Below are 219955 nucleotides of genomic sequence, written 5' to 3'. Positions count from 1 at the left end.
CGTGCTCTAGATGAGACACGGAAACTGGACTTGTGGCGTTTTCTTAAAAAGCAGAATCCAATCTACTGTGTTTACTGTCAACGTGTCATCAGGACTGGATTAATGTGCCTAGCTGTGAGCTAAATGACTTCCAGAGCAGAGCGCTGATTTGTGAGATGTGTGATGATGGCGCACGAGTGATTGATGAAAGCGAGCAGCAAAGCCTTTCCTGCCAGATTTCTTGGTCAGGTCAGTGCCAGCTAGCCCGACACAGTTGATAGCCTTTGGACTTGCAGTTAGACCACTAAACCAGATGGATTGAGTTCCTGACAAGAAGCTTGTTATTGCACATAATTGTCCCACTAATTTTGTTACTGTTTGAGGTTTGCTTGGTGGAGGGAAGCAAGAGTGGGAGTAATCTCAAGACGTTAACAGTGAGCTGGAGGGCAAACAGTATGGCTGCACCTGTTCAGAGTCCGTCACTTGGGGGCAACTTGAAAGTGGAAGAGTGTCCAAACCCACACACATACACACACATAACTAAGCTGTGTATTAACCATGTGTGTTGAAGCGTGACAGCTGTGTTTGGGGCTTTTGGATCCGTCCACCGTGTTGCCTTCCTGCCAGAGGAAATTGAGAAAGTATTTTATTCCAGGGGAATAAGGATGTCAGCAAAAATCCATTAATTCCAGCAATTTGCCAGTCAAAGCTTTTCTTTCCTCCCCTCGACCATGGTGAACATAAACAAACACAATGATGTGCAAATGAGTCTAAATGAGATGTGACAGCTGTATGGGGCTTAATTTATTACTGGTGATTACCGAGGCCAGCTTTCCACTTGCAGACGGCAGAAACGACAAAGTGCAAATAAAAGAAATCGCCAGCTTTATAAAAGGCGGATATTATCAATAGTGATGGCTAAATCTGCTGGCCCGATGAGATTCATTTAAGCCGTAATAAGTTCGGCTATTAGGAAAGTAACAGTTTTTCACTTTTGGACACCTCTTGAGCAGGCGATCAAAATCTGATACAGTGCTTAAACAGACACTATGAATTTTTAATGATCATATTTTGGCTCAATAGCTGACAAGAGGTTGTTAGCGAAATGGCCTCTGGAAAATATATTTTTTGTGGTGAATGATCTCGTGTGGATTTTAACGAACTTACGCCCACGTTTTGTCGGTAGTCCAACATTTGCTAAAGTGAAGCAGAATATAATAAAGATAGGATCATCACTACCGTATTTTCCGCACTGTAAGGCCCATTTTAAAACTTTGTCCATATATAAGGCGCACCGGATTATAAGGCGCACCTTCAATGAATGGCCCATTTTAAAACTTTGTCCATATATAAAATATATACATTTGGCCCACGGGCCGGACTTTGGACACGCCTGCTGTAGTGGCTCAATATTGGTCCATATATAAGGCACACCTGATTATAAGGCGCACTGTCGGCTTTTGAGAAAATTGGAGGTTTTTAGGTGCGCCTTATAGTGCGGAAAATACGGTAATTTATGTAATTGACGGGATGATTGTGCGTAGACAGGAAACTGCAAGAATTAGATTCATATAATGGATAGATAGAGACTCTTCCGGTACTTGTCACTTGTTGTCTGCAAGCGTGTTGATTGACAGGTAATCTCTGCAGACTGACATGCGATATCAGATGGACGGATGGAAGCAGTACGGAAAATGGAAAGATGTTAGGCTGACAACAACTGAGTCGGACTTAAATACCATTGCACCATCACTATTTGATGGAAACTCCCAGCAATATACTCCAGCGAGAACGTTCAGCTATATTTTCTCTACTGTCCACCATCTCCATCGAGACATTCTAAATAAGTCATTCGACTCACGCCGACAGATCCTGACGAGTCGACCCATTTGTGGCGGTCTTTGTCCTCTGGAGATGAATGCACCTCTCTTTTGTCCAACGTGACACACTTGGGTGTTAAATGGTTGTAAATTTGTAAATGAGGAAGTCAGGGAAAGACAAAAGAGTATATAAGGCATCGATTTCACGCTGCGCTGACAGCTTGCCGTTAATCATCTCTGCTAGTGTGGAGGAGAGAATATCATGAAGCATTATCTTGAGGGGCCTACGTTGTCACCCACCAAGCCAAATTCACTGACATCCTCCTGTTCAATAAACTACGCAGGCAGGCAAGGCGGCTGTCACGCTGCAAACTGCTCAGACACGTTTAAGCAGCTTGTAATTAAAGCTGACCGTGATGGCGTACCAGGAAAGGCTCTGGTTCACGAGGGCTTTCATTTGTTAAAAAAAGAAAATCACCATAGTCTCTTATCCCTGCACATTTGTTTGACTAGATGTTTATTTTTCCAGATTACATTCATTTGCACCATATATATGAAAACTAAAACAATTAACACAACAGCTGAAGATCCTTAATTAGCCTTGTGAAAATGCTTTAATTGCCATAGTTTTGTAACAATGTTTATCTCAGCTTATGCAGATCTTTCGAACAAATTTCCACAAATCGTTTGGAATAATTACAACCCGCTGAAGACTAAATTTGGAGCAAATGCGTTTGCTGATGAATAAGACTGTGAAAAAACTGTGTGATTGTGAAAAAGGAACATTTTCATACACAACTTAAAACTGCGGACAGATGAGGCGGCTGGCATTTTTTATGTGGTGAATAAATAGCGATGGCCCGATTATTATATGTCACGTTGTTGCTGATGCAGTCGTATTGTACAAGGGAAATGTGCAGAGTTGTGGAAAGTGTAGAGGAGAGAATAAATATGAGTCACACAATGGAGTTCGAGACTACACTCAGGACGGAATGGCGGATTTGCGTATGCATTATTTGCTTTTAGGGCATTGGTGAAGTAGTACGGTTAAGATCAGAATTTTGTCCTTGTAGATTTGGACAAAGCTAATGACATGGTACCCGGAGCGGAACTGCGGGATTGCTTTAGAAGCCGAGAGTGCGAGAAAGAAGTGTGTTAGTGTGCAGGACATGTTGCCAGATGAGGTTCAACTGGAATCCCAATAGAATATGACGCTGGAAAAAGACATTGTGAATTCCAGTGGAAGCAGCTAGAAAGATGTCGGCATTGGAAAAAAAGTGGATTGAAGATTAGCCAAAGTCGGACCGAATTAATACGCCATATTGCCTTTTTGGGGGTCTTTATAATGACAGTAATTTGTCTTTAACATAATGGTAAATGTGTAGAACGAGGGGTTCTCATTATGTCAGTCTAAATACTAATTGAGTGCTATCCCTCAGCCACCTATTAAGAGCACACACACACTAGTGAGCCGATTTCAATATTATTTGCACGGTGAGCTCTGCAATCACTTGAGACAAACATTTTCCAAGTCATTAAGGGAGCTTATCTTTCAGTGCTTGCCACAGTGACTCAATCTAACATGATTTACTGAAAAATATGCAAGGAACAATTTCCCCCGTGTGATCCAGCGAGACTTATATTTTCTCAACGCTATCCTCCTCTCACTACCTTTTTTCTACCTTAAGTGAGTCTGAAGAGACCGCTTTGATGGTGTCTCATTGTTCTCACTATTCCACCCTGACTTTGAATCACAAGACGGACTATTTTAAGAACAAAAGCCGCTATCGTGCTAAAACAAGGAAATGTGGAGCTTGCTTTTATTCCCGACGCAGCATAATATCCGGGGAATATTTGTGAAAAAAAAATCTCACCGTAGAAATACGTAACACTATTACTTTACCGTATTTTCCGGACTATAAGGCGCACCTAAAAACATAAAATTTTCTCAAAAGCCGACAGTGCGCCTTATAGTCCGGTGCGCCTTATATATGGACCAAATTCCTACATTTAAACTGGCCCGAAGCATTGTGTCATGAAATCAATCATAAGTGGCCCCCTGAAGACTATGAATCATGAATCAAAAATACTATGGATCATTATTTTGTGATTATAAAGTAATTTGTTGCATCTGAAATTGAAATAAAAAAGATGAAATGGAGAATGATTTGATTTGGATTAAAAATCTGATATGATGCATTAATGGTGCGCCTTATAGTCCGGTGGGCCTTATATAAGGACAAAGTTTTAAAATGGGCCATTCATTGAAGGTGCACCTTATAGTCCGGTGCGCCTTATAGTCCGGAAAATATGGTAGTTCCTATTTTTTTTTCCTGAGGTTGCTCTTTTAAAACGGCCACACGACACGCGAAAGGTCAGTAAGATGAATAACATAAAAAATACAAAATCCTATTTTACCAACTCCAACCAGCCACCCCTCTTATGTAAGACAGACAGCAAAATCTGTTCCTCTAGTCCAGTCTTTGAGGGAGAGCTCTTCAGTCTGACTTGCCTGACATACTTTTGTCACCGGGATTGTCGTGCTTTTGCTGACTGACATGAAATGTACTGGCAGCAGGCTCCTCGCTGTAAACAAGGAGGGAATGTGTCAGGGGCTTGAGTCATGGGGATTTAAGCTTGACAACAGAAAGCCACATAAAGCCCTTTGCCATAAAAGAGTCCTGCTCGCAGTAGCAGGTGTCAAACACGGATGATGCATGTAATGGATTTTTGCTGATAGAAGGCTGCCAGAAGAGATAAAGAAAAGGATGAGCTGCGATATACAGCGACAGCTCTCACATGGGGGCAGTGTTGCGCCTCCCGTCAACTCCGGCCTGTTGATATTCTTCACATACATTTCATGCAGAGAGGCATGTAGTCTTTCCCCCTGGGTCATTTTTGCTTCTTAAAAAAAAAAAAAAATCATCTCAAGAGCCAAAGGTACTTAAAAGCACCAAGTGTGCATTGAATGTATCAACAGCAAGCAGTGAAACACTCAAGCTGCAATCAAATGCAATGTCTTGAAAAGGCCTATGAAAGATTCAATTGACTGTTAAATATGTATTTAAAATTCCATTTTCTGTCTAGTATGCAGATCATTTCTAATCAAGTGACTCATTTCAAGTCAAGTCAAGTCAAGTTTATTTATTTAGCCCTAAATCACAAGCAGTCTCAAAGGGCTTCACATATACACAACAAATTGACAATTATTCTCAAAGCATCCCCTGATCTGAAGCTCCCAACTCACTCATTCACTGCCAATGACGCCGAAAGACGTCAAAGATGTCGTGAATGACTTAAACCCCCACCTGGACTGGGTAATTGAATTACACGTGCCCAATTAGCTTTTAATTTAAAGGTACTCATTGATTTGTTAGCAAATGCTGTCTAGCGGAGGCTGGAGCAACTCACTTTTTCTCCTATTTGTCGGCTTCTTACTCTCCCTCAACCCAGTCATCCGAGGACAAGCACATTGCAAGATGACCGCAGCACATCGCCTGTGCAGAAGGGTTGATGTTTGTTTCATTAAACATAACCCCGGTGCAATGTGGAAGAGGCATGGCAGGCGTACAGAAAGCAAGAGCAGCAGTTCATTTATTTTCTTGCCAGAGCTAGAGGGGAAGACAAGGTGAATTTGCAGAAAGCTTCACCGACGTGGACAAGAAATACAAGTTCGAAGAAATAAAAAACACTCAGCGGGAAATCTCATTTAAAGTCTTACGTAGCCATTCAAGAATATTCTCGATATCAAATATCTAAAATGGATTTTGTGGTGAGAGATTTTTGTGTAAGCAAACATTGTTAGTATTAATGGGGCACATGCATATCGATAATCAGGCTCAGATAAATCCTCTTGCACCTTGGAAAAAAAAAATGACTGTATTAATCATCTGACCACCTTTTGGTCACTTATTGCGCCATCACTCCTATCAGATTAAAATTTTAGTATAAGGAATGAAAGCTAACAGACCTCTCAATCCCCCAGGAGTTGTCTGTCTGTTCCATAAAAGTGAACACAATGAAAACCTTCATCACCTCCATTGCCGAGCTAATTATTACATCAGCACTATCATCCTCCCGTCTCAAACTGCTGCCGGCGTGAAATCTTTCATGTTCTGTAGCATCAGACTTTAAATGATCAATTATTACTCTTAGACTTTTGAATGGTTCCAGGTGACGTGTAGCGATGTGATTTAAATCTATTGATTAGTCAACACTATTAAGGTTTCTGCTTATTTAAAATCAATTCGAATTAATAGCAAGCGGTGGAAAGAAAAAAAAACGTTATTTAAATGAGGGGGCGGGCCTAAAACATAATACTGAGAGATGAAAAAAAAAAAACGAAGTCTCCTAATTTTCCATTTTATGAATGTCACAATGTCATCAGCCGCATGTCAATATGCGTGAAATGAAATGTGACATTTCCTTTACGGCCAATAAGAAGTCAATCCAATTAACCAAATGGATAAGGAAATGTGTAGTTCTTTAATTAACTACACTCATCAGTAATCTGATTAAATTAGGAGATGAATGATACCTGCTGGTGGGTCTTTATCGCTAACCCTGTGCACAATGTGGAGTGAAATAACTGCAGAGTCGACCTGTGCCTTATCTGTTGATATTATTAAACGCCCCAATTTAATCATCTTTTCTCATTTGTTGTTACAACCAATCTCTGGATTGATAGACATAAAGGAGAATAGCGTCGACATCATTACCAATTAGAGGCCCTCTTCTAAACACAGTCTGCTTAATTACAAAGTTATTACATCTTTATATCAGATGTGATGATGTAGTGTTTGCTTCTTGGGATGTGATATACTTGATGAAGATTGTCTGTATTGTTAACTCACTGATTTTTGGATTATTTAAATTAATCTGCTCAGACGTTGGGTTGTACCGAAATGTTACGAGGCAGTCGTGAGAATTTAGGCACTCTCTGGAATTTTATACTGTCAAGAAGAACATGAATATTAATGTAACATCATTCATGACTTTATTTAATGAGTTGTGTTGTTTTTAAAGCATTGTTTACTTTCACGAGAGAGCTCACATTTAATGTAGTCTCACTTATGCCGTCTTTGCCAATATACGCGCTGTATTTAACTAACAGTTTGCAGCCCAACGTTAAATATAGGTAGCGAGGTTTAGTGCTGTTCATTATCGTCCTCCTTATGTTTCTATAAGCGTGACACCAGTGAAAGTCAGCTGCCTTGGGTTTATTTCATTTACTCAACCTCTGGTTGAGTGGAGTCATTTCCAACAATTATCACATTAAGTCAACAAGTTGAAGCTTCTGCCTGGTATTTAGTGATAACATGTTGCAGATGTTGATGCATTTCCTCCTGTCGTCATTATTGGAATTTTTATTTTTTTATTTTTTTATTTAGAATATTGTAATTGCATGCCATTAATCCTAAATAAATACATTTAATGCAAAGATAAAAATTGAATGTGAAGATAAATGACTTTTTGGTTTCTAGGGATGCATGACTGTTTTGACCATGCTGCTGTTGGATGAATTCCACAACCTTGAGATAACACCAAGCAATGTTTAACCTTTAAGTGGCAGATAGGAGATAATTTCAGATAGTCAAGGACAGATGTGCTTGTGAAGCAATTTTACATAGTTTAACATTGATAACATCTTTGATAGGCCAGTGTGGAATGTGACTGAAATGTAGCATTGGAAATGGACAGCAAGTCTCATTGAGAATGTCATTTCGGAGTAGGAGTTTTGATCATTGGGAAATTATGGAATTATTAGGTGAATTTCAAAAGAAATGAGGAAGATGAACGAACGAACTCATCTAATTGATTATTTCTTACACCCTACGAGAGGCTTTGGAATCTATTTAAGTTGACCTTTAAAAGTTTGTCTTACCCCTCAGAAAATCACAACCTTGAAATTACTGTAGTTTAATTTGTACTTAAAATAGCATTTGAAACAGAGATAGAATTTTGTGTCAGGGTGAATTGTGATCAACCATGGGGCAAACACTGAACCAAATCTTTAAAATGACTTTTTAAAACCAGTAGGACTTTTCTTTTCATTTTGAATATTTGTTTTTTAGCCACTGTAACACACACTGTACTAGAAAATAAATGCTCTCACTTGAAATTATTGCAAGTTCTTGTAATCAAGTAAATCCTCGTTTTGGCAGACGACACTGTGAACACAAAAAACAACGCGATGAACCATCGATGTTTTAACTGAGGAGCCGCACAAAGGCATCTGATAGATTGCGGCTGGATTGGGGCTAATGCGATTTGAATGCCATTGCACGATAGCTAATGTAAAGTAGCTTGACATTTAAGGAGCAAAGGCTGTGCGTAATTGGAGCTTTGGCCTTTCAGAGGCTACTCTAGCCCCAATCTGTCAGGACAAAGCCAACGGAGCACCTCTATGTGAAAAATATTGAGCCTACTAAATGAACAAGTGTGTGGATAAATATTCCTCGACCTGTTGTTTAATGACTGCAGGAGCAATAGAATTGAATTTGCAGTGGAAAGCAATTCACATTGACGGCTCTATTTTAAGTAAAGTGGTGAGATTTAAGTATCTGTGGCTGGTGGAGGTCATCGTGGTTGAAAGCGTCCATAGAACTCATCATATGAATGTTAACCCTGCCAATGACCTTGAATTTAGGCTTATTTTATTTAATTTGCCAAAGCAAAAGTCAGGAAAAATGCAATTTGAAAGGGTGCCGTAAAAGGGCAATAAAGTGATAGTGGTTGCCATATTAATACATAAAATCGCTCATAAAATAATGGAGATTAATTGCAGATCTTTCGGAGATGAAAGGGCAAAAGAGAGAGGAATGACTATGTTAATGAATTTAATAACATGTGTCAAGCTAAAGCCTACTACAGAAACCGCAGTCAAATAATGGCAGATTTTATATCTGATATACCGTATTTTCCGGACTATAAGGTGCACCTAAAAACCTAAAATTTTCTCAAAAGCCGACAGTGCGCCTTATAGTCCGGTGCGCCTTATATATGGACTAAATTTAAACTGGCCCGAAGCATTGTGTCATGAAATCATAAGTGGGCCGCTCAAGACTATGAATCATGAATCAAAAAGACTATGGATCATTATAAAGTAATTTGTTGCATCTGAAGTTGAAATAAAAAAGATAAAATGGAGAATGATTTGATTTGGATTAAAAATCTGACATGATGCATTAATGGTGCGGCTTATAGTCCGGTGCGCCTTATATAGGGACAACGTTTTAAAATGGGCCATTCATTGAAGGTGCGCCTTATAGTCTGGTGCGCCTTATATAGGGACAACGTTTTAAAATGGGCCATTCATTGAAGGTGCGCCTTATAGTCCGGTGCGCCTTTTAGTCCGGAAAATACGGTAACCATGTGAAATTTAAACTTTAATTTCCAATTTCAGAGCTTGTAAAACTCCACACCAAAATATTTTACAGCAGTTAATTTATAATGACCACTTGTTGGTAAAACTTTTAAAGATTTCATGTGTTTGTTTGTTTTTTTTGCCCTGTGGTGTTTTTCATTAGTCATAGTCTGCAGAAAAGCTTGCCTGAGATAACCGCATAAGTGTTTAAAGAGAAAATCCATCGACCGCATGTGTCTTGATAAAGCCTCAGTTCCGGTCAATGAACAGGAGCAGCTCAGCAGACTGAATGGCGCACTCTGCAAAAATCCACTTTTCTGCTGACCGTCTACACGGCGGCTTGATACAGTCATGGCCCTGTAATTTCCCTTCTTGCGCTAAGAGCGAGCCACCCAATTACACTTTACAGACTCTCGTTGCTTGGCTCAATTCTTTTCAATTTCCCTCGTCTGTCACTTTGAAGTGAGATCTTGCGCAGATGGCACCGTCGAGGCAGTCAAAATGATATATCACGTTCAACGAGTGTCATATGAAATTACCTGCGAGGAAACAACTTGGATTGTTTGCCAATAAAACGCTGACTGGGGCCACAGGCTGTCAGCGGAAATGTGTCCAAAGGGAAGCCTCGGTCGGAGGCTAGACGACCATAATGAGATGTTCTTCTTATGGACTGAGGTGATAACGGTGAAACCCTCACAATGTTACTATTGAATCAGATTCTGGCCAATAAATTATAACAACACAGGGTGAAGCACCTCCTGACCAAATCAATCGTGGCTGAAGGTTTAATCGCCCCAGGCTGCTGAACCCGACAAAATAAAAGCCCATTGTGGTCCATCCTCTCTGTCTCAGGAGGTATCAATGGAAAAAAAGCTTTTTGCAATTAATGAGAAAATGAATATTGAACATGGATGACAGATTTTATTTTCCATTGTTATGCATTTTATTTATTTTTTAAGCTTATGTATGATGCATCCAGTTTTGAATTGTGCGTGTAGGAAGCTTTTGCTGAAGCGAGATATGACTTAGCAATTCTCTCTGCTGTGCTCGTGTTGTCCCATGGGGGATTCTGAAGTGTGATGGATTAACTTGCTTTATGAAAACACTTGGCACTCGCGAGTCCTCGGATAAAAGTGCAGTATGATGAAGATGTGCACTTTTCCCTGCCTTACATTTTTTCTCTGCTTGTTCTGCTCCACTGGATACCCTCCTAAATGTGTAAATACAACAACAACAATTAGTTTTGTGTAATCGCAGCAGCGTGAAACAGATTGCCACAGGTAATGAAGGCGAGATGTGAAATGGAGTGTTAAAATGAAAAGCAACGTCGCTAAAATGGATCTAATGCTATTCATGATCCCATCACAATTGTTTATACAGTCAGCATACAGAATAATTACTGAGAAACGGTTCTTTGGTTTCTTCGATGGAAAGTCAGCATTTCGGCTAACCTACCGTATTTTCCGCACTATATATATGGACCAATATCGAGCCACTACAGCAGGCGTGTACAAAGTCCGGCCCGCGGGCCAAATGTATATATCTTATATATGGACAAAGTTTTAAAATGGGCCATTCTTTGAAGGTGCGCCTTATAATCCGGTGCGCCTTATATATGGACAAAATTCTAAAATGGGCCATTCATTGAAGGTGCGCCTTATAATCCGGTGCACCTTATATATGGACAAAGTTTTAAAATGGGCCATTCATTGAAGGTGCGCCTTATAATCCGGTGCGCTTTATAGTGCGGAAAATACAGTAGGTTAAGAACCGCTACCCTAGAACCTCATGGATGGATTCTCAGGATTGTCCAAATGCTTTGGATCTATTTGTCGATTAATTGGAAAAAATGCAGTAACTCTTGATCACATTAAAGGAAAAACCGTGAGACCCACAAAATGACCCCTAGCTGTCACTAGTATTGACAATCAGCTCGCCTTGTTTCGGTTCAGAACACATCATGTTCTACTTTGATCCAGCGAGAATTGCAGTTTTAATCCCAAGAGCACTTCGTGGAGATCATGTGGTGTTTAATATTCATAAGCAGCCAGGCGAATCAAGATCTTGAGTGTGCCTAGCAGTGACCCAATCTCAAACAAGTTTTATGTAAATGTATTCTAAGCCCTGGATACATTATTGAGATCAAGTTAGAGGACATATGCTAAACGACAGATGTTGTCATGGCTTAATAGGTATTGCGCTTGGGGACTTTTCTGTCACATTAGCTTTGCTTACATGTAACAAGCTTTTCACAACCTTTAGTCTCCTGTCGAATTGATTCCAGCGATATTCCACTTCATTTTTCACTCTTTATATGCAAATTAAAGCATTTATTAAAATAACAACAACAACTGAGTGGCTCACTGAAGCTTTCTGTTGGGTCTCCTGCCAAATAACTTGAAAATTGAGAGCTAATGTCACATCTTGGCAGGCGTGCAGATATTAGAAGAAAACTATTTTGAGGTCTTATTTAAGGAAAGAGAAAAAAGTGAAGTAATTTTAAAAAAAAAACACTATAATAATAATAAATTTTATTTAGAAGCACCTTTCAGGTCACTCAAGGTCACTTTACAAAGAATTAAAAACAAGTTAAAAACAAATTCAAACAATAGCAATTAGTAATAAAATGTAAAAAGCACGTTAAAAAAATATGGATGCTATGGATGTCAATTTAGTAGCATTGGGAATATGATATATTTCATAAATTTGATCTCCCAGATATGTGCAGGGGCAACAGTTGGCCTCATCTGGAAGTAAATAATGTTATCTCAGGGAAGTGTACCTGTCACTAACCTGATTGTGCTCCTTTTATTCTCACCATGGCAGATTGATGTTAAGTAACAAAAGGTGCTGGTTCCTAGACAAAGCGCAAGGCCTCGGGAATTAGTTCCCTTCCGGGAGACATCGATTTGGTTTAAGTGCCCACACATATTGATGGACTGCTGGGTGGAAAGTCCAAAATACGTGGTTACAAGGCTTTCTCTTTTTCTCCCCACTGGCATTTTGTGATTCATTCAACTACAAAAGAGAAAAACTCACTCCAAGTTGTTATTGAGTGAGCGATTTGAATGGCTACAAAATTCTTGCTGCCACATTTACACACTCGCTGATGCCAAAATGGGAGCAAATGAGTTTCCCTACAGGTTTCTTTTTACACTTTCATCTCTCTGTCGACATGTTGAGGATTAATTAAACAAGTGCATCACAACAAATGCTCACCAATAAATTAGCATTTCAGAAGCACAGTAATAGAAGCATCTTGTTTTATAATGACCCCCTTTTTCTTTGAGTTTTTTTTCTTTCCATTTCTCGCCGATATCCAAAGGAAGGATTTTGTCAATTAAGACCCCATTTAAGTTTCACTCTGTAGAAATCCTTTTGTGAAAAATGAATGATCAAGTCTAAGTGCTTAAGCCTTTTTCCTCAAGTCCGCTACTTTGTTCTTTCAGCTGTCTTCTCTTGAAAAGCAAATTATGTTCACAGAATTCTTCATTACTATCATCTTTCCAACGAACATCCACCAAAAAAAAAAAAAAAAAAAAAAAAGCTGTGTAATTTCTTCTGCTTGAGCAAAAAAGCAAGGTAGCATACTTGTTATTTTGCAAAGGTCATCAAATCAGCTACAAGCTTAAAAACGTCTGCCATTCTGTTTGTGTCTCACTTGAGCGATGGAGACCGGGCTAGACGCCATCACTTCAGTTAACTACCAAAAACATCTGTCCCAGCGCTCATCATTAACCCTGGCGGCCGCTGTGCTGACACTTGCTGAGAATTGATGTGCATGAAGAACCGTGCGGAAATAGCTGACAAAACTTTACATATCTGCAGGGAAGGCGAGTGATCCCATTACAGTCTGGTGAAACAGCAGCAAAATGGTGCTTGACATTTGATGTTGTTTTTCAAAGTGCCTCTGTGAGAATAGTCCAAGGCGGAATGGATATAGATATTTTTTTCTCTCTGCTAGGAAAAATATTTCTTCCTCCATTATATGCTGCAATGCCTTCTGTTAAACAAGGATGATGCCTTAATCCATTTCACGGCAATATGCTGCGGAATTATTGAATTGAAGTGAAGAATGTCAATGTATGTTGGCAACAAAACTGAGTAATCACCTAAGTGAAAATATCCAAATTGGGCCCAATTAAGACTTCCCCTCCTCGTTGTCATGTGATTCGTTAAGCGTTAAGTTGTTTTCGCACTCTCCACCAAATTGAATATGTGTTGTTGAAAGGAGTGCAAACGTGCATTTTTTTAGCATTTTTCAAATTAAAAATTTAAAACTAAAATACAGCTTTGCTCCTTCAAATTATAAGCAAATCCAGAGCTTTTTATTGAAGCTTCTTTGTGTCCAAATCAAGGAGAATGTGGCCAACTGCCGAACACGGACACACTCGTGTCGTACCTGCGCCTTGCCGTCTCTCGTGCGGTGACCGCGGGCAAGATAAATGCGGTATAAAAAGCTTTTACAAGGTCTCAGGTGTTCATTGGGAGCAGGTGTGTTAAAATTGGTTGTTTGCAGCACACTCCCACTCACACACTGGCCACTAGAAGTTCAATATGGCACCTCATAAGAATTCCAGCTACTTAAAGATAGCTTCGGCTCTTACTAGGATCGCCTTGCAATAACTGAGTCTGTTGATGAGGTGGAATATTGGATTGTATGTATGTATAGTATATTGTAATTTTTTTGTGTTAGAAAGTCCTGACCTGTGTCCAAGTTTTTTTTAAATGTAGTTTATATATTTATCTTATTTGTCTTATTCATCTTATCTTATTTATTTATGTATTTATTTATTTATCTTATTTGTCTTATTTATTTAATTTAACTAATTTATCTCATTTATTTTATTTATTTATTTATTTATTTTAGTGTATGGCCATCGGTGTCATAAGAACAAATTGTCACCCCCCCCCTTAGCCCCAATAACCTGTATGTGATATTAACAGTGATATAAGTAATGCCTGACCCTGGTCTGAACTTTCTCACCCAGGACTTTTACGCTCTACAAAATATGAAATAGTGCAAGTGAGATGGAATTAGAACTCATTTCCCACTGAACGACTATAGGGGGTGAAAGTGAAATCAATAACTAGAAAAGCTCCTGGAAAGTATTGCATTATAAATACAGCTATTTCCTGCAGCAAGAAAAATCTTCTCCTGAACCACAGTTGCATAACATTGCAAATAGACTGCAGACTACTTATTTACACAAACAGGGGGTCATTAAACCCTCAGCAGCTCTCCTGAGTCATTTTTGGCTCAGTAAAAGATTTATTTGGCTACATTATGTTTGCGCGGAAAGGTACCGCCATCAGTTCTATGAGACGCTTTTCTAGCCCATTAAACCTTTTTACATATTGAGATTGGTCCTCCGGATAAAAACACGCCTTTTATATCCGTTGCTTCCGCTTGCTCTCTTGTCTGCGGGTTACAGGTGGGCTTCAGTATTAGCTAGTGTGCTGGCTAAAGAAGCATGATTTCATTTTTTCACGGGCCATTACAAATTCTACCAACCCCCTGGTTGCAAGTGTTAATGTATTATTCATTCATTCGTAGTTGTCACTCAAAGCCGATATTATAGGTTGCATTCATTTCATTACACGCTATATTCCTAGCGCGGTTGATTTATGTGTAGCATCGTCATCACTTACAATGTCACTCCCTCTTCTGCTTATTGTCACGTTCACATCATGTATAGTATGTTTATTTATTATTTATTCAATGTCTCTGACAGTGTGATCCACTTGCCTGATATTGTGGGATCAGTTTCCGCTTAGTGATGATGTGTGTGAATGGTTTTTGGTCTCGAGATGTTTAGGGTGTAATCTGCTTTTGGGTAGATAGGATGGACAAACTGATGAATAACTAGTTTTGAAATCAGAGACTCGTAAAAACAGTTCAAATAGTTTAAAAAGATGTATGGCAATAAAAAAATGCTAGCAATATCTCTATTTTTAAAAGATAATGACAATTTGTCATTTTAGTAATGACACAAAGTCCATGCAAAATTTGCGGGCCATATAAGATGACGTGGCGGGCCGTATCTGGCCCCCGGGCCTTCAGTTTGGTATAGGATATGGATGGATGTCTATTATTAATTTATGCAGTATATGGATGTTTGCTTCCTGTATTGCAGTTTATTTCATTCTGATTGAGTTTGCAGATCCCAGCTGCATATTATCAACAGACTTTTCTGACACGACGGAACCTAATGTTACACGATGTGCCTGTCAATGGAACACCACGGGAAGCTCTGTGTTTGTAGGCCGGGAACATTAACAGTGACAATATCTCAGTGGGTGCTCCGGCAGTCACATGGAAGAGGTCTCTGTCTGAGGCCACCGAACATCCTCAGAGGGGATAATTAATGATGTTAATGAAATGTGAGCATGCTTAGGGCCTGGGAAGGCAAGTGATGAATCTGGTGCGTTGAGCTTGCCATCCATCACATGGCTCACCCCTGCTTGTAGAAACCTACAGGATGCCCGAACATTGTCTTTTCCTCAGATGAGATTATTAGTACTTATCGTTTCATCTCTTTGCCGACGGCGTTTATTAATTGTGTCAGAGCTCGTTTGTATTAAAAAGTCAATCCAAGAAATATTTGATTACTCTTCTGTTTACCTGATTAAAATGTGGCCAAATGCAAATAATAGATTATAGTCGTCTTGTTTGAATGCATGATTTGTTTCGTTTAACACAAATACATTTGCACAGAGAGAGCGAGAGAAAAAAGACTTTGGCAATTATAATTTTATCTGCGAATGTTCCTCACTTGGTATACCGCGGAGCAATTTGGCCAGCAGAGATTTACACGACGGCTACTGAATTTCAACTCCTCTGCCATGTTCATTAAAATGCAACACACTGTTTATAAGTGTAAAAAAGATTTTACCATCCAGAGGGCGGCCTTAATAAAGGTGCTTGGAAAATATGCAAATATAGTATATGGCTTCCTTGTGTAGCAGTGCATGGACGAGTGTTTCCCTATGTAAGAGTTGGTTTAAGGAGAGATAGTAAATTGTGCAAGGATTTAATTTTAAAGAGAAATTTTTGTCCAGTGAGTTAACACGATTATGGTGTGCCTTATATTCCAGTGCACTTTATAGTCTGGAAATTACGGTAAATATTCTTCCTAATACTAATAATCATTTGCATACTTCTCAGTTTTAGTAAAAGCCCATTTTTTCCTGCCTTGATGTCTCATCTGTGCTGCGGTAGTTTCTTGATGTCCCCAGTCTCTCCCAGTCTAGCTTCTGTTCTTTTGCCTCAGGCTACGCCTCTCTCTGGAGGCACAGGTGTGATGTGTAAGAGCTTGTGCGACCAAGAATGATGAAGGTTTGGCACTGGAGCAGAGCTAACATAAAAGCAACTCGTCAGACGTGGTACTTTTCTGCTCTCAAGCAGATGGTAGATCTGTTATCACGAGATTTTGTCATTATGTCTGACATTATCATTGTTAAACTACAAGAGTAGATAAATGATATCGATAAAGCTGATCGTAGGTATATATATTCAAATATTCCAGTTTATCAACCAATTTGCAGACTCAGACTACAAGCCCTCAGTGGCTGATTAATAAGAGCAAGGCTAAATCATTTACCACTGCTCCATTATTCAGTTTGATTATTGCAGGAAATGATGAGCAAAGAGCACCTAATAATTTTGCCAGACACTCATTTTGTCGCGTTAACATGAACCGAATTGTTCAGATACACGAAGAATTCATTTATTGTGTTTGCTGGATGGCTTAATTATACTTTGGTGAAATTAAGTTTTAAAACTTTGACCATATGTAAGGCGCACCGGACTATAAGGCGCACCATTAATGCAATCACGATATAATAACTTGAAATAGTGAAAACAATAACAATATATCAATACTGTTAATATCACACAACACACAAAATAAACATGTAAAGCTTACTTTAATAAGTACAAAACAAAACAGTCGGATAGATCAGTAAACTTTAAAAGTTAAAGTTCCATCCATCCATCATTCTCCATTTGGTCCATATATAAGGCGCACCGGACTATAAGGCGCACTGTCGGCTTTTGAGAGAATTTGAGGTTTTTAGGTGCGCCTTATAGTCTGGAAAATACGGTAAATTGCAAATAGTTTCCCTGTTTCAGAAAGCCTGGTGCAAATACTGCAAATATCACTTTTCACGACAGGAAACACTCAAAGTCCTCCTGAGATGCAGTATATCCCCAAAACACAAGCGCTTATGTAACAATATTTTGTTTTGATGCATTTTGTGTTTTCCCCCTGAGCTTCTTACTGCTCTTCTCATAAATGCAAAACAATTATGGCTCCTCGAGTAAATCCCCATTGGTTATACACCCGGTGTGAAAATATATTCCAAGTCTTTTTCCCTGAACACATAAAATACAAGCATTGCTGAGACGGTGTCACCTCAGGCACGGCCGTCATCATCATAAACGTATCAGAGCGGCCACAGTAGAATGACAATAAAGTCTCACACTTGTAATGGGACACAGACAGAGTTCTTCGCTCAGCCTTGGGCTGGGTTGTCTTTGTAACCGAGATGGAACCCTGATATAACCGACTGGAGGATAATTTGATTGCCTTAATATGAAATTCATTTACACAGCAAAGGTGATGAAGAAGGGCATTCTCACACTTGAGTCAGGCCACACGTTGACAGCCGGAATGTGCAAGGTTAATCCCATCGCCGCTCGCTGGGACAGCCAAGCGAGCGTTAATGTGACACGTAAATGACAGTGGTTTCCTGAAAAGCAGTGAGAATCAATTTTCAATATGCAGCCGCCTGAGCTGACCCCCAGTGGCAGAAAGCGCCCCCCAACCCCCCACCCCACCCCCACCCGTCCCTGCTCTCAACAGAGTGTTAAATCCAGTCCGAGCGCAAGGGCTTGAATAAATCTGCATTCAATTATCGGATTAGGCCCTGTTTAAACATGGCTTCCTGTCTTTACCAGCCATCCGCCGAGAGTTTGACTGCGGAAGCCACAATATAGCACATTTTAATTTAACATGACTGAATGAACCTGCGGAGCCTGTACAGGATAAGCAGTGTTGAAGATGAATGAATAATTGATGGTTGAATGAGATGCGGTAGCTCATATACATTCAATTTTACATTCTGGTAAATGTGTATATTTGACAAGATATTTAAAAAACAAAAAAAAAAGTGGATTTAACCCTCAACTGGTGCTCGGTTGATGTCATGTTATATTTGCATACTGTATTATTAATAGGCAAGTTGATTTTGTTACTGACATTTTCTTCAGAATTTATTACCCGTCATCGATTAATCAAGAAGATAATCGATTAATTGATTACCAAACATTGCAAGAATTTACATATTCAATATAGAAAATAAAATAGTCAAATTACATATTGTGTGGATTAAACACTTGTGTGTTTGTGTGTGCAAAATTAAGAGATTAATAAATCTTTAATTAATAATTTAATTAATATAAATAATTAATAAATAAATAAATTAAGAGATTAATAAATCTCCTCGACCGATTAATCGATTACCAAACATCGCAAGGATTTACATATTCAATATACAAAATAAAATAGTCAAATTAAATATTGTGTTGCGTAAACACTTGTGTGTTTGTGTGTGCGAAATTAAGAAATGAATAACCTTAAATCATGATGAACATAATCTGAGCTCCCCACCTTACCAGCTAATTAATCAAGCCTCTCCCTGCATGGAAGCAGAGGTGTCGCAATCGTTTGAATTATTTAATAAGACACATGGTAGTGTGTGTAGCAGAGCTCACGTTTTACCATTACACACATGCAACGGCTTGTCCACAGCCTCGAACGTATTCACACCCTTGCAGAGTCAAAGTGAAACACACTGTCAAGCTGCCATTTTGACAGCAAGCAGAATGACTCTTCATTGAGGTGTGTTGTTAGCGACATGATACAGTTAGCGTTTCATGTCACAGCAATGTGCCAGCTAACGCAGTCAAGTATGAATGCTATGAATTCTTCCACAGTCACTGGACCGTCTCACAACCTGCCCACTGAACTAATGCGAGCTTTCAAATGCCGGTTCATCTCTCACTATGCCACAAAACCATTTTATTATTACTTTGAAGGTCAACAGCTCACGTCACCGGTTTAAAATGGGAATGTCTTTGAGTGACATCATGAAAAACACGCTGCTTTGGAAACAGCATTTCATTCCTCCGGTGTGCTTGTATTGGTCAGTCTAGCACAAATCATGTTTTACAAAAGAAACTGTTTACAGCTCTGACTCAGCCAAAGATGACTTTCCACTTTAGTGGAAAATAAAGTGTCTTAGTGCATTGTGTGTTTTGGACAATTCTATTCATCCATTGGCAGAGTGACAGCAGATGTTGTGGAAATTGTTTGTTGTTACGAGGTTAGAGTCCACTGTTGTCTTTCCTGGGGATAGTAAAAGCAATCCAAAGCAATTACATTTTTATTTGTTTCATTTAGGCTTTTGCAAGGGGAGACAAAGTAGATGCTTCAACAGATGGGGGATTTCACCATCCATTATAGAAAACAATAGAGCTGGAGTAATGAATGCTGGGAAATGTGGCGAGTTTATCATAGAACAGTGGGCCATTGAAAGAAAGCTTTTTGTGGGGCACTTACTCTTCTCCCCCGGGGTTTTTAGTTATGCATTCAAACTGGTTTAGCAGACTTTGATGGTAAACTGTGTTTATGAACGTAAATTTCCTACTACAAGCCGTGACTTTTTTCGCAAATTCTGAACCCGGAATCACGAGTTTTAGTTGGTGCGGCTTATAGTCCGGTGCGGCCTATAGTCCGAAAATTACGGTAGTCTTGTTGTTGTGGTTTACCGTATTTTCCGAACTATAAGACGCACCTAAAAACCTAACATTTTCTCAAAAGCTGACAGTGCGCCTTATAGTCCGGTGCGCTTTATATATGGACCAAATTCCTACATTTAAACTGGCCCGAAGCATTGTGTCATGAAATCAACCATAAGTGGCCTGCTGAAGACTATGAATCATGAATCAAAAAGTCTATGGATCATTATTTTGCGATTATAAAGTAATTTGTTGCGTCTGAAGTTGAAATAAAAAAGATAAAATGGAGAATGATTTGATTTGGATTAAAAATCTGACATGGTGCATTAATGGTGTGCCTTATAGTCCGGTGCGCCTTATATAAGGACAAAGTTTTAAAATGGGCCATTCATTGAAGGTGGGCCTTATAGTCCGGAAAATACAGTAATTTCCATTCGGCAGCTAACATTACTCAAGCACTTTGATGTGTGTCTCTTGATATATTCTCCCAATGTGCCAGCGTATTCTGTCTATGTTGTATTGGATCTGAGTGCCATCACAATGCATCTGGGCCAACCACCTGTCAGAGCATCTGATGGGAGAGTTTTGTAATCTGACAGGTAATCTGGCCAGCAGACACAGTGAAAAACGACTCCCAGTAGCTCAGCCTTCCTCTCTCGTCTTCAATCTCCTCTAGTTTCGGGCCAAGCAAGACACACAGCCAAAAGCAACCCCCAGGTGCATCTAAACAAATAGTTCAAAGTGTAATTATATTGTTGTCTATATGAGCGGTAAATCGCCCCCTATGGGCCAATTTATATTGGAGATAAATACTCCTTTGATAATAGCCTTGTTAATGGAAATCGGTAGGTGTATTATGATTACAGTGTTTGATATGTATTATTCACTTTGACCAGCTCTAATTGTACAGCTCTGGTGTCAAATGGGAGTTCATCATAATATTGTGTTCATTCCGCTATGCATGCTTTACCTCCACCTCAGTGTTTATTGAGATGAAATGAAAGCTTTGGGAGGATCTCAAATAGGATGCATTGGAGTGAAGCGAAGTAATCCATTTAAAAAAAAAAAAATGCCACAGAGGAGATAGTGTTTCGGAATTTTATGGCGCAAGCAGCTTTAGGGCCTGCATAGTTTCATTCGCCAATTATGAATTATCGCAAAAACAAACCTTGTGGAATCTTTTATTAAACACTTCTTGTATTAGCTTTCATTGGAAATTTCGGGACAAGAACCCCCAAGTGTTTAGATGAAAATGTACCGTATTGGCCCGAATATAAGACGACCCTGATTATAAGACGACCCCCTCTTTTTCAAGACTCAAGTTTGAAAAAAGACTTTGTCTAGACCCCGAATGTAAGACAACCCCCCCTTTTCAGTTTTATTTCAATGCAAAAAAACTCATCTTATATTTGGACAAAGATTTGGAATTATAGCAGTGGATTTTCAGAGCAGGTATGATGAGTACACAAAACCATAAGAGCAATCACTTCCTGTGCCAGCATGATAATGCCAGGCCTCTTGTTTTTCGCAAGGACTATAAACAATTCCTGGAAAGCATAAACATCTCATTTCTTACATGTTGGATGTGTCGCCCATCGAGCCTGTTGGGGATGCTCTGGAACGGCACATAGCACAGCCTGTTGCACTTTCTGCCAATATTCAGCAACTTGGCACAATCAACAGCCTGATCGACTCTATCCAAAGGAGACGTGATGCACCGCGTGAGAAATTGCGATCACACTACTTTCCTCCCCTACAAGTGGCCTTTTATCATAAAGTATAATATCATTTTAGCAATTACTATGTGACTAAAAATCACTAAACATCATGATTGGGATTATAACAAAAGGTTCTAGAAAATTTCCATGGTGCCTCTTCAGGCGTGTAAATCACCATGGACAGATCATTTTCATGGTTCATGCACATTGTTTTTTGATTGCCTGGCAGGATATATTAGACTATGTTGTGGAAATATTTATTATGTGCAGAACACTAATCAATTTTTATTGCGGGGTGGGGAGGCAGGGTTGCTTATTTAGTCACATTGAAATGGGCTAAAATAATTGATGCGTGAAATGGTAAGGGTTAGGGTTATTTTATTATTTCTTAAAAATGAATTGATAAAATAGAAAACGCTAACTTTTTTAATTCTTGGCCAATTTTTTTTTAGGCCAATTCTGTGTTTTATTTTTTTAGGCATTACTAATCAAATAGGCAGTCACATATTGGCTACGTTTACATAAAAATAAGAGTTTGGATTAAAGATTTCTTCAATTAGAGTTTGGCTTAAAAAAAAAAAAAGCTGACTAATAGCTCAAAGTATACAGCAGGCACAATATTGTTTTCTTTCTCCATTGGCAAGATGGCTGCTTCTGCTGATAGTTGTTTTTTTTTATAGTGAAGCAGCTTCTCAACGATGCATCTTTAATCCATCGGAACATTTCTGAAGACGTCATTAGTTGAGCACTCGAGGGATTAGCATAGACCATTTCAACAATGGTTAGTTGTAACAAGTGTTTTAACAAAATCGGCTCTGTTGCGAAAAGAAAGCAAAATATTCTCCCCTCGTTAAAGACATTGTTAGATTGGGTATTTGGATTAACATAAATGGCGAGAATATTCAGGCAAATGAGGCAGGTATATTAGAATAAAAGGAAGCCAAAGTGGTTCCAGGTGGTGCACTGTGATTTTAACAAGGGGGGAGAATAATTGGATGTATTATGAAATCATAAAAGATTCATTATGGCCGCCAAGCAGGAAATGGGATGAGAGGGGGGCTCTGTTTGTTCGCTGTGGCATGATGTGCAAATCAGACGCCAGAGACAGGAGGATGTCGAAATCAAATAGGAGGAAGCTAAGTGGTTTTGAGATGGTCTGTCCTGTAGGAAATCAGTTCATATTATAATGTCATTTTGCGATGATAAAAGCCACATTGCTTTGTTTGGAATATTTATTCATTTTGATGTATTGGAGTATTTACAAGTGTGCAGTGGACAGTCAATATTTCTAAGTGCACTTTTGTATAAATAGTAGTGGATTTTTAATACGTATCTCCATTGACAGTACAACCGTAACGAGTCGTATTTAATAGACCTTTAAAACACATTGAACACAATTAAGCTAATAAACCGTAAATAGCGAGTGAAGAAACTATGAAACTTAATTGAGTGTTCTAATTTAATAGATGTGATGTCATTATTAGATGGATACTAAGTATATATTCATTCAGCCTGAATCTTCTGAAAGAGGAACAAAAAAAATGTCCTTAGCTTTCATGTATGCAGATTGTCGTATCTCCTCAAGCTCCATATTGAGCCGCCATCTATTTACTGTTCTTGCTCTTGCTGACTTCAGCAAACACGTCGACACTGGCCGTTGTCAATCCTTTGCAAATGTAGCCTGTACTTAAAACCCTAACCAAAAAAAGGACACTGTCATTACAAAATATTTATTCTGCAAACCTTTCATTTCTGAGCGGTGCCGTATTACACAATAGCACAATGCAACACTCATCGTTATGTTCCAAATATTCAAAGTGACAGGCTGTGGGCTGAAATAAACAAATAAACAAACGGTTATGAATAAAACTAAAGATCCCCGAGGAGCTGAGGTTTGAGGTGGGGGATGTTTTTGTCTGTTGCGATATAACCTTTAGATCCTGCCTGGAAGACCAGTTAGAGTTCGAGCCGCCCCTCCCAAGCGACGCGTTGATTTCTCAAGTTCCCTTGAGCTACGCAGCTTTGAAAGCACCTTTTGTAAATAAGAAGCAAGTCATTATGTGAGGACAAACACTGGGAATATTGTTTTGGTTTTCCCCTTATGCTAAATTGAATAAATGAACACAAAAGAGGGATCAATTCATTTAAATTGCATCATTCCTACCAGGGTACCGTATTTTCCGGACTATAAGGCGCACCTAAAAACCTAAAATTTTCTCAAAAACCAACAGCCTTATAGTCCGATGCGCCTAATATATGGACCAAATTCCTACATTTAAACTGGCCCGAAACATTGTGTCATGAAATCAATCATAAGTGGCCCGCTGAAGACTATGAATCATGAATCAAAAAGACTATGGATCATTATTTTGTGATTATAAAGTAATTTGTTGCGTCTGAAGTTGAAATAAAAAAAGATAAAATGGAGAATGATTTGATTTGGATTAAAAATCTGACATGATGCATTAATAGTGCGCCTTATAGTCCGGTGCGCCTTATATAAGGACAAGGTTTTAAAATAGGCCATTCATTGAAGGTGCGCCTTATGGTCCGGTGCGCCTTATAGTCCGGAAAATACGGTGAATTAAACCGACTATAAGAAACATTCTAATTTTGCCTGTCAGATTTTTTTTTAGCTCTTTGTATTACCGTCACTGTTATCACTGAGAAGAAATTCCAAATAGTATTTGTACATCACCCACACAAGACAGCTTGGCCACCACTCAGGCAGACTGGCGTGTAACATATGAAAGCAACATCTGGTGTTGGACATAACAGACATATTTAGTGCTTGTTGATGTTGTCATGTTGCACGCCTCAGAGCAGGCGGGTGGGTGGGTGACTCCCCCTCCGGTGCCATGTAAGTGCATCTGAGTCACCCAACATTTGCTGCTTCCTTGTCCCTTCATAAGCGTGAGTTATAGAAGAACACATTAGTCCCAGCTCAATGGAAGCCGCTGCCAAATGTAAACAATAACTTTGACGCGGTGGCATGAGTATTAATAATGCATTGCAAAAATGAATGTGCAGCGGATTGCAGAAAAAGGTCAAGGAGAGTTTACACTGCGATATGTGACAGATGGAAGGCAAAAAAAATGAATAATTTAAAAGGGGAACTGCCGATATAGTGACAGAAGGGCTATTCAGATGAATCCAGTTTACCGGGCACATGTGCCAACATGTCTTCTAAATGCCAGGAGATCAACTCTATTTAATTTAACCTTCTGTCAACTTTGTTAAGTTCAACAGAGCTCAGTTTATTAGGTTCTCTACAGTCAACACTTTGCATAATAGATGCTTAGCCAACGACATGCCAACAACCCGTGACATCAGTCAAACGTCAATGGAAAGATTACAGGCAATTTGTTACTGCGCTGCTTATCAAACAAGCAATCACCCCTTGATGGCAAAATTGTGACACCCCATTCCCATAGTCTCTTTCAAGAAGCGCCGCTGTCTGTCATGCAATTAAAGCCGAAGCAGCTTATTGATCCTCTTTGCCAGTACAGAGCTTGTGCAAAAAAATGACTGACTGCTTCCCAGATGCTGTCTCAAAAGCTACATTAACGCAGCAGGTTCTAATGCTGGAGTTATATATTTTTCCTTATTATCCAGGCCGCATTGTAGTCATAGCTTCTTTCGGAGGGCCATCATGACTGTCAACCCAAATAAATGTATGAGCACCTCATATTATATACAGTAAAAGCTACAAAACAAACTGACAAATAACTCATTTTCAAATCAGACGAGTAAAAACTGGTCAAATATCTTAAAAAAAAAAAAAGACATTATTAAAAGTGAAGGTAATTTGCAATTCTAGTAATGACACATGAATTTGATGGACAATTTGTCTTTGTGGGCCACATAAAATGATGTGGCGGGCTGTATCTGGCCCCCGGCCGGGCCTTGAGTTTGACACCTGTGGGCTATCACTAACAGACTCATAATTGCAGTATTTATTTAAAAAAAACTTAGAACACAAATATAAAGCAATCAAACAAACACGAGTTCAGAACATTCATTGAAACAAGGATCAAAAGTATGACGCATGAACATGCAAGTCTTAATCGGATCAATATTATTAGTGTCCATGAAAACAGGGCATCCGATTATAATTCTAATCTGAACTCTGATCGAATCAAAGAAATTTTGTCCATAATCGAAGCCATTGTTGATTCAATGGAAACTGTTGAACGTATGAGCAAATGATGTTTTTTGGGAGGACTATTTGTGATTGCGAGTTGGAGCCAGGAGTGGTTGGATTGTCGAGTCATATGTCGAGCACAATCGAGGTGTGTACTGGCTGTCTCGCCTCCGCCATTGCACATTGTGATGATGGAAAAGGACTTTGCCATTCAGGCTGAGACTGTATTTCAAAACATTTAATATATATCCAATATAAGACTGCATACAAAAGAGCCCTGGTCGGATTTGTTTTTAAAAAAAAAATGCATGTCTCACATCAATCATACACTATAGTTAGAAAAATGTAACTTGTTCATTTGACCGTGTTGTCCTTCCTGTAGGCATGGTGCCTGTTATTGGAGTGGAAATTTATTTTGTGTTTTTACAAAAAATTGTACTTGCATGTCTGTGTCCTTGTCAGCTTAAGGCGGAAATTGTGCATTGTGTGTTGTACACATGTCAAGTCCTTTCATGTTTTATAAGGGTGACAACTGAGGGCTTGTTCACAGTGTGAGCTAAAGGCACAACAAGGGCATCTGACACTTGATAGCACACCTACTGTGCTTTCCCTTCTCTCAGCCTTAAGACGTGCAGGACGAGGTTGCCGGGTGGCTTTTGATCACATGACCTTGGCATGTTGTTATTTTTATGGTGAGCAAAATGACAGTTCAACAAAATAAATAGCAACTCCATGCCACTTTTCATCTCTTGTCCGAATTTACTTCAATCTTTTGAATTTGTTATATCTGATGGACCTGATGAGCATTTATTTATCCGTCAATCTACTTTCATCCGCTTATCTTAAAAAAAGGTACAAAAATATGTTGATTAGCGGGTACAAGGACTAAAAATGCCAAATGGCTACACAAAAGCAAAAATGAAACACAAAAATAAGTTTGAAAGTATATCTACTTGTGTTCTGCTGTAGATTTATATGTTGCATCATTAGTTTAATGGGTAAAGCGAGAAAGGGGTAGGAATCTAAAAAGCTATTCTTCCTCCTACTCCTTTTTGAGCATTCTTTATTGATTGATTTATTGATTTATTTATTTTTTCTTCAGTTTATTGTTTGTTGTACGGACTTATATATGGCACTTTAAAGTGTTATTATTATTTATTTTTTTACCTCTTTTTTGTTTTGGATGTGTTCAAAATAAAGATATCAATCATTCAATCAATCAATCTTCTTCAAGGTGACAGAAATAGATCTGCGCATTCAAACTTATGGTCAGCTGTGTGAAATGACCCAATTCAACATGCAAAGTGATTTACAATAGGGCTTCCACTTCAGATTGTTTCCATGCTCATCTAAATAGAAACTTTGCAGCTTTGTGTAATTAAAGGTTAGATGGCTACCCCACTAAGACACTCAAAGGTCAACGACCTGCATTGATCGCAAAAGCTGACAAAATACGAGCCAAATGTTTTTATCCTGAGGATAATTCAGCAACAATCGACACAAATTCAAAAGAGCATGAGGAAAGTCTTTTTTTTTCAGCAGACGTGTTTCTTCATCTTTGGGTAAAATGAACCTATCATGATCGTGCTTGTTTAGACAGAACCTGTCAACACCAGTAAAACGCCGTCTTGCTTGTAAATTTATACAGCAATCTGGCATCCCCGCAGCCCCCATTGCACAAACATTCTGCTCTCTCTTTTTATTTCTACAGAGCTGGTGACATAATCGTGTTTTGAGAAGAGCAAAACTGTTTAACAAATCAATTTCAGTGAGCTCAACTCAACACAAAAAAGAGCACACCATGCTGGTTGCGCTTCCCTAAGTGAACATGTTTGAAAGGTTTTTTTTTTCTCCCCAATCTGAGAATGAATAAGCACTGAGCACGGCTTGGCTCATTTGATTGATTTTCCTTTATCGTGACAAAAACACCTTTGATGGTCATATTCAGTAAATCCACGGAGGGCAGTGACATCTGGAATGTGAATAGCCTAAACCGAAACCAGCTAGCAAGCAATCATCGCGTTGAAGCAAAGCATTGAATACGCTTAATTTATCTGACTGCAATCTTATTTCTTTTGTATGCATTAGTCCGAAACAGCATTCATTGTTGCAGTTAGCATGGAGTGCCAAGGGCAATGATTTCCATTAGTGTTTAAAAGCAAAACAATGTTTATGGCCAATACATGCTCATTATAACTGAGCTGCAAGAGCGAAGCAGATGATTTGCAATAAAACCTTTTAACTACTTTGTATTAAATTACAATTGGTACGGAGCTACGTTCATAGTGCAAAAACAAAAAAATCATCTATCAAGGCCTGTAATGCAGCCAGCATCATGTCAAAAACAACATGCACAGTTTTTTTTTTTTTATTCTTACTTTTTCTCTTCCACCCTTTGCTCTTTTTATTCTCCATCTTTTATTCTATCTATGCCTCACCTGTGTGATTGGCTTTAGTTAGCATGGTAACCATTATACTTTAGTGAATGGATTATGATGGACTTCCTCAAACTTGTGACCAAGATGTGAGTCACTGAGAGTTAAGAAAAAGAGAATTTGTGGAAAACCCGTATCTATTCCTGGCGAGTGTATGCAGAATAGGCCACAGAGGATTTACAATTTGCTGCCAGTATTTCTAGGGGACTTGTCTTCTCACTAATTTAAGAAGGCTCTGAAATGACTTCTCTTAGACACTAAATACTTTCCATATGGTATGCTAAATGAACCTGGATCCATTCATTATTCTCTTTAGTTATAGTTTTGGTGTGTTTTTACCCTATTGTTGTATGCCTTACCACTGTTATTCATTTTTCTTTTTTTTTCTTTCATCTGTATGATGCATATTTCTCTATCCATTGAAATTTTACCTTAAATGTACTCATATTTCTGGAGAATGCCACTTTGCAAGCCCCTGGAGGTTTTTTTTTTTTTTTTAGACATTCTCCATCACATTTATTTAATCTATGTGCATTTTAAATGTTTTTGTATGTGAAAATAAACAAACAAATAGCAACTTTAGCAGACCATAAAAAAAAAAAAAAGAAATCCCAGCAGGAATTCTCCCGGTGCTCCAGATTAGTCACTGCTGACGACTGCTGTTTTTGTCGTAATCCCTCACAGCCCTCATTTTTAGGAGGCCCAAACCTACATGTCCTTACTCTTCTCATTCAACGATTTTTGTAATGAAATATAAACAATATTAGCAATCTGGCACTTTGGTGCAACCCGAGTAGGAGTGATTGATACTCTACGACTCGAGCTGCAAATCTAAATTTGAGTCCAGCTCACCCGTGGCCCTCAACCGGATCGTGGTATAGATGGATGACTGCTCGCTGACAAATGGATAAAAAGCTGTTGTGTATGTCGAGTACTTGACTTTTCCACTGCTATACGCTTATTTAAGTGTCTTTCATTTCTTTTACCTTTCGGTAGCTTAAGAGGATTTATTCACTGTGAAGGATGCTTGTTTCCCCCCTGCTTCTCAGTCTCTTGGTTTCTCTCGCTATTCTAAGGCCTCAGTGCACCATGGGCTTACCCACCGTACGGGGGCGGCGGAGGGGGGGGCTAGCCCGGCGGCGGTGCTCAGGATCTGTGTGAAGCTTCACAAGCATCGACAGGGAGTTCTGAGTGATCTCCAGGAAGAAGATTTAAACTCTGAGCTCTTTAATGTGTCTCGGGAGAGACAGGCAGGTGGGTACACAGGCCCCATCATCTTCCTCTGGAGATAGTGTAGATGGTGCCTGAAAAGTGAATAAGTTGGGCTCTGTGTTGATGCTCCAGGAGATAATCTGGGAAAGTGTGGGGAGAGATTCTTCTGCAAATAGTTCCCTAAGGTGGGAGCGATGTGAGCTGCAGCAAACTATTAATCTTTGCACATTTAAGCAAGGCGTGATTGCGCTTTGAGCTGTCGGCCCGCTAGGGGTTTCTTTTCATCTTTCTAGCTTTGGGTGATTCATCATCTAACCTCTCACACCATACCTCCAGGTAAATTATGTAGCTGTAATATGGCCCCAAAATGTCCTACATGAGTACTAGAAGCTAATAAAATGTAACTACATCACCGAGATTGAAAGGGAAGAGTGACGTATTATGAAAGTACCTGAATCAAAGTGCAAATATCTCGTTAAAGCAAAATGCAAATAGCCACAAGGCAGGAGATGGTGTCAATAATTCATGAATTGGGCCCATGGGCCATGATGAATCAATAGTATTTCTTGTTTTTATTCCGTTTTCAGGGAGCTCCTGTGTGCTTAAAGAAAACAACGTTTTGCACACACAAAGAAACAGAAAACAAGTCTTTATCTATTTCAGCAAAAATCATCACTTGCATCATCATTTTAATTTCAATGAACTTATCCAGGAGGCAATTTAGAAATATTCCACTAATACTCTAATAAAATGAAATGAAATGAAATGAAATGAAATGAAATAAATAAATAAATACAAATATTCCAATAAAAATGTACCTCAAAAGTTACAGATAAATTGGAGGTCAACACAGATGAGGACAGTTGATGGCCATCAGTGCCATCATCGTCTCTATCATCATCACCTCCAGCGTCCTCCTCAAAGTCAGCCGCGGTCTAATCTCGATCAGCTCGCCCGGCGGCCCGCATAAGCGGGTGCTACCGTCAGCGCCATGTGCTTCAGAAGACCTCGCAGATGTTTAGTATGCATGAGCTCGACTGATAGCCCTCTACCTTCAGCCTTTAAGCTTTGGCAGACGTCTCCTCTGTGTGTCCCTAATGATTCACTCATGACCTGATCTGAAAATAAAATCCCAAAGGCTTGAATCTGCCATTAAACAACAACAGCACACATTACACTCTGGGTCACGTGAAGCTATTAACCGAACTGGATCTGAATTGGATAGCGCTCCTGACTGCTGCAGATCATACGTGACGCTTTGGCCTTTTAAACATATTGCTACATCAAAAAGTAAAGCATTCATTCTTTGTGAGGCTTCGAAGGACCTTTTGGTCTATATTTATGTATTCAAATAAAACTACAAGGTTAAGATCCCAATATTCTATTTTTTTTCTTTCAAGAATTCAACATTTGACCTTGACTCTGTACTCATGTAATCATGTCCATTGCCAAGTCATGATAAGTCAATACAGCATACTTTTCATTTTATTAAGGACACATGTAGGCACAAAAATCTCAAATCCAATAATGTACATCTACATCTATGCATACTTCAGAGTTTATGCAGCTTTGAAAAATGCCCGGGGACCTTTACTGCATTCAAGTGGAAAGATAATCATTTAGATGCATGAAGTGGGAGCGTGGGAGAATTTCATCAGGGAGAGCGAGAGAGAGAGAGTTTGTTGATCATCATTTTGAACTGTACACTTACAGGTCAAATTCGTTTGCATGCTGATATCAGCACGGGTTATGTTGCGTATTTCCGTCACTTGCTAGACTTGCACTTTAACGTGCCTCTCATATAGCTAAATATCTTAATTGCAAATTTGTTGAATTCAAAACCAAACTGCAACCTCCAAGGTGGGCCAGACAATCAAATGAAAGAAAACAGCAGCAGCTGTCTTTTTATATTTTTTATTTTATACGACAAGCAGAGTAAACGGTGCAACAATGACATCATTCCCTGGCCTGAGTCATAAAATGAGCTGAGCATTTTCGTGAGCCGCGGCGGCATTACTCAATGTTTGCTTGGCAGCGAAAAACACACGACAGCTCCCATGCAGTCGAGATGTTTTGGAACATTAGTGTTTTACGGCTGGAACGACTTGCTAAGCAACACTGAACTGCCTAATTAATGCTCTGCTGTAATGTTTGTTAAAAGGGGGAGTTAAATAAACATTTGGATCTAACATCCTCTTCCAAATATAAAGTTGTTGTTTTTCTACAACTCCAAAGACAATTCTTCTGCCGCTGGGATTGTCTACTGTCTTTCAGTGACATAATCCCTTTCATTAGATGATCTAGTCATTAATTGGCTAATAGGACTATTGACATACCGCTGCCAAGTACGAGGGCAGGTGGGTGAAGGTTTGACAGGCGACAGCAGGCCATTTCTTGAATGACGAGTTTTGGAACGCAATTGCCATGATGGGATCATTTGACTTTGACATGAGAGCTCACAGTTTTTTCCTAGCTTCTTAAATCCGGTTCAGAAAATGGATGGAAGGAGCCAGTGTAAGCCGTTAGGGCTGGAGTGAAAAATTCTGATCCCTTCTTTCTGGTTAGAACTCAAGTTAGTGTTTTTCATGAGCTGCAGCTGTTTGATAGTCTTTTGAAGGAGTCCTGACAGAAGATCTGAACAATTTTCAAGTGTAGAGGAGATAAAAGTATGGATAATCTTCTCCTAGTCTGCTTAGAGCAATGCAATGCTCCGAATATGTTCTGGTTTTTTTTTCCATCTGGATGGAAAGATGGATAGAAACAAGGTTGTTGGTGGTTTAGTCATTCAGTTGACTTTTGATGAAGCTGCGGTGGGATTCATTTCCACTCACTGTATTTTTAACAATCAATATGATTGTCTTTTGTCATCTGGGGGAAGGCTCTGTTTATTCCTGGCGGCGGAATAAATTTGAAAATTGATGACACCGACAGACCATTTTTCACAGAACTGCATTTTTTTTTATCACATTGGTAGACATTTATATATTTGAAGTGGTATCACTGTCTACAGTTGCCTGTGGAAAAAAAGTAATTGTCTTTCCCTTTCTTGCGGAAATGAAGTTGTCTTGTATTTTTACCTGTGGATGCTTCCCGAAAGATATGCTTGTAAGACATGTCTGACATTATGGCAGTTTACTTACACCCAAAGATGTCGCAATCTATTGAGCGTCATCAAAAGTGCTTAATGAAGGAACAGAGACTTCCACCGGTTCCTTAAGCCCATATAATAAAACGACTGATCTTTTGATGACTCTGGCAAGTACCCAGCCTTGTTGGCGCTCTTTTAATAGTAATGATGTCTCAGTAATCACAGAGTAATCTTCTGATCTTGATCCAACGCTGATCTTTTCCTTGTGTTATCTCTCCTTCCACCGCCAGCCTTTCTCCAAACTAATCTCCGTAAGTCGTGTTTAACACACTTTAACCTGTCAACCTCAGACTCTCAGCTTGAAGTGGATTGTTGAATCGCAGATTGTTTGACCTAGTGGCCTCATGACTGGGTGTGACATCGCTAGATCGCAGCTACTGTAGGTTATCATCCATACATCACAATACAACGGGACAAAATGGATTTTGCAACACACTGCGTCATTATTTCGTAAGGTACCGCCTATCTTATCCGATACTCAAGTGCAGTATAGTAATATGATTTCCCTCCAAGCTATGTTCCTGACCTTACAAGTGAGATTGCTTCAATTAAAAGACCAGCAGGAGATCGATTTCTCTTGACTCCCACCGACGTGCTCATGATTGTGCGTGATTAATTGTATCCGTGCAGTATTTAAGCGTAGCTCCCGTTGATAGGCTAAGACTAAGCAAGTGATATACTTGCTGTCGGCTCTCACTATTTCACACAAATACCTTCAACGTTAAGTAGTATACATAAGTGTGAGATCCAAGGGAATGAATATGATTACCAGACGGGATCTCATGCGCTATCCGTACTGTTCACCCCATTTCACTACGGCATATTAGGATAATAATAATTCAAATAAATCAAATATCAGTATGCCAACTAATAACAATAATGATAATCGTGACAGTTAAATTTAAGTATGGTATCACCTCCACATTATATTTTGAAGCTACATGTGGCTTAGCCACTTAACACGTCATATCACTCGGGCAACTCTTTACCCACATATTAAGGTGTATCGACATCTAGACATGTAACAATTTATTCAAATATACTCTGTACAAATTTAAGAAACCAGACCTGACACTGATGGATCTCATTAGCGTGCCCTAAAACGATTTTAGCTCTAAGCCTAATGTGAAACTCACTTGCCGTGTGGAGCCTAATTATAGTTTTAGCTCAGAGAGTAGTTTTAAATAGGGACACTGTTACATTATTAGCCCTGTTTGAGAGCAATCAAATGTATTTTAACCAGAAAATGCATTTTATTATTTGATCATTTGTTGTTATTTATACCGATTTTTACCATTAGTTTGACAAAGCTTACATGTACCTGAACTAAGCATACAGTGGTTGTGCTCACAGGGCTATAAAAAGCACTATCAGTCAGTCATCTGCTGTTTTTCTGAGACCAGCCAAGAGTTTGGAAAGGCAGTATTGAGGACAACATTGAAAAATTTGATTATAATCCTTCATAAAGAGAGGGAGAGCCGCAGGCTGAAAGGCAGACGTCTCTGGGGATAACACACTGTCGATCAAGAATCAGTGCGATACAGAAGGAGATGGAACAACAAGTTTCAATAAACATCGTTAAAGGACAAATTCTGTACGTCGGATTTTGTCCAAGTTTTTTGGCTGACATGGTTTTCTATTATCCATCAATGTATATAAAAGTAACTCATCTCAGTCCATGACTCAATTGTCTTTGCTTTCACATTGTGGGTTGACTTGAAGGACACAATTCTCTTTCTCAATTCATTTCACATTGGCTGATCTATGATCCCCAACAAAAATATTTGCAAATCTTTCATGAGTTAGAGTTTCATTGCACTTTTCCAATTATTGAAGAAGGAACACATGGTCAAGAAAAAAAAATACTCTATCGTTGAAATTGCCACTTAAGCTTCTATGGTAGTCATCATTGCCATTCCTCTTTCTGATGTCACGGTTCAAGATTTTACGCATTATGTCTTTCACAAAAAAGCTGATTGAATCAGTTTTGCCAAGTGTGTGACCAATCCAGGGTGTGACTGCAAAGATTTTTATCTCACACACATAGCATTTGCAACAAACACATTCAGATTAGTTTGGATCAAATCTTGTACATTTCTCCACCTTGAGACACAAGTGTATTATTTGTGTCTTATTGATTAAACTTCTCCAGCTGAGAGCTGATGTGAGGACTTGAATCTCATAGCTGACAACTCCATCCAAGACGGCCAGTATGAAAATAAAACATACTACACAGTTGTTGATTTTTAATTCTGTACTCAATTGTAGTTGAAGTTGGAATATTATTTAACAGAGGATTCATTTTGACTTATTTTTTTTTAAATGGTAAAATGATGCTTGGAATTAACTTTTTTTAAAACAATTATTTCTATGTAGTTTTCCTATGTGGCAAACATTGTTCCGCTTTAGAGCTTCCATTGTAACACAAACAAGAACAATGGAAGAAGCAGACGAGGATATTGTTCCACATAGTTCCACTTAGTTTTGTTTACATGTCTTTCCTGTTCACGTTTGATAATGAGCAACTGTCTCACTCTGGCACTGAACACAATCCATCTTTAGAAGAGGAATACAGTGTGGTGAGATCATCCTCCTGATCCACATAATCTGTACAAATCCTTTTGTACAATGACTCTCCTTTATGAAAATATAAAACAGCAATGGAACAAATTATTCCCCGAGGGAGGGGGGCTGTTATTCTACATTATTCCATTGTTGCTTATTTTTATTGCCACCGCTAACAGTTTGCATATTTACATTACAACGTGTGCTTACGGTTACTCAAATGAAGCAGCTTGTAAAAGTAGAGGCACCCTTGAGGTTTTCTTCTGGTTTCCTTCCATATTGGGGCTACTTGCTGTGGGTGGTCCACAAATTAATGACTCATCTGTAATACGTCATCGTGCTAGAAGACAAATGAGAATCAAATAGAGTCCACCTCCCTCGCTGTGTCCTGTTATTCATCCAGGAACCATTCTTGCCATATTGTCTTTTACAATTCACTTCATTTGAAGGTTTTATGAGATGCTATTTTGTGTGCGTTTGCTGCAGGAGCAAGCCAGGGGGTTGCGAGCAAGCCCCTAATACAAATAAAAAGCATCGACTTTGCCTTCTCTGCCTTGCGAGACTGAAGGGTGCAGGGATGCAGTAATTGGAAAACATCCCAACATTCTGTTCATGAAACCGACAAGCGGCAACCCTCTCGGTATACCTCCATTGCATTTTCTCACTACACGCTGCATGACTGACGTGTTTATTTAACTCGGATTTAAAGGCTACAAGAGCTTTGTTTGTTTGTTTTGGGGAATTGAACACTGCTGTATTTTGTTTAGCGCATAAACATTTTCGCTATACTAAAATACCAATAGAAGTCATGCATTTCTTTCTTTCAGGGGTCATATATTCATAGCGGGTAAAGTCATCGGTTCCTGAGTGGAAGTGGATAAAGCCGTGCAGGCGGAGGAAAGTTAGGGCGACGGTGTAATTAAAGCTAATAATGGCACTGCAAAGGGGAGCAGCAGATTTGTCTTCCTGGTCTAATGAGTAGAGGGCGGGTAAGCGGAAATAGCTGCCTAGCTGTTGTCTCTTTGCCGCCGTGCCATTTGTCACAAGGACACTCCTCTTGGAAAGACGAGACAAGGTCAAGTGAATGCCTGTCCCTCCTGAATTATTCTTGCAGGCATGGCGGCTTCCTCTCTTCCTTTTGCAGGACAACTGGGACAGAAGCAAGCACCACCCATGAAGGATCCATTCGTTTCTCACTGATACTTCTTAGTTGAGGGTAAACATGGTAGAAAATGGATAGATACAGTTGCTTGACCTGATTGGTAGCTAATAATGACATTTTTCAACTCCGTTGTATGTTGCCACCTTCCACCCCTGCAGATGTTGACTGTGCAAGAAAAAATATGTCGTGACAAAGTAAATTCATTTGAAAAAAAAAAATGGGTACATGTATTCCAAATCGGCAATTAGAGTTTTCAAAAACAGAACATCATTTGTTTGTATCACATTTCATCAGAGATACTTGGAAGAGTACGCACTGATGTCGTAAAGCGTAATCATTAAAGAGTATTTGATTAGCAGCGGGTGTCGCTTGCCAGTTGAAAACGCTGCTAGTTAGCTTTGGGTGTCCCCGAGGTGACAGTTTTGCAAATGATAATTTGACACCTGAGCTTGTGGTGAGGCAGAAGCAGTTCCTCAAATGTTTCATTTTAATCAGCATCAGTGACATCATCGGATTTTTCTTTTTTCTTTTTACACCACACTGCTGTGTACCTGTTGCCCTTCTTTACAGTTTTTTGGAGTTTTAAATCCTTGAATGATTATCTCCCAGTATAAAAAAAAAAAATGGCTCTCCTATTTTATGGACCAAACAAGATGATGGTGGTTATAAAATAATCTCAACATTGACTGCTGCATAATCCCAAAAGTCACTAAAGCATAATTTCAACCTTCCGAGCCAACTAATTGCTCTCACTTTCCATCTCTGCATGTTTTTCAGAACTGTGTAAAATAGTGCTTCAGCAGCAGTTTCACTGGGGATGCTGGTTTTAATGACACATACGGCTGGGACAGTTTGCCTGAAGTGGAGAAAAAGATCCAAATGAAGTCTCTCGACTTGTTAATAGTTCATAACCTGACCAAACATATTTCCATAAATTGACCCTACAATTGACCCTAGGATTGGGTGTTCGGCTTGGATGACGCTTTATTAGTTTCAATTTTCTTTCAAGTGTTGCACTTAAGTGTCTTTTCATTTTTAATTGCTCAGGAATTCAAATGGAAACACCAACTATGATGCAATTCCCTCAAGGTGCAATAGATGTAGTATCATCAATAATCCATGCAAAACTTTCCAAGACTGTCAGGAGCTCATCTCTCATTGAGCTCATTTTCTTAGTGTTGCTTTAATGTTGCAATACAATTCCTCCTCCCCTAAAAATCACCCGTTCTACCTCTTTGAAAAAAAGAGCCGCGCACCAAGCAAGTGAGACAGCACTATTTGCGTCGAGGAGGAAGCGTGTAGCATGTAAAGCGGCACTGCGGCACCGCCGTATCCCTGCGCTCCGGTCCCCGAGTCTCCGGGATCCTGGAAGTCTAAGCTGGGGAAGAGCGGAGCGGAGGGTGCCTTCCCTTTGCAGGATCTATTTTGCCAGCTCCAAACCTACCCGTGCTATATTCTTTTTTTTTTTTTTTTTTAATAATAATTGACCGACAGACTGCAACTTAGCCGGACGGTCCCTCCCCCATTCGCAAGGTTTTGCATTTCTTGGCTTTGCATGACGTGTCTTGGAGAGAGAGGGGAGAAAAAAAAAAAAAAAAAAAAAAAAAAAAAAGAGGCATGCTTTTGTTGCGTGTGCTTGTATGTGTTGTAGTGGAAAATGCAGCTCGGAGAGCCCAGGCAAGAGGCAGTGCCAGCCCGCTGCTGCTGTGGGGCTGCACTGGATTACAGATTTCTATTGACAGCACCAGGCAGACAAAAAGACACTCTGAGCGAAGACAAGGAGAACAAATCTTTTACTAGACTAGAGGAAGAAAAAAGAAACGGCGAAAGCTAGATCAGTTTTCTACGAGAGAGCGTTTTTTTTCTCCTCTTTCTTTTTTGTGGAGGTATTTGTGCAGTATATGTGTGTCATCTCATGAGTGGCTTAATGGGCATCAGGCTGAATGCACTGATGTTGAATTATTATTGTGATAAAGGTGCATCACATATATTTGGATATATTGTGTTGTTTGCTGCAGTTAAATGCTCTCATGCAGGAATGTTATGGACATCCACACAAAACCATATATTTTGTTTGCCCCCCCCCCACCACACCAAAAAAAAAAAAAAAGGTTTAAATCACTTTGCAGGATTGCTATGCTCCACTACATGTGCAAATGAGCAAAAGGCCACCAGATTACATGACAACCTGTGTCCAAGGAGACAATGTAAAGTTGAACGTGGTGACAAATTGGTTCTGGTGTGTTTAGTGATGCATTAAATGTGCAACGTACATCTGCGTGCTGCACCCTCTCAGGTGTGCTTGTTTCAAGTTATACTTTATTAAATGCATCACATGTCCTATGATGTCATGTATTGACACACATATGGAGTTCGGCCTACACTTAAGTTAATGCTTTGGATGTGTTTGAATTGCTGCCTATGACAGTGACAGAGCTCCAACATGAGTCATATCCTGGCCATTTTAAAAAGATTTTTTTGTTTTTTTTAATTGATTCGATATGTATTGTCTGGTTGGAAAAACCACAAAAAGTGGCTGTGTATATACAAATTAAATATCGGTGGGGAAATACATATTTTCCATGGCTGATGATCAGCCGAGTGGTCACCTAAAATCAATTACTCGATAATCATGTCGTTTCGAGCCATTGTCTAACTTAAAATTGTGCAAATCCACTGATTTCATCCTCACAATAGTAAATCTTCTCTGATTTATATAGTAACATTAAATAGTTACACCACTAGACTCACCACTGTGTAAAAAAAAAAAAAAAAAAAGATCATTAGCTTTACGTTCATGACATTCATTTTCAGTTTAATATACGCGAGTTGTTGGGGTTCCGGGCGGCAATATGGTTTCAATAAATCTAGTCTTGATAACTGTTGGATGTGTTAACTGAGCCCAGATTGAGTGTAGCCAGAAGAGGAGAATTGAGATCACAACCCTAATAGTTGATAGATTCTTGGCACTGTGTGGGCAGAACAGTTTTTAAATTGTCAGATTTATTACTTTATAATGGTTACATTGTGCCATATTTATATTAATCCTTACAAATGACTTTCCCATCTCAGTAATGATTGCTCATCTCTAAAAAGTGCTGTAATGCAAGTTTATTTTTTCCATTTATTGATTTGATTCAATCTGACTGGACACATTCGATAAACCTGCACAAAGAAGATCTCATATTTTCTACAAGACTGCTATTCATGAATTTGATAGAATTAGATTTTAACTATAGCGAATGCTGTTTCTAATATTGTGACCCTCATGTAGCTAACCAATCCCAATTACAATCCCAATGGTAAACACAGTTAATATGGATATTGATAATTATCTGCCAGTAGCTCTCATCGAGACAAACATAATCTTTAAAGACTTAATGATGTATGAGATTTTACAGCCTGGCAGATGAAGGAACCAGACGAGATGATAGCTACCCTCATCAAACATTAATCTTGCATTATGGAGAAGGGCACAAACCTTCAGTAGAGTCTGCCACACCTTTTGGAAAACGACATCACAAACTCAAAAGTTCACGTCTGCTGAGCGATCATGTTGTAAATAACTTTCTCTCTCTCTATTTGACAGGTTTGCTGTGTTTGCGTAAGAAGAACAGGAGAGCGGAGGAAAGATGCCACGTCACATGCCGGACTCGCCATGGTGGCTCCTGCTCCCTCAGCAGACTTTTGCTTTATCCTGAAAACAGACATCGTTGCCAGAACGCTGGTTAATCAATGATTTTACAACATCATTGTAGGATTTGATGGCTCGCCATCGGGAGGGATCGTTACCGTTCTTGGAATCGAGCTCCATTTAGTAACTCAATGCAGTTACGTGTAAAAGGCTTCATCTGCTGGATATTACAAGGTTAACTTGGATCCAATGTATTGAGAACATTCACCGGGAAATCCCCCTCAAGTGGATTTGGAGCACCTCCGCTATTTGATCCTTGAAGACTTTGCTTTCCGTTAAGAGCAAGGTTTATCTGGATCTTTCCTCCATGAAGGACATGGATGGACCTCAAACTAGTGGCCTGCGCAAGAAGAAGTCGAGGTCGGAAAGGAATCGAGAAAGGAGATCAAATGGGATAAGCAACAATCGTGTTAAAGGCTCTGTCTTTCACTTCTCATCTGACTCGGAACGGGAAGGCAAGAGGGAACCCTCCTCGTCTCGTCCGAGACCCCCGCGGAGAAAACGAAAGGAGTCTACCTCTGCCGAGGAGGACGTCATCGATGGTTTTTCTATCACGGGGTTTGTGACCTTGGAGGCTCTTGAGGTGAGTGCTGAGTTACACAATGATAATCTTATCAACTCTTGAATATATTTGGTGTCTATCTGGTGTGGCTCGGGGCTGGTCCGATCTACCTATGGTGAGGTTGTGGAGTTCAACAGTCCTGGCTATAAATGAAACTAGAGATGACGACTCTCAGTGCTTCTGAGAGGCGTGTGTTCAGTTCTGGACAACAAAGTGGCACTCCAGCTTTGCATTTATTCGCTCACGACTGAGAAAGACATTTGAACTATGTTGCGGCGGTGATTTATATTTATCTGGCTTCTCCTTTGAACGGCAAAGGGCTGCCTTCCAATGACATACTTCTGAATTATGACTTAGATCATCAAAGACGGCATGACACCACCATGTTTGATCCACAACATTTGCATCTGGGTAAATTCAAACAATTTATGGACTTGGTCCAGTTTCTATGGATGACACAGTCTGACTTGGATTTCCTTATCACTGCTGCGAGATACCAATCTCTTGTTTCATTGGTGTGAGCAAATCTCCGGGATCTGTGCATTAGCATTTGTCCTTATTGTATCATTTGGATTGTCAGATTAGGATATTTTCCATAGCTCAAGAGGCTTTTTAAAATTTCCCTTTCAAGTCATAGACCTCTGTCCTTTCCACCACTTCCTTTTGTGTGACCTTGTTTCAAAAGTTTTCTCTGTCGATGTTTTTAGCCTTTTATTTCTTTCTTGTCAGAGTTTAATGACAGACAGGAGTGGATTTAGTGAGCGGTATTTTAGTTTGAAAGGTCTTGTATTATCACAAAATCCGATTTTCTTTTACTCTTCAATGCTTCACTTTACCTCCCCAACATCATTGTCGTCTGGTGTCGATTTCCAGCCACATTTCATTCTCAGTATTATAATAGAACAGGAAAGATCAAACTGTGGATGTTGAAGGCTTTCAGTCAAATGATGTTTAATGAATTCATCTAATCAAGACTGATTTAAACAGATACATTTGATGTTTTTTTTTTTGGCCTTATTTTGTTTTTGTGGAATTGTATGTCACACTTTGGACAAAGGAGTCCTAACATTTGAATTATTCCCATCCTGGAATACATTCCTAGAACTTGTTCTATTTATCAGTGTCTACACATTTTGGAAACTGTCAACAATATTTTCAAACATATCAAGGGAAACAAAGCACAAAAGTAATGTCCGTTGTGGCATCCTCGTACAACTTGTTCTCCTTGAAAGTACACAGCAGGTAACTCAAAGCCTTTTGTGAGCCTCTTGTTAGTTTTCCGGGCACAATTTGGCTCTAACTGTGGCCGAACAGCATCAGTGGACAAGTCATTGAATGAGTCTCTGCTTTGGGAAGAAGATTTACCGCCATCACTCTTATGCAGTTGAAACAATTTATCCGAATCGCTATCATTGTCCAATTTAGCGCCTAAATCACCACCATCAGCTTCAAATTGCTCCGATACTTGTCTAACAGAGCACTTTCCCTGTCCTGTGAAGGAAGCGCTCATACTTCCTGATAGAAGAGGTTCTTGGTGTTAAATTTGACCTTTTTTTATTGTTATTTTAGTAGCTGAATTAACATGGGTCACATTTTCTTTGGGTGGGTTTTCCAGGGTTGCTTAAGTGGTGTCGTTTCGGAAAGGCAATGAAAATACACTCAGGTTATGTTGGAAATGTTCTTGTGCACATCACGGCATCAGTGGTTCCTGTTTGGATGAAGTTAAATTCTGATGAGGTCAGACACCATGCTGGAGGGACAGCAGGCCTGCTTTTCGTGTTGTAATATATTATCCCTAGAAATATTCAATTTAGCGTCACTTGGAATTGCCTCATCCAAGAAACTTGTTGATATTCAATTAGTAAGTGATGTTATTGTTTTGACTAAGTCTTTATTTATTGGACTCCAACTGAATATTGGAACTTGTCTTGTGTTTGCCTGCAAGGAAGTACATTGCTGCTGTTTGTTTTTCCCGTGATGGCTTACCATTATTTGCACACTATCTCATTCTGACATCAACATTACATTATTTCTTACCAGGAATCGCTCGCAGGATTTTACTGAAATCCGCTTCCCTATCTTTTATTATTGACTTTTGTGCGCTGCAAATGCAAATTGGTTATTTTGCTATGCATCGCAATGTCTGTACAGAAAATGCTTCTATAGTCTACAAAGAGCTCCGTGGAACTTGACCTCTGACCCTTAACAGTCTATAACAGCACTTAATGACTGTCATTATTATTGAATGGATCGCTAATGAAGCTAGCGCATCATTGCTTGGCTACCAGCCCTACAGTGGTTAAATACTATTTACCACAAGTAATGCCAAAGTGAAATGTCTATGGGTGCACTCGGGCGAGAAAATCCGTCCTGTGCTTGTGCATGCTTGACACCTAAAGTCTTGCTTGTTAATAGCGGCGGGCTGGAAGAGTTTAGCTGGAGCATGGTACATTTGTTCAAGGATGAGTACACATAGTTTAGTTATGTAATCAGTGCAACCTTTTGTCACGCGGGTTAGGAACGATGACTGTTGCAGGAATAACGAAATAATGTCAACACAAAGTTGGGAAAATTGTTGCGAACACCCAATTTTTCAAAGTCTTAACAATGAAATGATAAAGATACATGCAGGAGTGAGTTTTTATTCCTTTCACATGAGTACACAGCTGCAGCTGGCCTGGAAGACCATTTTTGGCCTTAGAAGCAACACTTTAAACCTCTTGTAGCCAAATGATGCACACTTGTTTTCCATATTTATTCAAATTGAGGAGGACAAAAAGCACATTACAAGTGAGAAGGAAGACCAACTAAAACTTTCGACAAGAGGTCAGCGTGATATAAAAACTAACTCAGAGGTGGTTGCCTAAAATAGTAATAAACAGAAAAACCAACCATACAAGTAGAAGATAAACTGAATACCGTATTTTCCGGACTATAAGGCGCACCTAAAAGCCTAAAATTTTCTCAAAAGCCAACAGTGCGCCTAATAGTCCGGTGCGCCTTATATATGGACCTAATTCCTAAATTTAAACTGACCCGAAGCATTGTGTCATGAAATCAATCATAAGTGGCCCGCTGAAGACTATGAATCATGAATCAAAAAGACTGGATCATTATTTTGTGATTATAAAGTAATTCGTTGCGTCTGAAGTTGAAATAAAAAGAGATAAAATGGAGAATGAATTGGATTAAATATCTGACATGATGCATTAATGGTGCGCCTTATAGTCCGATGCGCCTTATATAAGGACAAAGTTTTAAAATGGGCCATTCATTGAAGGTGCGCCTTATGGTCCGGTGCGCCTTATAGTCCAGAAAATACGGTAATACAAATATTGGTCTGCTCCCTACAATATAACATGAGGACTAAGAAATACTTTGAAATGAAGGATGATGGTAGTGCCCGAAGACCCAGAACCATAAACCGTAAGACTGTAAAGAAAATAAGCTATGCACAATTGCACACACATCCACTGATATTTTTTATTAAAAGTCAATTTGAACAAAATAACAAATCACAAAATGATTTGATGTCTTTAACAAATACCACACTCATTTCCTCCAATGTCTCTCCTTCAGTTTTCTTGCCAGCAGTCATTTTATGCGAGTTATGGGTTTTACAACTCGGCCAAAGGTGCACTCAACCTGGGAATTTTCAAACAATCGCAACACCATGCTCGATTAAAGCTGAGTCATCGCAGGGCATGTGGGAAGTATCAAGTGAAGCGCTGATAATAGGTGCATTGTCTTGTCAGACCTTCAAATAACACATATTGGCTTTTTAATTGATAGCTATTGACATTTAAAGTACAGCGGGAATCCTCCACCTCTGCTGTGAGAATCAACTGCTGTAATTATTTCAATAAAGGCTTTCCCCCCTTCTCATACATCCTCATGAAGATGATGAATTGCAATTGAACAGTCTGCTATTTTGTTCACCGACGTTAGCCCGTAGTCTGATACTGTTGGCAACAATTCAGAACGTAGCATTTCAAAAACAATTGATTTTCTCTGCACAGCTCCAAGAAAGCTGCCTGAGGGAGAACTTGTGCAGGCACGGAAGCACATTGATTGATGTTTCTGTGTAAGAAGGGGGATAATGTGAAATCAAATGTATTCACAGCTTGTTTTCTTTTAATATGATGGGGGGGCGGGGACACATTTCAATTAAGTTACATAAAGATCAGGCCAGGTTTTCTGAATGCCACTTGTACATAGCCATATTCTCTGTGTTTCTTGACAGTTATACTATCTAATATTTATTTAGTAGCTTTTAAAACAAACTGACACAGTGATGTATGATCTGCAATAATGCGTCATGAGCACTGCCAATTTTATTTTTATTCAAGCAAGAAGATTAAAAAGCCAAGAAGAAACAACCAATCAAGGAAAAAAACGAGATGTGCAAAAAATTGCCTTTTATTCCTTATGATAGAATAAAATTTGTTTATAAAAAATGAGACCCACATGGAAAATGCATGCATCTATTTCAAAATCTTTCAATTTATTTTATTACTGCTAATGAAACTCTCAGTTGGTCTTTCGGCAACCTTATTGATCGGCTACATCTCAGATCCAACATCAGCTATTTTATGTGTTGATGCACCAGTTTGACCACAGATGCTAAATGGTACAACTCCCTCTATTGCCATCGCTGGGCTGTGTTGCATGTTTTACAACACAGGTGTTATCTTTCCCTTCAGGTTTGTTATTTTGCCGCCTCTGTTGAAAACCTCTTCATCTGTTACAAACATGCGGTTGGGTGATTGGATTCTAACAGCAAAGAGCAGCAGGCCATAAACACGTTTTAGCTTTCATGGAGAAAAATAGAATGTATATTCTGCACAGCTTCTCATTATTGTTATGTCGGATAGGATACTGCACGGGAGGATAATCACGGCTCATAAACGCTCTACGTACATCGCCCACTCATGTCAGTCACGGAGGGGGGCGGGGACTGACAGTTGTGTATTCACATGAACTCAGGCAAAACAAATAGGTATGTAGCAAGGGACTTGCATCAATGTTCCGAGTTGACGTAAAAGAGAAGAATTGGGACCTTGGGATGTTGGAGCCGGATGGGAGCATTCAGGCTATTCAAATTATTTAACATTTAAGTCTGATATTTGAGCTATGGAAGTATTTGTAGCTTGGTAATGTTGGAGAGACTATATGAAGACAAGTCATATGGCAAGAATATGAAAATTCTTACAGCACAGATGTCAAACTCAAGGCCTGGGGGCCAGATACGGCCCGCCACATCATTTTTTATGGCCCGCGAAGAACCAAATTCGTGTGTCATTACTAGAATTGCAAATTGTCTTCACTTTTAATAATATTTGACCAGTTTTTACCGGTCTGATTTGAAAACGAGTTATTTGTCAGTTTGTTTTGTAGCTTTTACTGTATATAATATGAGGTGCTCATACATTTATTTGGGTTGACAGTCATAATGGCCCTCCAAAAGAAGCTATGAATAAAATGCGCCCCGCGAAAAAAATGAGTTTGACACCCCTCGACTAGAGAAAGATGAAACCAGAACTTCTAAAGTGCTCCACTGCACCATGCCATTTGTAAATCGTAGTCCTTACATTGGCACACATGAATCATCTGGGAATGTGAATACATTTCCCCAGCCTACATGTGGCCATCAGACTAGCCATATTTTTTGCCTCCTCATCTTTGTCTTTACTTGGGAAGCTCCTGGTGACAGAGAGAGATAAATGTTTGCGGGTGTTGATTGTAAAATGGTATCCCTGAAGTGGAGCCATGGCTGTAATCACTTGGTCTCTGTTGTGTGTAAGGGCTCCCATGATGATGCACTCACGCAGATTTTTTTTCGTTTTTTTTTCATTTTGTTTTCCAAATGAGACTGCACAGTCCATACTAATTGCAGGAAAGCAGGAAATCTTTTTTCTGTATTTGTCTTTTCAATAGTTTGGAGAAAATCCTCCGGCTCACTGTCAACCCAAATAAATGTATGAGCACTTCATATTATGTACAGTAAAAGCTTCAAAACAAACTGACAAATAACTCCTTTTCAAATCAGACCAGTAAAAACTGGTCAAATATTAAAAAAACAACAACATATTATTAAAAGTGAAGACAATTTGCAATTCTAGTAATGACACGCAAATTTGATGCACAATTTGTCTTCGCGGGCCACATAAAATGATGTGGCGGGCCGTATTTGGCCCCCGGGCCTTGAGTTTGACATCTGTGGTTTAAAGTGAGTATGCTGATTTTTCCACTGGCTTCCACTCCTGTTTTTTCTACACAGGCTGAGCAAATTATTGGCACTAGAAAGTTGTTTACCAAAGCCCATTACCAAAATATAGTAATTAATAATCACTAATCTCTGATAGATTCATTAATAGTACCGCCCCCACTTTGCTGTGAAAGTAACTGCTGTCGACTCTCAGTCGGAGGGCTTCATGTGCTTTTAGATGTGTCATTTCAGTTCACTAGAGAGAGCTTTCCAATCAGCCGTGTGTACTCTGTCTTCAGCAAGCGTTAAAGTGGTTTTGGGCTATTCACTTTGATTGATCACTGATGACAAATCATACCCTGTGGTCAACTTAAATGCTTGACTCGGACTAAGGTGTTATCATGAAACTATTTATTTGTTCTAATGCATGAGCAAACATCTGGATTGTGAGATCATTTGTGTTTTTTTAAGGCAGTTATTTTTCAGTAAATAACAGGATGAGCAATCAAATTGATTGTGACATACATTTTGCATCCTAATTAGCATTGCTGTAATGTGTAATGTGCCTGGAGCAACATTGCAAACATTCACGCTTGACTAAGACAGACAAGCTTAATTAGTAAACATGGAAAAAGCATCCGGTTAAATCATTGCGATTTTGATGTTTATGAGAATACTTGATGAAGGCAAAACATTTTATCTGTCTGGTGGACTCAGCGGATAATTCGGATGCAGTAAAAATCCTGGTCAGGCCGTCTGGTACCTTTTTTGTCTCGGCTGACCCAGGTCAAAGGAGATGGAATATGTAGTTGTGTTTTCTCAGTACAACCCGTTCCTAAACTTTTCTGGCACATGTTAAGCACATAAACGTCAAGTATTCAAATATTTATTTTTCTGTGAAATCTTATTTAAATTTACTATCCACATACAGAGGTAATGTCAACCAGATTTCACATTTGGCTGACTTCACATGATGGAAACAGGCTAGCTTGTACTTATATAAGGAATATTTTTAAATAATTCAGAAGCACAAATTGATTTTTAATGTATTTATTTTTAATTGTAATTTAGCTAACAATTTCCCATTTTTTCCTGCACAATACTATGCTGGCTGTTTTCCTCGTCAAAATAGTACAGCTGGAAATTGCGCCAATCTCAACACACTGAACGCCGTGATCAAAATGACAAACGCTAACAGACTTCAAGAAGGCTGGAAAACCAACTGGCAAATCTCAACTGTCCTTGCCATAGTTTGCGTATATACACGCAACGCTTTGTGTTCCGACATCTTATGATAGGCTGAATACCACAAAATAAAAAACATATGGGAATTTAAATGATACCAAGATGAACTGTAAAATTGTGACATCTGAAAAAAAACATGCACATGATTAAAATGTGCTAAACAGATGTTCCTGGATTTTGCTCGGAAATAAACAAATGATACAGTATGTGTTAGTTAAACACATTTTAATGACGTACAATTGAAAGTCCAGGATAGGGAAGATATATTGTCATCTTCAAACATATATACCGTATTCTCCAGACTATAAGGTGCACCTAAAAACCTAAAATGTTCTCAAAAGTGCGCCTTATTTATGGACCAAATTCCTAAATTTAAACTGGCCCGAAGCATTGTGTCATGAAATCAATCATAAGTGGCCCGCTGAAGACTATGAATCGTGAATCAAAAAGACTATGGACCATTATTTTGTGATGATAAAGTAATTTGTTGCGTCTGAAGTTGAAATAAAAAAGATAAAATGGAGAATGATTTGATTTGGATTAAGAATCTGACATGATGCATTAATGGTGCGCCTTATAGTCCGGTGCGCCTTATATAAGGACAAAGTTTTAAAATGGGCCATTCATTGAAGGTGCGCCTTATAGTCCGGTGCGCCTTATCGTCCGGAAAATACGGTTGTGTATTTAGAAATGAATCTTTACAGTTCAATATTGAGAAACACGCTTACGTAAATGCAGCATGTTATTTGTTCAACCAGTTCAGTGCATCTCTGGCGTGTACAAGTGAGAGCACACACTCATAAGATTGATTTAGTTATTCTAAAAGCGGGGCTTTGTCTGTGTTGTGCAGGCTGTGGATGGAAACAGCCTGTGGAGTAACCACTTGGCCTTATCACTCTATAAGCAGACCCCATGATAAGGTATTATGTTTTCACAATAGCCCGCTGTGTTTACTCCAGCTTTTTGCACTTTCCCTGGAGCGTGTGCCATAATAACCCAAGGCTGCCAATTACACAGAACAAATTTGTTAGCGCTGCTAAAGCCTCTTCGCACCGCATCCGCCAGCTTTAAAATACTGGGAGCGATCCAGTAGTGGAGCCAAAGTGATGGATTTGGACAAAAAAAAAAAAAAATAGGCTGAGTCATGCAGGCTTCCACTCTTAATTTTTGAGGACTGTCAGTTTGAGTGCAGTTATTCAACTGTTGTGTTGGATCATCCCTTGTTAACTCTTTGGTCCTCTCACTGAAGGTCTCTCAGTAATATTGATCTCTCAAAAGCTCTCCATCGAAGTTTTTTGTATCTTGAGATAAATCTGGTGTTATAGTGCAAGAGAAGTCGTTTGACTTGATGGATTGAGTCCAATTTGTTTTCATAGTTTCTAGTCGGATAATAGACTTCTTATGTGTGTTTGGTTGAAAAATGTAAGATTACAGAAACAAGAGCACATCGGGATAAAAAATTAGGGCCGTGAAACTCTAACCCAGAACTGATTTGAAAAATGCCATCCCCATGAAAGCATGGCTAATAAACACAATATAAAAATACACATAAAATCTTCAAAACATCTTCACACCTCAAACGATCCAAATCTGGAGTCTCGGGAAAGCACGCTTGAATCAACCTCATTATCCCACATTTTGTTATTCTATAATAAATACAACAAATAATCCAAGGGGAAGACTTTTCTCAACAAAATGATTCCACTGAAGTTTTTACATCTTTTTACACTCAAACCAAAAGTATGATAGTGGTTACAGCAAAACTACTGCTGTGGTAAAAACTATGTGGTCATCTAGTAGAAGTGAGCCAGCTCCTCAAAACTCAGACTGTTTCAAGTATAAAAACAAAAAAAGTGTATCAACACAGCTAGTTGACCCAAATATTTTCTCCCATGCCCAAACTAACAAGTAAATCAATCATCTCATTATGCTTTGAAATGAATGCAGTATAAGAATAGGGAAGTGAAGTACTTTTACAGGTCTTGCACTTGGCATTTAATATGCCTACGATGATTTGCACGCTCAGTGTGTGTCTATGTGTGTTTTCTTCCGTGCTGTATATCATTAACACATTTTTAGACATGTCCTCGGGAGCTCCACTCCCTCTCGCTGGAGCAGTCTGAAATCTATTTAACAAAGCTGTTGGCTGCCATTCAGCGACACACCACAACAAACACTTATAATGAATTGAAATGCAAGTGTTAGAATAAATTGATGCCAATACAAGGATACTCATGTTAAAATGGAAACAACTTGATATATCTGCGTAAAGGTTATAATATTGAAGTAGTTGGCTATGAGCCAGCAATCCGGAACCATTAAAATAGCTCAACACGATTTATCTCGCAAATGGACATTTATTAAAACGAGTACATTAAGGAAATCAAATGAAATAAATTCACACTGAGAGAGTTCATATTTTTCGAGTAATTATCTTCTGTCATTTTTTTTAGAAGCATTTGCAGTTTGATTGCAGCGAATACAAGATTTTCAATCAATTTTAACGAAGCACAGCTTAATCAGACAGGAACGTTGTGACTGAAATGAAAGCATTAACAAGTGAATAGTGCATAATCAAAACAGATTAGTTTCCGAAAGAAAATCAAAAATCTTGTAAAGACCTCATTAAGTAGTCTCCAAATCACTGCTGGTATCTAGTTCTGGTAATAACAACAACAGTAATAATAATAATTATTCCTCTTTCACAAGTGCCCGGAAGGTTTTTTGATGTAGGAACAACCGGCAAAGCAAGATTTTACATAATTAATGTTCTGTAATCCGTATTGAGGGCAAATACATTGAATACAATTTAAGATCTTGTACGAAACAGTGGAAATGAATTAAAGGTAAACAGAGTTTATATATATATATATATAGATATAATAGATTATAAGATTTACCATCACATGTCAAGAAAAGCAGTTTGTTTACTTATTGTTCAAGTTACTCTATGAATAAAAATGTTATTTAATACACATGACAAATATTTTGGCACAGATTTTAGCCAGGATCACTAAAGTCGACATACATGATTTGCTTTCACGGGCCACATAGAATGATCTGGCCGGCCGGATCTGGCCCCTGAGCCTTGACTTTGACACGATAAATTAGAGCATCTGTAAAAGTTTTTTTTTTTTGGGAGGTGTTAGCAATTGGCCAGTCATAAAATCAGCGACTTGAGTCAACTCGAGTGTGGGGCTCACTTAGTTGCACTCACGAGTTATTCAACACATTACAATAACTTTTTGTAGAAGACTGGACAAGAACAAATGGAGATTACAAGATAAGCGATGGCCGACTGTACTGTTTATGCTCTGCTCTGTATTTCTTTCACAAACTGCAGTGTTAGCATTAACTAACTTTCAGGGCTTGTGGAGCTATGCCAGCTGCCTTTGCCTCAACAACACAAAGCTTCGTGTCGGACACATGCAGTTTTGTACACCGACACATATCAAGCAAGAAAAGAAGGGTGCGGTGAGATTTCCCAATAATGATCGCTGACAAAGAGGGATGAATTATGTATACCCCAGCGTTGAAAAAGACATATCTGCTTTGACAGAATGTTCACAAATAAAACTAAAATGTTGCGCTTAGGGCTACGGGCAGGTTCTGGTAAATCCAATAGAGCCGAAGCAGAGCGACGTGTAGAGATTAATAGTTTAAAAACAACAGCAGGAGTTGAAAGCACAGAGAGGATTTATCAGTTTATGCTGCTTTTTCTCCTATTGGATGTGATAAAGGGTGGCAGCCAACAAATCACCACCACATCAACTCATCTTTTTGTGTGTACCACAAAAACAAACAGCTTTACTGACAGGGAAGTTCTCTGGTGTATTACCCACCAGACTTAAATCAAATCCATGATAGGTCAAAGCATGGCAGCTTTCTTAAAGTAGAATAAACGGAGGAGCTTTATTTTATATATTTAAAAAAAACATTCCGAGAAGGGAGAGATGTGTGTGAGTATTATGCCATAAGTCAGTGACAGTCACGAGGTTTTAAAATTCAGTTAAGGTATAAATTGTTTTTACGAGCACAACTATGAGGAAGTAACTGTGGGGAAGATGTCATAAATGATGTTTACATCAAGTACAAATGCGTTTACATGCACAATGTCAAATCCTGCAAAGTTCACTTTGCTTCTTCATTATCTTGTCATTCATCTCAGGGGGGGGGAAGAAAGCTGTTTTGCAAATGTGTTTCTGGCAGCTAGATCTGTAAAAGACAATCAGACTGTGGATTTGGCACTTGTTAGCTTTCCTGCAGCATGCCTACCCACATTCTGTATGCTGTCATAAATAGTTTTAGGAGGCTTCTCACAATGAATCAGTAAAAAGACAAGACTCCTACATATCTCCATTGTCTTTTTTTTTGTGACAGAACTCTTGAACAACAGAACATAATTTAACACAATGGGTGATGATGCATAGCGAAGGAAAAAAAAACCGCAAACCAGCCAGATTATACTACCGTATTTTCCGGACTATAAGGCGCACCGGACTATAAGGCGCACCTTCAATGAATGGACCATTTTAAAACTTTGTCCTTATATAAGACGCACCGGACTATAAGGCATACCATTAATGCATCATGTCAGATTTTTAATCCAAATCAAGTCATTCTCCATTTTATCTTTTTTATTTCAGCTTCAGACGCAACAAATTACTTTATAATCACAAAATAATGATCCGTAGTCTTTTTGATTCATGCTTCATAGTCTTCAGCGGGCCACTTATGATTGATTTCATGACACAATGCTTCGGGCCAGTTTAAATTTAGGAATTTGGTCCATATATAAAGCGCACCGGACTATAAGGCGCACTGTTGGCTTTTGAGAAAATTTTAGGTTTTTAGGTGCGCCTTATAGTCCGGAAAATATGGTGCACAAAATGATTGTGTGTACTGTGGTGACCCACAGTAGTAGTTTAGCAAGGTGCTGAGCCTTGAGGAATGAGGAATTCCAATTCTGGGTGAAAAATAGACTTCTGAATTGGGTTGCAATTGTTATTTTTGTAAAGTTCAACACAAATTAATAATACAATTCAACTCCCGGCTTGTCAACCTCAAGAAAACTTCCAAACCAATATGGTCATTTTCTCATTTCATTTCCAGAAACGACTATAACCAAGTCTTTTGTCACGGTGGCTGTTGCCCTACAGTTTTTGTAACAGCCATAAAGGTTGCAAATAAACCAAATAAATGTGGGTCTGATATTACCCACTCCTTACAAAATACATCCGTTAGCAACAGTAATTGATATTGATGCTTGCTGCAGGAAGTGGCATTAAATCAAAGCTTGACGCTTGACTTGTTTCCATGTGGTGGGAGTTATGCGTGAATAAGAACCTGCCGCCTTTAATGATGTAATGTTGCAGCACACTCCTGCTGGGCCGCTCCGACAGGATTGATTGATGAAGGGCTTCTGATGTAAAGCCTCGCTTCCCTTCAACCTGTTATTACTTATGTGTGCTTTCAATCTGCAGCTGATTAGAAATTAGGATGGCTCCTTGGGAGTGGAGGAATTTCACAGGTGGACAGGTTTTGATGAATTCATATAGTAGCTGCATATGTTTAGAAATATGATTGATATTCAGTGCACTCTACTAATGCTTCAATTGAGAGCATTTTCCATTCAGTGTGAAGCGCACACACACTCGCGTTGAGTTGCTTTTCACACGTTGGTTGAAACGGCACCGCGCTTAAATTAATTTGTGAGGCCACTTTATTGTAACTGACACAGTTTTAGTTTGACATTTTATTTGCACATCTTGATTTTGATCTACAACTTGGAAGGTAGCAGTGGTGCTCAAGAATTTTTTTTTTAGGTGAGCAAGTGATTTGAATAGTCATTTATGACCTAAATGTTCCATAAATTGAGAAATCATTTTTAATTTTTATTTAATTATTTTAATTCAACCAAACTCATTTATGACTTAAATGTTACCTAAATTCGGAAATATTATTTTATTTTTTTATTTAATTATTTTAATTCAACCAAACTCATTTGCATTTAAATGAGCTAAATTATCATCAGCACTTTAACAGATTAGCGTATCCCAATATATGAGATTGATTAATCTGGCAAATATCATGGCCTTAGGTGATGGAGCGTGTACAAAGACAAGTTTGTCATGGCCTACTAATCTGTATTTGAGTCCTTTGCATCATTATTCATGTGCAAGTTTATTGCGGCTTGTTGAGTTCCTCTGAAACAAAAGCGCTGTTCTCACACTAATAGGCTGAGGTTAATTAAATCACCTCTTTGTCAACCCTCAGGTGCTAATCTGCTTTTAGTGGAATGGCTCCTGTTAAATCGGGGAGGGGGGGGGGGCGAATTACACAAGCCTGTGATTACGATTTAGCAAACAAATTCAACTCTTTCTCGACTGATGTTCACACATTAGGATATTAATGAAGGGCTTTTGTTTTTCCGAGTTCGGTCAACAGATTGTTGTTGCGGGGACAGCGTTTGCAGTAAAAGACAGGAAAATGGAAAGGCCAAAAATGGTTCACTGTGTAACACAACATTATTTGCTTTGTGGAAAGAGGCGCTGAGGTGTCCCTGAGGGAATCGAGAAGGGGGGGGGGGGTTGTTTTCCTCAGTGCCGATTCAGTGAGACGGGTCAACGAGCGAGAGAGTAAGGTGGCGAGACAGAAGCTGAACAGAAAGAACAGGCAACACTTTTGATAATCAGAGGAGCCATGAACGCTTTTCTGCACAGTTGCTGAAGATGGATTTGCAACAATATGCTTGTTCTCCAATCCAACAAATACTTTTTATACCGTATTTTCTGCACTATAAGGCGCACCTAAAAACCTCCAATTTTCTCAAAAGCCGACAGTGCGCCTTATAATCAAGTGCGCCTTATATATGGACCAATATTGAGCCACTAAAGCAGGCGTGTCTAAAGTCCGGCCCGCGGGCCAAATGCATATATCTTATATATGGACAAAGTTTTAAAATGGGCCATTCATTGAAGGTGTGCCTTATAATCCGGTGCGCCTTATATATGGACAAAGTTTTAAAATGGGACATTCATTGAAGGTGCGCTTTATAATCCGGTGCGCTTTATAGTGCGGAAAATACAGTGCATTCTAGTTACTGACACAAAGTGAAAATATCATATTGTTTTTGGTTTGATAAGATATGTGTGGAATCTAAGATGAGCATTGCTTCACAGCTACGAATATTCAGTGCGCAGCACATTTGGTTGTGATTACGCCTGAATTAGTCCACATATGGTTTGGCTGTAATGATGTCTCGCACATTACCAGATGTTTATAACAGGCTTAATGTCAACTTGTGGGAGTCTCTCCAATTTTAGTATCTCCCCCCCCCCTCATAACCTCCATAGAGAATATTGCAATAATTAGTTCCATTCACGGAAAATGAGGTCAGAGGATTGTGCAGATCATTGTGTTCCTACTTTGTGTATGATGCCACCACTTGTCCTTGATCTATTCATCTATTTGAAGTCTCAAAATAAGATGAATGTCCATTTTTTTAATTTTTTTTTTTTACCCTGCTTATTGTTACTGAGACCTGGCCGATTCAATCGGCAGAACGATTACGATTAAAAAAGATAGACTCAGCCCTGGACTGGTCACCAGTCAATCATAGAGAGAATTTCACACTCTCATTCACATGATCACTGAGTGTGAACTGAATTCCCGCTGCTTGCACCAAAGGCAGGCGAATGAATAATCACACCCTCCCTCGCTGAGTTAGAAAGTATCTTTTTTTTTTTGCAACTCATGTTCATTTCTGATATCTTATCATCAATCTAGCATCATTATGGAATCATTAGGATCAATTTCACAATCAGCATAGTTGAACTGACAAGTGTGGAGCCTTAATGCATCTGAACTGCAAAATGATATTCAGTTATTAATGAAAGGCCTTTCAGATTTGATCATGCGATAAATTACTATGCGTGCAGCTTTATCTGTGGCCCTTATTCTAAAAATTCTCCTTTCAAAAGCAAAGCAAACATTCACTTCAGCCAGTATCTTAAGGCGACTTGGCTTTGCTTATCATTCAGCACACACGCAATCACAACTTGTTCTAGCACTGTCATCAATTGTGGGCTGGCTTCTTTTTCCTCTCCCTCAATTTCCATCACTCTCTTCATCTCTAAATGCTCCCATCAGGTATTGTACAAACAAGGCACTAAGATTAAACTGCATATTTATTGGCGGTGCTGTCATCATTAAGAGCCCATAATCCCTGAGTACTGTAGCTGTTTCTTTTTATGATAAGCATTTGGTTTGCCTCGTTACATTGCTGCTGTGTTTTCTTGGCATACTGCATGAATATGCAGATGCATTTTTATGCGTGTGATCATCAGGTGATGATCCTCTGTGGTGAGCTTTAATTATGTCTACAAGGAACAATGCTAACCATCTTTTAGCATAATTTATATATATATATAAATGTATATATTTATCATATATATAAATGATATACATATACCGTATTTTCCAGACTATACGGCGCACCGGACTATAAGGCGCACCTTCAACGAATGGCCCATTTGGAAACTTTGTCCTTATATAAGGCGCACCGGACTATAGGGCGCACCATTAATGCATCATGTCAGATTTTTAATCCAAATCAAATCATTCTCCATTTTGTCTTTTTTATTTCAACTTCAGACGCAACAAATTACTTTATAATCACAAAACAATGATCCATCGTCTTTTTGATTCATGATTCATAGTCTTCAGCGGGCCACTTATGATTGATTTCATGACACAATGCTTCGGGCCAGTTTAAATTTAGGAATTTGGTCCGTTTATAAGGCGCACCGGACTATAAGGCGCACTGTTGGCTTTTGAGAAAATTTTAGGTTTTTAGGTGCGCCTTACAATCCGGAAAATACGGTAATTTCATTGATACCATTGTGCTTTAATGGCAGTTTTGGGTGACAGCTGTGAGCAGAAGTTGTCATCATGTTATAGCACCTTTTTTCCCTCTCTCTAAGATTACAAAGTATTTTATTCTGCAGCCATTGCAAAAGGTCATTGTGTTATGATGAAAACAGCGCAGCAGCATGAGTCCTCTGTTTCTGCATCACTCCAGGCTCTGTAACGCTTCTCAAGCCACAAATAGCTTCTTTGCCTTTAATGGCTGCAAACCACACATCCATCTCCTCCTACATGTCACCTTCAAATAGGCTCGGAGATGGCAGGGGAACGAAAGATACTCGTGCGAGGGAACATGGGTAGATTTTTCATTGAGCCTTTCACCTCTGGCAGTCACAACACAGCGTTTCATCTTGCTCTTCATTCATCTCGGATATGTTGAGCCACAAAGAGCAGAGACATATAAATAATGCACTTCACACTACTGGACCCCTTTAACAATAAATATGAGCACCGTGGTACATCTAGTTGATAATACATGAGTGCTGTTTACACCTGACCTTTATTCGCATGTTATATCACAAAGGGCAAAATTCATGCCATTCAGACATTCTTTTTGATAGCATCATTACTATTTGTATATTTCAATTGCATCGTGTACGTTTGCGTCCAAGGGGGTTTCCCCTCTGGAGAATTGTAATGTCAACAGCACTTTAATGTATTCAGCGGTGTAGGAGGCTTTGCCACATGATGACTTGCAGAGTTCAAATCAATCAGGCTGCCAGTTGCTCCGCTGACAGCTTTATTGTGGGAAGAGAGCAGTGTTTCAGATTTGCTTAGATAACGATGACAGAAACAAGTCAGAGGAAATATGGCCTGTGACGGCAACGGGCGGGGAGGTGGAAGCAAAGGGACAATAACAAGAAGTGGAAATTTTTGTCTGCGTCTTTCGTAAAGAATCATTTGAGTGAGTGTTATTTTCCAAATATTGTTTCAATGGATGTTCTGAACTCCTGTTTTGATGGATGTGTTTGTTTGATTGCTTTATATTTGGGTTCTAATATTTTTTTAATAAATACTGCAATTATGAGTGTCAAACTCAAGGCCCGGGGGCCAGATATGGCCCGCCACATTATTTTATGTGGCCCGCCACATTATTTTATGTGGCCCGCGAAGAAAAAAATTCTGCATCAAATTCGTGTCATTACTAGAATTGCAAATTGTCTTCACTTTTAATAATACCTTTTTTTTTTAAATATTTGACCAGTTTTTACTCGTCTGATTTGAAAATGAGTTATTTGTCAGTTTGTTTTGTAGCTTTTACACTATATAACGAGGTGCTCATACATTTATTTGAGTTGACAGTCATAATGGCCCTCCGAAAGAAGACTACAATGCGGCCCGTGAAAAAAATGAGTTTGACACCCCTGTGATAGCTCGTTCCAACCTGATGGAATAATTGATTGAAAATTCAGTTCTCAGCTCTGATGACTCGACTTATTACGAATTAAAATCAAACACGTTGCCCAAATAATTTCTTAATTGTGTATTGTTGTCAAAAGCTATGTCCTTGCCCAAGCCTTTGTGGCTTTTCTCAAAAGTAGCCAGTGAGCGCCGGCCCTCTGGCTGGCATTGGTTGTTCTATGGTGGCGGCGCTATGTTTGTGTTTACTCTGGCAGAGCTGCAGGCTGATAGGACCTGACAGTCTCCATTTGTAGGAGGGCCGTCTGTTTGTCTTCATCAGAGACTAAGCCCACATTGGAAGTATTGCTTAATTAGAGACGTCGCATCGTGCAATCTTAAACCCTTCACAAACACATCAGTCAAGACAAATCAGCAGAATTAGAAAATGAAGAGCCATTATGTAAGTTAAATAACTTATTTATTCCCATACCGTTTTGTTATAAAATTTATTTTTTTCTGTATTTGTTTCATGCATATTTTGATTTTTTTTCCATTATGCAAAGTTATAGTTAGAATTAATAGCTGGAAATGGTAATACTTACAAATTACAATAATTATACGTGACACATCTACATTAGCAGTGGAAACAATAACTAACTCTTATATTAAATTAAATTAAAGGTAATGATTAACTGTCTTTCCCAGCGCCACTGCTGTGCGTTTAAATTTAGTCAATCCATTGAAGGCATAATAATTTCAACCAAAATTTGTCAAACAACGACATATTTTATAAAAATAAAAATTGACATGTTTAAGGATTTTAACAAAGTTTATACAAGCACAACGCACAACATGTTAGCAAAGTGATTTTAACGTAACGCAAAAGTCCAGGCTGGTCCACCAATATTGAAGATGGCAAAAGTAGGTCATTTGGGGTCACCATGACAACCACAGAGCCACCATTCTCATTATAAGCCATTTTAATGTCAAAGTGTCATATAAGCGTGGAAAAATACTTCATATCGTGGTTATATAGCAGGTCATTAAAGCCTTGTAGCCTTATTAACAGCGTGACAATGTTAACATTGTGACATTGACATTTACCATAGGCATGTATCCAGGCTCAGCATGAACACATGCTTGAGAGCATAGCGAGTATGATCATCTTTCCGCAAAGGTCGCGACCTGCACATCTCATGGCGGCTAATCAGAAAAAGAAGGCTGCTTAAAGAGACGACCACCCCCTTCCCCACATTGAATGTGAATCTTTTCCATTAAAATCTCTGCTATTGTGTTTGTCGGCTCCGCCGGGTGAACCCTCGCTACTCGGGTTCAAGTGATTTTACAGGCTTGACTCGATGTAAATTGCTCTGGGTTCCAAGACAAACACAGGTAATGAGCTCCATCCAGCAGAAAGCAGGAACGTGGGGCTCTCTCGCCGTTCCTACACGCTCCCTTTTGTGAGAGCTTTCAATGGGTGCCAAAGTTAACGATGTGTTCACGGGATGAGAAATCATTCCGTTAATTCACCTCAAGCTGTCTTTCAGGGGAAATGATTGCGTAGGCAAGGCAAAAGCAGCCTTTCATTTCTTTGCAAACATTATTGACTGTGCACATCCCTGATTGCTTTTGTTTGTAGCTCATTATTAAGCCTTCTTTTGACGATTCAAATTGTATTACAAATAGCACCAATATGCTGGAACACAAAGGGTGTTTGGTACTAGCTGTTCTTATTTACACTTTAGCCAGCTGAATATCGGAGTTATTACGTTTAGCAGAAAAAGACACAGAAAGGCTATCAATAGTTTTTCAAAAGAACTGTTGAATGACTAAATAACACTGCATTGCTTACTTCTATGGACCAGCGGGACCTTTAAGAAGAGGATTCACCTCAAAAGACTGAATTAAATGATTCCTTGTTCAGGCTTCCCCAAGTCTCTGCAAAGCCATTAGAAAAGCATTTTTCATAATTGATTGAAGCTCTTCTTTATCAAACGAGGCAGTTAACAGTTGCCTTAATTAAGCACTTAATGTATTGTTACGCCACAGCACTGTGAATGTCGTGAATAAAATTACATGGGGTTCTTCATTTCTGTACTAATGATAGCTATATTGTTTTTTTTGTAGGTTGAACAAAGATATTCGACTGACTGAATACATTAAACCGAGTTGAACGAGTCATCAAATATGTCGTATGGATTAAATTGATCTTTCTGGACAGTTTTGTAAATATCTAGTATATTATTATTTTTTAGTGCTTTATAAAAAGCACTTTGTCACGGCTAGGGTTATTCTTAAAGGGCACAAAAGGAGTAGAGATAAGCGAAGAGATCTGCGTAAAAGCACTTACTGTAGCTACGATACAATGTCAATGTCTTCGGTCTCGCCGCGTGGCAATAAAGTGAAAGGAAAGTAAACAAAACCACAATCTCAGCCTCACCTTGTGTGTGGTGTGTTCAAGGATAACCAATAAAATAAGACATTACGAATGTAAACAGAATCAAATCCGCCCATAGGCAGCACTCGGAAAATCTGATGGTCAGAATGATGAAATAAGCCACAAAATTGTTCCCGTTATTCTTACGTATGTGAGGCTCCACAATCGCTCGTGCTATGATACTATTAACACATGTGAAGTATGATTTCTCTTGTGTCCTTGAAACACCTTGGAATGTGATTTGAGCCTTTTTTTCCTCCCTTCTGTCCGTATCCTTGGCCTGCTCCCAGGCCTCTATGGGCTCTGTTTTGGTGTGTGAGAACAGCGGAGGTGTTTTTTTGTCAAACCATATCCATTGTTCCACACAAGCAGCTCGGGTACTGTGCTGCAGTACAATACACACACACACAGTGGCACAAAAAAAAAAAAAAACTGCAAAGCTCAGCCTGTGTCCGAGACGACAGGACGTGCATGTGTTTTCACCGAGCGGCGTGCATCCTGTTATGTCTGACACGCCGGGACAATGATTGGACGTCCTCCCTCCTCCATGAAGCACTAAGCGATTTGGCTTTCAAGTGTTATGTGTTCCAAGAACCTCTTTGGTCACATTTGTCTCCCTTCCAGTGTTCCCTGCCTTCACGGCGCTTTGGCTGGCTTTGATCGTCACATGACAGGCTCATAGCGGTCTGTCTGTATGCGGCTTGAAAGGCTCCATCATTCATCTGTCGACAACACCATGACGGAGAGCGACTGGCTGCATACAAAGCAGCCAGCCAGTGGATATTTTAAGATGTTCGTGTTTATTTGCAAATCAATTTTGTGGTGGTGATTGTGTGCTCGGTGTCTAGACTCTGACAGGCGATGCTAAAAAAAAAAAAAAAAAAAAAAAAGTCAGCCGTGAGACTTCTCAATTCAGGTCTTGTATCTATATTTTTTTGCGACTGAGATATGTTGACATTTATAGGATGATGCACCTCACAACTTAATAAATATTTTGCTGTTCTAGTGGTGGATCAAGAAGGATCATCTGCTGTGGAGCTTAGCGGGCATCACTCAAAAGGATCAGTGTACCGTATTTTCCGCACTATAAGGTGCACTGGATGATAAGGCGCACCTTCAATGAATGGCCCATTTTAAATTTGTCCATATGTAAGGTGCACCGGCTTATAAGGCGCATAGAATAAATAACTCAACGTTGCTCAAACGTTAATGCAATCACAATATAGTAACACTCGAAATAGTGAAAACAATAACAATATATCAATAACTCAACATTGCTCAAACGTTAACATCACACAACACACAAAATAAACACGTAAAGCTTACTTTAATAAATTAGTCCTCATCCACGAATCCATATTGGTCCATATTCGGCTTTTGAGAAAATTGGAGGTTTTTAGGTGCGCCTTATAGTGTGGAAAATACGGTAGCTTTATGTCTCACCAAATAGCTAAGTGGCTCCATCTTGAACTCATTCACTGCCAATCCAGTTAATATCTTTGACGTCTATAACCATCAATGGCACTGAATGGGTTTATTACCATATAAATTGCAAAAAAAAATAAAAGATTTCCTCTTTCCTGTTATCACTGTTTCCTGTCAAGGTATCTGACGGGGCAAGTGTGACAGGTGACAGATTTTACAGTGACAGTGTCACTACTGCAAAGTGCTCCCTCACTGATGTATGGGAGGAGTCAATGCCCTGACAAGCCATTAGTCATGGTCTTACACAACGTGCTGACACCATCAGCTACATGTAATCGCCTGGATAATTTAATAGTCCTTAAGTGCGACATCGGCTTGTGTACGAGAACGAGCTTTGTCAGACAGGTGGAAAAAGCAGCACATACCTTTCCAACTCTGGTCTACCTCAAAGCGCCGCATATTGAAGCAACCAACAACTCCTTGAGACTGAACTCTCTGCACTTCTTTAACGACATCTAACCAACAAGTTAGCGGTAATAAGAGTGCAAAGCTCATATTTCCTGCCAGTGCACTCTTTGTCGGTCGGGCCTTTAGTGCATCTCCAAGGAGTGTCTTGTAAGCTGTAAAAGCTGCAATTTCAGTGCCACTGCTCAGTTTGCCTTATATTGCTAGCAGACTCCCTTGAACATTAGTGCTTTGAGGTAAATCAAGCTGCCAGGAATAGTAGAGCCACAGGGAAGGTTATTGCCTGTGCATTTTGCTCTCGGAGTCGAGCTACGTATCTTACCGTAATTCTCTGCGGTCCACTGAAGATAAAGACCGCACCAGTAAGGGACTGGTGAATATAATCTTCAACTGTGTCTAGTGAGAGTTTTTAATAACGCACTATTTTGTACAGTGTAAATCAAAATGAAAAATGACCGTGCTGCCACGGCCGCTCGCTATATGTGCGCAATTTTACGAGAGTAGATTTGTGCACGGATGAATTTGGAATGAATGTTGGCTCTCCCTGCAAGATCAATGCAATGTGACCCATTGCAATGGAATTCAGTTTTGAAAGTGGACATACCATTATTACAATGAAACATATTCAATCAAGGATTGGAATACAAATCAAATACCGTATTTTCCGCACTATAAGGCGCACCGGATTATAAGGCACACCGGATTATAAGGCACACCTTCAATGAATGGCCCATTTTAAAACTTTGTCCGTATAGAAGGTGCACCGGATTATCAGGCGCACCTTCAATGAATGGCCCATTTTAAAACTTTGTCCATATATAAGATATATACATTTGGCCCACGGGCCGGACTTTGGACACACCTGCTGTAGTGGCTCAATATTGGTCCATATATAAGGCGCACCTGCTGATAAGGCGCACTGTCGGCTTTTGAGAAAAGTGGAGGTTTTTAGGTGCGCCTTATAGTGCGGAAAATACGGTACTTTAAAAGCAAGAGAGTCTTGAGTAGTGCTCTAATACGACTTCTTAGTACTGCACACATTTTTCCTCATATACGCTACAAGTCTCATTTTCAAAATCTGCTTTGATGCATAATGCCTCTTAGGTTTGTCGAGTGGATTTTAGACGTACATTAATCATGGAATTTATTTATTCTGTATTGCTCCTCACAACGTGTCAACTGTCAACCTAAAGTAGAACACACATTGTGTTCTGGTAATTATATTTTTCTGTATTTTGGTGTTGAAGGATAAAAAGCTCTGGCGAGGTCTGGAGCACAATATTGCCATGTTTGTGTCACTGAGAGGATAAGCTTCTTATCTGTGCTTTTAGGCTCAGAGTGTTGTCACACTGTCCTCCAAATGAGCCAGAAAAATAACTGAGGAGACAAAAATCGGGTTCTTTATTTTTGTCCCGTCTTCTGATCTTTAAACTTGCGTACTGTCAAGTGACTTTGTCAACTCTGTTTCAGGCATCCATTGAAACTAATCCTGTTTTGCTATGATAATGTTCCAGAAGATTCTTAGCGAGTCATTTTTTTTAAGAAACACACAGAATATAATTTTTTGTTTATGGGTCGCAATAGCCGCAACAATGATCCGCCGGCATTAGTTTATTTCTTACATAAGTCCTTCCAATGGTTCCAAATCCTCAAGTCCCAGAGTTTCACTTCATTAATCCTCAAACAAACACAGAACAGATCTGCAATGTAGAACTAGTTGAGGGGGTCTTTCTGGCACTTTCCAAGAGTGGTGGTCCTTTTTGCTGCCTATTGTGAAAGTAGCCAGCTTTCACTTGATTTCTAATTACCAGTGAAGGGCCAAGTCTGGGCTCTCTTGTTACACTGTTAGCCTTAATGTGTGCGGCCAATAAATTGTGCCAGGATTGGCTTTCCGGTGGGCAGCAGCCTCTGCACACGAAGGAAGGAAATTGAGTTCATGCAGTATACAGCTTTTATTTCTCTTAACTGGGTAGAGCTATGCTGTTATATTTATGCAATTAATTTTACTCATGGGAAGAATTTTATGCACTGTTGTTCCTTTCCTGATGGAGATTTAAATACAGTATGGGGAAATGGAATTACCCCAAATAACCTCACTTATGCACTGCATAACACACATTAAGAGATTTGAACAGTAGAATACATTATGAGGTCAATAAAGGGACCTAAATCTTTGTTTTCTAATCGCCTTTGTCACGTATTTCAGCACTCTTGGTTTCAATTTATGTTGAGGTGTTGTTGCTTAGGTGAGTCCCTGTCTCACTTTATTTTTTATGTTTGTACATAGAACTAATACTTAGGACACAGGTGTCAAACTCAAGGCCCGGGGGGGCCAGATACGGCCCGCTACATCATTTTATGTGGCCCGCAAAGACAAAGTGTGCATCAAATTCGTGTGTCATTACTAGAATTGCAAATTGTCTTCACTTTTAATATCTTTTTTTTTTAAATATTTGACCAGTTTTTACTCATCTCATTTGTTTTGTAGCTTTTACTGTATATAATATGAGGTGCTCATACATTTCATATGTCATAATGGCCCTCCGAAAGAAGCTATGACTACAATGCGGCCCGCGAAAAAAATGAGTTTGACACCCCTGACTTTGGAGGTGTGTCAGAAAAAATCCAAGATTTGTGTCGCAAAATATATTTGGAATCCAAATGACTTTCTTCTGGGAACCTCTGCTGCTCTGTCGTCACTGTCATCTTGAATTTTCACAACGGGGCGCCTTGATGACCTTTCTTAAGGTTGGGAAAGATACAAATTACACAGGTGAGAAGGGAGTTTGCTCCAGCATGGTGAGTTTGCAGGGTCTCATCTCTGACCCGCATTGAGTGGTTCAAATATATATTTTATGACACCAGTCCTGAAACTTTTCTGACTCATCTCTTATATTTCTATCTCTCTGGTTCACTTTTTTTTTTTTTTTTTTAAATCTCTATACACTGCAGTCTCGATCCAAAGATGCACTTTTGGGGCTTTTTATTATATTTTTTTTGCATAGCCAAGCAACAGTTTATTCACTGAGCAACAAGTTCTCAGACACAAAGCAAAGCACTCTAAAAGCATCGGCTCAATTTAATGATATTCTTCTTCTACGTGCCCAGTTGCTAAGCAACATGCACCATTTTTTTTTCTGTCGCCTCACATCCCAAAAGAAACATTACATCATTGATATGAAGAGCTAAGAAATGATAGCAGGGTTTGCAAAATCATTTAGGTTAAATCCAAGTCCGACTAGAAGATGTGAACTTTCACAAAGATGTTTTTTACAGCCCTCCTGCTTGGATTTAAAGAATTCCAATGTAACAAATACCTCGAAGCATTTGGAGTGTGTTCATCATTTCCTACTTGGTGGTTCAAGCAAGAGATTGTTTCAGTTGGAGTAGTTAAGCCAACTGTGGAAGGCATTTGAGCTAATCGAACATCCTGGATGGGAACCTCTTTTGTTCTAGTACCATTAACACTTGTTCTCTCATCAGCGAAAAGAGGAGGGGATTACAAAAATTGCTAAATTGGGATGCATGATGCATGGCTTCCAGTAAATGGCTGAGAATACATTTTGCTAACACATCTCTTCTTAAATCCTATTTGAGATGGGCATAAAGTGTGTAAATGGAAATTCTATCTGAGGCTGCAGATTCATGCTGAATCTGAGCTAATTTGAGCGTCATTAGTTGGGAGCAAAATGGAGTATCTGACATCCACCAATTTTCCATACTACTTAGCGCTTATTCTGTTCAATGTCACAAAAAGGGGAGCAGCCCATGACTGCTGACAGGGCAAATGGATTTCCGTGCCGGTCAATCCCAATCTCAGGTTTCATAAATTGTGTCAATTCATTCATTTACCACTTCAACAAGCAGACTATGACCATAATAAGTAAAGCGATCCTACATAATCATTGATCTACCATACCATGTGACATTTGGTGACATTGTATGGACTTTTCAATTTAACCCTCATTTCAATTACCTTTGGTCCAATAAGCTTTATTAATGGCTTCCATCACAATATCTTAATCCAATCTAAATCCATCCCACGCATACACCTTATGCTCGGATGCTTCCGGAGTCACACACTCAAATGTGTGACTCAGTCAAATGTGTTTTAACTTTTGTATTAGGTCCAAAGTTATGACAGTGCTTTACAGGACACATTTTTAGATTGTCACCTTTATCGGTTATTTTTCGAACTGAACTTCTGAACTCAGTATGGTTACGTGGAATGGCTTAATTTTGTCATAATCGTTTTTTTTTTCTTAGCCAACGTGGTTAGTTGGAGTTGGCGAGTGTTAATGTCAAGATCTGGCTACCGTATTTTCCGGACTATAAGGCGCACCTTCAATGAATGGCCCATTTTAAAACTTTGTTCTTATATAAGGCGCACCGGACTATAAGGCGCACCATTAATGCATCATGTCAGATTTTTCATCCAAATCAAATCATTCTCCATTTTATCTTTTTTATTTCAACTTCAGACGCAACAAATTACTTTATAATCACAAAATAATGATCCATAGTCTTTTTGATTCATGATTCATAGTCTTCAGCGGGCCACTTATGATTGATTTCATGACACAATGCTTCGGGCCAGTTTAAATTTAGGAATTTGGTCCATATATAAGGCGCACCGGACTATAAGGCGCACTGTCGGCTTTTGAGAAAATTTTAGGTTTTTAGGTGCTCCTTATAGCCCGGAATTATTGCTACTAACATGGAAGTATGTTGTCATTGTGCTTGCATTGGTTCTCTGGTTCTAATCGTTAAATAATGAGTGACCATCCCTGGAATTTTTCAGAACTTGGTCACTTCAATATTGTCGGTGGTATCCTCACAATTAAACCACAGTTGAACGTCTCCAATCACACCTATAATTGGCTGCATGACTGTAAAGAGCAATGGCAAATTAGTTCCAGAAGACACAGAGCGGATTCACATGTACTGAGAATGTGATAATCAGGTCAAGGGCTCCCTTAAGAAGGAGAGACAATTCACAGCTCCACTTAACAAGCAAGGTAGCTCAAGATTAATATGTGCTGTTGTCCAAGAGTACCCCACAAGGAGTACTTTCACTTATCCCTCTTTATTCCCTTTATTAGCCCCTATTAGATCACCAGTAATTGTTTACACTGTTGGTTGTTGTGGAGAGCATTTCAGTGTTATTATGATGATTAAATCAGTGCTGATGATTCGAAGTGTGTTGGTGCATGTAAGGTTGCTTGTGCATGTGGTAGCAAGTATCATGGGACTGTTGTTGCATCCTTCTACATCACTCCAGCCTTTTTTTTTATTAAGCTAGCGAAAAGGTGTGGTTTGAGTTAATCTCTTGCCATTTGTCGTACATGGAGTGATTATTCTGGATGGATGGATGGATGGATGGAAAAAAACCTTAGTTTTATCTTCTCATCCATTTTTCATTATCGTATATAGACACAAAATGAGTCATGGCGTATGACGCACGTTACATTTACCTGCAAACATGCGCTTCAGAATATTAGAAAATTGCTTTGGATACTGGCAGACAATCACAATATTGAAGATTGAAGAGAGAGCCATATTGAGTAATTATTTTCCTTCCAGCATCTACACAAAGCGCTGAAATAAGGGATTTATCTTGCTATTGTTCAATGAGCCGGCAAAACATATTTTGCATAATTTATTTCCAGCAATCATTCTGGTTTGCTCACTTAGAGGCATGCAAAATGCTGGCTCAAGGAATTCAGTCAGCCCAATCATGTCTTACTATGTGCACAATCCACATCACATTGTGTCGGCTTTCCTGAATAAGTGTGAATGAAAAAGGCAAAAAATATTAATTGGAGCATTCGCCTCTTTCAATACGAGTGAAGCTTTGAGAAACAGTTTATGGAGTGTTTCTGAAGTGCATTCATAAAATTCCAACACTCTCATTGAAAAGCAGATGCTACTCGAATTACAGCAGCTCTTTAGATTCTATTTCAACTGTTCTGGACTGACGCTGAGGTGTGTTGACTAGTAGTGTTGCTAGTACCGTATTTTCTGAACTATAAGGCGCACCTAAAAACCTCAAATTTCCTCAAAAGCCGACAGTGCGCCTTATATATGGACCAATATTGAGCCGCTACAGCAGGCGTGTCTAAAGTCCGGCCCGCGGGCCAAATGTATATATCTTATATAGGGACAAAGTTTTAAAATGGGCCATTCATTGAAGGTGCGCCTTATAATCCGGTGCGCTTTATATATGGACAAAGTTTTAAAATGGCCCATTCATTGAAGGTGCACCTTATAATCTGGTGCGCCTTATAGTGCTGAAGTTCGTGTGTCTGTGTGCTCGCCCCTCCCCTCCTGTGTCTGCTCACAATCTATGTAATGGCCGTCACCTTCCTCTCGTTACCTGTCATGTATTTATGTCCTGTCTGCGTGTCACTCCCTGTCGGATTGTTCTCGTCTCATGTCTTCTTGTTTCTAGTCTCCAGTCTGTTCTGTTCTAGTTTTACCGTTCAGTTATTCACGTCCCTAGTCGGGCATCTATAGTTTGTCTTTTGAGTTCTTCAATAAACCCTGGTCCGAGCTCCATTTGGTCGCCCTGCTCCATTCACTTCATAACAAATACGTAGGAATTTTTTTAGGGTTTGTCTAACTTCTTTCTTTTTTTCTGTCCTGCAGAAAAACCTGACTCTGAAGCCCCAAGAACGCAGAGTGAACCAGGCTGTGAACTTACCGAAGAAAAAGTCAACCAGAGGCCCCAATGGCCTGAGCCTGGAGCCCTTTAAGAACAAATATCATCATCACCAGCCATCGGACCAGGAGAACAATCCCCGTCTGGCGCACACACAAAGCAGAAAGAAGAAACGCCTGAGCAAGAAACGCACAATGGTGAGTTTTAATACATCACTTTTAATTCATAAATACATAAAAGTTCAATTCTAATAATTTCATGGAACAAATATTGGAATTTTAAACTTCTGGCAGCTCTCCGCTGCTGTGTATACTGTATATAATTATACATAGATAACGCTATCATCTTTATTGCACCGTAAAAGCCTTGAGTGTCAAACTTTATGACATACATAATTAAAAAGCTCAGCTGAACCCCCGACACCACAATTTTGTCCTTTCTGAAGTAGAACAAGATTCTCTTATCTTGTAGAAGCATTTTCTTTGGCTTCACCATGCACACATAAATGTTAAGACATTGTCCTCCCACAAGGTTACGTTTGAAATGTCAAGTTTAACTTCTCCATTAAGAAACGCTATAGACTGAAAAGACTGAATTGCTTATCAAGCTTAGCTTTTATTTTGAGGTGCAAGCGAAAGAAATGCTGAGAGAAAATGTGCTGTTATTTTTAGCAACCGTGATTTGTCTCAAACATGATTTTTAATGCTCTCGTTCTTAAATCCCATGGCCGCATTGTGGTTCAAGGCTGGATTGTTTGTCGCTGCCCACACTTGTGTAGTTGTTTCTGTTGCGAGTCTGCCGTGTTGTTCTTTTTGCTCACCGAACGTGAGGGCCTGCGGTTTGTGTGCTGCTTTGTACAGTGGCTCGAGTATACACAGCGGCGTGCTGTGAAGACCATCTGCTCTCTGGCACTGGGTGAATTAGGAGAAGACCTTCACCCCCACGTCTTAGTCTAACCTTCTGCCTCTCTTTCTTGTATCTGTCCGCCATAATGGTCTTCAAAGGTGTTTTTTTTTTTTTTCCCCCAATGATTGAAATCCGAATTGGAGAGCCACCCCCCCACTCTCACTTCTATTTAAAAAAATGCTGGAGAAGCGTATGATGCTTCCTAATCTCCACTGAATATGTTGGCCCTTTATCAGCATATCCGCTTAGCCCGTAAGATTTCAAGTAAAGCAATGTCATGATTGTCAGATAAGATGCTAAATCCATTCCTTTGGGGCACCACTTGTGTGGATAATTGTTGCCGTCACAGCGAAGCTTGCTAGCAGGCTGGGTGAAATCAAATCCAGTTGCAATGTTACGCTTGGCTTTGTGTTGCTTGGGACACATCAACAACAACAATGGTTAGAAATGTGTGCCTGATAAGGTGTGTGTAATTGTGCAGATTGAATTTTTTTGCCGTATTATATGCTACAATGTACTACCGTATTTTCTGCACTATAAGGCGCACCTAAAAACCTCAAATTTTCTCAAAAGCTGACAATGCGCCTTATAATCAGGTGCGCCTTATATATGGACCAATATTGAGCCACTACAGCAGGCGTGTCCAAAGTCCGGCCCGCGGGCCAAATGTATATATCTTATATATGGACAAAGTTTTAAAATGGGCCATTCATTCAAGGTGCGCCTTATAATCCGGTGCACCTTATATATGGACAACGTTTTAAAATGGGCCATTCATTGAAGGTGCGCCTTATAATCCGGTGCGCCCTATAGTGCGGAAAATACGGTATTTGAGTGACTCGAAGGTTTAGTTGACAAGTCTAAGCCAACACGTCTTCAAAAAGTGAATCTTTTTACTACTATTTAACTTCTTGGAGAAACATTTTCTTTTGAAGTGTCATTTTTCTGTAAGGGAGCTAAGTTCAGGAGGATGTGTCGTAGCACTTTGCGTCGTTAAACTGAGCCATTTCGATGCTCTCAGGCGAAGGAACAAATCAAAGTCAGTCAGACGGAATCTACTTGAAGCAGTCGCTGTCCTCCAACCTTGCTGCTTACTCTCATTCCTGACAACCCTCAGAGTCAATTTGTGAAAAATTAAGTGTCTGCACTTTTAGCAAAGTGTCGGCCACTTAAATGCCTAGACCCCTTTCAGCTGTCAGTCAAATCCTGGGCAGCAGGCCATAGGTGTTTGAGGAAGCGTTTTCCATTTGCTGTCCAGCCACTATCAACAACAGTCCAACTTCCATCTTTGATCCGCTTGTGTTTACACAAACGGCTACTGAGGAATCCTTCTGGATTCTCATTTATTTTTCTCTTTTTGTTTTTCATCTCACCAAGAGAACTATCAAATATGTTTGTTTAACTTGGAGAGTCCTTGCCTTTGCTTTTAGAGATTTGAAGAGGAAGAAAAGCTTCCACTTGGTGGAGGAGCAGGATTTTTTTGAACCGTGTAAATTGCGAATTACCGTATTTTCCGCACTATAAGGCGCACCGGATTATAAGGCGCACCTTCAATGAATGGCCCATTTTAAAACTTTGTCCATATATAAGGCGCACCGGATTATAAGGCGCACCTTCAATGAATGGCCCATTTTAAAACTTTGTCCATACATAAAATATATACATTTGGCCCGTGGGCCGGACTTTGGACACGCCTGCTGGAGTGGCTCAATATTGGTCCATATATAAGGCGCACCTGATTATAAGGCGCACTATCGGCTTTTGAGAAAATTGGAGGTTTTTAGGTGCGCCTTATAGTGCGGAAAATACGGTAGGTTTAAAGATTCAGCATAAAAAAATCCTGTATTCAGAAATTCTAATTAACCCACATACAAATCTGCTAATTTGGAATCTTGGGAGTATTGTGCTCCATTAAATTTAACACATTTATCCAGACAATTTTGCATCACTAAAAGTGTGCATATATAGTGATCTACTTGAAAATGAAATGGCCCGGACACAGATGGCTTCAAGATATAGCATACTTTGGCATCTGCTTATCCTTAACTATCCGTTTATTATTTTATTATGTCCCACCAACTGTTCCTGCAGAGGAATGTAGTCTGATCCAGTGCCCTGGATTTCCCCCCTTGACTGATGACCATAGCAAGACCAATGTCGTAATAAAAAGGACAAAAGACCCAGAATCTGTCTGTTATCTATACCGTCTGGCATTCCAGTTTCATGGGTGAGGATGAACAAGCTGTTACAATACATTGAATGGAGCCAGATATGAGAGCTTGACATCTGCTAGATAGCATCACAACACATTCTTTCCGTTTCGTTGCATTACGTTGCACTCACAATGCATCCACCCTGCGACAAGATACGATTATCCAGTTTGCACTGCTCATTACACATTCACCACTGACTCAGTGAACTCAATGTTGCTCCTCTACTTCAATCCAGACAAATCTCGAGTGGGAAGGAGATAATAGTTATTGTTCCCGTATCTTAAACCCAATATCTACTGTCTCTCTCTCTGTAATCGAGTGAAGACTGATTTTATTCAGATATGTTAAGCCTTCCAGGAAAACAGTCTACATCCAGCCATCTATTTTTATTTTTAATCAATTGTCCTCATTAGGGTTGCTGTCATTATCTCAAATTACTTAGCTAAAACCGGTTGCCAACAAATTGATGGGCTACATTGACAAACAAAACATTAATTAACTTGTATTCTTTTGGAATATGGGAGAACTTTGAGGTACCCGAGCAAGCACGGGGAGAACATGAAAGCGGATCTCAGTTGGGATTCGGACCTAGAACCTCTTGAGTATAAGCCACTCCTAAATAATGCAGTCCAAAAAAGAAATAAATAATAGTGCTGCTGTTCAGGACAACATCTTGTATTGGTTGGACATGCTGTATGTTCAGCTAGATGAAGGAAATAGTGACAGCTTTGGCCCAGATGAGCAGATGGAGACGGTTTCTCCGAGGAACCCACAGGGAAGCTAGACTCTCGTCTCTTCTCCCTCATGACGGTGCCAGCTCTTGACCACCGCAGGCTGAAGAGGTGGCCTTCTCCGCCTGTTTTCCCCGTAGCCCCAAGGCGGAAACAGAGAAATAGCCATCTGTGATTTACCCAACTGGGATTTGCCTGCAACAACAGGCCCGAGGAAATCGAAGAAACAATAAATCCTCCTGAGAAACGTCATGCCATCCCTAGATAGATATCTGTGTTTGGCTTTGTCAACACTATTTGTCATGTCTTGCTAATAATACACATGAAAGCCGAGGCTCCTCAAAAAGAAATCTTGCAAGAAATTTGATGCCATTATAAGACAGATATTTAGTAATTGTCAGAATTATGATAATAATAATAATAATGATGATGATGTTACTAACAATAATAATTATCAATTGTCAAAACATAATTTGAATATTATTTGATGCACAAGAATGTAGCAAATTGCCACTCCTGATTAGTAAACATGTCCTTCAGTTGTGACTTGCCGGAATATTTTTGTGAGCTGGTGGCACCCTCTGCTGCTAGGTAAGGAGAATACTTGAAATGGTGGAGGACCCTCCTCTAGGATGTGCTGCTTCAACATAGCAGCCCTCCTTTTCACATTTGATGCTCAGTCAGACCATGTCTGGAAAAACTGTCCTCTTCCTAATTGGCTTCACTGGGCTACATCGAGTTTTTTCCATTTCAAGACAAAGCAAGCGTGACTGAGCCGATGATCATTAGCTGAAGTGTGTTAACATTTAAAAAAATGCTCATCAAAAGAAGCAGAATTAAATGGATAAAAAAACAAAAACATGTTCAGGACAAATCCACAAATTCATGAACGGAGAATGATACCAGGATTATCCCAACATGATTTATCGCTGTACTTGCTTTAATGATATACTGATAGATTCTACCTCAGTGTCTTATTATGCTCGCAGAGCCAATTTGCTGTGATGTTCCCTGATGCAGGAGACCTGGTGGGTGATAATGAAGCTAAAATAACTCTTGCTTATTATCCAGCGACACAATACAACCAAGTAGGGATGTCTCCAAACAAGTGCCTGCCTCACACGCCAGTCATTTATCATGTGGAAAAATATGCAGCCCTGTTAGAGGAGTTAGCTGAAGTGTCTTTCCAATACATGTGTGTGCGTGTCGTCAAACTTTAATGAGCAAAACTTGTAGCCGGGGATTCTTTATAATGTTGCCAAACATTCGACATCGTGTAGCAGCCGTAATGTCGGCAGGTACTTGAATAACGAGTTGCAATTTTACGCGACAACACTAAAATCAAATCTACGCAAAAAGTCACGGGGCTGTAACGCTGATTCATGACAAGCCACTGTTTTAGTTTCTCACCACAGAAATGTTTTATATTTTGATATAATTTTTTATATTTATATTTTCTACTTTTTTGTTTGCTCAAAATTTCATGTTTAAGCCCACTTCATTCATTTTATTTTTTATTTTTTTGCAAAGGTGAGGCTCCCATATATTAATGAGAGAGTTTTAATACACTACTCATTTGATCCTAATATTTGTTCCGTTGACCTCTTCAGAACGAGAGTGGAAACGGCTGCTTTGATGCCAGTATTCTAACGCTGCCGTATCTTTTCACTTGCCTCTAGCTGAACAATAATACACTCGACGGTTAAAAAAAAAAATCTCACGAGTAACTTGGCAGCTCGGTGTGAAACGCATGTCAGGGATCATACTGAGTTCAGTTTTGTGTCTTTTTTAAGTTTGCTGCAACTTCTCTTTCCAAGCAAATTACATAAGAACAACATGAGACTGAGGCCACATTTTCTTTTGTCAAGGCTCCACATCTAGTTCTCATTTACAATCAATACCTTGCACAATAATCAGTTCTTGATTAAACTAAAAACAACACTTGTAGAATCCAAAGCAAAATTTCCCATAAGAAATCATGTAAATTGAATTAATCCGTTCCAGGCATTAAACAAATCTGAACAAAAATACATTTTATAATGAATGGAGTGACATAGCGCTGGATCAATTAACATTTTACATATGTTTTGGTCCAGAAGAAAGTTAGGGAATTGCACAATTAAACCAAATCACTTTATAATCGAGAAATTATTTATATACGTACATAAATTTCCCACAAAAACTACAGACGCATTAGAAATTACAACACTGCTATCTGATTGGGCAATGCAGTCTTGGCTGACTCACTATTCTTTGTACGTGTGTTATGAATTAAAGAGAGGAACAAAGTCATTAACATGAAATTGGTGTTGTGATTGGGCCCACTTCCCCATATCTGCCCTGAGGTATTTTTCTTTTTAACTGTTCTGTGTACATGGAAATGTCCTGGTTCACATCAGTGAGATCTTCCAGCAATCCTTTTTCTTACCCCCTACCTCTCTTTCCACCGCTTGTCCTGTCCGTAAGCAATTAGTCAATGTTTATATCTGTTTCCTGCTTTCATCCCGTCCAGCTAGCCAATCCTGGGACAGCTGGGGTTCCTGACTATTTTCCCAGTACTGAAGAAGAGAAGAATGCGTGCATTCAAAAACTGGCACAGTTTCATTCATCTGAAAGTCATTGAATTATGGAACTATTTCACCTCCTGCTACGTTCCGCAACCATTTTCACCTTTTCAACCAGACCTCTGTCGAAACGACCCGCTGAGTTAGTCCCAGTATGGCTTCCAAATTGAGTCGTTGTGTGTGTGTTTGTAAAAGTCTGCATGTGCATTCACCTGTTTGAAACCCCGAGGGATCTTTTCAAGGTCGGATGCATGTAAACACACGACATCATAGTTCCCCTTAGTAATTGCTAGTCACAAAGAATCCTCCTTAATACCTTCCAGACTGTAAAAACACAAAGACATTAAAACACTACAAAATGTCCAACAAGTCAAAAGTAATAACAAACAGATAAATAAATAGCAATGGTGTCAAACGTAAGGCCCGGGGGCCAGATACGGCCCACCACGTCATTTTATGTGGCCCACAAAGACAAATTGTGCATGGGCTTCATATGTCAATATTAAAATTAAAAATTGTCTTCACTTTTAAAAAAATAGACATACTTTTAGTAATTTTTATTACCATTCATCTTTTTAATATATTAGAGCAGTTTTTACTACTATCCGAGACTTTGGCCTTAAATATTTGTTGGTAATATCCATCCTTAGCAAGGTCCCAGACTTGGGTCAATTCAAACCGTATCATCTTTCATCTCCTTAATGTACAACGCGAAATAATAAAAGCTACCAGTGGCTTTATGTGAAACAGTCCGCTGCCATAATGTTAGCAGGAGGAGAGAGTTGCGGGGGCTAATGTTATTTCCTGCCTTTGGACTGGATGGGAACTATATTATCTGGCCATCAGCAAGAGTCAGCTTCATCACTAATATCTGTTTGTGTGTAGTGAGCAGGAAATAGCCTTTGTGCTAGCGGCCAATACAGCCTGCTGAGCGAAAGAGGCACAACATGCACTGTGTCGTGTCGTGTTAGTTTGCCGCTTCTCAAAGTATGCAGTGCAGAGACAAGAAAGACGACATGATCAGTTCATTTCCTTCACTTGCCAAATATACTTCATGGGAACATTGGATAAGATGGTGCTCATACACTTAAAAACACAAAATGTGTTATTACTTTCAAATACCAATCCACCTTTTAATCGAATAAGATTTAAAAGAACATTTAATGGAATTTTCCATTGAAATCGTTGCCAAATGTGCAATCTGGAGCTGATCAGATGAAACTTTGCTCTTACATTTTCCGAGCCAACGTTCACATAGCAAATGGTATCCAATATATTTGTGATGGATGTGTGCTTATGGTAAAATGTGTTGTAGAACAGAATTCAAATCTGTTCTGACATATTGTGTGAAAGTAGTATTTGTAAATTTAGGAGTTAAACTATTGTTTTGGCCTTGGTAGAGCTTGTTTAAAAAAGAAGTTAAAACATTTTGTAAATATGTCCAATGTAAAACAAGAAATGTTTCAATTAGAGGCTGTGAATTTTGGAAAGTAGTGAGAGGTAGAGGAATTTGTAAAAAACTTTAAATGTCATATCTTTGTCTACAATCAACTCAATTGTGGTGAGGTCATAAATCTAAAATTTATGTTCTTCATAAAGGGAATTGTGTCTTCATAAATACAAAAGCGCTAATGGAAATTAACAATGTGATTCATTGTACATTTATAGTTCTTTTTTTATGACATCATTAAATAATGGGTGCAATCTTAAATGTATTGCATGTGCATGAGGTTCCAGCGTATCTTGGAGGAATCCCAAAAGGCAGAAAACAAATGGAAACCAATAACCCAGATGAAAAAAAAATCCAAGTTATCCCCGATCCAAAGCATTAAATCTTCCTTGTTCACCATTCTGCCTGCTTAAACAATGAGCTTCTTGTTCTCTCACTCCTTTGCCCCTGAAGATAATTTTTGTGATATGATCTACTTGCAAGCTGTGTGCATTTCTTGGAATACAGATTTGAAACACAGCTCATGAAAATCCTAATAATCAACAAGCAGACCCTTTCAAGTCTTGAGCACATTATTAATGATCCATTGATACTCCAAGCTTGTGTTTATTCTTTTGTTTATAGCTTCTCGCTGTCAAAGACCTTGGAAATATATTATCCAGGATTACAATTGTGTGGTGCAGGGGCGTAGCTAGGCATAAAGCTCTATTGGGTCACAGCCCCCCCCCTCCCCCTACTCCGCATCCATTGGTCTGTGGACTACTCGTTAGATATTCTACTTGGTGAAGGTTGTGAAATATAACCGTGAGCATTGTGTTGACACATTTGTTCAACTGTCACCCCTAGCAAAAGAGGCTACTCCTGTCTGTTGAAATAATAACAAGGACAACATGTCGCATAAAGCTTAAATAAGGTCAAACTGGTGGAGTTTAACACTGCAGTAGAATATTAAAGACAGGAAAAAAATCCAAAAGTAGAGAGTCTTAAACGAGAGGGAGAAAACAGTGAGGGAGGTCGGAGCTCTAGCCTTGAGACTTTGTGCAGTCAGAAGGCAAACATTCACCTCTGCTGGCATCTGCCACCACCACTGAATACTATCTGTGGAGCTCTTCTGTCACTCATCCAAGCCTGCCACACAAATCGCACACACTCCCACACACACACACACACACGCACAAGAATAGGCAAGAGGAGAAACAGTTTCAGGCTTGAAGTCGGACACAGTCAGATAAAGAGAGCACAAGGAGCAGCCAGCAATACTGCACAGTCGACATTTGCATTTGGAAGAGATTTTCTCTCTGGATACTCAATCAATCGCTTACGCTGGAGAGAAGGATGATAAAGTCCAGTTGGTTTTATGTCAAGTTCAAATATAACGAGAAGGTAAGTCCATATGTTCTTTTTTTTTTTTCATATCTTTTAAGATCAGTGTCTTGGCCATTATGGATCCATCGACTATTAAGGGAGCATAAAAATGTTGAAAGATGTAATCGAGCATGTGTAGTCTTTTATTTTTGTCGGTGCCTGTTTATTCTTCGCAGAGATTTATAGGCCTGTGGTAAAAAAAAATATTTCACCCGTGGGAACAGTAACACTCGGGGCCGTCAGTGCTTTTCTTCTTTTTTTTTTTTTAAATATATTACCTTCATAAGAATCCATCTTTAAACACTGCACATGTTTTTGTGTTATGAACACGATACGTGTTGACAATTCATCGACTTGTATAAATTTGAGATGGAATCGAGTCGCAATTTGTGTGTTGATGACGTGACATCATGAGCGCCGTTGGCCGTTTCTACATATTTGATGCGGTGTTAATGATGAAGATGGCTACGATTGTCACATATTAAGACTGCTAGCCAGTCATGTTGCCATTCAGGCAGTTAATCAACCCAGCCACCGCCACTAGCAACCATCTAGTCCGTCATCGAGCTGTCATTAATTCCAGCTGCTGCTCATGCCTCTAATCTCTTTGTAACATGACTAACGGTTTTGGTCATGACCCCTTCTACTCATTCAATTAGGCCTTAGCATCAGTTATCTTCTTCAATAAAACAGGCGAGGGTGGATCTTTGTTCATGCCTGACCTCACAAAGTTGAAGAATTCGGGTCAGTGGAAAGCATTTGGCTGGCCTCATTTATTGTTTTACTAAGTGTAGGTTAATTGACCTAATGAGACGCTGAGATTCTCTGCTTTTATCTGGTAAGGGAAGAATTTCTGCAAGGACGATCAGCAGATGAGTTTTGCACTAGTTACCTTTGACAAAGCGGAAATATCCCATTCGAAAGAAAGTCGGCCAAGTAACAGTAGTTGGAAGATAAGTCAAAGCAACCGTGACGACACTACAAGTGCTTGCTGGATGTAAAAGTAGAAGATCGAGCTCAGTGCCATGCGTCCATTCCTTCCAATCACTGCGTATTCCCATCTGGTTTAAGTTAACTCGGAAAACCTTTTCCATTTCGCATTTGATCGGAAAAAGATCAAAATGGGTCGTTTGACATGGAATTATCTATTTGTATGGGTTTGAATACATCAGAGGAGAAGGAACATTTATGCAACCATCTGCTTCTCCTGCTCCAAGCTGTCTGGCTTCAGGAGCAGCCAGTCTGTGTAATTGTGTGTGATTGACAAGCACGCTTTCAGCAGCATGCCAGTAGGAAGTGACCTTAAACAAGCACTGCCATTTCTGACTGAATGCTTGTCTTTCCTGTTGGTCCTCCCTCCCCTTCGCTGAAGGCAAAGGGTGAAAGGGGGCTCAAAGCTGGGTGGCTTCTGGGTCAAGAACTCTGGGTCATCATGTCTGGGGAAAGAGTAATTGCTATCCCTGTGTGTGGGCTTATGTGTTGAAGTGAGTGGACAGGGCGTCTGGAAGTTTGGCCACATTCCTCGGACTACAACAACAACAGTTCTGCTCACTTTATCGTCCATGTTGATCTTCATGTCCCATTCTGCTCGAGAAAAGTCTTGACGAAACTTTTCCATAGGGAGACTGTCGGAGATGCTTTGCCTGGAGGTATATAGCTCAAGTGTGAATGCGTTTGCCGCTTCAGAGGTTTTTCCATCATTGCCATCCGAGTAGCTTATGTTATCCCGGCCTACTGGCAAAATGGCATACTATGTGTTGATCTGCATGAAAGCTTTGCCAATCCATCCACGCATGAAGGACTTAAATGAGAGTTTATTGGAGCCATTTTAGCCAAGGCAGTTTAAATGATTTATGCTTAAAAGCTGGAGCTGTAAGAGGCTTACAGGACTCTTGACCCTCGGGATGCTTGTCACAAAGTGGGATCCGTCATCCCCTCCACCCTCCCCTCTAGAAACGCTTACTTACTTTACAGACGCATCCAAATTCCAGCGGGGTGCTCCGCAGCTTGCCGAGAGGATTACAGATAAATCCCTGCAAACTCCAGATGTTTTCCCAGGCAGAGCGCAGCGAGGAAACATAGCCCCATCCCCTGTAAACATCTGTCTGACAAAACCTTGAAGACAGAGCAGACAACAGAAGCTTAGAAGAAGAAAAGTGGCTTGACTCAGTCTTAGATTTCTTCATGCCAAGCATCTCGTGTGCCAGCTTTCAAATGGATGAGTGTCATGTGCATCACCAAATATTTGGCAGGGCAATGATAAGGAAAAAAAAACATAAATAATCGAAACTTTTACCGGCCCATCATCTTTGCTTGCTTACACATAGAAGAGCAATGTGGATTTTCAAACGTTCTTAACCTCCAAAGGTCCAACTGTCCCATTACCACATCAATATGTGATACCTCTGCTCTTGGCTAATTGGCATCACATTTTATTTGACCTCTCTCTCACTGCAATTTACACAGCACACCAAAGTGGAACCCTGGGACCTCCCCAGCATGATGAGGCTTTGTTTAAAGGGGCTATGATGAGGATATTATTAGGCAGAAGAGGGCATTGATTGCCGTGTGGTTTTCAACTTGGAGAGAGGAGGTGCTGACCAGTGTCCGGATCACTGGATAATTGCAGACCAGAGAGACCGAGAGAGCCGTCTGGGTAGCCACTAGGGACAGGCCTGACAGATGGATGCAGCGAATGGATGCGCGCCTACCCGACTGGAAAGGTAACTTCACCCAAACAGACATGGAGGAGAAAACTCCCGTTATTCAACCGAGATTTATATGGAAAATATGACACTTGTCAAATTTTCTAAATTGAGAAAATTAGATTTTTCTTTTAAATGTTATTATATTGGGTCGTAGTGTCTTTTTTATTTCTACTGGCAGCTTTACTGTAGTTCCTCCTCAGTGGTAGTGTGCATATTACCGTATTTTCCGGACTATAAGACGCACCGGACTATAATGCGCACCTTCAATGAATGGCCCATTTTAAAACTTTGTCCTTGTATAAGGCGCACCGGACTATAAGGAGCACCATTAATGCATCATGTCAGATTTTTAATCCAAATCAAATCATTCTCCATTTTATCTTTTTTATTTCAACTTCAGAAGCAACAAATTACTTTATAATCACAAAATAATGATCCATAGTCTTTTTGATTCATGATTCATAGTCTTCAGCGGGCCACTTATGATTGATTTCATGACACAATGCTTCGGGCCAGTTTAAATTTAGGAATTTGGTCCATATATAAGGCGCACCGGAATATAAGGCGCACTGTCGGCTTTTGAGAAAATTTTAGGTTTTTAGGTGCGCCTTATAGTCCGGAAAATACGGTAGTTTGAATGTCTCTCTCAACATATGCCCTGTGATTGACTGACCATCGGTCCAAGGCCTGTAGAGTTTAAGCGTAATCTGAAAAGGATGGATGAATGTGATTAAAACTTAATAGACCTACAGTCATGGGAACTAACTTTTCCCAATCACTGATTGCTTTGACTAGATTTCCCATTGCACTCCAGACAGAAGCTTTATGGCGTATGTAAGTACACAAATGCAGCTTTGTCGATCCTCCAGGGTCAAACACAATCCATGTCAGAACTCTGGTTGACCTCCAATTAGTTAGGATAAGCAATTGCTGAAAGCGAAGAATCTAAATCTGTTACATTTATCCATTGTCTGAACCGCTTATCCCCAAACACAGATGTTTACCATTTTGCCTCATAAAGGTTCAAATCTGGATTTGTACATATTGAATTGGGCAGCGTAGACACAAATGCATTTTATTGACTTAAGAGACTTTGACTGAAATGTACGTCCAAGCAAACTATGACCATTTTACTGACTTTGGATTTATTAGCTTCTAAACACAAAGCTGAGTGTTGCCCTGAGAATGATGTTCAGTAGAACTTTTCTCTATCTTATCAGAAGCTCCACGCAGACAATACATCTCCCTGTTGAGAATCATTCCTCTCGAGATCATTACCTTCTGTTCTAATACCCTCGGAATGCCGTCCGTCTGCTGTCGGCTCAGGTCATAGCCATCTCTTCTCGAGAGATCTCTGTTCTTTCCTCAAAATCTGTAAAAAGCATTTCAAAAGAAGACCGCATTATTATGCCATCAAATATGAAATATTGAAGTTAATGATGTCAGTACATTGGTCAGCCTGACTTTTCTTCTCTCTCTCACCTAAAACTTTACGAGTAATGGGGGGGAGGTTATGTGGCGGTTACGTCGGGAAGGGAAGGGCAGACCAGAGGCACATGCATATCAAAGACAACCTGCCATCTGTCAGTGCAGACAGCAAACAGCTGCTTGAGAAGATGCAAGAAGTTTGAACAAAGACTAACAAGATGGAAGGTGACAGGAAACAGATTTTTACTCCTCATGCTGGAGAGTCTGACCATCAGATTTCTGCCAGTCTCCAGATGCTGCCTACCTTCTCTCGTCTCATCTTTTCTCCCCTCGTCTTCTTGCCATCCTGCCCTTCCAGGCTTCTCCTTTGACAGCCTCATCAGAAATAACGGCTTTGTTAACTTGCGATCTCTCCGTCATCTTTCTCTTCATTCGTTTGTATTCCTCGTTTGCATATCTGGTGGAAAAAAATGTCACTAGCAGCAAATAATTTCTATTAGAAGCGAGCATGAAAAGCATTAAAACACAGATTGCGTAATTATACTAATTATGATTACATTTCCTCTGCGTATGTTTTTAGACTATGGTTTTTTTGTGTGACCTAGATATTCCATTTAGTGAATTATTCCGCTTTAATAAATTGACCTTCCGCATCTTAAGTAGATACACATCTCTCCGCTTATTAGCGAAGATAAATGAAGCTCAGTGAGTGGTAAGTACATTTTTAGGAAATTAGCACGCAGGGCCTTATGTTAATTAGCCTCGGGTTAGCTTTGCGTTCTCTACTTTACGCAGTCTGTTCCCCTTTGTGGCTTTTTTGCACCGCGTTGTTAATTTAAACAGAAAATTCCATCTGCTTTTCAATAGGCCAATGGTGCAGACTCGCTGCAATCATTAAGGCCATTTTCTGCCAGTTTATAGTTGTTGAAACGCCCGTAAATGGAGGGAAAGCGTGAGAGCTTTTGTCACCGTTGGTTATCCGCTGCATGATGTGTGACATTGGCCGGTGTAATACTGTAATGGCCCTAATTATCTAATCACACTAATATGGGGCTGCTGCTCCTGGACATGACAAGGGCAAAGTGAGCTAATAAACAGTCATTACTGTCATTTGAAGTCGGCACACAGAGGTGGTGGAATTTAGCCCCCTCTTCGTCCTCCCTCTTGGGTATTTTGTGCTTGACAGAGAAGGGAAGCTTGGTGGCGGCGGAGGTGAAAGGTCAGATGGTGCTTGCACAGAAGTGACGGAATGACAGGGGGGAGGTATTTAAAAAAAAAAAAAAAAAGAGCTGTCTTCTCCTGTTTTTTCTGCCTTACGTTGGTTTGGATTGACAAGATGTCAAACGAGGTGGCTTGTACTCGGTGGACGAAAGAGGCGACTAGACAGAGGTTCACTTCTTCCTCTCATGCTGGTAGTGTGTGATTATTTTTTATTTTTTTTGCTCTGAAATTATTGTCAGTTAAAGGGTGCACGGGGATCTCTCTAAATCATAATTTCATACACTTGGATCATCCAATACTCAATTCTGAAAACTGTTTCACCACTAATGTCACCACTTTTTTTTACGAGTAATTAAAGATGCTATATTTCAGTAAATAACGTTCACATGGCAAACATTTTTTTTTCATTCTTGATAGGATGGTTGAGGAACGTCAAATACAACAGCCTACAATTAAAATTTTGTCTATTTTTTTTTTTGTAAAAAAAAAAAGTTCCTTACTGGTGATTACATTTTTATTATCAATAATCCCTCTGTTGCTTGCCATCAGAGGCATCACAGCAGCCAGTGTTTATAGCAACCATAATGTTTGCTCATCCTTGTGAATTTAATAATGTTGTTTTTTACAGTCACTGTAATAAAACGTTTGCAAGGTGATTCAGTGACACTGCACCTTGGGCTGTTTTTTAATCACAGACACTCATTTCTCCTATCTCTTCCCAACTCCCCCTATTTCTTTTTTTTTTCATATCTGTCTTTATGGCTCAGCCAAACTCGGACTAAGGGAGGATACAGCAGAGAAACTTGCATTTCAAGTCTCTATTTGCACTGTTTGTGCCTTGGAGATCAATGTTTGAGTCTGAGATTTTTTTTTTTGCGTTGATGTTTTATGCACCATCTCCAGGCTATGAAGGCCTCATTTCCCGACTCCCCAGAGACCAGTTAACCTCACATTTCCTCCCCAGGGGCTCCGCTGAGGACCACAGCAGTTGTTTGTGTTCATATGTGTGTGAATCCTTGCTTCTTGTGTGGAGCAGACTTTCTATACAGTAGTCGGGCGCTCTCCTAACCTCCATTCATTATTCAGCCGTGCTCGGGCTGCGGCGCAACCCCCGAAGCAGCACAGAAATAAAACAAGGTTAAGAATTGGCAAGGAATGTCTCTCAGTGGATCAAGTGATGGGGGTGGGGGGATTCGGTTTTTGAAGATGGGGGGGGCTTTATCCGTCCATCATCTTTTATTAATTGCCTTGGTGCTGAGACCGTAAGGTTCTCCATGATTATTAATGCATGTGCGGGATAACGTATTTACATGTTCTCATGCATTATGCATCTGCGGGGAGGAGGAGGCTATGATGTTGGAGAGGACCCTCTGCCCGAAGGTCTTGTGTTTTTTTTTTTGTTTTTTTTTGGTGTGAGGTGATTTGAATGTAGACACGGCACGCTTTCCACTCGCTACCTTGCCTCCCCGCCCACAGGGAATGCAAAGTCACATCAGACAACACTGCCGAGTATCTTTGAGCGTCTGGCTGAGATTGGCAGGTATTTTTATGAGTCTCTAATCATTTGTAATTGCTGAGGGGAGCTGTTTTGAATGTAAAGTTAAATACCCCCCCCCCCCACATTTTTTTTTTTTTTTTTAAATGACAGACAGTATTGTAGCACTTTGCAGTTCCTTAAGCACTTAAGTGGTAGTATCCAGAAAATTTCTATTGGTGGTTTTCCATGACTAGAAGTTGTTAAGGGTACTAAAATAAATGATCCGTATTACCATTAGTTCCACTGTGATGCTGATATTGTGCTAAAAACAGCAATCCATTTATTGGTCGAAAGGGATTGGTCCGATTCATGACTATGTGATTGCAAGTGAATCAAAATACAAATTTGAAACATTTCTTATAATAAGAACATTGTGTTATGTGACCTTTTATGTTCTCCAGAATGACTTGTAATATTTATATTTGTTGATACTTAGTTGTACAGAAATACAAGCATGCACATTAGATTCTACCCAACAGTATGCAAAACAAATTTTCTGACTCCCTCCGTCTGTTCAAAGGTTTTGGGTCACCCAGACAATTTAGTTTTTTTCCATGAAAACTAACAAGGGTTTTCGAGGGAAAATACAGATACGTAGTAAATCTTGACCCCTGGCTGGCTTAAGTTGACATTTTGCAGTCATTTGGTCAGAAGTGTTGCTGATTGATCGAGTCAAAGCTCGACTCCACATCACCTCTGTGATCGATGGCTTTGTGGCTGCAGTTGTGTTTTCAACAAGAAGTTAGATCGATACACCGTAGCTTAATTATGTTTATTTTTTTCCCCTCTTTTAATCCTCATGCTATTATAATACATCCCTACTCAGCAGATCTTCAAAATATTGACTAGCTTGGAACCCACCTCATGCTGTAAGTGAGAAATATGTGTCAGATATTTTGTACTGATTGAAATGTGTTATATTTGTATTGAATTAACTGATTTTGTTGTTGGTCATTATGCTGCCTGCTCCTTTGTAGCAGAACAAACACCCATATAATTACAATCGATTGAGTTGTAACTTAATTAATCACACTGTTGAATCTGTGATACATGCTGATGATTCACACTGTTAGCGCTCTAAGCGCTAATTTGTGTGTGTGTGTGTCCGTGCATGTCTACTAAGTCATTAGTGGCCAGAGAAATGGAAACCATTTTCAGGAGTGATCAGCCATGCATAGAAATTATATTCAATTTAATTTCTAGTGAAGTGTCATCAGACAGGCATGTACAAACAGCAAAAATCACACGTGTGTTTTTCCAGTAGGGTGAATTCATATTAGAGTTAATTGCAGAGTCTCCGTCAAAGTACTTTAGGTCGCTAGATGGTCTGTGGGAACAATTGTCTCACTTGTCAAGTGTTGCGTAACATACATGCACCTTCTAATTCAATTCAAAACCTTTCCCCTGTAATATTAGAAGTCAAAATATCAAATTGCCACAATCAAACATGCTTACCGTATTTCCCAAACTATAAGGCGCACCTATAAACCTAAAATTTTCTCAAAAGTCGACAGTGCGCCTTATAGTCCAGTGCGCCATATATATGGACCAAACTCCTAAATTTAAACTGGCTTGAAGCATTGTGTCATGAAATCAATCATAAGTGGCCCACTAAAGACTATGAATCATGAATCAAAAAGACTGTGGATCATTATTTTGTGATTATAAAGTAATTTGTTGCGTCGAAAGTTGAAATAAAAAAGATAAATTGGATTAAAAATCTGACATGATGCATTAATGGTGCGCCTTATAGTCCGGTGCGCCTTATATAGGGACAAAGTTTTAAAATGGGCCATTCATTGAAGGTGCGCCTTATAGTCCAGTGCGCCTTATAGTCCGGAAAATACGGTAATAATAATAATAATAATACAAACATCTTAACGTGTGATAGCATTTATTCTGCAGCCAATGGCATAATGCATTGTAAAAACTCTCAGAGTTGGAAATATGCTACTTGAATGAAGCCTGATTGCATTCATAATCATGTTGTATTGACTAATTGTATGGCGCTTAAACCAAATAGTCAAGCTTAAAGACGCTACACATTATCATTCTCCCCGTACTTAGAGCACAGGTACTAAGCACTTTATCTGCAAAGTCCCTTGACACATAGCTAGAGTGTAAATAAAACATGGTGTAATGATGCATATTAAAATAACATTTCCTTTGATAGCTGCTTGCCTCTGTTTATGGCAATGAAAAGAATGCAATCACAATGCATTGTCCTCTTCAGGTGTATGAAGTGTGTTGTGTATGCGTGCACATCTTTTTTTCCGCTTCATTCCACAGCGTCTGAGAAAACAAAGGCGTCTCCTCGCTCACCCGGAGCCTGATTGCAGTCATTAGGATGCGCAGGCGCTCCCGGTGTTACAGGCCCGCGGCGAGCGGCAAAACGCAGCTTGTCTGTTTTTAATAACAACTATGGAAAATGGTTGTAATTAGCAGCGAGACACAGACAAAGTGAGAGAAGAGACAGGTACAAGCTTCAGTCAGTGAACCCTTTGGCAGTCAGCTCCTCTTTAGAATGGGAATTTTGCGCTCTTTCTAGAATGGGTATTTTATTTTTATATATATGTATAAAAAAAAATATATATATATATATATATATATATACAAAAAATATATATATATCTATTTATATATATATATATATATATATTTATTTATATTTAATATATATATTATATTTAGTATATATAGTGTTACTTTCTAGCTTTTTTTCTCTCCATCTGCCTCCTCTCAAACTTACTCGTTCTGTCCAACTGCATTTGCCATTAAACATCAATCATAAATATACAAGTGACCTCCGAGCAAACATTTCAATTTTCCCTGTCGCACAGAAAGATTTTTCTGGCATAAAATGGTACATAGTTTCTAAGATGATGGGAAACAAGTTGTTCCCACATCTGAAAGTGGTTGGGAATAGAAGAATTATTTTTTTATTGTAGTGTTATGGGGTGAAATGACAATTCTTAATTGATAATGATTAATAATTGATGACTAAAATTGAGTCCCCTTTGGATTCATCATCCTGATATGTTGTCATGTAGCACCACCAACAGGTCAATGAGAGGGCGACACGCTGATGCCTTGAAACTAGCTGTCTAGGGGGGAAAGAAAAGTCAGTGGTGTCTGAACTTAAGCAGCAGCAGCAGCAACCAAACCTTCTGGCTGTAGCAATGAAAATCACCTCGGAAATCTTGGGGTGGGGGGGAATACTCGAACACAGGGAAAAGTGTCATTGGCACTTCTTGTGGGACGGGGAAAGAAAGTGCAGCACACATGAGAGAAGCAAGATTCAGATTCAGTCTTTGTTCAGGCGCTGCTAAATTATTTACTCGTGTGTTTAAAAGATGTCCCACGGGGATTTGGGCCTTTGCTGTTTTTCTTCGAATCTTATAAAGATATACTTTGCTTTTATAAAGTATATGAACTGAAAAGGCAATTTTAAATGAAAAGTTTTCTAAGGGGAAAAAAAAGATAAAGACGGACTTGTTTAATGGGGCCTTTTTAAAAAAAAATCGAGTTATTGCCATGTCTTTTTTTGTCCTGTAAGACTGTAGCGCTACATGATCACTATACAGATGTTTATAAAGAGTCAAAACATAATGAACTTTATTGAGTCTGGGAATAAAAACGCTTGGAGGTCATGAATCATTGTAGCACAATACTTCACAACCTTGGCTTCGTTTTATTTTGCATTCAGCACAGTTGTCAATATGTGGGAACTCGCCCGTGTGCTGACTCGTGCGCATTTCACGAGGCTTGTGTTTTGTCTATCTCAGGACTATTGTGAGTTCTTAAGACATGGAATACAAGGAAGTCTTATCTTGGAGACAAAATGCAGTTTTGCAGTCACAGCTTGTAATTTTTTTTTCATGGCGTCAGACTTATATTAGCCAATATGTAGGAAAAGGTCTTTTAACTTAAATTGTCCCCCAATTTAATATTTCATTAACTACTTTTTGGCCAGTGGCTGATAAGTAATGTCTGCTACATACCAGCGTGAGAAAAAACGCTTTCTTCTTCTTCCACTTAAGATTCCTCAATGCCGGTTCGATAATGTGGTGCCGGATGACTGCATAGCTCAAAGCTATTTCCTGCAAAAGCTGCCACGGTGGAACTAAGTGACATGACTTCACTCAGTATTTCTTTGATTAAGTGTCAGTGCCGTCCGTCTCACTCTGCTTCTGCAAAAGCTTTATCTCGTACTAGAAATTTAGTTTTGGAAATTGCCTGTAGATTAAAGTGATGAACTTATTTTTGCTCTGACAAGCATTGTATTTACATAGTGGCTAATTCATTGAGATAAGTGAATTTATTCCCAGAAAGTGTCACGTCAAAGTAATATTTTACGATAAACACAGAAAAGGGTAAAAGGGCGTCCAAATCATTTACTTTGTCATCATTTTGACTCAGTGAAAGCATTTTTTTGTGCAGTTTAACTGTCAACCTCATTTTTCTTCTGAGTTTGGAGATGGAGTGTTATTTTTTATTTTTTTTGCAGTGCCTCAGCTAAGAATGACGATAAGCATAGAAGCAGTTCAGTTTCAGTCATGATTTCCTGAATAGCTCAGCGGGAGTGCGGGAAGTGAGGGTGCATGCAGCCGATCGGTGTTGCAGTGAAACAGCGGCCATGCTGTGAGAGAGATGGCTTTTCTCCGTGACTGTCCCACTGTGATCCATGGGCTTTACAAATGAAACAAGAGAAGAAGGAGTGGGGGGGGGGGGGGGGATCCAGATCCAGTCTTTCCATCTTTAAAGCCCCAGTTGCTTTCCTGGGCATGTCTGCTGCAGTGGCGAGGCAGAGTGGGGTTGGGGGAAAAAAATAAAATAAGCATCAATGGATAAACAACAAAGAGTTGCTGATAATGCCGTTGAAAGCACGCCGCTTCCTGCTGTGTGAATTCATCAAACCCCACGCTGAGCCACGGGTGATTTCTAAATATATGCAGCTCATCTGATGTCGATGTGTAAACTGTGGATAGTGCAGACACGCTATTTGCTTTGGTGCGACTAGGTGGGCTCTGCCTCTACCATCTTTTGTTATTTTCCACTGAGTGCCCACTTAGGATGCCAGTGGTCGTGTCCTGGGCTGCTGCTCAAATGACCTTGCATTTCTTGCCAGAGAGCTTTGTTGAGTATTAAGGTGAGGAGTCCTGTTAGGCAGACTAGACCCTCCTATAGGAGACTTTCACCTTTAATACTGTCAAGAGGTGAACGGGCCTTTATTAGTTCCTTGCAACTTGGTCGTGTTATGAATTATAAATAAATAAATGCGGTGTGCACTGTTGTTTCCTTTTCAGTCGGCCTTGCTGTTTTAACAGAGGAACGTTGGAGGCTCTTGCAGTAGGTGGAGCTCTTGTGTCGGATTTGAATGCCGCAGCTTGATTCACCTGCTTTGTGAAGGACAATTGGCTCCTTGGGTCCTCTGACCGACACCTCCCCCCCCCCCCTAGCCTACTGGCATTTAGTCAAAATGCAAAGATCACATCAAATTGTGGGACATTATTTTCCGATGATCACACATTTTCCAGAGGACACTTAAAAGCTGATCTAGCTTGCAGCTTTGTATGCTAGATGGTATTATGATGGTTGTGTCAGATAAACATAAATACTGTGACATTTTAGCATCTCATCACACTGTAATTTAAAAGAAACATGAAGTGAGATAGAAAAGCGCCTGTATGACATTTACTTGCTTATTGGAACAAAACACATTTTGTCGTGAAGAAACCCGCTGCTTAATTGTAACCAGCAGAAGCATGCATTTTTTTTAAATTAAACTAATTACCATCCCTGAAGGGAAATTAAATAACCATAACTGTATGTTGATTTATTTATTTATTATATTTAGTCTTTAATGCCTTCCTCAAGTATTAGCATCTCACCATTTAGTCACTAACTTACAAAATATGTCCTTACGCCAAAGCTGTCCGTGGTGCTGAAAATCATTCGACACTTAACAGTACATGATAAGAACCCGTCCAATCTACATGGAACTTTGCAGAAAAGAAAATCGAGTCTGTGTGGTGTTTTATGTATCGGTAGACATGACTAATTCCTGTCTTTGTCCTCTGAACACCTTTGTAAACAAGAACAAACTGTCCCACCCCATGTTGGAGCTGTCCTCCTCCCCCACACCTCCTCTTTTTTTTTCTGCACCTTGCGCCATCTCCTCTCCGTAATCTACCGCAGGCCCTTCATCTCTCTGGCCTGTCAGCGTGCTTTTTCATTTGGCTTGTTGCTACAGGGGGCTTGGCGCTGGCAGATTACAACTCGGCAGCCAGTCATTTTCGATTTATCAGACCCCCTCCCCACCCCCACCCTCCCTCCGTAGCACATCGTGTTTTTTTTTTCTCCTACCTCTCTCTCTCTAAGCCAGCATCGGTGCAAAGACATAACCATTCTTCATCAGCCCACCACCACTTCATCTGATAGCTCCCACATTCCATATCTTGGTTTCTCCATCCAAATCGAAAAAGCTGCTCAGAAATATTGTGGCATTTACGTTGCAGAGGCAGCAAAAGCCGTGTTATTAGTTGGAACCTTGTCACCGGTGATGACCTAGAGAGCATCGATCTTGGCATTCCGCAGATGACAAAGCTTGTTGGAGGCTAAGGTCAGCAAGCCTTGTCTTGGAGCCTGCTGAAAACTGAAACTATATTCCATTTCCTGGTGGCTTTTAACCAATCCCCAGGTCCAGGCGATCAATTGATAACAGTAAAGAAGTCATTTTACTGGCAAAATTGCCTTCTAAAGGTCGATTCGTAGCCTCGGATGCCTCTCCAAGAACTTGGAAAGCTTTTTGTCACCAAAAAATAGCTTGACATAGAACAAGATGTAGTGCGCTAAATAAAACATGTTGCAAAAAATAACAAAACCAAAAATGGGGTAAACCTGATTTATGCGGTAAAGGAACACCATTACTCTCCCAGACAAAAACACAAATAGAATATGGGCACGGCGAAGAGAAGTAATAGCTTTGTTCTGCCTCTTCTCTAATGGCTGTTGAAAGACGCTAACAGTACTACAGAAGAGAAAAACAAGCGTATAAATAAAGAGCACTGAGCATAGTACATGTGATGTAGAACTTGGCTCAGCTATAACTGCTCCCTTGTGCGTTGGAATTTGTGACACACAAGGGGCAGCTTTTTATACGACTGAATGCTGTGAGGTCTTGCGTGGCCAGTAGCTTTCCTCAAAGCTGTATAATCTTAAATTACGGTACAAACTCACATTAGCTGAAGCATGTGATCATATATATATCTTTTTTTAAATCAAGACTGCAAAGTACTCTTTAAGTAGTTTAATCAAGAGGTGAATGCATGCAAATAAAATATTCTCAAAAAACATAATGCGGACATCCAAAATTTAGATTTTGGAGGTCAAGCTTATAAAATCAGATACCGTATTTTCCGCACTATAAGGCGCACCAGATTATAAGGCGCACCTTCAATGAATGGCCCATTTTAAAACTTTGTCCATATATAAGATATATACATTTGGCCCACGGGCCGGACTTTGGACATGCCTGCTGTAGTGGCTCAATATTGGTCCATATATAAGGCGCGCCGGATTATAAGGCGCACTGTCGGCTTTTGAGAAAATTTGAGGTTTTTAGGTGCGCCTTGTATTGCGGAAAATACGGTACTTGTAGTCGAATTAAAGAATGTGCTTTTTAAACTGAATAACCTCCCGAGATGGTCGTTTCAACTGCAATTGTGGTTTGCCATTTTGTTGTCACCCATTACTGGTTTGTGAAGCAGATGTTTGCTACCGTGATCCTCACAACGCAGACAAACTCTGCTTATTTTATGATACTTTTATGACTTAATAATGGCAGATGGGAATGTAGGGATGGTGGCTAGATGAGGACATTTACTGCAGAGATTACGGATGATAGAGTTGGCCTTGGGCATGCACTCAGGTCAGCCGAATCGGAAATGTATATCCTGCCATTATTTTTACAGCCTCCCCCTAATCCCCTGAATAGTCATGCAGATGGAGCCAAATGCAGCTAAGGTGAGATAATATCATTCATTTTGGTTAATACCGCCACTCGCCACACATCACCGACCGTCTGTCCTCAATATCCACCTGCTAACATGAATGACCTCGTGACCTTCACTTACCATCCTGGCTACTTTGTAATGAAAAAGTGCCAGTGTGAATACAAAGATTTCATCAGCAATCATGTTCAAATCTTAATTGCTCAATTACCACGGCAAACATTGTTTTCACTAAACCAATTTTTGTCTTGCTCCTGAACCAATTATAAGTGGCCCATTGCTTTTTTTTTTAACAAAATAGTCACCATGTCTAAAAGACAGCATTCTTTTCATTAATCAATTTTTGTCTTTTTTTTTGTGCTCCTGTAGTCATTCTGAACCAATTACCGTATTTTCCGCACTATAAGGCGCACCTAAAAACCTCAAATTTTCTCAAAAGCCGACAGTGCGCCTTATAATCAGGTGCGCCTTGTATATGGACCAATATTGAGCCACTACAGCAGGCGTGTCCAAAGTCCGGCCTGCGGGCCAAATGTATATGTATGGACAAAGTTTTAAAATGGGCCATTCATTGAAGGTGCGCCTTATAATCCGGTGCGCCTTATAGATGGACAAAGTTTTGAAATGGGCCATACATTGAAGGTGCGCCTTATAATCCGGTGCGCTTTATAGTGCGGAAAATACGGTATACATAAGTGGCGCATTGCTTTTTTCAACAAAATAATCACCATGTCTAAAAGTCACCAGAGCACCTTTGACATGCTTAGCATGCCTCTACTATTTATGTAACATTCAAAATACGTATTGGGGTTTTGTAACGCCATTGTCTATCATATTCTTACTGCACATGAGCTGCACATAAGGCTTGACCCAGTGTTAAGTGTCTGCGCTAAATTTCATTGCATCCATCTACTGGAAGGCCTGCCAATATATTGGCAGTGAATTCCTGGAGGAAAATAAATGGCAATAAAAAAGAGAAATGATAGCCCCTGCAAGCCGTTAGGAGAGGTCTTTTTCTCTGTTGTCTTTTTTTTCCCCCGCATCGCTTTTTATTGAAGCCGACCATACTCTGGGAGCTGTTTTTTTATTTTTTTAAGTTTCTTACTTTTTTTTGCAGCTAGTTGTGGCTACAGTTGGATTGGTCTCTGAAAGCCAATATTGAAGTAATAACTTTGCAGCACAGATTGAAGAGCTGGGGAGCCATGCAATTAATTGCGCACACATTTTTTGATGAGTAGTTACGTGATGATGAGCGTTCATCTGCTCTCATCCCCATCCTTCCCACTCCCATTTAAGGGAATTGAAGGTGTGTAAAGTGGGCAGGGGGGGTTTATTTTATTGCCGTGCTTGGCCTCTATAACAAGATGTTCGGATATGATCTGAGAGTATATGTCTCCTGCTGCCCTCTTCTCAGCACTAACTTTTCCCCACTAGCGCCTTTCATTATTAAATCTGGGAATTGTCCCCATAACTCAGTGCACCAGACTACAGCATTATATGACCATTTGTGAGAGAGGAGTGGGGTGCTTGTGACGCAGGCCAGAGGATGGATGTTAAAAGCATATTGATTTGTCTGTAATGTCGTCATAAATCAAGGATTTATGGCAATAGATAAATGCAGCCGCAAACTTCAGTAGCCTCCAGCTTGCGGTGGAGGAAATGGAGTCCTTAGTATGACTGATGAGATCAAGGCAGTGCTCTCAGCCATGCATTCCCCCCCACCCATCCTCTTGTCCCCCCCCCCAAGCCTCCATTTGCCTGTCTGCTCGAGATGCTTTTACCCTGCGGCTACTGTGACTAGTCCTCTGTGGCTCGTATGGCTTCACATTCCAGCACAGAAGCTAGAAAAGCCACCTCTGTAGCCTTACTGATCTATCCCTTGCTTGGAAAATGATGTCTGACAAGATCTCCAGAGATTGCTTCCTCACAATGATGCCAGAAGATTGAAAATGAGAGGAAATGGCCAGTTGCGAATGACATCTTAACCTCAAACTAACAACTCACTAGAAAGTCTGATATGTCATTTACCGTATTTTCCGGACTATAAGGCGCACCTAAAAACCTAAAATTTTCTCAAAAGCCGACAGTGCACCTTATAGTCCGGTGCACCTTATATATGGACCAAATTCCTCAATTTAAACTGGCCCGAAGCATTGTGTCATGAAATCAATCATAAGTGGCTCGCTGAAGACTATGAATCATGAATCAAACAGATTATGGATCATTATTTTGTGATTATAAAGTAATTTGTTGCGTCTGAAGTTGAAATAAAAAAGATAAAATAGAGAATGATTTGATTTGGATTAAAAATTTGACATGATGCATTAATGGTGCGCCTTATAGTCCGGTGCGCCTTATATAAGTACAAAGTTTTAAAATGGGCCATTCATTGAAGGTGCGCCTCATAGTCCGGTGCGCCTTATCGTCCGGAAAATACGGTAGTCACTATGATTACCTAAGAGTGTTATTAAGGATTCTTTTTACACTGGCTGCCTGTGACCCTTTTGCCCCCCATGCAGAGCTAACAATAAACAAATCTGGGGCAATGGAAGCGTAGGGCTGATGCTTAGTGACAGGCTACGACGGAGCGTGGCACAAGGACTTATGGGTGACACGAAGGCCAGGCGGGACTGCTGTCTGTGGCTGTTAGAGCAAGCCGGGCCTCGGAGCAAAGCACCGGGTCAGCGTCCGGCCATGCTGGTGGGCTCTCCTCACAGCCGCTGTCAGAAAAGATGTTGTAGATCCTCTTGTCAGCTTTCTTACTGACCCTGACGAACCCTTAGGTCCCCTTTTCACTTTCCAGTCTAATCTGATAAAGCTCGCTGGGAGTTAAACGGGAGCAGCACGTTCCAACTGCTGTTGTCAAGTAAGTCAAGGTGATTTTACAGTATGCGATAAACCAACAGGCATCGCGGGGGTTACCGTCTAGAACATAGGTGTCAAACTCCAGGCCCGGGGACCAGATACGGCCCGCCACATCATTTTATGTGGCCCCTGAAAACAAATTGTGCATCGACTTCATGTGTCAATACTAAAACTACAAATTGTCTTCACTTTTAAAGAAATATTTTTTTTTGTTACCATTCATCTTTTAAAAATATTTGAACAGTTATAGTCTCCAGTTTCAAACCTAGTTATTCATCAGTTTGTTGTGCAGCCTATACTGTATATAATAAAAGGCGTTGACAGTCATAATGGCCCTCCGAAGAAAACTATGACTACGATGCGGCCCGCGACAAAAATGAGTTTGACACCCCTGGTCTAGATCATCCCTGCTATAAGTAAAATCTTACCTTATTTAATTGCTCTATAGTCACATTTTATGCCACATGATTTGGTGATTAAGGTCTTCAAACACTTAAAATATTAAAACACTTTTGAACATTTGTATTGACAGATATGGATAACACATATTTTACAAGCAGTGTAACAGTGTACAATCCTATTGTGTTTATAGTAAACAAATCATTTTTTTTCCAAAGTTGTACATTTGCAGATTTAAAAAGCGTGAATACAGCAGATAATAAGTTTTCAACAAAAACTACGTTGTGAGGAAATACGGTAATAGTGTTTCGTTCTTCTTCTTTCATATTCCCGCCTCAAAGTAAATACACTTACTGCCATCTAGTGGTCGAAAGTGGAATCACAATGCACCTTAGATTAAAAAAAGAGCTATTAACTGTAGAGATTTTAATAGTGGGACCGCAAATAAGGAACAATGGAGCAATGGAGGGGCTTTGTCTTGTGTGGATATTTTATATAAAGGCTTAAGACCCATAATTAGCTTTGGTTAACGTGTTGTAACGTACGGCAATAGGGCCCCTCGAAGGCCACACATAAGCACCTGTGTGAAGTCCACTCGAATTCCTCAAGTTGTTCATTTTAACTGCAGAGTGGCGAGCCTTCCAAGCAGTTTAATAACCGTAGTATATAGACCTCTGAAGGCAGCATAAAAAGAGATATTCAAAGCGTCGTCGGTGGAAACCAACGGGTCTGACAATGCCCCAGGAAATAGACAATTTATTATCAGCGATGCTTCCCAGCGAGTGGATTATCTATAAAACTTTCATGGTTCTCCCAGTGGCAAGCAGCCATAAAACTTCCCAAATGAGGGACTTGTTAATTTACTTGTTAAAGCAAATTAAAAATTCATAAGCGCTTTTAGGTAAATGAGATCCTCTTTCATTGCCGCCCTCGTGGAATTCTCACTGCCAGATCCTACGAGTACAGGTTAGCTGTTCGGAGAGCCGCACAAGAACAATAAAAGATGTTAAACTGTTCTCGGTTTTATGACTGCCGAGCTCTGCAGCCGCCGAGCGTAACTAAGGGAAACCAAGATGTGAATCCCACCGAGAACTTACTGCCTTCTTCTGATGTGGATCGTGAGCTTGGTGGGTTGGTTGTGCGTGACTCGGTCTAAAATACTTTTGTGGTAAGAACTTTTAGCGAAGCCTACTTTAGTGATTGATTGCCTCAAATCCCTTGAGAATAAGCCTGAATGCTTTGGTCAAATCTCACAATGTAAATAATCCACTATATGCATTACTAAATGTAAGAAAAGGCATCATTAATATTTTTGGTTGCATGTATTGAACTCAACTTGAATCTAAACACTGCAGCAGAGGCACAGTGCAGTAAAGAGCCATTGTGAGTTCATTTATAAATGTTGCCTTTTAAAATTAAGCAACATTGTCACTTTAGTTTCGAAAACTTTTATTTCCAATGATGCAAATACATGTTTAATCTTAATACATATTCCTGTATAACATATATATTAGCAAATATAAGAAGATTATTAAGGATTTAAAAAAAAAATGGTTTAATCAGTGCGTGCTTGTTTGACCCCCATACATTATTTCATTCTCACCACGAAGAAATTAGAAAACATTATGCAGACAAAGTCATTTCCTCAGCTTTATAGATAAGGCTCGCTTGCAATAAAGGGCAGTAGCAACAGTTCATTACTGCCGATAAAATTGTGGCTATGTTTAAAAGACCTACCTGCCTTGTTGGAATAATCACATCAGAGTTGTTAATAAGAGACGTCCCCGCAAAGGCTTCTTATTCTGATATATTGTCACATAGAAGAGCATTAAATTACAGGAATTTTAACTGCAGTGACCTCCAGAATTTCCTTTTCATTGTGTTCCAAGAATAAATAATAAATAAATGAATTCATCATCAGGACATTTGATAAAGAGAAGTGAACAAAAAAACAAGTCAAATGTATTCTGGCAAGTCATTTAATGGCGCTCAGGGTTAAATTAAAGAGAACAAGATGAGGGATATGTGTTCAAATAGCTGTGTAATTAGGTCCGGAGCTTTTTAATATCCTTGAAAGATAAACCACACTTTATTAAGTCTTGTCTTACTTGGACAAGTTATTTTGGAATCGTACATAGATTTGATGGAGTACCGTATTTTCCGCACTATAAGGCGCACCAGATTATAAGGCGCACCTTCAATGAATGGCCCATTTTAAAACTTTGTCCATATATAAGATATATACATTTGGCCCGCGGGCCGGACTTCGGACACGCCTGCTGTAGTGGCTCAATGTTGGTCCATATATAAGGCGCACCTGATTATAAGGTGCACTGTCAGCTTTTGAGAAAATTTGAGGTTTTTAGGTTCGCCTTATAGTGCGGAGAATACGGTACTTTTAATACTCCAGCATCATTTATATTTGTATTGATACACTGCTTGAATGGGCTTTATTGACTGATTGCCAAAGAGTTTGAATTTAATGCTCATTAGCCGGCCAAACAAAATACGTTCTTACATCACAAGTTGAGGAATAAATATGGTAAAACAAACAGATTATGCCAAAGGGTCCGTCACATTATCAGCTCAATGCCTCACTCGCTGATGTTTTTTTTTTTGTAACGGCCCATAAACTCCCCTTGGACAATTTGGCGTTTCCACAACAAAAGAGTGGAATGTGCTCTGGTTTTGTTGGGAATTAAATGTGTTATGTAATTAGCGCTATCACAGCACAGGGCATTAGCGGCCTTGGGTCTTTGCTCTTAATGCTTTTGATTCTCTCGGACCATCCGCACACAGCCAAATAGTCACATAGGAGTCTCTTTATCATGCTCTGGCGAATCCACCCGTCATGCAATTCTCTCAAGGAATAGAATTCCTTTCACACTACTAATGGCGACAGAATATGGAGGGGATCATTTTAATTATCTGCTCAACTCAAGAGTTTTGTCACTATTCCCTTGCCTTGTGGCCTTTAATCGCAGCAAAAGAAATGGGTGGAAAATATACTGTTTATACGGCTTGGGAGCCCCACACCTCCTTTCAAATGGCAGGAAAAATGGGCTATCATCTTCGTGTCCAAGCCAGCATCTCTCTACTTTTCCTATTAAGTGTCTGAGCCGCCACTTTACTGCACTGTCCCATAAAGGCAGCTTTTTTTTTTTATGTGCTTTGAAATGAAAGCTGCAGTGTTTGTCTGGTCTGCAAGGGACAGCGCAGACACTTTTGGTGGACTTCAATCACACACTTGGACAGGGAGTATACAACCACCTCATTCCACTCAGCTCGGCTCTCTCTCGAGAGTCTTTTATTGTTCTCCATATTTTGAAGAGCCTCAGATGCTTGCGGATTGGCTCGCTCGTCCTCGTCATTCTACTCATTTTGTGGCATTTCCAACCGAGTGTCTGGAGAATAACACTTGCGGAGCTCCTGCTGTCTCAGCATGTGGTGTCTACTTGGAAAGCAAAGAGGCTCCATTTAAAGGTTCTGGAGCGGGTTTTGTCCCCGTTCTCTGTTTCATGAGCTGCGAGTAGCTTCACGCTGCAATATCAGATGGCTCGTCTTTCATTGGCAAGCGTTGTGACGGCCGTTGAAAGGACCGAGAAGTCCTTAGACGGCTCCTGCCAGTTCCCACATATTTATGACCTGAATTCTGCAGGAGGCCAACAGCTTGTGTACAGTATAGCTGGAGCGAGTTTATCTTCACATTTTTAACCTGTGCTCTCATTTTGTGTTCAAGCAGTTGAAGCCAGGACAGAACAAACGCAAAGACAGCGACAGTGAGAGCATAAGTGGAGAGTCCAAACCTTCCATGAGGAGCAGCTCCAGAGACCGGCTGACAGATGTGAGTACCAGTATGGCTTCAAATATGGTCTGTATAATTATGGGATGCAGAAAGAGACCAGCCATTGTCTGATGTGATCAAAAGGTATGATGTAAATGTCATATTTTTGGTCTACCAGTCAAAAATGCATCATTAAGAAATCCTTTCACAATTCCTCTCCACAGATTGGTAAGTAAACCCAAATACAGGATGAATAAAACATTTGTTGCTAATGCTAACAAGGCACAGAGGCTCACTGTTTCAATACTTCTGATTAGCAGTGCACACATGATTTACCTTTGAACCCAGGTCTACCTTTCTTTTGGAGACGCTCAGGACAATAGTGGAGTGGCCACACATGTGATTTTTATTCGTGTGAAGAATCTACAGTGTAGCAATCAGATATGTGGCCATAATTAAAGCTGTCAGAAGCGAGACGAGCTAGTCTTTGAGAAAGACATGGCCCAACAACTGGAGCAAAACCGATTCTGCATGTAGCTTTGACGCTTGACTGGGCATGAAATGAAATAAGTAATTTGATGTTGAAATTGAAATGATAGTTGCTGATTTATGTCAGCCTGCACTCGTGGTGCAAACTTGCGAACGACTATCATCGCTGTAATGGCATGTACAATCGTGAAACCAGACGTGTCATCTTTTGAGACTCTAACAAGACAGTATTAGCCCAAATGTCAGCGGACTGCAACTACGTATTTCAAAGTAATTCAAACGTATTACCAAAATAAACTGAGATTTTATTACCCCCCACCAAAGATGTTTTTTATTTTTTTTAACCAACAATGTTAATAAGATTGGACATCCTCCTAAATTGATTTGATCTATTGTAGGGGAATCAAGAAACACCTTGCTCATTCCATGATTTTTTGAAAATCCTACAATGATCCTTGTCACATTACCGTATTTTCCGCACTATAAGGCGCACCGGATTATAAAGCGCACCTTCAATGAATGGACCATTTTAAAACTTTGTCCATATATAAGGCGCACCGGATTATAAAGTGCATAGAATAAATAACTCAACGTTGCTCAAACGTTAATGCAATCACAATATAGTAACACTCGAAATAGTGAAAACAATATATCAATAACTCAACGTTGCTCAAATGTTAATATCACACAACACACAAAATAAACACGTAAAGCTTACTTTAATAAGTTAGTCTTCATCCACGAATCTATATTGGTCCATATATAAGGCCCGGATTATAAGGCGCCCTGTCGGCTTTTGAGAAAATTGGAGGTTTTTAGGTGCGCCTTATAGTGCGGAAAATACGGTACTAATTTCAGTGAATGAGAAATTATTTCAAAATAAACCCTTAATTTAATATAATATACTTATAAACATTTAAGCTCATACTTGACCTGAATTGGAACGATAACAGTATATCATTTTGTGTGTTTTTGGCAATAACAAAAAATACCACGAGTATCTATTATTTTTGTAGAAAATTGAAGGCTTCCTCAAGCAGAAACACCACAATTCACACTCCGGCTTGTTCTCAAGAAACATCTGTCACCCTCTCTATAATCACTTCCACTTGGACTGCCATTTGAGGCTCTCGGGAGGCGCAGCCCTTTTCTCCCCTCGCCCCAAAACACCTTGCAGGACACTTAGCGTGCTGCCAGAAGAGCTGCCGAAAGCTGGCAAGCATGAAGACACCCCGACCGCCATCAGTCCCCCGTCAGGCTGTGTGGGTCTTCATTTCAGATTAGCCCAGGTTCCTGAAGTCCATTTGCTTTAGTCCCCCCTTGCCCTCATATCGCCTAATGCTCCAATGAAGCAGATGAACTGATTTTTCTGACCTGGCCCTGGCTGGCAGGACAATACAGGTCGAAGGGGGTCAGGTATGGCAGCCTCTTATTTCTCACTTGCCTTCCTTTTTCCACCCGATTCTGCCAGCTTATTAAGGCGTACAAATGGCATATCAGGTCTGCTGTGTTTGCCTCAACCCTCAAAAGCCCAGCTAAATTGGCAGGCTTAGCTGCATTTCCTCTGAAGTGCCGGGTTCCCTTTTGGGTTTGTTTGAAGCCGACATGGCCGCCATCCCCCCCAGCACACCCCACCCCTTTCGGTCTGGGTGGCAGGCATTGAGGCAAGCAGCGGTCCCAAGCAGAGGGAGTCGTTTGGATCAGGGAGGGAAGGGGATGAATCACTTCTGTTTAGTCTCTGTGGCAAGGGGTGAAATGCCATCATTACCCAGCTGCCTATCAAATAAATTGCCAATTACGGGCCTGGGATCCCAAGTAAACAGCGTGTTACTCCATTTTTTTTTTTTTTTTTGGTGCGTGTGTTTTTTATACCCAAGATTCTTGATAAGAGAAGACGCTTTGGAGTGCTGGGTCAGAGCCCACAAAAGGCAGACGATCATAAAGGAGACTCTAGGTATAAGTTGACATTTTAGAGCAGTTCCAAATTTTTTTTTACATATTCTCAATTTGTGGTAAATTATTCAAGACACATGGCTATGTGTGCACCCATTCCAAGAATAAATCAGTCCTTTGGCAACCTACTGAAAGATATTTGTTGTTCCCTCCCTTAATTACGCACAGTATATCATTGGTAGGTTAGGCCTCTTTGGCACAATTGACTTGAGCTCAGCTGTTGTATCGTTGTGACCTCTCTCGGCTTAGATTTTGTATTTATGGCAGGCTGTGATACACGTATCTGGTTGAATCCAGTCAAGACTGGACGTCCATGGTAGGGGTGTACAAAAACCAGTCTGACCCATTTTCTGAAAGATGCAAGAATCAAATGGTTCCAATTCAAAATATATCGATACAAATCCGAGAGATGTAACTTAGAAGGAACACGAACTGGCTGAGCTTTTCGTGGAAACCTTAAATGACGTGTAGTTTCATATTATTACCGTATTTTCCGCACTATAAGGCGCACCGGATTATAAGGCGCACCTTCAATGAATGGCCCTTTTTAAAACTTTGTCCACATATAAGGCGCACCGGATTATAAAGCGCACCTTCAATGAATGGCCCATTTAAAAACTTTGTCCATATATAAGATATATGTATACATTTGGCCCGCGGGCCGGACTTTGGACACGCCTGCTGTAGTGGCTCAATATTGGTCCATATATAAGGCGCACCCGATTATAAGGCGCACTGTCGGCTTTTGAGAAAATTGGAGGTTTTTAGGTGCGCCTTATAGTGTGTAAAATATGGTAATTCAAATATTTCCCCGCCACAACCTAAAATGTCAATTTTGTTAATGCGAGTGGTTCATTGCAGATGTCTTCAATGACTCGTCTGCAAGCAAAAACAAACACACTGATGAAATTTTATTACTTTTCTAACACACATCAGTCGCCGCACTTGAGTACATTGTTTAATTGTATAATGAATTTACCACCAGACGACACGCTTTTTCCCCACAAAATGTAAAATGCTCGTTGTTAAAATCCCTCCCAGTCTTCTCAGAGTTTGCTTTCACTGAGGTCTTGGAAGGCTGCTTTGTAATGAAACATCTGGAAGTGATGTTGTTTAAAGTCAAGCACATCATCTTCTGGTGCGTTTGAAGTGGTTTCAACCCTAAACACTGCCAAAGTCTCCTGCCACGGTTCGTGAAACTGGACCTAGTTATTACTGGCGTTCTGGTCAAAACATGACAGCCTCTGCGGAATTCAGTGTGCATGTGGTAAAACCATTCTAAATGCTGAAATTACAGCTTTTAGAAACCAATTACTGTCATAAAGTATATTTGTTGTTGTAAAGATCACTATTTTGATGAGATTTGCCTGTGCCTACAAAACATACCCTTTATTTTTTTTTTTTCATTTTGTTAAAACTTTGCTTATATGAACCTTTCCACATGCTTCTAGTCTGAGTTGATTTCACAATCCCAAACCTGTTTAGGGAATATAAATGGAGCTCCATCCCACCTCCTCAATACATTCTCCAATTATTGCCTGACACTCAGATGTAAATGAGGTCACAGTCACCCTGCGTGCCCAGATATGTTGGACAATTTGCTGCGACACAGAACTTGTAATTGCTTGCATCAATTATCACTTTCTCTGTCTGCCTCTAACTGATTTGAAATGTTTCCCATTAAAGACAAGATATGGAAGTAGGATCATTGTACCTATAACGAGCTCATTATCGTTGAATATCTTTTGAATAACGGTGTGTGTGTGTGTGTGTGTGGGTGACAGCATTAGTCTTTTCGACTTTTTGATAGATTTTTTCTTTAAGTGATAATTTTCCAAACCAAGGCAGAATAAAAGCCATGAAACAATTCCTCTTTTTTTTACTGTATTATCTCCTATCAAGATGTAAGTCTACTGGAAGAAATGACTATAAAATGGCAGAGATGGACTTTTTGTTTTCGAGTAGATTTGAGGCAGTTACCGTATTTTCCGCACTATAAGGCGCACCGGATTATAAGGCGCAAAACTTTGTCCATATATATACATTTGGCCCGCAGGCTGGACTTTGAACACGCCTGCTGTAGTGGCTCAATATTGGTCCATATATAAGGCGCACCTGATTATAAGGCGCACTGTCGGCTTTTGAGAAAATTTGAGGTTTTTAGGTGCGCCTTATAGTGTGGAAAATATGGTACTGCCCATTTTCTATCCCTCATATGTTCAGTGTAGGAATTTCAATGTGCCTCTATTTTGTTCTGGATTTTTCCTGTTACAGCCCTACTGAAGTATTTGGAGATTTTGCAATTTGTTGAATTATCCAACGTAGCCATTTTAGTCTCCAGGTCATATTTGTTCTCCAAATAAGTGTCCAATGAGATAGATTGGTCCAAGCTAAACTGCCCTCAAATCAACCTGATGAATAGGCTGTCTCCCAGGAAATAGTCCGACATCACTAGCCTGGCATTAAAACAAGTTCACTTTTCTCTCTCCCCAAACTGGCTTTTATTTAGCTGTCCCTTTCTCCTTTTTCATCGCCCGCAGTCAGCTTGTTATGAACAGATTGTGACACATTGTGTCATGGCAGTCGGGCAAAATTACGCTTGGTCTCAATTGCCCTGCCAAAATCTCAACAGCCAAATGTCTGTCAGGGGACTGTGAGAGGTCCCCTTGGATGGCTTGTCTCAAAAATGCTAGGGGCACGCCTGCCTTCATGCATTCACAAATGTTTTAGTCAGGCTTGCCCGGGTCTGTAGGAATATAATTAGAATTGTGTGCAGTGACCTCTGAGAAGCCCTCAGGTTGACAATAGATGTTACTAGTTTATCTCCGCTAATTATTTACTACACCCAGAGGCCATGAAGATAAAATAGAATTTGACTTATTGGCTGAACATTGTGACCTTACTAACTGTAGTTATTAAGTTACTGTTTATCCAGTAAACTGGGGGTTCTTTAACCGTTGAAAGTGATACAGAGTGAGTTGAAGTGGTAAATACTGCTTTGGCTGAATGCAGTTCCTCTCTGTTGGGGATGGTAAATCTATTCTCATGGAAGATTAATGGACTGAAGAAGTGGTGTTGAATGTCATTGTTGAAGGTTGAAAGTATTGAGCGCCTGAATCCTATCCATATGTTTTCAGGAATGACATAAATAGGCTCAGCCAGAATCCATTTTGACTTATCAAGCTTAAAGCGGTGCCAGAGCCAAGCGATACTTGCCAAGCATTCAGGCTCCTTGGCTTCCAATAACAAATCCCTTTCCACATAGTCTAATTTCCACTGAAATTTGCCACAGCCACACACACACTACCTCCCTGTTTTTGGGCTGTGCATCTTACGGCTTTTGGCTACCTATTCCATTTCCCGTAACCTAACCCTTTAACCCAAATTTCGGATTTCATACAGACCCCCCCCCCTCCCCCCCAAGGGAGTCACTCCTCTCTTTGTTCCAGCTTTTTTAGCGTGGGGCCGTTTCAGTGGGGGTAAGTTGAATAAGTGGAGCCCAGAGGAGTCTCCACAGAGGTCTCACTCTGATTAGATGCATGCAGAGCCCAAGGAGAGAGCGCCAGTTGCCATAGCAATGAGAGGAATGTGGGAACTATAGCTGCATGAAGGAAAAGAAGGAAGGGGAAGTGGTGCTTTCTTTTGTGATGGGAGGTCTCTACTGACCGACATTTCTACTCTATAAATGTACACTGGCCAACAAGCTGAACACATGAAAACACACACAACCTAACATGTAACATATTCATTTATTTATTCATTTTCTTTTTTTTTCCTTTTTTTCTCTTTTTATTTATTACATCAGAAGACTATCGTAGCACATGAAAACATATATATATATATATATATATATATATATATATATATATATATATATATATAAATATATAATATATATATAATATAAATATATATTTATATATTTTTTTTCTTTCTTTTTTTTAAATTTATTTATTACACCAGAAGACTATTGTAGGCAGCCTCATAGTATCTAAATCACAATAGCCTGTCAGGCCCAACAATGGGAGCCAAGGAAACCATAATTTGAGACAGTAGGAGTCCCGAACAACCTCCCTCTCAGATGATTACTGGCTATTCGGTGCTGCAGCTCTAACAAATCATCCTTACCCGCTTATCTGTCTTACTAGCTTATGTATTGTGCCTTGAATCCCTGCCCGACTTAAGCGAAAGCTTTTACCCATAATTTTCAGACAACAAGACTATCCGAAGATTGATGTAAACATCTCCAAGGAACACATGTTTGTGTTTGAGTATATGTGAATCCCTGGTGTGTGTATGTGCATTGTGTGTTGTGTGCACCGAGCAGGGAGCTTAGCTTCGGGGTAAAGGAGTTGCGTGGGAGGCTTGTGTTGTGCGTCTGTGTGTGGTATCAAGTCTTGTTGGGTTTGGTTGAGAGACACAAGGGGCAGACACGGCTGCATGTGGATAACACACAAAGGCTTGCTGCTTCATAAACACAATCCAACCTGTACTGTAGAATGAACAGAAACAGCAGTTAAATATCATGTGCAACCCATGTTTGGATTCATGCAGCTCCACAAGGGATTCTTAAAATAATATGTACGTAGGTTGCTGTCCGCCAATTCTATTCATGCAGACATCTTATAAAAAAATAAATTATAAGAAATCCCACTTTTATAATCATACTTCATGTTCTATATCTTTGGTCAACTGTATTGTTCTTAAAGCGCTCTATCATTTTTATTTTATTTTTCAGTTCGGGGTGTAGTCTACCTTTTGCCCCTTGTCAGATGGTATAGGCTCCAGCGACCCCCGTGACCCTGTACAGGATAATCGCTGTTGAAAATGGAAAATGGATGTCTTGACTGACCAGACAGAAAACCGCAGTCGCCATTTACAGCACAGACAACAATATAGGGCATAAATTCTGCAGTGGCTGCAAGCCACACATACACACAGCCTAAAACAAGACACACACATGCACCAAATATTTTTATAAATGATATTAAAGTGAACAACTTCAAACGTGTGTATTGATTAAAAAAAATAGATCTGGAATTAGTTAAAACAATAACTAATTGAAAGTTACAAAATATCTCCAGGCTTGAAGATACAAACGTGTGGGATTGTGCAGTACACTCTATAAAAAAAAAAAAAAAAAAAAAAAAAAAAAAAAAAACTTGCCAAGCTACTTTCTCTAAACTCAGAATACCAAATTTAGCCTAAAGCTCACAAACACAAGTAAGGTACACGGCAAAACTTTGGATTTGGAATCGAGTCCATGCTGTAATATATTTAATACATTTAAAAATGAATTGCATTGTAACATTTGATAATACTTTGTGTAATTGCAGTCTTGCACATTCTCTTAATGTGTCACCAAATTACCTGTACAATATATGTATATAAAAAAATATACCGAATATAAATGGGCAGCGGGATTCAAAAAAGAAAGACAAGATACATCACCCCGGAATTACAGCTACAGAAGATTATTCGAGAGACATTATTTCCCTGAAGTCGTGGGCTTAACTCAAATTTGGAAGAGAAATGAAATTGCCAGCAGTGAAAAAGCAGACTTGGTAGGAGTTCATGAGTAGAGAAATAACATTTTCATTTGTCTGGGCCCCGGTGGGAGACAAGCAGCCTTTCAGTAAATAGAAGCAGCTATGAGAAATGATTTTTTTGGTCAGCAGGATATTGTTTTAACGCGCACTTATCCATCTGCAATCTAGATGTCAGGCCCCAGGAAAGCGCTGGATGGCCATTCTACTGCTGTCTTTATAACACACAAGTGTTTGCCTCATCTTGACTCCAATTGGCTGTTAGTGTCCCATTGGAGATTTTGTCCTCAACGCGCTTTCTGTTTTTAAGACGTCGTTGTTTGGAACAGCCGGCTGGAAATTTCTGAAATTTAGACTTTTTGTCAAAATATGAAAGCTAATATGGTTTCTGATGTGCACTGGTTTTATCCTTCAAATGTAGAACATGGTACTAAAGAAGTACCGTGTTTTCCGGACTATAAGGCGCACCTTCAATGAATGGCCCATTTTAAAACGTTGTCCTTATATAAGGCGCACCGGACTATAAGGCACACCATCATGTCAGATTTTTAATCCAAATCAAATCATTCTCCATTTTATCTTTTGTATTTCAACTTCAGACGCAACAAATTACTTTATAATCACAAAATAATGATCCATAGTCTTTTTGATTCATGATTCATAGTCTTCAGCGGGCCACTTATGATTGATTTCATGATACAATGCTTCGAATTTGGTCCATATATAAGGCGCACCGGACTATTAGGCGCACTGTCGGCTTTTGAGAAAATGTGAGGTTTTTAGGTGCGCCTTATAGTCCGGAAAATACGGTAGTGAAGTAGAGGTTGATATAGTACGGCCTGGTAATTTATATCCCTCCCCATTTTTCTTTCTCCGGTGTGTCAATTTTACCTATGCAGCGACTTTTTTTTTTTTCCTCTCATATTTTATTACTTTGATGAATGGTCGCGGGCGATTGTCTTGGCTGAGCGTTGTCAGGCTTCAAATAGATTTTTTGGGGATTGTAAGGAGATTACTTCCCGTCTCATAAACCGCAGATGTCGACTCCCGCGTGTCTCATCAATGCCTGGATGCACGGTAGCTCTCCACTCAAATTCTTTATGTGCTGCATTAAAATCTATGATTAATCTGCACCAACAACACTTTGATCCAGAGCTGTCAGTATTGATGTACTCCCAGGTGATTACGTCTATGTCCCGTCATCCTGTATCAGTTAAGCATTTGTCACAAGGCCCATTTTGAATGTTGTTGTTAATCATTTTAGCATTGAATAAATGTATGAAATAAAAACCAAACCGCATTTATTCCTGCAGTTTGCTGGTATTGGTCTCCCCTATTCTGTACCTTAATAAGTAGCATAGAAATAAGTGGATCAATGATTATATTATGATCAATTGAAAGTAAGTGTGACAAATTGGTGATCAGTATTGGGTGTTTCTGCTGCTCTCTCAAAATGTGCAAAGAAAAAGGCTCCAGGTTGCATGTATGGATTATTCATAGCACCTTGGTATACAATATTCAGTAAACTAATCAGACCATTGGATCTGGCCTGGTTAAAGGGAATCACATCAGCTGTGTTTGTATTTCAGTAAGAGGTCAGGGGGCAACATAGGGCCACGTCGTACAGGGGATTGGGTGAGATTAACCTCTGCCCTCCCCTTTAGCCCTGACTGAGACATGGTCAGAGAGAGTGGAATTAGCTAAACCAGGCAGATTCATCTGATTCCAAGCGGTCATCCAATTACTGCTTTATCTCCTGGCCAAATGAGATCAATGCGTACTGGGCATGGAGACCCGGCAGGTTGGCCAAGGTGCAATAATCAGCAGTCTGAAGCACCGTATTCTTGGAAGAACCAGAGCATGTGTTAGGAGCTCCCTTCGCTGCCATTAGCTGCTCGTGTCGGCTGGATCCTGACCTGCACTTTGCGTGAGGACGACACGGTGTTGTGCATTGAGGGATCTTAACTTTTTGTGCTGAAGCGCAGCACTTAGGAAAGTGAATAATGTGCATAATTAGAGTTTTACCTCTTATCCTTGGTGTATCTACCCTGCTGATTAAACTGGCTAAAAGGTACCACTGAGGGTAAAAATCGCATAATTTCTCTAATATGCATTGCATATGAAAACTGCTTTTAAGCATTCACAAGTGGTTAAAACAACCAAGTGCAGCTAATATCGTCTGTAATTCTTTTGTCAATTGGAGAGGGGGGAAAAAATGGTGCCAGTTTAATTACGAAAATAATTAACCTGCGTTCCATTAAAAAAAGGTATTTTCCTCTCTGAGTGCTTTATTCCTTCACTGCAAAGTAGTTCCTCATGTTGCCAGACATTTACCATATTTTCCGGACTATAAGGTGCACCTAAAAACCTAAAATTTTCTCAAAAGCCGACGGTGCGCCTTATAGTCCGGTGCGCCTTATATATGGACCAAATTCCTAAATTTAAACTGCCCCGAAGCATTGTCATGAAATCAATCATAAGTGGCCCGCTGAAGACTATGAATCATGAATCAAAAAGACTATGGATCATTATTTTTTGATTATAAAGTAATTTGTTACGTCTGAAGTTGAAATAAAAAATAAAATGGAGAATGATATGATTTGGATTAAAAATCTGACATGATGCATTAATGGTGCGCCTTATAGTCCGGTGCGCCTTATATAAGGACAAAGTTTTCAAATGGGCCATTCATTGAAGGTGCGCGTTATAGTCCGGTGCGCCTTATAGTCCGGAAATTATGGTACAATATTTACCGATCTTTTTGAGACCCACAGAATATTACATTCAGTATGTCTTGTGACATCAGTCCTGGAACTTTTCTGACTCACCTCGTAAAGCCCTTCTTCAGATTTACACTATGTAAATCACACTTGTACCATAGCGGTGATTGTTTTGCAGCTCTGGGCCACCCCTTAGCCATCTGGCCAACTGTTCCGTGCCCGCAATATGGTCAGAGAGGGACCCATTCTTAGAAATGAATGCTCGACTATTTCTTCCTGTGTTTTTGTTCGAGGCACAGATAGCCATTGGAGAGCACTGAAAGACCGCCATCAGCTCTTGGGGTGTAATTCTACATCTCCTATAAACCTGTAGTCTCTGTATAATGTTCCCCCCGAGCCCCACAGCATACCTGTCCCAAGCGGATCCTCATCTCCACAGCCCGGTTAGATTAAAGTCCTGTTAAATCCATTGCAGCCGGCTGGGTGCACTGGGAGAGCTGGCATCGGCGCAGCCCTCTGACAATCAGTGGCCAGCTCGAAAGCACTAATGAGCACAGGGAGGGGTAGACAGGGTGTTGGCAGCATGCGTTCAGACAATACAATGGTGGCTAAGATTGTGGGGGTGTTATTAGGAAGGCAGCCACCGTTGGGCACAGCACAGCACTGACTAGATTAGCTTCCAAGGGAGGAGAGCTGCAGTCAGTTTGGGAAAATATCACAGCCCATTAGTTAGGAGCAATGAAATGGAGTCAACTTCAGGGACTCCATTAGGCATGCTGCGCTTAGACAGACAGCGTCCCTTGGTGTGATGTTTCTATTCTGGAAGGATTGGGCACGGAGATATAATTGGACTAGGGAAATCAAGCAAGTTTCAGTGGTCCTAGTGGGCCTCTTGGATAGAAAATGAGAATATGGGCCTTTGTGTTTTGTGTCCCTCTGCCATTTTGCTTCGCAGATATATATGAAAAAAAAATGAACCTGAAAAAGGTATCCTAAGGTTTTATAATTTATAGTCTATCCCTTTTCCTTTGTGAAAATAATCTGCTCTACATTAAGTTCTCAGAGGTGACAAAGTATTACCTCCTTTGTTGGTTCATAGAGTTATATGCCCATAACGTGAGAGTGTTGACATTTGTGCACCTCTGGGGAACGTCCCCGAGAATGTTATCAGCAGCTTAAAGACAGACCTCTATATGTACATCCCCGGTAGCCGCTCCGAGGCTCAGCCTCAAAGGGCACAACCCACCTCAACCTTCCACCCCTGACCTGTCTGTCACCCTGAAGAAAGAGCCCTTGACAGCTCCTTTGATGGAAGAAGAAGGGAATTGGTTGTAAAGAATAGCTCAAATGGAAGGTAAAAAGCAAAAGAGGACAGCTATTTGAAGAGAGATGTAATCATTTTGCAGTGAATGTGCCCTTTTTTTTTATAGTATCACCGCCACCATACCCTCTTGGGCATATTGGCCTCATAGAGTGTCTCGTGTCAATCTCCAACCCTCAGTAACCCTCAACATACTTTCTAACTGAGTCTGGATTTATTATCACGCATCATTTGTGAGTTTGAGCTAAAACAGGTTTGGGTTTTATATGTTGTTACTTCCTGTGTTGTGATTGGCTAGAGCTTTGCAGACCTGCAATTATCCAATTCTTAATTTTTTTTAACATCATTTCACTTGTGATGTTGACTCAATTAATTTACCATTTGTCAGAGTGACAAAAATCGAAAATACATTTTCTGACCAGTGAAAGTATTTTTTCAAATTCTTTTAGAACGACTTAAATATTCAACTTGGGTGTGGATCAGTGGTATAATGCATCCAGCAGGAGGCCAGGTACACGCTAGGAAGGTGTTCCTTCATTGTTGCTGTGACAGTTCCACTGAGTGGATTACAAGCAGTTTAGAATGTTGTATTGGATTGTGGCAGTGCCCAATTATCCTGTTTGATTGGATTGAGGGTGCAGCAAGTAACCTCCAATCCCAATTTCCAGGGCACCAGGTGGAGTCTATAGGATCTTGCTCCTGTGCCTTCCAACTAGATGTTAATCCACTTACCCCCACCTCCAAAAAGAATCAGCTCGTATCGTCCAAAATCTAACTCCTTTAGCTTACTCGCCGCCTTCCAGACTCTGTTAATTGCTGATTCTGTTAATCTTTGGATCTAAACTCTTCTTCATTTATGTAGTGATGGACCCCTGCTGGTCACCAGGGATAAGGACAGAGCCCTTCCACGACTAGCAAACATCCGAAAATCCAATCCAATAATTGACACGCTCCACTTTAATAGACAGTGACATTTGTTATTGGACGAGTGAGTGCGTGTGTGGAAATTCAAAATACCTGCACAAGGATGGTCGGGTGAATAAATATTAGCCGTAGGTACACCTGATGTGAAGACAATGTATCATTTAAGTTTTGACACATGAAGTCGATGCACAATTTATCTTTGCGGGCCACATAAAATGATGTGGCGGGCCGCATCTGGCCCCCGGGGCCTTGAGTTTGACACCTATTCTCTAAGTATTCTTTGTATACATGAGAGCGTAGTTGTCGGTCTATAATATGCCGAAAAATGCAGCCTCGCTAACACCAAGGTTGAATTTTCTCCGGAAATGCTTCGAAAACAGGTTTTGTACTACTAAGGTCAAAAGGCACATAACGTTGTTGTGTCCTCTGAATGGGTGCAGAACATTTCATTTAACCTATGAAGTAGTTCTTGCCGATAGAATGCAAGTGAAATAGTTTGCAATTTCTAGAGTAGTGCACCATATTGTAAGACAAAGCAAACACGTCCAATTAAACTCAGCCTCTCGCCTCCAGCTCCTGTCTAAAGATGCTTCTCTTATTGGTGTCTGTCAGTACCTGCTGTCACATTTCTTTTTTTTTCTTCAGGAAACTTGCAAGTGGATAACGAGTCCCACACTGTGCTCATCTGATTCCATCAGGAAAAAAATGAGAAAAGCACCACAGTGTCTTGGGAATAGTTGTGCCTGGAAATGGTAATTTGCCAGCACGGGCAAATCCTAGGAGAGCAAGGAAGATGAAGAGTAGACAGATTCCATCTACTTTATTTATTAAATTTGATAACCGGTACAGGTCTCCAGAGAGCCCCAAAACATTCTGCTGCATGTCATTTTGGAAATAGGAGAATATGGTGAAGATCCCTCAAAGTTATCCTTCTCATCACTTGTCAAGTGTAATTGTAGGCATCTCTCCCATGAGCTTCATTCTTCTAATACTGTGTTTGTCTTAAAATAGACTGAACCGCTGACCCTCTCATATGGTTTTTGTAATGTTTTCATCTCCTTAAGCGAGGTACACACGGATATTTTTGAAAGTCAGCGACCCCAGACGTGATGGAATTTGTAGACTGTTCTTATAGTTGAGGTGCACAATACAGTACATTTATAAAGAGGTCCAAACACAAATATCATACATCAAGACTGTGTCAACAAGACTAAAATAATCTTTAATGCATTATCTGAGTCTAATTCAAATAGTGTTTCAACTTTGAATCACTTCCATGTATATGACAAATGGTAAAATGAAAGTAGGCTACCGTATTTTCCGCACTATAAGGCGCACCGGATTATAAATCCAAAAAATTGGAGGTTTTTAGGTGCGCCTTATAGTGCGGAAAATACGGTAATTGATTGGCTGACGGGCTCTTTTTGGTCTCAGGCAGGCAAAGAGGGTACCGACCAATTTTATTCCCTCAGGCTATTATTTTTATACATCTGTATTGTTCTCCCTTTCCTCCCTTTGTCCAGGAACCTCCCACCCCCCGTGCCCTCTTAGACTTAGCAGAGCTCCTGTGGGATACTTCACACAACTTTGAAAAGTGGTGGGGGGGGCGAGAACTGTAGCCACAAAGCCACACATGAGATGTATCACCTTGTGATCCGCACATGTCACTGTTCTGGTATATCATTTGTTCTGTTGGCTCATGTACAGAGCTCCTGGCAAGGTGAAAGTCTTAAGGGACAAGTTTTAAAGGGAAGTTACCTACTGAGATAAGATGTTGTGGGGGGGGGGTTCTTGCTGTAATGGGATTTGGTGTATTTCTGCTTAATTTTAGAGTTTTGGTTGAATAATAGATGGTCATAAAGCCAGCACTTGGATGTGTCTGACAAAAACATTACCCAGTTACTTTGCCTTGGAGTGTTTGAAATCTCTTGACAAATTTTTGATTCTGCGCTACAAGTGTTTATATTTTGCATACACATTTTCACCTGGAGAGTGAACTCTTGCAAAATGTTGACTTCATTTCTGCAATATCATAATTGGCAGCATAGTAAGTGATTGACACAAGGTCCACACTCACTAATAGCTGTGCCATTTAATCCGTCCTGCTGAATCCTCTAAGCCTCTTAATTCTTTAAAATATGGAAGCCCGTATAGTTTTGTAATTACAAAAACATAATTTAGTCCACAGAGCATGACAATTCAATTTGTTGATTGCATCCACCCCCTTTTTGCCTCTTCTCTTTTTCGCAAGGAATAGGGAAAGAAAAATAATGGCGCCAAATGTATTAATTCAACATGATGAATCATGTATTCAAGTCAGTGGAGTGAATAATTAAAATTAGCTGATAAAACTTTCAGCAGAATTACTTTGCCCAAATTGCTGAACAGATGTGTCACTTTAATGAAAATCCACAGCCAAGCTCCTTTCCCCCTTTCCACTCTGTCGGATGAAAATATTATTCCCACGGCACAGTCTTAATTCGCTAGTAAATACACTTGGAGCCATTACATGAAGGAAGGCTGGCTGGGTGGGTGGGAGGAAGAGCAGCTTGCCACACTTACTAACTTGATTCGTCCCTCTGCAAGCAGTAATCGCTATCTGCAGTACGTATTTTGCAGCTCTCCATTGTTGCAGCCAATCCCAAGGAGGACTTATTAAAATGCAATAATCTCGCTATTTAAACACAAACGACAACCGTTGGAATTCCCGCCAATCTAAAACAGCATCAGCTCTCATCTGCTGTGAATGATTGGAGTTTTGGTGAGGGAATTTAATTTGCGACATTCAAAGATAGGAATCTGAACATATGCGTACTCTGCGGCTTTCACTGTCGTTTTCATTAGCAACTCACTTTTTTTTTTTTTTAATAAGAGCGTAAGATACAACGCTACTCATCTTCAAAAGAAGATAATGATTCCGTTGAATGCGTCAAAACCATTTCGCTGCCCAAATAATTACAGCATTGTCTGTTTCATTTAAAAGTTATTAACGTCTACCATCGCTCATCATTTCAAAGGCCAGTTTATCTCAAGTACCATATTTTCCGGACTTTAAGGCGCACCTAAAAACCTAAAATTTTCTCAAAGTGCGCCTTATAGTCCGGTGGGCCTTATATATGGACCAAATTCCTAAATTTAAACTGGCCCGCAGCATTGTGTCATGAAATCAATCATAAGTGGCCCGCTGAAGACTATGAATCATGAATCAAAAAGACTATGGATCATTATTTTGTGATTATAAAGTAATTTGGTGTGTCTGAAGTTGAAATAAAAAAGATAAAATGGAGAATGATTTGATTTGGATTAAAAATCTGACATGATGCATTAATGGTGCGCCTTATAGTCCGGTGCGCCTTATAGTCCGGAAAATACGGTAGTTTGTCTGAATTTTAAAGAATACCTTCGGTCCAATGCAAATTCTCGGAGTCCCTCCATTTAATCCAAAAAGCAGATGATAGAAATTACCGCTCATTTCGATAAGACACCTAAAAAGGTTTTTGGAGCATATCACACAGTTTAGCGTACAATCTAAAACTAGCTTACTCTGCAAGTATTCTCACGGGCTTGCTGCACTACTGATCTCTCTGCCTGGTACTGTATCATCCTTTTTTCTGGTTGCAAGTGTTTGTACTGAACCCTAATTCTTTACACTGCTTAGCAAAGTGCCCAAGAGACTTCTGATAATGAGCTCGGAGGTTAAAAACGTGGAGTGCCGCTCCCACAAGGCTGTGTTCCGTTATGGATGGGGGGAAAGAATCAGAGATCCTCCAGAGACCCAGTTAGGGCCAAACTATTGGTGTAAAGCATATTATTCTCCGATTTGAAAGGAAAATGTTGCCACTTTGATTTGTGGCCATAATTGGAACTCAACCGAGGAGGATTTAAGATGAAAACGGCGTTTTTGTCGCAGCAAAATTTCTTTCAGCAGTTCAATAAGACATAAAGTAGTAAATACTGCATGGTTTTAACGATTTGGTTGAATTCCATCAACTTTTTTTTTTTTACATAATAGCCTTATGTGGACCTCCACATTGTCATTCTATTCATGTTTCCTTTTCTAACCTCCGTGATGTCTTGTGATTGATTACTGAATGAAGAAAATAGAAGGTGCTTTTCCGTAATCTACTGAAACCCCATTGTGGCTCATTGTAATGAGGCTAATTATCTATTGTGGATGTCCAATGCAGACAGGATTCTTTAGTTGCCTTGATTAATTACAACTCATGGAGTGCTGCTCTTACATCTTATTAGAGTAACGGGAAAAGAAACTGCAACTGACTGGTGAAGTGCTAAAGGACTTGCGCATATAATATATCAATAGCTATTTTTTTCTTACATTGATTTCAAAATCGGGGCAACACCTTGAAAGATATTTTCAGGTCTGGCACAGTCACAGCAATGCCGGACCCCGCTGTTGGTTGGTAAAAAGCCAGAGTCGTACCGTGAGACGACCCAACAGGTCCCGAGTGTGTCATTTGGCAACGACTATCTGACTGACCTTGAAAACACTGACGCCAAACTACTTGGCTCTACTTCCAGCCAGATGATAGGCACGGTAGCTATAATAAAGTGGCAGTGAAGCTTGCCCTCCAGATGAGCAGTACAAAAACCAAGCAGATGCCCTTTGGCGGTGGACTGAACATGCCGCTTGTCAACTTGGTGAACTTTTCACAGTGACCGACAATGAGGACTAGACTGATGTAATACTGATCAATTTTAATTCCAATATGTTTTATATGTAGAGCCAGAATCGAACCCACAACCTCTGCACTGTGAGGCGGACCTGATAACCACTCAACCTTTCATGTGCGTCTTGATTTAAAATACCGTATTTTCCGGACTATAAGGCGCACCTTCAATGAATGGCCCATTTTAAAACTTTGTCCATATATAAGGCGCACCGGACTATAAGGCGCACCATTAATGCAATCACAATATAATAACTTGAAATGGTGAAAACAATAACAATATATCAATGTTAATATCACACAACACTTTTAGCCCGCGGGCCGGAATTTGTTCCATATATAAGGCGCACTGGACTATAAGGCGCACTGTCGGCTTTTGAGAAAATTTGAGGTTTTTAGGTGCGCCTTATAGTCCGGAAAATACAGTATGTAAAGTCTTAACTCGATCATCTGTAGCCATTTTGGCTATGATGTATCTGACATCTATTATTAGAAGAGGAAGGTAGCATTAGAGTACACGTAATGGACTGTCAATCTGTTTTCCAATTCCCTGTTGAGAAGTTCTTCACTAAATTATACATTTAATATCAGTCTCGCTGAAAGTAGTGGAAAATCTGTCAAGATCTTTTAGCAATAGGTTGGCTCCAACATAGTGTGGAAAATCCTAATGAAAGAAGGCAAGTGTGGGTAAAAAAAACAAAAAAAACAGCTCTTGACCTGAATTTTGTCGGTTTGGTGACAATGAGAAAGATAAGTGGTTGTGACAGTTGTGAATGATGCCCCACTATGGGCCTATGTGGCTAAATTGACACCATTGTCAAACACACTTTGCACACTTTGCACTAACCCCCTGTGAACCATTTAATGTGACAAAGGGGAACCCTAATTCTTCATTAACTCGCAGGAAAATGACCATTGGCTATGTCATTTTCTCTTTGCCGGCTGCTTTAAAGATTCTAATAACAAGGCTTTTACAGTTGACTTGTCTCCCCCCACTGTCCCCTCGTCTCCTTCACACCGACTATGAAAGCTAGTCATGCTTATAGTCAGACTTATTGCCATGGTTATCTTAATGACTTTGAAATGTATTGGCCTTGTTAATAAGATACAAATTTCTCTAATTAGGCTTTATGCTCCCAGAAGAATTTCCCATTATAAAGACAAAAGATGAGTATGACACGTAAGATGCTTTCAGGCAAGGTATGGGGGTGGTTGAAGTGTTCCGAGGAAAATAAATCGTACCCCATCTGCTGGAGGATTTGCACTATATCACAACCCGGCAGCCATTTTAATAGAACACTAGCACGGTTTCATTTACACATCATAGCTATGATCGGATGTGCATGAGAGTGAGGCAAGCAAGCAGGACTGGCGGGTTGGTAATGGGACATGAGCATTGCTGAGGTGTGTAATACGATCAGGAGTTACTGTCACACAGAACTAATGTACATATCTCAGGCTGCCATGTTGAAGTCCCACCGAGGCCATTTGGGTTACGTTTTCAGTTGCCAGTGATGAATATTGGCCTTTTAGGAAAAAAAATGGAATCAATGGTAATTATCTCAGTCTATTTTTCTGACACCGGTTTATTGCTCATTTGATTTGATTCCTGTTGCTAACCAAAACAACAGCACCTAATATTTCCTGGACTCTTACTGAGTATCACTTGGATATTTAAAATGGCTTTCCTGTTATTTTTTTAGTATTATGCATTTTATTATTTTTATTTAGAAATAATGTGTTTTTATTACTTTGGTTATTTATTTTTTTATTATTATGCATTATGCATTTCATTATTTTTATTTAGAAATAATGTGTTTTTGATTACTTTTATGACGCCATTCTTGAGAAAATTAGCATTTTTATTTTTTGGTTTCCATTTTCATGTGAATATATATATATATATATATATATATATATATATATGCACCAACAATGTAATATGGGATGTGTGTGTGACTGTTCATAGTAAATAGAGATTAGCTCTAAACGTCTTTGATTTATTTCTGCTGTGGACCCAGCAGCCAGACTGAGCCTCCCGCAAATTTATAGCCAAACGTCACTTTTACATGACGGGTTTGTAACAAATATCTGCTGCATATTGTCAAATTAATCTTCCATTTAAAATTAATGGAGTTAGACTCCCTAGGTTCAATGTAATTTGGTGTTCACAGGCTGCAAGAACCGCAGTGTGAATACAGAATGAGTTGAGGCCAAACGACCTAATCTTCCATCACCTTGAACCTGAGAGGAGAGGACGCCTCATCCGGCACTGGCTAATGAGATTGCGCTCACCTCCTGGGAGGGAGGGAGGGAGAGAGCGAGAGAGAGTTAGTGGGAGAGAGTAAGATGGAGGGGAAGAGAATGGATTAGTAGACGCATTATGACAGAAAATTGTCATATGAAGGTGTTGGTTTTTAAAAAGAAAAAAAAAAAACGTGGAACTGTACGGAGAAAGTCCCGTCACAATTTCCCAGTATTTTCCGCCTATACATACTTGAGATGAAATGAATCCTATATTATTATATTTCACAGTGATCTGCTGGCCATGACAAAGACAGAGAACATATTTCACAGCAACTCAGCAGGGTGTCTCTCTATAGTTTATGAATTGAGAAAAAGATTCCCTTGTGCAAGCCTGGTCATATTATTGTCAAAGAAAAGAGAATAGTTTTCTATTACCATTCCCAGTGTCCATCACTTGAGTCCATATATTTGCTCATGACAGAGCACTAGCGACAAATAGATCTCTGTTGGGTGATGTTTTATGGACATACAGTAGATTTTGGCCTTTCCCAGTACTCCATCTTGAAATATTATGCAACCATGACATCCATCTGCAGCTTGTAGAGATGCAGTGGTATTAAAGATAAATGTTTATTTAAGCTTTATATCAGGGGTCTCCGAGTCATGACCCTGTCTTACTTGTGGGAATATTTGACGTCGTTTGTGATGGCATTTTGCGCTTGAAAATGTACACACTTCGAACTCATATTATTGCACTCCGTTAGTTGACCACTAGATGGCAGAAGGTTTGCACACTGTCCCTTTAATACCATCGTTTCGTGAGATTTTGATATCGCTTGGGTTTTAAAAGTGACAACGTCGCTTTATTCCACTTTGATAACCAATCAAAAATACCATGGAATCTCAAAACCTGAAAAAAAAATCTGTCACTACTGTCTGTTTGTAGACAATAAAATAATTCCTATTTATAATTCGCCGTAGTTTGACGCTAACTAAATTTCCAAATCTGTTGATCTCCAATGAAATGATGGCTATTTGACTTCCTGCTCATTGTTAGTCTAGTTTACAGAAAGCAATTATTTCTAATATATGCACAGTCTCCTCCACATTGACACACTTCAGTTAGTTCAGATTAAATCCATTTCTGGGCCAGTGCCCTCACTGTTTACCTGCTTCTGCTCCATTTTTTTAATCACTTGGGTAATGATGCACTTATATTAGTATTAATCCCCATTCAGTCCTAAATGCATTTTCATGACTTCATTGATTAACTCTTTTCTTTAATGTCCCTCCCCGTTCCCTGCTACCCTGGGGCAATTTGTCTGTTCAATCCAATGGCTTGTTTCTAAGTTTTCTTGCCCACTATGTACTAATTCACACAGCTACACACTCATTTATTTGTTCATTCATTCATTAACTACATTGATCTCATGCTGCTGGTCTCCTCTCTCGAACATTTAATCAATGCACCTTTCTGTTTTATACTTAAGTGCCATATTGAATGCATAAAGATGCTTTTCCTTATCCCCCCAATACAGATACTCACCGGTTATCTTTCATTGTGAATGCTTCTATTGTTGTGCATCTTATTTTAGTGTCATAGCTGTTAATAAAATCCAATTTGAGCAATGAAGTGATTGGCTGCCTATCTCCTCTGGGGTTTACTGACCGTATTTTCCGCACTATAAGGCGCACCGGATTATAAGGCGCACCTTCAATGAATGGTCCATTTTAATACTTTGTCCATATATAAGGTGCACCGGATTATAAGGCGCACCTTCAATGAATGGCCCATTTTAAAACTTTGTCCATATATAAGATATATATACATTTGGCCCGCGGGCCGGACTTTGGACACGCCTGCTGTAGTGACTCAATATTGGTCTATATATAAGGTGCACCTGATTATAAGGCGCACTGTCGGCTTTTGAGAAAATTTGAGGTTTTTAGGCGTGCCTTATAGTGCGGAAAATATGGTAATTATAACTAAACTTCCCAGGGTTCAGCCTGTGAATAATTATTTTTTTTTTATTATGTGGTAAAGTAGAATGCGGTTTTACTGTCAATGGTCTGCTATTCAAAGCTTACCTGGCCCTGTATGGAAAAAAAAAATTGTTGGCCCACCCTCAGTAGCAAGAACAGAAATCAATTCTACAATTGCCAATGCGTCTTTGTGTAGATATTTTGTCCACTCTTTCCTTGCAAAATTACTTTGAATCACACTGGCAGGTTTTCAAGCACAAACAGCTTTCTAAGGTCATTCCACAGCATTCAAATCTGTACTTTGACAAGGCCACTCCAAAACATTCATAACTTGATTTGGTGTGCTTTAGATTGTTGCTGCAGAACCTAACATTTGAGGTCACATACTGGTGGTAGATTTTCAGTGATTTTCCTCATTTTATCCCCCTTGTTGCTGACGCATGCTCCTGTCCAAAGGAAAATACTGCAGGCTCCCTCAGCGAATAGCTCGTGGGTGACACATAGTCCTTACTTTACACTCTATTTGGTCCGAGGCAGCTCACACCCTCCTCCCCATCTTCTGTCCTCTAGCTCCCATCACATCCTGTCCCTCCTGTTTTCTCTCCAGGCGCTGACCTTTCAGATGATGCCTTTTCCCGGCCTCCCTGGCCAGTGGCTCCCCCGGGAGCTATAATGGACTCGGTGTTAATTGCCTGTTGAAGGACAGAGGCAGTTCTGCACAGGCTGATTGCAGACTCCCTTGAGAATACAGCTGTCTATGTGATTGTTGCACTAATGCAGCACAGCTTAAAACAAACAAAAAAAAAAAACAGCCCTCGTGTGCCCATTTGTAGACAGACGGGCACACAAAGAAAACACTTGGCTATTCGAAACTATAAATTAAATTCGCTAGTTCTGTCTTTTGCTGAAATTTGACGGAGATGGACTCAAGCATGCTTCACTGAATGCTCACTTGAGCACATTAGTTGAACTTTACAAGAATTGCACATTGTGTATTTACAAAAAACTGAACACGTAATGGGAAACTGCACAGATGGGCTGAAAGTGTGCCCACCCATCCAGTGTGAAATTACACACAAGTAAATATTATGAGAGCTGCTTCTGAAACTTTTTGAGAAATATATGTGTGGGAAGATAGTAAAGAGCAATTCTTCCAAAAATTAGACTGTTTAATGTGACTCCCAATTTGAGTTTATTGGCAAACTAAACATGAAACTAGAAAAAAAATGTAGTTTAATGCTAATGCTAACAAATGGTTGTAAATAGTATATCCAATATAGCATTTGTTTTTTTACTGCTTAACCATTTAAGCCACATGTGTCAAAGTCGAGGGCCCGGGGGCCAGATACGGCCCGCCAAATCATTTTAGGTGGCCCGCGAAGAAATTGTGCATCGAATTCAAATGTCAATTCCAAAATTTCAAATTGTTTTCACTTTTAAAAAGCAACTTTTATTACCATTCATTTTTTTAAATATTTTCTATTTTTAAATATTTGATTTCAATGTTTCATTTTTAAATATTTGAACAGTTTTTATTATTCTTTGTTTTGAAAACTAGAAATTCATCAATTTGTTGAGTAAGCCTATACTATATATACAATATGAGACGTTCATACATTTATTTGGGTTGACAATTTTAATGGCTCTTTGAGGCAAACGATGCGGCCCGTGACAAAAATAACTTTGACACCCCTGATTTAAGCAATATCATATATTGGACCTACAATGTTTGCATCTCTGCACGTAAAAAAAAAAAAAAAATGCTGTAGATAAGCTGTTCATAAAATATCAGCAAGGAGCAACTGGGTTAAAATGCACCAATCTTCACCCCAGTACCTCAAATTCTTGTGCCCATGGCAGGACCTTGATGTCCAAAGTTTGAAGTTAAAAGTGGGTCCTGTTGTCCTGGCGGCCACAGAGTGATTCCTATGAGATAAGGGGCCCTTTCATCCCCTGTTTATCTTGGAGCTGCTCAGTCACGGTGAGGCTGATTCGCATAAACAGTGAAGCCTTCTAGGCAGAGCAGGCCACGAGACGACCATGCCGGGGATTTATTTTGACATCTTGCCGATTTGCGACTTGCTGTCAATGTGGAACTTTTCACATGTACTCTGAACTGAAAATTCACCGTGACAGACAAAATGTTTAACCTCAAGCGGGTCGCTAATGATTAAGGATGGGCGAGTGCAGATACTAGGTAACGCTATTGGTGCCGATACGGTATCGGTTCTTTTTTATGATCAGGAATCAGAAATTAGAATAGAATTTAATTTGTCTGTCATTGTTTCAAGGGAAAATTTAATGTATTAAAAGTACCCTCCAATTCCATTTCACCCTTCAAGGATCAACATTTTCTTGTTTTCATTTTCTGGAGAAACACATGAGAATCTCCAAAAATAATTATTGAGTCACTTGAAGGTGCTTGCCGCTTTTGCTACATGTTTTGCCTAAGTAGACATCATAAATCATTTGCATGACTCACATGAGTAATTTTTTTTAATTTAGCCGGGGATTCAATTAGCTGGTGTCTGATGGGAGGCAGGGGGGGGGGGGTCTGTTACATGCAGCAGCATAATCACATTAAAAAGCCATGAAGGGGCCCTTGTTAAGACCAAGAAATCACCTTGAGTTGGGAAAATAATCATTTGAGATGGGTAAACTCCAGCCAAATGTTTGTAGCCTGCTGTGCCCCCCCCCCCCCCCCCAACATAAATAGCTTCTATTAGTTGATGGTGGAAAACATCAATTTGTTGTTTTGTCAAGGAGATAGAACCTCTTTTAGTTCTTGATGACAATTTATTTAATCATAATCAAAATGCAGTAGACTGGAGTTCATCGTGAGTTATTTCCTAATGAATAACAGGAATTAATCTGAAACATGTACCGTATTTTCCGCACTATAAGGCACACCTAAAAATCTCCAATTTTCTCAAAAGCCGACAGTGCTCCTTATAATCAGGTGCGCCTTATATATGGACCAATATTGAGCCACTACAGCAGGCGTGCCCAAAGTCCGACCCGCGGGCCAAGTGTATATATCTTATATATGGACAAAGTTTTAAAATGGGCCATTCATTGAAGGTGCGCCTTATAATCCGGTGCGCCTTATATATGGACAAAGTTTTAAAATGGGCCATTCATTGAAGGTGCGCCTTATAATCCGGTGCGCCTTATAATGCCGAAAATACGGTATATATATGTGAAATGTAAGAAAGTTAAGTGCCACTAGGTCATTGGACAAGCCAACCAAGGATAATGCATCAATTCAAGTTTTTCATTCGGCCCCCCTGAAAGGCTCCATTTTATTCAATTTGTCTAAAAGCCACTGACTCATGTGACAGTTTAGAATCTTTATAAGTTGAAGTGGCTTCAATTCCAAGTGAGTGGCTTTTTTTTTTGTCCTGCCCTCTGATCTGTCCATCATTTTTACACACGAATCCAAAGAAAAGGAGTTGAACGCTGCAGAGTGGGCACCCTGCTGCGATCTCCTCACAGAAGCTTGAAATTTACAAGACTTCTAATTAGAAAATCACATGCTGGCCCTTTATATCTATCGATTTATAAGTTGCTTCTTTGGAATTTTTTTTTATCAACTGCCTCTTTTCTTCGGATTTAAACGCAGTCTGACATTTTTCCCACCTTCACCAAATGATTACAATTGATCCACTTACCTAAAAAAAAGTTAGGGTCCCAAAAACGACATAATAAAGCCATTAAGTCTTATAACGGCCTTTCCAAAGGCAAACTTTATTGCAGTCCTAACGTAAGGGCATGGAACCTGCAATTACAATTTCTAATGGGCTATTGACTCGAATAATTTAAATGTTGCCACGCAGCTTTATAGCAGTGAGGAGTGGTTGCGTCTCGATTCAGGGTACTTGAACCGAAAACTCTTCGAGTCAACTACAGACGCATTGACCTCATGTATGTCGGGACTTAGTGGAACATGTGTTTTCTCTCTACACCCTCATGTGGTTCTTATTTCAATTGCTTAAGTGGGCCCACCTCCGTAACCCACGGTCATTTCGAAAAAGCCTCATGTATCCCTTTATTTGTGGCCAATTTAACTCCATGTCAGCTTCATTTTTTTCCCCCCCTTTGTTAATCTTTGATGTGTATGCCAAGACTTTCATTTCCCAATGATTCTGCAAATCCAACCACAAGAGCTAGTTGAAAATATTCTGTGATTGATCCTAAGGTTTAAATCTGATTTAATTGCCTCTAATGCCACATTAACTCTAGTCCAAATATTTGACTTGTCATTCTAATTCAGTCAGCTCCTCCAAGAATAGCACGGTCATCTGTTTTTCATTGTCTCTGCTTCATCTCTTCTCTTCCACTCACTTTTTCCATCTCGCAGGCCCGTCTTTGTTTTTCTCGTTCGTTTTGTCACACACGTTGTAGCTGCATGTGATTATGACCTTTTTTTCAACGCTACATCAGGATACAATTTGTCAGAGCCTAACAGCCCATTCTGTTCCGAGGGGTTAACATTCTGTTTGCGTTACAGAGCATTCAAACTGTAATTAAAACAACATTACATTCCCCATCTGCCAATCTGCCATAATCTACTTTAATTACTGTAATTAAACTATATTTATGTGCGCAAAATACTTGTAATTTAGCAAATTGCACTGTACACACTCAACATTTAATCAGCAACACTGGTGAAATGGAGTGATCAGTGTTTTCGGTTTGATTTCAGCGCTAAGCTAGTTCTGAAAGTCTCAATGGACGGAGGGTTAAGAAAATAATCTTTGGGAGATTTTTTTGTGTGTTTCAATAGCACTAAAATGTCTAGCCTCTATGTAGCGACATGATGTCTCTCATTCAAACTACCGTATTTTCCGTACTATAAGGTGCACTGGATTATAAGGCGCACCTTTAATGAATGGCCAATTTTAAAACTTTGTCCATATATAAGGCGCACCGGATTATAAGGCGCACCGTCAATGAATGGCCCATTTTAAAACTTTGTCCATATATGTATAAGATATATACATTCGGCCCGCGAGCCGGACTTTGGACACCCCTGCTGTAGTGGCTCAATATTGGTCCATATATAAGGCGCACCTGATTATAAGGCGCACTGTCGGCTTTTGAGAAAATTGGAGGTTTTTCGGGTGCGCCTTATAGTGCGGAAAATACGGTATATTTGCCACTCATATACCAAAGTGAGTCAGCGCGGTTGATTAGAATTAAAACTGCAGGTGTCTGAACAGTTGCTCCTGCAATATGAACATTGGCCATGCTTGCTTGTAGATTAATGGAATTAATGTGGGATTTGAACAGTTTTATCTTTATATTAGCGTGTAACAGTTAAGCCGTATATTGGGAGCATAGTGTAGTTCACTTAGCATTAGCGCTAAAAACAGAAAACATGAGTCGTATGTAAGTTTGACAGAAAACAGTTTTGTCGAATTCCTCCAAAACGGTCTTATAAAACGATGTGCCCTCCTAATTTTTTTGAACGACACAATTGCATCTGCTCTGTTTAATAATGCAAAGCCTTCATAGCACTTGGTTAGCGAAGATGTTGAAAGAAGTAGCTTGCAGCAAATTATGTTATAAGATGGACACAGCACCAAATCCTCATTAGCTGACACGTAGTTCCTCTTAATTAGTTTCCATTCAATGTAATTAGCATGGATGAGACTAATCATTTGATGCGAAAGCAATCTAACGCTTGGGATAAGACGTCCTTGGCCTCACTTTCGTGTCAGGTTCGCAGACATTTTTCTTCAGGTGCTCTATCTTATTCCAAGCTTTCGGTGAATAACGAGCAACATTAATCATCTTTTTAAAGGGACGCCATTTTGTACTTTATCTTTCCGCGTACGTACATATTATGAACGCTGGCCTTTTCTTTCCCGTTAAAAGCAAAGTCAAAACGATGTCATACTTTACATTGAATGCCTTTAAATGTCAATTTTTTATTTGACTGACCCTTGACCTTATGTCAATGAGATTTAAGTTCACAAAATCGTTTTTATATGTGACATCGAGTGGTAAAAGCCCTACAAGCGCTCCGAAGTGCTTTTCTTGATGGAGTTTTATTTTAGCAACGTTGTTTTTGCAAACTCTTTCCTAATCAGAGTCAGAAGATGCCCAACCACTTCATGGTGTGAGGTTATGCAGGATATGAGCCTTTTATTTGATTTTCTGCCTGGTGGATTTGACTTCACTGTGTCTTTATTGATATAAAATACCACAAATGATCTGCTCGTTTTTTTTTAAACTCACTGACCGCGAAATGTCCTCATTCCTAATCTTTTGGCTGAAGACAAAAGGACGTGAGCTTTGGCCGACGGTTTAAAGTTTGATTTTCCCAGAGCGCCGGAGGCACGCGTTCCCTCAATCGCCCCCTCAGTGCGGTTGATTTGTGTCTGATTTAAAACAGAACTCTGTTTATCCCCTCCACTCACTGTTATTATGACCATGATTATTCAAGACTGGAAGTTTCGGAATAGGCCCAGAGTAAATTAGATGTGTATAGAGTAAACTATCATATTTCTGGCATTTCAACATATTTCTGTCAGTCTCTCATTTCTTCTGTTTCTTGTTATTTCTTGTCTTATACGCTTTTGCTCTCCCTCAGGGAAGTTCTTTTTTTTTTCTGGACTATTTGGAATGAACTCTTGCCATATGCCTGTCGAGGTGCCAAAAAAAAAAATAAAAAATCGGAGCAGCTATTTTCTTGCGCCAAGTATTTGGCCATCTGCTTAAGTCTTTAACTGGCTGTACCATGGGGCTTTGTCAAACTTGAACTATGAAGTGAAATAGTTTTCTCTGGCCCCCACATCAAGCAAGGCAGTTGCACTGGTACTTCCAAACCATCTACCGTATTTTCCGCACTATAAGGCGCACCTTCAATGAATGGCGCATTTTAAAACTTTGTCCATATATAAAGCGCACCGGATTATAAGGCGCACCTTCAATGAATGGCCCATTTTAAAATTTTGTCCATATATAAGATATATACATTTGGCCCGCGGGCCGGACTTTAGACACGCCTGCTGTAGTGGCTCAATATTGGTCCATATATAAGGCGCACCTGATTATAAGGCGCACTGTCGGCTTTTGAGAAATATGAGGTTTTCAGGTGCGCCTTATAGTGCGGAAAATACGGTACTATAATGCCCCAATTTTTTAATGCACAAAGTGAAGTGTGTCTATGAATTTAAACCTGAATTTAAAAGAGAAAATTAAAAATGTGTGTTCATCAACCATAGCCAAAGAGATAGCATTTTTATGGGGGTGGGGTTCATTATGCGCCACATAGGACACCATTATTAGCCCCATTACACACAGTGACAGCAGCACATTCATTCTCCTATACCTGCTTTTTAAAGCCACCCATTAATAATGTGGACTGCAGTGGGCTTTGTCTAAGAAGAAGGTCATTATAGAGCAGGCTTCTATTTGTCAAAATTACTTCATAATCACAGGTCACAAGAAGGCTTTTTGCTTTGCTTAATTATCCACTGGGTTAACCATCCATCAATTTTCTGTACTGCTTGTCCTTAAGGTCGCAGGGGAGTCGATCCCAGCTGACTTTGGACAAGAGGTGGGAAAGACCATGGTCAGGTCACCAGCCAATCGCAGGGCAAATATAGAAAAATAGACATTTACCTTCTTGAAATAACCAAATAGCTTAGCCTAACGCTAACAACTGGCACAAAAAGCCACCTATAAGTAAATAAATGAGTATTGGGCATTATGATTTTATAAACACAAATGGTGAAGCAACACATGTAGACAGCTCTATCAAGGTCAGTTTAGTATGTATTAGAAGTTGCATGAATTCAGATTATGTTGTGAAAGTCTGCATCAATTTGTCGCTGATGACCTGTTTTTTTTTTTTCTTTTTAAAAAAATTAATTGCTGGAGGTGGGGAGTGTTGAGACCAAAGCCGTAACAGTTTCTTTGCCTTTGTATGGTAGAGAAAATATTTCCACTAGCTAGTATTCAGTGTACAGTGCAGTATAATTACACAGCTTTTATCAGAATGACCTCTTTGGCAAACTTCACGAATTGAAGGAGACATCTGAGCCCCTTCATACTTCCTGCCTGCCCTTGTTTTATCCAAAAGACTTGCTTGAATGGATAATAGAGTCCTTTTTGTCCAAAGAGGGATCATGGAGGGTGGAGTGGTTCCTTTGGCAGACTACCATCACTTCCATGCTCTAGAGAAAACCAATACCGGTCCTATCAACTGATATATGACACTAATACACTGGCTGACTCGGGCCCTAAACAGAATAGAGGAATTGTTTTGACTTTTGACTGGTCGGTGGATCTATGACTCCCAGGTACCGCACTGTCTGGCCCTCGAGACTGCTCTAATTGCTTTACATCTGTACAAAGGTTTCTTGTAATCGGGCCTTCTCCCTCCATTTGTCTTCCTTTCAGTCTCCTTGTGAAGGCCTTAATTGGTCTTAGTGGGGCTCTTTTTTCCATTTAGCTCCGGGGCCTGAGCCAGAGGAAGACTTAACCTCAGGGGGCAGTTGGTTTTGCTGGCTTCTAGGGCTTGGTTGATTTCAGAAGCGAGGAATTCAATACTTCCTCTACCTTAAACACTTTAATTAATGTTCTCCTGACAAGCCTTTGCACGTAGCTTCTCATGAGGGCGGTTGTGCTCATGGGAGCTGCATAAGAATCAAGACTTGTTCTGCTTTGTGAGAAAATCTCCCGCGTAGTCTCTGGTGGCCAATCGACATTTTGAGAGAATGTGAGAAGCAGAGTTTTTTTTCAAGATAAGGTTTGTACTGTCAAATTCTATATTTTTTTTACCTTTCTGTGTCAATCTTCTGAAATGCTCTGTATTTCCATGTTGAGCCTATTTATAAAGAAGTTTGAAGTTAGCCTAATGTCAGAAATGCAGCTATCAATTGTGAGCTCGCTGTTTGGTTTTGCCCTACTCTGCTCCCTTGCATTTCCTGCTGACTGACTGATATGGCGCCGTGCTGCCAAGGCTTAAATAGCAGCTGTAAGCGTCCAGCTGCTCTCTGCCACACTCCACTTGTCCCCAGATGGCTCTGAGACGTTCCAGCAGCCCTCCGGAGAAGCGCTCATGAGGAAAGTGTTATGGAGTGGCTCTCCGAAACACCAGGGAGCATCCCTCACCGCACCAAAACCACCCTCCTGCTTCTCCAACCGTCATGCCAAGAGCCCAAATTAGGGCAGGACTGTTCCAGCAGTTTCTTTTGCCAATTTACCAATGAGATGCACAGATGGCGCTGTCCACAGCATAAAGCAGGGCCCGAGAGAAGTGGGACGGAGGGATCTTGGAGAGAGCCCATGCCATGGCTGGCCTAGGATGCCACTGATACCCCTCAGGAGAGGTTCTCGTTGGTTCCCAGCAGATGACCAGCCAAAGTCTGGTGCGGTTCAGAGGTGTTGTAGCAAAATGTTTGCTTTTGGCCAAATAAGTGGGTCGATTCCGATGCAGGAACAGGACTGGTGCACAGGATGCAAATAGAAAAGAGAAGGAAAGGCGCACTCCATAACAATAAAACCCGTGGAGTTTATTTGAAGTGGACTTTTAAAATCATTTGTCACGTTGTTGACTCAAGGTCCTGTATGGACCAGGGATCTCATTTTGGGTTCCCCTAGCCTCTGTTCTCTCATCTGTCATTTCCTGTGGCCAGCAAAATAGGAAGTACGTCCAAGAAGTGGTGCTCGACCAAAGAGGGAGGGGGGAGGGGGGGGACTCCTTGCTCCGCTGACCTCAATGTTATCCTTTTCATGACAGGAAACATGCATAACCGTGAGCCCACTAATGCGAACCACATTCCAACACATCTTGATCAAAGCCAGACTGCCTGGACAACAAAGTGCCCATAATGCCACATTTTGACCATATAATTGGAAAGTAATTATATCTGACAAAACACTCCATCGAGATTTTTTTTCCCCCCTCTGTTTCTTTTCCTCCTCCCCAGTGTCTTTGTTCTGTAAGAAAGCCCAGAGAAGAAGGCTTGTAATAAACCATGTGGGATATTGTGTGCTGAGTTGGCTTGAAAGCTCTCGAGTGGAGCTAAGGGTAGGTCAGTTTTTATTGGCGCACAATTGCTTATTCAGAGACTTTATAACAACACTCAAGGGTAGCAGTAACCAGTGGCCCAGAAAAACACTGGTGCCTCTTATGACAACTGACTCTTATTCCCCGACAAGACACCACTTTCACTCAAAACTCTCTTCACCAGCCTGGATTTGATTATTTACTCTGATAACAATCCAAAGTAGAGTCGAGAGACTTTTGTTGTCTTCCCAGATCCTCGCTAAAGATTTATTTATATCTTCTATGTATATTTACAACATGCATTGTACAAAGTTATGCTTGTGCAAAGAGTGATTTAGTTTGGCATTCAAAGTCGGGAATTAAAAAGGCTGACTGCAAAGGGGAAGAAACTGTTGTTCCATGAGGCTTTGCTCCAAATGAAACATTAGAGTTCTGTCAGATGGGAATGATTGGAACAAGTGGTGACAAGGAAGGGAATGGTCAGCCAAATGGTTTGCCGCTCGATTTAAACGTTTGGCGCTGATTTAGCGTGATTTCAATGGTAATTGCACATCCATTTTTTATTCTCATGTACTATTAAGGGCGATTGTAGTGGCTGCAGTTTTCCTCGAATCACTTTTAGGGTAAGAATTGGACTACCCTGGTACTTAATCACAGAACTCCGCATTGGGTGGCCACTGAGCTCACACTAAGCTCGGACAACTGATTTTTTTCTCCCACTGTGCTGCATGCATTGTTGGAGTCACACCGTACCATTTTTAATGCTAATTATTGCGTACCAATTTTCTATCATGTCAGTCCTCGGCCAGGTTCTCACCCACTGACCTCGTCCTTTCTTTAATTCAGTATGTTTTTAAGAGCCTACAGTACTTGATATCCTGCTTATTTCCAATACGTTGTTGTGAAGGAGGGAGGAAGCTGGATGAACGTAGAGCTAGGGAAATATATAAATAGCCCAAACAAACATACAAACAAAAAGCCTCGTGTTTATTAACACCCATGGGATAAGACAGGAGGTGAGAGCAGGAAATCATTAGCACTAGAGTCAAACTACGCTCGTTTGATCTTACTGATGGAGGAGCAAATATAATTTGGTGCGCTGCGAGTAATTTGTTTTAGCACTTAGCATGGGTTCCTTTTAATTTCGTTCTGCCTCGCATCCATCTTTCCGAATAAATATTTTTATTTTGTACAAAGCGCTTCTTTGTAAGCCTCGCAGCTCAAAGACCAGCTCTCAACAACAACTAATGTTTATTCATATTTGCTTGTTTGCATCTGTTGTAGACAGTGACAGGAGCGTGTAGTGTATGCTTCTATTTGAATAGTTTCTGTATAATGAGGCGACTCAGATGTAGCCCGTGACAGCTCGCAAAGGGAGGGAGAATAACGAAGTGTTTTTTTTCTCCCACAGCGGCTCTAATTATCCGGAAGACGGTGCTGAAGCTGCTGCATCTGTTTTTTTTTTTCTCACCTTATGTCCTCAATTTGGAGGAAGTTTTTGACGATGCAGCTGTTTCTAAAATTTCCAGTTCACGTAAATTAACCATTGCCAACAAATGGTATTAAGAGCTACCGTATTTTCCGCACTATAAGGCGCACCTAAAAACCTCCAATTTTCTCAAAAGCCTAATAATCAGGTGCGCCTTATATATGGACCAATATTGAGCCACTACAGCAGGCGTGTCCAAAGTCCGGCCCGCGGACCAAATGTATATATCTTATATATGGACAAAGTTTTAAAATGGGCCATTCATTGAAGATGCGCCTTATAATCCGGTGCGCCTTATATGTGGACAAAGTTTTAAAATGGGCCATTCATTGAAGGTGCGCCTCATAATCCGGTGCGCCTTATAGTGCGGAAAATATGGTAATTTAAAAGGCCATATGTAATGTAAATAACCGGTCACAAAATTTCTTTTTATCATCCCTAATGGAATGTAGGGTGTTGCCGTAAATGTTGTTGGCATCCAACTGTGGAACCTTCTCTCGTTTTTTGATTTTTTTTATTTCACATTCATCACTTTGCAATTCTCACGGACAGACGACACCACACACAACAATACACGAGAAAATGTTTTCCTCTCGTTCTTAAAAACACAACAGAGGCGACATCTACAATTTAAATTGCTTTTCTTCTCACCACTGCAAAGTGTTTGAGCAGACCTGGGCTTCAGAACAGGAATGACCCTGAGAGACACGAGTCTCTGATTTATGTGTCATAATAATATCCCATTTATCATTTAGGAATCACAGACATTAAATTACGTCCATTTTCAGGGGCTGGAATGTATTAAGTGACTTCACTGCGAACATTCTAGTAATTTATTATACTTACATTACAGATTGTTTTATTTTGAATCACCTCCCTCATTTGCAAATTCTTCCACGTGGGTTCTGGCATGGTCCTTAGATTGATCAGATTGTACAAGTATACGCAATGAATTGGCGTCATGATTTCAGATACATGTCATCATCTTGTTGTAAGATTATAGATGTTTGCAAATGCATTAGCATGTCTAGCTGCCAGCACGGCCTGACAAACAGCATGTGTTCTAATGGGAGGGCACCGAGGCCCTCTCCATACCTCAGCTGTGTGTCTGGCAGAGCCTGCAGGGGTTGTTAGCATTGACAGCGCCAGTCTTTCTGCATGAGACTTGCAGGCAGATTGTTGGCAAAGCTAGGTTGTTACTCTCTGATGGGTGTCAGCTGGCTGCCAGCCTTTTCCTCCTCCGACACCTTGCATCCATTCCCATCATGGTGTATGTAAAAAAAAAAAAAAAAAAAAAAAAAAAGAAACTTTATGGAGCCTCATAATGATACGTGGCAAATGTGCAGCACAGGGGTGATTGTTAACTGCGGCAGCTGCTCAGATAGCCTGGATGATGGAAAATCAGTGGGACCTCATTTTGCTTTGCTAGTATGAATATTAATGGCTCGTTTCCAGGCCATGGCTAATGATGAGGAAAATTCCCTAATAAAAACTTGATGTGATGGGCAACGACCCGAGGGGTCACTGGAGATATTCAAAGTTAATAGTGTGCCATCAGGTGTGAGGAGTTAAGTGATTAGAGGCACAGAACCTACTCCTGATGCACCCCCATTCCCCTTGCCTCCCTCCCTCTGCCAAGAATCAGTATGAGGGAAGGGCAGGAAGTGGGAGAAGAGAGAGGCTGCTATTCATTGACAGTATCTGTGCACCTTATCCTTAACTAAGTCATGAAGTCATGCTAAAGCAGGGGTGTCAAACTTATTTTTGTCACGGGCCACATCATAGTCATAGTTTGCCTCAAAGGGCCATTAAAATTGTCAACCCAAATAAATCATATTGTATATATAGTATAGGCTACACAACGAACTGATGAATTTCTTGTTTTCAAAACAAAGAATAATAAAACTGTTCAAATATTTAAAAATGAAATATTGAAATCAAATCAAATATTTAAAAATAGAAATGATTTTAAAAAATGAATGGTAATAAAAGTTGCTTTTTAAAAATGAAAACAATTTGAAATTTTGGAATTGACATTTGAATTCGATGCACAATTTCTTCACGGGCCACCTGGAATTATTTGGCGGGCCGTATCTGGCCCCCGGGCCTTGACATGTGTGCTAAAGGTTACAATATAAGCTTTAATATACTTTATAAGATGTTGGATTGTTTCAGAATTTGTTCCAAAATTGTTTAAATATAATAGTAATTATTATTATTACTATTATTATTATATTTCAAAAAACATATTTTTATTTTTTCCAATTAAATTCTACTGTAGTGTCAATTTTCTATATCGCAAAAATCTGACATTTTGGGTGTAGGCTTTTTACATCCAACTTATATTGTTATAGCTGTACGGAATTAATACAATCCAGATTTAAAACATGGTCTCTGAGTGAGATGAAAGCAGAATATAATATATTAAGAATGCACTCCGGGGTAGTGAAACCATAGGTCACAGGCTATGAAGTTCAGATTATTTTATGGAAGGCTTCATTTTTCTGCCCTTCTCCCACGTCATCCCTCCCTTAGCTCAAATTCACCCTGTGACTGGAATTCAGGCTTTGCAGTCAAATAGAAAATTTTGTGGCTCAGCCTTTACATCTGAAAGGAAATTGCATTCAGATGTAAGCTTGCTGCTTTTGGCCGGTTCTTCACATCTGGATCAGACCCGATTGTATTAGTCCAGACAAAAGTCTGGTCCTCCCTGACGGAACGTTTTTGGCTGCCTTTGCCTTATATGACTACATAGAAGCGCAAGCTGTTTTCTTTTGCTTTTGATTTCTTTCCAGCTCTTTTGTGTCCAATACTTTTATACGACAGCTTGACATTAAGCAGATGTTGTGGAAATTGCATGTTCAATGTCATCGCTGCGGAGCCAAACTCATTTTAAAGAGCTGACCCAGTCAGGCATGTCACGTTGTATTTCAGTCAACGAGCTGAACTTTTACACGTATTTACAAAAAATGTCTTTCATAGAAATTGTTAAATCAAAATTTCATCTGCTGGCCAAAAAAAAGTTCAGGCATCAAATAGGATGAGGTCAGTTCAATATTTTTGTTATTTGATCTCCCAATTTTTTTTTTTATTAATGCCCTATGCTGACTTCAAAATTATTAAATTGTGTCAGTTTTGTTATTTTTAAGTAACATTATGGCAGGAATTTTCTATTTACCATCAATGAATAGGTCTATTTTGAGAAATCTCCATACATAGGACACACCGGGTTACTTCAAATTAAGAGAAACAAATGAGTACAGCGAATAAGTCAAACTTTAGTCAACTTCAATTTCCATCAACATAAGACGCAATGTCGATTGGTGAGAAGATGAAATGATTTGAAGTACGCCTGAAAATATACGATAAAAATGGGACGAGAACTCAACAAACGCTAAGCTTCAGCTAACCTGTGACTTTAAACACTCTTTGTTTGGGCCTTTCATCTAAATTTGTATGTTCTCCCGCTGCTCTGTGGCTACACTACAAAATGTAAAGGACGACAATTGAAATGTTTATCTGTGCCCAGAATTTGTGAATTGGCATGTCAAAAAAAAATATCCATTCGTCAACTTGGTCCCTGTGAATAATGTAGTATTGCCCCAATGGCCAGCAGTAGGACAAGGCATGCTGCCATATCACGCCGTTATGGCAGAGAGGCGCTCTGGGCTCCGAGATGGCAATCAAGGCTTGATTTGCCAACACATTTCCAATGATTAAAATGTAATTAGCACAAGCGAGCACCTCCTCCCCAGCTAATTTCCACACACGCTGTGACAGGCAGGCGGTCGACGGCAACCAGGCCCCAGCAGCAGATGGAACAGAATGCACCAGGAGGGAGGGGCGGGGGCGGGAAGGGTACCATTTTGCCCTGCGACTGTTTGTATCCGAAAACCATCAGGATGCTCAGCTATATCTGGAAGGAGCTGTTAGCGAGGAGCCCTCGACAACACCTCATTAAATTGGCACCGTCAGAGCTGACCGTGGCAATGGCTGCCATCGCTCATGCTGTTCCTCCAGCTTCCAGGCATGCAAGCATTCCTCCCCCTCTTTTTTTTAACCCCTTCAGCCATGCTAAAGGACAGCCTGGCTCAGCCTGATAAACAGACCCCGTCCTGTGAGCAAAGAGATGCTTTCATGAAACCACTATCAACCATAATTAATTATTTGGTCATGGATAGAGAGCAGCTTTACCTGAAGCTTCACGGGGTGGGGGTCGACCATGTGCAACCACTTCACATCCAGTTGCATTTTAGGAAAATGTGTAACTCTGCAGGCCGATTAGAAACCAAACCGTTAATGACACACTGTTTGAATTCGGTTCCATTATTTTCAACATATTTGTCTTGAAAACAGCATATGTTAGTCATTTCAGACCAAAGGATTTCTCTGAGGTTTTGTTGGCAAAGGTAATGTCGTAACTTGCATACCTCTTTTATATGTGTGATGTGGTTAGGTCTGCAATTTTCTTTTGCAGCGGTGACTTGCTGCTGCGGTTGATAGTTTAGCTGTAACATTTCGGATTCGGTGCATGCCTTCTAATGTTCCCCTCTGCTTTTCAAGAAGTATTACTCACATATGGGGAGGATTTAAAACACGAACAATTCACTCTGACTCAAAGCAATGTAAACAAAGGCTTGATGCTCAGACAGAAGGTAAAGAAATTTATAGGAACGTGCGGCCAAAAGCAAGAGCCCAATGAGAGTGCTCCGTCCGGATACTGGCCAACATCAACAACTCTTAGAGTTAATGTTTGACAATCTTGAGTTACTTAAACTCAACACGAGGTTCTTGTTATAGACTATAATACTGCCCTCTGTAAATGGTGGAGAGCACTTTCTTTTGTCAGCTGGCCCCCTTTCTGGACTTATGGTTTGCTTATTGTACGTGACGGTTGCTTTGAGTGAAAACCTACCTGCGTCGATTTCAATGGCACCACTGTTGTGATTTTAAATGAAAATGATTATTTTGTAAGAAATGTAAAACTGCTGGAATAGAACGGACCTCGTTTTGATGTGTAGCGTTTAAATGAGGTGCTGGCGATTTATTCATGAGTTGGCATTAAGCGTGATTGGAGCAGGAACTAATTTTCGGGAGTCAACTTTTTAAATAATAACATGCACACAGTGGTGGAATTAGATATTTCTCTCATTGTTGATGTTTTTTAAATCATTGCCAGATATGTTTACACCACATTCATCTGTTTTTTTAATGTCCATTTCTGATTTTAGTGAAGATCAAAAAGACATTTGTTTCCCCTGTTTGAAGATATTTACTTATTTATGCTATGATGACTCAGTGAGTGACAGCTCAGGCTTGTTTGTATGCGTGGGATATTTTTTTTATCATTATACAGTCATTTGTTAGCATTTTTCCTTTTGTGTGAAATCTCCTCCCATGAAAGGATGATTTTATTGTTTGTGCTTGCATGTCAAGGCTGATTTTCAGCTTTTTTTTATTATTATAAAGGTATTTCAATTTTACCAACTTTCTATTTTATTCCCCCATTTGTTGCTCTGGGAAATTTACATACCTCTATTCCCATGGAAAAGAACATAATGATAGCAATTTATTTTATTTTCTCTTCCCGCACTAGCAGCTCGAGCGCTTCGTTTAGCGCTACCTGCGAATGCGACAGGCGGCGGGATGAGAAGTGAAAGAGAGCGGTTGATTAAATCATCATCAAGTCGCAGCACAGAAAGTCAATTCTGCTTGCCGTCTAGAATGATATCCTTTTATCTTAAAGTAATGAGCTATGGCACTTTTGCATCGGATAATACGATGAGTTCCATTAGGATGTTCCATTTGCTTCGCGAGCGAGGGCAAGTCATTCCAGCCGGCTTCTCTCTTGGCAATCAAAGCAATCGGCTACGCGAGCACGAAAGGGGAAAAGAGATAAAGAAGAACTGGGGAGAAAAAAAAAAAGTTGCTCCCAACATGATAGATAAAACGAATAATGTTGCTTATTTGAACCTGTCGCACGCCCGTGTTCCCGATTGCGTGGCGTGTACCGTCGGAGGAGTCGCTAATGAGTACTCAGTGTGCTGTCACGTTCTGACAGGCCTCAATAGATTGAAGTTGTCGAGGCAGCTAATACTGGGATTTTTTCTGCGGCTCCATTAGTCGTTTGTGAGTGGGAGGCCACGACTGACAATTTATAACAGATGTTACTCTTGATCCGAAAAGCAAATTGGATGTATAGAAATGCAAACGCATTTGTTTAGCTGTTTGCGCTTGTTTGTACTAGTTCGCCACGCTTGCAAGGGTACAGAATATTATGTGGGCTAAGACAATGATGTCATTTGGTCATTCTTACTGATGTGTTCAGTGTCGTATGGTTTTCTTAGTTTGTCACGGTAATACTTTAAAATCCAAACTAGACCTGGGACTGTATGGTATATTTACCGTATTTTCCGGACTATAAGGCGCACCGGACTATAAGGCGCACCTTCAATGAATGGCCCATTTTAAAACTTTGTCATTATATAAGGCGCACCGGACTATAAGGCGCACCATTAATGCATCATGTCAGATTTTTAATCCAAATCAAATCATTCTCCATTTTATCTTTTTTATTTCAACTTCAGACGCAACAAATTACTTTATAATCACAAAATAATGATCTATAGTCTTTTTGATTCATGATTCATAGTCTTCAGTGGGCCACTTATGATTGATTTCATGACACAATGCTTCGGGCCAGTTTAAATTTAGGAATTAGGTCCATATATAAGGCGCGCCGGACTATAAAGCGCACTGTCGGCTTTTGAGAAAATTTTGGGTTTTTAGGTGCGCCTTATAGTCCGGAAAATACGGTACCCTGAATTGTTTTTCTTGTTGACCAAGAGAGAAGAAGATGTGGACAAACATGACTGTCCTTGACCTTTGGCACCACCTGACCTCACAAATGTTCCTTTGTATGAATGAACCAGAATTCTCCCAAATAAATCTTCCCAATAAAGTGGAAGAGTGTGTGCGTCCAAAATTTTATCCTAACTCAGTTCCTACAGGCCAATTGTCCTTTCTAATTAGAACCTTGACTCCCCGTTCTCATTTATTCATCCTGTCGAGAAGGTTGTTGGCGTTCACAGTACTGGGGATGGATGTCGGAATGTTCTAGAGAGAGAGAGAGAGAAATAAAGAGCAAGGGAGCGTCTGAGGAGTGTTTGCCCAGTGCGTTTATTGCCACTGCATAATTTATGAGTTGCTGGAGCTGACCATCATGGCAGCATGCCGCCGGCTGCCCCAGGGGCCATGTGGGACAGGCCTGTAAATTGGATGCTATGCTCCTGCTGAGCTCGCATGGCCCCCTTTTAGCATCCAGTCTGAGAAACATACCCGAGCAGCCACATGGCTTCTACCTTAGGCTCCAGATCAGCAAAAAAAAAAATTTGATTGAAGCGGGAAAGATGGAGAGCCAAGACAGAAGTGCCTTCTGTCGCTCACTCCCAGGGCTGTCAATCTTTTCATCCTCACAAATATATGATGCCAATCCCTGCCTATATTCCCCCCCAGTGCCTTCTTCATTACCGACTTCAGTGCTTCTCTGCACCTCAGCCATATGCACAACTTTGGGACTGCCAGTCACCCAGCGTGACACTAATTAGTTGATAAAGAATTAAGTGGACCTTGAAATTGAAATTGGAAGAGGGTGGGGAAAAAAAATCAAATTTAGCCACCTTTTTCCTGTCTCCGTTGACAAGGTTGTCTTGCTTCTCTCCTTCTTCATCCCAAGCCTCAAGGAACAACACATTCCATGGAATAATAAATGATGTTGTTCTTCTTCATGAGCTTCCAACTCCACAATTAGCTTTTTTTGCTAACTTGGGCACATTTGCGCAGAATAATACCAAGATCGAGTCAATTTCTGACATTCACTGTCCTTGGAAAGATTAAATATGCCATAAATTGGAAGTGTGTGACAGTTTCAGATGCATGGAACCTCATCAAGTATCTTTTTTTTCTTTCAGTGTGATACGGAGACTGACCAGGATAGCAAGGTAAGCCTGACAGTTTTTATCCCATTGTGGGTGTGTCTAAATCACTTTTGAAAAAGATTCACTGTTCAGCCTGACAGTTAAATGCAATTAGAATGAAACACCCTATGAAGACATACTACCACACTTTAATTAGTTATGGATTTGTTATAAATGTTCTTAATGACCTTCAAAATATAAATTAGACTGCATATTATCATATTTGTTTTATCTAGGAATTGATAAGAAAAGCATTTGCATGACAGCATTATTTGAGGTCAAATGAATGTGAACAATTCAAGTATTACCAAAAATATCCAATAATTCAAAGGTTCAGACATTAAATCAAATGATCATATAGACATCTTAAAATAATAAATGAATAAATATTGATGGAAAGAAATAGCTGAAAAATATAAATATTATATATATATGAAAAATAATGCAGCAAATTGAGTCATTACTCAGTGTTGTCCGTTCAAATTGGTCCTGTCTTTGTCGTTTTTTGTTTTTTTTGGTTTCTGGAAGCAAGAGAGAACATGTTGCCCTGTAATCCCTCAACCGACTGGATTAATTCACTCAGTCCGCCTCTGACACACAGCGTCGACTACACCTTGCTGTCATTGATTAATTGCGTGTTAAAGTAACAAGAGGAGTGAATTAGTAAATAGGGGACCCCTGTGACATGTCTTCTGCCTTGTTGTTGAGGAGTCATTTGAACTCCCACATGACTCTTTCACCTCATCACCTCTGTCACTATCTACTCCTGCCAGGCCCTTTTCACTTCTCGCCCACTACCCCTGTTGTCATTTGCATTTTCTGGATGACGCGGTCTACTTCACAACCCCCGTAGTGGAGAAGGATGCTAAAGAAATCCTTTTAATGGGTCAAATGTATTCCAATGACGACAAACGTATTTAGTTTCCCTTCAAAAGCGGGAAATGGAAAAAGTGTTCCCTGGAGAAATCATGTTCTGCCTGTGTAGCAGGTCTCCGCCATGTCGACTGCCAGGCTCTGATAAGACACTATTTGGATCTCAGAATATGCATGTGTGTGTGTGCGGAATCTTGTTTGTGTGTGCGTGCTTGGAAACTCTAAGAGCCTTTGTGCCCGCTCCAAAACAATAGCATGCAGAATCTGGAATAGTTTCATATCATATCTAGAAAATGAGCGACTGAGCAAGAGAGAAGCATTCCCCATCAGACTTACAAAAATGAATCTTTTATGTTAAACACCTACTCAAGCGTCATCATTCAGCTACACAGTCTGGGCCTTGATTTTATAATATCGTCAGGAGGCAGTCGCTCTAGACTCATTACTGCTTAAATGATTTTGCTTATAAGTGGCATCTTAAAACGACTACTTTAATATTTTAGGATGAATAGGCGCCGGCGCTCTAATGCCTTTCAAATGAACCATTCATAGATTTGCAGCCTTTACAGGTATTAATCACATTGGAGCTTTTAGAAATTATATTATATTATATTTGATATGATATGATATGATATTATATTCCATCTTCTTCCGCTTATGGAATATAATATAATATTTAAGATATTATATTATATTTATTATATTCATTATATTATATATAAGTGTTTATGTGATCTGACAGCCTCCACAAACTCTATGTGCTATTATTTTAAACATATTTGCATTGTTATTCACGGCCAAGCCAGACCTTACCGTAAATGTAGCGTAATGCGTGTAGTCATATGGGGCAAGGGATCTAAGTGGGTGCTTTGGAGCAGCCGGAAGAACCTGTTTGTCCTTGACATAAAATACAATTTGCTATTTATCTTCCTTTATTGTTTTGCTGTGTTTGCCCTCTGGCAATTCTCACACAAGAGTTGTGTTTCTCAACGACTTGGCAGCACTGTACATAAAACCAGTTTACAATCCTACCCACCCACCCCCAACCCAAACCCGCCCTCGCTGCGCCGCAGTGGGAAAGAAGAGTAATAAAAAGGAAAGAGCAACTTGTCAGCGTTAAAAGATTATGTGTTTTGCCCCCCTCCAAAGGAAGAGAGTGGTGTTTACAGGCTTGAGTGGGTGCTCACTAGGTTGAGGCTGAGGCTGATTGCACTAGAGTACCCTGTCAGCTAGTGATTTGTCATGTACTTTATCATCCTTGTCACTCTGCGGAGCGTTGTCATAGGTAACGTCCCCGCCCGCCCGGCCCCCTCCTCCTCCTCCTCCTCCTCCCCCTTATGCTTTGTACTCAGTCAGTGCAGGAAATTTGTATTTACTTTGGGGGAGTGTAATTTGTTCCTCATGGATAATATGACCCTTAGCGGAGCCGGATCACGGGTTAGTTGAAGTGATATTTTCCGGTAATGGTAGTCGTACATCATGGCTGTCAGGGCGGGTTAGGAGGCGAGCACATTATAGCTCCATTTTAGCACTGCAGGCATCTGGGATTATTTTCCATAACCAAGTATGACATGACCGCTCTGCGGAGTGCATTAAATTTTTACTAGCTTTTTTCCCTCCCCCTGCAACTTCTGTGGCTTTACCCCCGGTCTGGGTCTCAGGGCTGCCACAGTGATGGATACCCCCACCGAGTCCCAGTAGCCCTGTCCAAGGTTAGCGGGTGTCACAGACCTACACGGCTCCCCTCCATCCAATAAGTGGCAAATCTCTGCTCCCTGTGAGGCACGTTCACACAGGAACATGGCTCACCGCCGTCGCATATAAACACAGCCACAGGAAATGAGTCACTGCGTTGGATGTGGGAGAAGAAAAAGAGCTGCGTCTCATCACGCCCAATTGCCAACCTCGTGGATGCTTTGTAGGCCAATCGGAAGTCAATCTTATGCTGTCATATTGCCTTAATACTAAGAGTCTTTTTGGGTTTTACCATAACGACTCAGTTTATACCAGCTTCAGTGGATGTAAGTACTTCACACACAAGTTTGGTTAAATACCCATTTTTTGTGGTATAATAAAATTGGACCAAGATGAATCATTGAAAATAAACTTTGATGAGGTTTAGGGGTTGAGTTTAGGGTTAAGGTTAGGGTGACCTAACCAATGACCAACTGAAAACTCTTGCTGGGTTCAGAATTGATCAGTCATATTCAAACGCTGTGCTTCTGATTAACCCCAAATAAGGTTCAGTTGTTGAAGTAGTATTTTCCTGATTTAGTCGTTGTTCTCTGTATCTTCTCAAGAACATCACATGACCAAACCCAGAAAACAGGCGAGTTGTGACGGTTGTTACCTGAGGCTTTTTAGGCACTGCCGTGTCAGTTTGTTGACAGCAAGTGGCAAAACGGCTGAATAAAAGAATTTGCCTAATTCATATTCTACCAATGCACTATTAATCAGAATGTAAGACTACCGTATTTTCCGGACTATAAGGCACACCTAAACATCTAACATTTTCTCAAAAGCCAACAGTGGGCCTTATAGTCCGGTGCGCCTTATATATGGACCAAATTCCTAAATTTAAACTGGCCCGAAGCATTGTGTCATGAAATCAATCATAAGTAGCCCGCTGAAGACTATGAATCATGAATCAAAAAGACTATGGATCATTATTTTGTGATTATAAAGTAATTTGTTGTGTCTGAAATTTAAATAAAAAAAGATAAAATGGAGAATGATTTGATTTGGATTAAAAATCTGACATGATGCATTAATGGTGCGCCTTATAGTCCGGTGCGCCTTATATAAGGACAAAGTTTTAAAATGGGCCATTCATTGAAGGTGCGCCTTATAGTCCGGTGCGCCTTATAGTCCGGAAAATACGGTAATAGGGGCACATATTATTGACTTCCCCTTAAATGACATTTCACGACTTCTGAAATGCCCATGGTCTCTTTAGGAATGAATCAATTGGAGTTCAATTTGATGAGAAAGAGCATAACCGCAGTTGTACAGAAAAGAAAATTCCCAAAGTAGTGATAGCATTTCCACTTCCTCTTACACCTACCATTTGATCTTCCATTTCTTGGCAGCAAGGTCAGCAGTTTAAAGGCCATCTCTGGCCCTTGACAAATGGCAAACCACCCCCCTCTGCTAATCAGTCGAGTCTCCGAGGTGTACGAGCAGGCGGAGCTCATTAGGGCACCCTAGATGAGAAATTAATGTGGAGATTGTAGAGCTGGCGGAGAGCCGCGTTGATGGGGGGGCCGTGTCGGGGGGGTGCATCCATCTGATGGATGACCTGACCAGCAGGCAGCAACACTCTCCAGACAGTCCGGCACATGTGCTAATGTACCCACGCACCTGTCCACACTTCCCCCAAGCCAAGAAAGCACCAGAGTGTGACTTCTACACCCAGCAGCACAGTAATATGGCCATCGGGCAAGCAGGATATCAAAACCGAAAAGGTCAGGAAGGAGACGCTTCTGCCCTCAATGTCAGATCGATCATTAAATAGAAAAAGACACCTAAAAAAGCCAGGATGCTATGCAAGTATTTTTTTTAACATATTGGATTAATAATTGAACACAAGTCATCCTGTTTTTTCAAATATAGTTTCAGATGATGTATAACCACTAAAAGTAAAAGACGACTAAAGCGTAAATGAGACTTGACAGAGTGGATTTTATGCATTGGCCTTTTTAGTATAGTCACATTTACGTCCTGCTTTACTAAATTCTCAGACGGGGAGTGCTAAATTGAGTTTATTCACTCAATAGCTTGTACACACTGTTGGCAACAGGTGGAAACGTGATGGAGACCAGGTTTATTTGGAAAAACTGTTTTGCACCTTAGGTAAATATACTTTTCAGCATGGAAGATTTGGAAGAGCCCTGCAAGTATAAAATGAAGTTGGCAGAGTTAGTGGAACACAAATAAACATATTACTAAATTAGACAATTCTAGCACTCCAATAATTTGAGGGAAGTCTGAAACCGAAGTTCTGTTTGATTTAACTGAGTGCCCTTTCTGTGGTTAAAAATTAGGACACCACCAAAAAATTAAACTGATGCAAGGAAATGCTGAGTTCACAGTTTTGTTTGAGGTGGCCGGCTCCAAATCAAACTTTAAAAGTTCAAAATTGCATTTAGAGTTTAAATAAGGACTTTCAATTCTCAAATTTCAAATCCCATAAGCTTTGATGGCCTTTTGTCAAATGACTATTTGACCTCAACTCAAATTTCTACGACTTCCTCTATTTTTTATTTTTTTTGTCAGTGCTACGTTGTCATTTGAAAGACTAATGTGCTATGATGGCTCCAATCGGAAACATGCTTGAAATAAAAAACAAGAATCTTTAAAAGTGCTTGCAGGAATAAAACTTGTCATGGTCTGCCAGCCTGAAATTAAAACTGACTTCAATGATTTAACATTTTCTTTAAACTGCCAATAAAACTATCACATCAACATGCCTAAATTTTCAAAAAGTCTTTGTCAATGAATTATCTAGCCTGTCATAGTGCCATTTCTTTTCATGTGCTGAAACAAAACATGATCCAGACCTAATAAATTCCATTGTATCCTTTAAAAAAAACGAGTTTACTTCTGGGTTGTTGTCACTCATAAGGGACTTAAAATGCCACACATTGCGCATGTGGTAACAGTTTGAAGTTTCAGGCAAGTCAGCACTATTGTTTCAATATGCTCCAAATCTTGTCATTTTAATCTAGTTTTGGGAACCACAACTCGGCAGATGCTACCTCCCTCCAAGCCTTTTGCCGAAGCCAAAAATATGCTTTGTGTGGGCAGGGCTGATCAAAATCAATATTATACCACCAAATCTCAAGCTGTGGTTGCTAGATTGCAAAAATATCCAATAAAATATGTTAAAAGTACTGCTTGGGACATCTGAAGCCATGATTATATTTTTTTCTTTTGAAAAGCCGCTTGTTGACACCGGAGAGTACCGTAAATCCTGTTTTGCTTATATATACCACAGGTCTTTTAAATAAAATGTCCTCATTTTTATTCCCAGTATTACCCAAAGAAGTAATTTTAGAATATCATAAAAATCATGAAAAATCCATAGATAAGGCGCACTGGACTATAAGCCGCAGAGTTCCAAACCTCGTGCAAAAAGTAGAGGCTTATAGTCCGGAAATTACGGTAATTAAAATTGCCAGCACATTTTATACAGTCATCACATGTTAAATTATATGATGGTTGTGTTTTTAAATTGTTCCGCATCAGCTTTCATTATAGTCACCTTGGCATTAAATACCTCAAGATGATCATTTTAAGCCTGTATTAGGTCCTCATCGTTCTCATCAGTCATCCACAACCAGCAATAAAAGCGAGTAATTACACATTTGAGGAAAGCAAGCCCTTGAAATTCAACGTGAAAAAAATGAAATGTAGCACTGACTTGTGTTTCAAAAGCAATAATCCAATTCTCAATGCAAGGTGAGAACACAGGGAATGGAAAAATAATTCAATCACAAGTATGCTTTTTTGAGTGAGATGCTCACTCTGGTGAAAAGAAATGCAATCTCCATCTTTCCTGACCTGGAAAAGAAAAACGTCTTGGGCAAAGTATCTCCATCTATCAAATGCTTTTCAAGTGATTGCCCACGTGTAGCGATGCTTTAGCGTGGACTTCAGTTATTGTATTTGAAAAGTGAGGAGTGAAAGGAAGGTCCTGCACACCAATCCTGCAACATATTTTGTCCAAAACATTTCACTGGGGTCACTAACCAACCTGAGGCCAACCTTGTTGTGAGTGAGCTCATGAAGCCATCTCGGAGTTTGTGGCAGGGAGCAGAACCTCATCTCTATTTATAAGGCAGCGTTGCCAGTTACTGCTGTTCAATAATGTATGCCGTTAGTCGTCGGGTTCAAACCGGTGTCTCTGGGAACGGGTCACCGATTGGACGGAAAAAAAAAAAACCCTGCTGTTTTTATTCAGCGCCTATATGTTTTCATTCATGTGCTCAGTTGCATCTGTCTGGCCTCTGAGTTTTCAGACAAGGTTAAAGCTTCTCACTGTGTCCGGCGGATGTCAGTCAAGGCCCGGCTCACCTACACATCAGCTCCTCCCGGCCAACTGGGCCATTGACTCTCACAGACCTCTGCCCTTTTATTGCTGCTTTTGTCAAGACAATGATTTCTGCAGGCAACTTGCTGGCCAGTTGTCTTCCCACTCTCCTAAGCAATCTCACTTCACCCACACAAAATGACTTTATCGAAAATCATTTTTCCATCTGCTGTGTTGGGTGACAGATACACGCAATATGATTTTTAGCTCTTGGCTCTTCATCTTACCAAAACCAAAGACAGGCTACTTCCTGGATTGGTCAGCAGTAACCTCCATGTGGTGCTCTCATACATTTATGCATTTGCCCTAGAAGCCCTGAAGTCGAATATCATTATCTCGCTCAAACTTAGTCAAATGTTATTGGCAATGTTGTCATCCAAGATTTAAACTGTTTTTATTTTTATAAGCTTTTTACAGCCAAAATGCAATTTTTTTTTTTTAAGTATGACTGTCTGTAAAAGACCTCCCAACGTGAATTAATTTATTGTCTTCATGGGTGCTCAGACATCCTCTGCTCTTCATTTTTTGGGCATCCGCAGAACTCTGTATGCACCACAAAACCCCAAAACTACAATAATGATCACTTTGTTAAAGTGAGTCAGTAAATTACTGCATCCTAACATTTTAATAGCTATTCATCCAAAAACCAAACCATTAAGTGGTAGCAATTGACAATCGATAGTTCTCGTTATTGCTGTAAGATTTGATTTTACTTCCACCGCAATAATACGCTGAAAGGCAAATAAATGGTGGACAAAAATATGGCAACCACATCCTTGTCCCTAAATGCAGAGCAGGTCTGTCAGAAGGACAATGATATCCCAGCATGCATGGCGGCAACCACAAACAACCCTAATGACATCAGGGGCTCCGAGGAGGGTCTGTACTGTAGACCAGCGTCCCCCCAACCCCATCAAACATCATTCCCCTTGCAAGTGCCACCGGCGCATTGCTTGTTAGAGGCAGTGTAATTAGGTGGCTGAGCTTGTTGCAAGTAGCCCAGGTCACAGAGGCATGTCCAAACCCTGCCCTGATTGCTCCCGGGGGAATTATTGACAAAACACAGCGAGCATTGCGTGTTGGGCTCTAATTATGTGTACAAGACGTAGACGGCCCCGGGGAAATTAAATAAAATTCCCTAGCTTGATGGGTCCTTTACACTCAAGGGATCCATTCTGTTTCTTATTAAGACCAGCCATTGTCTGCCTTTACGAGCCAGGCACCAGCAAAGTGTCCCGTTTCATAATACATCAATGACTCATGATGAGAATATTTTAAGGTGATTGTGAGCTATAGTACAAAAAATCCAATAAAACACTTCCCTTTTTATATTGGAAAAAATATTTGCTATTACTGTAAGTATAGGGCACCCTGCTGGATAGCTTTTAAAGGTATACCATATTTTCCACACTATAAGCCGCACCTAAAAACCTCCAATTTTCTCAAAAGCCGACAGTGCGCCTTATAATCAGGTGCGCCTTATATATATGGACCAATATTGAGCCACTACAGCAGGCGTGTCCAAAGTCCGGCCCGCGGGCCAAATGTATATATCTTATATATGGACACAGTTTTAAAATGGGCCATTCGTTGAAGGTGCGCCTTATAATCCGGTGCGCCTTATAGTGTGGAAAATACGGTAATCAGTCTGCTGTCACTGCAGTTCTGTATGGACGCATCCAGCCTCTGCCCTAATTCCCCTAGGCCCAGATGCCGGACAGGAATTGATAGTATGCTTGTACAAATGAAGTGATAAGAGGGCTCACCCAGATTACATGAGGCCTAAGTGGAAGTGAGAAAGCTTATGGAGATGGATGAATTCATAAGGCTGCCTGGCACATTCTTAAGAATCAATGTAATAAGGGATAAATCAAACATCCTCCTTTCTTTCCCAGAATGGTTTTGAATTAAAGCCAAGGCTGATGGTAGACCTCCCGAGAGAGGAGTGTGGAGCTGTCCCCCTTTGTACAGTGTATCCAAAAAAAAGAAGGCTGAATAAGCATTATTTGTTTTAGCCATCTTGGTTCTGCAGTTCAGATCGGCAACTTTAGAGATCTTTGTAGACTGGAACCTCAAAAATTGAACACCTACCGGTAGAATGTTCAGTGAGGCGACAATAATTGGCAGAAGATGCAGATGTGCTGGCTGCAAAGTCAGAAAGAGGAATGTAATGTGTTTTGAATGGCAACTAGAGGTGAGTCACTCTGGCGCTAGTGGCCATGATTTTTTTTGCTTGGCAAAGCAGCACAGCCGAGGGAAGGAGACGACGGCAGAATGTCAGCTTGCAAATGAATGTGCAAGATGGCATTTGCTGACCGCCGTCAAGTGTCACAATCAACTTTTGTGATTTCGCAACTGCAGTTTGCAGCCTAAGCTGTAATGTTGGTAACCATTAAGCATCTTCAATTTTCAATAAAATGTTATGCCCTTGAACTTTTCATCCATTTACATTTCTCAGCATCAGGATGGATATTTTAATGAGAATGTGACCTTTGTGGTCATTTCATCTTGCAACCTAACAAATAGAGAGCTTGAGATGCAAAGCTTGTAAATAAATACCTGTCCTTAGGATTAAAATAACACTTTACTACAACAACGATGTGCGTAAGCTACCAAAGTGTAGGCAGACATTTGAAAATAACAAACGCAAAGAAGTGCCCTTTGGGTTATGAGATAGCTCATTACCTATGAGCAACCTTCCATCTGCACTCATGGCTACTCTGGGAGTCATTATGATTATGATGGAAATCTCACAAGCCATTACTGGGAGACAGCACAGGGCTCACTGCAGACACACTAATGGACTCATTTGTAATTGGGCGAAAGAGAAATGACTCTGTGAGCTCGTAGCCGAGGCGCTATGACAAATAAAACCGAGTTGGTTTACTTGATTACATACGAATAATGTCCACCCTAACTTGGATTAGTCACTGGCTCAATTTGCGATGACCTTTATGGATGATTTTGACCCATTTTCATAAACAAACTAAAAATTCTGAGCTAGTGGTAAAATTAAGTGTGTCATCCAAGTAATGGTGCATACATCAGAAACCCGGGAGAGTGTCTGGATATATGATTTGCTTTCAGTATCCTTAATGGAACTCACGCGATATCATTATCAATCTCCTCTCACTGTTTATCAAAGCACTGCACAACTTGTATTTTACTGACCGTGTCTGCCAGTCAATGACCATAGCCTTGAGCACCAATGTGATAGTAAAAAAAGTAAAGAATAGAATAAAGAAGAAATGGATAAACGTGCTTAGGAGTCCCTATGACACACATAAACAAGAATGTGTGTGTGCCTGTGTGTGTGTCTGTTGGGGTCTAATAAGATTTCTCTGACCTTGGTGATTTATAGATTCATTTGTGTGCTTGTTTAGGGACCTGATCTGCATTATTCATGTACACAGGAGGCAGCACCGAGGACATTAGCTAGTTAACCCCCGCGCAGGTTAGGCCACATTATTTGAATCCCTATTACCAAGAGCAGGCCTCTCGGTCTCACGCTAACAATTAGGAAAGGAGACGATTTGGACGGAAATTGGCAAAGGCAGCTCATCTATTGTAAACAACAGTCATTTACCTCTGCACCTAGAACAGGTGGGGCCAGAACATTATTATTCAATTAGCTCTGTTAACAGTAAACAATGCACAGCCCCTTTTCATGCTCACAAGAGAAAGATAATTGGTAACCAAATACCCGGTGACATTCTGCTGCTTTAGTTGCATTATTTATTTGTCACACACCAGCTGGCATGCATGTGACGCGACACATGCCATGTTTTACATGAGCGTGATTATGATTCATCCGTGTGCAGATATAAGGTTCCAGAAGCTTTGGCATGAAGCCATTTTTTTTTAACTTTGAGATTTTTTTTCGATGCTGCTGTAGGGGAAGCAAGTCTCCAGATTATCATTATTATTTTAATTTTAAGATTTTAGGTTTGGTTTTTTATTGTTTCCAAGATAAGAGAGTTAAATACTATATTGAAGTGCAATGAAACATTTTTTTTAATGTGACGTTTGAGATTTTTTTTTCCGATGCTGCTGTAGGGGAAGCAAGTCTCCAGATTATCATTATTATTTTAATTTTAAGATTTTAGATTTGTTTTCTTATTGTTTCCAAGATAAGCGAGTTAAATATATTGAAGTGCAATGAAACCTGCAACCAGGCACTTATTGTTATTATTTCAACTTGTCCTGTACGGGGGTCACCATGGTTACATGATTTGTTTGCTGCAGTTGCAGTTTTTACACCGAATTTGCAGCAAATGATCAAAAGGATCAATTTTCTGCCTTCCTATTTGAATATTCATGTCCTGCCCAAATTTGCTATGCCTTAGGTGTGTTTTTATTGAATTTCCTTGAACACTCTCGTACTTGACCGTGGCTTATCACAGTCACTTTAAAAACAATAGCATCTGCGTTAATTACCCTACAATGAATCACCATAGCATGACACAACACATCCCAGCTTAAGGAGGGATAAAATGCAATCGCTTAAGCGCCATCTTCCCTGTGGAGGATGATCCATCTCATTCTGTGCATTTTCCTGCCTTCTCTCTGGGGAGAATGCCATCATGCATAAAGAAAGACAAGGAGAAAGGCAGCAGCAGCATATGTCTGCCTCTGACAGGCCGGGCTTATCGTCTCTTCAGCTCTTTGCTACAAGCGTGATTACCGCTGACAGCTCAGACTGCTGATAAAAGCGGCAACATTAAAGAAAACAGAAGAGGCGCGCAGACACCGCACCAGTGTTTCTTCTCATCAAGGCTTCCATCTGCCCTCCACTTCTCACCACCTCCACCAACACTCCAGCAGCTCCTTCTATTCCTCATCCACCCAGAACCCCGTGCCGGGGTGTCAGAGCTGTCGAGAGTGGGAAGTGACATCACAAGAATTTGCAAGCAGTCTCGAGGCTCATCATGTCACTGGCAGCCTGTCTTGTGTCAGGCATCCCCCAGGAAAGCTGTGATCCAGTCTTCGTATCCACACGTTCCGACTTCTCGCTGGGGACGGGGAGGGAGGCGAAATTAACAGAATGTTTTTCCATCTTGTTAACTGACAGCATCGTTTGTTCGAAAGGCTGTCTGAGCAAAGAGGTGCGCGTGCGTGAGGGTTTCGCAAAAAAAATTGGCAGGAAAACAGTGTGGTGAATTATTGAGTATGGATGAGGTGACAGAGCTAGCGCATTTTTTATCGCATGGCTTTCCAAAAAGCATCTAAGGTGTGAATTGAGGAGTGCTCAATTAAGAAACTGTGAAAATCATAGAGCACACTTTGCTTGGCTTGACCAGAATATTTGGTTTTTTATAGATGTATAGAATCTGTCAACATCCAAGTTGAGGAAATTTGCACAAAGCTGTGCCCAATTTCTTCCAGGGCTGCCAGAATTGAGGCACTTATTCTGGAGTCATGGAAAATCTGCCGCATCTCCTGGGTAAATCTCCCATCTCCGGGATCTGGCTCGCCGTCAGCTCATTTGGACGGAGATAGCGGCTGCCTCAGCGAAGAATGCGTTTGATTCCCTTTTCATTTATTTGAACTGATCTGCTGTGATTAAGAGCTCCATGTCTCATTATTCTCTTTTAGAGAGGAGCGGGGCATTGGCTTTTGCCAAAATATTTGAATGATTAGGGCCCAAGCACGGGCCATGCCAAAGCGTCGGGCAGCATTCACTCTGCTTATTAGATTCACTTAAATGCTGTTGTAAATCATGGGAGCCAGCGCATGCTGCCAGAACCGGCCCGGTTTGAACACGAGAAGCTTCTGCTGCCAAAGCCGTTGCAGGCTGGCGAGTGAGACTTTTACTGCTGTTTGTTTTAGCTCGGCCAATCAAATGGTTGTTTGACAAGGTCGAGTTCATTTCCTGGCTGAAAATGCCAAATATTCATCTGTGAGGTATCGACTGGTAACTTGTCTCCGTCACAAAACTGCAATTTCTCCAGAGTCCAGAATCAATCGTTGCGCCTTTATGTCTTGGAAACATTTCTTAATATGCCAAAGCTATTATTTTAATTTATACAGCTCTATCTTGAAGTGTTCATTGTGAATGTGGTCTGCGTGATTGGGGCCCTCAGACTCAATAAGCACCATCAGCACCATGAAACCTTGGTGTTATTCTATTGTTCTGTCAATTCTAAGATTGCAGAGTGAGTGAGCAAGGAAGAAAAATAGGCTTCTTGCTGAGCACTCGAGAAAAAAATATAGGGGGGGGGGAATGTGAGCGTTTTCTTTCAAAATAAATCATGGTCGCTCAATCAGTCCTTCAATTTGGCACATTGTCAAAAGGCAAATGCAACAAATCAGACCATATTGTTCCTCGGGGGGTGTAATAACCATAAGCGCTACTGCTCTACTCATACCCACTTGTCGACTTCTTATCCATACTAACATCTGTTATGAGAACGTTCAAACCTCTTGTTTATTTCCTGATATAAGTAGGATATGATTTGTCCAGATATGGGTTAGAACCCCCACCCTGAAAAAAATATCTTTCCCATTTGACAAATAGTTGCTGGTCTGCCAACAGCACGTACCGTATTTTCCGCACTATAAGGCGCACCTAAAAACCTCAGATTTTCTCAAAAGCCGACGGTGCACCTTATAATCAGGTGCGCCTTATAAACAGACCAATATTGAGCCACTACAGCAGGCGTGTCCAAAGTCTAGCCCGCGGGCCAAATATATATATATCTTATATATGGACAAAGTTTTAAAATGGGCCAGTCATTGAAGGTGTGCCTTATAATCCGGTCCGCCATATATATGGACAAAGTTTTAAAATGGGCCATTCATTGAAGGTGCCCCTTATAATCCGGTGCGCCTTATGGTGCGAAAAATACGGTACTTGTGTGAACTGGTCTTTGGCAGACAAAATGGTCAAGGTCTAGCTTGCTTTTCAGTAAAACCAAAACCTTCTGAAAAGTGAACTTACCATTCCACCATAGCAGTATTAAACATTGATGGTGTGCATTATAGAAGTTCTTAAAAATGCCCAACATTACAAACGGAACTGGACCAAACTGTCCTACTTGGTGGATACATGACTATTGACCCAAAGGAATGGGAGAAGGTCTAAAAAAAAGTCTCGACTAATGATCCACAGCATGATCCGTATTGCCCCTACAGGAAAAAACAGGCACTAGGCACAGTTCTCTGGAAATCAATTCCCAGGAAGCGTTTGAGTACTGGTTGTAAATCACAGCGGACGGATAGAAGGTACTGGGGATGAAAGAAGAATGTGATTGTGGGTGTGCCTTCATCGGGGAACAGATTAAGGAAAGTCTTCCCATCATAAACCCTGAAGGTAATGTTTCCCAAGCACTTGCACCCTCAGCAAAAGCAAAGCAGTGACGGGGTAAAAAAAAATGTTCCAGCCTCTTGCTCCATTGCTTGATGTCTCCTTTGTTAAATGAGTTGAGGTTTAGGACAGTGTTCTCAAATTGATTTATATCCTTCAAAAGAGCTCTCATCAATCCTGATATGACTCTCATCAAGTTGTTGGCTATTAGGGATGTGTGTGGTAGATAAAGTCATTGATCAAGTGAAGCTCAGCGACGATGACATATTGTTTACCTTTTGAGAGAAATAACCGATAGCTATAATGAAGGGCATTTAACTAGTATTTCATAAAAAATCATCATTGTTATACTTTGGTTTTCGTTATTTAAACATTATTCAAATAATGGCTCCGTTTGAATTTAATTTGATCTGCATTTGCAAAGCTTCAATCGAATTAATAACATTAATATTGTTTATTTTTTGCTTAATATTTGTCAACAAGTCAAGGTGGACCGTAATTTACAATGTCATGTTTTTCAAGTTAGCTTTGTTGAAGGCAAAGTAGATCTTGCTATATTAAGTGGGTGTGCTTAATGTTGCATGACGTATTCGGGCCGAATTCCATTCTGTATTTTGTCTTTTGCACAAGCAAATACTTGCAGCACAACATCCAGCGCAGTCTCCAGAGAGCTGTAAATGAGCTTAATGAATTAACAAACAAACAAACAGCTTTAAGGGTGAGCTTCAGAGAGCAGCAAATCTGTAAAGCATATAATATCTAATTTGTAGGTTAATATTGGGCAAGGCTCTTTTTTTTTTTTTTTTCTGGGCTATCATGTGCTCCAACAAATAAATCTACTTATGTAAGGTCAAAATAGGATTTATTTCCACCTGCTTGCTTTTATCTGTCATGCATTGCTATCACTAGTTGCCCTCATTCTTGCTGAACTAAAAACAGAAATAACAACTGTGACAGTGTGACAGTATACAACAAATCCCAAAGCAAACAGTCACTTAGTTTGTTTATGGTATGTATATTTCTTGCAGTAATGAGTGTTGCCGTTGTTTTGTGCTGATGCACTGTGGGTAACGGCATAATGAGATTTCCCGGTGACAAGTCGTCTTCCCTGGACTTGGCTTTGGTCTGTCTCTGCATATGTGTGTGTGTCAGCCAGGCAGCATTTCAGTATTTTTTTTTCTCCTCCTGTGCTGTCTGCTTTTGATTTCTTTACCCAGAGGTGTTTAAAAAAAGAAACTGGATTGTTAGTGACAATCATCCGCTCTGGCCCTTTTGAGGAAAAAAGTTTGATTTAATCATGCAGCTGTCATTTAATACGCTAGAGCGGCAGGCGCTCCTACGAGGCCCGGTCCTGATCAAGCACCTCAGAGATGTCCCCGAGATCGCTCTGGTTTCTCTTTCCCCCCCTTATGTCTAAATCCTCAATACAAATTGCGGTGTTTCAGCTCTCCCAATGGGGCCTATTACTGCCTGTGGGGTATTAAAGATCATTAATAGTGCTGTCAGAAAAAGAGAGGGAGAACCTGAGGGGGGGGGGGGGGGGGGGGGGGGGGAGCGGTAGTGAGTTGCTTAGCTTCTCATAAATGGGAAATTAATACATCTGCTTCATTAATGCCGCCTCGTGTTTGATGTTTGTTCGCTGGCAACTTTAATGATCTAGGTTTGAGCCGACAGGGCGCTAGACTAAATTTGATTCCTCCAATTAAGTAGTCAGTCTTCTTTTCTTTTGGGGAATGGGTTTGACAAGGAAAAAAAAAAACTGCTGCCTAATTATGCACTCCAAACCATTTTAGTTACGTGGCTTTCGCTTTTCTATTACTCTCCTCTTTTGTCGGTGACGCATTGCAGTCAGCTTTGGCCTACATAGTCAATTTCCCATGACTAAACACCCGCAAATATTTTAAGCGGTACTTCATTATCTTGTCGATATATGCAAATCAGCGCAAGGTGAGGAAGTGCAAATGATGAACTGACTCATAATAAGAGCTGTTTCTAATATTTTATAGACCTCAATTAGCAACATAAAAGGTACATGAAAGGAGCAGTTCCCCAAATGAGCCTCGTCTCAGAAGACAAAGTAGAGCAACTATAACGTATTTTCCGCACTATAAGGTGCACCGGATTATAAGGCGCACCTTCAATGAATGGCCCATTTTAAAACTTTGTCCATATATAATATATATACATTTGGCACACGGGCCGGACTTTGGACACGCCTGCTGCAGTGGCTCAATATTAGTCCATTTATAAGGCGCACCTGATTATAAGGCGCACTTTTGAGAAAATTGGAGGTTTTTAGGTGCGCCTTACAGTGCGGAAAATACGGTAGTTGAATTGTGATTCTTGTTATTTTGCTGGAAACAATATCTTGACTTTGATTGTTTTTGCTACAGCGGATGCATACAAAGTATGAGTTGGTTGGGCGCCATGTACTTCGGCCATACATTGGATGTGATCATATTATTGCTATTGTTGTGTTTTATAGAAGATATAGTCGTAATAACTCCCTGGGTAATTAATGCATGATGTTTAAAAGCAAAAGCTACAAGACAAACTGTCTTGCTGACGCATAACTAACATCTATTACCAATGTAAATGAGCCGGCAACTTTCCTATTTAAATGGAAGCAAATAGGGAAAGTTTGCTCGCAGGCATGCTCAGGGAAGACTTAAGGAGCAGCTGAAAATGAGAGCAAGCCATCACGCATTTCGACTTTAAACCACTTTCTGAAGAGCATCTGGCCTCGGGCACTGAAACTTGCCAAAAAACACACTCGTTTGGTGCTTTGAAATCACAAGGTAAGATCACCTCGGGAGGAAAAGATCAACAGACAAGAAAGCAGACGGATGCCACGTTTACTGCGTAGCAGGCTGAGGGCGATTTCTTTTGATCCGCAGGAGAGCGTCTTGCTTGGCGCCAACGCCAATGCAGCACGTTGCCTCCCACCAGCATCGCACAGCGCCATCTGCTAAGACCTGTTGGCTTGTTTGTTTTCCAGAGCAAACAGCAAATCACTCCTTTCCTGTTCCTGCTTTTTACCATATGCCGCTGTCTGTGTATCAGAGCAAAGCATGTATATTAATGAAGTTAATCAAAGGCACGCACGCAACCGCATCTACCAAGGGAATTTTCAAATGACACACCTGCTCATCCATTCATCAAGTCGTAAAGCTCACATTGTCACCATGGCTACCTTTCACTAGGTGAAAGAGTCATAAACGGCACGTATTTTCCGGACTATAAGGCGCACCTAAGGTGCACTTTCAATGAACGGCCCATTTTAAAACTTTGTCCTTATATAAGGCGCACCGGACTATAAGGCGCACCATTAATGCATCATGTCAGATTTTTAATCCCAATCAAATCATTCTCCATTTTATCTTTTTTATTTCAACTTCAGACGCAACAAATTACTTTATAATCACAAAATAATGATCCATAGTCTTTTTGATTCATGATTCATAGTCTTCAGCCAGCCACTTATGATTGATTTCATGACACAATGCTTCGGGCCAGTTTAAATTTAGGAATTTGGTCCATATATAAGGCGCACCGGACTATAAGGCGCATTGTCGGCTTTTGAGAAAATTTTAGGTTTTTAGGTGCGCCTTATAGTCTATATAAAATACGGTATATTACCCATCGAGATGAACATAATATCTGGTTGTTGTATTCAATGGGAATAAATGACTTAGCAGGTCTGCAAATGCATTGGAAACATAACATTTGCCATTGTTCCTGGTTGATGTCCTCATTTAATGCCATGTGGATAAATTCGTTCAGAGATCCACCAATGGTTAGTATGGTCAGGCGACTGCCGATAATCTCTTTGTACCATATCATCTTTACATTTCAGCCAAAATAAAGGAATAGACGTCACTCCTGCAATACTTTTGTGTCAGTTCACCCAAAGTGTGGCCAACTTTATGTACACTCAAGTTTGTTATCATGCATTTTTTTCCAATAAGGTCAAACGTTGACATATTTTTCCAGGCCAGTGTCGAAGCCAGAGGCCGTATCATGCATTATTCCCGCTATTTTAGAACGAGCAAGCAAAAGACTATCATGATGCAATCCCACACCTGGAAATGTAGACCTGTAGAGAAGAACAGTGTCAGTCTCAAGGGCTCCTCCTCCAGTCAGTTGATAGATTGGCAGCTTTCCAAGATGAAATTGTACCTCCCATCACGCCTCCAGAAAAATAACAAAATGTTCTCCTCCCACCACCCTGGTTTGCTCTGGGCACAAGTGTAGCTGAAGGCAATGCCTGGATCAAGCTTAGAGAAGTGAGCTGTCGTCCCCCACTCAAACAAGGATATCTACTCTATGTGGGTTGTGAAATGCAGTCTGGGAGCCGCTAATCTTTTGTTAACTCGCTTCTACTTTCTCAGTACAAGATACTTGTTGACAACTCCCTCGGATATACTCCAAAACATGTCAGATGATTCTTTTCCTTGCTCAAAGTCACAGAATATATTCGCCGTTTGACAAGTGCAGCAACATGACAGTGATCAGTCACTCAAGATTACATTGTCAGTGGGTTAAAGTAGGTGTTTATTAATCTGTCCTGTCTTGTCTGATCAATCATGTCGTTGGCCTTGAAGGGATTTTCTAAACTCGTTTCATGAGCGGTGGCTCTTGGAATATTGACAGGAAACAAAATAGGACTTAATAACAAAAACTAAAATCTTATTACAAAAGATTGTACAGTCTGTAATTCACAATATTCCTCTTTGTCTGGCACATTAGCTTCACAAAAAGCCTTTGGGCTGTCGGTGGGCGATAGATAATATCACATTACCTTTAACCCTAGCACCATCACCCCAATGTTGACCTTTGACTCCACGTCCAGCTTTAACAGCCTGCTTGTCTGCTGCCTCGCCACATTGCCACATTCATCTTCGATGGTGAAACATACGGCCAAAGGTCAACATCAGCTTGTCTAGTAAACATGTCCAATGAGATCACTAATAAGATTGTAACATTTAACTGGCATTAATAACTCCAGCCTGAATAAATTTGTGAAAAGCAGGTCCGCACATAAGTGGTGCGCAGGTGCGCATGCACACTGAGAATCTTTTAGCAAAACCGATTTAATGTTTCACTGTATATATCTATATAAAGCTGCACATTATAACATTTGAGCATCGTTGTTATAATGTAATGGGGAAAATATTTTGAGTTATTTAATTAGTATTGTGTGGTAATGTCGTTTGCTCGCACATTTGAGTCGAGTTATAATAAAGAATTTTAAGATTAAAAACGATTTCCCTCAAATTAATGGAGATATTCTGGTATTTTACAGTAATTCATATTAAATGGCTAACTTTGCGAATGCATTGCTACCATTGATGCTGTTGTGAATGCTTTTCGCTTTTGGTTTAAAGCCTGCTTTCTTGTTTTATAAGCATACCGTTTCAGGAAATTAACTCCAGGCTCCGTTTAAAAGGGTGGTAAAGGTTTATTAAACAAACCAGATGGTGTCAGTCTAACAATAGCACGATGTTTTAGCTAGCATCACCCCGAAGGTCTCTTCTCCACATCTTCCCTGTGTCACACAGACTCAAAGTCAGCCCCCGATGTCCTAGCTTTGACAGGCTGAGCGGAACAATAACCACGCGCCAGCTGATGCATGATCCATGGATTTGACCCGCTGACCCCAAGACACATTGTTACGGGCTGTTTACATTGTGCAAATTGACTAATGTTTTCATGAGGCTCTTTAACTGGCTTCAACTAGGATTCAGGATGTGCCACTGACTTCCTCCTCTGTAAATAGCTCATCCTCACCAAAGACAAGAAGATCAGTGTAGACAAAGAGGAAGTATAGGCACATTTGTATTCTGCAGATGCTTTCAGAGATTAGTGGGGCATCAGAGAGCAAATATGAGTCTGACAGCTCTCATAATGAAAGAATCAAGACGCATTATGAAATAAGTGGAAGTGACCAATGAAGGGAGACACAGCGCTAGCTGCTTTGAATTCCAATTACATTAACACAAGCGAGCAAGGTGCCTTTTAACGTCTCTTGAGATGTTAGGGGACTCCGATATCCAGGGCCGAGACTCAAATAAAGGTCACTGTGACAGAGGAAAATAGACTTCGGCCTCTCCGTTACATCATCACGAGACGTGAGGGCCACTCCTCAAAATCTACTTTCTATTTTCTTGCCCAGCCTTAAGATATCTGCAGAATGTGAAATGGCAGGGGTGAAAAGGGGTGTGTGTGGACCGCATCGAGGGGAGTGGATTATCTCATGAAGGGAAATCAATTAGAGCGTTACGGTAGACTGTGAACATTTATCCATTTAGCTTGACCACTATTGGATTTTCATGATGGGCTTTGACTGTTCAGACCGAGAGATCAGAGTTAATGGCGATTGTTCTGCACTCCTTTATCTGCCTTATTCAATGAGAGACACTTCATCAAACCAGAGAGAGCCCCGCGGACTATTGATAGATGGGCTTTGTGTGCGGTTGAAGAAAAAAAAGACAAGGTATGGGGGTTGAAATGGGAGGGACTGCGGCCTAGGAGGGGGGTGTCACAGATGTCCAGGCCTTTGAAAGAAAATTAAACAAGTACCTCATTAGCCAACGCTCCAGTGCTCCCTGGAGGGGGCCAATGAGCCAGGCTTTTTAATGAGCTGGGAACTTAAGCGGTGCCAAAGTTTACCCCAGCCTTGCCTTTCTCTTTTACGCCACCGGGAAGAGCCATTCCCTCCCCTTTTGCCCCCTGGTCCCCACCACCTCATCTTGGACCTCCTACTCCATTGAGGGCAGCTCATGCAGAGCAGAGAGAGGCACCACACTGATTCCCTGCCTTTCAGCTCCGGAGAGGGGGATAATGCTGTTTTTGTACCACATATCCAGAGGAATTATGCGCGCTAATTTGATTAGGGGAAGATTTGATTAACTGGAAAATGAGGGCTTTGCTTAGACTTTCACACGCTTAATTTATCCCTTGCAAAGCAGACGCAACATTGTGTCATGAAACTCAGAAGGCATATGAGAAGCCCATTCAGCAGCTAGATGGCCCTTTCAGACTCAACAATATCTAGGACTGCCATGGTTCAAATTGGGATAATCAGTTTAAAGCTCTTTGCCTGGCCACAGAATACAAATTGCATTTGGCATTAACAGTTAAAAGGTTCGGAGAATAATGAGATTAATGTAGCGGGGGATTGAGGTAGCCAGGACGAAAAATGCTCAACGAATAGCATTGTTGCAAAAAGGTGAAGCTTGACCGTTCTTTGACGGTGGATGTCAATCAAAGCTGGTGTAGTGCTAAAATAGATTGTTAGAAATCGTAGTGCCATTTTAATTTGTAAGCGTGGCATTACTGTTTATATTCCCGTGCAAAGTGCAGAGGCCTTTATTCGCCGATGCTTTGAATTCATTTAATACTTTTCGTTTGCTTTTCTATGATCTCTTTGTGCATTGTGGAATGGCCACAGGGGCTGAAAGAGCTGAATGCTTTGCTTTTGCTCCTTTTAACATGGAGCCATGAAGGTCATATTACTGTGCGGTGATGATTACATTTTAATGAAAAGAGACTTCTTCTATGAGAGAGCCAGAGGCAAGCTTGATCTTTTTTTCTGATCTAAAATCCTACACTGAGTGACCTTCCCATCTGTCTGGCTAGAACTGAGCCTGGCGGTTCTCTATCTTAAATAAATAGCTCTTTTATTTTACACAGGGATTGCCCAGATTACCTTTTTAATAAGATCTTAGCTGTTCCTCGAGTAGAATGTCCCGGGACCGCTGCGGAGTTAGTCTTCAGCCCATAACCATCCACTAAAGGTCTACGTTCCTCCCAGAGCCCATTTGAGCCGCTTGGTTTTGTCATCTGTTATATTGCCAGTTATGAAGCGTCGACTTGAGCCAAGAACTGACATGAGAGAAGGATGGTGAAGTGATGGAAGTATGGAGAACGAAATTGGGAACCCAGACAGATGAGCCGTCTCCTCCTGTTGGAAGTCACTCCATTTTCACCATCTGTTCACCCCCGCTTTAATTAAATCTACAGAGATGCTGATTTTTTTTTTTTTTTCCTTTCTCGTGCCACCCATGTCAGATTCATTTTTTTTCTGCCGTTCTACTCTGGCATGCTGTATTTGAGTGCAGGTGGGATGATGCCAATGTCCACTCATCTCCCACCTTGCTGCCAGCTGCTAACGAGAGTGAGCCAGGGTGGCGAAAGGCAGTTGCCAGGCATTATGAGGCGTTAATGAGGAGCATTCGAGAAAAGCCCTGGCCAAGGCCGCTTGCCATCAGTCACTTTGGTCTTTATCTTCTGCATACAGACACACTTTGCGTATATTCTGATTTACAAACATTCTACATTCAAATGATGAATGAACTTAGTTTGGCCTCGATATTTCCGGTGCTATATTCTTTTGTCAGTATTTGACTGCAAGACAAATTTGTATACCTTGCTGGCCTTTGCATCAAAATCATTTGTCTGGCCAATTGTTTGGCTCACCGTCGCTGGTTCCTCCGAACTTTGCCAGCAATGAGACATCTCCTGAACCGATGCTGTGAGCACATTCTCATTCTGAGATTGGCAGATATTTGCTCTTGTGGTTCAGTGTAATTTTAAGCCTTTACATTTACTTCTTGGTATGGGTTTAATCTAGCTTCAGCTGCCCACAATAAAAGGCCACTCAAAAGTGCAATTTATTGCAAATCACAAAGTCTTGAGGGAGAGTGAAATTGACATGCTAACCCATGCTGTTCACATTTCTACCATAAACCAAAGGTGTTGCAGAGAATTTGTCAGCACAGCCAACTGTAAAATCTACTCGGGACTGCACAGATATTTTTATTAAAATTTGATTTATTTTATTATTATTATATATTATTCTTTTACATTTTTTATAAAATATTTTGTTATTTTATTTATTTATTAAAACAGATACTCTAGGTATTCGTCAGTCATGCTGTTTCGTTACTGTTTTTTGCTTCTATTTTTTTTGTTCCCCCTCAGTGTCCTATTCAAACTGAATAATTGACATCAAGTGCGGTGTAAAGTCCAAAGCGGCCACAAAGATCCCTTACGTCCGAAGGAGCTCAGTTGTAAAGCCCCCGTGCTGCGTCTGGGCAGCCTCGATGCCTTTCAAACATTGCCGCTCATTGATTTGAGTCTTTTGTCGATTGTTCTAGTCTAGTCATCGGGAAAAGCCCCGCTTGTGCTGTCAGCGCTGTATGCAGCTGGGAATGTATGTGTGTGTGCTATCCCCTCTACAAATGAGTTCCAGCTAGATTTAGTGGAAGGTTTTACTCCGAGGCAAGGTTGAGCCCAAGCCGTAGCCAGAACAGGTTGAATTTCAAAGGGGCTTATCAGGGGAATTAGGCAAGCCTTTGGAGTTTGAGCATTGCCTAATTCCTGGTGACCTTTCCCTGGCTCGGGTTTGACTTTTTGTGGTGATCAGCAAATGCTGTAACAAGCTTTTCCGTCTGTGTGGCTGGGGATTACTGTGGAGCAGCCTTGCCCTCCTCCCCTGCACTCACAAGAAGCCATCTGTGGTGGAGAGAGAGTGCATGAGAGACAGACACAGAAGCATGCAAGAGCCAACACAAGTAGGCAATAGCCTGAAGGGCCATTGTCATGCTTGTCCGTGTGTTGGCGAGGCTTTTGCATTTGTCAGAGTTCGCTTTTGTGATAAACTGGTATGTTTTGTTCTGCCATTTTCACCGCCAGGCACTGGCAACCCATTATTCATGGATATTTGAATTGTTTTCATTTTTACAAAGAAAGTTTTTCTTCCCCCCCCCCACCCCCCCCCCCCCCCCCCCCCCCCCCTCCGGATATTCTTGTGATATTCATTTGACTTTCTCTTGGTATCAGAAACTGGGATTATTTTTTGCAGAAAGGTTATAGTGGTAAGTTTTATTTTATGCTGAGCATGGCGTAATGTTTACTTACTAATTTTCATACGGAATGCAAATGAGATGTTATGTCATGTGATTACACCCGTTGTTCATCCACAGATAATCTTTGTTCAGAGACCCCTGCTGTTTTTAGGAATTGCGTTGATTGCATTTAATCAACACGCTTCTGAATTCATTATCGTAACAGGAAATGTCACATCAGGTGTAATTAAGCAGTCGAACGTTAAAGATTTTGAATTCCCCGTGATGTTATATACTGCAGTACATAGTACTGGTGAGTTGCAAATAACAAATTCATTTCAAAACCGTTATTTATACGACATGCATGAAATACAGAAAATTAAATATGCGCGTGTTATTATTATGCAACTGTGCATTCGACTCAAATAGCAACGCTAGTTAGCCAGACCGTGCCCTATTATGCAATAATTTTTATTACATAAGCGTAATGTAAAAAAACACCAATCTGTCGGTTTGGTGGAAATTTTTAAGAAACATTCGTGACATGGGTAGGGAGAGAAGAGCATCATCATCATCATGCAAAAGTCATCTGGGTTGCCTCTCGCTCTCTCTCTTTCTCTCTCTCTCTTCTGTGCTGCATTATCATAAAAAGTAATTTAGGACTGATTGATGCAAATGGCCCTCTGTTCTTTTCTATCATTAACGGGCCCTTTGCTATGGCCACGGGCGGTGATTAAAGCTGTCGTTTTCAGTTTCTCATTAAAGGAAAGCGGCGGGCCATGGGAAGAATTCATAGAGGGATAGAGAGGGAGAATATAAAAAGGAGGAAAAAAGGGCCATTTTCATCTTGAAGCGCTGCTGTTAAGAGGAGCTACCATTCTTTTTAAAAAAAAAAAAAATCCTAATTATTGTATTCCCTCAAGCCTTTCTGTCTGCCTAAGAAAATCTGTGGTCAGAACCCATTTAAATTGTATCTTTTTATGATTCCCCAAATGCTTTTTGGATTGCCAGTTAGGTTGCTTATGGAAAAATATGAGCAAACGACAGAGTTCAAATCCAAGTCACTTTTCAAATTCCGTGTGAACTCAAAAGTTATCACGCACAGAGTAGGTAAAAAAAAAAATGTCAATGCAGCTTTTCAAATACGTTTTTTTTTTTTGCTGCCGGCTATATCGAAACAAGGCTTTTAAAGAAAGTAAAAGTGTTGACAGAACAAGCACAACAAGACATTATGGCCGAGACTCACACATACACTTGAACATGAAAGTGTGCATTTGGCTACTACTTGCTGTCAGGAACCTTATCTACTTTAATGGGGCTTTCTTGGCTGTGAGGTAGTGAGACCCAAACCTCCAGCTGCGTTCTTCTCTGCGGGTGCCAACAATAACATTGAGTCCTGGGGTCCTGCGCTAATGGCCTGGGGAGTCCTTACTGTGATTGCGCCCAGCAGGCCATCCCAAATCACACATAAACAACACTACTGCAAAAATCATCCCACTACCCAGTACGTTACCCCTTAATCCACAGGTGTCAAACTCAAAGCCCGGGGGCCAGATACGGCCCGCCACATCATTTTATGTGGCCCGCAAAGACAAATTGTGCATCAAATTCGTGTCATTACTAGAATTGCAAATTGTCTTCACTTTTAACATCTTTTTTTTTAAATATTTGACCAGTTTTTACTTGTCTGATTTGAAAAGGAGTTATTTGTCAGTTTATTTTGTAGCTTTTATTGTATATAATATGAGGTGCTCATACATTTATTTGGGTTGACAGTCATAATGGCCCTCCGAAAGAAGCTATGACTACAATGCGAAAAAAACGAGTTTGACACCCCTGCCTTAATCCTTTTGTACCATTCAAAGCATGCTAGTGGCTTGTAGCATATAACGCTTGAAACAGGAAAGTTTAAGTTTGAATTTAGTAGCAAAGTTCTTCTTGAGCCCACCCTATCAACGAAACACTAAAAAGGGAACTTAACTGAAAGTTGAGCACCTACCCTTAGCTCCTGGCTGCCATATGAGAAGAATTATTCTGAATCCCCTCCATATGCTCCCAGTTTGCTCACATTATATCCAACAATTTCCTCAGACGGGGCTGTCCAAATGTTTTCCACCAATGGCCGCATACAGAAAAATCAGACGGCTTTTGATCAAAACACATGACTTGTGTATAGTGTACATTCAATGAGCCATATTCATCCGTGACATTACTCCAAATGTTTCTTCCTCATCCCTTTGTTTAACTATTAATACAATGTATTGTGTATTGATTCAAACAACTATAATTGGTCTCTCACTGAAGATACAAGACACAAGTACTGTCCGTTCTCCAGTTAATGGCGCAATTAATTCTGTTCTGTCTGTTCAGGAGACAAGACTTTAAGGAAAAATTGATTTTTTTTTTTTCTGCCCACTTGCTCTCTTAACTGGTTATAATGAGGGAGATAAATTGGTTTTCTTGGCTGTCTAATGGGCTCTCACAAGTTAGTTTATTTGACATTACTCTGAATGGCACCAGCAGCTTCCTGCTTCTTTGTGGATCTTCACACAGTCAAGATCGGTAAGACAAAATGGAATGACAGATCAATGAATTACCTCAACCCTACTGATTAACATGGATTATCTCACACTGCTGCCCCAGTCATATCGGGAGTAGTCTTTGACTCAGTGCCTAAAGGCATTATCGCTCTCTAGATTATGCCTGCAAGGCTCACGTCTCTTGGGATGTGCAGCCTGGAGAGTTGGGTTCCAAAAGACAGCCTCCCAAAAGACCACTTGGGAATAAATTATCATGGCTGCAACCCCTCTGGCATAATGTGATTGGACATGAGGGAGACGGACCCCACCCCTCATCCCATCCCAAAGGACAGAAATACCCAATGCTCAAGCTTATCTTTGTTGAGCATTAAAATACAGGATTGAACCTTCAGGGCATTCCCAATAATCTGTCCTTTGTGTTCATGCATCTCATCATCCGCCCAATAATCGTAGTTCATCAGTTTAGCAGCTAAAGTAGATCATTGTTTGCAGACCTCCAAGTTTATTTGGTATTGGTGCCATATTTTCTTTTCCATATTTTTTTTACTTGCATGTTGGATGTGATCCAGCCAAAAACAAAAGGGATTCAAGGAGAGTGGCTTAGTGTAAGATGTTAATTCCCCAGCTAAAATACATGGGCCTCAGGTGGTGGTGCTTCTTAACCTCAGCCTGCTCAGTCTGATAAGAATGTTTCTTTGTTGTTGGTTAGGGACTAATGTAGGCTCGCTAAAGGCTATTAAAGCAAGCTCCTTGTTAATCATGTGATTTAATCACCCCATAATCTATTTAGACCAGTGACACTTTGTGTTTGTACATATATTATAATTTAGTGGGACGTCTGAGGTTAAAAGCCGTCGAAGAAAGCTTCCACCAAATTGTAGAGTTACAATCAACTTGAATCCACCTACATACCGTATTTTCCGGACTATAAGGCGCACCTAAAAACCTAACATTTTCTCAAAAGCCGACAGTGCGCCTTATAGTCCGGTGCGCCTTATATATAAACCAAATTCCTAAATTTAAACTGGCCCGAAGCATTGTGTCATGTGTGTCATGAAATCAATCATAAGTGGCCCGCTGAAGACTATGAATCATGAAGCAAAAAGACGATGGATCATTATTTTGTGATTATAAAGTAATTTGTTGCATCTGAAGTTGAAATAAAAAAGCTAACATGGAGAATGATTTGATTTGGATTAAAAATCTGACATGATGCTTTAATGGTGCGCCTTATAGTCCCGGTGCGCCTTATATAAGGACAAAGTTTTAAAATGGGCCATTCATTGAAGGTGCGCCTTATAGTCTGGTGCGCCTTATAGTCCGGAAAATACGGTATATAAATACAAGGTTCTGGAAAGGCCTGTTATCGAAGTTTTTTTTTTTTTTTGGTTCTTACACAGAAATTTTATTTAAATGTAAAGTTTCACAGCTATTACAATAGTGACTCTTTAACTCAGTAATGGATTATTTCTGCTAATATTTTGGGGAATATTTATAGAATCCGAACATATCGGATGTCGGGCGAGCTTCCTGGAATAGTTCGTTCGCTAACATTGCAATTTCTTTTATTTTTACAGTAAATGCTACCGAAATATACGTCATGAGATGAAACTGTCTGTGACCTCCATCCAGTCTCATGAAACTGTTTTCACAGGAATTTGTCATTGGCTGCTTCCAGCTGTTTTTATTCACATCAAGCTCACATCTGTCAGTGATTACTGCTTTGGCCCACGCTCAGACCATTGCCGACAACCTCTTTTTGATTAGCAATTATCCTGGAAAAGGGCAAGGGAAAACACAGACTCCACGGAGAACTTAGTTCCAAACTTTTTTTTTTTACTCACTACGGTTCTGTTAGGGCAGACAAAGGTTGCTCTGGTTCTCTGTGGACCACAGCACACCACTTGGCTTTGATTCTCTTATGCCGTCCAGATGTTCGGATCTGGCTCAGCAAAGCCCCCATATGGTTCCATTTACTCTCTGGGGGAGGAAAATAAATGGTTTGTTTTTCTATTGTGGTCTTACTCATTACGTACTTATAAAACTGGCTTTTGAAGATTAAAAACTTGTGCCTGCTTTGAGCCAGATCTAAGCTGGCATGTTAGCATGGAATGTGTGGTTTTTCCTTTTAAGCTGACTGTATTTTCGAGAGTTCAGCTTTACGCTAACAAGAACACAGATTAGTATTGGGGTACGACATCATCTAGTCTTTCTGGTTTTAGTTGTAGCTGTGTCTGGCTTCGTTTGTGTGTACCTAACCTTTGGACATGCTCGGGCCTGCAGCTTTTGAGCCTTGCCGCAGAGAATCGGATATTGGTTTTGAAGCCACAGTAGGTCAGCAAGCTTTAGTTGCTCCGCTGATGCTTAACGTAGATATCATCTTTGAAACGTTCGCTCTCCTCCTTCAAACTTTGCAGATTGATGCTAGATTAGATTTGAACTACAGGAAGTACACAAGAGCCCTTAGCATTTTTTTTGTTGATCCCGCTGTAGATGCGTTGGTATTTGACTGAAACTTGCCATGTTCTCTTTTAGTTGTTGTTCAAAGAGCCAACTTTAACATTTAAACAACTGCTCATCGGTGTTGTGGCTAAATGACCCGTGCCCTCACAGTTCCTCTCAGCACTTTGGGAAGTGTTAGCTCTGTTGTGTAGCAGGTGTTCCCATCCATCTCACTTTGACCTTTCGAGGGTTAGTCATCTGTCAGTGGGTGTCAGGTCTGTAAGTAACTCCAGGTCACTCTACTCACTGAGAGGTCACACTGCTGCGAAAGAAAGTGAGGGGCAAAATACGTGAAAGAGTCAAATTGACTTGAGGACCGCCCATCAGTCACAGAGGATCTTCAGATTTCATGCTTCAGACTTTTTTTTTTTATGTCGTCGAACAATGAGAGCACATCTGTCCGTGATGGTTTTGTCACACTTGTCGTTTTATCTTGAAAGGCATTGCTGAGGAGCCGCACAAAAAAGGATGACAGCCAGTTTGGCTCTTCAGTTATTTTGTCAGTCTTTAGAATGTGGATATTTCCTGAAGGGCAATCCGGAGACAATGCTGCTTGGATAAACAGAATTCAAAGTAACTTTTGACAATGTTTTTGCAAAGAATTATGAGAGCACGACCGCAAAAACAACAAGGTGCCAAGAATGTGTCAAACACCTGTATTTACTCGTATTTTTAGACACCAGTTCTTCGATAGCTGCCACTCAGCTAAATTGACAAGCCCTCCTCTTTCAAATGAGAACAACTTGTCAAAAGCTCAGAGAGGCGGAAAGATGCAGCCTAGTTTCATTAAACGTTCTTTAATTGGCTTTGTGAGGAATAATCTCCACCATTGTCGGCCGGGCTCCGCGTTTGGCAGTCGGGCCGCATACCTCCGCTTACCATCTGTCAAAACGTCAGCCAAACGTCAGAAAGGAACTTGACTCGTGCCAGCAGGTTGTTCAGCGCTGTGTACAAACACTCCAGATCACAGTCCAACAGAAAAGCCTGTCATAAACTTGTTTCGCTGAAATTGGAGCTTAGGTAAACACATCTGTCATTTGCAGCGCTCCTTGGAGGTTTTTTTTTTTTTCCCGTCTAATCTCCAAAGGATTCTTTTGTTACTTGGAGACATTACAAAAATAATAACAGCATGGAAGGCCACAAAAACAAGCAATGTCAAATTGAAACGTGGGGAAATAGAACTGCCATCTTCTGATTACTGATATAACCCAAAGTGACTTGAATATCCTGCAGTTTAATATTGGAGACGTGGCAATTCAAAATCCAAAGTGCTCCATTATGTGTGATATGACGGAGAGATGTTAGCAACAAATTTGTATCAGCAGAAAGCTGGAGAAATTGTTTTCTATGACTTGGAGTGTGCATGATTGTGGTTTTGTGTTTTGGTCAAGGTTTTATAGCTCTGGGCTAACTCGCTAAGCTTCCAGACAGTGAATCAATCAAAGACGCAGTGACGTGATGGCGTTCTTTGTGTATTTTCTCTCAGGCCATGGTCTTCATGTCTCATTGTGTGATAGTCCCCTGAGAATTAACCACAGAGTACCGTATTTTCCGGACTATAAGGCGCACCGGACTATAAGGCGCACCTTCAATGAATGGCCCATTTTAAAACTTTGTCCTTATATAAGGCACACCGGACTATAAGGTGCACCATTAATGCATCATGTCAGATTTTTAATCCAAATCAAATCATTCTCCATTTTATCTTTTTTATTTCAACTTCAGATGCAACAAATTACTTTATAATCACAAAATAATGATCCATAGTCTTTTTGATTCATGATTCATAGTTTTCAGCGGGCCACTTATGATTGATTTCATGACACAATGCTTTGGGCCAGTTTGAATTTAGGAATTTGGTCCCTATATAAGGCGCACCAGACTATAAGGCGCACTGTCGGCTTTTGAGAAAATGTTAGGTTTTTAGGTGCGCCTTATAGTCCGGAAAATACGGTAGACATTTTTGGTCAAGACAAGTTAGGCTATTGGTTTTGAACCGATAGTTAATGAATCTTTTTTTTTCCTGCTCATATTGACCAGGGGAAAATAAATGTTTGACCCAAAAGCCATAATACTAATGCTCATATTATGTTCAACACTCAGATATCAATTCCCAATATATGTAGCAGTTATCTGTATAAAAGTGTTTTTTTTCCCTTATTAGATTGTGCATTTGTACCTGTGGTTGTATTTAAATGTAAACTATTCATGTCCAGTGATGATGAAACGGATGAAACGATCCAATGAAGATGAAACTGTGTCCCTGCCAAAAAAAAATCTCCATCTGTTGCAGACATTAATAGCCATTTGATCCACCATCCATCTAGCATTTAGATTCACCAGGTCCCTTATGATTTATAATATCATCACCAGAAATAGACCTTTGGCTTCCATGTGGCTTTGCATCTCCGCAGGCATTCAGATTATTGGGAACAGCAAAATACATGTCATTCTACCGAAGAGGTTGATAACAGATGCGGATGCTTTTAATGAAAAGGAAAAAAAACGACATCTGTGAGCATCTGCTCTGGTAATTGAAGACCTTGGAACACTACATTGACTTTCTGTTCACTCTTTGTGGGCCAATTAGGGCTAACACATTTCCACGGACTTATCAGTGTGACAACCTCCATTCTTCTTATTAACATATCCCAACTTCACGTCATCATATAAATCTTTGGAGATGCGCTTTCCTTTAGCTTTCACACCACAAATGGGTGTGTGTTTCTTTTTTTTGCAGTTAATTAACAGTTATTAGTGTTCGCGTAGAGCACCGGATAAGATGTCACAAATCATCAAGTCTCAAGGTGCTGTTCCAGCAATTAAGAGCTCTCTCACCTTCCCTCTTCACAGTCATTTGGTACGCATCCAGCTTCCTATTTCAACCTGAAAGCACTAATCAAATTATATCTGCTCCGAGATTGTGTCATCATTATTCCAACCATTAAATGATTTGAGAATCAGCACAACACCTGAGTTGCCACCTTTCCCTGCTGTGACATCTAACTTGGAATCCTTTGTTTATCCCTAGAGGGGATGCTCTATTTCTGCCCAGAAGGATTTTTTTTTCCACACACAGATAAAGTTGTGTGTACAGTCCTGCCATGAGCAGAAAGATGTGTGAAAAAGGATGGCACATCAGATTACCGTATTTTTCGGACTATAAGGCGCACCGGACTATAAGGCGCAATGAATGGCCCATTTTAAAACTTTGTCCTTATATAAGGCACACCGGACTATAAAGCGCACCATTAATGCATCATGTCAGATTTTTAATCCAAATCATTCTCCATTTTATCTTTCTTATTTCAACTTCAGACGCAACAAATTACTTTATAATCACAAAATAATGATCCATAGTCTTTTTGATTCATGATTCATAGTCTTCAGCGGGCCACTTATGATTGATTTCATGACACAATGCTTCAGGCCAGTTTAAATTTAGAAATTTGGTCCACATATAAGGCGCACCGGACTATAAGGCGCACTGTCGGCTTTTGAGAAAATCGTAGGTTTTTAGGTGCACCTTATAGTCCGGAAAATACGGTACTAGTGTTTAGCTGCTGATTTGGAATGCAGGCTGTGACTTCTCAACTGCGATCAATTTGTCATCCCTCTAAATAGGAATAAAGAGATCTTGAGCTGAGCTTGTTGTTTCTAACCGTGTCTTTCTATTTGTTCTTGATGCAAGCTGTGGCCTCTTAGTGCTCTTGGCCCACAAGTGTAGTGTTGTGAAGTGGTACTCGATGATGACATAGGGGAACCCTTTTCGGATGAGCAGCAGTCGCTTAGTAACGTAGATGTAATAGAATTAACATAAGGTCCTTCAAGGTTTGCCGTAAAGACCACGGTTACTGTATCATAGAGTGTCTGCGCTATGTTTTGGCTTTTAATTAAAACAATTTGAAGCAGAGCGTTACATTTAATTCGGCCCTTGAGATAGACTGAAATGCATTTAACTGCAAATTGTTTTAAAAGATAGTGTTGCTGACTTTTTATGAGGACAAGCAACGTGTGGAGTTGTGCCACCCGTTTTGTTTTGATGGAGGCAACTCAAGGCAGAAAACCTTCAGTTTACAAACACAATCATGTTCACAGTTTAGAGTTACTTATTCATCAATAATAGGTCATCAGATTCATTATATTTTGGCACATAGTGATTTATTATGATTAATGGGGTAATTTAAAAAAAATGGAGGGTGGTTTATGAAGCAAATTCCACAAGAACATCTAAATAAATGTTTGGAAACAAAAAGTTTTAGAAGATAAAAATGAAATACAACTGAACCACAAACAAAAACATTAAGGCAATATAAATGCACACTTTCAATATTCAATGTAGTCATTTTTCCCTGTGCCACTAAAGAAAACCAACCAGAACAAGTGCAAGTTCCTGCCGGTACATATCCATCGTCAACATGGGCCACCTCCTGTTAGGTGTCAACAAAATAATCTCAGGTTCACCATTAAGTTGACACGGGCCATCGATCAGACGGAGAAGCAGAGGGTCACAACTAAGTGCTGGCAGGTCGTAGACGTGACTGGACTGGATCTGTTTTTGTCAATTTAGAACATAAGATGGAAGATCTGGTTCAGGATGTGTGTGTAGTAACTTTGTGGTCAGAAAAGTCACAATGATTGTTATCACTGCTGAGTGTGGAGATATTATCCGGGGCTGACCTGGATTTAAGGGTCATCCATACACAAACTGCAATAGCTATTAGCTGCATTAGCGCCAAAATATTAGGCACAATTTAATGTTGATTTTTTTATTTTCATGCCTTTTGTTTGTTTTTAAATCATTGATGGTATAGGTTCCTGTGATTCTCAATTCATAGCTGAAGATGGATCCATCTTTCTAGATGTTCTTGCTCGCTCATCCTCTCTCTCTCTGATGAAGTTCTCATCAGACAGATCGGCAGACGCTGAGGGAACGGTTTCATTTTCCCCTCATTACAGCAGACACTGGAGAATCATCAAGCTTCAAAGCCGCTTGATTGCATTATCAGGCATTTGCTGTAGCTCACGTATAATCTAAGCCATGTGACAGGGGAGCTAGAGCAGCTTTACGTCATTGGCTTGCGGGATGGAGGAGGAGCCGTGTGTACATGGAAATAAAATCTGGAGTTCATTAACTTTTTTTTTTTTTACTGTAATTGATTGATGGTACTACATTTGTAAAATGGTTGGAATTACCCCTTTTATGATTTCTGAATATTGTAGTCATCAAAATAAATTACCAGGTGGCTCATTTTGCAGGTTAATGCATTAATGTTTCCCCATAATGCAAACATGATTTAAAAAAAAAAAAAAAGAAATGTAGTCTTTTGAACTCTGCAGTGTAAGTACAACCATCTGTTTGGTCTTTGTGTGAGTGGGAGTTGTGAAGTGAAGCAACCTTTAATTTAACATTGAACAGATTCACTCCGCATTTCCTCTTTCCCCAAAAATCTCTTTCGAAATGAGCTTGGATGAAAATGAAATCAAGACAAATAGTCTTTTCAATCAGTCAGATCATAGAATTAGAATCAAGCTGATGCTAATATTTTCTCATGCATATTTTTTAATTAAGCCAGCCACACACAAAATTCTGTTCCTGACATTTTTTGTGTAACGTCAACTCGAAATCGTCTCAAATATGAGAAGCACAGCCCGGATAAAAAATTTAAAAAAAAAGGGCACAATTTTGTTATATTCTTGGCTTATTGATGTTCACAGAGTATTCTCAAATGACTTCATCTGCCATCTAGCTAATGTGTTTTCAGCAGCGTAGCGGTAAGATCATGTGGCTTTTCCTGTGGATGAATTAGTAATGCTTAAAGATTCCATTTGCTTGAGCTAAATGCTGCGCATGATTCTCAACCTGGTTAATATTAGGAGCCCGCTCAATTTTTCATGTCCTCGCAAAGTGTAGCCTTCAATTTAACATGCGCTTTTAATCCTGAGAGTGCAAAATTGCTTTTTAATGTCGAGGAACAAGGTGTTTTTTTTGGAGGAACTCTTGAAAAATGCATTAGCGAGACACGAGGCAAATCAGTTCCAATGTGTGTTATCTTAGCGGAAAGAAATAAAGCAACACCACAGCAAAAAAATAAAACCAATATGTTGTTTTGACACTTCTGTCACCTCGGGAGGACTCGCTTCCTGCAGGCAATGTCATTGTGTGTGAATATGTGGATACGGAAGTGTAATGGTGTGATTAATTGTCTTCCTAGTTGCATACGTGTCTGTGGATATTTTTGGTATGTATGCACTGAGCTAGCATATGGCTCGACATGCCGACTGGTATGTCACATATTGATGCCAGTGTGAATTCAAGAGTAGTGTCAGGTGTTATTTGGCCTGCAGCGCAAGTAGATGTCAGGTGTTTATAGGCCTCGGTTAGATCCCCAAGCCTTTGAAGGAGTCAGAGCCCGGACTTCATCGACCATGACTAAAAGGCACTTCTCTAATATCCTCGGTCAGAGTGTCAGTGAACTCTTTCTGAATGACCTCCTCAGGGCCAGCCAAGCACCCACCCACTGTTGTCACGTAACAATGCGGCCATCAGAGCAGACTAATCAGTCGAGAGCAGAGGGGAAACACAGCCTGTGGTCTTTTCACTACCAGCGCCATTCCAAATCTAGTGGTGTCAAAATTTGACTCCATTCTAAAACTTGACTATAATATAATTTTCAAGTCAGTCAGCTATGAACATAAAAACCTAAACAGCCAGCTTGCTTATTATGAAATTTTACAAATATTTTATTTGTGCACGTCATATATTATTATTATTATGAATGAATGAATGAACGAATGAATCTTTATTTTGAACATGATTTAAAGAATAAAAACAATAAAAAACAAACAACATATATCACTGTTCAAAAAGGAGTCTGTGATAATAATTATTTATATTTATAGGTGATAATAATAATTATTATTATTATGATGATGATGATGTAACCGAGTCCACTGTCCTTTATCATCATAGTGAATAAGCATCACCGCCTGTCACTGTTAGCATTACAAATCCTCTTCCAGGCTGGATCTTATGTGTGTGGGTGTCCTACATCATCTTGTTGAAGCTTCGTGTTGGTGAAAGCAGTACAAAATGAGCCAAGCTTATCAATGGTAGTTTGCTTGATGGCCCTGTAGTGCCCCACTTTTTACCAACAGGCACAAGTTGAACCTCTGCCGTTTATGAGGCTTGATAAGATTGATAAAAGAGAATTAAAAAGTTCCCTGTTCAGTATAAGCAAGTCACAAACAGTCCTCAATATAGTTTGGATGAGTCTTTTGGAAAACATCCAGTTGGTGTGTGATGCCACTTAACTTATTCACTGTTCAATGTTGACGTCTATAGATTCAACTTGTTTGAGTTCATGTCACCACTTGTGCAGCTATGATCTAGTGAAATGTAAACCTAACATATCCACATTTATATTGCAAGAACGAGAGAGTGAGAGCACGCAATCTGTACCCTTGGACTCGGCGTCCACCCGACGAGGCTCTCGGTGAATGTGCTGCTGTCAGTCAGCCAACAATGTGCACATTTAGACCCAGAGTGTGATGGCGGTACAGAGTTTGCGGTGGAATGTGTCCTGCAGGCAGATGTCGTCTGCTCTCAAAGGCATCTCTATTGCATGCAGACAAGCAGGGCCTTATGTCTCAGTCACCAGGCTCACATCCACATTTTTATACCAGTTCCGTATTCCATGCCAGCATGCACCCATGTGGAAATCTACTGGTCCACTCTGAACTCCTCTTCACCACGAGAACCACTTCCAGTTGACAGACTGGGCTTTTGTATGACCAGAGTAGCTCAGGCGCTCTCATAGTTGCACTTATAAATGCTTGAAAGCTAAGTCTGGTTCATTTGACTAGCGGCTGAAGAGGACTTCCCTAGCTGTAGCGTGGTTAGAAGAGTTGGGCCTGTTATGCATGACCTCACACACTTGTGTTGAACCGGGCTTTCCTTTTTTTCATGGTGGAAAACAATAAAACGACGAGTCGACTTCACAATCTGCATTGTCAAAGAACTTGCCCAGTGTAAACGCAGACCCATTGGGATCCTAAACCTTTTTTGATCCTATTTCGTTGATCCTGATTTTACTGTCGACATCACAATCTGCATTATCATCCAACTTGCCCAGTGTAAACACACTAAATAGGATCCTAAACCTTTTTTGATCCTATTTAAGGAAGTAGCAAGTTTTTGCGATATTACATTCCAATCTAAGCTTTACTGAAGCTAGGCTGTGTGAGCTGCAGTCAAAACATGACAACTTCCCGCAGGTTTGTCTTCAGATGGCCTTTTATCGATTGTGACGGATAAAGAGATCAGCGATCTTGTGAAGCATCAGGCGCGAGTGGTGATTACCATCCCCGCTGATAACGCTGCATGCTAATCATCGTAAACATCATGTTGAGCTTTGACACGCTTAGGCTTATCTGTAATTGTTGTAATTGTTACGAGCGTTTAATGAGATCGTCTTAGAGATACGCCGAGTGCCAACAGGGCTCGGGTACGGGGGATGTGTTTCTTTCAGATGTGCCTGGATGATGGCGACATTAGATAGACACTAACTCCTCGTGCTGTGCTGTTAATGAAAGACAGCCACAAGCGAGAGTGCAAATCAGATAAAAGGGGTCTGGAGTCGAGGCAGTCATGAAATATTTAAATATACGGGGCTTCAAAGCAGATGAGGACTCTCACTCTTGTCAACAGACAGACCCCCTGCAGTCCAGTCATAGACCCACAACCAGCTTCACATGTAGGTCACAAATCATCGGCTCACTTTACCGTCACCAGGGGAAAATTCACCGATTACGTTTTTCCCGTCTCCAGATGTACGCTCGGAAAGCGGTTTTTCACCGTTGCCCAAATGCTCTCCTGTGATCTCGTGTTTCAGACAGGGAAAGATGAGCAGCACAAGTGCGGGGCGGGGGTTAGGCCACAAAAAGATATTCAAGTAAGAACTCGGTGCACTTTGACACGTTAAAAACGCTCTTGTCACATAATCCCCTATCTCATAAATGCTCACACACATTTGCTTCCACAGCCACGATCTTCACACAGAAAAATCAAGTGAAGTGTTTTCTGTTTACTGTTGTTTGTAGGCATCTGGTTAAAAGGGATTAACACTTCTGTATATGAGCTAGTAAGAAAATCAAACACTGTCTGGAGTGGTTGACTGAAAATTTTCATCCACAAAACTTTTCCATTCACTTGAAATTGCTTTAACTGCTTATATTCAGGGGCGGAGCTACATGGTGGCCAGGGGTGGCCCAATTGCTGGCTATTGAGGTGTATCGTTCCAAGCTTCTAATTACTATTTGTAGAAATCTGAAATCAGGTTTCATGACTATCAATATAGTTTATTGCTTTTTTGAAAGGATGTTTTTTGTTTTGTTGTGCTTACCAAATGAAAGTTAGCTCTAAACCTTGACTGATTCGGCTTCTCGTACCTATTCTGCAAAATCTACTTTCCTTTCGAATCACCTCGTTGTTTAATGTCTGATGTGTGATCCCATTTATCCTAAGCATACTGCATCTGTCAGCCCTCACGGGGAGTTTACTGTTGGCAGAAGAATGATATGATTTTGCTCAAGCCCTGCATAATACAATTAGATACCCCTCAATGACCAACGGGGGTGTGATGTGATATAAGGAGGGTGTACATAAAGAGAAAAGAGGGAAGCTTGGGGGAGGGCTCATAGACCTCCCTGCTGGCTTTCCATGTCCACAGCCCATCATGTGTCCCCCCTCGAGGGACTATCATGAGGCCCCTCTCTGGAGTTGTTGAGTGTAGCGAGGCAAGTGTGAGTGGAGTTAGGGCGAGGGGGGGGGGGGGGGGGCCGTGGGAGGATAAGGGCTGTCTCTTCTGATGCCTGACAGAATGGTCTTGACAGCGATTCAGAGGCCTAATCCCTTCGCCTGTACCGCTCCAGCCGGGTGTTGCTCAGGGGGTCTGTAGGGGGTCAGACTAGTTTTAATAGAAGGTCTCAGTGGTGATTTCCTCAGTGCTTTCCTGCAGTCAGTCCTTTTTCAAAGACACAGCAGGTTTTCTCTTCCCCGCTACCTCCCTCTTTGCTTTCTTGTCGCTCCTGTCTCACTCTCCTCTGTCTCCTCCTGTGTTGTTTTCTTCTCTGCTCTCTAGCCTTCTGGTTCCTGCTCCTTTATCGTGCTGCCTTCCCTTGTCCTCTCGCTCCCTTTGCGCCTCGGAGAGAAAAGAAACAAAAAGGGAAAATAATATCCCTGCCAGCACAGTTGCTCTTAGTTGGTATTAAAAGGAAGCCCCATGGGGTGAAGGTAAGGGGGGGTTCCCAGCACAACGGTTTTTGAATGATGGTTAGATCTGTGCGAGGACCCCGCAGATAGAACGCCGCCCAGATTAGAGAAGGAAAAGTGCTTTGGGGGTTTTCATCAACTGCGCAATGTTTCTTTCTGAGTAAGATTACAATGCAAGGGGCAAACTGGGGTCATAGGGAAGGAAGGAATAAAAAATGTTGGAATTTTTGTTTTCATTGTTTAAGTCATTTCATAATTTGTTTTGTGAATGCACATTGTTGTTCTGTTCGCATAATGTCATGTTGTGTCACAATCCCGCCTACGCAGCCTGAATTTTAACTCCTGGCCAGATTTATAGCTCTGTGCCGTACCACGGTAATCTAAACCGAAATGTATCGCTAAAACATATGTACATGCTGCCTTATAGTTATAAAGATGGTGATGTGCCCTTTGAAATAATATTGCTTTCGATTTTCCCCCCGTCTGTCATTATAATAGCATGAAGTGAAAATCCTGCTGTGTGTTTTGAGGCGAGTTGAAAGCCGAGTCAATGACTGACTGGTCTGAAATTATCGACGACATCCCGGCCCATTGCCTACATTCCGCAGCAATGCCTGTAATTTAGGCAAAAGGGTCTCCCATTTTTGTTGCGACAAGGCGGCGTGCATGGGATGGAGGCAAAAGCCTTGGCGAAGGGGAAGGTTAAACCAATTTTCTTGTCCATGTTGTTTTTCCAAAGCGAGTCCCATGGCAGCGACATTACACTGATGGTCAGTGTTTCCGCTGACAGGCGAGCTCTTTCTGCAGCCACAATGTCAACTGGATCTGATTATTGCCTCCCAGATTCAGATAATGTCAGCCATTGATCAGGGTATTTATCTTAAACCCCCACAGCACTGGCTTGCTTTCAGAGACCACGAACAGATAAGCAGATAACACTGTCTCTAAAGGCTTTTAACAAGCGGAAGAAATAGTTTCCTTCCCTGGCTGACACGTAATGTGAGTCTCGGATCTTTTTTTTTTCTCGATACCCACAAAGGTTGAAGAAATTGAGGTGATTGAGCTTAGACAATTTATGATTAATAATAAAATAATAAAACAAGTTAGTCTGATAGTTCATAACAGACTTTAAAAAAGAGTTTTTACATTCCCATGTCAGAATATTTTCTTAAGAAAGTTGGATAAACAAGACGTCAGCTTTTCCTGCATTTTTTTCCCCTCAACTATTGGCATGCCTTGGTGTCCCAGTTTGTTTCTGAAGGCTGGATGTACTTGTCTCTTTGTGTACGCGTGTGTGTTTGCTTGCACAGCTGTGTGTCCTCCTCACATTAATAATAGCAGTGAGTGACAGATTAATTTATGTCTGGCTGTGTGTCTGAGGAATCGGGAAGAAAGGGCCTGTCAGTGCCGCTTGTCGGGAGGGGGTAGAGATTAGAGCTAGTTGTCGTTGACAACCTTGCGCAAGGCTTGGCGAGATATGCTTCTATAAAATCACGATAAAAAAGAATTTTGGAAAAAAAATAGCAACACAGTCAGCAATTATAGGAAATTATCGCGAGGATGGACTCGAAGAATTTGTGGGTTTGCATGTGATTACATATATAATTCATAGTCACGCTAATGTTTGCCTATAATTTAGCGTTGATTAAACAACAATACTTTGTGTGTGCACATGGAGTTCTGCTGAATGCACAGATTAGCCGTTAGCTGATAGCATTAGCTGCTTTATGCGCTTAATCGAGTTTTCAGAGATTATTCAAACACATTATTGCTAATCGCGTAGATTCTACCAATGTTGAACGATTGGTGGCTGTGTAGCAGTGGCAATGTCGCATGCCCAGACAAATCCAATAAGAACTTTAACATGTAAGATTGCGTGCAGTGCCATGTGGCATTTATTTCAAACGAGGTTGTATTTAATGTAATGGCATAAATCTTTCCCCTGTGATTGTAATCTAGGACAGTGTTCTTGTAAAACTGAACCTCGGTTGTTTGCGAGGGAGAAGATCAACAAGCTTCCACAGACAAAAAATGGAATAAAATATGATAAAATGCGGAAGGCATGTGATCTCAAAATAATCATTGAGACAAATTGAATCTATCAAGACATTGCGTTTGATGTGCAAATGATTTTTCCAATGGAATGAAGTCGATAATGTGCTGATCTTTTTCAGGATTTAATCGGAATTAAAAATAATCGGGAAATCTGAACGCTGATTGTTTGGCAGTGGTGTGGCTGTAATCACAGACTGGTGGTTGCACTCAAATCTTATAAGCGTTTCAAATAAAGAACAGCAGCTCATTCATAGCCGCTGCTGTTGCTGGCCGGACTTTTTTTTCTGGCTGTTGAAGTTGTGTAAATACATATTTGCCAACCATCCATGTCATGTGCTTGAAGGCAAATCGTGATTCTTGGTCACCATCTTTTTCCATTCTAATCAATTTGGATTATTTGTGCATGTTCAGCCAAATATCACTATGACCTACATCTCCAAAACGAGATGTACACTACACAATCATCTGTTGATGCAATAATTTAATCAACACACAATCACGCAGGCAAGAGGTTCTCCGAGTTCCTTTATGAACAGCATCTCTCCTCCAAATCTTAAACCAAGTCGCTTTTAACTAGCCAGCTGAGGCCAAACTTTACAGCCTCCGGATGGTACTTAACGTTCTTTGTTCTGTCATCATGAGAGCGCATATCCATACACCAAAGCCCGAGCAGCTGACTGCAATTTTCGAGAAATGTGTTGCCTCCACTGTTTCAGGATTTGGTTGGCTGGGCCGTGTTAAGCCCATTTCCCATGACTTCATGTTCATAAGGCCATTTCCAGCCAGCGTTTTGTGTTAGCAAGGGGATGGAATAGCATCTCACTTATGAGCTAAATTCAGTTTTATGCTGTGTTGTTGCCAGAGCTGAGTTAGCAGACTGCAGTGTGACTCTATTGTCCATTCATTGACCTCCTTGCCTGTGGGTTAATACTCATTAGACAAGCTTTTGGTGCAAGGGTTTGCACCATTAATAGGCTTACGTTGGAATGTCCAGCTTTTGTTTGGGATTTAAACAAGGAAAAGTGTCCTTACTGTTCACGTTAAGATTGCCGTATTTTCCGGACTACAAGGCGCACCTTCAATGAATGGCCCATTTTAAAACGTTGTCCTTATATAAGGCGCACCATTAATGCATCATGTCAGATTTTTAATCCAAATCAAATCATTCTCCATTTTATCTTTTTTATTTCAACTTCAGATGCAACAAATTACTTTATAATCACAAAATAATGATCCATAGTCTTTTTGATTCATAATTTATAGTCTTCGACAGGCCACTTATGATTGATTTCATGACACAATGCTTCGGGCCAGTTTAAATTTAGGAATTTTAGGTTTTTAGGTGCGCCTTATAGTCCGGAAATTACGGTACGTTAAGAATATTTGAACAGATGCTCGTGATCGCTTTCAACACTGCTTTCTGCAAGTGAGTCAAAACACCTGCATGGTTCCTCTACTAAACAGCTTGCCATGACCAATGGAGACTTAGGGAGGGGAGTCTTGAACCTGCATACCAAACTAAATCAAACTCCACTGCTTTTCTGGAAACATAGCTAAAGTGGGCCCCTTATGGCCAACTGCTGAGCTCTGCCACCTCTGGCATAGCTCTGTTCCAAAGTTGACCCTGAGCAAATATTTTTTTTTCCCCTTTTAAATCCCTTTCGGGTTCTATAAAGTTATCACATAATTATAGACTCTGTAGTTGAGTTAAGTAGCAGCTTGTGAGGTTATAGTGTAAGCCTTGTCAGGGTGGGCACAGAGAGCTGCTCAAAGCTCACATTGAAGACTGAATGACCTTAAGTGCTTTTTATATTAACAGTTGACCTCCCTCATGGTTTGTGTAGTGGGAGTTGATCCAAGTGGAAGCTAGACATGGCCTGTGGGGCTGTATAGAGGTGCACGCTGCTCATAAAGGAGCATTTTGTTTTTCTTCCCCCTCGTGGAAGCAGCAGCACCCTTCTGGGGAATTCATTAGTGTCTGACATCATCTCACCCAGTGGAAGAAAGCATCTTTCTCTCGTCCCTTCTTAGTTTTTGTCTCTCTCCACTTGCTCAGCTCTCTTCCTTGCAGTCAAGCCATGCACTAGTGTCATTTGTGCGCGCCATTTTACGCAAAAGGTAAAGACGTGATGCAATGAAGCAAGCTCCTCTAGATCAGGAAGTGGGTGGACCCGAGCGACCGTGAAAGCAACGCCAACAGGAGCAGGAGCAGGAGCAGCAGCTCTCAGGCAGTCGCCGGATGAATGAGAGTTTGTGTGCTTGCGTTGGATCGGGTTCGGAGAGATGTGTGCATTGACCACGAAATCCACGACGGACACCTTCTGCAAAGCTGAACACAGCGAGAAAATAAGCTTGTGAATCCGAGCTCACTCTTTGAGCGCCTCTTTTCCTTGCGCGCCTCGTTGGATTGCTTCTGTCGCACAAACCCTCTGGATCCTGTTCTTTACCTCTTTTGGATATTCCGGAGAATATAAGTGAGGGGTGGGGGGGAAAACAACACATTAATCGACTAAAGGGATCTTGTTTCTCCCTCTCGTCGTGCGCTGTAGAAAGAAGCTCAAGGCACCGCGACACATGGTTCCCTTTGTCCAAAAGGCGCAGTCGCTGATCGGCTTTTTTGGGAATCGTTCTCCTCCTTCGTCAGCTTCTGCTTCATGGCTGTCCTCGATGCAATCGGATTAGACTTCGTCGCCGGTTGTGTGGATTATACAGTTTTTTAAAAAACACACACCCAGAATGTGAAACGAGGGGTACATTTAGCAAAAGTACTTGTTTTCATTGTCACATTCAAGGTACGGTGGTCGCTAATTATTCCATGCTTCATTTGTGTGATGGTGCACTATTGTTTTAGTAATTTTGAATAAATATTGACAGGTTTTATATTGTTTGCGAATAACTAGTAGATGTATTTCATGGCAAGATAACATATAACATTCATTTTAATTATTTAATGTCTACACATTTTCTTCTGTTGAACTCAATGAAGACGCGCATACTAACCTGCGCATTCCTGAAAACAGTTACTCGAAATGCTCCTGTCAACATAATGAGCATGGCTTTATATGTTTACTAATAAGTGAGTTTATATTTTTGACGAATTGGATACCTATGTCTATATTGTATGTGCGGCTTTTAATCGGGTGTTGTCCTGGTTCTTCAGCGTCCTTGACCAAATCCAGCAGGCGCTTTAAACTAAAATAATGTTTTACACAAAAAAACTGCAGTTGACACATATATAAATCTTCGGCACGGTGTTTACAATATGCTTTCATATATTATCTATCTTCAAATCCCAAACCCGTATATTATATTTGGAGTGAAAAGATGCCGTCGGTGCTGCGCCTCGGCGGCGTTTGGCAGGCGAGTCGCGGAGCAACAGTGCCCCCAAGTGGTTAGAACCAAAGTGCTGTTTGAAACCATCATCGAATACTGGATTTTGTTGACGTTGTTTGTACCTGTATGATAATTTTGACACGGCAAAGTTGGGACACTTTTTGCCTTAATTCAGAAATATTTAGCCTTTTCTAATTCAAATGTATTAATTACAGCAATGGTGATGTTCCAATGAAGAAATCACTGTACATGTCATGTAACATGTACTCTGTGTGCCTTTTTTTTTTTTTTTATAAGAATAGCAATTTGTAGAAATCTTAGATGATTAAATATGCTTTCTGTTGTTTTCCCTAGGTTTCTGATGCCAGCTCAGAGAAGTTTTTCAGCACAGCAGCACTTAAAGGTAGGTGCCTTTTAATTGATTTTAATATTGTGCTAAAGGGTGTGTGGGTGTAATTTTCTTTTTGGGGGGGGGGGGGGGGATTGCATTCTGCCAGCATAGCAACAACTGCATGGTTGTAATCATAATGCAATAGTACATAAACTAGTTGCACACAAATATTCTGCCTCTTGTAGGTTTTTGCATATGCAGTATGTCATTTGTTGCAATGCGACTGAGCAAGCCCCTTGCAAGGTTATGGCAAGTGTGCTAAGCTGTGTGCCGGGTTAGTCGAAAAGGATGTTCTCAGGGAATAAAACAAGGGCGGGAAAGACTTCTATTTATGGCCTGGGTGTGCTAACACCACATGTGACCTCATTATCAAGTCACTAATTTGCTGTTAAAAGCAGACTCATTTTCTCTGGCTCAGGGCTAATGGAGGCCTCTCCTCCTGAATGGACATTCCTGTTTAATGTGGTGAGATAGGGGAGGGGCAGGGCTTGAGGGGACGCTTCAATACGAGGGTCGTGATCCCTTTAGGGCCGTGGAAGAAACCGGGACGGTCGCTGCTTATGCGTCCTCGTAGCAGCCCCTATTACCTTATTCTCCTCAGCACAAACACATTTCCCACATTCTGGCCTTTGATTCCCTCCAGGGCTTGATTTGTGGTATTCATTGGGGAGGGTAAAGGGGGGGGGGGTATCTCAATGGCCTTGACAGGGAGGCTTCCTTTTGAACCTGCTTCTCTATAGACTGATTTGGTTCCCTTGAAAGGATTAAGGCTTCCTTTGTGCAGCTTAAATCAACAGAGGGCCACCCTCTTTCCCTTTCCATGAAAGGACCTGACCAGGGGAAACAGTAGAAAAAGTCTGCGTATTTTCTGTTTGGCCACTCTCTTGGCCCTTATTTCCATTTAAACGTGCCCTTTTCATCAATACCAGCCCTCCCTCGCCATATGTTAACGCCTCTTGCAAGAGGCGAGTAAAAGAATCCAGGTGCAAAGAGAAGAGAGAGCGGACCGTTGGTATTTTTATGGTGTTGGAATTAAAAGTTTTTTTTGTTGGAGGGGATTACCATCAATCCAAAGGATCTACTAAATCATAGAATAAATAAATAACTAATTCTGATGGAAAAATATTAGTTTGGGGTTCATTATTGAGATAACAAATGTTGGTGTTTGGGTGGCAAGTCATTCATTTGAGGCTGCTGATGATGTTTAATACAAGATTTTGAAAAAATCAAAATGTCCACAAACATTAAGATCTCACCCGTACTTGAATGTGGCATTTTAATATAATAATAATAATAAAAATCCCGGCAAACGCCATCCTCGAGTGTTTTAGACTTTATCCCTCATCAAAGCATCAGATGTTTTTTTTTTTCCATGCAGACTAAAGAAAGAAAAAAAAACCTTTGCGACACCTCACTTTCTCTCTCCCTCCATCCTAATCACTCTCTCTTCATTTTACCCAGTAAGGGATTTCATTAACTAAGAGTCATTAAACGTAAGCTCTAATTAGCTCGGCTGTCAATGTCTCTGCAGGTGTCTTCTTGCATGCTCACCTGATACTTTAACTCTGTGAGGCATTTATCTTCGGTCAGGGAAAGGAATGTAAAAAAAAAAAAAGAATCGTTTTCAAGGATGTTGGTATCCTCCTGGGACCACTATCCAGGGATTGACACGCTGTGTTGTACAGATAGCGGAGATGACATAAGAGCACAGGCTGTGACCACAAAAACCCGCTGACAGATCCATGAAACAATTTAAGTGCTTTCCCAGAAACTGCAATAGTGAATTTGAACACCTGATCCATCAGGCTTTTTTTTCAAGAACTGTATGTCTTATACGAAGAACTGTTTCTAAAATATTAAAGGTAGGTTGAGGTAGAAGAAGCCACAATTTTCCCCAACAACATTAAAACTCTCTGTTATCCTGCATATTAACCTGCAATTTTACAATTGGCATTTAATTTCTGCATAACTTTCCATAAATTAACATAATTCTCATTTAGAGTTGTTGGAATTTCTCAGCCCTTACAACAAGTGTTTACAGTGTCGCTACAAGAATCATTATTTGCTGCACAAACCACATAATTATTTCAGCATCACGCAATTTCAGTTTAAAGTTACATAGATGTCTTTTTTTTTGCTAGCCCTTAGTCCCTTGATGTCTTTCTTGCAAAATGAGTTCAGTGCAGCATCCACATGATGTTGTGACCCCCCCTCTCACATCTCCACCTACAACACAACACTGATTTCACAGCGCTTTACTGGAGTTAATGTGAAAATGAAGCGAGCGTCGCTACCAGCGTGAAGAGTGCCATCAGTGAAGTGTGTCGGGCTTGAGTGCTTCTGTCACTAGGGGCGAAAGTAATGTGCGATGTGGAAGGTGTAATTTGCGGCGCTGATGGCATTGTTTAAAAAAAAAAAAAAAAAAAGCAGGGGTAAGCTTATATGATGGATATCAGAGCTGAAGAGCTCCCTGGATTGTCATGGAGAGCTCTGCAGGCTGCAAAATGGCCTGTGAGTGTATTAGTTGTGTGTGTGTGGGAGGTTTGTGTCTCTCTCTCCGCGTCATTCTCTCTGTTTCATGAGAGGGAGGTGGTTGATGGAGTTGTGCGTACTTCATGCCCGGCCGGGCAGCCACCTGCTGTAATCTCAAGTGATATAGAGAGCAGCAATCACATTGCAAATCACCTAGATGCCGTTCGCTTGACTGGAAAGAAAAGTTGGCCTTTCACAGCCCCAGTGTGGCTTTACTGCCTCGCCCCCTCCCCCATTCACTGACCCCACGCTGACCTCCGACGTCTGTGCGGTGTGGGAGTCAAGAAATCAGCGCAGATTGTGGAACTTGACCTGATGTGCAGTGGAAAGATGACCCGGCTACCATTTGCCTTTTGGGCCTTCTGAGGGATGGCTGCAGTCAAGGACAATATCTTTTCCCTCTGCCTGGGGCAGGGAGGTCACCAGGAGGTCACCGCCCCCCTACGTCTTCCATCCATAACAGTCGCAACAAAGCATTCTTGCGTTCGCGACTGGATCGGAAATTCAATTTTGTTCCAAAGCACTTTTAGCACTTTTAATATGATCCTCAATGAAAACGATGGATACGATCGATGTTACAGAGCAAAAAAAAAAATCACATAATGCAATAAATTCAAATGATTGCTTCTGGGTCAAACAGGAAATCAGAACCTCAGAGCTCATTGGAGATAACCAAAGAAAGCAAAACTATTAACGTTTATGTTGACAATTGAGGCATTTTGTGATAAAGCAACAAATTTCCAACATGGCCACTCTGTTCGGTCATGGACTAAATTTGACACTGGAGGTCTACTTTTTGCCTACTTGACTGAAACTTGTTGACAGAAGATTCTGTTTAGACGAGATGTAGACCGGGGCTCTGTTGGTCTTGGCATGTTGCCTTTGGCAGCAGTACAAAGAGGTCATTGAGAGGGTGTTCGTCAAGCCCAGAGGTTAGAGCCTAACTAAATCCATCCATCCATCTTAATGCATTTATTTCAGCACCAGGAGAGCTCCGGAGGGGGGAGGTCTGTGTAAACACTCTCTGTTTCCGACATGCTACGGTAAACCCAAAGAACCCATCAGGCCAAAATTAAAGGTTACAAATATTTAAATGGGCTGCACTCCAGAGATCAAAGTCAAAGGCCTTTATGTTTCCCCCCTACCACGTCTTGTTTGCTTGCTAGTTGGACTTGAATGGGCAGCAAGTGTATGGTGGACAAACAAGGACAAATTTGTTTTTCAAGATCGGAACCGTTTACATATATTTAGCTACTGTGTCCATTTGAGAATCATTTTTCCTGTTGAATTTGGGGAAAAATAGTATATAGCATTGACCATTGTGCTGTGAGCGTTACATTGTGTTGCATACACACAATGGTCACTTTATTAGGTACATGAGCATGCTAATGATATTGTTTACTTTTTATTGACACTAAAGTAATAATTTATCGTTATGGTTGTAGTTTGCAGACACAGAGAGACATTTCTAATATTATTTAACTAATGTGTTTTCCGGACGATAAGGCGCACCTAAAAACCTAAAATTTTCCCAAAAGCCGACAGTGCGCCTTATAGTCCGGTGCGCCTTATATATGGACCAAATTCCTAAATTTAAACTGGCCCGAAGCGTTGTGTCATGAAATCAATCATAAGTGGCCCGCTGAAGACTATGAATCATGAATCAAAAAGACTATGAATCATTATTTTGTGATTATAAAGTAATTTGTTGCATATGAAGTTGAAATAAAAAAGATAAAATGGAGAATGATTTGATTTGGATTAAAAATCTGACATGATGCATTAATGGTGAGCCTTATAGTCCGGTGCGCCTTATTTAAGGACAACGGTTTAAAAAGGGCCATTCATTGAAGGTGGGCCTTATAGTCCGGAAAATACGGTACATGCATCTGAATGATGCAGAATGTTTTTTTTATAAGAGTCTGTAGGTGTTCCTAATGCAGTGGCAGGCACATTCAAAATGTCCATACATGGAATTGTGACATTTAGAGGTACTTTATAGTCACAGCGGGGTTGATGGACATGCACTGGAGATGCACAGTGTGAGATGGAACAAAAGCTACGGAATTGTCAGAATGGAAAGTACGTTCTCCCCTCATCCCAAGAGAAATCGTCCCCATCAGCATCACCAGTGACCATTGATCCAATGCGACATCAGCCACTCTCCTGCCAACTGTGCCGCATTAACAGGGTCAGAACACTACACACACACACACACCACTTATCAAGAAGCAGGCATTCCCTGGGCTCGTTGTTGGTGTGTTCAGGCCAATTATGCCTGTGTCAGTCTTAAGTCCCTGCGGCAGAGGTGACATTGCCAAAGCGGGAAAGAGAGCAGACCTCCTTAATGAGGCCTCATGGTGGCTCGCACGCGTATGCACATTAGTGTGTGCATGCATAACAGTAGGACTTGTGGTCTCCAATGATCAGTCCTAATCTGTCATGTGTCTCTGTGGTTGGCTTTATCCCCTCGTCAAGGTCTTCAGCCTCCAGCCATTTACCACTTACTCTCTCCCTGTTTTTTTTTAAAAAGTGAGTGCTGTTCCCTCATGATGCGAAGAGGAAGAAATGAGGAATATTACATTCTCAATGTTGTGAGTCGCCGACTTTGCTTCTGTCGGTGGACGCCCAGTACTACTTTCCTTTTGTTCTCACTAGCTGTCACTTATATACAATAAGATTTACATATTTGCATTATGCAAATTCCTAGTTGTCAGAACGGAGAGATGCTATGCTATTGATTCATTATAATCCCCAATAGTCCATGAAAAGGATACTCAAGTGGTATCTTAGAGTTTGTAAATCTATAAAAGAAGATTTTTTTTTTGTTTTCCTGTCAGCTACCCAGAAGAGGGTCAGCGCTGTGGAAGCAAAAGTGTAAACATCCCCTTTTAGAGAGACAAAGAAGCTGAAAGAGAAAAGAGCACAAGGGCTCTGATCGGGATTGATGAAAGCAAGGATTTAATTGCTCCCACAAGAGAAGGGGTTATCTTTTCTCGCTCGCCCCTCCCACACTCCTCTCCTCTTCCTCGTGCACTCTGTGGTTCTCATAAATATGCAGGACAGAAATAAAGCTCTGATGAGCCGCAGGGCGGATTAGAGAGAACCACGGAGCGGCATGATGGTTTGTTAGCAGGACTTCACAGATCCTTTGCATGTGTTTCTGCTCTGTACACACACACACACACACACACACACACACGCACACACACACAGAGTCTGGCTTTCATTTGCCTCAACCCACATTTTATTATATTTCCACAGGCTACTATTACATGCAGACCTGGAGTGCTAGAAGTTGTGATAGCGGCTGCCAGGGCCATAGGGCAACATTGCCTCCTGTTTTTTGATGTCATCTCAAGCGAGAGTGAGGCTTAAATTGTTGAGTGATAATAAAAGTAAATGTTGAAAGATTTTCATCTTTTAAGTCAACAGTGTTGATTTTTTTTTTTCCTCTTCCCTTCGTTGACTTCGTCTTTTCTGGCGTGAAGCCACGTTTCTTCTACGCCTGCCCAAATTCATCAATGTCCGTCGGGCTGTCACCATCTGCTAGAGATTATTCTGCTCCTGGTGGGAGCTATTTCATTTCAGGGTTTCGCCGTCAACGGTCGGGCTTGACTGTAAACACTTGTAGAAAAAAAACAAAAAACAGAAGGGATTGCATTTGCAGGCCTTTCAAGCCAAAAGCAAACAGTCAGTCGTGTCTTTACACGCTGTATGTTTTGTGGAGCCGTCAGCATATTGAGACTGGGGGGTTGTGCTGGAGCATTTAATCCGGAAAGCCACGTTTGGAAGCCTTTTCCCTAAACTCTGCTCAGTCAGTACGCCGTGTGGCTTTTTGTGATGTACGAATCCTCTAGCCATCCGTGTCTGACGCTAGCCAGCTTGTCTGAGCCCCGTGTTCTCCGTGGATACGAGGCATTGCACAGAGGCTGCATTGTTCCAGTAACCTAAACCTCGACCAGCCGCTGCCCAAAGGGGGATATCGAGTTGTGTTCTCCCCCGCAATTCCACAATCCTCACTTAATCTCCGAGGCTTGACAAGAAAGCAAGGAAGGCAGCTGACTGTTTAGATGGCAGGGGCAGTTCAAATAAACAACTCCGATCCCAACCAGCTTCGCCCCCGCTTTCAAAAAGTAATGCGGCCGCCCCAAAGCCACGAATCGTCACGCTCGGGCCCGCCAGCGGCTAATTTGAGGTGTTATTTTGGAAAGCACGTTGATGTGGCGGCCTCGAAAGTGATCTTGGAGGAAGGACTTGGAAAGGTCTTTAAAGTTTCTTCTCAGTGTGTCTTGCTAATCCAACGACTAGGAAACCTGAGCTAAAGGGTAATGGGACAGCACTTGACATGCTCACAAACACATGCACAAAAACACACTGCTGCTTCTGAAGACTTAAGAAGTGAAAAGGCTACATGTAAATGGATACTTTGCTAGATCTTTGGATATTCGATACTCGCTGTCATGCTATTAGCACTCGGCTATGAGTTGCCCTTCCAATCGACACAGTCGGTAAATCTAATCCTCGCGAGCTGCTGTAGATGTGTAAAACCAGTTGGCTCCATTTGAAAGCCAGTGAAAGAAGTCTGAGACTGATGACTCTCTGGGGATACATTTCTCTCTTTCCAGCTTTCCAAATGCTTTTCTCCCCGGCGAAATCACGGCGGTGTCAGCATGTCAGCTCAAGCTGTCACTCAACGGATTGCTGCAAGCCAGTTACACTCACTCTGCTTGATGGCTCACGAGAGGCAGGAAGGAGCTAAGGGGGGGGGGTAAAAAAATAAAAGGAGGCATTTTCGACATTCAACACGCGAGATTAACGGTGTCTCGACACCCTTTACTGCAATCGGAGACTCAAAAGAGCAAAAAATTTGGTAACTGAACCTCCCTTGAAAGGAAACAGCTGCGGAATTAACCGTCCTCTGGCCCAAGTGGTCGATGTGGTTCAACCTTCTGACTGCATGGAGCACGGGAGAACATCATTGGCAGATGACAGACCTGCACTTCATGAACCACAGTCAGAGTATTACCTGGTATTGTTATGCATGTTTGCGTGTAAATGCCACATGGGCTCGGGTTTGAGGTTTGTTGGTTCAACAGACGTCAGATATGTCATCACACCTTCGTGACTGACAGGAAACACGTTTCGTGTCTTCTGGTGGGAAATGATTCAGTTGTACTGGCATCCAGTTGAGTCCTATGCATGCCATCCCATATAAGAGCAGCAAACCTTTTGACGATATGTCTTGATATGAAACCTAGCATCTTGACAAACTGACAGAATTGGAGCACAAATCAATGACATTAAAAAAAAAATGTTTTTAACTCATTCAGTGCCATTGAGGGTTTTAGACGTCAAAGATATTACCGTATTTTCCAGACTATAAGGCGCACCTTCAATGAATGGCCCATTTTAAAACTTTGTCCTTATATAAGGTATTTAGGTCCTTATATATGATTGGACTATAAGGCGCACCATTAATGCATCATGTCAGATTTTTAATCCAAATGAAATCATTCTCCATTTTATCTTTTTTATTTCAACTTCAGACACAACAAATTACTTTATAATCACAAAATAATGATCCATAGTCTTTTTGATTCATGATTTATAGTCTTCGGCAGGCCACTTATGATTGATTTCATGACACAAGGCTTCGGGCCAGTTTACATTTAGGAATTTGGCCCATATATAAGGCGCACCGGACTATAAGGCGCACTGTCGGACTTTGAGAAATTTTTAGGCTTTTAGGTGCGCCTTATAGTCCGGAAAATACGGTAACTGTGAATCTGGCAAAGTTGCAAGTCAGAAGCTAACCCACGACCATCTCGGTCACACATGCGTCTCACCAGTGTTGTGAAAAATGTCATCAGCTGGTACACGTGACATGTTGGGATTCAAATAGTGCGACACGGCTGCCAAATCTCTGGGTATCGATGTCCACCGACCAGCGTGGCAACATTGGCCAGCTATTTGCAAGCGGTCACAGTTGGGTCCTTGTTACATGCCGCTGTTATTTCAACACTGAAGTATGACTGCGTTAGATGCCTCAGTTGTGGTTGACAAGTGTTCCCCAGACGCTTCTCACTGGGGGGCTAGCTAGGTTTATTACCATGGCCGCTTGTGCATCCACAAGTTGTGCCCATCACTTGTGCCAACTTGCTTGTCATCGAGAACCTGCAATGTTCTTTCCACGACTCTATGGGATATAAAGGCGGCTTCGTTAGACTGCAATGAGAAAGCACACAATTTTTTTGTGTGGCCTCCCCAAACTTGGTACTTGCATTTGATATATTTTTTAATTAGACTATACATTGACTTAAAAATGTATCTGGAGCCAGATAAATTTATTTGGTTCAAAATTAAGTTCAACTGCAATTTTTCAGTGTATTTATTTGATTTGCGATAATAGGAGCAAATTGTTTCCTAAGCATTTGCCAGCAGTTAAGATTGTGAACCTGTGTTTGGTATTGAAGAATTTGAACGAGAGACCTGAGACTTCAGTGTCTGACACGCACTAAAATAATCGCAAAATTTATTGCTCTTAAGGGTTACGTTAGTCTATTGAAAGACAGCCAGTTGTCCCACTTTGGGTATCTATATCGTATTTTCTCTAAAGGGGCTCACCCGGAGGACTTGGAAATGGGACACTCACTCTAACCTTATGTGCACATAAAGATACTGCTGGCGCAAACATTAAGGCATCTGTCAAAAGTAGCAGATTTTCCAATTGCTGTTGGCGGATTCAGATGCAATTTGAAGCCATCATGGAAGATCAGATGTAATCAAAGCTACTGTGGGTGGAAGAGTGTTGCCGTTACAGTAAATGACTTCATTACGACTTAAAGAGAGAGGACAAACATATCGTCTATGGTAAGGCAGCTACTTCCATGCATCCTTAGACATAAACTGTAAGAGGAGCTCAGAACATTTATTATTTTATGTAGCCCAGTCTATCTTTGAAGCAATTAATGTCACTCTATATATATATATACACTTGCTTTTTGTCAATTGCCAGGACTAGTCTGGAATATGGAACATATCCACATGAATTGGATATCTCCTGGATATCAAGTTTGTTATAAAAGCAATTTAGATATTGAAACATCAATTTACAGGATTGGTGTACACCACTGCCCCCTATTGGCATTTGGCTCAATGGTCACTTTGTATTATTGTGAGCCAATAGCAGCATGCTGTGATATCCTCACTGAAGGACTGCACATGTCAGACTCACCCAAGCGGAATATTTGGCCTGCTCCCTCTCCTTCACCCCTGTCCCCCAAATATTTTTTTCGGATTAACCCCCCTCCCCCTCCCTGGCCTCTCTTAGCCACCCCTGGGAGTCTAGTACTAATAAAACATCTCGAGTCAAAGACCCTCCACATAGCGGGATGTCCAAGCTGTGTAATCCAACACGCCTCCCAGCTCTAGCATTAGAGAGCTGCTGACATGATAGCAAGTCTGGGAGGGCCAGCAGGGGAGCATCCATCATTGCCATACCTCAATGTCATGGACCCCATTCTGGGGCATTTGGACTAGCCCATTGGAGAAGTGTGTTGCTCGCTCTCAGAAAAGCTAATGCTGTTAAAGGCTTCTGAGATAAGGAAGGGGAGGATAAGGGGCTAATAGTCTGGAGATTCCCTGGAGGCTTTGGCTATGAGATCAGCGAGAAAGCTTCTGCAGATAATGTTACCGACACAGGATTTTAGCTTCTCCGGGAGCTGATATCACCAAGCGAGAGTGTGTCGTTTAGCGTTGCAAATATAAACAGTCGTAGCTTTTTGAGCACCCTAATGAATCATTTCCAAACTTGACATGTAAAGGCTCAACTTCGGTTGATGTGCACATTTGGGGGACATAGACCCCAGCCCTCCAGAGAGGAGTATTATACCATCAGGGGTCTCAAAGCAACTTCCAATCGTAGCAACATGCTCAGCTGTCATCTACTAATATGAACTCTTGGGTATTCCACTCAGCTGGCAGACTTCCGTGTTTTGACTCGAGCACATTCAGTATTCATGCAAAAGCTTTATTTTAAAGGTACACAGCCAAATTCATTCCACTTTCAGTACTTTTGTGGGAACCCACACAGTAATGCATATTGGTTTGGATGACTTGGACCTGATAGAAATGAACACCTTTTTATTATTGTCCTCATCTGTGCAGGAAAGAGTTTTGGTTTTGCCATGAATGCAGCTTCATACCTTATTATGAACTAATAAACAAAGTCCAATCCCTCACCAAAGGGACCCCGGAGACCATATGCTGCTGTCTAAATCACTGTCAGGACTTGCAATTCAAGCATATTATGGTGTCAAACGCAATATGGAAATAGTTTGCCATCTAAATGGTTTCCAGACAAAGCCCTAAAACGTTTTTAAAAAACGTTCTGCATAACAGGGGGTTTGGAACGTATTCATTTTTTCCTGCCAAAAGCCATAAACCCCTCTGAGTACAGAGATAGATTGTAGTTCAAATTTACTGAGACACGCAGGATGGAATCTTCAGTAATGGCTATGAATCATTTTTGCACAGTGCGAGGTGTAATAAATTCAACTTGACCAAACAGTTTTGGCCCCTTTGCTCATTGTTTCAGTTTTCATGCTGAGCAATCCAAAGAAGATGGTGAAATGTTGAAACATGATTTGCTTCACATAAGTTACCACCTTTACACGTTCCAGGATTATTTGTTGGTTACGTTTTAACCTGGAACATATTACCGTAAATTTCGGACTATAAACCGCTACTTTTTTTCTCAAATTTTGAACCCTGACTCACGATTTTTAGCTGGTGCGGCTTATAGTCCGAAAATTACGGTACTGTTAACTCATTCACTGCCAGTGATGTACTGCAGGTCGAATGTGGTCGTGAATCAATAGCACAACAAATTCCTTTTAGGATAAGAGTGGGAAAGTATTTTGAGGTTGAAATAGATGAGAAGCCTTGACAGCAGAGGACTGAGGCTTATGATGTCGCACGGGTCTTTAGAGGCATCAATTTGTTAAGATGTCTGCAGGGCTGAGTGTCAGTTGTCATGTCCACCCGCCCTGACATAAAAGACAGACATTAGCAAAGTGCTTTTGGCTCAAGTTTCTAATGTATTTTTCAAAAGGACAGCTGCTGTCCTTCTAGTTACGCCTTTAAAACATGATCGCTTGCCTATTTGTCAATCATTTATAGCGGCTGAACTATATCAAGTGCAGACAACGAAATAAGATAAGCTAGGTTTATAGATGACGAGAATAAGTATAACCTAATGATAAGGCAAGACATGAACAAGGGACACAGAAAAGATGACATAACGTAAAATAAAACTGGAATCGAAACCAATTCATCAAAATCACGGCTCATGACCCAAAAACTCTTCAGTCAACTTCAGCTTTTGTCTTCCCGAAATCGCGCATTGGCTTCGTGGAAGGCTCTAACTAACTGTGCGCTAGTTAAAAATGCAATACCGCTGAAATATTGAGAAACTCCACAGAGCCAAGCGGGACTTGATCTTATTTGTTTCCAGGGATAAAGAAGACCAACAAATGAACCCTTATGGGAGAGAAAACGCCGCATGCTGTTCTTGTTCTTTCCTCCTCCGCCTGGCCCTGGAGTCTTCATTATGGACAGAGTAGACATCGGCTTTGAATTTGTTTGTTAGCACATTTTCAAAACAAGCCATAGCTAGACCTCTAGGGTTTAGAAGGTGTAAGCAGGAGACTTGAAAATTGGTGATTTCCCCTTGTTGTTTGCCAGCCAATTCTTCTTTTGACCAACATTTTTAAGTAGATTCCATTGTTAATGCAGGTGAAGAAGCAAGTGAAGTTTTGCTTTGAGTACAGATGGCTAGCGAACAAATGCCTTCTTCCATTGTGAAGTAGGGAGAGACAACAAAACCACTTGTGCTGGCATTCTTGACCTTTGACACCTGGAAACCATTTCCACTTGCGAATAATTATTTACCTCTGCAAAATTCAAATGAGGCATGTACCTAGGACAGCTAATACCTTTATTTGTACGTCACTGGAAAGAGGTTATATAGGCGTTGTTTTGGCACATCCTGTTCCCGGTGGAGAAGGCGCCAGCATGAAGGGAGTAGGCCCGTTGTGACAAGCGGCACCTTCAGCTCAGAACATCGTAACCTCTTTGTCAATTAAAGGCTTGTAATAGGTTGGGCAAAGTGGGAGGAGCCCTTACTAATCCTGCCACTAGCACTCCCTCAGGCCTTCAGAGAGCTAATTATCGCTTATGTATGCACTATCATCTCCCATGAGCCTCTGGAGAAACAAATCTGATGTCTGACGATACCTTCTGTTGGAGGAGGTCCCTACAGACAAACACCTTATATTATCTATTGTTCTCTGACGTGATTTATATGTAGGATATCACTTATGTTTGTTCTTAACAGTGTTTTGTTTTCTACTTTTGACGCAGTTCCGGATTTTGGCATCAATGCGCTCTCCACCAATGGCAGCCAGGTGCCTCACGGCCCAGGCCTCCTCAAGGTGTCAGGCCTAGAGCGCAGTCAAGAGAGGAGCCAGGAGAGCTGCAGGGACTCTCGACCTCCTTCGCCCAGCACCCCTAGTCGACCTTTGCCCCCACAATCCCTGCGTCAACCGCAGCCCCAACCTTTCCTCCCGAAGTCGCCTCCCTCACGGAAGTCCCAGTCAATCAGTTCTACTCAGGCTTCGACCTCCAGTCTTTCACTTTCAGAGGCTCCGCCCAGGCCTCAGTCTCCCGCAGCCGTGCCTCTCACCCAGGGACAAAAGCACTCGCCGACCCCCCCTCCCCGGCCCCAGCAGCATCACCCGGAACTGCAGTCCAGACCCCGGTCTCAACATAGACCCGGGAGTCATCCGCATCCACCTGCGCCTCAGAGCAACCATACTCCGCTGCTGCAGCAGCAGCACCCCAGCCAGGCAGGGCCTCACCGGCCCCCCTCACGCTGCCACCCCCGACCCTTTCCTGCTTACAGCGTCCTCAACGGCCACAGGTATGACTAATCATCTACGCCTCATCACCATAATTGTTTCTTTTAAAAGAATTTATCAAGTATGTCATGAAGACAGAACATGAAATACTGTTCTCAGTTTAGGTTGTCACATTTTCTTTCTTCGTTGGATTCCTTTACTGACAGAGCAATAAGTCAGCTAGCAATTGACTTTTCCAAATCGTTTACTCCACAGGTGTCAAACTCAAGGCCCGGGGGCCAGATACGGCCCGCCACATCATTTTATGTGGCCCGCGAAGACAAATTGTGCATCAAATTCGTGTCATGACTAGAATTGCAAATTATCTTCAGTTTTAATATATATATTTTTTTTAAATATTTGTCTAGTTTTTACTCGTCTGATTTGAAAACGAGTTATTTGTCAGTTTGTTTTCTAGCTTTTACTGTATATAATACGAGGTGCTCATACATTTATTTGGCTTGACAGTCATAATGGCCCTCCGAAAGAAGCTATGACTACAATGCGGCCCGCTAAAAAAATGAGTTTGACACCCCTGGTTTACTCAATAGTTTATTGTCACAAGGCTACCAATAATATGAACAGTGGTGCAATGTATAAAGGATTTCTAAACTAATGAGGGCCGCTCAGTTAAAGACTTAGCACCTTCAGAAGCAACTTGGTCCCACCTCAGGATGTCAGAGCTTAGCGCTGCAACACCTCAGCCATTGCCAGCCGTGCTGCTCTGCCAAAGCACCAACAAGGCCTCTTGGGTAGCCGCTGGCAATAATGGCAGGCAGCACCTGCAACTGAGCGCCAGTATGGCAAATGAGCTTTTAGGCTTAGTGCATGTGGAGGCTTTGTGACTGCCTCTGGGGAACACCCACACACTACACATTGTTTGCTTACAGACGAGAAAAAAAAAAAAAAGTACCTCGCATCCTATTTCCAGTGCACATGTTCACTACCGGGACAGATGCTCATTTGGTTACACTTGCCATTGGAAAATATATTTGCGTGCAATGGTGTCGCGAATGGATTTGCAAATATAGGACATTTGTGAAGACGTACACGGATTTAGCAGACGCCTCGGCGGTTGACCTTCTTCCTTTTTATTATTCCCGCAGCAGCAGCAGCAGGAGTAGCACCCCTGGGAGCAAGCCCCAAGGGCCTCCTGCTCCTTCCTCACACCTCCCCCACCACCCACCTCCTCCTGTGCCAGGCGCCACCGCGTCAACCTTTCCTTTGCCTCTGGCGGCTAACCACAGCACCCCCCACAGCTTCCCCCCTGCATTGCAGTCCTCACCGCACCCTCATCACCCCAATATGTTCGCTCCTCCAGCGGCTTTGCCTCCACCACCACCGCTGACGTCTAGCACCCTGCCAGTACCAGGACATCCTGCTGCTGGGAGTGCCTACTCGGGTAAAACAAAAAAAACTATACAAACGATAAAAATGATTTTAATTTAAAAACTGTGCGCGCATCAAATCAAAAAAAAAAAATTTCTACCTTTTCCCCTAGTCCTATAAAGCTGAAAATATGTGATATATATTTTTTACTTTCATTTTGCCACAGGGGTAGAAAAGCAATTACAACAACAGTTTTCTCTGTGGGACCTAAAGGGGATCAAATCTCATCTTAGTATTTTAAAGTTCCAGCTGGCAGACGGTCTAACTTTGGGTTTCTAATTTAGTTTACTTTTTAAGGAAAAAAAAAATGCAAATTGCTTTCTTCGTCTTCAAGTAAGACATTTTTGTAAGGTCATGCAATCCAATTAAAAAAAAAACTTGCTATGTTGATTAGATAATTCCTTTTGATCCTCCTCCTCCTCCGCATTTCGCTTTTACTATTCTGAAAGAAGTTAAGAATTTTTTTTTTTTTTTTAAAGTGAGGGTTGTGGTGTACTTATTTTGTTATGGACAACTTTTTAAATCATTTCATGAGTCAGTTTCCTTTCCTCAGCCTATTTGACCTTTGTAGCTATTCTTGTGCTAAAACGTCAATTATTATAAATTAAGGTCAATTAACTGTCAGACCGGATTGAGTTCAGTTGTTAAGCAAATCAAGAGCCAAGGTGACAAAAATAGTAACCTGCTCTTTGCAATAATTGAAATCCATAAAAACAGACTAGAGTTTTTTTGTTTGTTTTTTTTACACGGTAAGTTGATTGTTTGTCTTTTGCAGAGCAAGACCTTCTGCGTCAGGAGCTCAACACACGTTTCTTGGCCTCCCAGAGCGCCGACCGCGGCGCCTCGCTGGGCCCCCCGCCCTACCTGCGCACCGAGTTCCACCAGCACCAGCATCAGCACCAGCATCAGCACCAACACACCCACCAGCACACGCACCAGCACACCTTCACGCCATTCCCCCACGCCATTATGCCCACCCCAGCACCATCCATGGTGCGTACCCCTGCCAGAAATGTGAGGATAAGTAGAACACAACCGAGTTGCGTTTGGTGTGCTGAATGTGGAAATGACATTTTCCTAATGTGTTTCACACGTGTTGAAAATCGTCCGAGCGGGCGTTGAAAGTCTTTCCCCACTGGGGTTGTGATTTTACACAAACTGGCGTGTGTTTAAGCGGCACGTTGTACATACTTGTGGCTTTGCGGCCTCTCCGTGATGACGACCATGTGTCTGCCCATGCCACAATGATGCTTTTATTCACCCAGAAAGTCAATCATGTGTTGTTTCTGGCTGGTTCTTTCCATCTTAAAATGCTAAATTGCCAATAACTTGCTTAAATCATACCCGCCTGCCAAGCTTTAGAACATAATATACTTACTAATTCATTTTGAATGTTGTGACATCACTTGGCGCCGTTAGGGTGTTTTCATTACTGACATAAGACTTACATTAAGATCTGTTGGTAAGACCACAGGCATTGAGTGGCTAGCACACATCCACGGACATTCATTAGTGGCCAAAGAGGTTTACTTGGCTCTGATGATACCTCAAAGGCAGCAAGGCTTGGCCTCTGACAGCTAATGAGGCCATAAAAAGCCTCCTAATAGTGGCAGACTGGGGAAAATGTTCACCCCAAGCCTGCCCTCCACTACTAAAATGAGACCAAAGGAGATTTTACAAGATCTTCACATGATCACCAAAAGGGGATAAAAAAAATAATAATCTTGTTGGGAAGTGGTCAATTCATTAGCACAGTTTTACAACAGTTTCATCTCCGTTTTGTAGCTTCTTGATATCGTTTAATGTTGTGTTTTCTTTCTCCTGCAGTTTGACAAATACCCAACTAAAGTTGACCCCTTCTACAGACACAGTGTGAGTTTTCACTTTTTCTTGAGAATGTGCTGACACATTGTGCACGCATTTATATTTCATGTCATCCACCTCCGTTTCGTAATGGATGCATTTCACCCGAGATTAAGATCCAATATGACTGCAGAAGTTTAAAACAGATACAGCCCACTATTGTAGAGAAGATTTGATGCTTGAATGAAGTCACAGCTTCACTCAGTGGACAAACAGTGTAAGGACACCACTCTGCTATAATTGTCCAATTTCATTTTAATTTAATGTACTGTACCAAATTAATATTAAAAATGAGAATGTTGTGCACCTAGCAGCTACCAAAATTAAATCAAAGCAATCCTTTTATTCAAAGCGCTTTTTTATGACAGGAACAATTATAATGAATCACATTTCTCTGCAAAATAGTTGCCTTGCACACATGCTTACTTGGTTTACATTAGCCTTGCACACGTTGCATCATTCGACAGCCTAGGTCTTTTTTTATGAATATATAAAAAAAAAAAGATGGAGTTAAATAAATCTAAAGGGGGTGCAGGCTTCTGCTTTCATGTCTTATGTTTTTTTGTAGCAAAATAAGGACGCCTATTTGATTTTTGAGGTTTGCACATTCTCTTGCATCTTACTAAGTGGCCCCTCCTCTCTCCTCCTCTCCCTCTTTTCATCTTCAGCTCTTTCACTCGTACCCACCGGCGATGTCGGGCCTCCCCCCTGTCATCCCTCCCACCGGACCCTTCAGCTCACTGCAGGGGGCATTTCAGCCCAAGGTAAAACAACTCCTTCTACCAATACAAATGAAAATAAGATAGAAGACCTTTGACTGATTTTTTTTTTTTTTTCCCCCCTCTCGTCAAGACCTCAAATCCTCTCGATGTGTCCTCGAGACCAGGCGCTGTCCCGCATACGTTCTTACAAAAGGACCCAAGGGTGAGCAAATAGAACACCACTTAGTCATTCTAATGGGTGGTGACTTAGATTATGAATCATATTTTTTTTATTTGATTTTAGGCACTTTTGAAAGCCATAAAAAATGGCCACTCGCCCACATGAGTGCTGCAAACAACGGCTGACTCACTCACCTTTGTACCGATGTAAACATGCATTGAGTCATGAGCACTGTGATTAAATTAGTTTTATTGTCTTGATTAAATACAAAATGCAAATAGACAATCGGCATAACGCATGAAATAGATTTCTATGGAAATGTTGGCCAGCCTTCACTGAATCACGCCTCTTTGGTGGTTGCACAAAAAACTAGCTTACGCATGGCGGGGTGTGTCTGAAATGTGGATGGAAGAATTCCCGCACCTTCAAAGCCAAGCACATAAAAAAAAATAATATGACAATACGCCCAAGCGTGTAATATCCACTATGAGTACAGTTGTTAAAAAATTGCCTGCATTGATTTCCAGCTGGAAATGTAACATTGGTTCTAACCCTTTTTCTCTCTCCTCTGTGGTGTAGCTAGCGGATCCATTTCGGCCCATTCTCAGGGTGAGTAAGCAGTGCTTTTGGATTATGTATTAAAACTACTTTTTTGGCTTAAGATATTGGATATGACTTTTGTCCTTTTGTAATATTTCACAAATGATGATACTTCTGTCATAATAGGAGTCCTGTTGTATGATTGTATATTTCTATTTTATGCCTTTTAGAAGCCAGGAAAGTGGTGTGCCATGCACGTTCATACTGCCTGGCAGATATACCACCATCAACAAAAAGTCAAGGTGAGGATTCTTTGGACTTTCCGAATCAGGCTGAATCAGGTGTACAACGTGCTTATTTATCATTCTAAATAGAATAGATCTACATTTGAAAGTGTAAATCCAACCTTTTTGATACAACTTAAAAGTCTTCAAATATTTGTGATAAAGTGTCTGTCGAGGTTCTACAAAGGAATTCCAATCACGTTTTACATTAGTTTCTCTGTGTTGGTTTTTGGTGTCTTCCAGCAGCAGATGCAGGTCGACCCTCACAAGTTGGATTTTGGCCTCAAGCCCGAGTTCCTGAGTCGACCTCCCGGCCCGAGCCTCTTTGGTGCCATCCATCACCCCAATGACCTGGCACGGCCTGCCACTCTCTTCTCTGCTGCAGGTGAGAATGAGGCATGTTAGATATCATCATGAATGTTATAAAAATAAGAATGAATAAATGATAATTTTGGGAATGAGACTATCAGTTATGAAGTGCTGTCTCCAAAAGTATTTTTAAAGTGCAATTTTAGATTGTGAGACTCCCTTCAGAGAACATTGACTTCATATTTAGGAATGAAAATCCAGCATAAAACAGCACAGGATGTTTATTTTTGTCCTCAGGCCCAACACACCCATCAGCAGGTCATTTCGGCCATCCAGCCCACCACCCCGGAAACTTCCTCACCCCAGCACCTCACTTAGGTAAGAGCGCCCATGAAATAAGACGATTTGCTGATCAAGCTAACGTTTTCTCTTTTTTCAGAACCTTTCAGTCGGCCGCCCTCCTTCGGCGGACTGGGAGCTCTCAGTTCATCGGCGTTTGGAGGACTGGGAAATCCAGCACTAAGTGAGTTTTAGCCTCATGAATTTCCTCAAAGTGCATTTTGAAAGACAAAATGGCGACGCAACGGTCAAGATACGCATTTAACTTGTGTCCTGCTTTTCCGTGTGTTGAATCCCTGGCAGCGGCCAACTCGATGTTCGGCCATAAAGATGGCCCCAACTCGCAGCAGCACTTTGGTGGCGGTCCCAATAGCAACCACCAGGAGCCCTGGAACCGCCTGCACCGCACCCCGCCGTCCTTCCCCACACCTCCACCTTGGCTGAAACCGGGAGAGTCGGAGAGGAGCGCCTCGGTCAGCTCACACGAGAGGGACAGGGACTCGGACAAACGCGACTCCATCAGTAGTAAAGATGACAAAGACAGGTGAGGTTCCTGAAAAAAAATAATAATAAAAATAAAGTCTGTATTTTAAATATAATTAAAAATAATAATAATAATATAATACAATTAAAAATATATTAATGATGTAAAATAAAATTGATTGTGCTTTTTAGAAATAAACAATAACAAGCAAAGTTCACATGGTTATAATACAAAGATTTCTGTTTCTAGGGAATCTGCAGAGAAACGTCACTCGAGCCACCCCTCCCCGGTCCCGGGCAACCCCATCGGTCTTCTGGGTCACAGTCGTCCTCCCGAGCACCACAGGAACCACCTGCCTCCTTCCTCTGGAGACAAAGACAACAAGGCCAAAGACAGAGAACGGGAACTCCCAGACTCATGGAAAGATAGCAGCACAGACGAGCACAAGCTCAAAGACAACCAGCACAGCGATAAGGACGCACCTCCCATCCATGACGGGAGAGTATCTGAGGACAAAGTGTCCAACCGGGGCACGGCGTCGCCGTACATCAGACAGACCAGTCTTGAACGTCCCAACGGTGGCCTGAGCAGGGAACTTGTGGAGAAGAAAGGAGAGCTTCCCTTTGAGCACAAGAAGAACAGCGACGTGAAAGTGAAAGAAGAGCGAAAGGAGGACCAAGACGGAGTGGCAGAGAAACCAAGCGAGCACCCGCTGGTGTCGTCCACGCCCAACCTTCACCCCCCCTCGTCGATGCCGATGCCCATGGGCGTGGCGGGCGTTCATCCAATCAACAACATGAGCGGTCTTGAGAGAACTCGAGTGGTGGCGCCCTTCATGGGTATAAGCCCAATCCCCGGCGCCGAACGCTTCCCCTATCCGGCCTTCCACTGGGACCCCATGAGGGACCCTTACAGGGGATTGGACATTCATCGACGGGACCCTCTGGCTCGGGATCTGTTACTCAGGAACGATCCCCTCCACCGGCTGACGGCTCCGCGCCTTTACGAGGCCGAGCGTTCCTACAGGGAGCGAGAGCCTCACGACTTTAATCGCGACCACATGCATTCTCTCGCTTTGGAACAGAGGAGGGAGCACGAGCGCGCTCACTTGGAGGAACGAGAGCGCCTCCTCAGAGAGGACTACGAGCACGGCCGCATCCACCCCGCCATGCACCACCCGGCCCTTGACGGACACATACCCCACCACGCCCAGGGCCTCATGGCCCCGGGACTCCCGGGCATGCACTACTCCAGGGTCAGCCCCGCGGCCGCCGCCGCCGCGGCAGCTGCTGCTCACCAGAACAGTATTCTGAATAAAACTCCACCCACAGCCTCGCTTAGCGCCCCGCCCCCACTCATCCCCACGCTCGGCGCCAGGCCGGGCTCGCCGAGACGGACTGCTCCCCTGGCCACCGATATTAGAGACAGACCTCCTCACAAGGACATTGAGGCACGGTGAGCTTGAATCCGGCTCACGGTAAACAAGCACTTAGCAAGACTGTAACATAGCTGTGAATAAATTATGTGGGCGGACCCATGCCCACGTGAGAAATTGATTTTTGTCAAGACAATAATCACAGAAACTTTTGATTTTTCCAGACCTTGCTCCAGCTTTTGTGTGTGTGTGTGTGTGTCCAGTCTTTCTATTGTATAGCAAAGTGAAGTGAGATTTTGGAATGTACAGATACTTTAGCACTGACGGACAGCAAAGTGTGTAGATAATATGTACAGTCACTGTGCTCGCTTTGTATGGCTCATGGTACAAATATGCAAAAGGGTAATTTGAAAGCTTTACTTTGGACAAATGTACACAGAGACGTATTTAGGATGTGATTCAGAATGTGCTTTTGCATTTTTTTTTTTTTTTATTGAAGCAGCCGCTTCGCATTGTACCAGAGAGCCGCCCATGTTCTACTATGCAACAATTCTGGCCTCCACTGCTTTTTAGCAATTTTACCAATGAAGGACATAGATGTTGTTTTCTCTCCACAACTTGACCATAAAAAAAAAAAAAAAAAGTGTGCTTGCTTAATGTATACAGATCCAAGCTTTAGACCTATTGTTTTGAGAATCACTTGGTATTTTGTCAGGACAATCCAAGAGACAATATTGTATTTAAAGAAGTTTCTGTATGAAAGAACAGGCAGCACAAATTTTTGATTCCCTCGACTGCCGCCATTGGTCTTGTTATGGGGAGAATGCATCGCTGTAAACACAAATTTGCTTCATAGAAGGCGTGTAAAGGTACATCTTTTGGAACTAGATTAGTGTATTCAAGTGCTTTTTTTAAGTTGTGGTATCAACAAAATCAAAAGACAAAAAAAGCTAAGCATTTTGTTTCTATCAAGCAGAGATCTATTTTTAGTAGTCCACCGAAGGGTTTAGTTGTGCGCTTCAAATTCGGTGAATATTTTGTGCAGTGTTATTTTACTTCAACATAAAAATGGGCACCGGAGCCATAGTTGGTTAGTTAATGCATATTTGCAAAAAAGATTGTTCAATGAGATTTTTTTTTTTTTTTTGCTGTTAACATGTACAGGTGGAAAAAAACTGAAAAGTCTTTGTAGATCATGTACAAAATTGTCAAAAAAAAATAAGCGACTGAATCTTCAGCATGCCCCTCATTTAAACATGTGTTATGTAAATTGTGCCATGTTATTAAAAAATGTGTACTGAATTTGTCTTTGGAATTGGAGTCGCATTGCTGATTCTTTTTCTGCATCTGCAAAACGCATCTGACTAACACAAACCAAAACTTGAATAAGGTCAAGCCGTGTCATGAATGTCTTTGCAACTGTTTGCGACCTTGAACGAACCCTGAGCAATAATGAGCAAACCCTCGCTAACCTTCGCTGGCTTTAAAGAGTAGTGGCTGTTATTTATATTAAAATATTTTTGTAGCACTTGTCCTCATTAGTTTGGTGGGTGAGCTGGCTTTGGGAGGGAGGTGACCAATTGCATGACACAGACAGACAAACAAGAATGCAAAGATTCAAACATGCCATTTATGTTTTTTCATGTGGAAAAAGTGCTTTGTATTCAAATAAAATTGCATTTATTGTTCTGTTGGTTGTAAAATATAATGCCATGGATATAAGTAGTGAAAATGAATTTCCACTGGAGGGTGCTTGAGCTCACCCTGAGAAATAGAACGAAGAGCTCAGTCATCCGGAGGAGGTTGAGGACGAGGCGCCAGTTGAGGAGGTGGTGGCGGCGAGTGCATTTATTCCAGATGCCTCCCGGGTGCCTCCCTGATGAGGTTGTTCAGGGCATGACTGAGTGGGAGGTGATATCAGGGCAGACCTTGGACACATTAGATGACTACCGTATGTCTCACTGCCACACTGCGGCCCCCGTAAACCTGGACCTGGATAATGAGAGGAAAATAAATGGATCATCTTTGTGCTTCATTTTTAAAGAGTAGTTCTGCCATAGGAAAGGTAATGTGATGGTTGACTGATGCAAGAAAACATTGATTGTGTGAGTTTCAAAACAGTATGTCACACAATAAGAGCCTTCAGGTAGTCAAAAACATCTTGATTTTTTCTTATTAGCCCAAAATAATGTTCAGCTTTCTCTGGTTAAATTTAAGAACCAGCCATAATAATGTTCAGCTTTCTCTGGTTACATTTAAGAACCGCACTCACACATCATGAGTTGTTTTTTGAAAATACAATAGATAGTAGTTGCAACCTTTGACCACATGAGGGCGACAACGTGCCGCAAATATATACAGTTTTTACGCCTTTGCGTATTAATCAATCTATCAGTCTATATATCTATCAATCAGTGACGTGCGGTGAGGTTCATGACTGGGGAGGCACTGACGTCATCATTTTCAGGTGTTCCCAATAACAGGCCACTTTATTAGGGAAAAATCATGGTCAAAGCTTAAATGAAAGTGAAAAGTGCCACACCCGCCCTCACCCCCACTTTCTGATTGGCTGTTTGATCTGTGACGTCACTTGGACGCTCCATTAGGTACACCGCCATTTTCAAGTGTACCTAATAACAGGCCACTTTATTAGGGAAATATGGTCAAAGGTCACAGGTGTCAAGCTCTAGTCCACGGGGCCGCATTCCAACATGTTTTCCAAGATTCCCTCGTTAAGCGCACCTGCGTGAAAAGTTTTTGGTCATTTTCACGTTCTGCAGAGCTAAAACTTTTCACGCAGGTGCACTTAACGAGGGAATCACACGGACACTTCATTAGGTACACCGCCATTTTCAAGTGTACCTAATAACAGGCCACTTTATTAGGGAAATATCATGGTCAAAGGTCACAGGTGTCAAGCTCTAGTCCTGGGGGCCGCGTTCCAACATGTTTTCCAAGAGTCCCTCGTTAAGCGCACCTGCGTGAAAAGTTTTAGCTCCTTTCACGTTCTGCAGTAGCTAAAACTTTTCACGCAGGTGCGCTTAACGAGGGGAGCACACGGACACTCCATTAGGTACACCGCCATTTTCAAGTGTACCTAATAACAGGCCACTTTATTAGGGAAATATCATGGTCAAAGGTCACAGGTGGCAAGCTCTAGTCCTCGGGCCGCGTTCCAACATGTTTTCCAAGAGTCCCTCGTTAAGCGCACCTGCGTGAAAAGTTTTAGCTCCTTTCACGTTCTGCAGTAGCTAAAACTTTTCACGCAGGTGCGCTTAACGAGGGGAGCACACGGACACTCCATTAGGTACACCGCCATTTTCAAGTGTACCTAATAACAGGCCACTTTATTAGGGAAATATCATGGTCAAAGGTCACAGGTGTCAAGCTCTAGTCCTCGGGCCGCGTTCCAACATGTTTTCCAAGAGTCCCTCGTTAAGCGCACCTGCGTGAAAAGTTTTAGCTCCTTTCACGTTCTGCAGGAGCTAAAACTTTTCACGCAGGTGCGCTTAACGAGGGGAGCACACGGACACTCCATTAGGTACACCGCCATTTTCAAGTGTACCTAATAACAGGCCACTTTATTAGGGAAATATCATGGTCAAAGGTCACAGGTGTCAAGCTCTAGTCCTCGGGCCGCGTTCCAACATGTTTTCCAAGAGTCCCTCGTTAAGCGCACCTGCGTGAAAAGTTTTAGCTCCTTTCACGTTCTGCAGTAGCTAAAACTTTTCACGCAGGTGCGCTTAACGAGGGGAGCACACTGACACTCCATTAGGTACACCGCCATTTTCAAGTGTACCTAATAACAGGCCACTTTATTAGGGAAATATCATGGTCAAAGGTCACAGGTGTCAAGCTCTAGTCCTCGGGCCGCGTTCCAACATGTTTTCCAAGAGTCCCTCGTTAAGCGCACCTGCGTGAAAAGTTTTAGCTCCTTTCACGTTCTGCAGTAGCTAAAACTTTTCACGCAGGTGCGCTTAACGAGGGGAGCACACGGACACTCCATTAGGTACACCGCCATTTTCAAGTGTACCTAATAACAGGCCACTTTATTAGGGAAATATCATGGTCAAAGGTCACAGGTGTCAAGCTCTAGTCCTCGGGCCGCGTTCCAACATGTTTTCCAAGAGTCCCTCGTTAAGCGCACCTGCGTGAAAAGTTTTAGCTCCTTTCACGTTCTGCAGGAGCTAAAACTTTTCACGCAGGTGCGCTTAACGAGGGGAGCACACGGACACTCCATTAGGTACACCGCCATTTTCAAGTGTACCTAATCACAGGCCACTTTATTAGGGAAATATCATGGTCAAAGGTCACAGGTGTCAAGCTCTAGTCCTCGGGACCGCGTTCCAACATGTTTTCCAAGTGACCCTCGTTAAGCGCACCTGTGTGAAAAGTTTTTGGTCACTTTCACGTTCGGCAGGAGCTAAAACTTTTCACGCAGGTGCGCTTAACGAGGGGCGCACAGGGACACTCTAATAAGGTACACCGCCATTTTCAAGTGTACCTAATAACAGGCCACTTTATTAGGGAAATATCATGGTCAAAGGTCACAGGTGTCAAGCTCTAGTCCTCGGGCCGCGTTCCAACATGTTTTCCAAGATTCCCTCGTTAAGCGCACCTGCGTGAAAAGTTTTAGCTCCTGCAGAACGTGAAAATGACCAAAACTTTTCACGCAGGTGTGTTTAACGAGGGTAACTTGGAAAACATATTGGAACGCGGCCCCTCGAGGACTGGAGGTCGACACCCATGCTTTAAGTGAAAGGTGCCACACCCGCCCTCACCCCCACTTTCTGATTGGCTGGTTGATCTGTGACGTCACACGGATACTCCATTAGGTACACCGCCATCTTCAGGTTCGTTCGCGAAGATTCACGAGTGAGTGACAGACAGCGTTGATGCTATGCCAGCCGACACGTTATGCTGACATTGTGTTAATTTTGTATTTGTTGGATTGTAGTTGATGGTGTTATTATACCCAATGTGTTTGTGTTTGAATAAAAGGTTGAAAAAAAAATCCGTTGTGCTGACATTTGTTATTTGGGGGGACACCAACTCATATAACAACGTAAAACACATACATATTTTCATATAAAGCAGTTAACCAAATGTCAGATTTTTATGTTTTAATTGGCGAATATAAAAACAAGGAATAAAACACCAGACAAGTTTTAACATAAATGTTTATTAAAATAATAACAACAATAAGAATAATAATAAAAGTAAATTTCAGACCAGCAATATAATGTGATATTGCAGTAGATATATTGGATAACAATATATAGGCGTATATATGCATACACGTTATTTAAAAACTACGTGTTATAAAATAAAGATTACCCAAAGAGAACCATACTCTCCCCGTTGTTGCATAACGGCGAATCCCTTCATGCAATAAAGTTAGCCGTTAGCTAGGAGAAAACGTGCATAAAAGGTTGTGTTTCAGTGAGTGGTTCTTTCTTTCCTCGGCAAATCGTAAATCTACATTCTGGTTTACATAGTTCACGCCAGCAGAGAGACGCAACACGTTCACTGACTGATCCGTTGATGCACGGGAAGGAAGGCATAACCCATTGGCTCGTTCGCGAACGAGAAAGTCAGGATTCGTTCCTTCTCGCGATGAACTGGAAATGCAAATCACTGAATCGTTCACTCACAGATCCGTTCCGTTTATGAACGGGAAATGCAATTCACGACTCGTTCGTGAACAGGAAGTTACGTCATTTTCTTCTTCGTTTTGTTTTACGGCGAGGTGGCACCAGCTTCAATGCGCATTGCCGACACCTACTGGTTGAAGTCATATGAACTGAAAAAAAAAAAGAATCACTTTAGGAAGTAATTCGTTCACTCTCGTTCACTGAAACGATTCGTTCTTTTGAATGAATCGTTCACTCACGAGCCAATATTATCCGGCACCTAACCGTGTCACAAAAAAAGGTTGGGGAACGCTGCTCTAGTGTGGCTTATTCATTATTTAATTTGAACTATTTTAATTAAAATCTCATTTTAGCAGTCTTCACACATAAAAACACTCAATAAAGCACATGGAATCAAAAACTTGAAGCATCCCAGGATCATTAGCACCCTCTGCCAGATCCAGAACCTTTTTTCGTAGCCTCCGTAAGGTCGATGTTTTCAATGAAGGCTTGCTTTGTGGATGGATTATACAGGAAATCTGCAAATAAATCCAACATTGTGTGTATATACATAGAATGTATGCACATGCTATCTAAAATATATACAGTACATTCGTATCAATATTTTTTTTTTCCAAGACTCTACAACTCCATAATATTTATATTTTTCCAAAATTGCCTAGACTGCTTTTAGGGCGATAAATCATTTTTTCCACAGTGCAGAAGCAGACTTAATGTTTCAAAGATTCCTGCCCAGACCTGCTGTTCAAACTTGCTATACATCATTTTGAACACGAGGTGGCAGGAGTGCACGATGAAGGCAAGTCTGAGTCAGTGGGAAAGGATGTCAGTGCAGGATATCTCAGCAGGTAGGACTGTCATGTCACCTAACCTGAGGAGAAGCAGTTTAACTGGTTAACTTCCTGTGACCCATCATTGTAATGCTCGCTATTCGCCTGGACTGACAGAACACCGCTCATGTGGTCTGACTGGAACAACAACATGGTGGGTGGCGGAAGGCCACTCCTTGTTCTTTTCTTTCAGAAGGAAACAAAGCCTTGGATCCTCTCTGGTTTAACCCTGCAGCTTCACGTGTATTTACTTTTAAACACAAGACGTCATCTGTCTATGCTGACACACCTTACGCTGGCTGCATCACATGATATGAGCAAACAAGAACATCTGATGCTTGGGTGGCATTGCAAAACAAACCTGCATCATGCATTGTGCAAACAATCCTTGGATAAATATGCATACTTTACCTCCATGCATCGCCTGTTAGGTTGGGGGGAGCAATGAGAGAATGCCTGAAGAACAGCCCCACCCCCACTGAGGCTAATCACATCCAAACAAATGCACTCCTAAAAACACTTTCAAGTGAGCAGGAAAATTCCCCTGATGTTCTTACACCCCGGAAAAACACACACACGCTCTTACAAAAAAAAAAAAAAAGCAGAGCACTTTTGCACTTACCCTATAGCCGGATTACGCTCGGGCCTCTACAGCAGAGTTCATCGTTAGTTGAATTGTTAAGAAGGGAAAGAACATCTAAGAAGCAAAAGGCTGGAGGATTGGTGGAGGGCTGGGAAAGACTGAGATGAAATAAATAACACACTACAAATCCGATGCCGGACCGAGCAACTGTAGACCACATACAAAACAATTTATTACAGTAGACGCAAAACATACCGTTTATATAATCACAAATCAGTGCTGGGGAAAAGTTAAGCATCTGATAAGCTTTTTTATCTGTTGGCTGTCAGCACAGTGGAAACGTACCGTGACGGCCAACTAGGGAGCTGAACACTTTCTTCCAGGGAGAGAATTCCCAGATTCCTTTTTGATCCTCCCACATGGCTGTTTGTTGATGATGTAGCGTCTTTTAGCTAAACGAGGACTGACTCACTAAAAGTAATCACTGGTAATGAAGCATAACATTACAATCACTGGAAATGAAAATATAGGAAAATGAGTCACTGGAAATAAGTGTCAGTGTTGACCTACAGAGACCCACGCAAGACTGCAATGTGACAGGAGTGAGCAGATAATAATTGGATTCTGTTTATCACGCTTGATTAAAGTAATCGCTTCTCCTCAGAAATGCTTTTTCATGACAACGGCTTGTTCCACTCACGCTAAGATATTAAACGTGCATCGCACTGGCCCAAATATTATCGGACGATGAAATGCGGCTTAATCCGACAGGTTTTTTTCCTCTCATTGCATTAGAGGCATCTCGTTGAAGTGACCTTCACCCACCCGATGTAAGCAGGGCCTCATTAGTTCCAAGTTTCAGCTCAAACAGAGCAGACAAATGAGCTTTAATTACAGCAGCGGCACTTTCTTTTTTTTTTTTTTTCCACCCTCGCAACTAGTCAGCCCACTCACATGGACCCTGCTGTTATGAGAATGAGCTTGTGCGAACAAAGTTGACATTTCGGTGTGTGAGTTCTGACCTTCTCAAACCGCTCTTGAGACAGAAGCGGCTGGAAGAGGAGTGAATTCATCCTGTAACAAATACCAAAAGCTTAACACTTATTATATATATCTTGTATTTAATGTGAGCTTCACAGTTCTAGTCAGGAAATTTCTCATGATTAATTTTTTATTTTTTTATTTTAATAATGTAAATATTAAATTTTACATGACTGCGTGGGTGATTGTCTTAAAAAAAATCTTTCATTAATTTCTCATGAATAAAAGTCAGTTGTTTTTATCCAGTCAAGCTCAACGTGACGTTTCACTTGTCTCAACACAAACACTCGATTCCCCAGCGACAACATTACATCAGCACACTATAATGAGCTGCATCATACTGAGAAGCACTTTAGAATTATGATTACCTTTTTCGGGCCCAACACAGAGGGCAAAGAAATTTCTCTCATTATGATCTAGTCAAGTTCCACCAATGCACACTGCAATAGTAAACATGTTTGTTTTTTAGGCACAGAAAATCAGGGAAGAAAATGGTGTAGTTCTCAGTGTTTTTCCATTTTGAGCAATTATCTTTGAGCACCTACTTTATATTAAATTTAGAAAGACATGTGATAACCAGTACCAGTGTAACCTACCTCTGATCCAAAGTCAGCTGGGTTAGCATCAAGCTATACCGTGACCTAATAAGGACAAGTGATATTGAAAATAGATGGCTTGTGTAGATGACAGGATGTCAACATTTTTTTTTTAAATTCATGACAGGGAAATAATAAGTTATCATGGTATTGAGGAAAAAAAATGAAATCTAACAGTAGCCTAAAGCTTTTACACAGCGTTGCATAAATCACAGTTTTTTGCTCGAGACGTTAATAGGTCATGGCAGGCTGCTATTGTTAGAACATTACTGTTTAAGAATTATTATGGCAGCATTCCCTCTCTAAACGTAATATGCAATATTTTTATACAATCAAATGACAGCAGTGTCATTTTCATGGCCATTATTTGTGGTGCATTATAATGGATAACACCTTCCCTTTATCTAATCTGTTGCTCGTAACCTTTATGAATATTATTTCCAGGACCTGCTCGCCGCCTCAGTCTGGGGAAGGTAATTGGAATCTATATTGTGACTGCTGAGTACAAAGCGCTACCCAAGGACTTTCATCATACACAGCACAGAAATTACTCATTTCTGGGGTATTTCTTATTGCCCATTGGAAATCCACTAGGTCATTTACTACCTGAAATGTTAAAAGCGCTTCCAGCAAGGGAGGTTTCAAGTCTGCGAAGGTGGCCTAGGCCAGGGTACGTGTCCAGAATGGAGACGAGACACTAATTGCTTAGCTGGAAATAGCCTAAGGTCGTATGTGTGTTGCTGTGTGTCTGCGTTGGAGGAGGATTGCCCCATCCTGTTAAATCACCACCCTGACCTATGCCCTCGCTGTGGCCACTCAGAGTGATTCTATTGCACATGGATGCACACGGCCAGTGCTAATACATACTGTATGAACACAAGCGTGCACATACACACACGCCATGTATCACTGACACTGCTGTGGTAATAAGATAAGATGACCCCAATCATCAGAGGGAGCAAAAAAGCGGAACTGGAGCCCATTCCTTGGCCAAGGCTCTACGTTTTATCGCCGCCTTCTATTGTATACTTTTGATGACACGGCTGATCACTTGTAATAGACTCGTGTCCAAGTACAAATCACATTGTACAAAAACAGTCGGATTGCGCGGTGTAACTTCGATCTTGCGGGTCACAGTGCTTGAGTCAGCAAAGATAAGCGGAGTGATGAGAGAAAAGATGCCTGGTTGTTGTAATTAGGGAATGGTACAAAGTGAAATACTGCATGTACTGAGACATATTGTGCTCAGATGACTCCTAAAATAACATTAATGGGAGAAATTGGCCAATGACAATGGCACCTTACATGCGGCAAGTTCATGTGGGTGGATGGGAAAAAATACTTAGGGGCATGCACAAGCTGTTCTGATGCTGTTTGACCTCTGAATTGTTTTCCAAAGTGAAATGAGGTCATTTCATAATGTTTAATCATTTGGGTAATTCTAATTGGCAGAAAAGAGAAAAAAATAAAATAAATAAAAATAAACAAAATAAGTAATACAATAATAAATATAATAATAAAATAAAATAATAATGAAAAAACTTGTGCTAGATGTTGGAAAATCTGCTTTTTTCCCTGAAAATAATATTTACAAAAAAATATTCCTACATATAATACGTAATTGCTACATATAATAAAATAAAATAATAAAATAATATAAAATATAATAAAATAAAATATAATAAAAAAACTTGTGTTATGTGTTGCAAAATCTGCTTTTTGTTTAGATTCCCTGAAAATAAAATTTACAAAAAAATATTCCTACAGAATCTGCATGCCACTTCTGAAAGATCAATGCTCGTCGCCATCTTAGCTAGCAGTAGCGCTACGGCTACTCAGAACCCCTCCAACTAGGACTGAGCACTTGACAGCTTCCAAGCCATTGCACGGTTGCAACTATTTCCTCTTCCACCTCCGTCGAGTTGCCCTCACATGACACAAGCGTCTCCTGGGTCTCTTTCACACACACGATGTTCCCGCCAGTGAATGAAATGTCACATCCACTGATGAGCATCACCTCACTGATCCATGAAATTCACCAGACTAAGTCGTCCCTGCCCCTGGAGTCAGAGGGGGGGGGGGGGCGATCTCGAAATAACGGGATGCACTTGGGCTGAGTTTAATCTCAGCATGCTGTTTCACGCATCTCCCTGGGGCACTGCGAAGAAGGTCATTCATCAAAAGTCACATCTTAGTCATCGCAGAGTGTGGTAGAAGTAGGGTCGATACAGTGGGCAACTTTGACACACCAGGCAAAGAGGTCCGCCTTTAACATCTCACTTCATATCGACCATTTGGAAGAGGTGGAAGCTTGTTAACAGCTTCTCGTCCTCTCCAAGTGAGGAAGAGGGACAAATGAGAGAGCGGCGTAAAGCCTCACGGGTGAAGCTGTACTGTCTGCAGACTCTCAGACAAGCATGATTGGATCACTTTTGGACTCGCTTGCTCCAGATTTATCCAAGCAGGTTGTTCGAGGTAATGTACGGTTGAGCGCCACCAGCGCTGTGACACAACGTAATTCCCATTTGCCCATTTTTCATTTCCAATCCACCGTTAACAGGATAAGCAGAGGTAGCAAAAACAACTAGCAGGAGGCCACCAGTGATGAAACCGCCAAGGATATTTCAGGAGATCGCCGATAAAGGGAAAAACGATTCACGAATAACAATCGAGACTTAGCATGCAAAGCCAAATTGATTAAAAAGGCATTCAAAATGGCTGAATGCACCACAATTACGTCTTAAAAGGGAGCGATTATAGGTCCAAAAATGGCTGATGTGACATTGACCCAGTGAGCTATAACAACATCCTTCCCAAAATAATCTGTCAAGTGCTAAGAGAGCGGAAAGCAAATGTTAATGCACTGCTGTGCCAGTGGAGCCGATGAAGCTCAATCTTCATGCATATGCATATTCCACTATCCCTACCCAGAATTCCCCCCGCAACCCCACTGCAAACCCGAGCGAGGTTTCTAAAAATGGCAGAAGGCTTAACGCTTGTGACAGCCGACGTCACGCTGGAAGAGAGCGACTTTGATGAGACCCGTGCTTTTGGAGGCCTCTTTTGTTAGCAGGAGAGCGAATCACACTTTACAAGATAAATCATCCCGCTAGCAGCCGGCTTAAACTGTGTACCACCGGATAAGGTTGCCAAGGAAACCCTCCTGGATAACCAATGAGTACCCCCCCCCCCCCCTCCTTCCATCCTTCTGCCACA

At 40.8% G+C, this 219955-nt stretch overlaps 1 protein-coding gene across 12 annotated transcripts; it reads left to right on the top strand.

The window, feature by feature from the left end:
• The first annotated feature begins 37712 nt into the window (after nucleotides 1–37712).
• auts2a (activator of transcription and developmental regulator AUTS2 a) lies at nucleotides 37713–209350 on the top strand. Of its 12 annotated transcripts, none has more exons than XM_037270495.1 (19): nucleotides 37713–37886; nucleotides 39943–40630; nucleotides 69307–69516; nucleotides 100461–100562; nucleotides 141857–141886; nucleotides 187041–187089; nucleotides 200035–200593; nucleotides 201680–201972; nucleotides 202735–202973; nucleotides 203787–203831; nucleotides 204491–204586; nucleotides 204675–204746; nucleotides 205284–205313; nucleotides 205475–205546; nucleotides 205772–205913; nucleotides 206135–206215; nucleotides 206277–206360; nucleotides 206480–206720; nucleotides 206910–209350. In XM_037270495.1, the coding sequence occupies exons 2-19, from the start codon at nucleotides 40355–40357 to the stop codon at nucleotides 208117–208119; spliced, it is 3831 nt and encodes a 1276-aa protein (XP_037126390.1). In that variant the 5' UTR covers nucleotides 37713–37886; nucleotides 39943–40354; the 3' UTR covers nucleotides 208120–209350. The 12 variants fall into 12 exon arrangements, with proteins under 12 accessions (XP_037126390.1, XP_037126389.1, XP_037126383.1 ...); XM_037270494.1 differs by having other exon boundaries at nucleotides 100458–100562; XM_037270488.1 differs by having other exon boundaries at nucleotides 37714–37886; nucleotides 201677–201972; nucleotides 206468–206720.
• Nucleotides 209351–219955: the final 10605 nt, after the last annotated feature.

Source organism: Syngnathus acus, chromosome 14 (assembly GCF_901709675.1).
Source record: "Syngnathus acus chromosome 14, fSynAcu1.2, whole genome shotgun sequence".
NCBI classification, from domain to species: Eukaryota; Metazoa; Chordata; class Actinopteri; order Syngnathiformes; family Syngnathidae; genus Syngnathus; species Syngnathus acus.
Note: the sequence above shows the minus strand (reverse complement) of the source record. Positions and strands in the feature narration are given on the sequence as shown.

Excerpts from the sequence above, each read along its gene's own strand:
- auts2a (XM_037270487.1), top strand. The coding sequence starts at position 40,355 with ATGAAGGACATGGATGGACCTCAAACTAGTGGCCTGCGCAAGAAGAAG. Across the intron at positions 187,090-200,034 it reads CAGCACAGCAGCACTTAAAG|TTCCGGATTTTGGCATCAAT; the intron begins GTAGGTGCCTTT and ends CTTTTGACGCAG. Across the intron at positions 205,547-205,771 it reads ACCATCAACAAAAAGTCAAG|CAGCAGATGCAGGTCGACCC; the intron begins GTGAGGATTCTT and ends GGTGTCTTCCAG.